Source organism: Polyodon spathula, chromosome 7 (assembly GCF_017654505.1).
Source record: "Polyodon spathula isolate WHYD16114869_AA chromosome 7, ASM1765450v1, whole genome shotgun sequence".
NCBI classification, from domain to species: Eukaryota; Metazoa; Chordata; class Actinopteri; order Acipenseriformes; family Polyodontidae; genus Polyodon; species Polyodon spathula.
The window spans coordinates 45,204,795-45,465,123 of record NC_054540.1 but is presented as its reverse complement, the minus strand read 5'-3'; the positions used below and the strand labels follow the sequence as shown (position 1 = coordinate 45,465,123).

The following is a 260,329-nucleotide window of genomic DNA, read 5'->3' as shown; positions in this document are numbered from 1 at the left end:
AGCACAGTGAAAGAATGGTAAAGTACAGTATAGGTAAGCATTGTAGTCCAGAGAGAGGCATGGTAAACTCAGTAATGAAAAAAGTCAGAAAACCCCTAACTTCAGGGTGCCTATTCCCCTCTTGATATCAGATATACATCTGTCCCAGTGGCACTAAGAGTGTGTCTACACCACTGTTCTTAAAGAGGAGCTTGGTATAGCTATCTTAACTAATAAATTCTTCTTGTTGATATAGAACCAATGTGGTATTTCTTATTCACTAGGGGCGGAGTTGGTTAGGCTAATGGTGAATGGTTACACTCTGGAAATCCCTAGGAGCAGCAGGACAGTGCCACTGCAATGGCAGGACTTCCAACAGGACTACACTGGAATCATTATCTGCATCCCTTTAGTCATAGAGCCTGGCTGATGTCACATGGTACAAAACAGCAGAGTCTGTCTGCACACAATGAAGAAAGGGGCTGCAAGGTAATGTAGGTCCTTTACATTGAGTTTTTACTTTATATAATCTATTATGAATTCTGCTATGAGGGTGGATTGGGGTTGTAAAATCATTTCAAACTTTCATTTTTATGGTTTTCAAGGGAAAGATTCACACAAAAAACAAGATATTCATAATGCAAGACTTTTTTAAATAGGTAGCTAATAATGGTACAAGATGGTAGAAAGCATAGTTTTATGGTAGTTTTAAGTCTTATTACAATATTTAAGCCAAAGAAAACCAAGCTGTATCCACTGTTAGGAAACCTATTATATCTTTTTAAAGCTACTTGTAAATGTTACACATACGTTTATGTCATAATTTTTGGACCCAGGGCCTAAATGGGGTATTTTTAATAACTTCACACTTTGTGTTGTGATCTGAAAGGCACCATTTTGTTGAAGTCACATTGTATTCTTTGACACACTCACAGCACTTTTTCCAAATCAAGTTTAGAACCAAAGAATTTAGTTGTAATGTATGTTACATTTGATTGTATACACATACTGAATATAATAGACAGGCATACAAATATATAATGCACACATTTAAAACACATTACAAAAATAAGAATTCAAAAATATAATTCAAATGGTTTAACAGAATACTATCATAACCTCCTTCAAAATGCAAAATCTAAATTAAATGCACACTGCTCATTCGCTTACATTACGCAGCACTATGAATTTAGGGCTGTGTATATTCCAAACTGAAATCCTCATCAAGTACTTGAGAGATATTAATATATGCTCAGTCAAACATTCAGCTGTCTTACTGTAGCAGTTCAATAAATAGAAATAACTTCCAGTGACATAAACTTCATGACTAAATACATGTAATATTTTACCAATTTGATGGGCATTTACTTTGCCACTCCCGCATGTTAGGGAGGCAAAATCGTTTCTCCTCACCCCGCTATAGCAGACCCTACTGGCCAGGTGCCTGGGGAGCCCGGGCAGACACCTATAGGACTGGCCCTTGACCCCTGAATGCATCCTCTGTGGGGTAAATACAATATGTATATGCAGTATGGTGCAAAAGTTTTAGGCAGGTGTGAAAAAATGCTGTAAAGTAAGAATGCTTTCAAAAATAGACATATTAATACATTATATTTATCAATTAACTAAATGTAAAGTGAGTGAACAGAAGAAAAATCTACATCAAATCAATATTTGGTATGACCACCTTTTGCCTTCAAAACAGCATCAATTCTTCTAGGTACACTTGCACAAAGTCAGGGGTTTTGTAGGCATATAGTCAGGTGTATGATTAAACAATTATACCAAACAGGTGCTAATGATCATCAATTCAATATTTAGGTTGAAACACAATCATTAACTGAAACAGAAACAGCTGTGTAGGAGGAATAAAACTGGGTGAGGAACAGCCAAACTCAGTTAACAAGGTGAGGTTGCTGAAGACAGTTTACTGTCAAAAGTCATACACCATGGCAAGACTGAGCACAGCAACAAGACACAAGGTAGTTATACTGCATCAGCAAGGTCTCTCCCAGGCAGAAATTTCAAGGCAGGCAGGAGTTTCCAGATGTGCTGTGCAAGCTCTTTTGAAGAAGCACAAAGAAACAGGCAACGTTTAGGGCCATAGACGCAGTGGTCGGCCAAGGAAACTTACTGCAGCCGATGAAAGACACATCATGCTTACTTCCCTTCGCAATCGGAAGATGTCCAGCAATGCCATCAGCTCAGAATTGGCAGAAAACAGTGAGACCCTGGTACACCCATCTACTGTCCGGAGAAGTCTGGTCAGAAGTGGCCTTCTTGGAAGACTTGCGGCCAAAAAGCTGTACCTCCGACGTGGAAACAAGGCCAAGCGACTCAACTATGCACGAAAACACAGGAACTGGGGTGCAGAAAAATGGCAGCAGGTGCTCTGGACTGATGAGTCAAAATTTGAAATATTTGGCTGTAGCAGAAGGCAGTTTGTTCGCCGAAGGGCTGGAGAGTGGTACACGAATGAGTGTCTGCAGGCAACAGTGAAGCATGGTGGAGGTTCCTTGCAAGTTTGGGGCTGCATTTCTGCAAATGGAGTTGGGGATTTGGTCAGAATGAATGGTCTCTTCAATGCTGAGAAGTACAGGCAGATACTTATCCATCATGCTGTACCATCAGGGAGGCATCTGATTGGCCCCAAATTTATTCTGCAGCATGACAACGACCCCAAACATACAGCCAAAGTCATTAAGAACTATCTTCAGCGTAAAGAAGAACAAGGAGTCCTGGAAGTGATGGTATGGCCCCCACAGAGCCCTGATCTCAACATCATCGAGTCTGGGATTACATGAAGAGAGAGAAGCAACTGAGGCTGCCTAAATCCACAGAAGAACTGTGGTTAGTTCTCCAAGATGTTTGGGCCAACCTACCTGCCGAGTTCCTTCAAAAACTGTGTGCAAGTGTACCTAGAAGAATTGATGCTGTTTTGAAGGCAAAGGGTGGTCACACCAAATATTGATTTGATGTAGATTTTTCTTCTGTTCACTCACTTTGCATTTAGTTAATTGATAAATATAATCTATTAACATGTCTATTTTTGAAAGCATTCTTACTTTACAGCATTTTTTCACACCTGCCTAAAACTTTTGCACAGTACTGTGTGTGTATATATATATATATATATATATATATATATATATATATATATATATATATATATATATAATTAATTTAATTGTTATATCAAATATAATATTATATTATTATTATTATGTTATATAAAATCTTAATATAAGAAAACCCAGTAAATACAAAATGTGTTGCACCAATATTATGCACATGCGTTTCTGTATGCCGGGGTGCCCAATCACAGTCCTCGAGGGCCATTCCACTCCAGGTTTAACAGGTGCAATTATATATTTAACATCTTCAGGCTCTGGATAGAGGCTTAATTTAGAACAGGGTCGGAACAAAGCCCTGGAGTGGAAGGGCTAGCTTTGGACACCCCTGCTCTAATGTATCTCCCTAGTGTTTCCTCAGTTTCAGTCAGGATAGGCAAGAAAGAATATCTGACAGACTTTGACAGACAGTAGTGGTAGGTGCTCAGTTGACAGGTGATTCTCTATCCAAGACTACTCACATTTATTGATGTTTCACTAGAAGAAGAAGCCACTCTGAAAGATAGGACAGGGATAACGTATCAATCCAGCACAATATCAGCCCCCTGCAGGCTCATCTGTTTTATCAGCGCTGTCCTGCCCATGGTGGCTGTACACCGTATTGAGAGTGTTATGGCAAGTGTTTCCATTTTCCAATGCCTGCATACGATTGGCTGAAAGGGTTAAAAGCATTCTGAAAACTAGTTTAAAGAGCACTAAGAATCACACTGTGAGTAACTATGAAGAGAGCTTGAATTAAGTGGTTCACATCAGAAGACTAAAGTCAATGGTGGTGCTTATTCACACAGCTTGAGTGAGTGGGTGAAATTTTGATCTGAGCACTCCCGAGCACAATCACTGGCAAAGCCAATAATGGCGCTTTCATTTAGTCTTTGAGTCAGAGAATGGGGTTTGCAATTGTGTTTTTGAAAGCCCTTATCTAAAATATCCATCTAAAGAATTAGCTTCAAATTCCAATAAAATGGCCTATTTCAATATTTCAAGAAAACATACCGATGTTTACTCTAACAGCTCCTTCAGTTCACCAAAAATGTACTTAACTATACAGTAGAAATTCAATAAACATTCAGATTGACTCATTGCAATGAAATACAAGAGTCATTATACAGACAGATTACTACATACTGCATACTAGTCAAAAATGACTACAAAAGATTTAGAAGTGAGTAGTTTTTCGAGATTTACATTTACTGGATTATCCTGTGTTTTGTTTGTCTTGCAACTTTTTATGGTTTCTGCTCTGTTTAATTATTAAATGCTGAGTGAAAACAATCGCTCAGCTTCACCAAACTCCACCTCACTGTTTATTCTGTGTTGGTTCCCTGGTCTGACGTCACCCACTACAACCATCTTTGTGACAGCAACTTATTTTAAAGTTCATTATCACAGGGGAGGAAATCCTCTATGTCACCCATGGGTACTTAGCCCGGCCCAAGATGACTTTTGATATGAAAACAGTGTGCAAACATGGCACAGATAGCACATTCCAGCTTCTTATTCGCGGACAGCAAATGCAACACAAATATAAGTCACTGCGGTATTTCAGAGGTTAAATCATTTTGGGCCACTTATTTCAAAGTTGATTCTCCCAGAGTGGGAACTGATTTGTAAAGACAGTAAATATACTATACCTTTATCAAAGCCACTCTGGTATCTAAAAACTATATCACTGTCCAAAACTATATACAGGAATATACTATATACATTAACATTATCTTTTTCCTAACAGATTGAACTGCTAGCTCTTATGTACACTAACCTTTCTTTGCAGTATTTGTACAACTGTATGTGCATTGTGCCTTACTCAATTAAATGTTATTTTAATTTTTCAAATCATGCTTACTGCTCTAATTAATTCTAACTTTTAATCATCATTCAAAGATGTATGTATGAGTCCATGTTTGTCTCAACTCCAAGAGGAACATGTCCATATCTGCCCTCTCTGTGAAAGTGTACAAGAATGGTACCATGCACTCCTCTCACTGCCCAAATGTACATTTTGATAGTTGAGAATGGCATTTTCCACATCACTCTTCTCCATTGCAAGTACCGATGGCTCCAAGACATTTCCTAAGAACAGATGCTTGTTTTCCTCCACCCATTAACTTGTCAAACTTGTTCTTTATAGGAGCATCACATAATAAAGGACACTCTTGCAGAGCGTCCTTTATTATGTGATGCTCCTTTAAAGAACAAGTTTGATCTCTGAAATAACATTCATTGTCTTTGTTACTTTTGTGCTAAATTGGGCTGTTTCATGGCAATTTGTCCAATTGCTGTTAAGTCAGAAGGGAATTAAATAGTGCCCTTTTAGCTGTATGCATTTTACTATGAATGAGGAATCATAAAATATGCTTTCGATGACATAAGGATGTTGTTATGAAACAAGTCAGTTACAAAGTATTTCTTTTGCAAACAGTGACACTTTAGTTAATGAAGAGTATATATTTCTTGCAAAAATCTTTTTCAATTTTTTATAAGTATTAGGCTATTAACACTTTTTTTTATATATATATATATTGTAAGGTACCAGGGAGGGGGGGGTAAAATCCTTCCCTGCTAAAAACCTTGTGAGAATGCACATTTGGGTGTTATGGGGTTTAATTGTAATTGTTTTAATGATTTAGTTAATCCTCGGCACCTGATCGTAATTATAAATTAGAGACAGGTGCAGGGTATTTAAGAGAGGCAGCCAGACTGATCGGGGCTGCTGAGTGAAGAGCCCGACTGCGTGTGTGTCCAGTCGTATTGAAGAGAGTGCTGAGAGAAGCCCGTTTTGGTGTTTGTCAGGTAAACGGCTTAGCCGTCCTGTGGTTTAGTGAGGAACCAGTCTATGTTTAGTCAGAGCTCCAAGAGGGAGCTAGGCATTTGTTTTGTTTTCATTTCTGTGTTTATTAAAAAGTGCGCGTCAGCGCCGTAAAAGATCAATTTTTGTGTCCTGGGTCTATCTTAAAGGGGCAACGAACTCCGTGAGTGCGAGGATCGTTTACAATATATATATATAGATATAGATATAGATATAGATAGATAGATAGATAGATAGATAGATAGATAGATAGATATATATATATATATATATATATATATATAATATATATATATATAAATATATATTCTATCTCTCATTAATAATTCAAAAGCATTGTACATACAATGTGTAATTAAGGCTCAGTTCACAAAAGATGTGAATAAATTAAATGTCCTTTAAAATGTTAAACCCTTTTTAATTTATGAACTGCTGACCTACATTAGTTTTCCTAATCCTTTCATGACGTACATATACATCTTACACATTTCTGGGCCCATTAATCATACACTTCTGTGATGTCTAATGATGATTCACTTAGACGGGACAACACTGTGTGTCTGTCACAGAGACCGCCGAAGTGGGCGGCATCAGAACCAGGAAATGAATACACAAAACAGGACGGATGAAATGTGAAATGATGATGGCGCTTGCTTGCGCCGGTTTATTGAAAAATAAAATGGTTTAACAAACAAACAGAAACAGGACATGGCACTCTACGCCAAAATAAAAGAGACAAACAAAAACGGACTATACTTAACAAAACGGTGCGCGGACAGACACACTGACAAACACGGCGAGTTGATAAATTAACAGCTGTACCAAGACTCGATTGCTAATCAATCATTCAATTGGAGTCTCGGTACAGCTGCATGTGAATTAATAAATTGCAATTCCCGTGCTCACATATTACTTTTTACTTGCACGTGAAGTGCTGTGCAATCCTCGTGCCTAAATACAAATATACATTTTAAACACTTGTGTTACAGACCCATTTATATCCGGTATACCAATGATTATACACCAACATTTAACAAACACCACAACATAACAGATAATATACACAGGGGCGGGCACTTTGTCACAGTGTCCCATTGAAACTCCTGGTGCAATAACTTCTCGAATTACTTCCGATGTAGCAACTTGCAGCCCACTACCTGGATTTTTGTATTCCTTAAACCCATCATAGTAATGCCAATCATTGTCAATTGCCAGACGGTGGAAGCATACAAAATGTGCTCCAGCATTGCAGGTTGTGGCCACTGGCTTGTACCTTGATTGGAAACATAATATCAGTAACAAATAATAGTTACAGAATACAAGATGAAGATACATTCATTTAATTTATCTTTATGCTAATGACATACATTTTTGTTGCATTTGCTGTCCACAAATAAGAAGCTGGAATGTGATATCTGTGCCATTTTGATGTCCTTCCAAAACACGTTTTGGGTCGGGATAAATACTCATGGGTGACATAAGGAGTTCCCCCTCTGTGAGAATCACCTTTGAAATAAGTGGCCCAAAACGGTTTAACCTCTAAAACACCCCAGTTACTTATTCAATTTGTGTTGCATTTGCTATCTGTGAATAAGAATCTGGAATGTGCTATCTGTGCCATGTTTGCCAACTTGCTACCTGTACCATGTTTGCCCACCGTTTCTGTATCAAAATCCGTTTTGGCCCAGGGTAACACATAGAGGAGTGTCTCCACCACCCCACCTTCCTGCCCATGAGAATCAACTTCGAAATAACTGGCCCAAAATGATTTAACCCCTGAAACACCCAAGTTACTTATTCAATTTGTGTTGCATTTGCTGTCTGTGAATAAGAATCTGGAATGTGCTATCTGTGCCATGTTTGCCTGCTGTTTTCATATCAAAATCCGTTTTGGGCCAGGGTAAATAGACATAGGTACTATAGAAGAGGTCCCCCCCCCCCCCCGTAAGAATCAACTTCGAAATAAGTGGCCCAAAACTATTTAACCACTGAAACACTCCAGTTACTTATTTAATTTGCATTAATTGGAAAACATGCCAACTTGCTACCTGTGCCATGTTTGCCTGTCGTTTCTGTATCAAAATCTGTTTTGGGCCAGGTTAAATACCCATGGGTGACATAGAGGAGTCAATTCCTTCCCCCTGTAAGAATTAACTTTGAAATAAGTGGCCCGGAGTGATTTAACCACCGAAATTCCTCCAGTAACCTATTGAATTTGTGTTGCTTCATTCACAAGATGTGAATAAGAAGCTGGCTGAATAAGAAGCCAACTTCAGAGCCGAACAAGAAGCTGGCGAATAAGAAGCCAACTTCAACATCGTGTCGACCTTTGTGTTTCACTCAGACAGTATTCCCAAAAAGACAAACCGGTTTACAATCCGTACCAACCACCAATTGTCCTGTAAATAATGTAGTGTAATTGATTCAGTGAGCACCCCAGTGGCTAAATGTTCAATCGACGATTTTGTTAACTACGGCAGACTTGGTTTGGGAGTACATTATATTTAGCGGTTCAGTTTTTATAGCTATGTATTTATTTATTTATTTTTTATGTAAAATAATAATAATAATAATTCTGTATGAAATTATTGTTTTCGGTTACTTTCCAAAATTTGTCGGCGTTGTTTTTTTCTGCCACAATGTTTGACAGTTGACAGTACTTGCACACTTCAATTGTACCCTCTTTGCTTTGCTGTGTTCCACAATGAAATTGTATAATCACAAGCATATTCTGGGTTTTTTAATTTTATTTTTTTTAATTCCAGGAGCTTGTAAATACTGTAGAGTGCACAGGGGAAGGCAGCAGCAGGGCTGGTAGGTGATGTAATCACATACAAAGACATAAGCCCGATATACGCTCCTTGCAAGGTAGCCGGCGCTTTTGTACAGAGGTATTGGTGCTATGCTTTAGTGCGAGAGGTCCTGAGTTTGCGCCCGCCTCCGCCTGTGTGTGGATTGCCTCGCCCTGCGTGATGCGCCTGCCTGCGGGAACCAAGATCACTACAATACTATCAAACTGTAATATAGCTTTAAATCTCGCGAGCAAGAACACCCCTCTGCTTCAAGTAATTATAATCTCATTTTAAATCTCTCAAGCGTGTTACAATCTTCCCGATAGGAATTTGCTGCAACTCGTTGGGGTGGTTTTAAATCAAGGGTCTCCAATTCTGATCCTGAAGGCCAGTGTCCCTCCTGGGTTTTGTACCAACGGTACCCCAAATTACTTAATTGGATCAATTAAGTGCTTATTAGAAGTTTGGTACAATTAATTATTTTAGGATACAGTTGGCACAAAAACCAGGATGGACACCGGCACTCCAGGACCAGGGTGGGAGACCCCTGGTTTAAAGTATTCAGAACAAATCAATGTGAAATACAAGGCAGGAAGGCACTGCCCAACTGCACTGCACTGGAGAATTTTCTTTTTATTTTGTAGGTTACTGTATTTTATTTTATTTTTTTACACGGAAAGGGGTCAAATCAATAAATTGAGTAACCATTTCCAGTGTTTTTCCGGTGCTTATTGGCTATGCACTGATTTCATAATTTAATTTAATTTTTTTTTTTTTGGTATCTGGGTTGTTTTATTGGTTTTTATTGATTAAAACACAAAACCTAATTCTATTTAGTATATTAATAGGCTTTGCAACGCCTGCAATGAGTTAATATCAAAATTGCTTATCCCTTTTGATTATTAGCATCAGTCACAATGCCACAGCAGGTCTGACAGACTTTGATACAAGTTGCTAGTCTGTGCTTGGTTGACAGGTGCTTTCCTATCTAAGACTGAACTGATTTCTGATTGCTGATTGCTGATATTTCATGAGGGTCAAAACGGATATTAACTTCAAAGTTAATATCAAATGAGAAGACCAAATGCAAATCAGTAAGGGACTTGTTTATAACCATCTTAAGATATTTAAAAGTTGTCAACTTGCCCTCTAGAAAATTAAAGATGTGTCGAGATTCATTTTGATATGAATGAAACCTGATTGATTTAGGTTTTAATGAGCAGTGCTTAATTATGTATGGGGGAAAAAGCACAAAAGGAGCATCTTTTTTTAATCTCATAAGCAAATTACATCAGTAGGGATCCACCACACCAGAGAAATATACCAGATGTTTAAAACTCCAGTTAGGTTACTGGTCCCAGTTAGTCAACTAATGTGCTCCCATTGGGGACAGTTTACTTCACACAAGAGTTTTACTTATACTGCATTGTATGAGATCAATTGATAAATTTAATTAATTGTAACAATTTATTGAATACAGAAATATTAAAGACAGAAATATCAAACTCAGAAATAAACCTTTTGATGTGTGATAAATATTAAGAGCTAATAACGGCATCACACTAGCAGCACAGGGCTGTAACCACAGAAAGATAGGAAATGAGTTTTCAGCAGCCTATAACTCTAATAGCTTACATATACCATTAAACCATATTCTAAACTTGGACGAATATATATATATATATATATCATATACCTTATATAGATATATCATATATATAGATATATATATATATATATAATAATGTAACTAAACTATAGCAAATTATCTTAAAAGATCCTAACTTATCCTAACCTATAGTTACTTATCAAGGTTCACTAAAGGTTATCTTTCACAAGTGTGTAGCTTTAAGCACTGTAGTTACAAGCCAGACTTCAATGTGACTATCTTGTATTCTATTTGACTTTGGTTCCATGAGGGGAATGTAAGTTTAGACTATACTCAACAGTTCCCTCTGACTCTTGTCTTTTGCAGTGAATGCATTGCAGCTCCCTTGCTATTCTGATGCTAATGTATACAAGGTGACTCATTGTGCCAGATTGTATTTCTCTTGGCAGTGATTCACTGAATTATCATTTTTAATAAACTTCACTGAATAATGACTCAACTCGCACAGGATCATTTTTAATAAACTTCACTGAATAATGACTCCACTCTCACAGGACTGCGGCACTCCAAGCTATGGCTACAGCTTGTGCTACATAATGATGTGTGGAAACTGGCAGGCGTGCATTTTGTGTCAGGACCTTTTCATACATGGATGGGTGTGTGAAGAAGTGTATATAGGTGATAGGAGGGTCATTAGGAACCTGGAGAAGGGTGCCACTGTCAACCATTTTTGTAGTTTGTTTTGGTAGGAAGCCATACTACTTGTAGTCTGTTTGAAATATCAAACAGGTTAAGTGTACTCATTATATTACAGGCTGGGTGTCATAAGAGGATTAGAGGTTTGTGTATGGAGCTCTCCAAGAAGAAAAAGAAAAACAAAAAAACAAACAAGACTGATAAAAGAAAAGAAAAACTTTTTTACATCTAATCACATCTATTTGTAGTGCTAAAAGAGTGTTTGATTGTGTGAAGTGCAGTAAGGCTTAACTTGCTTCAATATTTAGGTAGGGCAAAATCTTTTGCATATTGTGCCAACAAAGAGTTCCCCCTAATCACCAAATACATTTACCCCACCGGCTGTAAACACAACTTTGAGCATAATCCTTTAAGTGCACAGTATTGGAGTTGCTATTGTTTGTAACATTCATATTATTTAAAGTATACCTCAATTCCCTTATAAACATCTATTGGGAAACAACATAGTGAACAGCTTGTGAAATTGTGTAAAGCATAGTTAAATCATGGTAGAGCACAGGCTAGCAAGGTAAAACATGTGTAAGTGTGATTAAGCATGGTGAATGCAATGGTTAGCCATAATAAATGATGGTGTAAGCACAGTAAAACCATTGGAAGTATGCAGAATTACTTTTCTCTGTTTTCCGTTGCATCTTAGAAATCTTTTTTTTAAGTGAGGTCAGCAAGGTTTGCTCTACAAAAGACTGTAACAAGATGCTTCTAGTTAGTTCCTCACTTCTTCTTAGTGTGAGATTATAGGTAAGAGATTGAGACTAATTGGATTATTAGTCTCAGCTTCTACACCTGTGCAAGCTTCCCTGCTGACAAATATGTTTTGATGAACTAGCTGAGTTAATTGCTGCTGCTATTGAGGTGCAATGAGTGTGATTTCTTTTCTACAGGGATGCTCGCAGAAGTGTTCATAATCAAATGAGTCTCACTCTCTTATCTTTAGTTTCACATTGATGATGCAAAAAACCTTTTTGGGAAACTAGTTTGAAGCATCTTGCAACGGTGTTTAGTCGAGAATTTACTGTAGTTGCTATGAACCTTACTAAGCTCAACATAGAAGGAAATAATGAAAAACAGAAGCAACACAACAACTGGAAACCAAATAACATGAATGATAAGTGGGTGAGAGAATTGTTGAATTATGTGCACTCTATTGATTCTACCATTCATTTCTCGGCTATTTGACACAGACCAGTGCCTGTACACTTGGACACTGTTCACTAGGGATTGCAGAGTGCTGTGCTGAGCTCATTTCTCTTTTCACACCGCTCTCCAAGGTGCTGGACTGGCTGACTGACACATAAGGAATTCTGACTCGGAATTTCTGGGACATAAGCTGAAAGAACAACCCTCTGGAACTTCAGATGTGTTTGTTTTATTTTGATATAAGAATTCTTGTGGATACTTAGTTGCAGCAAACTAGTCCACTTGGCTACTAGTAAAAGTCCAGTTACATCCATTAGTATGACCAAAAACTGGAACATTTGTGTTCTTTCCCAGAAAGAGACATAAAAATCTGATTCATCCAGACAAGAGTACCTACAAGGATCAAACAGTTCAAAAGAAGAATTGATCTGATCTGTGGATTGTGTTTGGCATTGAATGATACTTTAGATGCACTAGTGCACATGTTATATTTCTGCAAGTCTTGGATCTTAAAAGTCTACAACACTTCCAGTCTTTCACATGTTCACTGCCTGTCATACAGTCTCCCTGTGGCCAAAGAATGGCACAGTATACAAATTATAGTGTTTGGGTATATGGACCAATTTTGTCTCTCTGCTAGGCCCCCCTTTTTTAAGGTTGGTGAGGATTTATTGTTTGCCTATTATTGTTTGTGTACCAACTTCCATGTTTTAATAATTTTTTGAGCAATTCTTATGTTTTTTTGTTAGTTTTTTTTTTCCAACCAAACTCCTGGGCTTAACAAGGTGTAATAGTTTAGTAATGTATTTCTATATTTATATGTAATTTATATGTAAATGAACATGTTTTACATGTTATACTAATGCCACTGTTATAGCAATAGCTACTATGATGTCTATGGAATTTTTAGTATTTTTATTTATTTTTTTTTTTGTAATATTGTAGTTTTGTCAGGATATTTGTGACCCTAAAATATTTTACATGTGTTATACACCAATCAATCTCCCTAGTTTGCTTAAAAAACAACTAATTTTGATAACTTATTTGATACTGCCAGTAATTCAAATACATTTATTGTGTAGGTCGCTGCTTAGTAACCATATTTTGACCCCATGTTTCAACCACTGGACTAATAACCACGGCCGACTTAAAAAACGTTTATGTTTTTGTAAAACTTTAAGTGGATTTTGGTGGGTAATGCCATTTTTTTAGGTTATTAATGTCAAAAGATCAGCTGTCCAATAAGAGGCCATGGAGGCTGTCATAATGAAGACTGAACCAGCCAATCAGACTGCTCTCGCATTAAGTGTGCACAGAGGCTGTTACAGACAATCACAGGGATTCGATGTGGGAAGGGTTAATTTACACGTGAAATGGCGATTCGCATGCATATTTGGGAGAATTACTCGGGTAAATCAGGTTTGCGGCTGAAAAAAACGGCTAAAGAGAGGGATAGGGTACATTTAATTTACTTGTGTAAATGACGAAACACACGGGAAATCCACACCCAGTTTCGCATGGAAACCTGCATTTCACGTGTAAATGTTAATGAGCATGTTTATTCTTAACTATAATTATTGCAAGGGAGCAGGTCAGTTGTTACTGTGGATTCCAAGACGGCAGAAAGTAAGTGGCTGATGGGCGGTTTTATGGTTAGCAGTGGCGTAGTTCACCTTAATGATAATGCGGGCGGCTTTTTTTTTTTTTAATTGTTTTTTGCTGTGTCTAGTCTGTCATGTTGTATACCTCTTGTGGGCTTACAGTTCTGTATAAAACAACTTACCATGAACTGCGTTATGCCCTTGTTATAGTATTAATGCAGCTGTTTGAGAATACCCTTGCTGCTTAAATGTCTAACTGAATTAATTTCCGTCCTTTTTTTGATCCCAGCTATGTCCAAAAACAACGCGTGTTGATGAACTGGATGTCATCAGCCAGCTCGATCACCCAAAACAGCACATAACATCCAACAAGTTGTTGATGCTCTCTCAGAACTAACCAAATAAAATTGCAAATGAACGTATTGACTGTGTTTTATTTTTTTGCATCAATAATATTTGAAACAACAGTAAATCCAACACAACTTAAAAGAAAGGAGAGTATCTCTGACAGCATGAGATTCCTCAGATCGTTCATGTCCAATTGAAACTGCCGGCTGAGGTAACCTATAATAAGCAGAATTGGGCTTGTTTTTGAGAACTGGTGGTTGGAACTTGCATAAACAGCCACACTCTAACATGGGTTCACTTGTTTTGGGCGTGTTTTGAAAGGCAGTGTTGTTTTTTTTTCTTTCTTGTGAGACTTGGAAACACTGGTAACCTTCCCCATCTGTCTCAAGAGGCAGTGCCAATTTTTGGAATAAACTAATGCTGCCCTTCAATCCGTTTCATCAGTATCCGCCACCTCCCTTTCAAGTGCCCACTACTATACCAAATTTGCCCAAGCGCCAGTTTTCATCTATGGTGGTCTGATCTGTTGGTCAGTTTCATTTTATACCTGCACATTTATTTTTAATGACTGAGTCCTAAGATAAATTAGTTGAAACAGTATTCACTACTAACAACATGACACCCAACTAATGGCATTTGAAAACAATTTGGGTAAGAACAGTAAAACACATTATTAACCAGCGAGGCACAAGGTATTCTGCTTTATTACAGCAGCTTAGATTCACTCGTTTACCAGCTCTCTGCCCATGGCAACCACATTTTCACAAAATTTCACTAGTTATCTTCAAAAACAGAACGAGTACTTTACGCATAGCTAATTTACATAGACCCCCCCACCTTTCCCATTCATTTGCATTATGTCAGGTGAAAAGCCCGGTTTACTCGGAAGCCCAAAAAAAAGCATTTTACACAAGACATTTTTCTCATTTGTCTCGAGTTAAAAAAAAAAAAAAAAAAAAAAATTGCATGGAAACCCCATGAATGACATTGCAGCGGGGTTCAGCAGCGATTTCATACACATGCAATGGAGGTACTTAGGGCATTGGGATTTAGTGGGGATAATTTGACATTGTTCATTTTTCTGGCTAAATTAAATTTGGTTTGCGGAGTGTATTTATTTTTTTGTAAGGGTTGCATTAGGGTTTGTGCAACAACTGGTATATACTTTATATCTCCATTAGCGTGATAGAATATTTAGTTTTGCGTGTCATATTGTCAATTTTATATACATAAAACTATTTATTTTGCGTACCTGTCTGTTCACTGTACTCGATAACTTTTTACTTTATGTATGTGAAAGTTTACAAATTCTATTCACATTTAAATGTGTTAAGTTAATACAAATCAGTGGTATGGTAGTTTTCTGTTTTTTTTTAAATTATTATTCTCCACACACAATGCCGCTGCATAGTGCAGGATGTGTAGTAGTAGTAGGGCCACTTTGTAGTTTTAGGGATGTATTTAAGCGGGGCAGTTCAGATCATGGTATTTCAGAAAGAGTGAGAATCGGGGTGGGGTGGGGGACTAAATGGATTGCATTTTTTATTCCAGTTTATATAATATATGTTATTATTTATTTATTTTGTAGATAACAATATTAAATTATTTGAACAAAGCTATATCTAGGAAACACTGTTTGGCCACCAGAGTGTTGCTCAGGTATAAGGAGGCTGGATGCATACAGTTCCTCAGTACTCCCAGCAGAAGGACACTTGTTAAGAATGTTACACTTGCAGAGAGAACTGAGGTAATTTTGCTGTGTGGTGAAAATGGAAAAAACAGTGCTGCAACAGCTACTGCTTTTGATAGCAAACATCTTGACAGAGGCATAATTCCAAGATCAACGGTGAACAGGTTAGAGGAGTGATTCTGTCAGACTGGAAGTGTAGCAGATCACAAGAGAAGCAGACGTCCGAGTCTGACACCAGTGATGAAGTCGCAACTATTGTTCTAGCAACTGCAGTTATGAGCCCGAGTTGGTCAACAAGAAAAATAGCACAGGAGGCTGGTACTAGCCAGTCTTCTGCATGGAGGCTTCTTCATCGTTATAAGTTTCACCCATACAAATGTACCTGTGAACGTGCAAGTGCTATCAGTAGGAATATCTACTGAAGACCTGTAGTCTCATATTGCTGATAGATTAAGATCTAGTGGTGAACTAGCTACAAGCATCTTGTTAAAATCTTTAGTATAGAACACACTGCTGTGAACCTCGCTGAGCTCTAAACTTTTAGAAAAAACAAAAGCAACATAAGCATTAGAAAGCAAATAGCATGAAAAATGCATTACATTGTGCACACTTTGTTTAATCTACCTTTGAATCTTTCTTCTCCCAGCTAGAATGAAATCTTCCACAGACCCATGTGATGTACTGTACATTTGGGTTCTGTTGCACTACTAGGAACATCCAGAGAGTGGTGCTCTCCAAGGTGCTGAACCAGCAGGGAAACACATGCTGGATACCGAGCAGTCTCCTGGGACGAGCAGAAGGACAGACACTCTGGAGCAGGGAAGCTGTTCTGTATTGCCATTTTTATATGTTTATTTTTATTTTGCAAGACCCATGTTGTTCAGTTTGTTTTTTGATCACTTTTATCTGCTTGTTGAATAAATGCAGCTAATAGTGGTTTGAATTTCACTCTCCATTGTGGAGCATTCATTTCAGACACACACCGACTGTTATAAGGTTATAGGGTGGCACCAACAATAATTTAGACAGTTACACTAACACTGACATTTTAATCGTGGTGTAGCTATGGCGAGAAAAGTAACGAATGTTGATGTAATTATTTAATTCTAAACCTGCAGGGACTGCAAAATTAGCTTTTTTTTAATGATTATTATTTGCTATTTTATAAACAACATCTGCTAATTAACACTGACTAAAATAGCCATACCTGGAGAAATGTGCCCTTCTGCATATTAAGAAGACACAGATCAAACAAATCACTGGACTGAGCCCCGTGGTTGCCAGTGACTACTTATACTGTTGTATTGTACCTGTTTATTTCAGTTACAAGCATACTATGTATTATTTTATTGAATGTGACATGCTTTATTTAATAAAATAAGTATGTTACTAAAAAAACTGCTGGATTAGTTGTGACCCCATTTATAATAAGCACATTGGTACCCCAAATATTATGTACCATCACTACCATTACAAACCAGCAGGGTGGAGCATTTGTTCATTGTTCCAGTACTTGGAGTGTAGCATATTAAGTACTGAGCAGAATACAGTTGTATGTTCCAGCAGCTGGAATCATATCCAATCCGACCACAACCTACCCTGGCACACTCAGACACACCTCGAAACCTACAACCACACCCACTTTTACATATCTAGGACTCTGACCCAAACTGACCCCTCGCATTTCTTCTGAAATCTTAAAGGTATAGCGTGTATATTTTTAAATGATTGTACATATGTAATGCCATTTTTTTCAATGTTTGCAGTATGTTGTATTTCCTGAAATGTATAACCCCCCCCCCCCAGTACTGCTAGTACTGCAGCATGTCTGTTTGGCTCACATTGTGTGATGCTGTAGCATCTGGGAGGAAGGAAGCTTGTGTTGTTACAGCTAAATACTTGCATTTACCATCTCTACCAGTAATCAAATGTAACCTCATTCACTTGGAAGTGACAATCTCAAAGTAAGAATCTAATGCTTGCTGGACAGTTTTACCCGTTTTTGTTTTCTTTTTCTTTAGTTCATAAAAAGGTTAATACACATTAACAGCATTTCTTAACATGCAAGTGTCTCAAGGATTTACATCTAGGAAACCTGGGGTCTCTAACTTCCAATGTATTTATTTTACTAAATGCGTGGGTTACTTTCTTTATGATTTTGAACAGGTTCCAGAGTTTGAAGATTTAGCTGATGCTCTTAAAAACCAGGCACAACCTCAATGTGGCCTGTCCTGTTAAAATATAAAAATCAGTCAACTGCTATAAAGAGCGCAAAGCTAAGAATCTGATTTTAGCAACAGATCCACAGTGTTCTAACTTACTCCCAATCACTGTGTGCAACAGATCCAGTGTTATAACTTACTCCCAATCACTGTGTGCAACAGATCCAGTGTTATAACTTACCACAAATCACTGTGCAACAGATCCACAGTGTTATAACTTACCACAAATCACTGTGCAACAGATCCACAGTGTTATAACTTACTCCCAATCACTGTGTGCAACAGATCCACAGTGTTATAACTTACCACAAATCACTGTGCAACAGATCCACAGTGTTATAACTTACTACCAATCACTGTGTGCAACAGAGCCACATTGTTATAACTTACTTCCAATCAATGTGTCTCATATGAAATACTGCTAACTACCATGATTCCATGCAACCAGGTAATCACGGGTAATCTGTCACGTCTAATAGGATTGCTTCTATTAGGACATGGTGGCTGAAGCAAAAAATTCTAGTGATTCTAAACAATAACAACAATACATGGTTAAGATAACTGTTCCTTCAGACCTGTACCGAGTCCCTTTTATTTTACTAATGAATTTTTTATTTATTTTTTAAAATCTGTTTTTACAAAGAAATACATCTTGATATTGACAAAACAATTTAATGAATATCATTTAAGTTAATGACGAGTTACAGCTTTGTGAATCAGGCTCTGCTCTTCACTGACCCCTGCTGGACAATGGAAGGAACTGATAAGGTGGCAGCTGGTGCCCATGCCAAGTTTACAGCCTGTGGGTGTGTGACAAAGGGTCTGCAGAGATTCCCAGCTCCCATATCTTTATATTCCATCTCAAGAATGTTTAACACCGTCTCCAAATTTCAAAGTCACATTGACAGCCTAGTCACTGTGGTTACCTCTAATATATTTATGTGGTTTTATATTTCTATGATCACCCCCACCCCTGTTTAGCTTTACTTTAAAATATGATTCCTTATGATTTTTTCCCCTTATATTTTCCGTAGTTTAGCCTTTTGTGTGTGCACTGTGTTTGATCAGAACCCCAGTGTCATTGTTTACTTACATTTCCTCCAGCAGTTGTAGCAGCAGGTAGGCACACAAGCTTCTTTCAAGCTTTCTGGGTGCCTCGTCACCCTATGAACTAAACTGCAACCATCCTGCTTCTAGATCAAAAAGTTCAACTTCATAATGATAAGGGTAGTGTGAAAATGGGTCCAAAATTGATTTCAAAACCTTAAGAGCAACTCAAAGAGATGACATTTATCTTAACTAAGGTATTCTTGTTTATATTAATTTTGTATATCATATTTAATTTCAGTCGTCACATCCTGGTGACTTAAAAAAAAAAACAACAGGCTGGAAATAGAGGGTGGGGGCTTTGAAAAGGATCTCAGGGTTATAGAGGAGTCATCATTAGAAGTATCTCGCCAATGTGGTGAGGCAATTAAAAAAGCAAATAGAATGTTAGGGGATATTGAAAAAGTTGCTGAATGCAAGTCTAGAGAGGTTATGCTAAGATTATGCTGCGCCCTGGTTAGACCCCACTTAGAATACTGTCTACAGTTTTGGCCACCTCATTACAAAAAAATACATCACTGCATTTAAAAAAAAACAGCAACAGAGAAGATCCTAGGACTTATGACATGAACTATGAGGACAGGTTAAATAATTAAATCTTTTCAGCCTAGAAAAAATAAGAGAAAATGGGGACTGGGTTGAAGTCTTTAAAATCTGAAATGGTCTAGATAAAGTCAACCCAAGACACTACTTCAGATTTATCAGAGAGAATGACAAGAGGGCATGAACGGTAGCTGAGTAAAAGTAAGTGTAGAACAGAAGTTAGGAAGCACGTTTTTGTACAGAGTTATAAATGCATGGACTAGCCTACCAGGTACGCAGTAGGATGGTGTGCTAACAAGGGACGAGTCTTGATGGGCCTTTTCTCATTCCCAGACTTTTTGTATGTTCTTAAGTTCATCCCTGCAACACTGGGGGATGTAAGAAAACATAAGTAAGAAATATCACAAAAACAAGAAACCCTCTTTTAAACAGCTGAAAAGAGGTTTCATAATTAGCAAACTTTTTTTAATTACTGTAATACAAATTGGATTTAAAAACGCCCTTAATAAAAACATTGCTTATAACAGTCCTTATGAATAGGGTGTAAGATTTCAAAGTTCCACATAAGTTTTACACAATGCTATGACTAATATCGACACAAACACATTCTGTAAAACCATTTACACAAATAATTTATTCTGACAGTTTAAAGAAAACATTGCACTAATGACTCTGTGTCAGTTGAATAATTAGTCTGTTTCTGTGGCTGGTAACAGGAATACCACAGTATTCTGCAGCAAGAAAGCAAGGAGTATCTTACACAACTCTAGAAAACTAGAGCACATAACATTAGGCATGTTAAAACTAAAGGTAAGTTTCCAAAGCACTGAGGAGAAGGTAAACTTTCCCTTAATGCATTTGAAAACAGTGCATCACCTTCATTTAACATCAGTATTATCAACTAGGCAAACACTGTACTGTATAAAATCTAATTGAAGAAGCCAGCTTGTGGAAATATTTATCATTATCATCATTTATCATCTGTCTCAGTTGTATTGCCACATGAGAAACACACACCAGTGTACTTCCCCCTATACATCTTTCAGGGGAACTACATTTATATTAACGTACATAATATTCAGAATTTTCTTTTAATTTGCTAGATGAATGGTATTGTTGTTCATAATAATTCGAAAAATATCAATTCACATGTAAAATAATTGTGACAGCTACAACAATAGAGAACACTATATCGGTTCTGTTCACTTGATTTTATTATACAAACCTGTATGGCTCAGTTTCAGTGAAAAAATATTGAATACCAAAAGATCTTTTAGATTGTTATCTTACCAGTGCCCTCCCATTCACTTATTGTGTTGCAGATAACAGGGTCCCACCTGATCCCACACAATGTAAGTCTCAGGTGGGGGTACTATTACTTGTAACACAGGAAGTGAACTTATGAAAAGTTGTTGCAAAACAAGCAAACAAATCTTTTTTCAGAGTCCAGGCTAAAAACAATGAGTCTGGAGAACAATAGTAGTAATAATAAAAATAAGATGCAAACACGTGTTTTAAGCATTAGCTATATGATTATGTGTCAACCTATCCCATTGATGAAATATACATTTGGAGAATTGCCAGTCAAACTGATTGCCAAGCAGACATTTCGCTAACTTTCTCTTTTGTGTTTCTACTTGCCATTACAAAAGAGATGTCTATCTCAAGGTATATCAAGCAGTGTCAGTTTTACGGATCTTATTGCATTTAGTGCAGTTTATTAAATTTCTTTAAACAAACCCAATCTCCTCCTGTTTACCTGCATATTTACATTTTGCATTATAATGCAGGCGCTAAAAAACAAAACTAGGAGAACAAGTATTGGTTGCTTGCAGGAGAGCAGAGTTCATTGTACAGACAGACTGAATAAATCCCTTGTTTCCGCTATCCCCCTTTCTTATTCACTTGAATATTAGCAGCGCCCCACAGCAGCAGCGATAAGTGATGGGGCATTAGCAGCATTCTGCAGGGTGTTGTTTGCTATAGAGCCATGCTATTCTACAGCTATCAGTGTCATGACGTGTGCAGCTCAACCCCCCTCTTGGGGTTGGATTTCTGTTTGAACTGGAGGACTGCAAAGAGGAGCCTTTTGTTACAGTGAATATCGCACCCACAGCAGGCAAAGAATTGGGATGGACTGCCTGCATGCTTACAGTACAGTGGTAATTTACACCACAAGTGCCAAGCCCTTGTATTTCACCAGACAAGAGGCATAGTTAGTTCACCAAAAATCTAATTTGTAGAAAGGAATACAGTTAATTGAACAGTAACAAAACTATAACTGAAAAAAGGGGCAACTTTTACAAAATGTAAATCAGTTTTATAGACATATTTTCAGTGTTTGTCTACTTGGATCTGTTTTTTTATTATATTTTTTAACACATTAATATATTAAAGATAACGACAACCTTAAAACACCATGCATGTGTTAAGAAATATACAAAATAAAAAAAGATGATATTATTTTATTGTATAATTCAATAAAAGGGTACTTCTTTTTTATAGAAATAACATACAAAAATAGTCATTATTCTACAAATAATAAGATATTATATATATATAATATATATCATATATATATATATATATAATATATACATATAGTATATATATAACAACACACACACCCTGTAGCGTTGTGGGGAAATTGAGTGTGACCTTACATCTGGAATACAGGTTCCCGGATTCATGGTTTATTAAAGCAAATGGTGCTACTCAGTCTGTGAAAAATAATAAAAGCAAAGAAAAAGATCTCCACAGCGCGCTGTTTTGGCCATGTGCTACTGCCACTTAAGACTGTCTCTGATTCCTCTCTTTAGGCGTCATCCCGTTTCTTTCCCTTTCTTGCTTGTCTTTTTCATCTTTCCTTGCAACACTTTGTCTCAGCAACACTCTCTGTCTTAGTAGCACTCTCTATCTCAGAATCACTCTGTCTCGGCAACACTCTCTGTCTCAGCAGCACTCTCTGTCTCAGCAACACTCTCTGTCACAGCAGCACTCTGTCTCAGAATCACTCTCTGCCTCAGCAACACTCTCCGTCTCAGCAGCACTGTGTCTCAGCAGCACCATCTGTCTCAGCAACACTCTCTGTCACAGCAGCACACTGTCTCAGAATCACTCTCTGTTTCAGCAACACTCCCTGTCTCACCAGCACTCTGTCTCAGCAGCACTGTGTCTCAGCAGCACTCTCTGTCTGAGCAGCACTCTCTGTCTCAGCATCACAATCTGTCTCAGCATCACTCTCTGTCTCTGCAGCCATCTCTGTGTCAGCAGCACTCTCTGCCTCAGCAGCACTCTCTGTCTCAGCATCACGGTCTCAGCAGCACTTTCGGTCTCAGCAGCACTCTCGGTCTCAGCAGCACTTTCGGTCTCAGCAGCACTCTCTGTCTCTGCAGCACTCTGTCTCAGCAGCACTCTCTGTCTCAGCATCACTCACTGTCTCAGCAGCACTTTGTCTCTGCAGCACTCTCTGTCTCAGCAGCATGGTCTCAGCAGCACTCAATCTCAGTAGCACGGTCTCAGCAGCACTTTGTCTCAGCAGCACTCTATATCTCTGCAGCACTCTCTGTCTCAGCAGCATGGTCTCAGCAGCACTCAATCTCAGTAGCACGGTCTCAGCAGCACTCCCTGTCTCAGCAGCATTCCCTGTCTCAGCAGCACTCTGTCTCAGCAGCACTCTCCGTGGCTCAGCAGCAGCAGCGCTTTTCTCAGCACCAGCCTGTTCGTTTCCCTCTTCCCCTCAGCTCAGCCTGTTTTTCTCAACACCATCCTGTTCATTTCTGTCTTCCCCTCAGCTCAGTCCATTTCTCTCAGCACCAGCCTGTTCATTTATCTCTTCTCTGCAGCTCAGCCCGTTTCTCTAAGCACCAGCATGTTCATTTTACCTCTGTGGTTACAATATTTTTCAGAGAAAATGTTAAATTTCATTTTTTGCATAAAACAAATTACACCCCCCCCCCCAAATAAATAAATACATAAATAAAACACATACAGTGCCTATAGAAAGTCTACACTCCCTTTCAAAATGTTCACCTTTCATTGCCTTAGAGCCTGGAAAGCCTTATCCAATTATGATCTTTCAGTTTTGTATTTTTATATATATATATATATATATATATATATATATATATATATATATATATATATATATATATATATATTTTTTTTTTTTCTCAATAAAAACTTTTTTCCCCTTAACAGTGTAGAGTATGGTGTGTAGATCAGTGGGGGAAAAAATCATCGTTTAAATGCATGAGGCACAACAAAATGTGAAAAAAGTTCAAGGGAGTGTACTTTCTACAGGCACTGTACACACACACTACATTCTATCAATCTCTGAAATGTATACTCTAATCTAATACAGTTGCAAAATATTTTAAAATATATTTTAAAAACAACGAATTAAATTTAAAAAATGAGCACTGTATCTCGAATTCTGTTATTATTTGTTTATTTAGCAGCCGCCTTTATCCAAGTCGACTTGCAGAGACTAGGGTGTGTGAACTATGCATCAGCTGCAGAGTCATTTACAATAACGTCTCACAAGAAAGATCTTTCATGATCACACAGTGAGTGAGCCGGAATTTGAACCGAGGTCCTCCTGGTTACAAGCCATTTTCTTCAAGCACCGGACCACACAGACTCCTGTTCAATACATTGTATTAAACTTTAAAAGATTGTTATTCGCGCATCTCTTCTCTTCAATCACCTATCTCGTTCGCACTCTATTCACTACTATATTTTAATACAGTGCCCCCCTGCCCCCTCAAAAGAGACCCTCGGCAAGCATCCAGATTTTACCACGAAACGTAATCGTCAGATGGGGGAAGCGTTTGGCTTGAACACACCTGGGTTGTCTCGTCTATAGCCTACACATACACGCCTTCAGGTAATACATCCGGTAGCAATTGGTTTTATTTTGCAGGTAGAATTATTCAAAAGTACATTTCTAGTCTTTTGAGACAACTTGTAACTGTAGAGGTCGCATCTGGTGTAAACTGTTGTCTAGTACTCTAGTTCTATATGGGAAGTGTTATTTCAGAATATGGTAACCCTATTTACACCAATCAACTGTTAATGGCTTATTTAACTATCAAGAAAAGGTTTGTTTATTCTTTAAAATATTTTTTGAACAACACACGTGTGTAAGCATTGAGAATTGGGCTTTAGTCCAGCTCACAAATATCAGGACCATCTGACTTTATCTGAAATTGAATAATATCAATTGATGAACTGCATATTTAAGATGTTTCGTATTTTTTTATTTTGTATGGGGGTGCGGCGGGAGAAAATCTTTTTTTCTAAATTGCATTTAAAAAAAATCATGTTGACAGGTTCTGTAACTAATTGTTTTCCTTGTACTTACATGCAACCTTTACCACAGTATAGTACCCATTCATTCATACAGCTGAAGTGGCCTAAAGTATAACAACCCAGCGGTACGTACCATTGCATAGCCACGATAGACCTAGAAATTTCTGTTTTGTTGTTGCAAAACTTTTCGGCGGGGATTTTTCAAAGGTGAGCGATGCAAGTTTATGTAACAGCCAATTGGAAACGTGGGTTCGTGAATATGATTAGATGAACTGTCCAATGAGAAGCAGAGGGGGCTGTTTTAAACCAGAGACTCCACCAGCCAATCAGACCGCTCTCGCATTAAACTAGCGCGAGGCTGTGTACAGTGCTTAAGAGTGCGGCGAGGCTCAGAGAGATACCATACAGGCAAACAATACAGGTACGTAAAGCATCGGTTATAGTAGAAATTGACTTTGTGGGTTTTTTTAAAAAAATTGACCTTTTGGTTTTTGTGTCTAAATTAACTTTCTTTGGCGATATGTATTACTTTTTTTTTTTTTTTTTTTTTTTTTTTTTAAATGTCTGTAAATTATTTTCAGCTTTTTTTCTATGTGTGTACAGTAAATTGTTTAAAGTAGTACATTTTTAGTTATCGCATCAGGTGTTGGACAACAACTCTAATATCTAAATTTAAATGTGATAACATGTTTAGTTTTGCATGTCATCTTGTCAATTTTACAGACAAAACTATCTAAAAACACTATTCTCGAGCGAGGTATATCGGTTTAAATGTCTGCTAGTCTGATGTTCCTTGAGGTTTCGTGGTCGATAACAAATTTACTTTGCCTATCGCCAAAATTTTAAATCCCTTAAATGTACATTTAAATTAAATAAATTGGCTTGAACTCGCGTAAATACAACATTTGTGAAAGGGTTATTTTCTGTTTTTTATTCTCCACACGCAGTGCTGCTGTGTGCTAGATGTGCAGTAATATGGCTGGCACTGTACGTCTTGTTAAACCAGACGGACCTTCAAAACAGGGCTGCATCTGCTGTCTAATTAGTCTCATAATAATCCTAACTTCATGGAATTGTTCGTTTCTCTTTAGTTTCTTTCGTCTTTAATAGTTCATGTGTCGAAAACCCGAGAAATATCTACAAATATGAATTGCACATTTTGCATCTCGCCATACTTGGCTTGTGCAGATTGTATTAAAATGGCTGGCGGTTAAGCTCTTCGAGAGCAGACTAGCATTGAAAATGGACAGTCAGAATGAAAACTCACACCGCGTTGCCGGTTTTTTTTATAAAATAAAAATAATAATACCAATCTTCTCTTCTCTCTAGATATGTCTGTTCCTATCGAGTTCCGTTAAAACGTTTTCATTTATTCAGTTTTCCATTATTCTGAACTCTTCTGTCTGTACACGAATGGCTGTAGTAATGTAATGGCTGGCGCATAGCCTTTGTTACAGACAGCATTGCGCCAAGCGGCAGTCCGGGAAACAACTTTACAAAACAGTTGCATGCTCTAAATCTCCGTTTATAACGAGCGAAACTGTTGAAGAAACAACAATAACAGACTTTCGGCTATATAGTGTTCATTTTACAAGTGTTGTTTTTATGTCAATTTAGCCAGAATCGTCTTTGTAATCCGAGGGGGTGTGTGTGGCTTTGTTAGCTATAGCAGCTAAGCCTCCCTCTCGCTAGCAAAGCAGGAGCCATTTTAGTGAATGGGAGCTATGGCAAAGAACAGCAAACCCTTCTCTATATAGTCGCCACCAATACTATATACTTGTACTGGGAGAAAAGTAAGCGCTTTACAGAATAGGTTCTAAACCGAAAACTTAGAACAAATTTTGGAAAAATATCAATAAGATGTGAAAGAAGGTTGGATTTAAGAGGGAGTTTCTTTCATGAGAAAGAATTTTACAAAATGGAAGATGAATTATTGGTGTTGATGACCTGCTTTTTATTACAGCGGAGCCCTCCGCCTAATTCCAATGTGAAGACCGCGTATATCGCAACATGCAGGCTAGCCACCTTTCGATAAACGAGCCGGGCAGTTCACATTCCCAGGCTAGTTTAATACTGGATTTCAGAATAATTTTTTTAGTTAACCTTGGGCGGGGGCAAGCTGAAAACATGGCGGGGGGATAAAATGAATTGCATTTTAATTCGTTTAAGCTATATTTTTTATATTTTATATAAACTTTCTAGTCTGCGCGAGTGTTTTAAATTAGTAAGGCTTATTTACAGCAATTCACTGTAAAATATGGATTTGCTATATACGGTATAAAAACAAGTAAAGAGAACTATATATAAACGTTTTTTCTGAAATTCCAAGTTTACAAAATCCCATGAAAGTGATTTCTTTTTTTCTCCACCATTTCTACAGTTAACTGTTTTGGTTCATTTATATCTAATAACTAATCAAATTGCATCGGTGCATTTCAGTGCCCTCCAAACGCCCCCCTCTCCCCCCAGTTGTTGGAACCACAGAGGCTGCACTGAAACTGTCTAAGGAACAGGTGGTGGTGGGTGCCTTGCTGAAGGAGCCTAAGCTAGTTGCAGTCTGCCCATAGGAAATACTGTCACATTTATTACAGTGACACAAGCTGAAGTGCAGCATTTGGATTTGTTTATGGAAAATAGAGAGTTAAGTGTACAACTGTGTACTGTGTGTGGGGGGGGGGGGGAATACTATACTGGCAGCTTTGCAATACTAAACCAGCAATGTGGGTGTTATGAACAGGCCTACTTGGTGTACCAACTACTTTTTAAATCTTTTTATAGAAAACACTATCGAAATGGCAAAAGGAGACCCCAAGAAGCCCAAAGGCAAGATGTCTGCCTATGCTTACTTTGTGCAAACCTGCCGTGAGGAGCACAAGAAGAAAAGCCCTGAAGTTCCTGTAAACTTTTCTGAGTTCTCAAAGAAGTGCTCTGTGAGATGGAAGGTAAGATAGGAAGTCAAATTGCTAGGATAATTGGAGTTGAGCTGATAACTTTTGTCTTATTTTGCAACTAGCCAGAATTTATCATATTTCAAGATGGCTTAGTTTTTACAAGTCTTTCGTGTTTATTTTTTCCAGACCATGTCCAGCACTGAGAAGTCCAAGTTTGATGACCTGGCAAAACAAGATAAGACGCGATACGATAATGAAATGAGAGACTACCAGCCAGGGGGAAAGGGTGGCAAGAGAAAGAAGGACCCCAACGCACCCAAGAGACCACCGTAAGTGTAACTAGCCTTCTGTCTTGCAGGGGTGACCTCCTTATTAAAGGCCAAGTTGTCATTCTGCGGTTTCTCAAAGTGGTCCCCATATCTCTAATTGCATTGCAGAGATCTACATTTTCAGGGATGTGTTGCACTATACTCGACTTATTTTTCTTGTTCTAGATCTGGTTTCTTCCTCTTCTGCTCGGAGCAGCGTCCTAAAATCAAGGTTACCAACCCAGGCCTAACTATTGGTGATGTGGCCAAGAAGCTTGGTGAGATGTGGAACAACCTGACTGAAGCCACAAAAAGGCCCTATGTGATCAAGGCAGGCAAGCTAAAGGAAAAATATGAGAAGGTATGCTGTAGTTTTTACTTTATTAAATACTATTTGAGGGACATGTTCTTCCTGGGGGACTGGATGTAGTAATTTCCAGTCTAAAAACAAGTCCTCTATGGGTATATTTGATTTGGTTGGAACGTTGTGTAAATAAGTGTCCCAGGAAAACAATATAGTAAATCTGCTGAAAGGGAATCCAGCCCATTCTCCTCTGTTCGGTTTTAATACTAGCTACTTTAAACGTAGTAACAGAAGTACAGACCCACAACATAAGAGGCTGAAGGGACCAGGCGGAGAAGGGCTGTCTTGATACAGCTACAGACTCTCCCATTATAACAGGGTGATGGTAATACCCGCTACTGCTTCAAGCTGTCTCAAGCTTCAACTTTCTGTAGCGTAGAGAAAGCAAAACTATCCCCCCCTCCACAAATGACTGTGGAGATCTGTAGCTTTTAACATAACAGCACTCTCACAACACCCCCCCCCCCCCCCCCCCCCCATAGGATGTTGCAGAGTACAAGTCCAAAGGAAAGGTTGACTCTGCAAAGCCGGCTGCAAAGGCAGCCCCCAAGAAGAGAGTAGAGGAGGACGAGGATGATGACGATGATGATGATGAGGACGAAGAGGAGGACGAAGAGGATGATGATGAAGATGATGAATAAATTAAGCCATTTTATTTCTTTTCAGCATGATTACTATAGGGTAGGGAAAACACACATTGCATTGTTGGTCCTCTCTCCCCATCCTTTTGTGGACTCAATGCTGTCTAAGTTGAAGCAGATTTAGTTGCAGCCAAGTCTGTGACTGTTTTGAAACTGGAAAATTCAACTGCTTTGTACATTTAATGGTTTAAAAATTGGTTAATTCAGTTGTGTTTTGTATATGTCAACACTCTGAATCGCAAGTGTTCTCCTTGCTCTGTGTATTATGTTGGTTGTGTAACAAAGCATTTAAACAAGTTCTAGCGTTGCTTTTTTTTTTTTTTTTTTTTTTTTTTTTTTTTGGGTAAGATGGTGTGTAACTGTACATGGTTATTGACTTAGATTATCTTGGGTTTTAAATTGTACAGAGATCTAGTTTGTAAGAGACTTGTATCAATATTGTGGTGCTTGCTTTAAGCGTTTAAGCTCCTTCAAAGGAGCAACAATAGCTTTTGGTGTACACTATATAAATGATGCCAGTGTCTCCACTACATTGGGGTATCTCTTTAGTGTAAAAGTTGTCTTTCTGTATATAGTGAACTAGCATTCTGCAGCAAGTCAGTACAGGAAGGGGTGCGAAATAGCATGAAATATTTGTGGTTTTTTTTTTTTTTTTTTTTTTTAGTGCAGTTTTTAAACAGTTGTTGTAGGATAATCCACTCTTTTCCAAGTGGAGTGAGTGCAGCAGTCTGTTACAAATCCTGTACTTAAGACTTTGCAACTAAGGTATAATTTCATTTTTGTATGTTTAGAATGCTAATGTTTTTGAAGTTAATAAAACAGTATTAAATTTTTTTTTTTTTTTTTTTTTTTTTAACTCCTGTTTGGCTACCTTTTACTTCCTCCACTGCTCTTATTTTAATAAATTGAGACCATTGTATAATGGCTGCAAGTGCTGGCAGAGCTTTCAGTTGTCTTAATGGAAGGGGATATTTTAAATTCTGTGTTTAAGAATAAATGTTATAAAGATAAACTATTAGTTTTTGTAACAAAAAAACATGCCCATTTACTTTGACACATGTGTAAAGCTATCTGGACATGGAAGAGTTTGACTAAGGAGTATTGACCTTGCACTGTCTAAACACTTATGGCTGTCATGAGGTACCAATAGCTCAGACAGCATGCAGTCCTTTCTCTTTTGTTCCAGCTGTTAAATACAATTTTTAAAAATAAGTGCATCACATGGCCAGTCATGTCTTTAAATTACGGAACTGAGGTACTTGGAGACTTTGAGCCAGCTGTAATGGAACCAAGGTGTTCAGTCCACTGTGCTAAAGCCCCTTTCACACTGGCATAGCCTACCCTGGTCGCAACCTGGTGTCATGTGTCGGCTACACAATTTCACACTGCTTTTTGAAGAAGCACGGTTCATGTGGGTGATCAGCAAGTACGCAATGCCCTGGAAGTAGTAATTTTCAGTGATTTAGAGCAAGTCTTTCTTTAGTGCTCTACTCCATCCCTGCAATAATTTGGCTCATGGTCTGGTTCAATCAACAGCATTGAGGCTAAACAGTAATCTGAATAAACAGAAGTGAAACCTTCATGTAGGTGTGGCTGTTTGCTATTTCTTCCATGGAAACAGCCGTAATGCATTTGTCTTGCTCAACCAGGGTAAAAGCGTGTTAACCTGCATACTGAGGTGGGTTGTTTCACACTACGTGGCAATATGTATTCTGAAAAGTATCGCATTATACATCCTCACATGTTACTAGAACTGTTTAAAGTACCTGTAACTCTGGTTTTCATTAACAACCTGACATCATTTTACACTTAAAACACGAGTGTCTGTTTCAGATTTATTTATTTTTTTATTTTTATAAATTGTTCTTACTGAGGTTTGAGATCAGTCCTCTAAAACACTGCAGGAAGAGTGATTTAAAAAACAAAACAAAACCAAAAAAAACTAGTGCTCTGGCTTTTCTGTTCTTTACCACATGGATCGTTATTGCTGTGTTACCTCTTTGGCAATGTGGGCAATAATCCTTGCACTATCAGTGCACTAGAGCAGACATTTTGAAAAGGGCTTTGAAACATGAAAGTTTTAAGTGTAAAAAGTTGTCAGGATGTTAAAAATGAAAATAAAAAATACAGGTACATTATTTAAACTTGTAGCAACATGTGGGGATATGTAACTATTTTGGAACCCTGCTACTTACTCTTTATGACTAGCATTTATTTGATATGCTTGGATTTTATTTTGTTTTTAAATTTAAATAAATTGAAGGGTAGGTAACAATCCAAGTTTACTTTTGCCTAAAATGCAGTACCTCTAACACAAGTGATGAGTGGTTTATTATTTACTATTTATATTCAGAATTGGAAGGCATAGATCAGTTCTAAAGTCTGAACATTACTACAGGTACCACTGTTAGTGGCAAGGTTATATAGATTTGTATTTCTGTACAATAGAGCATTTGAACACTTCTATTCAGTGTTGTAGAAAAAAAAGAGGTGTCCTGCAAAAGAAACACGGTACAATTTGGTCTGTGAGCTTTTAATTAACCAACTCTATTAAGGTAATTATGTCTCTACATTTTCTTAGATCCCTTAGTTTTGCCTTTGACTTGTTAACTTTTATATTATTTATTTTATTTGTTGCTTATTTAGCACTATTCAACCCTTCACCCTGTGTTACTGTAAAAGGAAACCATCTGAGCCTTGCACACACATTCTGTGCTGCACTGTGGTAACAGGGCTGGGTTGGGACCAAGTGCCTCCATTGAACAGGACTCTGGCAGGAAATGCAAGTCACAGTTGAAAGTAGAAAACAATACAACTTTAAATTTAAAGTGACTTTGAGCTAATGCCCCCTTTACCCAAATCTGTTTGTGTTGTACATTTATATATATATATATATATATATATATATATATATATATATATACACACACACATACATACTGATCCTCTCTTGTGTCCTTGTTCTATGTATTTTTGTGGTTGTGAAAGCATTTAAACAAGTTTGAAAATGTGAAATGACATTGAAATACAGATTTAACAAATGGCACAGCAGCAAGAGATTGAGAGAACAGAGTAAGGGACTGTAATGACCAATACATCAGTATTCCAGATCATGTTTACTGGGCTTGCGAGCACAACTTTTCATACCACTAAATTAGAGTGACTGCAGTTCAATGTATTATCAGTTTCTAACGTCCCCTATATCTTCAGTGTCGGCTGTGTGATCCTATGTCAAGTTTGATAGGCTATGCTATGTATCTCAATATGGTACATATTATGGCCCTGAAAGGCGATCTTGTATAATTAAATAACCAGGAATAACCTGTTAAAAGACAAATATGACTGAGATGTAAGCATGTATTCGTAGCAAATACAAATTACTGTATATTGCTTTTGGTTATTTATCTTGATGCACTCAATACTCAAAACACGCCCTTACCTCCTTTAGCATTACAGCCCTGTGTTATATTGCTGTAGCAGGTTCAGTCTTCATGTTGTGAATCCCACTTTCTCTGCACCCCGCTTCAGATTTACTTCATGTTGGTGTTAGGACCTCTCTGGAGCAGGGCTATTTTTTTATATTAGAGGCCTTATTCAAAAGCATTTATCAGTAACATAAGTATTTTTTTTTTTTTTTAAAGAAAACAAAATATTGAATACCTTAGTTGTTTATTTTTTTAAAAACTTATCCCAGTGGTAAATACTGTGTGAATGTGGCCATAGGACTTTAGGTGGGTCCTAATAGCTACAGCACAGGAAGAAAATCTAATTGATTTTGAGTCAATGTTAAAAAAAACTCTGGAAAACTCAAGTGACAATTATAATTGTTTCAGCAAAAATGTAAAACCTTGGTTTACCAGCTGCATGTTCAGTCCCTTTGCAGTTTCAATGCAGTTTTAGTTTTCAGTCACTTTATTTCTGTACAACCACTGCAGTCCTCAGGGGAGCCCCTACAAAGAGCCTCTCCATGTGTTCCTGTTGTAGCCGGAGGCTTCTGTGGCCACATCGTTGATCTGTTTCAGTTGGAATAGAGTGCCTCAAAAATTGCACAGGGGGGTCCTCAAAAAATCCAGGGATGCCTAAAAATGATCTGTTAGGCATGTGTAGGCAATGTGTAAAAAAAAAAATAATATATATATATATATATATATATATATATATATATATATATATATATATATATACACACACACAATGCCTTGCAAAAGTATTCAGATCCCTGACCAATTCTCTCATATTACTGAATTACAAATGGTACATTGAAATTGCATTCTGTTCGATATTTTATTTTAAAACACTTAAACTCAAAATCAATTATTGTAAGGTGACATTGGTTTTATGTTGGAAATATTTTTAAGAAAAATAAAAAACTGAAATGTCTTGCTTGCATAAGTATTTAACCCCCACTTGTTAATTTTTGGTAGAGCCACCTTTCACTGCAATAACAGCTTTAAGTCTTTTGGGGTAAGTATGTACCAGCTTTGCACATAGTGTCGGAGTGATTTTGGCCCATTCTTCTTGGCAGATTTGCTCCAGGTTGTTCAGGTTGGTTGGACGACGCTTGTGGACCGCAATTTTCAAATAGTGCCACAGATTCTCAATGGGATTGAGATCAGGACTTTGACTGGGCCACTGTAGGACATTCACCTTTTTGTTCTTGAGCCACTCCAATGTTGCTTTGGCCTTGTGCTTTGGGCAATGTTGCTTTGGCCTCTGCTGAAAGGTGAATTTCCTCCCAAGCTTCAGTTTTTTAGTCTCTTGCAGTATTTTCCTGTATTTTGCTCCATCCATTCTTCCTTCAGTTGTAACAAGATGCCCAGTCCCTGCTGATGAGAAGCATCCCAACAGCATGATGCTGCCTCCACCATACTTCACGGTAGGGATGGTGTGTCTTGAGGCATGGGCAGTGTTTGGTTTGCGCCACATATAGCGCTTTGAGTTTTGGCCAAAAAACTCTATCTTAGTCTCACCTGACCACAAAACCTTTTCCCACATCACAGCTGGGTCACTCTCATGCTTTCTGGCAAACTCTAGATGTGCTTTCAGATGGTACTTTTTGATTAACGGCTTCTTTCTTGCCACCCTCCCATACAGGCCAGTGTTATGCAGAGCTCTTGATATGGTTGGCTGGTGCACCATTACTCCACTCCCAGCCACTGAACTCTGTAGCTCCAAAGTGATTGTTGGCCTCTCTGTGGCTTCTCTCACAAGTCTCCTTCTTGTTTGAGCACTTAGTTTTGAGGGATGGCCTTTTCTTGGCAGTACCTGGGTGGTGTGATGCAGCTTCCACTTCCTGATTATTGATCCAACTGTGCTCACTGGGATATCCAAACACTTGGATATTATTTTGTACCCTTTCCCTAATCTATGCATTTGTATTACTTTATCTCTAACTTCTATAGAATGCTCTTTGGTCTTCATTTTCCATCAGATCCACAGCCTTACCAATGATCCTTCAACAGTGGGGTTTTTATCCAGAAAATGTGACAGCAACTTTAATGGTTCACAGGTGGAGGCCAATGGTAAGGTAATTGTGTCCTCATTAGGGCAATTTCTTTCATCGGTGCAAACTGGGAGCTTCCACAGCACAGGGGTTGAATACTTCTGCAAGCAAGATATTTCAGCTTTTTATTTTTCTTAAAAATATTTCCCAACATAAAACCAATGTCACCTTATAATAATTGATCCCACTCCCATGTTCAAAAAGTACATTTCTCTTTATATGCATCTAATTATTGCTTCTGGCTATAAAAACCGTGTCTGTCACGTCTAGCTAACAGGGTGTTTGATGTGTTTATGAAAGCCAGTGTACATTATATTATCACGTGTTTCGCTCTTAACCGTGTCTAAACACAGCCTCTTGTTTGTTCTTGTTAAACCAGTTCCTACAGTCACACTATGTATTGTGTCTTCATTGCTCATAGATGTTTTTGGGGTTTATTCTGTGTATGATCAGAAAAAGATACAGGGAAATTGCTTGGAGCCTGTTTGGGTGCCCAGACCCCAGGTCTGAGAGGTAATGTATCATCTGGGATCTGATATGTTTTGCTTTTATTGAACGCAAACTACAACAAAGATTTTAAGTCAGTTTCCTGCTTGCCAGATTAAGCTGTTATTATTAACAGTGAAATGCTGATGTTTTGTTTCAGTGACTGAGTAAAATGCCTCGTTGGCAGCTGAATGAAAACTGTAGGAAATGCACACAAGGAGGGTGATAATTTGATCACAATAAGATTTTTCTTTTATTATTACAAATGCATTTGATTATCTTAACCACTGATTCAACTGAGTTGTGTGTTTGTGTAGGAGTGGATGGGTTTTCACTGTTTGTTTCTGTCATTTCTTTGTTCCACAGCTTGCTCCTTTTGCCCAAATGGTTATTATTGATTTATAATTCTGTGTTATTTTGTAGAACTCGTAACAATGCTAATACTTGACTTTAGATGAGTATGAAAATGTTACAATGACAAAAGCAGTTAAACTAATCAACATCATTACAGCATGTGCTCTGTGTCTTGTAAAAAGCCTGGTGTTCTGTGACCTTGACCTGGAGGTCACATATCAAATGTTTAGCACAATTCTTGCATGTGACCTGAATGGTCTTTCACCTAAGAAAATAAAATCTCCATTAGCAAATACCATCACGACAGAACAAGCGGTTCTCTAGATATATGCAAATCACATGCCCACCCCCACTCCATGCATCCCCAATGGGGAGTAATAATAAACTGAAGGAGGATAGGCTGTAGTGAACACTCTTCATACAACCAATGTGTTTCACATTGCTTTAACGATAAAACAGTCTTTGGGCGCCACCTGCTGAATATTGTTGAGACTACAAGAGAAAACCTGACAACCTTTTCCACCACAAATACAGCTATGGCCAAAAGTTTTACATCATTTTAGGATAGGGATATAATTTAGGTATTATATTTAACATCATGTAATCAAAGAACCCACAAAATGACACTGCAAAAGTCTACCGGAAACCATAATAGTAGTACAGTATTTCATGTTAAATTTCCAAATGTCACTTTCTATCGTTTTTGTTAAGTATATGGAAAGCTACAAAGCAGTTTGTAATTCAATATATTTCATAACATTACTCAGCAGGTTTCATTCGACTGAAGAAAAGCTAGTTAATTCTATAAGGCGATGCAAAACTTTTGTACATAGCTGTAGACACATAAAAGAACAGGTTATTGGGTTCTAGCAGAAGTGCAGAAGGATTGTTGCTTGTTTACACGAAGCCCAGAAACCTTGCTCTTTCCTCACTAAATAGCTTGGTATCCTTTAAATATATGCACAGGTACCTCACTATTATACCTTTACTGCCATTGAACAATGACAGGACGGGACAGTCCCAAAGCAGGTCCCTGTGATGGTGAAGACAGGTACCGCAATGCATGTGCCCCACATCTACTCCAGTGTCCCAACACTTATTGGAGGGTAGTGTCGGATTATAATGTTGGTCGAAAAACACTTCTAGGTAGCAGGCAGCTAAATCCAATTTAATTCTAATATAAACAGAAAGAAAATATCTGGTAAGCGATTAAGTGATTGTGGTTTGTAGCTAATAGAAGTTTTTACCTGTTGTGCACTTCTATTTATTCTACAGGTCTGAAATGTCAGTTTTTAAAGAAACACATGATATAATAATTTCTATTTTAAACAGATCCGGTACTACCTACCTGAATCTGATTTGAAAGACCAGTTTTAAAAAGAAGACACGTTTCTTTCAACACTGCACATTTGAGACAAGTATAGCTAATGGAGGTGCAATGCAAGTCTGATTTATTTAATTACTTATTAGCTATCACTACCCTGACTGCTGCAAAACTAGCATTCTTTGAAATATTGCCCTGTGAAACAGACAGCTAATGCTTGCTGTATAGCACCTGCTTTGTGATATGGTGTTAAAAGAAAAACATTAAAAAAATAAAAAAAGGATCAATTCATCTATAAAGGAAGTTATTGTCATTTTTTGGTTACTTTGACCTTGCCTGGTGTACCCAAAGTGCCTAAAATCAAAACGAGAGAGAGAGATCACACTGTGACATGCTTTGAATGGAATGGGGAAGGCTGTTAGTCCCAGCATTTTGGATTCTCCAGAGGAGCTCTAAGCCAGGTAAAGATTTATAACCGGTGATATTGAGGCAGCAGAGCCCAGAGCCCTGAACTGCCCTGCAATTTTTCCCAACAGTTTCCTCCTCTCACCTGAAGAAGAAAGCTAGTGAAGTAAAAAATCAACCCGTGGGTGGCAACACACCGTTTCACAATATGCTATCACTGGCTGCACACAGACAAAGAAAAGCGCTGTTTCAGATTGTATTCTGCACGCCTCAATTTAGGCGAGCCTGCACTTTCCTTCAGCAGTATTGGTCTAATTGGCACGCAGGCTGTTACCCTGTTCTGTCAATAGTATTGTTTCCAGGTGAAATGCGAGATGCTGAATCGCGAGCCGCCCCGATGTTCACAGCTTCTTGCGGTGTCGCCTGAGAGCTGTGAGGGGTGGTTTTGTAATTGTATAGCCGTCACATTGCAGTAAATCGCTGACTGCTTGATGTTTACGCTAAGTGATTCTGCAAGGCACACCGTTAATGCATACCTGTCTCAGGCTAAACTTGTAATATAAATGGTGCACAATTAATATAAAGAAATGTTTAACACTGAACTCTTCAGACCATAAAGTTGACATAGGGATGCCAATGTTCCGAGAAAAAAAAAAAAAAAAAAAAAAAGTAGGTTATTCAGAAGAGTTGTGATTTAAAAATAATAATAGAGGTAAGCAGCGCCATCTTGTGGCTGCGTATAATAATGTACCTAGGCGAGGTTCCACACTGCTATTCAATTATATACTAAAATGCACTTCCTTGGTGTGTCTGCTTGTTAACTACATTACATAGTTGCCATTACGTGGACAGAAATGTTTATTAGCAGTTTAGTTTTTTTTTCTTTTTCTCAAAGGTAGTTTGTCTGTAAATGTTTATACCGTGAATTAAAACTATATTAAAAGCCATAATGATAAACAAATGTCTGTCTTAATATTATTAAGGTACAAGTTTAGAAAAAATCATTTGTATAAAAAACAAAAAACAAAACACCAATTACTTGATATTGGGAGAGCAGTCCTCCTAAATACAGACTGCAATGCGTATGGTAACAGAAAGGAGAGGTGGTCTTTCACAACGATATCTTTTATTTGATGACCTTTTTACTTTTTCTTGGTTTCATAAAATATTTGGCCTTAAAATATTTAGAAATTATATATGATGCTTTAAATGGTAAACAGCAGTTTAGACATGAGGTTTCCATATTAAAGGTAGATTACAGCTTCCCTGACAGACTCAGACCCGTTCTCCAGCAGCAACTCAGCCTTGTTATCATCCTGTCTATGTTAGCTGAACTGAAGACCCTTGATTTCACAAACTGTTCCTACAGCCTGCCTCCCTGAAGCAGTGTCCCAGCCACGCTTACATGTAGTAGCAGTCCTTAGCTTGTCAATTAGAGGTCCGCTAATTAATCACTGCTAACTGACATCGGTAGAGGCTTCTCCTCTGTGCATGCTAGTTTGTATGTGAATATGATTCAATAATACAAAGTGTGCAGTTGCAGCATCTCAGCATTTATAGTATAGCATGCATGGTAAAACACTATGGAGTGTGGTTTTAAGACACACAACACTAACATGCATCTTCGGTAACTGTGATCTGTACCAGGAGTGTTCTTAGTGTGGGGCTGTGGGTTTCAAATCCCCACCCACTACATTTGATTACATGTGGCCGCACACAAACTACTAGTGGGAGCAGAACCAGCTTCTCTGAGACCTGTGTTCCAGCAGGAGTTTGCAATCTAGAACACTGTGACTGCATTATGATATCACACTTAATCCTAGGATTCTATTCTTTCAGCCTTAAGTGTTCAGTGTTTCCATGTGAACAGAATTACATTTTATGTCATCCTCATGTCAGCTTACTTTTCCTGCATGTAAACAATGTGGGAGTCTTCTCAAACCATTTTCGCCTGAGAAAGCCGCTTGCTTGTGCTTTGTTAAATACACAAAACATTAACTGTTTCCTTCTTTGCTTTGCTGCTGTGCTCTGACTGCTTCTTTAAATGGCACAGCCGCTAGCGAGACGTTGCTGCTACCTTCCATTCTCCCACTCTGACACAGGCTGCACCGAATGCATGGGGAATGAGGCCTGTTTCATCTCCAGTAACTTCTACGAGGGTCTGGAGCTGCCTGTGGCTGTGTGTCCCTCGCACAGTGTTCCACAGAGGGACTGACCACCTACAACATGCACTACACCTGTTGCTGCTATACCGCCCACAGCAGCACCGCCCACAGCAGTACCGCCCCAGCCCAGCTTGCTCTGCCTGTCATCCTGGGGCTCACCGTACTGCTGGGCTGGTTTAATGTTTTATTCACAGGATTTCTTCAGAGAAATACAGTCATTTCTCAATAGGGCTTTCCAGTCTTCCTTGTTTCATTAGCACTGTACTTCTGTGCTGCAACAGTGCTAACAGGATAAAACCCACAGATTAGAACCAGGTATTACACATGCTATCCTACTATATATAGCTACACTGATGTTTTCAGATGAAACGGTGAAGTGACGACATGAAATTAACTTCACAACCCAACAGCATGTTAACCAGTGCACAAGCTTCTACTGCTAATACTGATGAAACAACTTGAAGAAAAAAGTGGAGAACGATCACTCCTGCAAATTGTGCTTCCCCCAATCTGTCATTAATCATGAAAGCTTTTCTAAATCCAGTAATTCAGTGTTCATTAAATGTGTGCACATGTAGTGTCTGAGGGGAACAGGCTGGGAGGGTTTAAGGCTGAGCCCAGTCTGGCCAGATCCCAGACTGAGACCGGTGTCTAGGCCATGAGCCTCAAGCTGGAGTCAATGTAAGACTAAGTCAAAGTTAAACATGCATTTCTATGGACAGCTTTCATCAAGTTTAAACAATTGTAAACTAACTGTAAACACGTTGTACAAAATAAATGGGAACAGTTTTTTTTTTTCTACAAAAACAAGAAAAACACAAATGTAGCCATGTTAATCTGTGATCCAGCAGTAAATTTGATCTGTCTGTCTGTCACGCTTACATTTTTACATAAGCATAAATGGTGGTCACGGTGATTTACTTTTCCATGATGATTTTGTATATCCAGCCTAAGCGTGGTCTTATTTTTTCTATTTCTGATATCACATCTGAAAATATGTCTCGTTCCAAATATCTGGTATGTGCGTCATGACCGCCTCTATTAGAATTCTGTTTCTGTGCTTCTGAGCAGATGGCTATGTTAATGCATGTCTTATTTGTGACCTAATTGAAATTTGCAGCAGATCATGGACACAGATGCATGCCCTGTGTGTCCCGACACATCACATGATGGAGGGGCTGGTGTAACTGACTCATAATATGCAGCTCTGTCTGTTTCAATGCACAGCATGCAAATGAAACCCTGTGCTGTCGAAGGTTGTTTATGTACAGTATTTATAAATTTATTTAGATTACTTGCCCCGTTTTTCTTCCCAATGTGGAAAGCCCCAGTTGTTTTTCCTCATAGCAGCAACTGTAGATCAGTGAGCATCTTCCGATCATTTGCTTCTATACACCCAATCCCTCCACAGCAGATGTCAACAAGCTAACGGCCCCTGGAACACAAAGGCCAGCCCTGTAGGTGTTCGCTTAGCACCGACCAGTAAAACATCAGTTTGACGATAAACACCCATAGGCGCTGAGTAATATGGGCTTGTGGTTCTCGTGCTCTGCCAACATTCAAGAACGTGGGCCCTGCTCCACCAATGTTTGAGCTTATATGTTACATACATTTTGATGTGAACAGTGGATAAATAGGTCAGATTCTGTACAGAATCTGCGCAGAATGATCTCCGTGAACACACCCAGCATTTCTACCAGGCAAGCAGTGGGTAAGCTCTTCTTCGCCAGCTCGTGTTAACTAACATCTGATTTGCTGGTCCCATCCTACCAGCGAATCAGTTTTGAAAATGCTTTATAAGTACGCCCCTCTGTGTGCTTGATGTAAAGGATGAGCTGCCAACACAAAGTACACACGGCAACACAAAGTACGCATGCACCATGATATTTTTTGACTTTACTTCCTCCCTTTGATACACATCCATAAATCCGAGCTACCATTTTTGGTAAGTTAATATATTAGCTTACAACTTTGTACAGGTATCAAATACAGTCAATATTGCTATTAACTATAGATGGGAAAGCACGTATGGGTATCCAAAACCATTGTAGCATGAAAAAGTGCAGCCCATGAGATAGTGCATTGCAAAGCATCACCTGATTTATAGTATTAAAAATCCTTTAAAAAACATATTTAATTGGTTGGTTATGAAGGGTTAAAAATGCTGTGAGTGTTTTAAATCAGAGGGTAACTCATTATTATAGGTCATTTATGTCTGACAGCATGATCTACCAATATGTTTCAATCAGGGTAGCTCATTCTGAGGGGTAGCGCAGTTTTTCAGACTACTTTGACAATCTCAGCTACCAGGTAACTCATCCTGAGCGGGTAGCTCAGATTGTTAGAACACTGCCTTGAATCCAGAGCAGGGTGACATATTCATGGCAAACAGCCTGTAAATAAATTGTGCACATTGAAAAAAAAAGAAAAAGAAACTGACTGCATATAGTGCTTCTTTGGTATATAGAATATTTAACAATATTCAATAGCATTAAATAAATGATTAATGATATGTTAAAGGCAATTTTGGAATAACGATCAGCTTGATCTATATCGGATGTGCATGTTGTGATAAGTAAATCAATGTATTTGTAATTATTAGTGTTATTGTTATGATGATGATGCTTTTGGCAGGCATTCCCGCATTGTGTGTTTCACAGATAGTGAAGGTTAGGCGGTACAGTATTAACAAGATGCAATGCAGATGTTATTGAATAAAAAGATGTTTTTTATAAACTTTTGTCTAGTTTATATAGATTACAATACTTTGGAATGTAATCTATATAAACCAGACACGAGTTTATATAGATTACTAAATAAATGTTTTAGTTACACCCCTGTAGTATGTTAAACTTGTTAGGCTTAAGAAAGAAGAATATAAGAACATAAGAAAGTTTACAAACGAGAGGAGGCCATTCGGCCCATCTTGCTCGTTTGGTTGTTAGTAGCTTATTGATCCCAGAATCTCATCAAGCAGCTTCTTGAAGGATCCCAGGGTGTCAGCTTCAACAACATTACTGGGGAGTTGATTCCAGACCCTCACAATTCTATTTGTATAAAAGTGCCTCCTATTTTCTGTTCTGAATGCCCCTTTGTCTAATCTCCATTTGTGACCCCTGGTCCTTGTTTCTTTTTTCAGGCTGAAAAAGTCCCTTGGGTCGAAACTGTCAATACCTTTTAGAATTTTGAATGCTTAAATTAGGTCGCCACGTAGTCTTCTTTGTTCAAGACTGAAGAGATTCAGTTCTTTTAGCCTGTCTGCATATGACATGCCTTTTAAGCTCGGAATAATTCTTCGCTCTTCTTTGCACTCTTTCTAGAGCAGCAATATCTTTTTTATAGCGAGGTGACCAGAACTGCACACAATATTCAAGATGTGGTCTTACTAGTGCATTGTACAGTTTTAACATTACTTCCCTTGATATAAATTCAACACTTTTCACAATGTATCCGAGCATCCTGTTAGCCTTTTTTATAGCTTCCCCACATTGTCTAGATGAAGACATTTCTGAGTCAACAAAAACTCCTAGGTCTTTTTCATAGATTCCTTCTCCAATTTCAGTATCTCCCATATGATATTTATAATGTACATTTTTATTTCCTGCGTGCAGTACCTTACACTTTTCTCTATTAAATGTAATTTGCCATGTGTCTGCCAAGTTCTGAATCTTGTCTAGATCATTTTGAATCTGCAAATTTAACAAGTTTGCTTACTATACCAGAATCTAAATCATTAATGTAGATTAGGAATAGCAGAGGACCTAATACTGATCCCTGTGGTACACCACTGGTTACCACACTCCATTCTGAGGTTTTTCCTCTAATCAGTACTTTCTGTTTTCTACATGTTAACCACTCCCTAATCCATGTACATGTGTTTCCTTGAATCCCAGCTGCGTTCAGTTTGAGAATTAATCTTTTGTGCGGGACTTTGTCAAAAGCTTTCTGGAAATCTAAATAAACCATGGCATATGCTTTGCAATTATCCATTATCGATGTTGCATCCTCAAAAAAATCAAGCAAGTTAGTTAGACATGATCTCCCTTTCCTAAAACCATGTTGACTGTCTCCCAGGACCCTGTTACCATATAGGTAATTTTCCATTTTGGATCTTATTATAGTTTCCATAAGTTTGCATATAATAGAAGTCAGGCTTACTGGTCTGTAGTTACCTGGTTCAGTTTTATTTCCCTTTTTGTGGATGGGTATTACATTTGCAATTTTCCAGTCTGTCGGTACCACCCCTGTGTCAAGAGACTGCTGCATAATCTTGGTTAGCGGTTTGTAAATTACTTCTTTCATTTCTTTGAGTACTACTGGGAGGAGCTCATCCGGCCCAGGGGATTTGTTTATTTTAAGAGCTCCTAGTCCCTTTAACACTTCTGCCTCAGTTATGCTAAAGTTATTTAAAACTGGATAGGAACTGGATGACATGTGGGGCATGTTGTCAGTATCTTCCTTTGTAAAAACTTGTGAAAAGTAATCATTTAATATATTTGCTATTTTTCTTTTATTCATCTACGATTTTGCCATTTGTATCTCTTAAACATTTAATCTCCTCTTTGAATGTTCGCTTGCTGTTGTAATATTGGAAAAACATTTTGGAATTGGTTTTAGCTCCCTTAGCAATGCTCATTTCTATTTCTCTCTTGGCCTTTCTAACTTCCTTTTTGACTTGCGTTTGCAGTTCTGTGTACTCTTTCTGCGTACTTTCTTTTTGGTCCTTTTTTAATGCTCTGTAAAGTGCCTTAGTTTTACATTTAGATTTGTCTACTTTAGGGATGTAATTGTTTTGCGCCTCTAGTACTACATTTTTGAAGAATAACCATCCTTCTTCTGTGGGTGTTTTCTCTATTTTACTCCAATCTACTTCTGTTAGTCTCTGTTTCATACCTTCATAGTTTGCTTTTCTAAAATTGTAAACCTTAGCTTTAGTCATTACTTTTGGGGTTTTAAAAAACACTTCAAATGAGACCATGTTGTGGTCTGAGTTTGCCAGTGGTTCTCTGACCTCTGTTTTAGTTATTCTGTCTTCGTTATTTGAAAAGACTAAATCAAGGCATGCCTCCCCTCTAGTCGGTGCCTTGACAAATTGTGTTAGGAAGCAGTCATTTGTCATTTCCACCATTTCTATTTCATCCTTCGCGCTACCCACCGGGTTTTCCCATTTTATTTGGGGGAAGTTGAAATCCCCCATTAGTATGGCTTCTCCTTTGCTACACACATTTCTAATGTCATTGTATAACAGATTATTTTGCTCACCGTCTGAATCTGGCGGTCTATAGCATGCTCCTATTATTATGCCCTTTGAATTTTTGTCTGTTATTCTGACCCATATTGATTCGGCTTTATTTTCTTTGTCCAGGTTTAACACCTGGGCTTCAAGACTGTTTCTTATGTATAGCGCTACCCCTCCTCCTCTTCTGTCCTGCCTGTCTTTCCTATACAGTGTATACCCACAAATATTATATTTGTCCCCATCACTCTCAGACAACCAAGTTTCTGTAACACCTATCACATCATAGTTACTTGTTAGTGCAGTAGCTTCAAGTTCTAGAATTTTTTTTCTGATACTTCTAGCATTTAGATAAATACATTTAATGGTTGTCTTACCTGAGTTGTTGTTCTTGTTTTGATGCGGTCTCCCTTCTGTTTTTTTTGTTGATTTCTCCTCCCTTCCTTTCTAGTTTAGGGGGGGAGAAATCAACAAAAAAACAGAAGGGAGACCGCATCAAAACAAGAACAACAACTCAGGTAAGACAACCATTGTTGCTGTGTTTTTTGTTTTTTGTTTTTTTCTACCAAGGCGTAATTATCCCTCGCATTCAATTGTTGTACACAAGCTTTTACTTAACTGCAATGATATTAAAATAACAACGTCGCGGGGAGAGAATGGAGCGTAAATGTATGGGGGCGGTACAACCATTACTTGTGCGTGCAAATAATCGATTGCTATTTTGAGGCTTAACTGACAGCCCTATTGTGTACCATATAATTTATTTTGTGCTTTAAAACGACTCTTAAGTAGTGTTTACACTCCTTGCTTTTGAAATGAAATGCTGGTTTAATAGGTTAAAGCTAAACACAGACGTAGAAGGTACTTTTTAAAATTTAATTTTAGGAAGTGTTTGCTTTGTAGGTTATGGATCCATCAGCAATTGGTTGTTACTGTATTCAGCAGAGCTTGTACAGGACAATGCACTCCAGCTCAGTAAGTCAATGGAAAGCAATATATAATAAAACAAATAGTCAAGTACAACCACAGTAAGTTTTTCTTACCGGCCCCACCAAAAATTATACAAACCCGGCGCCTGTGTAAAGACCATTTTTCATACATTTACAATCTTAAATGAATCACAGCCCTCGTGAAAAAAGACAGCGAGACACATGTTCTCACAAAATGTGATGCATTTTCAAAATAAAAATAACTAAGGCAAGGGTATGCAAAACAACACCTAAACATTGAGTTTACTATCCTTCAGACAAAACGCGCTATAGCACGTTCCCCACCACGATCTCCTCTATCCAAATTACATATTCATTATCACCAGCTCTTCAATAAAGTAGCGAGGCACAACTGTTATTCTCACTATGCGAATGAGTCCACAATTAGCATTTTAAACTTAAAGTAACAATGATGCAATTACTTAGGGTAGGCGTGGTTTAATGGCTTTAGCAATTAGAACGGCTGTCCTTACAAAGGCACCACGAAATGTTCCTGTCAAGACACTGCACTCTGATTGGTTATCATATTATTGTTAATAAAACAATAAATACTCCTCTCCCACCACCGAAACCCTGCACCTAAGGTCAGTATCCTACACTGCAGCCATTACACATGTAAAGTAGTACATGTTTGGCAGTGAATAATTGCTTTTCTTACTTAAAAAAAAAAAAAAAAAAAAAAAATTGACCGGGGGTGCTGACTTCCTCGGTTGTCCTGACAGGAACATTTCGTGTCTTGATCATGTGATACACTCTGGGGTACATTTATATTATCCAATTTTCTCTACAAAAAAAAAAAAAAAAAAAATCTGTATAAACGATGTTCTAATCACAAAAATTGTACACATTCAGAATAAACACCTTGATAATTCCGTCCCAAAAATGTTATATTTTGAGCTTCGCACTGTTTGTGGACTTATGCACAGCTACTGTTGTTTATATGCAGCCTAATGTGTGCCATTTGTATGAAAGATTCAGAGCACGTTTTCTGTGTTACTGGCAGCTTACCAAGTAAATGAACACATTGAGTCGTACAGCCTCCCCGGTCCATGCTGTGGGCTCCACCGATTATGTTAATGTCAGCTAGAACCGAACAGAGTTTGTTTTCACCGATCTCTGGTCTCCATTCGGTGGGGCGGGGTGCCTATATAAATACGGGTTACTTTTAATTTTCAAACGGTTATTGCGAATGCCAGCTTTAGCTTGCAGACAGATTTAAAAAAAAAAAAAAAAAAAAAGTTAGTTTTGTTTTTTGGAAACTAATGTAATACTTTTTGTGGTTTTAGATTTATAAATTTGGCATTTGCTGTTAGGGTTGTAGAAATCGATTAGAACTGATATAATTAAGAGTCTCTAAGAGTATCAGTTTAAGACCATTTCTTTTATTGTATAACCAATTTTAGTCCGTGCCTCTTAACTATTTGTATCTGTTTTTTTTTTTTTTTTTTTTTTTTTTTTTAATGAACGTATGCTCGTTTTCTGAACTGTTTACATCCACCAGCTGGGAAGACACCGCAACACATCAATTTTGTCAACGACAGTCTAATAAAGGTAAATAAACATTTACAGAGTAATTAACATTATTTTGTGAATTATGTTTGTATTAAAGTACAATACATAATCACGTTAGCTTTTAATTTGTTATATTTTCATTAGAATAAAATACACCATAAATATCATGGAATGTTAGCTACGCGTTGTTTAGCGCCTTTACATCACGAGCTCTTTAAAATGCATTGATATAGAATGTGAGGGGTCACAGCAGAGTAGTGCAGAGACTGATGAAAAGTAAGTTTGTTTATTGTAACATGTTTTTTAATTACATTGTTGTTTTTCGAGACAATTCTGTTGTGGTTAGAAAAACAGCAGCTGGGCCGTGTCGGGTATTTAGTTTCACATTTTAATGAGCCTGTATGCGGACTTGAGGAACAAAAATGTTCAGTAAAGCGCGAACCGTCCAACTGTATTGCTCCACTGCGGGTTCAAGAGCACAAGGTACATATTCTTGCAATTACTTTTATGTTTAAGTAGTTAGTCTGGCAAGACACACACACAAAAACAAACCCAAAACGATTTGCTACATCATCCGCCTCCCCCTTCCAGCTTCAAAGTCCAAACATTGCCCTTTGAAGACCAGGTATGTAGAGTACTTTTTAGATTTCACAAACTCACTCAAAACAAGGTATAGTACAGCCTGCTACAGTAAGCAGAGATAGTGAGGATTGGTAGGGTGTTATAATCTGGGCATTTATTAGAACACCCTATTATTATCATTTATTTATTTATGTATTTATTTATTTGGCAGACACCTTTATTCAAGGCGACCAGTGCTTCTGTTGTTTTGATTTGTTCTGCAAATTAAATCAAACCACTGTAATTGAAAATCTTAGTTAGTGATTGTCAGATTTTAATTGATAACTTTAATAGGCCACACATCAATTAATTTAAAGTTGTAAGAGACAGACAACACAGAGCCACACATGGTCAAATTCATGAGACTTTTTAGAAGTTGTTCAAGATGCCTAATTAAAGTGGTCCAACATTTTCACGAGTGCCTGTGTCTATCACAGATTACTGACCGAAAATACAAATTCTCCCACCCTGAGGTTTTCTTACAGGTAGGTATATAAAGGACATCAATGACAAATCAACGCTGACGAACAAACAACCTGAGATGGTTTAAGAGACCACAGATTAAATAGCTTAGTTTAGAGATTAATTAGATGCATATAAAGAGAAATGTACTTTTTGAACATGGGAGCGGAACATATATATATATATATATATATACATACACACACACACACACACACACACACACACAGAGTGGCTTGCAAAAGTATTCAGACCCCTGACCAATTCTCTCATATTACTGAATTACAAATGGTACACTGAAATTTCATTCTGTTTGATATTTTATTTTTAAACACTGAAACTCAGAATCAATTATTGTAAGGCGACATTGGTTTTATGTTGGGAAATATTTTTAAGAAAAATAAAAAAACTGAAATATCTTGTGTGCATAAGTATTCAACCCCTGTGCTGTGGAAGCTCCCAGTTTGCACTGATGAAAGAAATTGCCCAAATGAAGACACAATTACCTAACCATTGGCCTCCACCTGTGAACCATTAAAGTTGCTGTCACATTTTCTGGATAAAAAACCCACTGTAGAAGGATCATTAGTAAGGCTGTGAATCTGATGGAAAATGAAGACCAAAGAGCATTCTATAGAAGTTAGAGATAAAGTAATACAAATGCATAGATTAGGGAAAGGGTACAAAATAATATCCAAGTGTTTGGATATCCCAGTGAGCACAGTTGGATCAATAATCAGGAAGTGGAAGCTGCATCACACCAGCCAGGTACTGCCAAGAAAAGGCCGTCCCTCAAAACTCAGTGCTCAGACAAGAAGGAGACTTGTGAGAGAAGCCACAGAGAGGCCAACAATCACTTTGAAGGAGCTACAGAGTTCAGTAGAGTAATGGTGCACCAGCCAACCATATCAAGAGCTCTGCATAACATTGGCCTGTATGGGAGGGTGGCAAGAAAGAAGCTGTTACTCAAAAAGTACCATTTGAAAGCAGGTCTGGAGTTTGCCAGAAAGCATGAGAGTGACCCAGCTGCGACGTGGGAAAAGGTTTTGTGGTCAGATGAGACCAAGATAGAACTTTTTGGCCAAAACTCAAAGTGTTATTGGCGGCGCAAACCTAACACTGCCCATGCCTCAAGACACTCCATCCCTACAGCGAAGTATGGTGGTGGCAGCATCATGCTGTGGGGATGCTTCTCATCAGCAGGGACTGGGCATCTTGTTACAATTGAAGGAAGAATGGATGGAGCAAAATATAGGAAAATACTGCTGCAAGAGAATCTGCTTCAGTCTGTTAAAAAACTGAAGCTTGGGAGGCAATTCACCTTTCAGCAGGACAATGATCCCAAGCACAAGGCCAAAGCAACATTGGAATGGCTCAAGAACAAAAAGGTGAATGTCCTACAGTGGCCCAGTCAAAGTCCTGATCTCAATCCCATTGAGAATCTGTGGCACTATTTGAAAATTGCAGTCCACAAGCGTTGTCCAACCAACCTGAGCAACCTGGAGCAAATCTGCCAAGAAGAATGGGCCAAAATCACTCCGACACTGTGTGCAAAGCTGGTACATACTTACCCCAAAAGACTTAAAGCTGTTATTGCAGTGAAAGGTGGCTCTACCAAATATTAATGTGTGGGGGTTGAATACTTATGCAAGCAAGATATTTCAGTTTTTTATTTTTCTTAAAAATATTTCCCAACATAGAACCAATGTCACCTTACAATAATTGATTTTGAGTTTAAGTGTTTTAAAAAAAAAAATATCGAACAGAATGAAATTTCAGTGTACCATTTGTAATTCAGTAATATGAGAGAATTGGTCAGGGGTCTGAATACTTTTGCAAGGCACTGTGTATGTATATATATATATCTATATATATATATATATATATATATATAAATATATATATATAATATATATATATATATATATACATACATACATAACACAGGTTAAAAAATAATAGATATCCCTTTATATTTTATATAAAAATATCCCCCTTTTTTAGTTATATATATATATATATATATATAGTATATACTGCTATTACGTTCATATATCAACCGCTATAGGCTTTTTTTTTGTTTACTAGCTAAATATATATATATGCAGTGCCCTCCATAAGTATTGGGACAGAGGTCAAAATTGCTATTTTTGCTGTACTCTAAAGCAATATGAAACTATGAGAAAAGGTGAATGAATACAGAATGTACAGAATGTCACCTTTTATTTCTGGCTGTTTCAACAAACATATGTTTTACCAACTAAGAATAACACTTTCAGAGTTCCATCCACCCCATTTTATGTGAGCACAAGTATTGAGACATTTGGCTCACAGATGTTTCTAATTGATCAGGTGTTTCCTGTTGCATTGATTGTTCGCACATAAGAGTTGTGAATGTGAAGTCTCAGTTCTATCCTTTGCATTTGCCTTTGGAGTCTGCATTTGGTGTCAGTAGACATAATCCAACATGAAGACTAGGGAGCTGTCTGAAATAAAAGCAAGCGATGCTAAAAGAAAAGAGGAATTCAATTAGAACTGTAGCACAAAAGTTGGGCAGAGCCAAATCAACAATTTGGAATGTCCTGAAAAAGAAAGAAACCACTGGTGCCTTCAGCAATCGGCAACGACCAGGTCTGCCAAGGAAAACAACAGCAGCTGATGACAGAACAATGACCAGAGCTGTGAAAGGAAAACCCTCAAACAAGTGTCAATGAAATCACCAACAACCTCCAGAATGCTGGGGTGAAAGTGTCACAATATACTGTTCGCAGAATTACAAAGGCTGCACTGCAAGATCCAAGCCTCTGATTAGCACCAAAAACATATTAGAATTTGCTAAGAAGTACAGAGATGAGCCAGTACAGTTCTGGAACAAAGTTTTATAGACAGATGAGATGAATATTAACCTTTATCAAATTGATGGGAAGGCAAAAGTGTGGAGAAAAAAAGGAACTGCAGATGATCCAAAGAATACCACCTCATCTGTGAAGCATGGTGGAGGTAGTGTCATGGCATGCATGGCTGCCTGTGGAACGGACTCTCATCTTTTTTGATGTAACAAATGATGGCAGCAGCAGAATGACTTCAGAAGTGTACAGAAGCATCTTGGCTACCAATGTACAAGGAAATGCCTCCAGACTCATTGGGCGACGCTTCACAATGCAACAGGACATTGATCCAAAACACACTGCCAACGCAGCCAAGGAGTTCATCAGGGTTAAAAAGTGGAAAGTTTTGGACTGGCCAAGTCAATCTTCTAATTTTAAATCCGATTGAACATGCATTTCACTTGCTGAAGAGGAGACTGAAATCAGAAACTCCCCAAAACAAGCAACAGCTACAAATGGCTGCAGTAAAGGTTTAGCAAAGCATCTCAAAGGACGATACCAAGAGATTGGTGATGTCAGTGGGTCGCAGACTCACTGCTGTTATTGTATTCAAGGGATTTGCGACTAAATACTAACTTTTATACTTCTTATATTTGCTTTAAGTTGAATTGTCCCAATACTATGCTCACATTATCTATCTATCTATCTATCAATTTTTTTCCCCTATATAAATAAAACATAGGAGTTATTAGGAGGATGTGGAAAATGTTGCTCTGCATGTACTTTAAGGTGTAAAGCCCAGGATGCATGGAGGCTGTCTGTCTGTCTATATATCTTCACAGTAAAGAATGTGTGTGGTGGGAATCAGCTGCATGGCTGATCAGTGTGATTGCTGTTAAACATGTGGCAGATACCACAGTGATATTGGGGGCACATCCTATTGACCCATTGTATTTCAATGCAGTGAGAATAAACAGATGTGATATTCAGCATGTTTGACTCTATATAACATTTTAAATGAACTGTATTTTTCAAGTTCTGCTGAAGATGAACTAATTACAGAGTGATCTTTTTTAAAGTGTTGCAGAACAAGGCAAAGCAAAGACAAGAACCCTGTGCTCTACCTTGGCTGTGTCCTTTGTTGTCCGTATCATAGTGTTCTATTTTTAAATGTATTGCTGACTTGGCATTTTTAATCGCACATCATTGGTCAAAAATTAACTAAGCAACGCATTTCTCAACATTTCCTTGGGAGTGTTTGTCAGGAGAAACAGTGTCTTCTAAGGATTGCGGTGTATCAAGATCACACTCCCTCCTGCAACAATGCTGGTTTTCTTTTCCTGCAATACACCACTGATTTCAATCTGAGCACCAGCATTGTTGCAGGAGGGAGCATTAGCTGGATACACTGGGGTGTTTCAAGGATAAAGCTTTCTAATGGTAAACGTTCCTAAAAAAAAGTTGATTTACTGTGATGTGTGAATAAAAATGTGTGTGATATGGAGAACTCGGGTGCAGCAAAGGTAAAGTTGTGTTTTATTGTGAACACTGCTGGGGATTCTGCAGCATTGTAATTTGTGGCCCGGGGGGTTATTGGTGATGCTGTGGCTTTTGTTTCAGGGGACCATCGGACCTTGTTGCTCTGTAGCGGAGGTTTCTCCACAAGGAGCTAAACAATGTCCCTGGAGAGTGTTCATGTCCACCCGATCATAGAGACCATGATCAACCTGACTGCAGGAGCTATAGGCAAGTCAACCGGAGCTCAGCTCCTCTCTGCAGGAGCAAAATGAGTTAGAGGAGTGCAGGTTCTCAAACAACCGGGACTCACAGTAACTTAATCGTAGACCCTGTGCCAGTTTTCCATTGTGACATCTTGCTTTACAGCAGGGATAAGCAGCTTCTGTATATTACAGAATGTATGTCTGGGAGGTGATTTGTTAAACATATTAACGTCTTGTGAGGCCCCATTTTCCCAAAAGGGCTACATATGCCAGCTGTTTCTATTTGTGTATGTTTCTTTCCGTGTAAACTGATACACGTTTTGTAAATGTTGGTGTTTATTTTAGGTTATAGCAGGATAAAGCTTATCAGTACACACTTCTTCCCTTTCCTGGATTCATACTGTGTGAGCTAAATAATTGTAACCTCATTACGTACTTTTGTAATTGACTATACTACAGGCAGGGAAAAATAAAAACATACAAGTTGTCAAGATCACAAGAGAAATGATCTCTGGGTCTAGACATTTTTTTCCATGTCTTCAATGAGCCACAATCGCATTAAACAAAAAAAACAAAACAAAAAAAGCTTTTTGAATTTACAATAGCCTTTCTTAGCTGTAGAAAAACAATTCCCCATACGTGGCCAGTGATGTGTGTTTTTTGTTGACCAATCATATTAGAATTCATTTGAGAAAACATTATTGGTTAAAGGCTGTTTTGTGAGGTGATTGGTTAAAAACAGGGCCCTCAGTAAAGCCGTGGGAGTGCTGGGTGAGAAAATTGATTAAATCCATTATAAAAATGTTTGTGTAAAACTAGCCACTGTTGCCTTTAACAGTGACCCATTTCAGTTCTGCACTGAGCCAACCCTACAGGAACGTGCATGAGTTTTGATATGGCTGGTTTGTGGTTCAGGTGGCGTGGCCTGTGTCCTGAGTGGCCACCCCTTCGACACGGTGAAGGTGAAGATGCAGACCTTTCCCGGCATGTACAGGGGCTTCTTGGATTGCTCTGTGAGGACCTACAGGCAGGACGGGCTCCACGGGCTCTACCAGGGCACAATGCCGGCGCTGGTGGCCAACGTGGCCGAGAACGCCGTACTGTTCGCGTGCTATGGGTTCTGCCAGCACCTGACCAGGACACTATATGGACTGGAGAGTGTGTCGGACCTCAGGTAGGAATTGCAGAAGCCAGTGAAAAATGCTTGGCATTGAATTTTAGTTTCTTGTAGTATTTCTAAATTCAGCTTTTTAGTTCTGGAAGAATTAAACAACATAGGCTCTGAACGATGAGATGTGTCAATAGGAGAGTTTAACATCTTGCTGTGCCACCCTAAAAATCACTAATATGGCCAATTATATTGTTCAAAAGATTATTCTGGAATGCGTTTTTTTAACGGGGTTCCGGTTACTATCACGCATGTCTCTGAAAAACCATCCTCACGTGTGAGCCATTGCAGTTGCATTTGTGTAGTTCTGTATTTTAAATCTGCCTCTAACTTCAGTTTTTGGACTGAGAAATTGATGCAGAATGAAGAGGATGGGAAACTTGTTTCCCCTTTTGAAGCTGGTTTGTTTTGTCTGACTTTGTTTCAGTGACCTGCAGAATGCAACCACGGGTTCATTTGCATCCGTGTTCTCCTCCCTGGTCTTGTGTCCCACTGAGCTGGTGAAGTGTCAGATGCAGGCTCTGCATGAGATGAAAGTCACAGGCAAAACCTCCCTGCATCGTCGGGTGTAAGTCATGGTGAAAGCTGTCCCACGACCGAGAAAAAATTACAACATTTGAGCTAAAAACAGCAAGTATTCACTCAAAACCCCAAGGAGGGATTACGGACATAAAAAAAGAACACCTAATATTATATTGTGTGCAACTCTGCTAATTACTATGTGCTTCAGAAATAAGGGTGCACAATATGGCATTTGTTTAAAATGCTTATTTAATTTTGTGACTTTGCGGGCTGACAGGCAGGCATCGAGAGTTTAAACATCTAGTTAAGCATTTGACACAGACTTCGTCTAGAATTCAAGTGCTTTAGATATTGGTTTCAGATTTGATGTCCGGTTGTATTGTACAATTCTCTCTGAAGGATGATCTGCATCAATTGACTGTTTGCTAAAGGGTTTCTGGGGGGGCATCTCAATTCTCACTGTAACAGGCAGGGCTGTGTGATGAACGGTACTGCTGCGGTTTGATTGGTGAGAGAGGAGGGCTCACTTCTCACTGCACAGGTCTATGTGTAACAGGCAGGGCTGTGTGATGAACAGCACTGCTGCTGTTTGATTGGTGAGAGGACGGTTCACTTATCACTGCACATGTCTGTGTGTAACAGGCAGGGCTGTGTGATGGACAGCACTGCTGCAGTTTGATTAGTGAGAGAGGAGGGCTCACTTATCACTGCACAGGTCTGTGTGTAACAGGCAGGGCTGTGTGATGAACGGCACTGCTGCTGTTTGATTGGTGAGAGAGGAGGGCTCACTCTCACTGCACAGGTCCATGTGTAACAGGCAGGGCTGTGTGATGAACAGCACTGCTGCTGTCTGATTGGTGAGAGGACGGTTCACTTATCACTGCACATGTCTGTGTGTAACAGGCAGTGCTGTGTGGTGAACAGCACTACTGCTGTTTGATTGGTGAGAGAGGAGGGCTCACTTATCACTGCACAGGTCTGTGTGATGGACAGCACTGCTGCTGTTTGGTTGGTGAAAGGAGGTTAAAATCTCTTACAAACCAGTCTGGCTCTTTTGCTCATTGGTTAAGACACTTGCTTAGGAAGTATGTAGTAACCAGTTTGCAGCTAGACTGCCATGTTATATATTCAAGTGGTTGCTTGCACAGGTTGAAACAGAACAATATAAATATCTGCACATTTCGCAAACATTAGAACAGATTATGTTATGCTCTGGGAATACAGGTGCTGGTAAAACATCATTGCGCACTTTTGTGTAAATGACCTGATTCAGTATATTTGAGCTCAAATATTTATTGAGAACATAGAAAGAAATAATTCAATTGAGGCACCTGTTTATACATCCATCCCTATACATATTAGCAATGCACGCACTGTAGATATGGGTCATGGTGATCTGTGTCATGACATTGAGAGCTCTGTGCTATACAATGGTGATCTGTGTCATGACATTGAGAGCTCTGTGCTGTACCATGGTGATGTGTGTCATGACATTGAGAGCTCTGTGCTGTACCATGTTGTTTCCTCCAGCTCCACGTGGTCTGTCATGAGGAGTGTCATGCAGACAGAGGGACCCCAGGGTTTCTTCCAGGGCCTGACCAGCACCTGGCTCCGGGAGGTCCCTGGATACTTCTTCTTCTTCGGGGGCTACGAGATCAGCAGGACCTTCTTCACCAAAACAGGGCAGGCGAAGGGTGAACTGGGTAAGAGAGCGCTGGATAGATTCCTACACCGTGTACCAAACCCCATAGGGATCAAAATCAGAGAGTTAAAAACGCTTCTTGCCTAATCACAAGTAGTACTTTGAAGGGTGTTCTAGCTACTGAAATGATTCTATATATTTTGCCTGTCATGCACATCCATTCTCTGTATAGGACAACGGATTTTAGTCCCAACTCCCTCTTATGCTAGCATCACTAGATTTTAAAAATTAAAAAAAAAACATGCTTTTCAAAACTGATGCATAGAATAATTTTCCCATAACCTCTTTAAATACTCAATCTTAGTCATGCTAAAAAGTGACTGTGTTAAGTGACCTTCATTTCAATGACATGCTGTTAGAGGTACTGTATTATTGCAAATATAAGCGCATTTGTTCAGGTGGAAAAAAAAACAACAATTTTCACTAAATATTTTTTTTTTCTTGAGCGTGTTCACAGATAGGCACATGCACTCACATTTGTGCATGGCCAGATTAGATTATGATTGGAAATTATGAAAAAAGAATAAAGACAAAAGATTTGTAATTGCTTACACAGTCATGTAATATATGTTCAACTGTAATCCTTATTACTAGATTGTTATGCTATACCTGACTTTTGGTCTGATCTGTCTTGTGCTTCAGCTCTCCTGCACATGTATTGACCCATAAGCAGCCTGAAGCACAGGCTGGCTCTCCTCTCTTGTTGTGTTGCCGTAGTAATGTTCGCTCCTTCTCGCTGGAGCACAGGCCCGGTCTCCTCTCTGGTTCTGTTGCAGTAGTAGGTTCACTCCCTTTCGCTCGTAGACTGATGAGCTCTTCAATTCCAGGGGTGGTCCCGCTGGTTGTGAGTGGTGGGATTGGAGGAGCCTGCTTCTGGCTCGCAGTTTACCCAGTAGACTCAGTCAAGTCCCGAATCCAAGTTCTGTCAATGGCTGGGAAACAGGCTGGGTTCCTGTCTTCTTTTATCAACATCATTAAAACTGAAGGTAAGAGATTGGCATGTATGGCTGGAGAACAATTTTTTCAAGACCTGGTGAGACCCACAAACTCAACATGTATAACTTTCTAAATACCAGACAGAATGCAGACATTTTTAACAAGAATTTAAAACCAAACCGAGATAAAACTGTTGCTGTGATTTAATCCTACAATTCTCTTCTTTACTTATTAATAAAGCAAGTCAGTATGGGCTGTACAGAGCAGGACTTAACTTGAATTCGCTCCACGTCAGCAAGTGGGGAAAAAAAAAAAGAAAAGCTTATTGATTGCTATGCAACCATGTTCAGACAGGTTCAGCCCTTCTAAAAATTACCCATAGTGAAAGCCTAGCAAAGTGTAAAAGCATGATAAACCTGAGGTAAGCAGTGTAAAGCCCAGAAAGGTACAGTAAAGCAAATGTAAAAGCATGGCAAACCATGGTGTAAGCAGGTTAGCAAAAGCTTATGAAAACTGCACAATTACTGTGGTCAGCTTTTTATAAGAGTATCTTTTTGTGATGATTAACTAAGCGACAGAGCCCTGTTAAGTATGCAGACGTGTCTGTTGGAATAGCCTGGATGGTAATAGTGTGATCTCTTGTCTTCCAGGTTTCCTGGCTTTGTATTGCGGACTGACCCCGACCGTTATTCGAGCGTTCCCTTCCAATGGTGCTCTCTTCCTGGCTTATGAATTAACCAGAAGAGCCCTCACTAACCAGACTAGCAGCCACTGACCCTGCATCTTTCAAGTGGGCTTTTAAACAAAATGAGAAAACAAATATAATATAGAAATGTTTTTTTATAAACCTTGAAAAGATGGCATTAACTTTGTAGTCAAATATTAGGAATAGCTCATTACCCCCTCTGGAAAGGGCAAACAGTGTTAAAAATGCTTTTTTAACTGTTGTACAATGTTCTGTAGAACGTATTTAATAAGATTCATACATGAGCTAGAAAAACGATTGGAGACACCTGCCACAACAGTGTCAACAGTGTAGGGACTGGATGTCGCTGATCTTTCGTGACAGGGTCATATCACAAGTGTTTCTAATATATTGTTCACACCCTGTGAAATGTAGATATTTTTATGTATGTGTGTGTTCATGTGAAACATGTAACTATAAGTGTTATTACCAGTATGCATTTGAGTCACGCTCTGGTTCAGTGTATGTTTTACATATAGGGTATGCAGCTCCAGTGCACTGGGCAATCTGAACAGAGCTCTTGTCTTGTCTAAGGTGCTTTGTGCTCTCATGGAAATGTCTTCTTTTGAGATGATAGTTCATTACATTTATAATTCAAAATACACAAAAATAACGCTGCTTCCCTAATCCAGGGTAATGCATGAAAAACACGTAGCAGAAAACCTTAAATCAGGAGATGTCAAAGAAGAGGAGCTGTTCCCTGTCATGCATGTGTCCAGTCTTGACATGGAAACGTTTGTTCAGAGCTCAGACACAGGCATTCGGGTTGATTAGGAATGGAATACCTCTTTAACCCTTTCAGTCCTGAATTATTTTTGGCTGAAGTTATGCAATTAAAAAAGGAACTCCTATATTGAGTATAAGGGGACAACATTTTTTTTTGTATTTCTTCACTACCTCAGACTGGCGCCTAGGAGGTTCCAATGTGATTTCAAATGACACAAGGTAAGGACCAGGACTGAAACAGTTTGTGTTACACAGAACTCCAGAATTGGATTATGAGGTCATGCAACACTTAGATACGAGGTCTAAGCGTTGTTTAGTGATTTTAACCAGTATTTTGTCTTTTTTTGTGTGTACATGACATGGCGAAATAAAATGCATGAACTGTAAAGCAAATGTTCCAAGTGACTCTTTTTTTGATCATTTTTGTCTGACACAACAGATTTTGTTTACTTGTCTGCTTAAACTGAAGTTTACAGTCTGTTCTTTCCTCTTAGTAGCTTTATTTAACGTTATCACTGGTCCTCCTTTTATTATGCTCACTAATGTTTTCCATTGCGTCATATGCAGGGAAAAAATGGCATCCTTATATGAGGCTGTCATGCATTTCCATCTTCCATATGTCTCTGTATAGGCTGGAAGAGAGTTTGTTTCATCTGTCCCCAGGCCTCCATGCATCAAAGGGTTATAGGGAGTCCAGGGATAATTCTACTAATGCTATAGGATGTATGGGCCTGGCTTGCAAAAACTTGCTTTGCACTACTCTAATGAACAGTAGATGCTGGTACCTGAGCCCTGTAATGTATAAACCTGCTTTGCTTTAGATCTCATTTAGTTTAGTTTGGATTGAGCATTTTGAATGTATTGGTGAAGTGGAAACCCTACATCACATTAACATTACTTTAGAGAACTGCTTATCCAAATGTGATGAAACCTGGTAAGGACATTTTAGCACTCATAATCTGGAGCTCTCTGGAAGTGCCCGTACCATACCAGTGTGTCAGTTTTATTTTTATAAATTAATTCTGTGACTGTGGGGCACACTGGTCTACTTTTTCATTATTCCGATAGGTTTCATTTTCTATTACCGGGGCCATTAGAATTGTTTACCATAGTGAAAGTATGGTTAAGCATTGGTATGATAAAGTATATTAATAAACATTGAAAACTATGAATCGCCATAGTAAATACAAGGGAAAACTGCAAAATTACTGTACAAAAAAACTGTGCTAAACTTCCATAAGGGAGCATATGCTCCCGAGATGATCACTGATTTATACATATCATCATTGCAGGTAATTGAACAACAAGCGATACAGCAATTAGTACGCTGCCCCTGATCAGCAGCTCAGTGTTCATAAAAAAGCTATATATATATATAGACTTAACTGCAACGGTCCATGGTCTGCCTGTCTATACAGTACACAAAACCAAAACAAGTTACAGGTAAAAACTGACTTCATCTGACTTGATCTATCTGTCCATCTATCTGTTCTGCAGTATATTAGTCTCGTTTATTATGTGTATTGCAATTGGTCCTTGGTCTTGTATACTGTACTAATGCACTAAATTATTGCAGCCACATCGAATGAACTTCACCATTTCACCACTAGAGGGCACTGTGCACCAGGGTCCCCAGCAGTGAGACTGGTACGGAGTCTACTGCTCTTTAATCCAGAGTTTCCCAATCCTGTGTCTGCTGATTTTCTGCTGACACTAGAATGACTGGAGGTGGAGCTTATATCACCCCATGTACCCCACTCAGACCCCTTAGTTACTGAATATATTGGTACCACTGAAAAGATTGTCATCCCTCCTTTCAAAGATTTTGAGGTTAAATATCCAGCCCACAGTCTTTCTGTGTTTTTTCTGTTTCTGTCTGTCTTGAGTGCCTGTCTATAGCTCCTATCTACCGGTCTCTTTGTGTCTTACTATTGCAAGGGTAGGCAACTCAGGTCTTGAAGTATAAACCCACTCCAGGTTTAACAGAAATGTGGCAATGATTAAGGGCCTCTTCTGTGGTTTAATTAGTTCCATTTAATAATTCAGGACTAGAACAAGGACCTTGACTACCCTGATTTATAGTATCTATCCATCTATATCTGTTTACCAGCTTTATCACTATCTGTCTGTCTACAGGAGTTAAATAAGCATCTGGGATATTTTAGTACACTCGTGTAAATGAAAAAAGTCAACAAAAGTTTACAAAAGTTTACAAAAGTGTAAATATATATATATATATATATATATATATATATATATATATATATATATATATATATATATATATATATATAATGTGTGCTGAGCAATTTTGCTCACACACTGGAGAATTTAAGTAAAATGAGAAAAATCCCCTAGCGTGTATGCTAATTCTTTTGTGGTCACTTGACATGTTTTATGATCCATTGATCCATTAGAGCAAGCTGTGAGAGAGTTGTGTGCAACTAATCAGCAACAATAAGGGAAAAGCAGAAGGCTATCAGTGACAAGGACTCATTTTAATGGAGGAAAAATAGTTTAATCCAGTGTGTAATGTGACATGATTTCCCAGAGTTTAAGATTTGATTGTGTTGTTTTTTAGGTGTCACTGAATAACATCAGGGCTTATGTTTAGAGTCAGTATTTGGGAAGTACAGGTCCAGTATGTACTCTATGTAGGTCTGCTTGCCAGTAGTTTATAATTAAAGAACAACAACATGGATGAGAGAGGTCTTTCAGGGTGTAAATTGAGATTGGAGCTGGGGTTGACTTTGCTGGTCATAGGTCTTGCCATCTTCTTGTCACCCTGAACTTACTTTTAAAGTAGGTTTGTGCTGTTTTTATTGAAATCTTGCCAATGCCTTCCCTGGCCTGTACACAAGTCAAAATTACAAATGCCTATTTTGGTGATGGCTGTCAACCAAATTTTGTCAAAATGTCTCATGGCCAATTATTCATTTTGTCAACCCTCACAGTTTAGCAGAGGTTCAGTTTATAATAGCAGCAATGCTGTAGTGCTTCAGATTATATTTATAAATCAGATTAAATGTTACATACTTCAGATGTGGCTCCCTTTCATTTAAGATTTGATGTTGATTAAAGAAATAGACAAAACAAAAAACAAAGAGGGGGCTCCCAATTGAGCATCTGGTAAAGGCGCTCCATGTGGAGTGCAGGATGTGCCCTATAGCCTGGAGGGCGCCAGTTCGGGTTCAGGCTATTCCACTGCCGACTGTGGATGGGAGCTCCCAGGGGGTGGCTCACAATTGTCCAAGCGCCGCCTGGGGGGAGGGCTTATGCTGGCCAAGGTGTCCTCGGCTCACCTCGCACCAGCGACCCTTGTAGACTGGCTGGGCGCCTGCGGAGTTGTCTGTAAGGTGTCCAGAGCTGTGTTGTCCTCTGATGCTGTAGCTCTGGGTTGACTGCATGGTGTGCCTACAGAGTGAAAAGAAATTGTCGGCTGATGGCACGCGCTTCGGAGGACAGTGTGTGCTCGTCTTTGCCACTCCCGAGTCAGCGGTGAGCTGAGCTTAAAAATACAATTGGACATTTCAGATTGGGGAAAAAAAAAACAAAGATCTTTGCATAACCACTTCTAGAGATGCACTGTATTTCATCTCTAAGATTAAGCTGATCGCATATCTTTGCTAGAGCCGTCCTGAGGCTATTGTTTACTGCAAAGCTGGATCTCTCGAACAGCTGGTGAACTCTTACTTGAATTCATGCATATTTTAAAGGGAGACTTAAAAATATGATGGCAAATATAATATTCAGGACCACTTGCACCTGTTTTAAGCACCTTTCACACTGGCATGCTCTACCTGGGTTGTGACCTGGTGTCAGGTGTGTCAGCTAAGCGATTTCACACTGCTTTTTGTAGAAGCAGGTTTGACCTGGGTGTCAGAAGCAAGTACACCATGTGTGTACGCAATGCATTGTAAGCAGCAACATTCACATGACCACCCTTTCATCTGTTCAAGCTTTCAAGATGTTATGCTTGTTACGAACGCTTTCATCCAAGCTTCTCTGGATTGAATTGTCGGCCTAAAAGCTGATTAGAGCAAATATTTCTTCAACGTTCCACACCCTTCCTGCAGGAACCTGGCTCATGGTGTGTCTCAATCAATAGAAATATGGCTAAACAGAGTAAACAGAAATGTTCCTTGTGGAGGTGAAACCTTCACGTAGGCGCGGCTGTTTGTTACTTCATACACTTATAAACACCCATCATGCATTTTGTCTCGCTCAAAGCCTGTCTACCCACATCGTGAAACTGGTCATGCCAACCCAAGTACGACCCAGTTATGTGGTTTCACACTATACAGGATTGTGACTCGGGTAACCAGAACCTGAGACAGTACCTGGGTAGGAGCGCCAGTGTGAGAGGGGCTTTCCACTTACCAGACATGAGATAACACTCTTCACACAATGCGTTAACTTATAGTAAAAACATATGAACTTGATGTGCCAGAGTTGTAACATAAGGACATAAGAAAATGTACTAAATGAAAGGATGCCAGTCAGCCCATCAGGGCTCCTAGTAGCTGGTTGAACTCAAAACCTTGTCAGGTCTTAAAGGATCCCAATGATTCAGCACCAGCAACATGGCTAGATAACTCATTCCACACTTTCACTGGTCCCTGTGATACTGTCACCACAACTGAGCAACAATCAAGGAAAAGCAGAGGGATCTTGATGGCTTATCAAGAGGCATCCTGAGGCTGCATTCACAGGCATGCTTGTCAAAACTGAGTCATGGTTATTCCTGGAATGGTAACGTCTGCAGAGCACGACTCTGGGTGCAAGCTGGTCATGATGGATCGAGCGCACAGGCAAATGAACTATACTGCACAAACAGACATACCTGACCATCCTAGATCACAGAATCCTTCACCACTACACAAGACCAGCCTGTTAAGATCATCAAAAGCTTCATTAGTAACACTGGAGCCCAGCTGCAGAATGTGGGAATAGGTTATCTTACTCATTATTTCACTCAACCAGCCGGAACGCAGGAACAAGGAATTGATAGAATTCCTGGAGTACATTTTGACCTTGCGTATGTTCTGTGTCTGGAATAACACCATAACCCATGCCAATAAGTTAATTAGTGTTTAGAGAAGCGCACTGGAAGCAGACTTCGTAAAGTTCAGCTTCACACATGTGCAGTTAGGTAGGCTGAGACAGGCACTCTGAGTCCTGAATCCTCTCCTGACAACAGACCATCTCCATACCTGAGCTATCCCAGAATTAGGTAATTGATTGTTATGTGATTTCTCTTTAAAACTAGGTGCCATATCTGTTGTGTCTAATGATAAATGTCTACGCTCTGGATGCGTAACTTTGGAATATTGGAATAATTCAAATGGAAACGGTGAAGTTAAATAGGAGTCATGAATGAACTGTAATGAACGCTGACAATGGCCCTGTCAATGTTGTAATACTGAGATAAAATGTATATTTTGTTACCAGTTTCACACTATTAACACACTGACTATCATACTCTTGCAGAAACCTGGAAACTTGATATTTAGGGAGAAAGCAAGGTGTTTGAGCAGTGGGGTAAAATAGCCTACCTATGTCCAAATATGTATTGGTGTGTATCTGTTCCCTCCTTCTGCAAAAATGCCTGGATCTATCCTGCATAAATACCTTCAAGTAATAATGTTAAAAAATTAATGAAGCAACAAAAATTTGCTTACCGGTTTGTTTGATGAAATCTGGAATTCAAAGTACTCTAGTTTGTTTCAAGGCAGTTTGTTTGTTTCACTTTAATCTATTCTGCCTTGTGGTAAAGCAGCCCCATTACATTTTTATTGCACATTCCAGGCAGTTTTGTTTACCGCACAATCCCACTGCTTTGTTTGTTCCCAGCAGTCTTCAACAATGACATCACTTGAACAACTCTAGCATCTGTATTGAGAATGACCTCAGTTTAACTGCATCTCAACTGTAATCAAAACTGAAGCTGCTCTGCTTCCCACTGGTAAATTCCCAAGGTGAGTGTTTTATTTGATAATCTGAATCTATCAAATGTCTTGGGGTCAGTTGCAACGAAGTCGTGATTTAACGGTTTGTTCTGTACCATGTTGAGTACTAGTTAGAAAGGATCATCTCCAGCTCCAGGTCAATTGCGGTGGAATAATGCACAAGCTAAGGATCAGGGTTCAACTGTCCATTCTCAAATGTGCTTAGAGAGTGGGGCATGGGAGCAAGAAGGGGCTGCATTACTATACTACATTTTTCATTTATAGTTTTATATGTATTATAGTTTTATATGTATTATATTCAGAGTTTTTCAGTGTCTGAACCTTAGACACCACTTGGGGGTTGATTTGGATTTGATAAAGATTATATCAATTCTACAGACACTATGCATTTCAATATAGTTCTTTATATTACAGCTCAGTGAAAAAACTAAACAAAACATTTGGCTTATAGTAAAGATGATAAAAACGATGTATGTATGTTGTAAGCCAGCTCACAGGTTCTGTGGCAGGGAGCGCTCATGGCAGGCTGTTAGAAACCTGTCTGTTCTGAGAGTGACCACTGGAGGGCAGCGTGGCAAGTTTGGAATCAGCCTGCTTCCCACTCATACTCTTAAAGGGTTATCAAGCTCAATAAGTAGTTTAGGAGTGTTTTGTAATGTTTACCTTATTGAGGGAATTAAGGTACTTGACTGGGTAGTTTACAAACCCTGTGAGAGGTGCTTCATGAGCCTTGTGCTGAGCGCTGAGCACTGTGCGCTGTGCGAGGTGTGTGCTGTGTGTAGAGCGTCTGTGGGAAACATGTTTAAAGAAAGTCTACTGTGTATGATATTTAGAACTGTTTTACTGATAAGAGTATTGCCTAGTGATTTAAGTTAGTCTGTTCGGTCTCATGTATCTATCAGACTGGTTACAAAAAGAAAACCTCCTTTTGTTTATGCTTGCGGCCACCGAGCCTGTGTTTATTTTTCTTTGTTGCTTGTGCTGAAAACACAATAAAAAAAACCCTGAACATACCTCTAACCTCTGAGTGCCTGACCCTTAATTATAGTGGCTAGCCCACAATAGATATGCAAAAATTACTTTCAGAGAGACAACACATGCCTCCACATGCCCTGAGGTTAAGATGGAATCAATGTTTTGTGCTAAAGAACTTCCATGACAATATGACAAGAAACTCTATAGATATGTACATTTCTTTAGTGTGACATGCAAACAGAATGTACATACCCATAATGGAATAACAGAAAAACAAAACATTCATAAGACTTGGAACATTGCACTGTTTAAACTTGTTCTAATTACATAATCACTTATTATAAGAACATAAGAATTTATGAATGAAAGGAGGCCAGTTGGCGCATCTATTCTCATTGGTCTTGTAGGTCTAAGGGATCCCGATGATTCAGCATCAATAACATGGCTAGGTAATCTATTCCATACACACACCACTCTGTGAAGAAGTGTTCCCTACCTTCTGTCTATCTCCACTTAGTTTCCAGCTGTGTTCTCTGGTCTTACGAGGATCAATGTTGTGTGATGCACTGCTGTAACATATTCTGTCCCCTGTCAGTGAGGTGACATGAGATTAAGAGCTCTAAAATCACGAATGCAGATGAGCCCGGCTCTTTGCATTGTGGTTATGATGCTCATTGAGGTGTGTGGGTCGACGATTTGCACCCAGCCTCCTCCCTGTTATATCAGTGGCATACTTGTAATGGTTGATAAAAATACACTACACTGCAGCAATAAGGCAAGAGCCAGTAATACTTAATAGTCAATCATTTGTTTTGTTTTACATTTTATTACAAAAATGACAATAATCTTGAATCACTTAATTATTGCAAACACCATCAGGAAAAAAAAATAGCAAACCAGCAACCAAGCACGCCGCGTGCAAGCACAGCTCTACAAAGAGCAGGATCGCCTGCAGGTGTGGTTCTAGAATTTAACCTCCTCTCACAGACAGGAGCCACAATCTGCATCACACAACACTGCCTGTTACACCACTAATGGAGGGAGGAAAACAGCACAGTTGAACCAAACTATAATGTACTGTTTAGACTATAGATGCACAGTAAAAATTGTCGGAATCATTTTTGGTGTCACTAAATGTATTGTTATTGTTTTCAGGAATCCACTCTTTTACAAGACCAAGGGGGAACAACTGATACATCCCTGAGCTGTTATACAGGTAAAAGTAAAATAGCAAATGAATGAATTAGTTACATTTTATTATGCTACACTCTTGAACAGTACCTAATGCATTTTCTCAGTTTTGCCATTTGAAAGCTGGCACGATGATTTTTGGCGTCTTTGATTGTATAAGATCATTCCAGATGTGATTGGAACCAAGGCAGGTGAGTGAAATGAAACCAGTCTAGAAATAAGAATGGCCTCTTTCTAATTCATCAGGCTTTTGCCCTGACAGAAAGTCCTGGTCGTTCTCTTAAGCCAGCACACGTTTGGTTCTTCAGCCTGTCTGACTGACAAAGCAACGTTCCCTGGGGAGCCCCAGCCAAATTCATCAACTCCGTGCGACTGGGATTTGAGCTTAGCAGTGCCTGTACTAGGTGAGTCATAAAAGTGCAGCAATATGAAAGTAAAGTAACAGAATCTGGAGTCACATCTAAAGAACCGCTAATGAAACTGGACATTCTTTATGGCAGCCCTTATGGAAAAACACATATTTTTAATATATTGTAGAAAAGTATGATCCTTATATTTTTTTTTCATAAATAGAAACTGGCCCCTTTTTATATATGTAAAATATATTTTAGTCTATAATCCATATATGGTGCTCCATATATTTTCATTAAATGTATGGATTACAGACTAAAATATATTTTAAATATATCCCATATAAAATATATAAAAAGGGGCCAATTTCTCTATATTAAAAGTATAAGGATCATACTTTTCTACTATATATTAAAATATATATGTTTGTTCCATAAGGGAGGTTATTGAGAGTGTCAGAATCGGGGGTATATGATCCTTGTTCTGTGTGTCACGCTTATAGTCATAAATAGAGCCATTGCAGGAAATATATGTTCTGAACATATTTGTTAGTAATAGCAGTGATCTAGTGATTTAGATCACCTAGAATGGCATTCCAATGACAAAATGTATGTGTGAAAGAGTATTGCTACACTTTTCAAAGTTAATTCTAATAGAGGCTTACCAATAAATCACTCCTTTGTCACTGTGCCACAGTAAGCCTTATGTAAAGAGCAGGGCAGCTGGGCGATGGCTGAGATTTACTCCCACCATCTCGTCACCTGAACTAAAGATTTGTGGGCTGAACCCAAGCCATTGTCTGTATTATTAGTTTCTGTCTGTGGCATCCCTCACACCCACTCACCCTGCTCTAGACTGTTGCTGTGCTTGTGTACATGATGAATTTGTCCTTGGAACTAGAGGAGAGCCGAGCTGTAAACGTACTGCTATCTTGTATTTGAATTGCACCTGGAGATTTTTGAGACTTTTTTTTTCCAACTTAACTATTAACTCTCCACTAGCAGTCAGGCTCATATACAATTTGAGTGAATTTGCCATTTAGCATTGCAGACAACAACAAACAAAACAATGGCTGAATGACATTTCAAATCTCTTTAGCAGTTTAGATTGGGGGAAATGCAAAGCCATCAAGTGATTACATTGTAGAAACTGTGGAGCTCTCAATGGTTCTTAACTGCAGTGTTATTATAGGGTATTGGGGATGTGGACAATGTATTGTTGCCTGATGTAATTACATGGTAACACCAAGGTTACAAACCATTTCCATGTAATTACACACTTATCACACCAGTAGTTACCATGTGAGAGCATAAACCAATGGTATTAATAGAGGTGCAGCAGATAACACATTCATCGATTATTGATCAACATGGTTTTTATTTTAAGATAATCGCCCAGGTACCCAAGCTGGAGGCTCACTCTGCTGTCTTCTCAGTAACGTTGCACACTAGAGCTCTTCTGCTTGTATTTATTTTGTGATGAGAACAGGCAGAGTCATGCTTTTTAATAATAACAGTTTTCTTACTGCATGTATTCATTTGTATATAATAATAAGCACATGGGTGTTTTTCAGTTGTATTTTAAGGCTCATGGGACTTATTTTTGCTGCTTGCATTTGAAAAAAAAGGGTTCTCAATGCATGGACTATTGTTCGTTATTACCTGTCAGATATTCTGGTATGAAAATGGTTGCTGATTGCACCTCTAGTAATTATAAAGCCAGTTATTATAAAGTAATTGCTTTTGTAAAGACAAGGGCTTAAACAATGTTCATCACTTGTATTTTTCGTAAGCAGTGTCTCCATTGGCTGCCTGTTCGGTTTGTGTTATTATTGATTCTGTTATAGATGCTTTCATTACCTGCTAACTGATTTACTTCTCTCCTCGTCTCTCCTCATTGAGTGATGGTCAGGGCGCCAAGTCGCTGTCTTCATCATTGAATTTACACCCCTATTCCCCACAATCAGTCCTGTGCTGTCTGGCAATATTCCTTTTTCAATTGCCAGGTAAAGGATGATAAAGATGCTCTTGTCTTCATTTCATTTGTGTTCTATAGCTCTATTAGTCTCTTCAGAATTGAAAATATATTGAGCTGATCCGCGGCTCTGCCAGTAGGTGGCAGCATGTTACTCAGTCAATGCACTGCAGTTCCACTGTAATTTAACCAATCCAGATTGATGCATGTAAATAAGCTAGAAATGATAACACAATGTAACACAATTTTTGTTCCTGGGTAATAAGTGTTATTTCCTAATTGCTTATGCCTCAAAGGTATAGAAAATGCCTATTATTCCCCACAGACTTGCTTTTGTGACCAGGACAGTGATCTTTCAAAATATCACTATTTCCAATTGGAAAACGAGCAAATGTGTGTCTTTTCGTTCACATAAAGTCAGAAAAAAACAACATATGAATCCAAATTAACATGTATTTATACTAAAGTAATACAAAAATGACTACAAAAGATTTAGAAGTGAGTAGTTTTTCGAGATTTACGATTATACTGTATTTACAGTCATGTTGGCTGTCATGCTAATAAAGATCAATTAACCTGACCCCTGACTGGAGCTTTGTTCCCTGTCCTGCTCTGGAGGTGCCACCCCCACTGGCAAGTTAGAATACTCTCTCTGCATTGGGCCAGCTAATCCAAGCCTCTCTTTATTGCACATACAGCTGTTACTCGTTCTTGTTTGGATGTTTCTTAAGCAGAACATGCGTACATGGCTTCATAATGGTGGGGGAACAGTGCTAATCAATAGCCAAAAAAAAAAAACATCAAATATGCACAATACATAGAACAGAAGCAAACTGTAGCAGTGGTGTGGTAATCAACCATCAGGAAACTATCTATCACCTATTTATACTCCCAAAAAGCACCACATCGTGTACTAAGCCAATTCAGGCTGGAAACAATTAGCACTAACCTTGGACTGCATACTCTTTTTTTTTTTCAATCCATCTATTGGCTTATCTGCATTTTATAGTGTATTAACAAAAGAACAAGCTCTTTAGAGAACATCTGAGTCTGATTAAAGAGCAACTCTCCAGTTCTGGTGCCCAGCCAGACAAAGGCTGTCCATCATCTTGAAAGGTCAAGGAAACAGGTGTGTACAGCAATGATAACTGAACTACTTCACATGAGCAGCAGGATGAGCACTGCTCCAGCTTCTTTGAAATAGAGGATGGTGGTTTGGTAAAAAAATGGAGAAGAGACAAGAATGAAATTAAAGGTCTTTTATTACACAGCCAATTAGTCACAGGCTAAAGGTTATTAACAAGAAAAACTTAAATTCAAATTCAAAGGTTTAAATCTTAATGCCTGGCATTCAATAGTCATTAATGCAACATACAATCACATGAATTGCAATTGTAGAAGTCTAGAGTATGGGGCTTCCAACAGGCAGGACAGACACAGCAGCACACAACCAATAGCAGCAGTGAAAGAGACTGCACAGGGGCGAGTGACTGGGTCTGGCTTGCCAAAAGGAGGATAAACACACCACAATTTTAAAGTGCAAAAAAAAAAAAAAAAAAAAACCTCTGAGGTCAGCAACCATTTTGTTTCTACTGATGTGGCACTATCAGCCATCTTATATATACAGCAGACCAGCTACTACTAGCAACACGGGAAACAAACTTTTACTTTGTATTATATTTTATCTGTGCTTTATATTGTTCTCCAAGAAAGGGGCTATGCTGCAGTGATTTGGGAAAATTAGGTTAAGGGTAAGTAAGAATTCATTCCTCTTGCGTATCACATGCACACACACACACACTCATACTCAAAGGGAAGTAGGAAAAGTTATTGGAGTAAACAAAAATACTTTGGTACTGTGACAGGATAGACCAAGAGACAGAAAGCTGCAGTTTTAAAGTGCTGTTACGCATTTTATTAAGCAAAAACAAACAAAACACAGGAACAAATACATATGGGACAAGGGCCAAAACAAAGATTCAAACAAAACAGGCTGGGCATTCACCTTCACTACAAAGTTTCAAAGCACCAGCACCAGCCAACACATTTTTCCTTCCTTATATACATGTGCCACTCCCCAGTCAACACCAATGACCTATATTGGGGAATGGCTACACCTGTGATTGCTGGCAGGGACAGATTTAACCTCATCCCTGCCAACCTCACATTCCCACACACATACTATTTACACCCCCCCACCCCCCCACACACTACTTACATTCCCACACACATACTATTTACACCCCCCCACCCCCCCACACACTACTTACATTCCCACACACATACTATGTACACCCCCCCACCCCCCCACACACACTTGGGGGGGTGTGTGATGAATGTCCCACCCACCCACACACATACTGTATGATACACCCCCCCACCCCCCACACACTACTTACATGTAAGGGTGTGTACTAAATTTACACACAGGGTGTTTGACAATGTAAGGGGGTGTTTGTGATAAATGTTTACACCCCCCCCCCACACACACTATTACAGGGGAGGTCACACTGTGATAATTCCCCTCCACACCCCCCCCACACACACAAAATTTACATTCCCCCCACACACTATTTACATTCACACACACACAAACACACACACACACACACACACACACACACACACACACACACACTTTTAACATGTACTCTACACACACCACACTAACATTCACATTCAAACACACACCACAAACACCAAACACGATTTACCCAGACACGTAATTTTACATGCCACACACACAGTATTTACATTCCCCCTCCAACACACACACACACACTATTTATATTCCCCACACACACACTATTTACATTCGCCCCACACATGCTATTTACATTCCCAGACACACACACTATTTACAACAGAGTCTGTGCCCTGCCACAGATACCAAAAAGTAATACAGGCCACTGTGTTAAATTAGTTAAAACTCATGGGAGTGACCAAACTCATAAACATGACTGTAAACAGCACTACAGTAGTAAACCTTAGTAAATACAACAGTCCTACATATGGTAAATCTATTTAAGGCCTTAAGCATGGCAATTTATATTTCATATAATATAATAACTTGATTTTTATATAGCACCTTTCATAGTGGACCACCATCACAAAGCACTTTACAGAGTAGGCTGTGAACTGTGCATTATATGCAGAGCCACTTACAATAGGACACTGATTTAACATCTCATCCACAGGACTTGTTCAGGATCACGCAATGAGTCAGTCAGTGTCAGAGATGAAATTTGAAGCAGTGAGCTTCTGGTTACAAGCCTTGGACTTTAACCACTGGGCCACTCTGCTTCCTCTATAGTTAATGGCACTGCAATAATTTTGTCAATAAACTTCTACTTCATTGGCCAGACAATGCATTAAATAGCAGGCGCCAATGGTCATGAGAGTAATCCAGACCCAATGAAAAACTATCAGCATCTATGGTTGCTGAGAAAAAAAATTAAACATGTTTACTGGCAACAGAATCTTATGTTGCTGTTGCTATTTGAGGTACCCTGGTGCTAGAATCTAGTGTCATAGCACCACATTTGCACCCCTGAATCAACTAGCAGGAAACATCTATCAGCTTTGTTGCCCTCTAGTTTAGACTGGAAACAATTACACAAGGTCCACACTCTGGCTCTAAACAGAGAAGAAACCATGTGGACTTTGACTCCTCCCTCTCAGTGACTAGACACAGCTGCTTTAAATGAGAACAATTAAGGCAATTTTAAACAACCAAACCAATTAATCAATTAGTCAATTATGATCAGCACTGCAGTGCAGCTCGTTCACACACCAAACACCAAAGTGCAATAGTGCATTACCAACTAAACAAACACTAGAGCAGGGCTTCTCAAACTCGATCCTGTAGACTCCCTGTGACTGCTGGTTTTCATTCCAACCGAGCTCTCAATTACTTAACTAGACCCTTAATTGAACTGATAATTTGCTTAATTAGACCTTTTACTTGTTTTCAGCTCTTGAACAATTGCATATTTCAAGTTAGCTATAACATTTGATAAGTAACTTAAACTTTGCAACTGTTTAAGAGCTGAAAACAAGAAAAAATGTCAAATTAAGCAAATTATCCGTTCAATTAAGGGTCTAGTTAAGTAATTGAGAGCTCAGTTGGAATGAAAACCAACAGACACAGGGGGTCCTCAGGACCGAGTTTGAGAAGCCCTGCACTAGGGTATAAATATGAAGTATAAACAGTACCAACAATCAATAATTAGAGAAATTCTAAAGCATAATGTGAACAAATATGTATTGTATTTATTTATTTAAAAAAAAAAAAATACTTTACAATAAGTGTCTCTAATTACTGTGCATTTACTTAGTAGATACATATACATAATAACGTTGTAATTATATGTAAGTACACATGCATTTACTAGGTTACTACAATGTAAATACACAGCAATAAGAGACACTTTATGTAAAGTGCTATCATATTTTTAACCACAGTGGATAGACCAAAGAAACAGTATAGTTTTATAGGTTTGTTTTCCCTGATGAAACAGATTTTATCTAGGGAGCTGTCCATCAATTGGTGAATAAAAGTTTGCTTTAGAACACGGACACATAGGACTGTAATACATGAATATCTTGCACTCTCCATGTCTTTTAATCATACAGTCCAGACCCAGTAAGACAAGAAGGCTGTGACAGTATCTGCTGAATCTATTTGTGTTTGAAGGCTGTGACAGTATGTGCTGAATCTCATTGTGTTTGAAGGCTGTGACAGTATCTGCTGAATCTCATTGTGTTTGAAGGCTGTGACAGTATCTGCTGAATCTCATTGTGATCGATTGCTGTGACAGTATCTGCTGAATCTCATTGTGCTCGATCACTGTGACAACAGTATCTGCTGAATCTCATTGTATTTGAAGGCTGTGACAGTATCTGCTGAATCTCTGAGGTATAAAAGCTAATGGGCACTGAATCTCTGATACTCAGAGAGATATGAAAAGGCTAATGGGCACTGACTCTGTGATAATCAAGGAGATGTGAAGAGGCTAATGGGCACTTTCGCCGTTTCTGCATTAAAATGTGTTTTAAACAGTAACACAAAAAAGTTGAAAGTGGTACCTCCTGTTTACAAGCATGGAGTACTCTATTGCCTGTTACACACACTTTGAAACAAAGGATTGTTTTATTGTATTGCTGTGTTTTCAAAATGATATTGTGCTACTTCAATTTTTGTTTTTTTACGAACATTACACAGATAGCATGAGCAGAGAATTGCTGCAGCTATGTTGTTTTCAGTTGCATAGAAACAATCTTTTACAGACCAGGATCATGAACCTCAAGCAAAAGCAGCATTGTAGCACTTTCACCCTCTTGGGCACGATACAGTCTGTCCGCTCCACTGATACAGCACAGCTTGAGTAGATTACGCACTGTGCTGTTATTCCCGGGTTGATTAAGGTCTATTCTTAGGGGAAACATCTTGTTTTGAGGAGCAGGCATGGCTATACACAGGATTCCTGACAGTGTTGTACTAACACTGATTAAATATCATTCCACACTAGTATGATTGAGTTTGTTGTTTACTGCATGCTTATATAGTTTGCAGTATTTCAGGAATGATAGATGAATCAACCCAGCCCACCCCCTCCTTTATTTTGATTACAAGTGAGATTGCAGACCTGAAGAATATTATTTCAGAATTACAGTAGAAAAACATTTTACCAAAACAGTCAAATTAGAATAAAGGGATCATCCATATAAAGGTGTGGTATCTATAAAAAAGAGGCCAAGTTATACATTTTGGAGCAAAGTGCCCCCCCCCCCCCCATTTTATTGCAATGACAGCTACTAGAAACCTGAAGAACAAAATAACCCCAATATTTTATAAAGTGTCCCCTTTTGTAGAGATTTCACTAAGGCTGGTTCATTTTAACATCAAGCTATTTTCTGTTTGTCAAATATCACTTTTTTACAGTCCCCTGCTTACGGGAGAGCTTAGTGCCTGGACAGGGCTTTCAACCGTGCTGTCTTTCTGTTTTTATTAGATCCAAACCTGGCTTCAGGGATTTATTTAGATGTTTCCATCCCATAACCCCCCTATTGGACATGCAGGTATCTAGATGTTCAATTACAAACATGTGGAAAAGATATTTAACAAATGAATATAGTTACTACAAACAAATTGTATTGCCTAGTTCATTTCAGTCTCTACAAGTACGCCGTTTTTTTTGTAACTTTATATTTAGCCTCTTCAACAAGAAGAGGTACATCAAAAAAGATAATTCTCAATCTATCAACAGCAAGTAAAATGCAATTTTACATTTGGTGTGTATCTGTGCCTGAGTGACTACTGTGACATTCAATAGTCAACAGAACAAAATGAGATATCTACAACATCTAGATATGTCAGGCTTTTTAAATATAAAAATAAAAAGTAATAGGTTTTTTTTTGTGGCACAGTAGATATTTAGTAAGGTCTCAAACTTCAAGCAGCCGAAACAAGTCAATCCAAAATTCATGGGGCGCCTGCAAAGGCAGAAGGGAATGGAGTGCTTGTGGGACTTGGGCGACAGAGTGTTAGCGACAAAGTCGAACAGACAGGACAGGTCCCCTACTGCTTGGAGGTCCTCTGCTTGAGCGATTGTGGAGAGTAGGGGACAACATGGATAGAGGAAATCCCCCCCCCCTCGGTGGAGGACCCGCCCCGGCAGCTTGCCTGGTGGTAGGGAGACCCGGCTACCCCTGGGGGACAGAAAGGTACCCCGATCTGGAAAAGAAAAGGAACAAGACAGGTCCCGTCCGTATAACCGACCTCCATCAGGTTTGAACCCCGAAGTGAGGGCTGGCACCCGCTGGATGCCGACAGGACCTGGAGGAAAAGGGGAAGAGAGTTAGGATAAGAAAAAGGCTTATAGATTAGAACCTCGCTGAGCCTAAAGCACACAAGCCCTGAAGAACAGGTGTGGCTGGGGGTTCCCTCTGATCTACTAGGAACCTGGCCGGCGTAGTGAGACTCACTTCCCCCCACAGAGGGAGCCCTGTGCGGAGAATGCGGTGAAGGAAGATGAAGCGGAGGAGGGCAAACGCAAAACAAAAGACAAGCACAGGAAGCAGTGCACAACTTAAATAGAGCAGAGAGAGACTGACAGATGGGACAGCCATTGAAAGCAACTCAGATGACAGAAAGCAGGCTGAGTCATCCAGCAGGTGAATGCCTTCTACTGCACCCCCTGAACTACAACATAAAGGCTACATTACATTTAAAAAATGTCTTGATATGCAAAAGCATTTGCTCTGTTCATGATAGCATTAATATCACCAGCAGCGGTCATTCCCTGTAGATAAGTGATCCTGCTTTCTACTAGCTTTCGGTTTGGAGCACCTATTTCTCACTGTGGTCAATTATCTAGCAGATAATGAGGGCTGCAGCAGACATCAGTGCCTAAATATTACCACCCATCTCTGTACTTCCACCCCGGAAAATGCAGCTTTCCGCATTATCTTTCAACAGAGTACTTGCCTGCTGGGTGTTTTCTAATAAACAACTCTAACATTTCTGCTGGCAATGAGCTGGTTTTATGCCATTCAATTTGCTTCAGCTGAACTGAGTTACGGCCAGCCTTCCACTGTTAATTACCAGGCACAACCTCGTCACCTATTACTTTGAAAATTACATTTATCAAACAAGGCAAGGAAATAATCAATAATATACAGCCCGCTTTCTATTACATACAATGGGCAGCACATTGAAATTGTCTCATTAAAAACATCCGTTCTTTACGTCCGGGTCATTCCGAAGTCATCTGCTAACTAAAATTGAAATCTTATTATGTGATCCATAGTGGCAATTGCTTATAGTCCAGTGCAGCCCAGACAGCTGAAGGGTACAGTAATGAAAGCAATACAACCCAGTTGGCCAGCATACACTTTGGGCTTTGATGAATGCTGTGTAATGTAAGGATCACTTTGGTTGCTGTGGCAACGCAGACACCCGAAATCAGTTACATCTCACTTCAAGAGAAGCTTGGTATAGGTAGGAAATATCAGAGGTGTCTCTGACGAATGTATTCTTCATGTTGTTTAGAAGCCTTTTGCATTTCTCTGTCACTGACAGGATGGTCCCATCATGTTTCTTATGTAGATCTTATTTTAAAAAGTGTAACCCCTCTCCACATGGTGAAGATGATAACTTCCTTCATCTCCAAACCTGTATGGCAGCCTCCTAGACTCCTGTTGAATTTAGGTATAATCTGAGTATATTAACTGGATTTTATACAAATATTTTTGGTACCACTTTACATTGTCTCTAATTACTGTGTATTTACATAGTGTGTAATTATGTATAAGTACACATGTATTTACTAAGTAACTACTATGTAATTATACAGTAATTAGAAACATATAAAATGTGATTATATTGTTAAGCCATACATTCACTTTTTATTATTATTGGCACGTCCGTTGAAACTGTCATTTTTGAGTAAATGTCCCAATCCTTATTGTCTGATTAGCTGCTATTTATGCGTTTGATGCCCTTTGATTTGGATAACCAAGCTTTAGATGTGTTTTTATTGTTTGTATCATTTAACCAAAAGAAAAAAATTAAACGCCATCACACTTATATCAAAACAAGCGTACTTGTGGATCCATGGACAGAAGGGTGTTGGAAATATTTACAAAATCAACAGACAACCTCTATTCATAATAAACATAAATTACTAATGAGAGGAGCCCATTCGGGTCATCTAATTTTTGTCAAGCTGGGTCTTAAAGGATCCAAGTGGTTCTGCCTCAGCAACTCGGTAGCCCATTCCAACCCTCAATTCCAGCTGTCAAGCCAGTCTCCTCTATTGCTGGAGGCAGGGTCCCAGCCTGGGAAGTATTTATGAATATACCCAACCAATTTATATTTATTATACCCAACCTGCTTTCCTCTCTAACCCTACTGGAGCACAAAGGCTAATTCAGCGCTCCTGGTAGGTCTCCATCAGAACAGCAGGATTCGAACCCCTTGCAATATTCACCCTTAGCCACTAGGGAACCTGCCTTTAGATGTATATATTAATTCCCTATGCCCCTTTTGACATTAATGTCTGAAAGTATATCCCATTATAATAGAGAAAATTATGATCTCTATTAAAAAATTAAAATGTTTTACAGAGAGAAACTGCCTATTGTAACATAAACTGTGTACAATTCTGTGATATACTGTACTGTGACAACCATCATTTCATGACGTTAATATGAATGGCACTGTAGCAGGGGAGATCTGTGCTGACTCTGCTGGCGTGTTCACAGCTGTGGGTGTGTGGACTTTCCCCCTCTCTGAATGGCTGGGAGGCGAGTCTTGGGAAATTGCTAGCCCTATAAAAAAAAATGCTCTGCTGTTTTCTCAGCCCTGCCTTTGTAGACGCGCTGTGCGTGCGGAAGCGCTGGTCGAGGACGGACAAACCAGCTGGGAGCAGCGAACAAGCCAGAGAGTGACAGCGCAGAACCCTTGGGCAGAACCCCGAAGTATTGTTTAGAGCAGGCAGGGAGCCGCTAGAGTAGGACGGTGATCCGGGTCGCATGGGTAGCGGCGACCTGAGTGCAGCACCTTTTATTTGTAGTTTTATTACTGTTTTATTTTTCCTTGTTCTTTTCGCCTTCTGTTCTCTGTATTATTTTGAGCACCTGCGAGTGCGCCCGCAGTTAATTCAACTTACCAGCTTTGGTATTACCGTGGTGTTGTTTATCATTGTTGATAGACAGCCCACGGACAACAGTGCCCTCTGCGGGTAAAACAGTGAAAGTGCCGAAAATAAAACTGGGCACCTGGGTGGTGTTCCAAGTACAACTGTTCTGTCTCCTGTGACAGTGAATTACCCACCACCCTTCCACAGGCGCATACATTTAATATAGAAATAAATAATAAAGTCTACCTAGTTAATCATCAATCCCATACCGATGCCTGCCATGCCACTGTGCATTGTGCACAATCTTAGTGTCAGACATTATTTACTTTTTTTCATAGACTTAATCTCTCTAAATAAATGAAGAAAGCTTACAACATAGCTGGAAGAAATATAGTGCATTCAAACAAAAATGTTTGGACCTAAATATGATTTACATTTTTTATTTGTATTTTTTACAATTGCTATAAAAGGCTGCCGTTTGGATAGCATTCAAAAAGCATTGTGAATTTGGCTCCCTGTGTTAGGAGTTTAGTGTTGGGGGACGGTAAACACACAGTCCGAGTGGGCAAAGGAGGAGGGGGGGAACGCACACACAGGATTGGAGTTCAGAAGCTCTACAGTGCATGAGCGGATAAACAGCAGCTGTACCGAGACCTGAAAAGGAAATGCAAATGCTAAGAGGCTTGGTGAAAAAAACTGAATTATTTTTCATTGCCAAACCGCTAAGCCGAACCTGTAGCTAAGTAGATGGAGGCCTGAAGGGGTCTGCATTTGAAAGGAGTTTTGGTGGTGTCAGCTCCAAGGACAGTGAATAAACTAATTCCAGTAAATTGTACCCAGTAATAGGTATTGCCATGACTTCATGGATCTCTCATTTTCCATTATAAAAACACACACATGTTATGGTAAACCTACATTTCATTTTTCTAAGTTTTAATGAACAGAATGAACCGATCACTCCTTGAAGATTTCTGCACTGCTGTACTTCCGAGGAGTCCCATCCACTTCAAGAGATCCCATGGATCTGACAGGGGCATTGAAAACACATGAGTCAGCCATTGAAAACACACCAGCCAGCCACTGGAAACACACCAGTCAGCCATTTAAAACACACAAGCTAGCATTTGAAAACACACCGATCACTCCTTGAAGATTTCTGCACTGCTGTACTTCCGAGGAGTCCCATCCACTTCAAGAGATCCCATGGATCTGACAGGGGCATTGAAAACACATGAGTCAGCCATTGAAAACACACCAGCCAGCCACTGGAAACACACCAGTCAGCCATTTAAAACACACAAGCTAGCATTTGAAAACACACGAGTCAGCCGTTGAAAACACACGAGTCAGCCATTTAAAATGCACGAGCCAGCCATTGAAAACACACGAGTCAGCCATTGAAAACACACAAGTCAACCATTGAAACCCTGGTCAATACATGGATGGGGGCAAGATTAACCAGGGGCTGCTGGAGTTGGTTTGGGGTCTCTCTCTCTCTCTCTCTCTCTCTCTCTCTCTCTCTCTCTCTCTCTCTCTCTCTCTCTCTGAGCTTCATCAATGGGTACACAGTGCTGTCCTTCAGAATCAGCACAGTCCTGTTTACTCACTGTGATGGGGAAACTGTTCACAGTTAGTCCTGTGTGGTTATGTAAAAGATTTCATGCTGAGTGAATTGCACTATATGCCTTTTGCCTGAACTTTTGGAAGCACACCAACATAATATGAGATATAACAGTTCTGCTCTAAAGCTTGGAAATGGCATTGCTGAATATCTCTCACCTGGTGTTTCGTGACCTTTTAAGATCACCATTAACATTCAAGGCAGAACACTGCGATTTCCACGCTCCAAAACCAGAGCACTTCATCATGCACAGGAAGGCGGGCTGAGACTGAGTGAGGGTTGGTGCTAATTAATAATCTTTCAGGACTGTTTTGCAGGATCACAGTCTGATAATATGTGGCAACCACTGTAGACCATTATAGGAGTATTGCGTTTACCTACATTCTTACCTTTCTTTTTTGCTTTCATTCAAAATAACTCTTCCTGGAACATCCTGGTTTTGCAAGAGAGCATCAATTACATCAAGCTGTTTATAATTTGAAAGGTTAACCGGGATAATAGGACGACAACAACAAGATCTAATACATCTCATGCGTATTGCTTTACTTATATTGTTATACTCTCTTTAATCAGTGGTAGAAATGTTGATGTTCAAGTGTTGTGTCTCTATACAGCAAACACAAATAAAAATTTAACTAAATGAACACAGATATTGCTGACCATATGGATCCAGCTTACCCCAGTGATTGTTCATTTATCCTTGGCTGGAGCCTGGAAAGCTTCCCCGTTCTGCTATGTGATCCTGCCTGTATTCCCCAGCCTTTGCTGTTTATATCCAATTAGACAGCAGCCTTGTTTTCTTTCTCTTTGTAATTCTTTGCAAACAGCTGCTCAGGTAGCGTAGCCATGACACTTTATATTTGCACAGGAATTAGTCAGTTAGGTCTCCAACTGACACAATAATAGGAATAGGGAATTGGTAGGCAACACAGCACACAAGAGGTACCAGTGATACAGTTTAATGTGAACCCAGGTTTATCTGTGAAGTTGATACATTCTGGATTTAGCTCCTGGGAATGACAAAATTTAGAGGAAGTGAAGGTTGCCGGAAAAGTGGGCTCTGGCACTCATCTTTATGGAGAAAGACAGCAGGGATTTAGACCAAGTAGTGTCAATCAATCATTGTGCAGACAGCTCAATAATTAGATTCATGGGCAACTGTAGAGGGTGAACTTAATTAGAGTAGCCTAACTGGTTTCTAAGAAGGTAAAGTCTGCTTCCTGTTGAGATTATGAGGCAGGTTTTGCTTCTTCAGATAGAATTATGGGTGAAGTGTATGCAGCATTTGGACTTTACAATTCATATGGATTCCCTTAACTGTAGCCTCAAATTAGATTTTTGCATTGCACACAGTGCCACCTGTGGACACATGTAGTAAATGCATCTTCTTTAATTTGTAATTGCACCAACGTTACATTTGTATGCTTATTTTTTAAAGGTTTACTCAACAGACTGTAGATTACACAAATATTTTCACCTGATACCGGCTTACAATTGGTGACAACCATTTTATTTAGACTAAGGCTGGATTAGTCCAATGGATCTGTGCCTTGTTGTCATACTACAATGCCTTGACTAGCAGTGTCTGTATGTTGGGCAAAGGTCAAAGGAAACTCCAAATCTAAATAATATTAATAAAAAGCATAATCTTGAAATGCATCCATATACTTTACAATCTTTTTGGAATTTAATTTATTATGAGTTTCTGGAAGTACCAGGCTTCATGTAGATGGGTCATGGGGGGATAGCCCTTATATAACTATGTGGGTAATTATTGGACTCATTGCACTGGTTTCTGTAACTTGGGTTCTAGTTTTGCAGTGCTGGGGGTCTTCATTGTACTATAATTGATAAATTTCTAAATTGCTAAATTTAATCGCCATGGTTTGCTTTATTTAGTGGGTTGCTTTGGATGTCACTCACAAATGGATCTACAGGTTGCTGGACTTGTAATAGCAGTCAACAGGGATGTGCTGATTTAAACTAGTGCCAGGTGGGGTAGGAATGAGCTTTTGCCCAGGCAAGCAAACATCATTGAGGTGTGGAACTGACGTTATTAGCTCTGGTTGAGCACTACCGATTCTGTTTCTGCAATGACCTGTAATAAAACTTCTTAACAGTTCTGATGAACTCCACACCTGAACTTCCGATGGCATTGCTAGCCCAGAGGAAAGGCACTGAGCTTCCCATATTTGGTAGCTCTTGTGCAGCATTGTATCCAGGTACTCCCTCCCTCCAAGTAATATAGGTGAGAGAGAGAAGAGGATGTCTGTCCATTTCCTTTCCTGCTTTTGTCCAGAGAAGGACTAAGCAGCATAATTTTAAAAACAATATAACCAAAGTTAAACCTAACAGCTTGTCCATTAGGGATCACACAATGGGGAGGCCGGTATCAGAACAAACCATCACAAACTGACTGATGGAGTGCATTAAACCCTGCTATATCCTTGAAGGCAGACCTTTGGAAAAAAACTTAAAAGTACACCCCGAAGAATATCTGCCACCAGGGCCAACTTAAAAAATATCCCCCAATCAGACATCTGCAACGCAGCCACCTAGTCCTCATTTCTCACCTTCAGAAAACACTACAGCCAAGACAATCTTTAGCTCACAACCTTCTTATGAACAGTCGATACTGTGCACTGCTTCTCAGTAACAACACTACCAACAACCCTATAACGTCTTTCTGTGGAGTTGTTCAGAACTGGTAAGAATGTAACAGTTAACTCCTGTAACTGGATTTATTTTGGGTCGAGATGAATTCTACACCTCTATATTTACCTCCCTCCTTCACTGCTATGATAATATATAATATATATATATTATATATATATATATATATATATATATATATATATATATATATATATATATATATATACACACACACACACACACACACACACACACATACACTGTATATACAGTACCAGTCAAAAGTTTGATTCCCCTTCTGGAAACTAGGTTTTTTTCATAATTGACAATGTTTTACGTTGTATACATTTCTGTAAATACTTGAAAATGAAAACACATGTTACAATATACAAAACAAAACATAAGGAGTATCAAAGCAATGTTCAAGAAAATTGAAAATTGTCTCTAAATCTTGGATTCCTCAAAATAGCCACCCTTTGCCTTAATAACAGCCTCACAAACATGAGGCATTTGGTTAACAAGTTTCAACAGGAAATCAGCCGACATGTCTTCCCAACTCTTCTGCAGCAATTCCCAGAGATGTAGGGCACTTGTGGGTAGCTTTACGTTGACTCTTCTGTCCAGTTCGTCCCATACAAGTTCTATGGGATTGAGTTCTGGAAACTGGGCAGGCCAGGTCATTAGATTGAGTTGTCCTTCACTTTCCTTCTTCGCCAGATAATTCTTGCACAACTTTGAGGTGTGTTTCGGGTCATTATCTTGCTGAAGAATGAAGGACTGCCCAACTAGCTGTAATCCTGAATGAATGGCATGCCTCTGAAGTATGCTATGATAGCCATGCTGGTTGAGCTTGCCATGGACTTGGTAAAGATCACCAACTCTGTCACCAACAAAGCACCCCAGACCATGACACTGCCTCCTCCATGCTTGACAGTGGGAACCACACATGCAAAACTCATGCTCTCACCCTCTCTGCGTCTTACAAATACTCGGTGGTTGGACCCAAATATTTCAAATTTTGACTCATCGATCCATAAGACCCACTTCCACTCCTCAAACGTCCAGTTTCTGTGTTTTTTGGCCCAGGCAGTCTCTTCCTCTTATTCTGCACTCTTAACAATGGTTTCTTTGCAGCAATTCTTCCAGTTAGGCCAGCTTCACGCAATCACCTCTGAACAGTTGATGTTGAAACATCTGTACTTCTAGTAGTATTTAGCTGAGCTTGTATTTCAGGGGCAGTTAATCGTCGGTTTCACAGACTTGAGACTCGAATGAATTTGTTCTCTGGTTCTGAGGTCACCCTTGGCCTGCCTGACCTTGTTCGGTCCTCATGAGTGCTAATTTCTTCAAATCATTTGATGGTCTTGGCCACAGCATTTACAGACACTTGTAAAGTTCTTGCGATTTGTGTTAAAGATTGACCTTCATTTCTTAAAGTAATTATATCTTTTTTCTTTGCTTAACTGAGCATATTTTGCCATTTATTAAGTGTTTATAGACAAACTTATGCAGTTAAAAGCATAAATAATCATGAAAAACCTGGTTTCAAACAGGTGAGCTCAAACTTTTGACTGATATATATATAGATATATATATATATATATATATATATATATATATATATATATATATATATATATATGCACACATCTTCTTCTCTCTCACCTATATCACCTGGAAGGGGAAGGGGGGGGGGGGGGGGGGGGGGGGGTCAACGGTCAAGGTAACGGTATGACGTGAGCTGTTCTGACGGTAGAAGGCTTTTTCTTCCGATTCTTTCTCCTAGGCTAGCAACAATACTGGAGGTTCATGTGTGGACTTCAGACTTCAGTTCTTCTTCGTAAATCTTTTAGAATTAAATGCACAATCTCATCAACAATGCATTACATTGGAATATATACTGTAGGCTATTATATGACAAGTGGAATCTCATATATTCAGGATTTGTTATACAGAGAGACTTCCTAAAGGCTCCCATTGACAGTGTAGCACAGCAGAAAGGCTGATTGAAGTCTGAGTGGAAGCAACACATAACTATAAAGACAAAACCATTTCCCTATAATAGCTATAACTGGAGGAAGCAATGAATATGCTTGAGACCATTATCTATCTCTCTCCTGCATTAATGTAAATATGTCTAGGTCTATATATATTAAATTACAGTAATACAAGTCTCACATTGTTTTTGGGCTGTAATATACTAGTCATGTAGCAACAAATTACTGGTCTAATGGTCAACAAAATTAACTTTTACCAACACTGTAAAGTGGATAGTATGTTCAGCCAATCAGAGGCTCAAGTAGCATAGTGCTAACCAATCAGACATATGCTTTAGACTGCAGACATCAAGTGCGCTGACCTACAGAGGAACATGTTCTTGCTGTGCGGCGAGTTATCTACAGTATGTGCTCCCCTGGGCCTATAGTTATGAATAAGTTACTTGATTTGTTCTTACACATAAAGTTTAGAATTGTTGCACACATAATTCAAACTTGATTTATCAGTCTTGTGGAAGGCACTCATATGCACTTTTCTAAGTAGTAGTTGTTAATAAATCGCAATGTCATTAAAGTTGTTTGCATGTGGAAATTTGCATTTAAAGCGCCCATATATAGCCATATATGGTAAATGTGTCTGTCTGTCACTGCTTAGTTTTCTAGGCGAGTGTCAGTCATGGGTTCTGCCTGACCTTTACTCACAATATTTAGTAGACAGAGAAGGGCATCAGATATAACCTGCACATGAATTTAAGGGTACAGTTTTCTGTTCAGGAAATTAAATTAATTCACTCTTGGTGCTTTAATTGCTACATGCATACAGTCTATAGCACCCATCGTATTGGGTATTGGGGAACACAGCAATTAAATGAAAATGCCTTTTTACTGCCAGCTACAGTATGTCTTCAATAGTAGACTTGAATATGTCCAGGAATAGGATGTGTGCGCTTGGCTGGTCTGTGCAACCTAGAACCCAACATATCACACAATTCCATTAGGACTGCCTTTGGAATGCAGACTTCAATAAGTGTGAGCTCAGAATTTATAGAAAAAAAAAAGATTCTTAATAGCCTACACACCTGCTATAACTTACAGTATCATATGAATTTCTTCTGTAATTCCCAGTGCACAGCTGAAACAAAGGAGTCACAAAAACATGACCTTCTGCTTATGAAGTAACCAACATTTAGATCATACCACTGCCTAAATATTAATAATGCTAATTAATAATAGCATATTTGGTATTTAACAACAATAATTTATTAAATAATTATATGTGGTAAACATCACAATTTCAGCAATACTTCAACGTCAAAAACACAAACCCAATGCAAATCTTGAGCTGATTTAGTAGGAGTTGATTTCATCTTGCAGTACCATCATTCAAACACAATAAACGATTGTACGCATGGTGCAGAGTATGTGTGAGTCTACCAACATTCTCACGCGAACTTCTGTGTTGATAATGATAAATCACATGCTTCCTGTTGGAATGTGCGTACGCACGGGTTAGAAGGGAATGCTTGCACACGCACGCATGGTAAGTTAGGCCCTGGTTTGCAAGCAGTTGTACACAGTATCATGTTTTAAAATGAAAATACATACTTTAACATGTGTTTGTTTCAAAACTGCACATTTGAGACCCATGTAACTAATGATGATGAACAACAGATAGGATTCATGGAATTATTTAGTTAGCTGCTGGAGCTGCACAAAACGATTATTCTGATCAAGCTCTGCACAGGTGAGGGTCAATGGTGTTGATCGGGCTAATTCACCATTCCAAGTGAAACAGATGAAGGAACAGCTGCTTGGATTTGTGTGGATCACTGTTCTCTACAGTGTAAGAAAAGCAGCAGGCATTGCAAACCCAAGCAGCTGTTTCTTCACTTGTTTTTGAATGGTAAATTAGCCCAGTCAACACCAATGACCCTCACCTGATTGTCAGCACCTGATTACAGTGGAGCGCTCAATTCGAATATTCAAATAATTGGTTCGTACAACACTTATTATCCACAATAAACAGAGGCTTTTAATTGCACTTGATAGGGGTGTTTGATCGGTTGCTGTTTAGATGATTAAAATAGATGGTTCAACCAGGCCCTTAATTATTAAATTAAAACAATTAAATCTTAAGTTTCTGAAGCACTATTCAAATAGATCTATTAAACAGCAGTGGAAAGGGCCTCTCAGGACCAGAGATAGTAATCGTAGCCTCCAGGAGCTCAAAAATAACTTTTTTACACAGGAAGAAAATGTTGACAGGTTTAGCACAGTTTGGTGGCTTGGAATAGACTAATATACAATATATAAAACACTGTAATTCTTAGTATATAACACTGTACAGTGACTAGAAACCCGGTTCCAGGAGAGTGGGATATCTAGTTTGAGGCAACTCTTCTGTACCAAACCTAGCAAGCCTGAAACTAAGTACCTGACTCACCGAGCACACCACGCCACTGTGCCTTTACCAGGTGAGTACTTTTTTAACTGTGCTTTAGAACATGCTGTTAGTATTGATATATGTTGTGGCTGAAGAGCAGACTAGGTCTGTCAGTCTCGCTGTGGAGAGCTGCAGTTGAAGGCAGCCTACATCCTCGCTGTGGTTTGAAAGTCTCATGTGGCTGATTAGTGGGTCTGCTCTCAGAGTTCTCTGCCCTTAGCATGATTATTTCTGTTTTCTCAGACAGGCATATTAAACGGAGCTGAGAGCTGTCAGTCTGACTCAATCGTTTGTCTCTGGGAATGTGGGCAAAAGTTTGAACTTCTGGGACTGGGGCCTCAAACAGTCACACAGTAATATGCACAGAAACAAGACCTTTCCTTCAGTACCTCTTATTAGCATCCAGACTTCAATTAATGCTTTGCAGCTAATGTCACATCTTTATGTGGCTGATCCTTTGTTATCATAGTCCTTGCATTACATATAGAATATTGTATAAGGTGCAGTACAATACAAGCTGATATCCACTGCATGAGAGGCCAGGGCTGCAAACAAGGGCTTTACTGGCATCTCCGACCTTGAGTGGCTCGTTTCTTAGGCTGCACCATGTACTATGTTTTTTTTATAACACGAAATAGTTTTTTTTTTAACAGACATAAATGAACAATAATATTATTTCTAATCATATTGTAATGTCATTTCCATAGGACTGTGATACATCAACATCAGGGTCTATTATATATTGTATCTTTTTATATAATTTTTTTTGTACATTTTGTACAAGAAGTGTTGTTAATGCTTTATTGAATATATCAGTTCCATAACACCTTCATAAAGGCTGCATAATACTGTATAACTGCATGCGTAGTCATTCTTAATCACTTTGAGAACTGCCACTCATAACATGCATATATAGGAATCCTGCATTGTGTCCTGTTCAAATACACATTCCTTAGGTCAATTCAGAATTTGTAATGGAGTGTTCTGGATGAATTACAAGACTGTAATGATTAAGTGAAAAGGCAAACAACAGAACTCTAGCAGACTTGTGCAATCTATTGTGACAAGCAACAGTCATGCTACAGTGGCTCAAATCACAGAAACCTTCTACACTGGACAAGACACACACGCTTCCACTGAACCAATGTGCCAGGAGATGCCTTTTCTATTGACTGGCCACTGTAGAAACAAGGGCAGTACCCTTATAAAACTTAACATGGTAAAAGCATAGCAAAGTGAAATAAAGTATAGGTCAAAACTGGAAAGCACAGAGAGGTATGGTAAAGTATATAAAAAATACCATGACAAACTACTGTAAAAGCATAATATAACCATGGAACAATTACAAATCTACTTTTCTAAGGGTAAACTTTGTTGAGACTCAAGCTAGTGCCCTCTCACGGCTCTTTTCAGAATATTAGCCTCTCTCTCCAACCGACTGTGGACCTTCTTTGCAATTATCACTCTGTAACCCCATACCTTCTCTCTTTTTTGTGTAATATGTGGACTCAAGTTAGTACAACCCAAGAGGATTAATGCAAGACATGCTTATCCTTGCAGAACTGTAGCACAGCACAGGCAATCAAAAGTGTACAACTGATTGAATCTGACTACGCTAACCTACTTGTCATTCACAGGATCACAGCATCATTTGGACCATCGTTGGAAAAAATTAGAATAAAAAAGATCACAACGCATGCTGTCATGAGCAGGATTGGAGCACTTAAAGGAAAACATTTTGGTCTATTTTTAAAGCCCCAGTTTCATAGAAGTAAATGTTCAAAACAAGTGCATAGTCATTTGTAGGGATAATGGTTGTTGAACATAGCTGTCCTTTGTTTCAGTTTATAAATGTTCTTCCCAGTGGATATCCTGATTGATGTTGACAGGTAACAATAGAAATTAATCACACAGAGTAACTTAGCCTCAGCAAGTTAACTTTCCTGATAGGTGTCAGTCAATCAGCTACACACTTCTGATTGTCTGTGCACTTCCTCTGAGTTCTGCAGTAATTCATTTTGAATTCAGCATGTTATTTCATGTGGATTGAATTACCGGTATTCATTCCATGTTCCATGAATTCAAAATGAATTGCTTCAGAACTCAGAGGACGTGCATATGATATTTAGACGTTATTCCTATGGTACTCAGCTGGAATTCATTATGAATTTGCGGCCATTATTTTAAAGTGTTACCAACTTAACAAACCAAAAGTAAACTACGCAGACATTTAATTTAGGTTTTAAATTTGTAATTATATATTTTTTGCATTACATAATGTGCTAAATAGCTTTGCAAATGTAGCTTTCTGTATTTAATAATATAAATCCCTCTTATAAATATGTACTAGAAGTTGACTGTTTGATAAAGACATTCCTACTCTTTTTATACTGTTCTTGCTAAGTCCTTTTAAATTGTACAATTTCACACAGAACCAGTAGCATTTCCATTTAACAGACCCGGCTGTTGGCTTGGTGACAGCATATTATTAATTCCTTCCATGCCAGGGTATAACTGTGCCCGATTGAGGGACAGTGCTGTTTTCATGTTAGCCTGATACTAAAAACAACTCTGGGTAATTTCATACAAGCACATCAACAGCCTTTGATGTTTACATAAAACAGCGCCTGCTAGAATCTCGCTACAATTACTGTAGGAGTCATTTAGCTTGTCAGAAGCTAATGTGCAAAACTGAGGGGAATTGGTAAATAGTATGTTCACTGGTTCTTGCTGGATTGCCTTTGTAGCTTTCATGTAGTGTGAGATTGAATTATGTGTGTGTGTGTCTCTCTCTCATATCATATATATATATATATATATATATATATATATATATATATATATATATATATATATATATATACAGTATCTATCTATCTATCTATCTATCTATCTATCTATCTATCTATCTATATACAGTACCAGTCAAAAGTTTGTGTACACTTGCTGGAAACTAGGTTTTTTTCATAATTGACAATGTTTTATGTCATATACGTTTCTGTAAATACTTGAAAATGAAAACACATGTTACAATATACAAAACAAAACATAAGGAGTATCAAAGCAATATTCAAGAAAATTGAAAATTGTCTCTAAATCTTGGATTCCTCAAAATAACCACCCTTTGCCTTAATAACAGCCTCACAAACACGAGGCATTCGGTTAACAAGTTTCAGCAAGAAATCACCGACATGTCTTCCCAACTCTTCTGCAGCAATTCCCAGAGATGTAGGGCACTTGTGGGTAGCTTTACGTTGACTCTTCTGTCCAGTTCGTCATACAAGTTCTATGGGATTGAGTTCTGGAAACTGGGCAGGCCAGGTCATTAGATTGAGTTATCCTTCACTTTCCTTCTTCGCCAGATAGTTCTTGCACAACTTTGAGGTGTGTTTCGGGTCATTATCTTGCTGAAGAATGAAGGACTGCCCAACTAGCCATAATCCTAATGGAATGGCATGCCTCTGAAGTATGCTATGATAGCCATGCTGGTTGAGCTTGCCATGGACTTGGTAAAGAGCACCAACTCTGTCACCAGCAAAGCAACCCCAGACCGTGACACTGCCTCCTCCATGCTTGACAGTGGGAACCACACATACAGAACTCATGCCCTCACCCTCTCTGCGTCTTACAAATACTCGGTGGTTGGACCCAAATATTTCAAATTTTGACTCATCGGTCCATAAGACCGACTTCCACTTTGGCCCAGGCAAGTCTCTTCCTCTTATTCTGCACGCTTAACAATGGTTTCTTTGCAGCAATTCTTTCAGTTAGACCAGCTTCATGCAATCACCTCTGAACAGTTGATGTTGAAACATCTGTACTTCTAGTAGCATTTAGCTGAGCTTGTATTTCAGGGGCAGTTAATCGCTGGTTTCGCAGACTTGTGACTCGAATGAACTTGTTCTCTGATTCTGAGGTCACCCTTGGCCTGTCTGACCTCATGAGTGCCAGTTTCTTCAAATCATTTGATGGCCACAGCAGTTACAGACACTTGTAAAGTTCTTGCAATTTGTCTTAAAGATTGACCTTCATTTCTTAAAGTAATTACAGATTGTCTTTTTTCTTTGCTTAACTGAGCGTATTTTGTTATTTTCTGCTCCCTTACATTCAGGAATGACAAACTTGTGCCTATGCTACCTACATTTATAGTAATCACGGACCCTCACCTGTTAACAATAATTGGTAACAAAAGTTTAATTAGGTAACATGCTAGTTAACTCAGAGAACATCTAACAAATACACTTTTATACTTAGGCCAGTGTTCTAACACCGTGTTATGCACATTTCAGACATTAAACTGACTTGGGCTTCAGACTGAAATCCCTTTGCTTTGGTTGACCATTTCATTGAAATTGACAGGATTTACATTTTCATTTAAAAATTTAATTTTTGAATGCAATTCACTCATGATTATCAGATTATATAAATACATGTATCATATAATGAAATATTAAGTGTTTAGAGACAAGTTTATACAGTTAAAAGCATAGATAATCATGAAAAACCTGGTTTCAAGCAGGTGTACTCAAACTTTTGACCGGTACTGATATATATATATATATATATATATATATATATATATATATATATATATATATATATATATATATATATATATACACATACACACACACACACACACACACACACACACACACACACACACACACACACACACACACAGTGGTTTGCAGAAGTATTCACCCCCTACCAATAATGTCACATTTTGTTAAATTCCAAATAATCTATGCAGTTTTTCAGACTAACTTTTTTTAATTCAAAGCTGTAGTGGTTAAACTGAACACTTTTACTTACCTCTATCCTGACAAGCTTCCCAGTCCCTGCTAAATAGAAGCATCCCCATAACATGATGCTGCCACCACCATGCTTGACAGTTGGGATGGTGTTGATTGGGTGATGTGCAGTGTTGGACTTGCGCCAGAAGTAACGCTTGGAATTTAGACCAAAAAGTTCAATTTTTGTCTCGTCTGACTGCAAAACCTCTTGCCGCATGTCTGTAGTATCGTCTACATGCTTATTCACAAACTCGATACATGATGTGTGAACACTGACTACCATCTCAGACACAACTTTGGAGATTTCTCAAAGTTATTGTTGACCATGTATGGGTCACACAGAGAAGGCACACAAGAGTCTTCCAAAACTGAAGGTTTATTGATTTAAACAGAAAAGACAATCCTGTTATTCAGGCGTATTCAAACTGGCAATGAACAATTCAAACAGGATTAAAAAAAAAATGATGTAAACCAACTGGACCAATAACCATGACCAGCTGGTGGAAGAGTGCTTTTACTCGGCAATGCCCGGCCAGTAATTGTCCCAAAACAAACTGACAGCTTTTCACAAGACATATGCTTGATTCTAAGGCTCTTTTTTCCTGACATAAATGAACCCAGCTTAGGTTGGAAAGAGAAACCTGACTAGCTGTGCAGGCTCTCTTTGACCAGTCCCTTATCAGCCAGGAATTTGGCTGATACAGGCTATAAGTGTGGGCCAATTAAGGCTAATGGTATTGTACTATGTTTAAACCATAATTGCCTACCTAACTGCACCTGCAGCCTGTTCACTTGTAATTCCTTGACGTCATGGCAGGCATGTACGCCACAGGTCTCTCTGATCTATATTGGCAACACCTGCGGGCACGCCCCCAGCCTGCCATGAACGCCTCATGGTGGTGAACTATATATATATAAAGTGGTCTGAAGAAGTATTCACCCCACTGCAAAGTTTTCACATTTTGTTGGCACCTGAGTGTTGTCTACGTTGCTTTCAAATTAGACTTTACATGTAGAATCTACACAAACTATTCCACATTGATACAGTTAAAAAATACCTATTCAATATAAATAAGTAAGATTTAAAGAGAAAAACAGATTAATCTCAGTTGCATAAGTATTCAACCCCTTTGCTACTGCAACCCTAAATCAGCTCAGGTGCAAATGATTTGTTTGAAAGGTCACAAAATTAGTTAAATAGTTTCAACCTTTGTGTATGAACTTGTAGATAATTTCCCTAAGGTATATAAAGACTCTCACAGTGCAACTCACACAGTGATACAACAAAGCAACCATGAAGACCAAGGAGCTTTCAAAACAAGTAAAGTGGTAGAGAGGCACAGAACAGGAGAAGGGTACAACGAAATTTCAAAGGTGCTGATTATCCCTCTCAGCACAGTGAAGTCCATCATTAAGAAGTGGAAAATGCATCATACCACCCAAACACTACTCAGATCAGTTTGCCCTGCCAAACTGAGCAGCTGGGCAATCAGGAATCTAGTTCATGATGTCACTATGTCACAAAGACGGCTGTAGTAGGATGACATAATTCTCGGAACAGTAACACACAAGACAGACAGAGACCTGGAGTTTGGTAAAGCTGAGCGCTTGGTTGTGCTCAGCATTTAAAAAACTAAACAAACAGAAAATAAAGACAAACAAAACACAGGACATGGCACTGGTAACCAAAACAAAGAGACAAACAAAACAGACTACACAGTGAGCTGTTATTATGATTTACTAGTATTACCACCGTCTCCAATCCCGTTCTCCACTCACCGAACACACAGCCCCCAGTGAGTAGAAACATGCTGCTTTTATGCAGCTGTACTGAGACTCAATTGCTAATTATTCATTCAATTGGAGTCTCGGTACAACTACACGTGAATTAATAAAAGTGCAATTCCCTGTGCTCACATATTATTACATTTTACCTGCACGTGAAGTGCTGTGCAATCATTGTGCCTAAATACAAATACACATTTTAAACACTAGTGCGCATAACCCATATTATATCCCATGTACCAATGACTATACACCAACATTAACACACAACTTACAACACCGAAATACACACAGGGGCGGGGCAACATTGCCACATATCCCACCCCACTCGCTTTGTGCTTAGCACACATGGCCTCAATGGCCACCTCCCCCCTTAAAATCCCAAAAGTCTTGCTCAAAGTCCTGGGCCAAGAACAAGGACTTTAAGGGGTTCATGGGCAGCAATGTTGCCAGTAGCCAGGCTGCTGCTGGCCATGCTGTCAGCAGACGTGCTGGCACTGGGGCGAGTTTCTCTTCCCGCTGTACCACTGGCAGCGGAAATGCCTCCAATGGTGAGGCTGTCAGCAATCGTGCTGACTCTTTCAGCTGGGGCAATTCCAGTAGCCCCTTCACAGCCGGCAGCTCCCTCTTGTGGGACTCCAGCCAAGCCAACAGAACTTCTGCAGTGAAATTGCTGCGGGGGGAAGGTGGTCTCCTGACCTCTCCCCCCTTTTTCATAGCCGGCAGCTCCCTCTGGTGGGGCTCCGGCCACACTGACTCCTGTGGCCAAGCAGAGCTGATGGCAACCCCTGGCGAAACAATTCTGGTGACCCCAGGCGAAGCAGAGCTGGCAGCTCCAAGCGAAGGCAGCGGACCCTCAGGAGGTGAACTCGAGAGGAGAGCCCCTGGCCATAGAGAGTGCAGTGGGAGCTCCGCTTTTCCCTCATACCCTGCCACCGGTGGCTCCACAGGAAATGCAGAGCAACAGCCAGCCCCAGGCGATGTGGAGTGGCAGGCAACCCCAGGCAATGCCAGGCAGGCATCTTTGGGTGATGCGAGTCAGGCATCCTTGGGCGCAGCGAGGCAGGCATCTTTGGGCACAGCGAGGCAGGCATCCTTGGGCGAAGTGAGGCAGGCATCCTGGGGTGATGACATGAAGGGAGTCAGGACAAGCTGGGGTGCAGGTTTTGGACCTCTTCTCGGCCACTGCAGCAGGGTGCTCCTTCCCAGTGCTTCTGGTGAAGGGAGAGTCAGCTCCTGCTCCTCTCCCCATCATAGTGATGGAGGCAGAGACAGCTCCAGCTCCTCTCCTCGTGATGGTGGGAGAAGTGATACTAGCTGGCATTCATCCTCTGCTGGTGGAAAGGGACCCAGCAGACATTCACCCTCTGCTGGTGGAAAGGGACCCAGAAGGCATTCACCTTCTGCTGGTGGAAAGGGACCCAGCAGGCATTCACCCTCTGCTGGTGGAAAGGGACCCAGCAGGCACTCACCCTCTGCTGGTGGAGGTGGCGGAGACAGAGGCAACCCCTGCTGCTCTGCCCCTGGCGGTGGAGGCGGCAGAGCCAGCTCCTGCTGCTCTGCTCCTGGCGGTGGAGGTGGTGGAGGCAGAGACAGCTCCTGCTGCTCTGCTCCTGGCAATGGAGGTGTTGGAGGCAAGACAGCTCCTGCTGCTCTGCCCCTGGCAGTGGAGGTGGAGGAGGTAGAGGCAGCTCCGAAGGTGGGAGCGGCATGTAGTCTCCTTGCAACAGAGGCGGGAGCGGCGTATAGTCTCCTGGAGACGGAGGTGGGAGCGACGTGTAGTCTACCCTTGTTACAGGGGACTGGTGCGGTTCTCCCTCACTTGCAGGGGGTGAAACCAGCAGGCATTCTTCCTCTGCTGGTGGAGATGGGGACAGCAGGCATTCTTCCTCTGCTGGTGTAGGTGGAAACTGCAGTCCCTCGAGCTTTGGATTCCTGTGGTCCCCCCGTCTGGGTGCTGGACGCTCACAGTCCCCCCGTCTGGGCACTGGACGCTCACAGTCCCCCCGTTTGGGTGCTGGACACACGGGCTCCTCCCACTCAAGCATTACTTCTGCTTCTGCATATTGCGTGGGGCAGATGGCAACATGTGCCCGTATGCCCCACAGCCGGAGCACAACTCCGCCGTGAGGCTCTTTACAAAAAGCTTCCAACCGTCATCCCCTACCTCCTCCTGCTGTTGCTGCGGTTGCTGCTGCAGATTTTTTCTGCTACTCATTCTCCTCACCTTCCTTTCCTGGACCTGTTGTTCCTCCTCCTCCTCTTGAAAGGGGCAGACAGCCATCACATGCCTGTACACCCTGCAGGCAAGGCACCAGCCTTGGTCCTCCAGACCACTGAGGAGCTCCTCCAGCTCAGTGCAGCCATCTCTCCAGCCTTCGATTTTTTTTTTTAAAAACACTAAAAAAAAAACAGCAGGCCTTTTATTCCCCCCAAAAAATGACATTCCTGCTCTGGTCTGCATCTAGGAGGTGCTGGTAATCCCACAATGACACCATGTGTCACAAAGATGGCTGTAGTGGGTGATGTCAGACCAGAAACAGGAACCAACACAAAATAAACAGAGAGGTGGAGTTTTGGTGAAGCTGAGCGCTTGCTTACGCTCAGCATTTAAGGATTACAGAAGCAGAAAATAAAAGGTTGTAAGACAAACAAAACACAGGACACGGCACTTTCGCCAAAATAAAGAGACAAAAAAAAAAACAGACTGCACAGACAAACACAGTGAGCTGAAATTTTAACTGTAACTATTCTTATTATTGTTACCTCCACCTCCAATCCCGTTCTCCACTCACCGAACACACAACCCCAAGTTAGTGGAAACAAGCTGCGTTTATGCAGCTGTACCGAGGCTCAATTGCTAATCAATCATTCAATTGGAGTCTCGGTACAATTGCACATGAATTTATTTAATGCAATTCCTGTGCACACATATTATTTCATTTTACCTGCACTTTAAGTCCTGTGCAATCTTTGTGCCTAAATACAAATATACATTTTAAATACTCATGCTCGTAACCCACTGTGGCAAGGCAGAGCCCTGCCTGTAAATATTGTTTTGTGGTGTTTTGGTGGTAGTTGGCAGGGATGGGGTTAATTTCCTATCCCTGCCAAAATACATGTGAGAATGTGGTTGGACCTGATTGAATAATTGATAATTAGGCTCCAGCCACATGGTATAAAAAGAGAAAATCGTTTGTTTGGTGAAGGGAATTTGGAAGTGAAGAAGTTTGTTTTGCCCCTTGAGCAGGTTATTTTTGTTTCTGTTATTGTGTTTGTGACTTGTTTTTGTTAAACCTTTTATTTTGTTCTGTGACCAGTGTTTTGTTCAACTTTTTGATTTATTTTTGTTAATTAAACTGCAGCTGCACTTACACTGCAGCTTCCTTGTCTTTGAGTCTTCTTGCCTGCCGATACCACCTGGGCCCACAACGCTATCCTGTCACACCCATATTAAATCCTGTGTACCAATGACTATACCCTAACATTAACAAACTACATACAACATAAAACACAAATAAATAGCAGAGGGGCGGGAACTTTGCCACACACTCTGAAGCCAACGATGACCTTGAGAGATGTGCAGTTCTGTGTCTGAGATGGGAGTCAGTGTTCACACATCAACAATAACCCATCCCTACACAAAGCTGGTCTGATGGAGGGGTGGCAAGAAAGAATCCATTACTCAAAAAGCCTTATCTTAAAGCATGTATGGAGTTTGCGAAAAAGCATGTAGATGATACAGCAGACATGTGGAAAAAGGTTTTGTGGTCAGACGAGACAAAAATTAGACTTTTCGGTCTAAATTCCAAGTGTTACATCTGGCGCAAGCCCAACACTGCGCATCACCCAATTCACATTTCAGCAGGATAATGACCCGAAGCACAAAGCCAAAGCCACACTGGAGTGGTTGAACAAGAAGAGAATTAATGTTCTTGAGTGGCCCAGTTAAAGTCTTGACTTGAAGTGAATCAAAAATATACGGCGAGACTTGAAGATTGTGGTCCATTGACGATCCCCAACAAACTTATTAGAACTGGAGCAATTTTCCTGTGAAGAATGGTCAAACATTTTACCATCCTACTATGCAAAGCTTGTAGAGACCTAACCAAAAAAGATGCATAGCAGTAATTGCTGCAAAAGGTGCTTCTACCAAGTACAGACGGGTTGAATACTTATGCAACCAGTAAATTTCATTTTGTACATTTTCTTTGCTCCTCAATAATCCAGCTCAATGGCAATGTGTACTTTCAATATGTTCTTTCAATGGCAATTTGTTCTTTTAATGTGTTCTTTCAACATACTCTTTCAATGGCAATGTGATCTTTCAAAGTTTTCTTTCAATGCGTTCTTTCGGTGGCAATGTGTTCTTTAAATTTGTTCTTTCAATTTGTTCTTTCAATGTGTTCTTTCAATGGAAACATGTTCTTTCAATGTATTCTTTCAACGTGTTCTTTCAATGGCAGTGTGTTCTTTCAATGTGTTCTTTCAATGGCAATGTGTTCTTTCAATGTGTTCTTTCAATGGCAATATGTTCTTTCAATGGCAATGTGTTCTTTCAATATGTTCTTTCAATGTGTTCTTTCAATGGCAATGCGTTCTTTCAATCCTGGTTAAAACTTAGACAATGATAGTAATTGATAACAGATGAGAGTTACTGGAATTGTTTTGTAAGGGGTGTGGGTATTCACTGACAGACACCAGACACAGACACTGACGCTGACACACCACTCGGGTGACAAGGATTCATTACAATTATTTGTAGGTGTTATTACATGTAGCTGCCACGAGGGTACCATAACACTCACATATGCGTAAAACAAAGAAAGATACAAAAAGTGAAAAAACAAACCACAGTGGGGAAAAACGACAGCTGCAAATAAAAGATTGCTGTACAACAAGGTATGTCCTGCTACTGGAACCTTCACCGACACACTCTCGCTATAATTTTTCTAAATGGACTTTTAGACCCTAGCTGTACACTTGGTGGTTGTGTAGTTTTCACTCCCCCCAAAAAAGTTCAGGTTTAGGCACAATGGTGTTCTGGCTCATCAGCCAGGGGGTGTATCAGAGCGAGACTCTTCACTAGGACATGCCCACCTGCTGGCTAGGGATCCACTTATTAAGTTCTTTGACATTCATTTGACTAATAGTCTTTCTCAATGTTTCAGTGTCTTCCAGTATGAATACTACATAATCACCTGAGTGATCATTAGGGGTGGGTGCAATCCATAATGACATTTGTGTAAGTTTATAATGTTTGCATTTCTTGAACATTTGCAGATTTATGGTAATTATTTAATCAAATTTGAACTTACAGAAAAAATAATACTAAATGCAGGTTTTATCAAAGCAAGTCTGTACGTGTTTATTTGTGTAATGTAATCCATGCAAATGACCTTTACAGTGAAAACAAACATGATCTTGGTAATAAGGACTGGAGCAGTGTTTTGCAGTAATGCCACTGGCAGCAGCAGCATGTGTCGATGTAGACCGAAGTCGTCCCTGTCATGGAAATTCTTATCAAATATATAAAGCCTGTTGGACCTCAGGCTTAAACATTCAGACAGAGGGAGTTGTGGGGTACTTGCACTGCCAGTTTCTTTCACTGATTTTTTTAAGATTTCTTTTTTTTTTTTTAAACTTGAACTTTCAAGTTTTTTAGTTTTATACAATGTTCACAAACAACTCCCACTTCCCTAGCTGAGTCATGTTATTGCTTCATAATACAGGGCAGACGCAAAGCTTTTAAGGCATACCAAGATACAAAATTGTGTTTGAGTGGGGTAAAAGCACAATTAAAGTCCAGCTACTTGTTGCAATACTTGTAGTATTTCATGGTTACCTGCCAGGAAGATATACAGAGTTATCTGTGAATGTTTATTAAGTACAAATGTGGGTGATGGAATAACCCAACTGTACTGCAGATTTAATCTCATTTAAAGGGGTCCTTGATTGGCTCACCTTGTAAAAGCATGGCTGTGTAGTGTGCAGGGTGAGTCATACAGTCAGGGCAGGACCCAGCAGAGACTGTTTCTTCTCATCTTGCTACAGCAGACCCTACCAGCCAGGCGCCTAGCGAGCTCAGCGGACACCTGCAGGGCTGGCCTTTGTCTGCCAGAAGCCAGTAGCTCGCTGACATCTGCTCTTGAATTCCTGGATGTAAAAGAGGAAACTGGCTTGGTTGTGGGATCGGAGGACGAACCTCTGAGCTGTGTGTGGAATTGCTGTGGTGAGAGGAAAAAAATGTTGGATACTCTAAATTGGGAGAAAATCAGGGGTAATATAATTGGGCACACTAAATAAAATTAAAAAATTAAAAAACATCTCATCTGACATAACTCTGCCAAGGAGATATCAGTATGTTTGTCTTTCTGCTGCTCTACAGTAAGCTGTGTTTTTTCTACCCCATTTTTTGACCCAATTTGAAAGTCGCTTAAATGCTGCAATCCACTAACTAATCAGGAGGCAGAAGCGCTGTTCTAAGAGCACTGCCTCTTTTCACACACTGAACCTAAGCAATCTACTGAACCCTCGATCTGCAATGAGGTGAGCTTCAATCCAGATCACCCTGGTCCTTATCAAGATATCCATTTCCATACTTTCAAAGCACAGGTACAAATCCTACTGGTCATTTCTGCTTCCTTTAAGACCGTGTCTATGCCGGCCGTAATCATTGCAGGTGTTTACAGTAAACTGTTTCAGACATTTGTTAAAAACAAACAAACAACAGCCTCATTTGAGGTTTGATTTATTTTTATTTTCGTTTCGTGGTAGTTCATATTTGCCAAAAAAACAAACAAAAAAAAAAAAAAAAACACAACATGCTTTAGGTATCCAGCCTAGTTCAAACCCTGTTTTAGGTATCCAACCTAGTTCAATACAAGTCCCTGATTCCAGATTGCCAGCTTCTGCTGAACCTCTGGTAGTATGGCACTGTATTATTTGAGCTATATGTTAGTTCAGGTCTGTTTCGTTGGACAAATCAGGCAATTGGGATGCAGCTTCTTTGCTGTATTTAATATTCATGATATCTTTAATTCTAAAGTTCCACCGGGAAACACCAGGTTGATTAACATATTCTTAATGAAACAATGTACTATAAGCATTCATTTCCAGAAACGGGGTGTGACAGAGTAGCTGAGTGGTGACGTTCCCAGACCAGAAAGCTGACAGAGAAATGCACAGACAGGTACTACAGGTGAAAAGAGCCCTCTGGTGCACCGTTTTTATTGAAACAAAAACAAAATAAATATTTAAACAAAAACACTGCTCACAGAGCAAAACAAAAGGGCTGAAAAAAAAACGATCTCGAACACAGAACACAAAACACAAAACAAATACCATGCTAGTCTGCCCAGCACAAGTAGCAGTTGCTTGCTTTCTTACTGTTTTACATTTGCTTTTGTTTTTACTCACTTTGTCTCCCATCTCCCGTCTCTCATACACATGCGTTCCTTCTCTGAACACCCACCCGGAACAACAAAAGCTGCAGATTTTATACCTGTGACCATCTCTTAGTTAACACTATACATAACTGAATATGAAGATGGTCACATTCCGCACAAGTTTTAGTTTGCATACTGTCTGGCAGAGACAAGCTGCTAACACCACCTCTGCCAGACCACATTTAAACCAAATCAATAACAAACCAAAAGATTTTTCTAAATAAACTCACAATACATTAAAATAATACAATAACAACATCACCCATTTCCAAACAATATATTTCCTTTAATTAATAATAATAAAAAAAAATCTGGACACCAATGCATTCTAAATCATAATACAATAAATGCAACATATTCATTTACATACAGGGCTTAGCATCACCCCCTCTGATTATGTGCAGGCTTTTCTTCCCTGCCACATGGAGACAGGTTTTTTTTTTTTAACATATTAACCCGCTTCTATTTCGCTAATGCTTTCTAGAATAATGAAAACACAGGTGACTAAACATGACAATTACAGCAACAGTTCACTTTTAATTGCCTCAAGTAGGAATATAATTAAGTTCCCCAATTAACCTGGCAATTGTCAGAGCAGAAAATAAAATATATATTAGTTATCAATGTCAGAATCCAGTAGTGCAAATACACCATTGAATAAAACAAATGCAGATTATACTCCATTGAACACTGATTGCAACACGTTGTAACCCCCCCAAAAAAGAAATGAAATGAACCGATGACATAATATTTTAAATGATAGAAGGTCTAATCAGACTCATGTAGCAGATCCTGAGGGATGGTGCTGTTTACATGAAGCGCTCACAGATGGGGCTACACTTTCCTAGCTGATGGAATAATTAGAGGTGTGCCGATACTTGTATTTTCCAAGCAATTTCCTTTAACATGTTTTAAGTTGTCAGGCATTTATTATAACACAAGGGAATCTGTTAAAAATGTGTTAATTGTGAAAGAGGGAATGATGCTCCCATCATTTGCAATCTACACCTTATTAAATATCAATCAATGATAATAAGACAACGTGTGAATTAATATAGCTTTATCTATAGCTTGTCAGAACCTAATCTATTAAAATCCATCATATCTGATCTGCTCATCTGTGGAGTTTCTAATAGTTCTGCAGTTTACGTGACTTGAGTCTAATGAACTTCCATGCACTGTGATTTAAGAGACAGCCTCTCAAAACAAGCAATTGTTTTACACCTTTACACCTCTTCTTACAAGGTGCAAACCAAGGCCGCCAGGAGAGGAGAGGAAAATGTAAAATTAGTTTTTAGTGGTGGAGAGAGATAGGCCAGGCCAGAATGAATGAGACACAGCATACTGTGTGTGTTCTCTAATCCAGTGACCCTGGGCAGGAATACAGCTTGATTTGCCAAGCTGCCTGGGTAATGTATGTTGGGTTATTTAAATACTTGTTTTCCCCTATCAGACCACCGAGACTTTATATCATTCAGAGGGATTATGTCACTTGAGTTTTGAACTTTCAGATGTTGGATTTCAAATTTTGTGTTTAAACTCTCCGCTCTCAAATCTCAAAGGGTGGGCCAGTGGAAGGGACATGGTCACATCTTAAAGTGGGTGGGACCAAAACAATAGGAAGTGCTATAAAAATGTAAAAACTCAGGTATGTGACTTCAGCCATACTGATAGTGAGAATAAGGTACAGTAAAAACTCAATGTATTTTGGTTTCTGTCATGAATTGGGTTTCTCTGTGAGGTGTTGTGGAGTACAACAAGTGAAACATGCACTCTGATGGCTGAACGATCCTCAGTGGTTTAGAATTGCAGCTAGGATGCTAGACTCTGGATACTGACAGCATGTTCGCTTGGGTTTAGCATGCAAAATCTGTCTGCAATGCACTTGACTGCTTCATAGGATTTTATTGTGCTTAGTCCAGCATGTCTCTCTTAATTTAAAAGAAAGCAGACAGAGGAAAATTGTATTTGAAAACCTAGTGACCTGAATATACTGTGACTTCTGCAGCCTGAATCACATATGTGTGCTTGAATTTAGAGCCTGAATCAAGTTGGTGTGCTTGAAATTAGAGCCTGAATCAAGTTGGTGTGCTTGAATTTAGAGCCTGAATCAAGCCTGTGTGTTTGTATTTACAGCCGGAATCAAGCTTATATGTTGATATGATCTGTATTAAAAAAAAAAGAGCTTTCCATTTTGAAAAAGCTCAACCCTTGTTCAGAGCCTTTTGACAGTGTCTTTGGGACAGACTAGGTCCTAATACATCCTTTTTGGTAAAAAAATAAAATAAAAAATGCAGGCTATATTTCATGTAATTAACCTGAAATGATATCAGTTAAAAGTTAGGTATGGTGTGTACTATAAGACTAATGACAGTAACTAGAGTGCAACACATTATATTGTGTGGCACATTATATTGTTATATTGTGTGGTAGTATGATCATCTGACATCAGAGGTCAAAGGTCACATAGCCATGTTTTAAACTGTTTTTAGTTGAAATGGCTCAAAAATATGTTCTACCTGAGCTACAAGTGTTTAAGAAGGTTCATAATATTCTGCAGATTGTGTCAGTTGTTTACCAAATAGATCAGATCTATACCTTACCGTCAACTTATGGTTTTGGCAGGGAGTCATAAGTGTCCCTTTTTGACAAAAATGTTTGTTTTTTCTAACATCTGTGAAAATGTCAACCCACAATGTAGAATTCCTCAAAACCATGCCACTGACATACCCACCCTAGGAGGATGTAAAGGACCCAGTCTGTCCCAAACACTGTAAAAAATTTCTCTGCTAGGGATTGAGGTTCATCATCAGATTTGGTGCTCAGTCTATAGGACTGAGAATTTAAAATAATGTCATATGGACTCCAGAGTAACTCGGAAGGTACAGAAATATTCATACTACTTAAAGACAGAAAGGTACGGTAATGCTAATCTGGGTTTGTCAAGCAATCTGAATGTAGCAAGTTGATCAGGGACAGGATTTGCCAGATACAGTTAATGCTTAATGTCTCTTCTTCTTCTGAGCATTTTCCCATTACAGCGGGTCTGCTTTCCTGGTCCTCTTTCTCCACTCTTCTCTGTTTTGGCCAGAGCTCCATGTTAACTCCACATCCCTCCATTTCTTCTTTTTTCTTCCCCTCGGCCTGCAGCCTGTTTTGGTGGTCAAGCATTCAGCCCCACCTGTGTCTGCCAAATCCCTCCATATGGGGGCATGTTTAATTGACAAGTTGATTTTAAAGACAGTCAAGTTTGTAGACTCTGCTACCTAAAGCCACACAAATAAGGGCCCTGAGACCAAATATTATTTGTGTATTTGTTATTTCTGCTTGTTTTCTCTTATTTTCCTGATGCACTCTTCAACTGCCCTGACAGTAGGGGAGCAGCTTAAACTCAACCTGTAAGTCTCTCTGATGTCTTTCTACTTCGATTCTCCTACACCCTTGTTTACCAAGCCCTATTTATACTTACCTCTTAGGAGACATGTATATAATGCTGAGACACCTGACTAGTCACTGCTGGTTGAATCAAGCTAAACAGGCAATCATTTTTGCTTTGTGTTCAACCTTTCAAAGAAAACTAAAATGTTCTCCTCAGTGCACCATACATCACCCTGTCAATGTGAGGTAAACCTGCAAAGCAGATGATATGAAATGTCAAGTCTCTGTGAATAGGGTGTCACAGTTATGGAAATCATCACAGAATCCCTGTAAATCAGAATGAACAGGGATTATTTTACAAAATGTGCAGATAACTGTGATGGGTGTTGTCTGTTTGAAAAGGTGTTTTTCAGAATGTATTGACATGACTTTTTACTGAAGTGCTTTTAATCATTTTAATCATTGCCTGGAAACAGAAAGCATAATTTGCTGGAAACATCTGGTGTCCCACAAGGCTCAATTTTGGCCTTTTACTATTTAGTGTTTACATGTTTCCCCTTGGTCACATACTAAGATCACATGGCCTGAATTATTATTTTTATGCAGATGACACCCAAATTTATATGCATACTAAATCTGATGTTGATGTGGCTGCCTCTGTGCTTGCTAATTGCATTTCTGATATTAAGAATTGAATTTTACAAAACTTTCTGCATCTTAACTGTAACAAGACAGAGGTTGCTAGGCAAGCCAATATAAAACCAATGCTGTAAACTTGTCAGTTGATGGTACTATGCTTGAGTTAAGATCCAAAATGAGAAATTTGGGAGTTACTTTTGTTCCTGGATTAACTTTTGAACTCCATTGTGGCAGAGCAAAGCTCTGTCCTATATAGATTGGCAGGGATGGGGTTAAATTCCCCTACCTGCCTGGGTTGATTGTGGTCAGGTGGCTGGGGTTGATTAGTTGATTAGCATAATTAACGATCAATCAGCGCCCAGCCACCTCACATAAAAGGAGGCCTCTGCTTCCCATTGAGAGGAGGGAGCTGAGGAAGCAGGTTTGCTTGGTTTTTGGTTTTTGGTTTTTGGTTTTTGGTTTTTGGTTTTTGGTTTTTGGTTTTTGGTTTTTTGTTTTTGGTTTTTGGTTTTTTTTTTTTTTTGGTTTTTGGTTTTTTTAGTTTGCTGGTTTTTCTAAATCCAGTGAAGGCATTGCCCAGCCTGGAAACATGTATTTTAGTAAGTTTTGCTTTTTGTGTTTAAACACCTTTATTTTCACCCTTGTGCCCTTTTATTTTGTGTTTATTTTTAAATTAAAGTATTTTTTTGAACTGCAGTCTGTTTCTGGGCCTCTATCCACTTTCCAGCCTGTCACACCCATGTACAGAATACTGTTAAAGCATCATTTTTCCATCTCAGAAACTTCACTAGGGTGCGACCTACAGTATGCTTTCTGCTTCTGTAGCTGAAAAGCTGGTACATGCATTTGTTTTTTATTTGGATGTGATTATTGCTAACCCTCTGCTTGCAGGCATCTCCAAAAGCACACTGTCCAAATTACACCACCTGTGTTTCGTGTTGTTTTTTTTTGTTGTTTTTTTTTTTTTTTTTTTTTTTTTTTTTTTTTTTTTTTTTTTTTTTTTTTGGTGTTTTTTTGGTTTTTTTTGGCGTTTTTTTTTTTTTTTTTTTTTTTTGTTTTTGGGTTTTTTTTTTTTTTGGTTTTTGGTTTTTTTTTGGTTTTTTTTTTTTTTTTGGTTTTTTTTTTTTTTTTTTTTTTTTTTTTTTTGTTTTTTTTTTTTTTTTTGTAGTGTGCTGGTTTACAACTCCTCTTCCACCTGCTTGCAGGCATCTCCAAAAGCACACTGTCCAAGTTACAACATGTTCAGAACTCAGCAGCTCGTATCCTGACAAGGTCACGTGCAAGGGATCATATCACTCCTGCTCTAGAGTCCCTGTACTGGTTGCGTGTCAGGTTTTGTGTTGATTTTAAAATTACCCTTTTAAGACTTTATATGGTTTGGCTCCATAGTATTTATCTGATCTCTTATCAGTCTACACCTCTTCATGTCACCTTTGCTCAACTGATCTTGGATTATGTGCTCCCTCTGTTCACATGCGTTCTATGGGTGACAGGGCTTTTTGTTGTTATGCCCCAAAAATTTGGAAGACCATTCCTAAAGGGATCAGGGACTCTGCCACTCTTAATGCCTTTAAATCTAGCTTAAAGACCTACTTCTATAGAAAGGCATTTTTATAACTGTTTTTATTTTCTGTTTTGTTTGTTTTTAATGTGCTTTGAGATGTTGCTTTTAAAGGCGCTTTATAAAATAAAGTTTATTATTATTATTATTATCTGCTTATATATTATTGACACTGCTTACTCCAAAGAATATTCAAACATTGAGACCACTCTGCGTTTATACGCTGCATGCAATTGTGTCGTACATAGTTTTCAGATCTTTATGTTAACAGCTATATGTAATTCCAGATCAAGTGGACCAAGGGGAAGTTCTTTCCCTTCTAAAAATATGCTTTTGTATGTTATAGTAAAACAATATCCAACACCACATTGTGACATGATTATGTGGACCCTCTGTGCATGCTTTGGGTTTGTACTGCACCACATTTTGCTGACTTTATAGAAAGTTTTAAGACTGTGCAGAGTGTGAATTTTGTGGTTAACAGGATTATCTGTGAGGTTTGTTATAAACCCTGCCATAACACAACTGCAGCTGTCTGTTTTCCAAATACTTCCAAGATCAATAGTTCCAATGAGTTTGGATGGCAATTATGCCATAAACCTTTTATCTCTGTGTGTTTTTGCTGCTGTTTGTTAGAGTCATGGATCCATTCTCTTATTACTTGAATAGTGCTTGATGTTCAGCCAACAACCTACAGCCAAGCAAAAACACGTCCCAGTGACCCACCTCAGGATGTGGGTTGACATGCTTTGTCCTGGTTTAAGCTACACAAAATGCTTGATGGCCTTTGGTGATAAGAGACAGCCATGCCTGTGTGAAGGTTTCACTACCGCAAGGAACATTTCTGCTTATTCTGTTTAGCCATATTTCTGTTGATTGAGACACAGCATGAGCCAGATTGCAGCAGGGATGTAGAAACATTTGTTCTAATCAACATTTGGGCTGACGGTTCAATCCAGAGAAGCTTGGATGGAAGCGTCAGTAACAAGCTGCTTCCGGGGCATTGATACGCATGTTGTGCACTTGCATCTGTCACCATGTCAACCCTGCTTTATCAACAGCAGTGTGAAATTACGTAACTAACTCGCATGACACCAGGTCATGCCTGGGTAGGTTCTGACCTGGGTAGATCATGCCAGTGTGAAAGGGGCGTACAGTAAGTAATTGTATGGTAACAGAGTGTGTAATGTTACGGTCATCTATTTCACAAAAACTTTTGTCTTTTAAAAGTGGATAAATGCTTAAACGCTAACCTAATTGTTCTGCTGCCAGCTTCTGATATACCAGTTAAGTGAAAATGTAAACACATAAAGGTACAGCGTTATATTTTAAACCGTTTTACACGTAGCAGCTAGGGACATTAGACTATTCTTATGGGCTTTATAAAAAAAGCCAGGGTTAAGAATGCAGTTTAACTCTTTATTTTAGAGGGTCCATCTGAATACACCTCCCCAGATTTGATGCATACAACCTCCAGTTAAGTTTGATACATTTCACCTGTATTCCACAAAGAATTACACTTTGTTTCAAATATAAACCAATGAACATATATTGCTAAATAAGCACCACATTTCAATCAATGTCAAAAGTAGAAATATGTAGCAATTTTTTTAAAATAATATGTTTACAGATGCAGATAATCACATATAACCTAAAACAAAGAAGGTAGCATCTATCTTTCATCTTGGCAAATTTGTCAACACCAGCCTGTAAATCCAATGTTTTTGCTTTGTTGGGTTGGCTCACAATAACCAAAAGATCACGCAATCTCTCATTCTCAATAGTTGTGCGCAGGTATGTTAAAGATCACTCAATCTCTGATCCACAGTAGTTGTGCGCAGGTATGTTAAAGATCACTCAATCTCTCATTCTCAGTATTTGTGCGCAGGTATGTTAAAGATCACTCAATCTCTGATCCACAGTAGCTGTGCAGTATGTTGTGCGCAGGTATGTTAAAGATCACTCAATCTCTCATCCACAGTAGCTGTGTGCAGGTATGTTAAAGATCACTCAATCTCTCATCCACAGTAGCTGTGTGCAGGTATGTTAAAGATCACTCAATCTCTCATCCACAGTAGCTGTGTGCAGGTATGTTAAAGATCACTCAATCTCTCATCCACAGTAGCTGTGTGCAGGTATGTTAAAGATCACTCAATCTCTCATCCACAGTAGCTGTGTGCAGGTATGTTAAAGATCACTCAGTCTCTCATCCACAGTAGCTGTGTGCAGGTATGTTAAAGATCACTCAATCTCTCATCCACAGTAGCTGTGTGCAGGTATGTTAAAGATCACTCAATCTCTCATTCTCAGTAGCTGTGTGCAGGTATGTTAAAGATCACTCAATCTCTGCTCCACAGTAGCTGTGTGCAGGTATGTTAAAGATCACTCAATCGCTCATCCACAGTAGCTGTGTGCAGGTATGTTAAAGATCACTCAATCTCTCATTCTCAGTAGCTGTGTGCAGGTATGTTAAAGATCATTCAATCTCTCAACCACAGTAGCTGTGCACAGGTATGTTTTTACCCTTTTCACAAAAAGAACCTTTCATTTGCGTAACTAATACCAACACTTGCATATGGTGAAAATGTATTAGGAAAATAAATCGATTGATTTTCACACATAACATTGCCTAATCATTTATTTCCATATAAATGCATATATAAGCAATGTAACTTTTTAAAACAGCAATTTCTAAAAGTAAATGTCAGCCAGAATATATCTACTACTGTAGTGTACCACCTAAAATATAATTTACAACTGATCCACTGTGAAAAAGACAGCTATGAGTTTATAGAGCAGCTATGCATTCCTGTACCATTCTAAAACTAGTGCAATGTGACGACACAGTTTTTTGTTGTGTTTAAATGATATTCTGTGAGAACTGCAATACCGTATAATATTATTGATAATTTCTCCGATCAAAGTATTTACTCCGATCAAAGGATGGGCTGTGAATGACATTTTTTAAAAGAAAACCGGGATTTAAAGAAATGACAAGAATCTAAAATTGAAATGGTCAAATTGAAACCTGACAATGCACAGCACAGCCCTACACATGAGCCTAAATCTCGTTTTCAAATCTATGGTGCCTTTTCTTTGGAGCATGTATAAATAATTTTACATTGGCATAAGCAATATTATTAGTTTCTTCCACAAGTGAATCAATCCTTGTTGTCTTACTGTGTTTAATTCCTTCTGTTTTCCACCTGCTATGGCAAACATAGCTAATATTTCCCTATGACGCATCATGATACCCAAAATATTATATTATTATAGAAATAGCAGAATATAATTTTGTGTTGTCGATATATTCACCGGACATGATGAACTATCAATCAAAAATTAATGAATGCCAAGTAGAAGACATAATGGTATATAGATTGTCTGGGGGTTGGGGGCAAACCAAGGTCTGGGGGGTCAACTCACTCCCCCCCAATAGCAAATGACAACCCTGCTTCCATAAATTGAGTATGGTTCATTTGCAGACTTGTGCACATCATGATCATCAGTCCACATTAGTAACGTTTTAATCACAGGTAAAGTTGTTACTGTGGCTTCTATATTGGGAAATCTGTTATATAATTACAAAATCTTAGCAAGTTTTTTTTGCCCATTGTCCCTAAACAAATAACTATTTTATTGGCAATATAAATGCGAGAACGTTCAAGCACTGAATTAAAATAAGAAATCTATAATGTTTTTTTAATGGTTTGTTCTTGTACAGATTTGTTTCATTGTTCAGAATGTATAGTATCTTGAAAGTGAAAGAAAAATCTTTTGCATGGTTAATGTTTTTTTTTTTTTTTTTTTTTTTTTTCCAATCACACATTTAATGTAATGGTCTGTGGTAAACACAATAGCACATCATAAAATCCTCTCTCAGACACAATAAAAAGATCATGAAAAAAAAAAAATGAAATGCAAGTACTTCCAATGCAATAATGGACTCCTCTGTTTTTCACAAGCAGATGATCTCTGTTGTTTTCTATAAAGATGTTCTTTTGTTTCAGTTGTAATCTGGTATGTGCTGAAACCTCTGTCTCTTCAGAGATAAAAGAGCACAAGGGCTTTCAGACAGCTTTGCTTACTGTCACTGTCTGAGAGAGAAATGCAAGAATATGTTGGTAGTGTAATTCAAAAGGCTAGTAAGGTCCAACCAGTATAAGCAATGTATATCAAAAGGGTAAACACTGGCTAGCTTCGTTTGTCATTCATTTCTTTTTTGACAGCCCCTTTTTATTTAATGGTGTTTCTTGGTTATCATGATAAAATGTTTCTCTAAATCTGCATTTCCCTGTTTAAATGGGACTGAACAACCTTCCTCATTCCATTCAATTGCATGACAATGTGACCTTTCAACTCTGCCAGCCCCACTTTCTTTACATACCCAAGGGGTGGGTGCAGCTGGCAGAGTTGAAGGGTCACAGGGAAGCTGTTTTGTCCTGACACAGGATTCTTTAGACAAGCTCAAAGCAAGTTCAGAACCAGGTAAAAACAGTATGATTGCAAACCAATACAATAGTAAAGGGAGATGCAAACATTGCAATTACATTTGAGTTTACTTACTCATTCTGGGTTTTTTGTGTGGCTTTTTAACTTTATTACAGCTTCTAAAATCAATGATATCATTATCAACACAGCATAAAGAACGAACATAGCAAACACAGAATTAGAGGTAATGCATTGGCGAATTTAATAAACAATATTGGTAATGCTTAAATGCATATGTTGGCTTGTGGTTTTGGTGGTGTATGCTACTCTTGTGTGCAGCTGCATACATTTAATAGTGTAACATTATTAGGTTACTAGATTACAATTTTTCAGCAAAAGGACTAGAGTAAAAGTCCAAGTCAAGTTGTATACCCTTAAAAAGGGTAGTCAGCTGTTTCAGCACCCTGGTCAGCTCAGGGCTGCAGTCTGCTCATGCTTCAGCGACACACCCTGCATCTCATAGTTTCATTTAATGTACTGCCCCATACTGCATTCATTTATGTGCACACTATTTGGCTAATTTACATGACATAGCGCGCACTAAATTTAGTGCAAGCGATCATTTAATGGGCACGATAATGTACGAGAGTACACACGACCACCTTCATATAAAAAGCCCCAGCATTCCAGTCGTATTTTTTGGTAAGTAGCTTATTTCGAAAGATGAAGTTAGCTTACAGGGATGGAAAATTCAGGTGGTTTGTAATTGTGCACAGCTTAGCACTGCACCACTGACTAACTTAAAAAAAAAAAACAGACACTATACATTTGTCTAAAAGTGTCTAAAATGCTACTCATGATAATACAGATTAGTGGTATAATGCAAAATTTGTTGCTAGTCCCTTGAAATGTGTGTTAATGATAACTGACTGTCCTCCTGTAAGGATCATAACTTGTCAATGCAGCACCATGATCTATTTAGTCTAGGCTGCCAAGTTAATAATAATAATAATAATAATAATAATAATAATAATAATAATAATAATAATAATAATAATAATAATACGTTTCTATTCAAAACAATCTTTTATTTGCATTGCACACCAATGTGTGCAATGAAGCAGGATGATTTATTTTGTGTTACTATACCGATAGCCTACAGGCTAAAGTAAAAAGAAAGTGCACTAGGTGTTCATTTGATTTTACAACTGTACTGTATACTGTAGAAGCCTACTGTACAGATTAATATATTTTTCATAATGTAAAGTCTAGCCTATTGTGGCAAAGTGGTTGGTAAGGGGAACAGATGTCGCGGTGATGCGGTGCAGGAGTGATGAACAGACAACAGTGATTCAGTGAATAAGTGCTTTATCGCTCTTTTCCAGGTCTGGCGACCGTCAAAAATAATAAATCCCCGGCAATACACAACAATGTGTAAAGCACGGGGATAATGAAAACAAGGGCACAGTCCTGAACAAAAACAAAGGTACGGTCACCAGTCCTGGGTGATCGAAAACGTGCAGGTGCTCAGTGCAGTGGTGCTCCGGATAGTGCTCTCCTTTCGACAGCTCCGGAGATGTGCGTTAACTGTCTAGTGCTGAATACAAAAACAGACAGTTACACGGACAGACACAACAATACAAAACACGAACACAATCCACTCTGAGAGCTCCTCTCTCAGTCCTTCTCTCTCTCCACTCGTTTAATCCAAACGAAGGAGAAGATCAGCGTTACCCTGGCCCCTATATGTAATCCCGCATGATATCGAGATAAACGGTTGCAGCTGCCTTATTACTTGCAGCTGCCTCTCGTTTACCTTTCAAATCAATACGGTCTTACAACAGAGTCGCGCTTCCCTCCAGGCTGACCCACTTCCCTGACCCGGAAACGAAGGCCAGCCCTTCCAGATACTTCTCCTCCCGTTCTTTAGCGCCCTCACAGGTCGGGAGGAAGATTCATCACCAGAACTCATCTTTCCGTCACACCTACCCAAAACACATTAGTGTTATTTCAGCGCAATGATTTATACTTTTAAAATACATTGAGCACTATAAATGTATGTGCGTGTGAAATTCTATTATTTCTTTTTTTAAACCCAACACCTAATGTCGGACAAACATATCCAGTTTAGTGAGGGGCTATTCCTGTATGATTATGAAAAACTTTCTGATAGAAACACATTTTTATTTGCTGGTGATGGTGGGATGCCCCACCCCTGTGTGTATTCTTCTGTTGTATGGGGCATGTTATTGTTGGTATATAGATTGGTGCACGGGATATAAATTGGGCTGTGTAGCATGAGCATTGTAATATGGATTTAAGCACGGGCATTTCACAATCACTTCATGTGCAAATAAAATGTGTATTAGTATGTGAGCGTGGGGAGTGCACAAATTAGTTCACGTGCTGGGATTCAAGTGACTGATTAATTAAAACCTTTTATTTTGTAATACACCAGCACCACAACGCATTGCCTTCATTTCACTAACAGTGCTGTGTGTTTCTTCCAGGTCTGACGTTATTGCTCAGGCCAGCTGGTCACAATGCCTCACTATAGATTCGGATGGGATTAAACTGCCTTTTACAAACGAGAGGAGACCATTTTAGGAGATCGTCCCTTGTGTCAATATTGTCAGTACCTTTAGAATTTTGAATGCTTGAATCAGATCGTCGCATGGTCTTCTTTGTTCAAGACTGAATAGATTCAATTATTTTAGCCTGTCTGCATATGACATGCCTTTTATACCTGGAGTAATTCTGGTCACTCTTCTTTGCACTCTTTTTAGAACAGCAGTATCCTTTTTGAAGTGAGGTAACCAGAACTGAACACAGTATTCTAGCTGTGGTCTTACTAATGCACTGTAAAGTTTTAACACTACTTCATTTGATTTAAATTCAACACTTTTTGTTATATATCCGAGCATCTTGTTGGCCTTTTTATAGCTTCCCCACATTGTCTAATTGAAGACATTTCTGAGTCAACATAAACTATTAAGTCTTTTTCATAGATTCCTTTTTCAATTTCAATATCTCCCATATAGTATTTATGATGCACATTTTTATTGTCTGCATGCAGTACCTTACACTTTTCTCTATTAAATGTCATTTGCCATGTGTCTGGCAGGTTCTGAATGCTGTCTAGATCATTTTGAATGACCTTTGCTGCTGCAATGGTGTATTTTTGTATTCTATGCAAATTTAACAAGTTTTCTTTCTATACCAGAATCTAAGTCATTAATATAGATTAGGAAGAGCAGAGGACCTAATACTGACCCCTGTGGTACTCTCGTTACCTTGCTCCATAAACACACAAACACACACACACACACACACATATATATATATATATATATATATATATATATATATATATATATATATATACACACACACACACACACACACACACACACACACACACACACACACCTCCTCAGCCAGCGGTACTCAACTCTCTTCCCTTGGAGCTATTTCAGACTCTTCAATCAGGTCCTAAATAATGAATTGATTCTTAGAAGGTTCAATAAACTTAATTTAGCACCTGGCTGGAATGGCCTACATGGAATGGCCCCCAGGGCATGGCTCAGTGTACTATGTTTTGTGTTCCCTCTGCTTCCTGGTTCATGGTGCAATATTTTGTATTTTGTGTTCCCCCTGCTCCCTGGTTCATGGTGCAGTATTTTGTGTTTTGTGTTCCCTCTGCTCTCTGGTTCATGGTACAGTATTTTGTATTTTGTGTTCCCTCTGCTCCCTGGTTCATGGTGCAGTATTTTGTATTTTGTGTTCCCTCTGCTCCCTGGTTCATGGTGCAGTATTTTGTATTTTGTGTTCCCTCTGCTCCCTGGTTCATGGTGCAGTATTTTGTATTTTGTGTTTCCTCTGCTCCCTGGTTCATGGTGCAGTATTTTATATTTTGTGTTCCCTCTGCTCCCTGGTTCACTATGCAGTATTCTGTATTTTGTATTTTCTGTTTTGTGTTTCCTCACCTCCCTGGTTCGTGGTGCAGTAGTTTGAATTTGTGTTCCCTCTGCTCCCTGGTTCGTGGTGCAGTATTTTGTATATTGTGTTCCCTCTTCTCCCTGGTTTATGGTGCGGTATTTTGTATTTTGTGTTCCCTTCTGCTCCCTGGTTCATGGTGCAGTATTTTGTATTTTGTGTTCTCTAGCCTCTCTGGTTCATGGTGCAGTATTTTGTATTTTTTGTTCCCTCTGCTCCCTGGTTCACTATGCAGTATTTTGTATTTTGTGTTCCCCCTGCTCCCTGGTTCATGGTGCAGTATTTTATATGTTGTGTTCCCTCTGCTCTCTGGTTCATGGTGCAGTATTTTGTATTTTGTATTTTTTTTTCATCCACAGACCTTAAAAGCTTAGCAGGACTTGTAACCTGAATCTAAAATCTGTTTAGCTCTGAAAAAATGCGCTTAAGAGTTTTGCATGTAAATTAATAGCTGTGCAATGGTAACAGTGCGCTAGCTGGCATGCTGTTTACAGCAACTGTGGAATTGCAGAATAAAATCTGAGAGGCTGTCAAGCTGTTTGGCCCATGGCTGTCTTGAAAAATGTAACTTCTAGAGAAGCGCTTAATATCAAATAATACTTGACAATATAACCTTCATGCCATATAATCAATTGATGCTTGTCTCTCTTCTATCTCTTCTATTGCGTTGCACTTTTAACTCGGATAGGCATTTTGGCATTAGCACTGGGTTTATGTGAAAAAATTGGCAAAACATTGAGGCAGGATTGCAAGATATCCTCCATTAACAACAGACATGATTGGAACATAACATGACATGACTATTAATTATGTTATCAAAAATGATGCTGTTTCTTTTTCCAGAGATGTTAAAGCCAGGTTGGCCAGCCAAGCTGAGGTACAGTGCTACATTCAAGCCAGCAATGGGCCAAAAAACAGATCATAGAGTCACTTCTACTTTTATACAAAAACATCACGTGATTGTAGCTTTGGCAGTCAGTTTGCACAGGTTAGTGAGGTAAGGCCCTCAGAGTATAACGTCTGCATTATGTCCAGCTTGGTTGGCAACTAAATGAATCATACTTAATGTTAACTTTTTTTTCGGCGCGGGGTTGGGGGGGGGGGGGGGGAGCTCAGCATCATCTCTACAGAGATACACATTTTCTCATTGAGTAACATCAGAGAGCAGAGTTCAAGGTGATGGGTGGCAGGGGCTTTAGTATTGTAATATTCACATTTACACATCAATAGTTTTATCAGTAGGAGGTGGCCTTTTTAAATCTCACAATATGAAAGTTGAAATCTTGTAGCTAAGTGGGTGTAATGGAGGCTGGTTTAAAATATAGATGTTCACATCTGTGGGTTATTTTAAAGCAACCTACTTAAAATAGTGCACACAGTGAGTATAACATTGGAAATAATCTTTCATCTAATCTGTCAAATGCATACAGGTTCTGCAGTCAGGATTATCTCTGAAATTGAGCACAAACATTCTGCTTGCATTGCAGTCAGGAGGTTCACTTGGAGTAAAAGGCTTGCATCCAGCTGATATGTGAAAATATTCTATTTGGCAAGAAGCATTCTCTGTTTGGCTTTTAAATCCCTCTGTCAGCATAGATGTATAATGAATTGTCTGCAGCTACACTTTTCTGCACCCGTGTGTTGTTGAGTAAACACGTGGGAGTTGTCTATTTTTATAAACCCCAATATAAATCTGAATTTGTATCTGTCAGCAGAGATGTCTAGGGTTACAGATATGAAAGTCCCAGAGCTCCACAAAAGAAGATTAGTCACTTCACAGGGTCTTCCTGCCATACTGTTATCTGTTAATACCCAAACACCATAAAGACGTCAATAGCTTTATCATGCAGAGATGAAGTAATCCAGCACCCAGGAGGGTTCTCAATGTGTGCACTGGGGGAATAAATGCACATGTCATATGAAACAAAAAGAAATTGGCCAGCATCCCATTTTAATGTTTTATTTACAGCATGAAAAAGTGCTTCAGCGCTGTCTAAAATCCTCCTAATGTGTTAAGACTGAGTGTTTAACACAGTATTGACGAGGTTCTCAAAGCTTACTCCAAGTTGTCATTAGAAAAACAAAAGTTTCTGTAAGGAATAAATAACATTAAAACAAATAAGAAGCCGGTTAAGATTTGCAGTTAGTGAAACAGCAATAACTTTTCACAAAACAGCTTGCAACTTGGTAGGAGGTCTGATAGAAGCAAGTTACACAACTTTATTGAAAACATTTTAATCTTCCAATCTACTTATGATAAAGACCCAGCGAGGCTATATTGTTTGTTTTTAATGTTTTTATGTATTTTTTGTTAAATGGTTTTGAGTTACACTTGTCAGCTTGCTGCATCCCTGGGATGACTTAAGGAGCTGTCTAAGTTATTAAAATACTCATTAAAAATAAATAAATAAATACAGTAATAAGTTTGATTTTGCCAGACACTATTATACAGCAGTTCAGTGAGAGATAGGACGCTAGAGAAGCTGCAGACTTGGAGACAGACGTGAGAGAGAGAGAGAGAGAGAGAGAGAGAGAGAGAGAGAGAGAGAGAGAGAGAGAGAGAGAGAGAGAGAGAGAGAGAGAGAGAGAGACTGAGAGACTTGTATCTATTGTGCTTGTGCCAGACAGGAACTGCTTTACAGAGTGGCACAGAAAGTAATGGGACAGGGCCTGAGCATGTCAAATGGTAAATAGTTCTCGTCAGTATTCCATATTTTGTTTCGTCAAAATGAACTTGTGATTATGCTCGGTTGGTAAAAGTGCGAATAAAAGCCCAGTTGTTTTTCACCCAATATGCTTCACCCCCCCATGTTCCTTTCATACTGAAGTTCAGTAGGGCTGAGTCTAAAGAGTTACTGTTTAATTTTGTTTGCATGATATAACCCTAAACCTAACCCTAACTCTATACCTGTGTGTACACTCATATATAAAGTGCAAAAGACTTACACATTAATTACATCGTAATTATGCATAATTAACATTGTAATTCTGTGTAAGTATTTTGAAGACACTTAATGTAAAGTGTTACCAACATTTATTTGAAGACCAGAGTTATCATTAAATATAACTAATTACAGCCTTTATGGAAATTAGTGGGGGTTTTTTTTTCGTTTTTTTTAATAAAGGTATTTTTTACATAGATGGAATTCTTGATTTGACATGAAACCCCAATAATGCAGACATTTTCAGCACAAGCTCATAAGCCAATGATGAGGAAGACTATATGAAATCAATTTTAATTACTTTGATTTTAGCATTTAGATCCAGGCCCCTTAATAGATCATCTGAACAGACATTATTATTTCCTAGCCACAATCTCATTCTTCAAGTGGAATAAGCCAAAGATAATCAGTTAAAAAGAGGAAGTGCTTCAGCAACAGTGCCTGTAGGAAAGGAGGGTCCAACGCATGCTGCTCTATGTACCGCTGTGCAATGTGTACTGCTGCTAATGACACTGCACCTTGTCAGCCAGTCTCAGTAAAACATTGCAGAAAATTCCATGAAAGGCACTATTTACATTCTCATTGTAACAGCTGCACAATTCATTTCATTCAGTTATGTGCAGGCATGTGATACGGCATCTTGGGGTACAATTTTGCACCCCATAGACAGGGAATATGGAACATCTCTGAGCTTTCCATGTTCAGAATCTCTGTTACTGTTGGAAATTGACATTACTTAGGATTATATTTACGTGACCAGCAGCTTTCACAGGATCGCTACCCCGCTAGTTTTGAATATTAATTTGTGTGCAGCAGACAAATAAATTAAACCCATTTATAAAATGTGCAATGCATGTATGCAAATTAGTGTCCTTGGAATCTGCTAGCTAGAAGTAGCAGTTGGTGTCATTTTATTGATTGATTTATTTATTCTCCTTTTCCCTTTTTATGATGCTTATAATGATTTTGCGTGTAACTGCTCCAATATTGAATTGTAATCTCTTTTCTCTGTTTAAGAATCTATGTCTCTAGAATCCTACTTCCCGATTATTTTTGAGTACTGATTCTCAAAGAAATCTCTTGACACAGTGGCCTTTTAAACTATGTCGTCACCAATAGTAATACAATGAAGTTAAAAACACATAGGTTGTTGATTCAGATAACATTTCCCACTACATAACTTACAGTCTTCAATAGAGAAGGTGAGCACTAAGTTAGAGGTTTGGGGTGAATTGTAATTGAATGCTCATGTAGATGCTCAAAGAAGTGCGGATGTTCTTAGAGCACTTGACCAAACAAAGTAGAAACAACACAGAACTAGAAACACTGAACAGAATTTTCTGCAGCACCTTGCTTCTTCAAATAGAGATCTTAACGACATGAAGACAAACTCCTCAATATTTCATCGCGCTTAAGCAAGTCTAGGCTTGTTCCCTGCCTCCAGGGTCCAGCAGCATGATATTATCCGTTGCTCAGCTGGCTTGACTGAGGATGGGAGGTCGGCCTTCTGATCATGAGTGGGTTGCTGTGTTGAGGCGACATTCAAATCATGTAGAAAAATGTGGGTAAAAATATCTAATAAACAAATAAATAAAATAATACTACATAGAGTATAAAACAAAAACTCTTTCATGTAATTGTCTCCAGTTCAGGTCCCTTGTTGATTGAACAGCGACCGGTGCAGCTCCTTGTTCAGCATCCCTCACCAATGACTCCCTTTAAAGGTAGCAATCAACCACTTTGAAAGATGACTGCTCCCACACATTTATGGAAAGCATCTAGCTGGTACATTCTAGCCCTGCTTCCCAGTCCATTAATCCAAATACTTATATAAAAATAGAAGAAAAACACACTCAAGCATTAAAGCTCTCCTGTTCTGCTTATAATGCACATAGAAAACGTGATGTTAGCCTGTGTGAACCCAAGCAACAGCAACATCGGAGAACAGAGAGAAAACAATGAAAATTGAGGCCAAATAGACCCTTGCATATATAAAATGGGACCTCTCCTCTAGCAACCATGTCATCTAGTTTTGTATTACTGTCTCAAACTGAGCAAAAGCTAGTAAGTCTGGACCATGGTATAATTTTTAAAATTCAGTTGCATAACAGAAATGCAATAAAATGGCCTGTTTTGGTTTTCTTTACAGATGTTTTATACTGTATTTAGGTAGGTTTCTCAATGACCCATTGCCAGCTTGTTAAAATGTGTCCTTGAAGAGGGCTCACATGGAAAGTATGAATAGAAAGTATTGATGGACAGGCATGTCCCAGAGTTCCCATCCCTCAGGAAAGCTGGGACATGTTTGCCAGGTCACCTCGAACACACACAGCTCTTTGGGGGCCATGTAAAAGGTCAGTAACATGGACTTCTGGAAGAGTACAGTCAGGCAAGGGGAGTTGGGCAAGAATCCCAATGGGAAAACTCAAAGAAGCGAGGATTTCAAAAATAAATCAAAAGGTTGCTTGATGAAAGTTAAAGTATGAAGGCACTGGTAATGTTTGTTTACTTGTTTTCTTTCTTTTTTAATCAAGTTTATAATAACTCACTAGGCTAGGAGTCATTTTAATGTGCTAGAGAGGCTGATTAAAAAAAAAAAAAATGAGGTAGTTTATTGGCAGTTTTCTGTTTTGAAATTAGTGAATCAATGAGTGTTTTGGAAGTTGTGGATGCAGTTTATGATGACAGAAGAAACCAGACAATATGCTGTTCCTGGATCCCAGATTTAAACTGTATCATTAATATTAAACATGACAGGATGTCATTTTTATTATTCATTCCAGAATTCTAATGTGTAAACCACATTTTTTGTTACTATTCAGTATTATTCAGAACCTGTAATTGTTATTTAAAAGACCTGGTATTACTTTCAGTTCTCAGCACTGGAAGGTACAGTATGACCTTATTAGGTATGCGTGTGAGTGTTCTAGAGCGTATTTATTTTTCATTTGCTTGTAGTTGTGGAACATCACAATTGCAGCTTCCGTAAGTTTTGAATTTCGAGCTCCCCACAGCAATGGCAATGTTTAATACGTGAAGCAGAAATAAATCCCTTAATTAAATCTATCATTATGAGTAAATTGTGAATTATGTGTGTGTAACTAAAATAATCAATAATAATTCCTAATAATAATCCCTTGGTTTTTCATCATTTTTGCGTTGCCCACTTGGAACCATCGTGCATCCTCTCTAGATTTAGCAGTGCCCGTCAGGGCAGAGTTTACTAGAGATTACTGGAATTCATGGGACACCTGCAAAGGCGGAAGGGAAACGAAGTGCTTGTGGGACTTGGGACGACAGAGTGTTAGTGACAAAGTCGAACAAACAGGACAGGTCCCCTACTGCTTGAAGGTCCGCTAGATACTTGAGCGGTTGTGGTGAGTAAGGGACAACATGGATAGAAGAACTCCCCCCCCCTCAGTGGAGGACCTGTTCTGGTGGCTTGCCTGGTGGTAGGGAGACCCGGCTACCCCAGGGGGACAGAAAGGTACCCGGACCGGGAAAAGAAAAAGATCTAGACAGGTCCCGTCCATAGAACCAACTTCCATCAAACGTGAGCCCCGAAGTGAGGGCTTGGCACCCGTTGGATGCCCACAGGACCTGAAGGAAAAGGAGAGAGGGTTAAGAGAAAGGTATATAGATTAGAGCCTCGCTGAGGCTAAAGCGCCCAAGCTGCGAAAGAACAGGTGTGGCCGGGGGATCCCCTCTGACCTACGAGTAACCTATGCAGCTGAGTCAGGCCCGGCCGTGGGAGTGAGACTCCTTTCCCCCCCAGAGGGAGCCCTGTGCGGACAATGCAGAGAAGGAAGAAAAAAAGAATAGGTGGAGGAGGGAGGAGGACCAACACAAAATGAAAGACAAGAGCAGGAAATAGTGCGCAACTTAAATAGGGAAGAAAGAGAGATGGACAGATGGTACAGCCAGAAGGGATCCGCGGCGCTGTACAAACCCCGCCCAGAAACTGGCGAGAGCACAATGCCAGTTATTGGGAGCAGCTGGGGGCACAGCTGCCGAGTCACCCCCCTGCCCAAAAGCAGATATACCGAAAATGCGGCCGCTTCCCTTCCCCCAGCCGAATATGATCAGAAAGGACAGGACCTGAACTATGCCATAAGGCTACATTGAAGAGTACACAAACAGCACTCCCCAGCATGCATTTGTCAGTCCCTAGATATTGTTCAGCAGTAGTTTATTAGAGAGCTCAATTAAGTTACTGGTCAGTATTATAATTATTATCAGTGATCATTTGTGCAGTTGTTAAACTAATTCATATTATTAATACTGGTATGTTGGTGTGGCAGGCTGGTGAGTGGATAGAGGCCCAGAGAGTCTGTAGTTCAAAAAAAATTACTATTTTATTATAAATAAACACAAAAATGAAAGGGCACAAGGGCCAAAATAAAGGGATTTAAACACAAATAAAGCAAGACAAAAAAGCAAAAATAACAATTTCCAGGCTGGGCAATGCCTTCACTGGATTCAAACATACAAACAAAACACCAACCTGCTTCCTCAGCTCCCTCTCCCTAAATGAGAAGCAGAGGCCTCCTTTTATGTCAGGTGGCTGGGCGCTGATTGATCGTTAATTAAACTAATCATCTAATCAACCTCAGCCACCTGAACACAATGAACCCAGGCAGGTAGGGGAATTTAACCCCATCCCTGCCAATTTCTAAAGGGCAGAGCTGTGCTCTGCCGGACACCTCCCCCCATGTACAACGTACACCAGCCGCAATCGGCCAACTCCCCCCTTCCCCCCCTCCCCCCTCGAGTCCAATTATGTCCCTTGGGTGGGCTGTTATGGTGGGTGGTGGTGGGCGGGGTTCATGTCGGAGCCCCCAAGCCTTCTTTAGTTGAGGGGGCCCCGGATCTCCAAGGTAGTACGGCGACGGCGGCCCGGCTCCCTCTAGTGGCGGAGGCGGCGATGGCGGCCCGGCTCCCTCTAGTGGCGGAGGTGGCGACGGCGACGGTGGCCCGGCTCCCTCTAGTGGCGGAGGTGGCGACGGTGACGGTGGCCCGGCTCCCTCTAGTGGCGGCGGCGGCGGCCCGGCTCCCTCTAGTGGCGGAGGAGGACCCTCGGCAACCCTAGAAAACAAAAAGGAGACACTAGCAGTCCCAAGCGATGCGGAGCAGCAGGCAACCCCAGGCGATGCGAAGCAGCATGCAACCCCAGGCGATGCGGAGCAGCAGGCAACCCCAGGAGATCCAAATGAGTCATCCCTGAGCAGAGCGGCGTGGCATCCCTGGGCGGTGCAAGGCAGTCATCCTTGGGCCATAGCTCCTCCCCTCTGGGCTCTGAGAGCGGCGGCTCCTCCCCTCTGGGCTCTGGGAGCGGCGGCTCCTCCCCTCTGGCTCTCGGGAAGGCGGCTCACCCCTCTCTGGCTCTCGGGAAGGCGGCTCACCCATCTTTATTGGAGTGACCGGGGCATCTCCCAATTAACCACCATGAGGGCAACCTCTGGGAAGGACGCCGGGTGGTGTTGTTCCTCCCACTGTTCTCACCTCTCCCCATCTCGACGCCACAGCATGTTGATAACTATGGGGAGATCGTGGACGAGGTCTGCCTCAGGGTGCATCAACCAATCCCAGATCTCCTGGGACGGTGGTGAAGGTGGTGGTGCTGGAGGTAGTGGGGTGGCCCCTGATGCCCGGGGTGAACACTGCACCTCTTCCTGGGCCTGGTTGTAGGGGCATCGTGCCCAGTTGTGGCCGTCCTCCTCACACAGGCCACACCAGTTTGCCGGTGGCACATCTGGGCAGGACCGCCAACGATGGTCCTCCTTCCCGCACCAGGAACACCAGGAGAAGAGGCTGGCCGGGTCCTCCAGTGGTGGCTGCAGCAGCTTACATTTCTTCAGCTGCTGCTTGTCCTGCCTTTGCCACTGTCTGCTCTTCTTTCCCATGTTTTTAAAAAAAAAATAAAAAATTATCCCAAAAATTCCACAAAACAAAAATACTGCTCCGAGCCTCTAGGTGGCGCTGTCCCACTTCTGACACCAAATGTGGCAGGCTGGCAAGTGGATAGAGGCCCAGAGACAGTCTGTAATTAAAAAAAAAATACTATTTTATTATAAATAAACACAAAAATGAAAGGGCACAAGGGCCAAAATAAAGGGATTTAAACACAAATAAAGCAAGACAAAAAAGCAAAAATAACAAAAATAACAATTTCCAGGCTGGGCAATGCCTTCATAACATGCAAACATGCAAACATGCAAACATGCAAACAACCTGCTTCCTCAGCTCCCTCTCCCTAAATGAGAAGCAGAGGCCTCCTTTTATGTCAGGTGGCTGGGCGCTGATTGATCGTTAATTAAACTAATCATCTAATCAACCCCAGCCACCTGAACACAATGAACCCAGGCAGGTAGGGGAATTTAACCCCATCCCTGCCAATTTCTAAAGGGCAGAGCTGTGCTCTGCCACAGTTGGCTTTCAGAATCTACACTCTAAATACTACTACTACTACTACTACTAATAATAATAATAATAATAATACAACCATATTATAAATATCCAGCTGTTTATACCTGGACTGAAGTTAAAAACCTACGTAGATCAAAAATAAGTCTAGTTTTTAAATGAGGTACAGGTACTATCGAGGTACAGAATGAATGGTTCTGAATAACCTGGTCCCTACAGCAGCAGTGTAATAAAGATTATATTATATTTCATTTTAAAACTGAAGTAACGCTTTACATGAAGTGTCTCTAATTACTGTATATTTACATAGTAATTACATGTTATACTTGTGTTCTTACACAATTGCAGTGTTATTATGCATAGTTACTATGCATGTAATGTGTAAATCTTTTGTATATATATGCAAGTACACAATTGTATCAGATAGGGGTTAAGGATATAGTTAGGTTTAGGATTAGGGTTATATCATGCAAATTAAGTTAAGTACATTGTAACTATAAATAACAACATTGTAAGTACACATGTATTTATATGTAACTACTATGTAAATACACAGTAATTAGAGACACTAAATGTAAAGTGTTACCAAGATATATTCTGTAACCTCATAGTCACAATTATAAGCATGGGTGAGGTCCTGCTCAAAAGTTCACCTGTATTCTATTACATCAGGCAGTCTCATTAGTGTTTTGCTACTTTGAAAATAACAGGTTTCTTTGTAAAATACAAATTAAAATCTTTTGCTTTTTTTGGGATATGAGGATTAAGTTGAAACCGCTGCCTCCTTGTCCCTAACCATATCCTGGGCTGTAGGTCACATGGTCTGATTGACCATTGGAGAAAGACACTGTTCCAAACGTTTGTTTCTTCTTGGTTTCTTTTGTGATCCGGATTGTCTCAGGATTGAGTGTTTAAAGTGCTGAATGCAATGAAGTGCTTCTTTGGGTTTGCCTTTCATCTCGAGACAAAGAGTTACAGAACAGAAGAGTGACAGAGAGAGAGTGGGAGATAAGAAAAAGAAACAGGTTTTACTGCCACTGCTTTGTCAAAATTGAAATCATCTCATTAAGATAAGAAAGCCTGATTTTAATTTAAAAAACAGACAGACAGAGTAGGATGAGAGACAGAGAAAGAAGGAAAGAGGAAGAGAGTGACCTACAGAGAGGAAAGGAAAAAGAGAGAAACAAACCAAGGAAGAGGAAGGATAAAGACACAAAGAGGTAGAGAATAGTCAGGCATCTATGGGAACAGTAGTCCTGTCTTTAGAGGACATGGTAAAGGCCTTGAGAAGGACATACTGTGCTGCTTATCTTCTATAGAGATTTTAACTCTGTTGTAGGACCCATACTAAAGCAGAAGACACGGAAGCCATAAAAATACCCAATACTACAGTTCACATTCCTCAGCAAAACAGGTATATTTGTATCAGTGCCGCTCCCATGTTTTTCACCCATGCTTTGCCAGGTTATTGACGAGCTCTTAATTAAATCAACACTGCTTATTGACACCAGTTTCGGTGAGTCCCTCTGAAGGAATATAAAACAGTTCGACTGTATATTAGCCTAATGCAATTTGATAGTGTTCATTTTAACAATCAAATTAGTGGTAGAACTTAACAGCACCATCCTAAAGTTTACAAAACACCTTAATGTTACAGACCTAGAACCATACAACTAGACTATACAGTTCCAGATTTCTTTAGCACCCAAATAGCTAATTAGAGATTAGACAGTAAAGAGTAAAGACAGTACAATTATACTCCCTTGTGTCATAACAAAAACAATACACTAAAACTGCAGCTAGTATAGGGAAGGCTGTAATTCCATCTTGGGGCTCTGGGGACATTGATAAATTGCTCATTGTGTATCATGTCACTTGATGGGATTACAGCCCTATTATAAATAGCTTGATGTTTATCCTAGGGTTGTATTATTATTATTATTATTATTATTATTATTATTTATTATTATTATTATTATTATTATTTTATTAGTTTAGTAGTAGTATAGAATTAGTATTAGTAGTAACAATATGAAATATGTTAGTTTAAAAACTGCAAAAATGATCAATGATGGTAATTATAATACTATACAGTACTTCTTACTCCCAGCCATCATGTTATGGAAACGTATGGCTTTAGCTGCATTTCTGTCACTGCCTCTATAACCCTTTCATATGTAAATTGAGACCTGAAAAGTGTAAATTGTACATATTATTCAGTGAAGCAGAACGATGGGAATTCAGAATACTACATTATGTAAATGGGTGCAGGCAGTGCCTTTAGGAGTTTACATCAGGCATAGAACAAGCACCCCGGTGCAAGACAATCATACCTTAATCTTGCACTGGGCTTTTTTGTGCTTTATTTATTTGGGGTATTTCTCCTTTGTTTTCTGCTAAAAACGTACCTTCTGTGTTTTTTCTGTCTCAGTTTAGATTCATGCAGAGTGCAGAAGCAACAGAGCTTGACTGAATCACAGAGTTGCTTTTAATTATTATTATTATTATATATTATTATATAATATAATATAAATATTAATAATTATTATTATATAATAATAATTAATTATAATAAGATTATAAGTAATATTCAAAAAATAAAATAGTAGCTTTTTCATCTTTTTCATCGAAAAAAGTAAAAAAAAGTCGATTTCTTTTTTTATCATCCACAATACAATCCAGAGTTTTGTTTTAAACGGATTATCAATTATTATTATTTATTTTTATTATTATTATTATTATTATTATTATTATTAATCATCATCATCATACATAGTACATTAAAAGTATTTGTTGAAAAAAGGAAAAAATAAAAAGACAAAACTGTGTCACTTGAACAAAACAAGGGAGTGAATTAAACAAAAAAGGAAGAAAAAGGAATTCAAAATGACAGCGAGACAGCGAATAAACAGGGGTGTTGAATAATTGCATGCATGGTACAGTGATTTAAAAAGGGAAAGGAGACTGAACCTCCCTCCCCAGAACAGAAATGCATGTGGCTGGAGCCCCTACTCACTGAGGAAGGTATGAAAGTGACTCATCCCAACCTGCTACAAGGCTAACGAACTGCTCCATCAAAAACCATGACAACTGCAGCTTGCTGGCTGGACCTACAGGAAGACTTCAGAAACCAACCAAATAAGAGGAAGAGAGACGAGGGAACGATTGTTTTCAAATAAGAGGGAGGGAGACGAGGGAGCGATTGTTTTCTATATATTTACAACAAAAGAGAGGGATAATCCTAGCTAGGGGAAAAAAAAAACAAAAAACAAAATGATTTTCTTTTGAAGCTGTTTCTATGTGCTGTTTTTTCGGAGGAAAGTGTTGTTCTTCCTTGAATCATCAGGTTATTATCTGTTGGAAAAGATGATCTTTCTGTTTCTAGTCATCGCTTTCTGGTCTACGCTGAAGACTGGATTTCAAAAAAGATGTGGAGGGACTGGATTCTAACCAAGGGCATTTGGATCTGCAGCAGTTTTTCTTTTTCCCAATGCAATAATGCTGTGAGATTGTGTGCTGGACGAAAACAATTTGCATAGAAGCTGCATTCCAAATAAGGAGAGAGAAAAGCATGTAAGCAACCTGGTACGTGTGTGTGCTTTATTATTCTTTTATTGCAATTTTAGCTAAAACAAAACTAACAGTTATGCTTGCAATTGCTGTCAATATTTTACCCTTTGCTGAAAATGAATTTCATTTGGTAGTATTGAAGCCAAGTGTAATTCTTGGAGTGTGTAAGGAATGAAATGTAATTTTCTCCATGGTAGAGGAAAAAAAGTTGATTATCTTAAAATAGATTATATTATATATATATATAATATATATATATATATATATATATATATATATATATATATATATATATATATATATATAGCGCGGGAGACTAAAACAATGATAATTTACTTTGAGTCATATATAAACCACACAGGTTTTGGGGGTATACATTTAGTCAAATTTACGGTGGGGTTACAGTTTTGTTGTGGGGGTTGCCAATCCTAAGTAAAAATGTAGATGCTCGTGTACATAGTGTAGTTACAGGACGTGCTGCAGTGCTAGCATGAGGAATCATATACTAGTGCTGAGTTACCAGAAGGAGTATTACCTTGTGAAGTTTCAGTGTCAGATCTGCAGTAGACTAAATCAGCAAATGAAAAATGTAACACGATGGAAAGAATATTTGAAACGTCAAGGCACAATAAACAGTTTGTGGAAGGAAGGTTTTCACCGCTCGGAAACCTCAGCGCCGGGTGAAGCGCTAGTAGTAGAGCTTGGTTTGGTACAGAACACAGAACCGAGCATCAAGCAAAATTGCAGTGAAGGAACCCAAAGTGCTTTCACATCCAGTTTTCAATATAGTTCTGGCACATTCTCATTATTAAACACGAACACTGAAAACACTGAACACATATCTGAGTGTACGTCTGAGTCGGGTGGAGGGGGAGCAACCCATTCAATATTTTTATTATTATTAATTCTACTGTTTATGATATAAGCAGGAGTTCAAATAAATTAATAAATAAATAACAGTTATCATATTATACAGACCGTCATAATTATTTTTGACCGCATTGAACCACTAGCGAAAAAACAAACAAACAAACAAAAAAAAAAACACGTTAGTAGACATTTTGGTAAGAAAATTGTCGTAAACCTTTTGGATACCTAAAATTCATACTTAAAAATGAAAGTTTTTTTTCTTCACATGCGTGACTATATATATATATATATATATATATATAGATAATATATATAATATATATATATATAATATTATTAATTACTGATACGTTAGTAGTTGAAGTCCAAAATTTTGTCAGGTTTTACATTAAACGCCATTTGTACTTTAAAGCCATCGAAAAGTCTCCTGAAAAGAGATCCTTTGATGTAGAAAGCCGTCTTTGTGAGACTTGAGCGAATCTTGATCTTGATGAGAATGAGATTCATCAAATAAATCGAAATAATTTTTTTTAAAAGAACCTGATGCGCCATAATATATTCATAGGTAAATTCACACGTATCAGTGTTATTGTAAATATAAATTCACAGCAGGGGTACGCACCTGCATATTAAGATTTTAAACATGACCCTAAACACTTTTGCTGTTTTTCTATATCAAGTAGCCCACATTTTCAGTTCGCTCTTCACTGCCAGCCAGCCAGCACCCTTCACCTACTTTTCACTAAATCTGCGTGCTTCTTTTGAGCGTGAGATCGTTCCCCTACTGGATCACCTGCATTGTCTATATTGTCTGTACCTGACAAATCAAGACATTTTACAGCTCAGTGTTTGACTTTTAGTGAACTATCCTTTCTGATAGGCGGGTGCTTTCATTAAAACTGAGGTCAGCAAAAGCACTTTCACGTGAAAGGATTAACTCTGCATTTTTACATTTTGGTCCGCATGCGGACCAGCGGACCCTGGACTCATAGCTTGAATATAGGATATGAAATAGTTACTGTGCAGGTTTAAACTGAATCAAAGTTATTGACCCTAATTCATAAATCGTTATTTGCTGCCTTGTGTGCCTTAGGGAGACAACTCAGGTTTTGTCCTAAATGATGCTTGCCGATAGGTTTACTTAATCATTGCTGATTAATATTGCATGTTGTATAACTATAAACTATATAAATCCATCAGATTGGAATACAAAACAAAACCATGGAAATATATGCATTTAATGTGTTTTATTTTTATTTAAGTATTGTCAACGACTTTTAATGTCATGGTTCACCAATGGTGCTGTTACATTTCAGTAACACTAATAAACTACAATATTTTTTAAACCAATAACTATGCATAACTACATTTTAGTTGTCTGTTATTGGATGCCTTTTATTTTTAATTAAACTAGAAGAGGAACAAGTTCATATATTCAATACATCAGTGTCGATTACAAGTGGCTGCTTCTTGCTACCCCAGGATTCCCTGTACTGCAAGTCCCTCCCATGGTCTAGCTGCAATCATAACGCATTCCAGAGGTCAATGTGCATAGTGTGATGTCCACAGTAGAGCATATGGACTTTAGACACTGGCAATGGATTAGGACTAGACTGAGAGACGAGGCACAGTTTATGAACAAGCACAAATAAAATGTCATCCATTTTCTTTATCTACCACAGAATCCCTGAGAGTTTAACTGAGCTGGGTTTGAACCTTGGATCTCCCCAACCTCAAATCCCATTACAAGGATGTTAAGCCAGATATAGTGTCTTATCAACAGCGAAGTGTTTACAATACAATCCCTCACTAAAGCTGCTGCCCCCCATGCAATATTTATGAAGTATGATTACAATGTGATGCAGTTAATTTCTTTAGAAAATAAATTGATCAGTTCTTTTTGATTCTGCACAACAGGTACTGTTCAGTAGATTTGATGTGTTTTTGAGGCATGCTGAGAACTGCCCAAATCAGATAATAGCACAGGTGGGAATCAAATGTAACAAACACAGTAAACTGTGCTTCCAATATTACTGCAGTGATCTCCATAGCTATAAGACATGCAGAAGTAGTGAAATGAAACCATTACGAACACTTCAGTTTTGGTATCCATTATAATATATAGGTATATAGAAAGCTTCATGAAATAATATATAACATGTAGCAATACAGAATTTCAAATGGCATTTGGTGTTATTATTTTGAATCTTATTTCAAACTGTTAATAGCAGGTTTCCATAACACATTTATAGATTATACATAACCAGTTATAAATTCCTAAAGTGTGACTCAATGTTGTTCTAGTTCTTACGTAGCTTTTGTTGACATGTATATTTCACATTTGGTTCAGTAAATGCATGTACCATTTACCATCATTCATAAGAACATAAAGAACATTTCCGAGAGGAAGCCATGCAGTCCATTAATACTTGTCCTGTTCTCAGTCTCCACTCTCTGTGTGAAGAAATATCTCCTATGCTATGTTCTAAGTCTATCTCCACTTAATTCTCAGCTGCTTCTCTGGTCTTGATTTCTATGATGAGTTTAAAGTTTTGGCTTTGGCTAACTTTCTCAACTCCTTTTAAGAATTAAAAAAAAAAAAAAAATCTAGTCTGAAAATGTATTGCGGTAAGCAGAATTCAAGTGCAATCTCCCCAATGCATAATGCAACCTCATTATAACCTCCTTGGATTTGTACTCTGCACTTCACCATTCCCCATGCTTATGCATGTGTAAAGTTACCAGAAGTATAGGCCCTAATAAACTTCTGGGCACATTTTTTTTTTAGTTTTTTATCCTTCTATTTATGCAGGTTTGCCCTTGTATGTAGGTCTCCAGTGGTGCATTGAGATGTGCTAAGAATTACATGTGCTGCTCCCGTATTGTAATGACAGCATGTCGTTGGTGATAGTCCCTCAGTAGTCTCAGCACCAGATGGAAGGTTCTCAATGTTCCTCCTGGTGAGCTGGGCTGTTGTTCAGGATTGAGCAGTGCTTTCAAGGAGGACTGCTCATCCGCAACGTGAGATATCCCAGAAGATGGGGGTTTGACAGGATGCAGCTACAGTAAGACTATGATGCCAGTACCAACTGACAAGTATCCGAGTGTCTTTATCACTGTGAATGCCGTGTCTCAGATACCAGGTCCTCAATCCTTCGTCTTTTGAGGCTATTGCGAATATATTACAAAAATATACAGACATGTTTCTTTTTCATAGTAGCTGGACTGTGTTCTGCAAAAGATAACTGGATGACCCTGGGATGAATGAATTGTGCAGAAGTCTAGTCATATAATTATATCTGAACTTGACCTAGAAGTGAAAGATTACCTGTGTGACAACCCCATTTAATCTTTCGTTTTGAGATACAGGTTTTAAATGATTTAAATTTTCATAACCTGACGTAATCTGAGTTTGACATTGCAATATTTACAGTACAATACTGTCTGCAAGAGCTATGCTGCGATGCACTGCTGTCACTTCATCTGTATTACTGCAAGTCTGCTGCTGATGTGGGGTCATGACTCCCCCCATGGAATATTTCTATAATTTACTGTAGTATGGTATATCCATTCTTTTAAATTCTTTAAAATGAAAAACTGCATCTTGGCTATAACTAATGCTTCTTTGCTTCTCTGAAATGCCATCCTCCTTCTCCCAGGCTTTCAGAAAGCTTGTGACGTGCTGCCCTTGCTGGCTGTATTCTTCTGTTTTCAGCTTGCACACCATTGCTATTGACTTTGTGTCTCTCTTGTTTTGTTTGTTCTGTTGTCTGCTCTCCATCCTGTTAGATTTTCTCTGTCAGAGTAAGTGATCGGTAATTCAGCCCGTTTCACCCGCACTACGGTCTGGCTGATTGTGTCCCGACATGTTAATACATGACTGTGTTGTAATGGACCCGAGAAGAAGGCAGTTATTACTAGGGGGCACCTTTTGGAAATGGATTAGACAGCTTGTTACCCTGGGAGTGTGTATTTATAGTGTATGTTTATATTATTACCAATATTATTGTTAATAATATTCTATTTCTTGCAGTTGTGAAATGTCCTAAAGGAAAGCGTGATGAATTTAGACAATTTTTATATGTGGTGCAGATATTCAAAGGGCAGCCCAGTTTAACAGAGCACACTTTACATTAAGTTTCTTTAATTACATAGTAGTTAGTAAATACATGTGTACTTACATATAATTACAACGTGTAGATCATTTTGCATAATATATGTAAGTAATTTTATCAGAAAAGGGTTAGGGTTAGAGAGGGTTAGGTTTAGAGTTAGGGATAGCGATAGGGTTAGTGTTAGGATTAGGTTTATATCATGCAAAAAGATTAAGTGCAGCATAATAATATTGTAATTACGTGTGCATACACATGTATTTACTAAGTAACTGCTATGTAAATACACAATAATTAGAGACACTTAATGTAAAGTGTTACTGAACATTCTAATCATAATATAGGATAATGCCTATGATGCCTGGCTTATGGAACATCCTGTAAAAGGGCAATACAGTGGTTATACCTCCATGACACTGCTGTACTTAAAAACATAAGGAAGCAGCAATGCTAAAGTCAATTAAACTATTTCTAGCTTCCATAATTCACTTATTTGAGCTAGAAAACATACAGTTCCCTCAATGTTGTTTTTTTCTCAGGCTGAGACAGTCTGTAATATTGTATTTATGTCATTAGTGTCGTCGGTGAGATCGGAAACGGGTGCTGTGTCAGATCTGGTCCTTTTTTACGGGCCTTTTGAGCCAAGACTGCCAATAGTTGCATGACCGAATTCATGATGACCCTGCCTTGACCCCAGCACAAAGTGACCAGCCTTTTGTTCTCCCAGACAAGGTAAAAATGGAAAGCAGTGTTTGGGTGGTTTAAAACCACCATACAGTTAACACAACCGTCAGCCTTTGGAGGAATGAATGGCAGACTGGGGATGTCCGGGTCAGGACTGAGGTGGCTTTAGCTTGCAGAGTTGATAGGGAAAGCTGTTGTCCCTTTCTTTCATAAACACCAGAATCACAATCCCTCTTTGTTTTTATCATAGCACTCTTTCATAAAGAAAATTAGCGAGACATCATTAGATACTAGATACTGTGTGAGGAGATATTTGTTTTCATAATAAAATTGTGCATGTTCCTTCAACACTTTTCAACTTGGGTCTTGCGTTCCCATATATACTGTATTATATTGAGGTTATATCAATTATATATCAACTGTATCTCTCAAATAAAATATGCACAAAGAATATGGGCAGCACTACATTAAATGTCTCTAATTACTATGTATTTACATAGTAGCTACATAGTTATTATGCATAGTTTTAATGTACTTACGTTTAAATTCTTTTTGACAATATATGTTTCAGAAAAGGGCTAGGTTTAGGGTTAGGGTTAGGGTTAGGTTTAGAGTTAAGGTTAGGATTAGGGTTATATCATGCAAAAAAATTACACCTTTATAACTATGCATAATAACATTGTATTTATGTGTAAGTACACATGTATTTACTAAGTAACTACTATGTAAATATACAGTAATAAGAGACACTTAATGTAAAGTGTTACCAGAATATGTTCAGACATATTTTACAGCTTTGTGATACATTTCTAACAAATATGCATTTTCTTTTTTACACATGGCACTTGTCTATAGTTTTAACTAGCACTGCAGCAGATATTTGAAACAGTGATATGAGACACCCAAGGATTTGAAGACCTGCTTCATTAATGGGAAACCTCATGCAGGTATCAATTCTAAATGTATGCAGAATGCAATGAGTACCCCAAACAGCTAGACCAAACAAGTCAGCTTTACTTGTGTTTCGGAGCCCCTGTGGCTGTGAGAGGTGACAGTAGTGTTTCACCCCCATAGGGTACAATGGCCCTGTGAAAAGCATCAGATCCGCACATAGTTGCAGTGAAATCCTTTATTAATCTCATTCGGGCTGAATTTATGAGAATTAAATTTAATGAGACAAGTCAGTTTGGTCACAGTGTAAGAGCTAAAGAAGAATCTTGGCCTTGGCTTTTCTGTGGAGCCTTCCGGGCTTCTGTCACACCGTTATTGTGCAGCACGAGCGTGTAGTGGCACAGCGTGACAGGTACCTGCAGCTCCGCAGACAGAACATGCCAATACCTAGAACAAGACAGAACATGCCAATACCTAGAACAAGACAGAACATGCCAATACCCAGAACAAGGCAGAACATGCCAATACCCAGAACAAGACGGAACATGCCAATACCCAGAACAAGGCGGAACATGCCAATACCCAGAACAAGGCGGAACATGCCAATACCCAGAACAAGGCGGAACATGCCAATACCCAGAACAAGACGGAACATGCCAATACCCAGAACAAGACGGAACATGCCAATACCCAGAACAAGACGGAACATGCCAATACCCAGAACAAGACGGAACATGCCAATACCCAGAACAAGAACATGAACATGCCAATACCCAGAACAAGACCAATACCCAGAACATGCCAATACCCAGAACAAGACGGAACATGCCAATACCCAGAACAAGACGGAACATGCCAATACCCAGAACAAGACGGAACATGCCAATACCCAGAACAAGAACATGCCAATACCCAGAACAAGACGGAACATGCCAATACCCAGAACAAGACGGAACATGCCAATACCCAGAACAAGACGGAACATGCCAATACCCAGAACAAGACGGAACATGCCAATACCCAGAACAAGACGGAACATGCCAATACCTAGAACAAGACAGAACATGCCAATACCCAGAACAAGACAGAACATGCCAATACCCAGAACAAGGCAGAACATGCCAATACCCAGAACAAGGCAGAACATGCCAATACCTTCAACAAAAGGCAAACACATTTACTAAGAGTTAATATTTGGTGGAAGCACCTTTGGCAGCAATTACAGCTGTGAGTCTGTTGGGATAGGTCTGAACCAACTTGGCATACCTAGATTTTTCAATATTTGACCATTCTTCTTTACAGAACTGTTCAAGCTTTGTCAAGTTCCTTGGGGAGCGTTGATGGACAGAAATCTTCAAGTCACGCCACAAATTTTTTATTGGATTTAGGTTGGGGCTCTGACTGGGCCACTCAAGGACATTTACCTTTTGGTTCCTTAGCCACTCCAGTGTAGCTTTGGCTGTGTGCTTTGGGTCATTGTCATGTTGAAAGGTGAACTTCTGTCACAGTTTCAGTCTTCTTGCAGCGTGCAGCAGGTTTTCCTCAAGGACTTCTCTGTACTTTGCTCCATTCATTTCCCCTTCTATCCTGACAAGTGCCCCAGTCCCTGCCAATGTGAAACATCCCCATTACACGATGCTGCCACCACCATGCTTCACAGTAGGGATGGTGTTCTTTGGGTGATGCGCTATGTTGGGTTTGCGCAAAACATAACGCTTTGCATTTAGGCCAGAAAGTTCCATTTTAGTTTTGTCAGACCACAAAACTTTTTGCCACATGGCTATATAATTGAGTAATGGCATCCTTCATCCTTCTGACCATACAGGCCAGATTTGTGGAGTACTTGGAATATTGTTGTCACATGCACACTTTTACCAGTCTTGGCCATAAAAGCCTGTAGCTCTTGCAAAGTTGCCAATGGCCCCTTGGTAGCCTCTCTGATCAGTCTCCTTCTTGCTCGGTCATCCAGTTTGGTGGTGCCATATACCTTCCACTTCTTAATAATCATTTTGACCATGCTCCAAGCGATATTCAAGGCCTTTGATATTTTTTTTATACCCATCCCGTGCCTTTCAACAACTTTGTCCCAGAGTTCTTTTTTAAGTGCCTTGGTGCTCATGGTTGAATCTTTGCTTAGAAATGCACTACCTAGCAGAGGGAACCTACAGGAACTGTTGAAATGATCCTGAAATCATGTGAATTATGTGAATCACTGCAATTTAACACAGATGGAGGCCACTTAACTTGGTATGTGCTTTTGAAGGCGATTGGTTACATGTGAGCTAATTCAGGATTGCTATTACAAGGCCGGTGGACACTTATCCAACCAAGCTATTTCAGTTTTTATTTTTAATTAATTTTATACAGCTTTCTAGAATATTTTTTTCACTTGGAAGTTGTGGAGTAGGATGTGTAGATAAGTGAAAAATAAAACTAGTTTAATGCATTTTAATTCCAGGCTAGAAGACAACAAAAGGTGAACATTTTGAAACCTACATTCCTGATGCCTGACCCTTCTAGAGTGATCTCATTGTGCTCACAACACCTTGTGTAATGGGAATTGCAGTTCTGTGCACTGGACAGTGACCTCACCCATGACCTATTTATTTCGAAGGCTCTCAGAATCATTACACATTGGTGAAGGGCGCTGTGAACAAAGGAGTTCATGCAATGTACCGCTGGTGTATCAATTGAACATGGCTGTGTCCTGTACAGAACAAGCAATACAGTAATCTGAAACAGTATTTGTTGTATTTTGTAGATGCACATCATTAATGTCATCTACTGGAGGCAGCCAAGACTTTTTAGAGTTCTTATATACTCCATCGAGACACATTGTGCATGCACTGTGATTATTATTATTATTATTATTATTATTATTATTATTATTATTTATTTCTTAGCAGACACCCTTACCCAGAGTGACTTACAGTTGTATACAAAAAATACACATCCAGAATTTCAGTACAATTAAGAGCAAGATACAAAATAGAATGACTTCGGTCCTAATAAGAGCAAATACAAAACACAGTACTATTCTAGGGCAGTTAACAGTGTTGATCATTACATCAGGGTTAGATACGAGTGCAGGTGAAATACAAGATACTGCAGATTGGGTTGAGTGCAGGATTAAATACAGGAAAATAGGGAGCAGATCAGTGCAAGTTAAAGTGCATTAAAGGCAGAGTGCTATATTGTCCAGAAGTGAAGAGTTGAGTTTTACAGGTGTTGTTTGAAGAGGTGTGTCTTGAGGTGACTGTTGCTTCATAGCGATACTGGGAGCTTGTAAAGAGCAAGCCATTACATACAAAATACACTGTCAGGCCACTTTATTAGGACCTCTACCTAATATCGGCCTGTTGTGCCATATATCAAGCATGGTCTGAAGATTGTTAACCATGGAGAAATCAAGGCTGATGATGTTAATAGGTTTACCCATGATTCAAATATCTAGATCTTGTTGGGATAATGTGAACAATGCTCCATTTATTGCAAACTCAATTGTGTGACACAGACTATCAAATTCTGTTGGCCTTTCCAGTGTAAATACTATGTATTCTGTTGTGTCTTAGTTATGGCAACAACTTAGCCACCTTGTATCGTGTGACGGTCAGTACTGCGATGCAGGTTCATTGCTGATAATTTTATCTAAAATATGGTATTTGGACATTGTAACCATTTAGAGATTGACCTACCCTACTGTTAGCAGCAGTCACTAACAACTATTCAACAACCAGACCATTGTTATTGCCACTCATAGTGAGATGCACTATACTAAACTGATACTTTCCACCTGACTTGATTGACACCTGACCTCCAGGTCGTAGTCACAGAAGACCAACTTTCTCACAATAGGAGAGGAATTGAATAACTATAGCCCTGTGGTTTTTGCAAATACAAAATAACTCAAAATAAAACTAATGCAACATATAAAACTAACTAAAACGAAAAATCATTATGAAGCAAACAAAGAATGACATTTTTAAATTTGGTGGTTTATACAAAAAATACTTACATAAATAAGTATAAACACATTTTAAATTAATACACCCACCCCTCGTTATATCGTCCCTCGCTACACTGCAGATTCGGATATATCACGGTCCTGGAGTTGGCTCTCAATTTTTGCTGTCTAAAGGCCCTTACACACCAGACGCGACATGATGAGTGACATGACAATGCGAGGAGAGAAAATCAATAAAACCTCTGCTTTTCAATAGAGCCCTTCACACCAAAGGTGACACGACAAGCGACGTCGCTGTGACACAAATTCCAACATGAGCGATGAAAAAAAAACTGATCCTATTTTTGCGAATTTGCAGAGTGACAAATACACAACTGACCAATCAGAGAACAGCTTCATGTCAAGTGGTATGAAATCAAACAGTTTCAATTTGTGACGGGGTGCCCACCCCTTGTGTGTGTTTTATTTTTTATGTAGGTATTCATTTGTTATTATTATTATTAGTAGTAGTATTATTATTACAAAACACAAACACACTGCTTTTCGCCGTCATCTTAAATAATCAATAATCATGTGAGATGGCTTTCATCCGTCTGCACATAAACACAATATATTGCTATACTACTACTACGCAGTTCTGACTGTGAGGCGACACCTTGTCTTTAAACCAACTGTGCGGCAATCCTTGGAAGCACAGTGAAGGTGCCCAGGGAAGACAGGACTGTGTGGAAGTCCAACTACTTCACAAAAATCGTCCAACTCCTGGATGACTACCCAAAATGTTTCATCTTGGGCGCTGACAACGTCGGCTCCAAGCAGATGCTAACCATCCATCTGTCTCTGCACGGGAAGGCAGTTGTGTTGATGGGGAAGAACACCATGATGCTCAAGGCTATCCGTGGACATCTGGAGAACAACCCATCCCTTGAGAAGCTGCTGAATCACATCCGTGGTAATGTCGGCTTCATCTTCACCAAGGAGGATCTGACTGAGGTCCGGGACATGTTGCTGGCCAATAAGGTGCCAGCTGCTGCCCGTGCCAGTGCCATGGCTCCCTGCGAGGTCACTATGCCCGCCCAAAACACCAGCTTTGAAAAACGGAATTCAGCAAGCGATCGTGCAAGGTAGTTGCACAGGCTGCAATGCAGTTAGTTTTGGAGAATGGGAGTAATTGTGATTACTCCAGTGGTGTTGAGGATCTTGATTTAGACGATGAAGAGCTTTTGGATCTTATTTTCGCTGTAGACACTTAAGACAGTGCAGGTGATCAGGGAGGCAGGCCGAGCACCACAGGATATCTGGTGAGGATCACAGCAGCTCACCAATTATTCATCGTCTCAAAAGAGAAGAAGGCAGTGTTTCAGCAGTGCAGATTGTGAAATGAGGGTTCTGATCACTGACATCAGCAGGGCTAGTCAAGATCATTCCACTTTGCTGCTCCATGTTTTGAATTCTGGCACACAACATAAAATAAAACTAAACTGTGGGGAAAAAAAAAAAAAAAAAAAAAAAAAAAAACTACTACTACTACTACTACTACTACTAATAATAATAATAATAATAATAATAATAATAATAATAAATGAATACCTACATAAATAATAAAATGCACACAAGGGGTGGGCACCCCGTCACACACTTTCACTGAAAATGGACGATCCCACTTGCACTACCTAATTTCCCTGACCTATAATAAGCCATTTTCTATTGCGTTTGTTAGTAATCATACTTTCTGAAAGATCTGGCAAATTTCCAGCAGGGATGGGCGATACCACTGATTTTCTTTTCGATCCGATACCAAGTAATACCAGTACCGATACTGATACTTTCGTTCACATAAAGTCAGAAAAAAACAACATATGAATCCAAATTAACATATATTTATACTAAAGTAATACAAAAATGACTACAAAAGATTTAGAAGTAAGAAGTATTTACAGTATAATCGTAAATCTTGAAAAACTACTACAACATGTATCCAAATACATGTTAATTTGTTAATACATGTTAATTTGGATTCATATGTTGTTTTTTTCTGACTTTATGTGAACGAAAAGACACACATTTGCCCGTTTTCCCATTGGAAATAGTGATATTTTGAAATATCACTGTCCTGGTCACAAAAGCAAAGTTTGTGGGGAATAATAGCCATTTTCTATACTTTTGAGACATAAGCAATTAGGAAATAACACTTACTACCCAGGAACAAAAATTGTGCTACATAGTGTTATCACTTAGATACCTGGATAATGCCTGCCTCTCTGAAAGGCTTCTGTCATTGAACTCACTCTGCCTAACTCTGTCACTAGACGTGGCGGTATTTGTCTGTGTTCTCTCCCCCTCCTCTAATCGCCTCCGCTGCAACTCGTCATGCTCTCGTGTGTGACTGATTTTTATGTGTTTTAGAAGGTTTGTGGTATTGCCACAATATCTTACACACTTTTGACATATGTCACATTTTGCTTCATTGCTGTTTATTGGAGTGAAATGACTCCAAACGATGCTTCGTTTTCTTTCAGCCATGAAAGCAGAGCAGCACTAACCCTGTTCACTGTCGGTTTATGTGACTGACTGTGACTGAGTGAGTGAGTGACTGCGTGTGTCTCGGCGTGCCTGTGTATAGGTTATATGAGGAGCGGAGGGAGAGGGTGGAAGGAGAAGTAGTTCCTATCCTAAAGAACAATGTGCTACATTTCATTTTATTTTACTTTCACTTTTCAATATCTGATACACATTTAGTTTCATAAAAAAAAAATGGCTAAAGAAAGCACCTGGTATCGATATTTTTATGTGAGGATCGATTCTCAAAAATGAAACGTCAGGATCGGAAGTATCGATACTTTGGATCGATCCGCCCATCCCTAATTTCCACTGTTGCGTCGTTTCTGTGATTGCTTCTGGTGTGCACTGTGTTTTCGCAGCTAATTTGTCGTGTCGCCCGGTAAAAATCGTGTCGCGTCTGGTGTGTGCGGGCCTTAACTGTGCATGCCTTAGCTGCAATTTACATATAGGCACTTAGAATTACTGTTCGTTTTATTTCATACTGCACATCACAAACAATATGCAAAACAATTAAAAACAAAGCATTACTATCGTACTGTTGTCATATACACGCGTATTGCACAATAACACAAAGCAAATTATACTTGCTGAAGTGGTTTTTATTTTAGCCAACGAGGTGTTCACGTGTGGCAGCAAAGCACTAGCAAAAAACACAAGGCTGTGACATCAGCTCCCTAGCAACAAGCCTCCTGTGTTGTTGTTGGGAATGGATTTTTTCAATGCAGAGGGTTTGCGGTTTGAAAAAGAGGAAGACTGATTTAATTAATTGGAGACTAAATTTGATGAGAAGCAATTACCCTCCGTTGTAGGAATTAAGACGGTGTACTGCTTTTTATATGAGAAATGAGAAAAAGAAGGTTGCGAAGAGGATTTATACTGGACCCTGACGCACCCGATAGAATGAGGGAGTGGTTGTACAGTGTTTGTTACCCTGTTTGTTTTTCTATGGGTCTCTCGATATATCACAGCCCTTGATATGTAGCGGATTTATTTTGGACCCCAACACCCGCAATATATTGAGTGGGTGGTGTACTTGAAATCATAGTTTTCAAGGCTCAGCTGTTACCATAAACACGGCTTAAAGGGAAACGGAAGCTCTGACTAGCACTTGTGCAAATGTATTATTGTCAGCTGGAATGGGAGTCAAAAGATACCATCGTTAAGCATTAGTTATTTATTCCTTTTGGGGAAAATATGGTTGTTTGCTTTGTATCAGTATGCTAATTCGTTGTTTTATCAACTGGTGCAAACTTTGCACTGGAGGAAATGCTGTTTTGGTTTTGAATTAATTTGAATGAATAAATATGTTTTGCTTAGTGTTTAAATACTGATTAACCCTAAGCTTGTTCTGTACTGGAGCACTGCTTTGTTTTTATTTATATACATCTGTTTGAGTTATTTTATGAATGTGCAATAAAACAAAATTAAAAATTAGCCGATAAAACAAAATAAAACTGCATTTATAAAAAATAAAACAAAAAAATATAAAAAATAAAAATAATTTCACAGGGCTCTATGAATAACCAATAGAGATTTTTGTACAGTTCCTGAGTTACAAACTTGGTTTCAAAAGATCAAAATAAATGTCTGAAATATTTAGGGGAACGTGATAAATGAGCTGATATGTAAATACAATGGATAATGGAATTCACTGAAATGACATCTGTATATTGATATAGTATACAGCCTCTTGCCAGCTGGGACTAGTGTGTCAGTCTCCTGATAGACATTTCAATTTTTAAGCACCACACATAAATAAACTTAGAGGCAGCTGTGAGGGCATATCAGGAGGAGGTAAGGGATATTGATGCTAGCACAAGCACTGTTGGCTGACTGGAATACTGTAACCTTATACCTTGAGGGAAGTGGGGTAGCTCTGGGAAAGGGGGGTAGCACTGTGTCTGTCTGTCCTCCAGAGCTGTGCTTAACATTCACTGTTTCTATTGCAGTACTGTAGCTCCATCAGTAAGAAAGAGGTTATGACAGCCATCAACAATCCATCCTCTGTTTTCACCTTGCACAGAGAACGAGTAGAACTGATTCTCCGTTATGGAAGAAAAGTTCGAAGTTAGTTACAAACTTGGTTCTTATACATTGTTAAGGAAGTTAGACAAAGATGATGTCTTCCATCTTTCACAGTGATTTCAGTTTTGAACTGTTGTGGTCAAGTTGGAACCATAAGAAGATACATTCCTGAGAACCTGTCCTTTGATCTCCCATCACCAGGATCCATTATATTCTCCACAGACAAGGTATCTGTTTTTTTCTTGAATAGTAACCCTGCCAAAGCAGTCACCTGGCAGTAACTTAATTCATGAATATTAGAGTTCTCATTCTTGAGTATAAATGTCAGATGAACAGAAGAGCAAGGAGGTCCGGCTCTATCACTTCAAACACCAGCCCCAACACATCAGTCTAATTAGGGAGTACAACATCTGCCACCTAGCCTGCTTCACACAGGACTGTCCCAGTACAGAGGAAGGGGGCTGATCAAAGAGTTCACTGCCACCTGCCTTTCTTCACACAGGATAGCTCATAGCTTCTATCTTACACAGCACCCTATTTTTATTTTATGATATAGTCTAGCTCATTTTTATGTGACATCATTCCTATCTATATATCTATCTATCTGTCTCTGTCTATCTATCTATCTATAGTGATATTTCTGTAATACAGATGGAATGAAGCCATTTGAAAATTCTTCGCATCTAAAAATCATGGTGGTAATGATGTCATAATAAGATAATGTATAGTAGCTGCCCTTATAAAAGTGTACCATAGTAAAAGTGTAGCAAAGTATAATAAAGCACAGTGAAAGCATAGTAAAGCATTGTAAAGAATAGCAAGTTGTGGAAAAGCATATTAAAAAAACATGGCAAATCAAGGTAAACTATGGTACATAGTACAAGCATTGTAACACTGCAAAAATAACAATGCAGAAATACAATGATTCATTTTATGAGGGTATAGTCTTTAATTATTCCTATTTCACTCATATAATAAAAAATATATAGAATAGAGTGCTGTTAGATAGAAACTGATGTTTACCGCTCTGACAGTGTGGATATGAGCTTGTATCGTATAGCAATCTATATGATATGTATTACAGATATTCTATATCTGGGTCAGTTGCAATATGGTTAAAAATGTGTAATTGTAATGTCATAATTCTTTAGTATGCACACAGGGACATGCAAAAGCGTTTTTTTTTGTTCCAATTTGTACAAGTGCTTTAATCTGCTTTGTCATTTATGTGAAGAGGAATGGAAACAAGAAAATCAATCTGAACAAGGTTTGTTCTTGTAGCTAAATAGTCGAATCGCCATATGTTTGAAAAAAATGATGCTCTCCTGCACGTTTAAACAGCTCTGATCATTACACTGAAGGAGAGCCTCTGTGATTAATGGCTGATTCTTCACATATGTGCACAGCACAGATCAATAGACACCAGCATCTGTGAAGCTGCAAACAGTGCTCCGTCAGTGGCTTTCACTGGGGCCTGGACAGCCATCATAACCCTCATGATTGCAGTGCTGTGCTTATTTATAAGTTATTAGAAAAAAAATCAGTTCCATCAGCCAATCATCTTCCAGCTCTAGCTTCTATCAGATGGTAGATTCCCGCTGCCATGTCACAGCATCAGCTGTGAATCAAATTTACAGTCAATCTGCACAAGTGCTGGCTTTTTCATTTTGACTTGCTGCAATGAAAGCTCAGTTCACATACTAAACACATACAAATACTAAACAAGACACACTTGGTCCAAAATTATTTCATTATCCACTGAAGAAAGCAACCCGTCCTAAAACTGCAACTGCTGAATCAGTATATCACAACCTGCCAGCTCGACTGGAGCGCAGACAGCATCTTTTAACAACAACAAACCGAGACACGGACAGAAATATTGCTCCATTCAGATGTTTGGCACTGTCCAGATAAACAATAAGCAGCTCTGACAAGTAAAAAGTTATGGTTTAATAATGTTATTTTTTTCTCTATGTATATGATCCTTTATGAATATTTTCCTAAAAGTTCTCAGCGTAAGGTTACCCAAGAAGCAGCTGGTTGAGTTGTGACAAAAAGAAAAAGCTAGGGTGTTAAAGGAAGTGCAGCACTAACTGAAAGCATGCCTTGCATACAGAGCTTTTCGTTAACCGTGCAGCAGCATATGTCATGTTTTAAATAGCAGAAATACATGTGTTTCTTTCAAAACTTGACATTTGAGACCTGTATGTAGCAAATGGAAATGCACAGCAGCTCCGTTTCAAATAATTATTTTGTTGGCTCCACTAACTTTAGAGTAGAGAAGTTCTAAATTCCATTTCTTTCCTTTTATTAGATTGAATAACATGTGGTCCTTGTTCATTGTGTTTTGTTTAACAGGAGGGCAGAGATAATGTTGCAAGTGCGAACAAACGGTAAGGTGGATTTTAAACCCTTGCTTAGCACTCCTTGAAGGCTTAGAAGCTTCAATTACTTTTCTGAGTGACAATTTAAAAAACTTGCACAAAGGGCTACTAAAGTCAAATGTGCTAGTGTGAAAATTTATAGAATGGAACTAGAGGACTGAATAACCTGCATTTATCAGCCTCTTCTTACTTTCAGAGCACCTTGAATCTTGCTATTCTGGTGTGAGATCCTGGTTATGAAAGATAGTCATTTCATGGAGGTTGGATTTCAGTAAAAGAAAATGAAACAGCTGCAGGTTATAGATGTCATGTGCAAATCCTGTTGGATGTTCACTGCCTGGCTACTTTATTAGGACTGGCATCGCCAGATGGTGTGGGGCATGCTCTCCTGGTATACCCTGAGGTTTTGCATCGCCCTGTAGAATGAACTAATTTTTCTTCATAAAGTTGAATGAAACCTGCTGAATAACGTTACATTAATATAATGAATTACATACCACTTCGTAGTTTTCCATATAGGCCTAGTTAACGAAAAACTTAATGTGACAGGAAATAATGTACTGCTATTATGGCTTCTGGTTTTCCTTTGATTTACACAACCAACTCAACACTTTCAGTGTGTGAAAAAATGGGGGGAGGGGGCTGGGTGAAAAAAAACTAATCAATTAATAATAAAAACCTGAAAAGTCTTCATCAGATAAGCATTCATCCCCTTTGCTGTGACATTCCTAAATAAGCTCAGGTGCAACCAGTTGCCTTCAGAATTCACACAATAAGTTAAGTAGAGTCCATCTGTGTGTAATAAAGTGGTTCATATGATTTCAGATTAAATATAACTGTCTCTGTAAGATCCTACAGTTGGGTAATGCATTCAAAGCAAAGTTACTACCAAGAGCTTTCAAAACAACAAGGATAAAGTTGTGGAAAGGCATAAATCAGGGGAGGGGTATAAAAAGATGTCAAAGGCATTGAATATCCCTTGGAGCACAGTCAAGTCGATCATTAAGAAGTGGAAGGTATATGGCACCACCTAGAATCTGCTTAGAGCAGGCCATCTTCCCAAACTGAGCAGCCAGGTAAGAAGGGCATTGGTCAGAGAAGCCACCAAGAGGCCAATAACAACTGTAAAAGATACAGCGTTCTATGGCTGAGATGGGAGAAATTGTCCATGTGTCAACAGTAGCTGAGGTACTCCGCAAATCTGGAAGAGTGGGAAGAAGGAAGCTATTTCTGAAAAAAGCCCATTTAAAATCCCACTTGGAATTTGTAAAAAGGCATGTGGGAGACTCTGAAAAGATGTGGCAAAAGATTCTGTGGTCAGATGAAACAAAAATTTAATTATTTGTCCTAAATGCAAAGCGTTATGTCTGGCGCAAACCCAACACAGCACATCACCCAGATAACACCGTCCCTACTGTGAAGCATGGTGTTGGCAGCATCATGCTATGAGGATGTTTTGTATCGACAGGGACTGGGAAGCTTGTCAGGGCAGAGGACAAAATGGATGGAGCTAAATATAGGCAAATCCTTGAGGAAAACCTGCTTTAGTTTGCAAAAGACTAGGACAGAGATTCACCTTTCAGCAGGACAATGACCCCAAGCACACAGCGACACTGGAGTGGCTTAAAAACAAGAAAGTTAATGTCCTAGACTTGAATCTGATTGAGAATCTGTGGCAAGACTTGAAGATTGCTGTCCACCAACGATCCCCATCCAACTTGACAGAGCTTGAACAATTTGTCAAGAAGAATGGACGAATATTGCATTATCCAGATGTGCAAACCTGGTAGAGACTTACCCCAAGAGAATTACAGCTGTAATTGCTGCCAAAGGTGGTTCTACCAAGTATTGACTCAGGGGACTGAATACTTATCTACCCAAGTGTGACAGGATGACAGAGGGTTGAGGCTCAGAGACAACGTAAAGCAAAAAAAACTAAAGTTTTTTTTATTAAATAAAATAATCAAATAAAAAGGCACAAGGGCCAACAGAAAGAGGTTCAAACACACATAACTTACAAAAGAACTTACAAAATAAACGGTCAGGTTCCAAGTCTTTTAAAACAAGACACTCCTTTCTTCCAAAACACAAAACTCTCCAACACAAAGCAAACTCCCAAACAAAAGAACACCTCCAAGCCAGGCCCTCTCCCCTGGCTTTTATCCCCTGTGGCTGGAGTCCAATTAATCAATAATCATTCAATTAGAGCTCCAGCCACATTCTCACATGTTTTTCTGGCATGGATAAATTTAACCCCCCCCTTGCCAGTTCCAAACATATTCATATAGACGGGGCAGTTCCGTGTCACACCAAGACATTTCAGTTTTTTTTTTTACTTTTCATTAACTGTTGTTTCACAACAAAAATTTTCTTGCCTCTTCAAAGTGTTGAGTAGGTTGTGTAAATCAAAGGAAAAAAAGACATATCAATGCATCAAGATTTCAGGTTGTAACACAACAAACCGTGAAAACAGCCAAGAGGGGGGGGTGGGGGGGGGGTGAAAACTTCCTACAGGCATCTTTAAATATTTGTTTTTGTAAACATCACATGTTTTGCATCCATTTTCACATTTATGCAGTTCAAGTGGAAATGAATGTGGTGGTTTTAACATCCTCTCGGGGATGAGGGCAATCCAGATCACAAAGTAAACACAGTCCGTCACCGTTCAGCATGGTTATCAGCCTCTGCTTGAGAGAGACCTAGGGGCTTGTTTCTAAGCCAATTCATAAGAATGACGTCAGGAGCAGAATATATGATAAAAATAGCGTTTCTATATAAAGTTGCTCACATTACTTGATTGTATTAACTGTCGTATTCCACTGACACCTGCTCACCGGCCCTATAGGTACGGCAGGTGTATCACAGTCATTTCCCTCATTGCACTGTGAGAAACATGGCTGCGCGCAGCATCTTTGACTTGTGCGGGTACGTGACAGACGTCCCCAGTATTCCAATGACTCTCTTCTGCTGAGAGTATATCAGGGTGGGGGGCCGCTGCCTGTTTTGTCACAGTCACGTCTCCATTGCTGCTATTTTTTTCGGGCCAAGCTGCTCTAGTTTGTCCACATTTTTCTTGCTCCCATTTGTGGCCCTCCTTTTACTAGCAGTACTCATTTAATGTCCAATTTCAGTCCTTTTAATCCTGTTGTTACATGGTTGTTAATTTTACAAAATAATATTTACTTGATCATCTCTGCTTCTTCTAGCAGTATCTATAAGGTAGCTCTGCTATAATGCGTTCTTTTTGTTACTGTCTGGGCAGATGCCATTATTGATTTAACAGCGAGAAAGTTCTGGTGAGCAATTCAAATGTCAATTTTGCATTAAGCCTGGTTACTTGTGTCCTGTGCATCATCCGTAGATGTGTGTGTTTTCTATGGAACATTTGCACCCATTAGGAATTATCTATATGACTCTTTTGTTTAGATTTTGTGGCACTGCACCTTCAAGCTGAGAAACTATTTGAGATACAGACTTTGTATTTGAGTTATATAAACAAAACAAACATTCCCCTCTGACACTGACCTGGAAGATCACTGCAATACTGCTGTCATGTGACTTTTTCAGTTTGTGGCTAACAAAAAGCTTTCCGGTTGCAGGGCCCATCTTCGTAGCACTTTTCTTTTTATAAAGCCCATTTTGCTCATGGGCCCACCCAGTTATGGAGCTATTGACAATTAAACACATTTCATGCCAAACCATATCAAAATGTAATCAACTGCAGTGAGTCTAGTTCATCCTCATGGTTAAAAAATATATATCCATCCCACCCACCCCAGTACCATTGTCATGGTTACGAAAAAAAGATTGGTGATTGGACGGCTGAGATATAAGATCTTGCGTCTTCGATAGTACAGTATCGAAATTACAGCACGTCGACAGCAAACATGCAGGAACTTTTCTTTCATTGCAAGGCATGCAGGCAACCAGCTTGTGCAGCTGCTGTTTTGTTATTTATACTGTATAAATGGGTAATTGCATGTAAAAAATAATGTGATATCTTGTAACAATTGTAAGTCACCCTGGATAAGGGTGTCTGCTAAGTAATATAATAATACAGAACATTTAGCCAATTTTGCAATAAACCAGAGCTGTATTTGTGTCTTACACATTAGCTATGTCCCGACAAATTCTGTAAAAAGAAAACAAACCGACTATCAACAAATGCGCCAGTAATGTAAGTACCTACATTTAGTTTGATCAATTTGAATCCAGCTGACTGATGCAGCTGAGATGTATGTTATGCTCAACTCATGCCTCTGTTCCTGTTTTGTTTTTGTTCCTATAAAACTGACACTTTTCTAAAGCTCAAAGGGAAGTATTGGCATTCACTTTTAGTCACTATATGAGAGCTTTTTAAATTTAAGCTCACTTTGGGAAGTCGAATACACGTTTGAGATCTTTTGTCAGAAATCATTTTCTTTATGTATGGTAGTGACTTGTATCTCGCTAACGTTACAGAATTTATGCTGCTATCTCTGTTGGTAGTAAATTGGATGTCCGTCAAAATGTTTTGTTAGAGTGTGCGTTCTTGGAGAATGTGGTGCTATTTCTGACAGTATAGAGTGTCCTCAGTACGCATTTTGGTAATTATGTCGTTATGCTTACGTCATTAAGTCAATATTTGGGGCCCAGCCAGGAATTAAATCCTGCCACCGCCACTGGGTTACTTGTGATTATTAAGCACCGGAGTAGGTTGGGGTCAACGTTGAGGGCAAACTCCCTTTGCTTTGTCATTTTGATGTTCATTACTTTTTATTTATTTTTCTCAGATGTTCCCAGCATTTCTGCTTCCATCAGCTTTTTTCAACCTCTTTTTCCAACTACATTCTCCCTTCTCTCTCCAACTGCGTTCTGCCCCTCTCGTACTTTCTCTCCCTGCTTTTGTGCTAGAAAAGGTCTACCCTTAATGCTAGGAGCATCGTAATAACTGCGTCATCAGGCAGTTTAAACATGAATACATCTCAACACAAAAGCAGGACTACCTTTCTTTTGTTTGGTTTTGTTTACAACTTCCAAATACACAGTTAACAATACCTATATATATTTGTGATGAATCATTTAACCGTCTCAGAATCATAACAGCTTGTGTCTACATTTTGTTACACATTACTTTTCTTTTTCAGGTCCAACACTTACAGTAAATTAAGATGCCAGATATGGACTTCAAATCGATACATGCGGTATCAGTATTCTAGAATTGTCACTGCCATGTTTGATTATCTATATTGTCTTTATTTTGCGGTTGGATATTCAACACCTCAAATCTCACAAACTATTGTGCTGTATTCCAGTGAGTTGCTTGCTCAGGTTGAAACAGAATATTTTCTGCCAAGTCTGTGCTCATTTTGGCAGCATGCACATTCACTATGCCACAGAGGCTGTTTAGTTGTTATAAAACACTGATGTCTGGCTATGGTTAGAAACAGAATGCTTTAGGCGATTCCAACACTCTTTAACCTAAACTCTTTTCAGACTTTGCAGAAGGGATTTTAAATGTAGGTCTTGAACTCTACTTAACAGTACCAGTATGTATTTTAGTAGTTGAGAATTGTGCTGCAAGCTACTGCACTACCCTGCCATATAACTTGGGATAGAAACATATCGCCTCAAAGCATGGTCAAAAGCCAACTTTAAAACTTTATTTTCTCTTACTTCAATAAGAACAAATGCAAACAGCATAAAAAAACTTGCTTATATAATATGTTAAATATATTTATTTATTTATTTATTTATGTATTTATTTGCATTTTAATAGTGCTTTTTATACAGAGCACTCTAAGCACTGTACAGTACATAGTAAAAAAAAAAACCAAATACATTTGTAAAACATATTACTTATCTACCACAATCATACCATTTAAATAACATTCAATAATAAAAAAAATATATATATATATATATATATATATATATATATATATATATATATATATATATATATATACACATACAAATATAGATATACAAACATATAGCTAAATATACTTACAAACACACATCCATAATAATAATAATAATAATAGAAAAGTTACATTAAAACCCTCTAAGACAAGAAAGTTTTCAGTCTTGACTTCAAAACTGTAATGGTCCCATCTTTCCTGACAGACGCAGGCAGAGCATTCCACAATTTAGGAGCGTTACAAGAAAAAGCCCTCCCTTCTCCCATGGTAATTCCATTGACCCTAGGAATAACATCCTGTGATCTCAGAGTGTGATTCAGAACATATGGGGTCAGTAACTCCTGCAAATAACTAGGTGCTAATCCATACAGGGCTTAACAACAAAATCTTAAAATCAATTCTATACTCCACATGGAGCCAGTGCAAATAGTCCAAAACAGGGTAATGTGTTCACTTTTCCTGGCAGTATTATGAACAGTCTGTAAGCGAGAAACCACCCGTTTAGGGATACCAGAAAAATTACATTACAATAGTTGATTAAACAAAGGCATGCATTAGCCTCTCAGCATCAGGTGTGGCAATAATGGGTTGATATTCTTTAGTTGCTGCTGTGGGCCTACAAGCTTGAACTAATTTTTGTCAGAATTCAAGTAGCTAATAGCACCCAGTAGAAGGATTGCCTGGATCCAAAAAGCATGAACTCAGTTTTGTCAGAATTCAGCCAGCTAATAGCACCCCAGTAGAAGGATTGCTTGGATCCAAAGATACCCCAGTGTCGTCTGCATAACAATGGAAATTCATTCCATGCCTGCGGATAATATCACTTAATGGCAGCATATATAGTGACAACAAAGGACCAAAGATAGAGCCCTTCAGAACACCACAGGCAACTTCTGACAAATCAGACTTCATATCCCTGAAAGAGACAAACTGGAACCTATCGGAATGATAAGACTGAAACCAAGATAAAGCACATCCTGACAAACCCACTAAACCTTCAAGATGATTCAATAGAATGGAATGGTCCACGGTATCAAAAGCAGCACTAAGATCTAGGAGAATTAAAATTGAAGGAAAGCCAGAGTCAAAGCTTATCAAAAGATCATTTACTACCCTAACAAGGGCCGTCTCGGTGCTATGTGCAGCACAAAATCCAGACTGGTGGATCCAGCTTAGTATATGCACAGACTAGATTCAGTTTTAAAGCAGTGGTTTTTTCCAGTCAACCTGGAAATCTGGCCGAACTACAGTGTTTATTCCATCATGAACCTACACAGAGGACTGTAAAATTAAATATATAATATGTTTGTGTAAAAGATAAATACATTATCTTAAAATCAAATTAATTAAAGTACGATCTCGTAAATGTGTGATTTTATTAGAAACTTAACACAAGAACAAATGGAATTGAAATGTAAAATTTGTGTTTTGCAAAAATTGTTTTCCTTCTTGTCCACAATAACAACACCCGAAAACCTGTTCGGCACTGGTCGGGTCTCGGATCCTCGGGTCCGGGCAGACCCGTCTAGACCTCTACTTTAGGGTTGAGGTTGTTTTTTTTTTGAGCAAGGGCTTTACCACTGCAGTCTTAAATGCAGAGTGAACTATACCAGAGGAAAGTGATTCATTCATAGTAGGCCTCTGTGGCAAAGTGGTTAGTGAAGGGGAACAAGTGCAGCGGTAATGCAATGCAGGAATGAGGCAACGGTATACAGTGAAAAAGGTGCTTTAATTATAATCCTGGTCTGGTGACCGTAAAATAATAAATCCCTGGCTATACACAACAATGTGTAAAGCGCGGGGATAACGAAAACGGCACAGTCCCGAACAAAACACAAGACGCGGTTACCAGTCCTGGGTGAGTGCAGACTTGCAGGTGCTCGGTGCAGACACAGGTTGTATGGTGTGTAGTGGTGCTCCGGATTGTGCTGACCCTGGCGACAGCTCCGGAGGTGTGTTTAACTGTCTAGTGGTGAATACAAAAACAGACAGATACACGGACACAATTCACTCTGAGAGCTCCTCTCTCAGTCCTTCTCTCTCCAAAGCATTAACCCAAACGAAGGAAAAGATCAGCGTTACCCTGGCCCCTATATGTAAGCCCGCATGATATCTAGGTAAACGGTTGCAGCTGCCTTATTACTTGCGGCTGCCCCTCGTTTACCTTTCAAGTCAATACGGTCTTACAACAGAGTTTCGCTTTTTTCCAGGCTGACCCACTTCCCGGTCCCGGAAACGAACTGTCAGGCCAGCCCTTCCAGATACTTCTCCTCTCGTTCTTTAGCGGCCTCACAGGTCGGGAGGAAGATTTAACACCAGAACTCATTGTATTTCTGTCACAGCCTCATATGCAGAACTAATGGTTTCAGGTCTTATAAGATAATCAGAGAAAAACCCTCCAGCGTCACTCTATTAGGTCAAATATGTTCAGATAAGAAAGAATGGTCTGTAATAGAAGGAGTCTGTAAAATCTGATCTCTAATGTCAAGTAATTTATTTTGGAAAAACTTTAAGAAGTCTTTGCAGCTAAAAGAGGAGCCAATTTTGAGGGTAGAAGTGTTAGAAGATGGATTTACTCATTTATCTGTGGAACGAAAAAGAAACCTAGGATTTTTTTGTTTCAATCTAATTGGAATAGTATGAAGATCTAACCTCGGACAGAGCCTTCCTATATTTAGCTTGATGGCTTTTCCATGCAGAGTAATGAACATGCAGATTAGAACTCTTCCATCTGCGTTCCAATTTGCAACCCTCACATTTCAGCTTACGAGTCGTGTCATTAAACCATGGTGTGCTTCTTTTGTAAAACGCCCTCTGAGTTTTAACTGGTGTTACAGTAGCTAAAGTGTTAGTCATGGAGGCATTATAGGTGTTAACCAACAACATCTAATGTAACTGGCGATAAATTTAATGCCTCACAGAACTTTACAGCGGTTAATCAATTAACTACCCTGATTTTGATTGTATGATCCTGGATCTTTGTAGCGTAAGGTCATTTAACCTCAAAAAGAATTGCAAGATGATCAGAAATAGTAAGGTCAGTAGTTAAAATATTTTGAACAACCAGGCCACGAGAACTTAATAAATCTAAAGTAAGGCTACGATTATGCTGGACAAAATCTAAGGAGTCCCATAATCCCAGCAATTCCGAACATTTAGATAATGATTTAATATTGATGTGGATATTGAAATCACCCAATAGAAGACTCCTATTGTAGTTGACAGACAATAGTGATAAAATCTCACAACATTCAGTTTGACTTAAGCGGATGATATATAATTACAATAAGAATAGGCAATTTGTTATTTAGTGTTTAAGTTAAAAGTTCAAAAGATAAATATCCCTGAAAAATTCTCTGTTTAATTATATATTCATTGCGGATGATGGTGGCATGTTCACCTTCCCGCCCTCCACGTGTTTTATGAATGAAAGAATCATTTGGGGGAGAAGCCTCAATCAAGCAAACATTGTCCTCCTCTCCAAGCCAAGTTTCAGTTAAAGCAAAATTATCTAGGTTAAAGTCCTTAATAAAATCATGAAATAAAGGCGCTTTATTAGAGAGAGATCTAACATTAAATAAAGCCAGGTGTAAAGTTGTGTTATCATAAGCGTGCAGTTGGGCAGAGGTAATAGGGATTTGATAAAGATTACTAAATCACCATGTTAAAAGACATTAAATACTGTGTGTGATAAAATATTCTAAATTAAAAATTTTTTTAGCATTCAGCACAGGGCAAACCTCTTTAAACCCTCTCCCATCCCCAGTTCCTAGTTTAAATAATTTGCTAAATGGTTTTCAATGTCAGCGGCTATCCAACTAGCCCCTTCCCTATTTAGGTGCAATCCATCTAGTAGTTCGAAAAAAGCAATCCCAGTTATTTATAAATCCCGACCCTTCTTGCACACACCACTTAACTAGCCAGTTATTTATAGCTTCCACTCTACCAATGACAGGTAATAAGCCAGACACCATCATTTTACATCCTGATTCTTTCAGTTTTTTTTTGTTTGTACCTTGTATTTTCTTTTAGTACCTCTGATTTTCTATCTCTTATGTCATTTGTACCCACATGTACAATGACCACAGGATCTTTTTTATATCCATTTAATAAATGAGGCACTTGTGACACAATGTCCATAATTTTGGCTCCTGGGAGACATGTAAAGGGTCTTTATGACAAAAGTTACTATCGACCCAATATAATATTGAGTCTTCCACAAGCAGCATCTCACCCTTGATTCCTTTTACCTCGCAGTTGTCTGTAGTTAATACTTGGAATTTATTTGATAGTAATTTATTTCAACTGTACCTTGACCACTGAGCCTCGACCTACCCTTTCCTACGTTTCTAACAGTCACCCAGTTTCTGCTGTCTTTCTGACTTTCAACTTTCACCTTTTAAGGTAACTCAGCACATAAATATTCATCATTGTCTTGTTGCAAATCCAAAATGGTGCTTGGAGCAGGCACATTCTGAAAGTTAAAATCTGAATCCTGTGCAGTCTCTTCTACAGCGTCCAGAACTAACCAAATGTTATTGATTTGGTTAAAACTGTTTTCAGTAAACTGCTCGTTTTTATGCATCTTACTATTTCTAATTGTTTTTCTAGTTCAGCAATCTTTTGTAATAAAATCTGTGAAAAAGAACATTTCTGGCAATTAAAGTCTAACTTAAATTGAGAAATATGAACTACTGTATACATTTCACACAAATTACAAAGCAGTGCACGCACTTCGGATTCCATCGCAGTTATGAACATATACAGTATGCAGATTTCTCTGATTTTACTGCTTGCTGCATTTATTTTGCATATTCACTGTTAAATGTGCAGGGTGACTTGATGTGCTTGTGTGCCTTGTTCCTAGTTTGTTAGTTTAATTGATCTGATGGAAGGCTCCAGTAGATTACATAGTCTGCATATAAAGCACTACCAGCTCATTTTATACGCCTCTGCTCTCATTATAGTCATTATTAGCAGCTATCATCTGCCCATTGCTGGAGCACAGCCACTTGGACTCCCTGCCAAGCTGCCCCCACCAACCAGGCCAGCGTGTTCTGCTCCTATTGTACTAGCCTGAAGAAACACTAGCAGACCACAGCACCACCAGCAACAGCAACACAATGACCTGGGAACAGGTCCTACACTGTGGTCCTGATACAGTAACACATGGGGGTCCACGGTATTGTAATGATATTAACTGCAGGGGATCTGATCTACCTTTCCCCTAATACTTGTGTTCAAGCACTGTACTATGTTTCCATTTGAATGGATTGCTAGACAGTATGCATTGGTTCATACCGTGTAATAGAGCCATGGCTCTGAATGGATTTCTAGACAGTGTGTATTGGTTCATAACATTGTGATTCCATTAAAATGTCAAAATATGTTCCCACTTGTGGCAAAATTCTTCATCATTAGCCAATCAGAGGAATGTATGTCACATGCAGAAGGACTTCTGTGTTCTGGTGCCATTGACACTGTACTGTACAAATCAACATAGGTCCTTCGATAGTTGAGCTTTGGGCTCTAAATAACATAGGGGCATCAAACAGCTTGTTAGAGATCACTCTTGAGATTTTACAAATGTTTTTTTATTATATGAGCATATATATATATATATATATATATATATATAATATATATCGTATATATATATATATATATATCTATATGATATCATTCTTAAGTATGTGTGACAAATTCATACACACACAAGAGAGACAGTGCTCAACACCTTTAGTCCAGCAAATATCAGCTCTGACATGAACTAGCAAATCAAAAAATTCCTTTTATCTCCGCTGTTCCAAAAGCACATAAAAATTAAAACTTTAGCCGCTAAAATGTTTCTTCAAAAATGGATTCTGGCCTTCAAATTGAAGGAACTCTTAACAAGCCCTTACTGCTTTACCTAAGAGAATGTTAACTATACAACAGAAACTTTACAAAACTATTACATACAATGAACGCTTATAAAGGTTACCTAAAGGCATTGGTGAACCATGATATAGAGTTATATATCACAGCATTTTGAATTGCTTGGTTGGTCACTCAGCCTCCCCTGATTGTCACTGTTGAGCTGCCAACCCCTTTGGTGAGACTGAAAAAGAGGGCTGTAAATTCTAAAGGTAGAGAGGTAGGGTTAAAAGTACCTGGCTTGAATACTATTGGAAGCTGCCACTGATTGAAGGCTGACACAATTGTCTGCTTGATTTATTTGCTGATGGTTGCAGCAAAAGGGACACAAAAGTTGTATTCCATTCGGTAGTTCAAAATAGCATGCTGAATCAAGAATGCTTCTTCAGTAACAAAACACAACATAGTGCACTGGCTGATCCAGTAACAAAGCCCCACTCAATTAGGGATCTTGAATAAATGTTCTTTAAATGATGCTGCAAGGCTCACGGTGAGCCAATCACGAAATGCTGCTCCTGGATCTAGATAATTGCATAATCATTTTAGGGTAGTAATGTTATTGCCTTTTACTTTGCTTCATAACACCCACTCAGGAGTGAATTTTGGACAAGCGCCTGCCTCCTTCTAATCTGCTTCTCCCAAAAAGCAATCAAACATATTTGGCATAAAACAACGCCAGAGAAAGACATCACATTATATTTTGCTTTATAGCTTAAATTTTAACACCAAAACAAATACATGAAAGAAGCTTAGTCAAGTTAATATCTTCTTATGTGTGATTTTCTATTATTGTTTATGCTTACAGTATTTTCCTGTGAACCCAAGGTTGACACATCATTTACACTGTAAATGCATGTATTTAACAGCCATCCTAGTTATTACCTTCTTCCAAGGCACACATTTTCAGAGACAAAATGCAGAATGAATAAAAAAATCATTATTATTGTCTGGAAATGACTGCACCTGTCTGAAGAGATGTTTATAGACAAGGTTTTTACTAATCTCTAGCGCAGAGGAGCTCAATAGGCAGACAACAGTCTGAATCCCGACTGCAAGTAAACTTGGATCGGACCGCCAAGTCATATGCCAGTCTATGTTTTTACTTGCATTCACATTGGGAATGCTATGAATTTGCAGACAGCATAGCTCTTATGAGAGTGTGTTACGTGAGGGTATAGTAGGTGTTGGTAGGATAGTAAGTAGCAGATACTCGGTGCGAGCTATGAATTAAACAAAATGTACACCAGGACAATTAGCAGCTCAAATGAAGTGAAACGAGCTGGCTCTATGGCTAATAAAATAACACTCATTAGTATTTGTTTTTTTGAAAATGTACAATTAAGATAACATTTTCATACTTTATGGTACATGTTCAGAAAATTGCAATTCACAAAGACCGAGAAAGCAAATACAAGTATTGGTGCTACAAAGCCTATTTTTGTTAAGTAGCTTTTCCAAGCCGATTAAAAAATATTACTGGTAAAAGATACAGTATAATGCTCTTTTTAAAAACACATGCGAGTCAACGGGTATTTGTGTTACTGTTAGTGCTCCTGACTGATAAAAGCACATGATATGGTACCGTACTGTACTGCTCGTGTGTACCAAACTTCTCTTTGCAAGCAATGGCAATGCAATGGACAGAACCCCGGCCACAACACATATCGCACCATTTCACAATCCACCAAAATGTGCTGTGTGTGCAAAGCTGAGTATGCTGATTGTGTATTGTCAAATTCTCCGATCCAGGTCAGGCTTACGCCACATGCAGTTAAAATGTTTCCTGTCTTAAGTATCTGCAGATCACATTATGTGTGCCATTATTCGTTCTCCAAGATGAACATTATTAATATTAATATCAGTGTTCTGTTCAGACTGATGCAAATCTTTGCGTCTCTGTGCTCTTGATGAGCTCACCTGGAACACAAGACCTTGAAGACCTGCTATTTCTCCCACTGACTGTATTAGCCAATTAAATGCACTCAATGTAAAATGACTGAATTTTTTATTATTTGTAAGATGTTTTTATTTTTAATTCACTTGAAAGAGAAAGCACAGTGATTTTTCAGTTCAGTTTTTTTGTTCTTGCGCTTCAGTTTTGTTTGCTACAATTTGCTTTGTTTTTGCATTGGTAAAACACATTGTTTCCTCTCAACTGGAATGACAAGCGCCTCTCTGACCCGTCAATTACTGAGCATGTATAAAAAAGCTGCCCTATCAGTGCGCTGCAGTGAGGAGGAAGTCCCTCCCACCTCCTGCTGAAGAGGGGCATCCTCACAGTAGCATATCACCATTTTTTCTCTCACCTCACTGAGATAACACATAGATTGCCTTGTGCTCTCTTTTGTGCTGGAAATTGGCTAATTTGTATGCTCTTTACCTGCAATTTGGATTCGTTACGGTAAGCTACATTATTATGAGTGTTTTTGAGATTGCTAGTTGCCTTAGTCTCGCTTCAGTAGACTCTACTGATTAGAATTCGTTTCGACCCCTCTAAAGAGATTGCAGCTTTTATTCTCTTCTGTTACTTCATGTAGTTTAAAATACCGTTTTCTGAGTCGTGTGAGCTATTGTGGTGCTGTAGTGTGACCCCGCGGGCTCGGGGCGCTGTCCCCTACGCCGATTGACTCTACTCCAGCTACCATCCAGCTCGGGCCTACGCGCCCTTCTCAGCTTCGGGCTCTCCTAGCGCTTACCACGCTCCTCAGTGCCGACGGCAAATGACTCGGCTATAACAGCCCGGCATCGACCGTGCTCTTCCTCGGCGCCTACCCTGACGCTGAATGACTCTGCGCCGATTACAACAGCTCAGCACCGAGCGCTCTCTCCCTCAGCGCCGAGTGTAACAGCTTGGCACCACCTGCTCTTACCTCGGCACTGTAACCGACGGCAATTGGTGCGTCCACCTCGGCGCCGACACCGATGGCGATTACTCGATGCCGACTATGGTCACAGATGCCGACAGCTCAGCACCGAAGCATACTGCTCAGCACTGACACCCCTGTGTCACGTCAGTGCACTCTGTAGGGTCCTCAGCTGGTTTTCACTATTGTGACCAGTGTGCAGCTAAGCTCCCAAAGCAAGATGTGCACACCGCTTGTGATAGACGTCTTGGGGCAGACCACACAGCCAGGACGCTGGCAGGAGACTTGGACTGCTCGCCCTGTCAATGGTTCTCTAGAAGAACCAAGTGCAGAAGGGCATCCCTCTCCCATCCCTCAAATTCCCATTCCTCGGGGCAGGGAAGGATGCGATCCATGATCCAGGGTCCTTCTCAAAGGGCTTCCAGAACCCCGCTTACCAAAGTGACTAGGGAGCTCCCCCATATACCCTCCCCTACCCCACCACCGGTGCGGAATCACGGTGGACACCGCCGAGGTGGCACTGCTCGAGAGGACGCTCACCTGGAGGTAGGCGATTACCTCGGAGGCACCACTCTCCTTCTCCTCGCAGACGCAGGTGCCCCTCTTCTGCATCTCCTGAGAAACGCCAAAGCTCTGCAGTGTGACCTTTTGAGGAGCTAGCTCAGGCCGTGAGAGCCGAGCAGGCCATGCTAGACACCCTGCTGCAGGTTCAGTGGAGACTGCCCCTTGCTACCGGGCAGCCTCAACTTCTCCACTCCCGCTCTCCGTCCCACCTAGACTCCCAAGCCTGGGCGAGCTGTCATTTATGGCTTCAAGGTCGGACATGTCCGAACACGCCACTTTGGTCGGGCTGGCCACAGCGGGGGCTCCATGCCTCTCCTCCCGCATACATCTCAGAAGGAGGAGTTCTGGGCCCTGTTGCAGCGCGCAGCTGCTGCCACAGATTTTCCCTGACCTGTGTAACAGGAGGGAAAGGGGAATCACTTTTTAAAGCAGAAAGGGCACCCACAACATGCCCTTCCTCTTTGTAAGGATTTTTTGGAACTGGTTCGATCTTCATGGAACCACCTGGCATCTGCTCCCTCTGGCTCCAGAACAGCAGAGTCACAGCTCCACACAGCTGGGGCCCAAGAAGCTGCCCTGGGCATGTTCTCTCCCATCTGGGACATGGTCACTGTGGTGGTGCAAGGGTCCACCTTCACCAGAGGGGATAAAGACCCTACGTGCCCGTCCAAGCCAGGCAGAACGACTGATACCATGCTAAAGAAAACGGCGTTCTCGTTGAGACTGGCAAACACCATGTCCATCTTCATGCTCTGCCAGTCACAGCTAGCAGCAAGACTGCAGGAGTGGGCAACGGAGACAGACACTTCACTTGTAGAGCTTCAGGCGGTGACGGGAGGTCCCACAAGGCCACGGAGGTCACTTCAAAGTTTTCACGCCTTCTAGTCTATTGCCAGCACCCCAAGTGGCCTTCCCAGCCTGCTGGGGCATCTGGACCTGAACACTACCCTCCACCACAGACCAAACAAGCAGGCAGAGGAAAAGCTGTCGGCAAGGACCACTGCCACCCAGGGGTAACCAGTTCTCTGGCTGGTGACCAAGGCCAGGGCCTAAAAAAGATGTGCCCCCTCCCAAGCCCAATGGAGACCGCCTCTGAGGGGCTCCGGCTGCCACCTTACCCCATCACAACCGGACTGACCACTGGACATGACCCGTGGCAAGGCTGCACCCAGGACTCCTGGGTGCTAACGACTCTGAGACACGGTTACGCTCTGCAATTACGCTTAGGCCCTCCACCCTTAAAGGATGTGCTTTTCTCCACTGTCAGACCAGCGTATGTGATACTTCTTCAACAGGAGATCACCAGTCTTCTACAGAAGCATGCTGTGGTCTTGGTAAACTCAAGCGATGCCCTCAGTGGGTTCTACTCCAGGTACTTCCTGGAGCCCAAGAAAGACAGCGGTTTTCAAGCTATTCTGGACCTCAGGGTCCTCAACATGTTCTTCAAACAAAGGAAGTTCAACATGTTGACCACCTGTATCTTCCAGTCCATCCAGCCGGGCGACTGGTTCACACCGATCAACCTGCAAGACGCCCACTTCCATGTCCCATACAAATTCTGCGTGCTGCCGTTTGGCCTCTTGCTGATGCCCTGCACATTTTCCAAGTGCATGGATGCAGCACTGGCTCCACTCAGGCTGCAGGGTATTCAGATCTTGAACACCTGGACAATTGACTAGTTTGCGCACGTTGCAAAGCACATGCCAAGGCACACACCAGACAGGTCATAGATCATGTGATGAAGTTAGGGCTCTCCATACATCAACAGAAGAGCAACTTCATACCGTCTCCATCCACAGTGTTCCTGGGGATCAAACTGAACTCTGTGAGAATGCTTTTCTCACTGTCAAAGACAGAATTTGGTTGTTGGAAATCACGCTCTCCAAATTCAGCTTCTACAGGTCAGAATGTTTCAAAGGTTGTTGGGGCTGATGGCAGCCGCTTTGAGAATCCTTCCCCTAGGGCTGCTGAGAATTTGTCAGCTTCAAGTCTGGGTGAATACGCTCAAAGTGCACCCAGTCTGCGAACAATATCGGCTGGTGCGAGTGTCCAGACAATGTCGGTCCGGAATGGGAATGGGAGGGGAATAAGAGGTCAGTGGAAGGGACCTTGGCAACAAATGCCCAAGAACTGCAAGCAGTAGCCCTGGCGTTATCTCATTTTCACCAGCAGTTAGCGCATAAACACGTCCGGACAGACAATGCATCAGTGGTAGTTTACATAAACCACCAAGGCGGCCTGCGCTCACCAGGCTTTCACCATGAAGCGCACAGACTCCTGTCTTAGACACACAGAAAGTTGCGTTCCGTCAGGGTGGTTCATCTCCCTGGTGTGGACAACAGAACAGCAGACCTCCTGTCCAGAAGACGCCAGACAGTTCGGAGTGGAGACTGCACCCTCAGGTTGTGAAACAAATTTGGGAGAGGTTTTGTAAAGCACAAGTCGATCTCTTCGCCACATCCACTCATTGCCCCCTGTGGTTCTCTATGGAGAGACGGGGGGTCCCTGGGAGTAGATGCGCTAGCTCACCCCTGGCCACAGGAGCTCTTGTATGCGTTCCCTCCGCTACTGTTATTACTCCTGACACTAAAGAGGATCAGGGTGGAGAGAGCACAGGTTTTGCTGTTTGCACCCAGATGGCCGAGGCGCCCCTGGTTTGCTGTCCTCTTCAACATGTTGTTGGGCCAACCTTGGCAGTTCCCTCTTCGCAAGGACCTCCTGAGCAAAGCAGAGGGGTTATTATGGCACCCGAACCCAGCCCAGCTCCAACTCTGAGTCTGGCAGTTGAACGGAGCCGTCTATCCAGACGAGGTTTGCCAGTTGCAGTGGAAGAGACACTACAGTCTGCTAGTCCAGTATTCATATAAATGGAAAGTTTTCCAAGACTGGTGTGTTTCTGAGGGTCACAATCCTTTGACCTGCCCTATTGAGACAACTCTAACCTTCTTACAACACCTGTTTGATGCAGGAAAATCTGCGTCTACTCTGAAGGTCTACTTGGCAGCAATATCGGTGTGCCACGATAAAATTGACGCTGTGTTCCCTGGGCCACACTTCCTGGCAGTACAATTTCTTAAATGATGAAAAGCATGGTCCCTAAGTGGGATCTGGAGCTGGTGCTGGGGGTCCTTACGGGTTTGAGCCATTTGAGCCCATGGCCTCTGCAGAGCTGCATGTTGTTTCCCTCAAAGTGACATTTTTATTAGCTATTACGTCTGCCCGAAGAGTAAGTGAGCTTCATGCGCTGTCCATCGATGACACATGTACACATTCGGTAATGATTGTCATTCCACTTGAAAGGGAACGATAGGTTATTACCATAACTTTGGTTCCATGAAAAGAATAACAACCATTACCCTTCGAGGTTGTGTCCCAAGCTGACCTTCAATTTTGAAAATGGCGATATGCTACTGTGAGGATGCCCCTCTTCAGGAGGAGGTGGGAGGGACTTCCTCCTCACAGCAGGGCCCTCATAGGGCAGCTTTTTTGTATATGTTCAGTGATTGACAGGTCAGAGAGGCTCATCCCGTTCGGTAATTGTTGTCATTCTTATCAGGGAACCAGGGTTATAATAATAACCTAACGTTTGGCTGTGCTAACACAGACACATACGAATGCAGTAGTTCTATGGTTATGGCAGGGAAAGAACTCATGCGGTAAAAATCCAGTAAAGAAGGCAGAGTAGTTGGTTATCAGACAAAAATATTTAGCAGATCTGGCCAGAGACAGTGAATTGGAAGAGGAAGTGTCAGAAACTGAAGACAATAGTGAGGATGATGATGATCTGAAGATGTCAACTGAATTCTCCTTCAGCATCAATGGGAAGAGGTGGAAGATCAAACTCTCCCCACCAGCCCACTGCTTCTAATATGGGTGAAGCTTTCCTAAAGATGCAAATATAACATGGGCAGCATCTCCATGTAAGAATCAGGGTAGGCTACTCAAAAGAAAGTTGGCCATGCTTGGAACAGTGAGAATAAACAACCCTGAGCTTCCGAATGAGATTGTGAAAATGCGGAACCGAATTGTGCACTCTTCAAATGTGCTTTTACAAAAAGCATAGCAGTGGTGTCATACTGTCCAAAAAAGACTGTTATTGTGATGAGCACAATGCACAAGGATGCAACAGAAGCCAGACATGATATTGGACCACAGTTCTTCCAAAGGGAGAGTTGACAGTCTGGATAAACTGACAGCAACCTTCACCTGTGAAAACATGACTGCCCGCTGGCCACTGGTCATCACAATACAATATAACTGATGTATTGGCATACACTGCTTTTGTCCTTTGGACTGATATCAATACAATGTGGAATGCTGCCAAGCCTTATTGATACAGAACTGTGCTGGAGATGTTGGGCAAGACACTAGTAACACTCTTCATTCAAAGAAGATCAGGAATGCCTAGCGCACATTCAGCCATTACTCTTATCCACAATGTCCAGGCAGAAGGAGCCAGTGCATCTCTGCTTGTAACAACTGGCATTGGCAAAACAATGTGCAAGATGCATGTGCAGTGAAGTCTGGGGTTGGTGCTGGCTGATAGTGACATCTCCCACATTTTAGTTGTCTATAAATTACAAATGTGCCAATAAACAGAAAGAGATTACACAAAACACTCGTGGTTATTTTTCACTTGCACTCCTTTACAGGTATTTTTAGAACCGTAATAAAGGAACAGATTGATTCACCACACCCCTGATATGTCTCCAGTCACGCCCCCTTCTGCCTTTGCTTTTCTTCCAATCCGCAATTGCCACATCGTCTACCGCATTAAGGCGATGACTTCTGGTAAAGTGACTTCACTCCCTTTCTGGATGGTCGACTTCCGACTTTCCTTGCAATGAATTGTCAACCCATCCAGTCCGGGGCACACTGTTATACAGTGCCCTCCCAGATCAGGAAGGAGATTTATGACTTGGAGTCACTTGTTCTTTCTCACAAACACTTTGCTCTATTTTTGTATATATCCACATTTATTGGGACATAGATAAAGAAATGCTTTTCGACAAGAATGTACCATAGTTATAATTAGTACTTCATGGACAGGTGTTTTTTTACATGCTTGAAATTCTGCACTATGTTCAAGCATCGTTCATTCCCTCCTCCAAATATTAAGGTACAGTACAATTTCGGATTTTGTGCAATACAATTGTCATATAATTTTATGAAGCAATTAAATATATCTTTGACTTTATTACAATGTGAGTTCACATTAATTTGTAATATTTAAGAAAAAAGAGTAAAAAATATACAAAGAAAATATAGTTCAATTCAAGGCTGCTTCAATTTTTTGAAATTGCACCAGGTCAATATAATGCAGAACATAAGAGACCTGCCTAAATAAGAGGCTTAAGCATTGCACTTGATAACAGTGCAAAAGTTATGACATCCTTACTATTGAAACCAACACTTTTCTGTGACTGCTCAAGGTAGTGAACTTCGATTCACGGTTCACAGCAATTACTGCTCCACTCAGTGCCTGTGGTTATTACTTTTCTCTTCTATATGTGGTCAAAAGCTCTGCAGAAACATGCACAGCACTGTCCTTGATGTGATTGCTCACTGTCAGTCCTCGGGGTAGCTCAATTCTCCCAAACAGCTCTGTAGATTGCCCTTGATTGTGCGGGACTGGTCTGACTGAGTGGCCAGCTTGAATAATGGGATGAGCAGAGAGCTATACTGCACTGACCTCATGCTCCACAGCATGACTAATGTACACCTCTTCATGTTCTAAAGGGGAAACCCAAGCATTGGGCTGGATCAAAAAGGCAGCCCTTAAAGAAGTTTATCACGGTTCATTTGTATCGAATTGTGCAGTTTTTCCATGGTTATACTCTGCATTAACCACAGTTTGCCATAATTTCTCATGATTTTGGACATGTTTTTACCATACCTCTCTGGGCTTTACAAACCTTATTTATGCTTTATCATACTTTCTCTGTGCTTTATTACACTTTGCTGTGCTTTTACTTTTTTGTCAGGGTACCATTGCTGACCTTGGTTGTTTCGGGCTCGGGTATAACAGTGCCTAGTTGTGACTGTTCTGAAACTCAATGGTCTGACAAAAACTATTTTTATTAGTTGAGCATGGTTTGGCTATTGTGCCATATACCAAGAATTGTCTGGCAGTGGTTAACCATGGGAAATCAGGGCTGAGTATTTAGTTAATGGTTTAATCATGGGAAAAATATGGTACAATGTGTTGAGATCCTTCCGTATTGAAATGATAACTGGGCTGATTGGTAAATGTATATATTTTTTCAGAGTTCTCTTTTTAAAATCCATTTTGAGTAGGGACCCCCATCTGGCAAACAATAAGCAAGAAATAAACTCTGTTCTGCAGTGAAAGTACATGTTTATTGTATATTGCCTGCAGGTAATAACAAGACCATCACAACAGTGACAGACCACTTTTAGTATATTACCTATATTAGGGTTGTTTTTACAAAAGAGAAGTTTTCCAAAATTACAGGGGGCCCTAATGCCAGTTTGAGAACCACAAGGTTAATTCATTGAATCAAAACTTTTTTTTATCGAAAAATTCTTGGGATTGTGGGATCAACCATGAATTTGTGTTGACATTTTTTAATTTTAGTGTTTATTATGATGCGTGTGAAGTTTTGGATTCATTATTTTTCAGATTAATTAGCTTGAGACTCTTGCAGTCTTATCTTCAAGTTTTAAGTTTAAGTTTTCCAATTTCCTTGCTTGAACAAGTGACAGAAGTATTGGATAACAATGGCGGACTACATTTGGAAATTAGATAATTTTAAGTAGTCAGTGACTGTGAATTAAACTGAACGTTATGACTTTACCTTCAGTTTCAATAAATATACAGGACACTATTGTATACTTCTAAAGCAGGACTGCACACAATGTCCAATCACTGCTACAAATACAGCATTGCAAAGGCAGTTTATTATCACTGGTGTGTTGTCAGGGCAAAGCAAAAGCAAATCACTACACTGATGAATCCCATTCTGTATACTCAGCATCGCTTCTTTCTGTACATAAAACCCAGAGGAGAATAAACTAGAAGTCTTACTCAGCAGCCTTGTATGCAAGGTGCATGCATATTAACTGATAATTACACACACTGGCTAGAGCCTGCTTATAATTTATTCCATGTCATGAGCTGATCCCAATTTGCAAGGACAATAACATCTATTCAAGTTTTGGCTGAGCTGGTTTTCTTATTGCCTGCATGCCTCCCTTCATGGCTTTTTGTCATAGAGTGCAATGGATAATATTGATGCAGAACAACATTTATAATTACAGATTATTATTTATGTAATCAATAGTTTAACAGTTTTATTTTGGCCAGCCGTATCTATCGATGTAATTGCATGCCTGAACAAAAGCTCTTCCCCAGTCCATATCTTGATTTGACCTGGAACATCTTGATCAGGGGAATTAACCTGAGGGTCTGAAAGTCAAACAAGCAATAAACACTTAGTGAGAGGGGGCATGCTTGGTAAACAGGAAACTTTAGGATGTTTTCACAGTTTATTGTGTGACAACCTAAATTCTTGATGCAGTTAAATTGATTTTTTTCCCCCCTTTGATGTAAACAACCTACTCAACACTTTGAAGAGGCAAGATAATTTTTATTGTGAAACAACAGTTAATGAAAAAAAACAAAAAAAACTAAAATGTCTTGGTTAGATAAATAGTCACCCCCCCTGAGTCAATACTTGGTAGAACCACCTTTGGCAGCAATTACGGCTGTGAGTCTTTTGGGGTAAGTCTCTACCCGGTTTGCACATCTGGCAAAATTGTTCAAGCTCTGTCAAGTTGGATGGGGATCATTGGTGGACAGCAATCTTCAAGTCTTGCCATGATTCTCTATAGGATTCAAGTCCGGGCTCTGCTGAAAGGTGAATCTCCAGACTGAAGCAGGTTTTCCTCAAGGATTTGCCTGTATAGCTCCATCCATTTTGCCCTCTACTCTGACAAGCTTCCCAGTCCCTTCCGATGAAAAGCACCCCTATAGCATGATACTGCCACCACCATGCTTCATAGTAGGGGTGATGTTACCTCCGTGATGTGCTGTGTTGGGTTTGTGCCAGACATAACGCTTTACATTTAGGCTAAATAGTTCCATGTGCCTTTTTGAAAATTCCAAGTGACTTCCTTCTTGCCATTCTTCCATACAGGCCAGATTTGTGAAGTACTTCGGCTATTGTTGACACATGGACAGTTTCTTCCATCTCAGCCATGGAACGCTGTAGGTCTTTCAGAGTTGTCATTGGCCTCTTGGTGGCTTCTCTAACCAATGCCCTTCTTACCCAACTGCTCAGTTTATGAGGACGGCCTGCTCTAAGCAGATTCTGGGTGGTGCCGTATACCTTCCCCTTCTTAATGATCAACTTGACTGTGCTCCAAGGGATATTCAATGCCTTTGAAATCTTTTTAAACCCCTCTCCTGATCTGTGCCTTTCCTCAACTTTATCCCGAAGTTGTTTTGAAAGCTCCTTGGTCTTCATGGTAGTATCTTTGCTTTGAATGCACTACCCAATGGTGGGACCTTACAGAGACAGGTGTATTTAATCTGAAATCATATGAACCACTTTTATTGCACACAAATGGACTCAATTTAACTTATTGTGTGAATTCTGAAGGTAATTGGTTGCACCTGATCTTATTTAAGAGTGTCATAACAAAAGGGTTGAATACTTATCCAATGAAGACTTTTCAGGTTTTTATTTTTAATTGATTTGTTTTTTCAACCCCCCCCCCCCTCCCATTTTTTCACACATTGAAAGTGTTGAGTAGGTTGCGTAAATCAAAGAAAAAAAAAATCACATTTAAATGTATCAAGATTTCAGGTTGTAACACAACAAACTGTGAAAATGCCCAAGGGGGGTGAATACTTCCTCTAGGCACTGTATGTGGTCAGCATTATTAAACAGCACCCAAAGGCCAAATATACTGAAACACATTTTAATCCATGGTATAATTTAGGAGTTGGTGAAGGAATGACCTATAACGTGTTTGCTTTAGTGTTCCCAAACTCAGTGTCTACCAAGGCTTTATAATCCATTTCTTACTTCTTAATAACACTAGCAAAGTAAAATAATGAATAAGATTTTCACAATAAAATGTGCCAAGTGATAGTGTTGCTCATTTAAAGAACCCTTGTTTGCTCTGATGTCGTATCAGTGGATCACTCACAATGGCACTCTTATTGCATGCAAACCTCTTCATTTGCTGTTACTGTAAGTAGTCTTTGTGTTTGTGTGAAGTAACACTCAAGCTTCAGTGCAGGGAAGTGGGAATGATCAAAGAACATATTCTGTGCAATGTACTGGATAAGGACAAGAATAATTATTTAATATTCAAAACGATCCCCTCTTTTACTACAGTGGACAGCTAGATGGATTGATCTGAACAGTGTCCTCACGGAAATTATTAAAAAAGGACTCCTCACACTGCAAGGGATTGTCTTCAGTGTATTTCTTACAAAACTTACTAGCATCCCAGGGTGCTTTACAAACATAACAAACTGAAATGAGCTCCAAACTGGTGGGTGCTGTACTAACAATGACAAATGCTTTGGCTACAAATGATTTCATTTATGAGTTTACTTTTTTTATTTTTTATTTTACTGAATGTTCAGTGGTAATGCACATTGCTATTTAAATTTTCTCTTTACAGAAAAAAAAAATACAAAAAAAAAAAAAAAAAAAAAAAATATTATTTACTAATTGCTTCATAATAGGCCCCTCCTCCCCCTTCAGGAAGTTCTCCTGACAGACAGCAGCACAGAAATGTCAGGGTTTGTATTTGTACTTTAATGGTTGCCATGGAGCTTAATACGTGAATGAGCTGTACTCTTTTTACATCCTGGAGAACAGAAAGAGTCATTTATTTGTTTATTTATTTATTTCAAATGCTGCTCAAGCTTTATGATCTTTTGTTTTCAGGTGTTTTTTGCATTTGAGATGAATAATACTCAGTGATTATGATAGATGAACTATGAAGGTCTTGGCCTTTGTAATGCAAATACAAGCACATGTGCATCCTCTTGAGCAAATGAAAGGTCAAAGACACATTTTATGATTGGAATAAACCAGATTTAATAGTATAAAACTAGCAAGACACTTTGTATTAATATTGCTTAGCATATATTATTGATAGTTTTAGATTGTGGGATATATATATGGGAATATATATATATATTATATATATATATATATATATATATATATATATATATATATATATATATATATATATATATATATATTGGGGGTATCTGTCTGTCTGTACATCTGTCTGTCTGTATGCCAACATCTTTACATGTATCTTGCAAACACAAAAAGCTACTCCACATACTGTAAATCAGTTATTGTATTATACTTTACCATGATACTAACACCTCACAAAAACAGAACTTGTATCTGTGATTGGGTGTTTAAAGTACATAGTGTTGGTCAGTAACACATTTCATGTAATGCACTACATGCGACACATTACTGTAATCTGATTACATTTTTTCAATAACTTGTAACTGTAATGGTTCCGACAAGTAACAAAATGTGATAATGAAAAAATAACATAGTTATTTTTATTACGCACTATCTCCTCATTCACTGATTCCAGTTATGGATCATTATTAGTTATATAAGTCAATACATTGTATGTGTGGAGTCTCTCAAGGTTAAGAGTTGCCATCTCATGGTTCTGTCAGTTCTAACAGCAAAGATTTTTGTTGTAAGAGGCACCTTACACGCAATGTAATTTTTTAACTTCCGAATTATAATAGTTCGAAACACAGCATGACATCTATACACAAGATAAGATATAAGTAAGGCTTGATTTCTGTGAAGTATACCCATTGCCGTGTAATATGTAGTTCCCTGTGAAAATTCTCATTTCTGATAGAGTATTGTAAACTGATAGAGTATTGTAAAGTGACCTGTTACACTGCATTTAGGAACCTGGCAGCTGGTTTAGTTTACTTCCAGTAAATGATTGACCACACTGCATAAAACATCTTGAACAAAAAAGACATCAAATTATGCAATTTAGCAATTACTGTATTTCAGGAAAGCATTTAAATATTTAGGAATATTTGTTGTAAAATAACTAAAGAATGTGATCAGTTTTGAAAGTGACTATGCAATTTTTTCTGCTTTAATAAATATTTCTAATACTGAAATATCTTGAAATATCAATTATTAGACCGTGCCTTTGATAAATCCTTAACTGTGATTCATAACATAAATTATTAATACAAGCGTCTAAGACAGCAGACATGTTTCATCAATGCAATGAATGCAGTAGCTGAAACATGTGCTCGCCTGGTGTGTGTGTGAAGTTGATTGTATTCTTACTTCTCCTCAGCCATCTGCAGGTGGCCTGAACCATGGCGCAGCTCTACTACAAGAAGGTGAACTACTCTCCTTACCGGGACCGCATCCCCCTGCAGATCGTCCGCGCAGAGGCCGAGCTCTCTCCCCAGGAGAAAGCCTACCTGATCGCGGTGGAGAAGGGGGATTACGCCAGCGTGAAGCAGGCCCTGGAGGAGGCAGAGATCTACTACAACATCAACATCAACTGCATGGACCCCCTGGGGCGCAGCGCCCTGCTCATCGCCATTGAGAACGAGAACCTGGAGATCATGGAGCTGCAGCTGAGCCACAACATCTACGTGGGGGACGCGCTGCTCTACGCCATCCGCAAAGAGGTGGTGGGGGCTGTGGAACTGCTGCTGAGCCACCGCAAACCCAGCGGGGAGAAGCAGGTAGGCAGCAGGGTTTTACACTGCAAACCCAGGGGAGAAGCAGGTAGGGCAGGGTGGGTAGGGTTTTACACTGCAAACCCAGCGGGGAGAAGCAGGTAGGCAGCATGGTGGGTAGGGTTTTACACTGCAAACCCAGCGGGGAGAAGCAGGTAGGCAGCAGGGTGGGTAGGGTTTTACACCGCAAACCCAGTGGGGTGAATCAGGTAGGCAGCAGGGTGGGTAGGGTTTTACTTCCAGTATTCCATTGATTGCAAGGGGGGCAACATCGAAAGCCTTACAAGTCTTCAGCTACGGCCAAAAGTTCTGTATGACCTAGAATTTTAGGATTGAGACCTAATTAAAAAAAAAAAAAAAAAAACAAAAAAAAAAAAAAAAAAACAATATTTTATTTAACATCATGTAATCAAAGAAACTACAAAATGATATCGCAAAAGTCTACTGGAAGCCATAATAGTATACATCATTTCATGTTAGATTTTGAACAAAACGGTATGTAATTCAATATGTTAATGTAACATTCGGCACTTTAATTTGAATTTATTGAGCAAAATTGGTAAATTCTATAGCTATAGAGTCGTAATGATATGTGACCTAGGAATCACAGATAAAGTGAGAGGGAAAGGATTATAAGTTTATTAAAACTTGTCATGCACAAAATCTGGAGTGTTTATGACTGTCAGAGCTGTAAAATCCTGATAACCTAGTCATATCAACTGTATATCAAAAATGACACTGTAAAGAAAAATGATGAGACCTTTAATCAAATGCATGAAAGTTACGCATTTTACAACCACATAACATTAAATCATTGGTAGACTCTGAGAGAATACTTTAGTGCAGCAATAGAATATAGATTTATGACAGGATATTAGAAACCTGCAGCAGCTGGAGAGGTTCTTGATTTCATTGTATCTGCAGTTTCAGAAACAGCACTGTCAAATCCCAGGCACTGACAAATAATTAGAGATGAAATCAAATTGAAGAAAACATGTGCTTTATACATGTATATATATAGAAGCAGAGTGCTGAAAAAATATCTGAACCCAGTTTTCTTCCCAGTAAGAGCAATATGTGATCCCAGGTGAACAGAAAGAAAGCTGTACGTGGTTTTTAAAGAGAACATACATTGATTGTAGGTTAGCAACTGCTGCCACTGTTTTTATTATTTTTTTTTTAAAGTATATTTACAATGATACATCCTATCATTAAAATAAGTACATATTGGAGGGGGTGGGCCAGTGCCAGTTTGGTATGATTAAATTATTCCATGAGTCACAATGCATCCAATTCAAGGGACAAATTGAAGAATCATCATTTTTGAAGTTTACTATATTCTGTTTACTGCTTTAATAAATATTTCTAATACTGAAATATCTTGAAATATCTTGCTGAGGATGGCTGGCAAGGGATGGTTGTTTGTGTATAATTATAGTTGTCCTTGATTGCTATGTCAATGTTAATGAAACTGTGGTCAAAGACATTAATACCAAAACCTGTGCCACCAGAGCTGCATTATTTTTTGCATAACTGTTATTTATGGTTCTTTTCACACACATTTTTGCAAAACACTAAATACAAGTCTCAACATTTGACACAAAATGCATTTGAATGAGTCTTGTTAATCAAAATCAAAGTGTTTGTTTGCAGCAGAAAGCAATCAATTCCAATTGCATGAATCTATATCTCACATGTGCAAATGAAAATTACTCAATTGTTCAATCACCAATCAGACCTTAATCATGAATGAAAGAGGCCAAAGGTGAATTCACGGTTGTTGGTGAGAAATGTAGCAGGCCAGAGAGGGAGGACATGAAAGACAAGGATGACAACCTGGAGCCCTAAGAGGAAGGGGTATACATATGCGTGACGGTAGGATTAGACACCGAAGGGGAAGGCACACTTGGAATCTCTCAAATGAGATACGGGCAACAATAGTTGACCATGTGATAAATCATGGACTTATGAGAGAAGCTGGGCAGAGGGTACAGTCTAATCTTAGCAGATCCACAGTGGCATCCATCGTTTGAATCCTCAGGAATGAGAATAGGTAAGTGACCATACATCTAATTTCTGTATTTTATTACAGTAAATATGAAAGCGCAGTTTTGCTGTCATTCAATTCCTGTATTCTTATCTGTCAACATTCAATTAATTTATAGATTTGAAAGAAACCCCTCTTTTGGTGCCCGAAGACGAAGCTTTACACCTCAACTGGAGGCTACTATAGTGGATATGGTTGTTGCCAACAATACCATCCGTTTGAGGGTAGAGCTCAATCATCCAAGATAATGAAACATTTCACAATGTAAATAGTGTCAGTCTAGCAGCAATTGACCGTGTATTAAAGCAAAACCAGCTGGCAATGAAGCAGTAGTACAGGATGCCTTTTGAACAAAATAATGGGCGGGTAAAGGAGATGAGGTACCAGTATGTACACTTAAGTAATTTCTGCACTCCTTGCAATACTGCAATGCAAATGTATACTGCTGTAATAGCTAACAATATTAAGTATACTGATATCTTCATACTGTATGATTTGTGATACTGTTTTTTTTTTTCTTCAGAGAATACTAGAGCTTGAGGCCAGTATCACTCTACATGATTCTCAATTTGAACAAACTAAGGAGATGTGGGAGGAATGTTATTGGTCACTGAGCCATAGTTGATGTACCCGGTCAACGAGGAGGAAATATTACAGTTTTTCCTAATCGATTGAAAGCATTTCTTTCAACTATGGTGTTCCTTATATAAACAACTGACAAAACAATACAAAATTGTGTTGCATTTTGCAAAAATGCAAATACATTTGCAAAATTTAATGACGTTGCCGGTAACAAAATTACAATTTCAAAGCAAAACAGTTAATGCAAACACAAAAATCTATTAAAACATAGAAACAAACTGAGGTGTTATAGTCCTTTCAACAAGTTAAGCACAAATGAAAAGCTTACATCACCAGTCAGTAAACCAAAGTATATAAAGTTATTTGAAAAAAATACACAATGTACAGATCACAAAATTTGAAAAATCCAGTTGTAATTCTGTCCCCCATTGCCTTGCCTTTCATTTCTGTCAGGCCACAAGTTCTTATTGACATCACACAGCACATTGCCTTTTGCCATTATCCTGGGGAAAAAAAGCCTTGCATGACTGATCCACCCTTGACAGTCCTCAACTGTGATCTCTTCACAGCCAGCCTCCATGGCCTGGATAAGGGGAGCCTGTTCTTGGGGATGGTGGTCATAAACCTTCCATCTCCATGCCGAGAAAAACTCTTCAATGGGATTCAAGAATGGTGAATATGGTGGAAGGAATAGAATTGCAAATCTAGCATGCGCTTGAAACCACTCTCGGCCAAGTGCACTGTGATGGAATAGAACATTATCCCAAATTAGGATGAATTTTGTTTGGTGTTGCCCCTCTACTCCAACATCTCCATCAGGAATCAGATGCTCATGAAGTTGATCCCAGGAAACTCAGCAGTCATGCAGTGTTGTATGGACATATCATTGCTCTATGGCAAATTACTCCATGTTGAGATATAGCTGCACACATTGTGATGTTACCGCCTTGTTGACCAGGGACTTGAACGGTGGCACAATGACCAATCACATTTCATCTCCTTCTTTTGGACAGATTGAATCCAGCCTCATCCATAAAGATATATTCCTGGGGAGCAATACTGGCATCCCAGAATTCCCTAGGGGGATAGAATTGTGTCATACAATTCAATATTGAGAGCATTAAAATCATATTGCACAATTGTACATATAAGAACACACCACAGAAAATGATTTACTTCTACATACTGATACTGCCTCTCCTTGACCCTGTCACTGTTCCTGTCATATGGCACCCTGTACTCTTGTTTTGTCCTGATGTCATTTCTTATCAGGACATGATCAATAGTTGCCAAGCTAACACTGAATATTATGAAATACTATGTTGTCTTGCATTATTCTTGCCTGAATGTCTTTTAGGCAGATGACGTTGTTTTCAATGGCCATGTTTGCAATAGCCATCTCCTGTTGTTCAGTGAAAATACGTCCGCGGCCACCAGAAAGAGGTCTTCTATGAACTCTGTACAATAGATACAATTTGTGATTTAATTACGGTATTTGCATATTACATCTTACAGTATAAGTATAATAAAACTATGCATATCCTGAAGTACTTTACAAATGTGCACACTTCATAAGACCTTACCTGTTCTTCCTCCTGTTGATTTGGCTGCACCCGAGCTATTAGAGCTATTGTTGTAATCTCATTTGATATATTACTCGCTCTACGTCCTGCTCTTTGCTCTCTTGGGGGCACCCCTTCTTCTTGCCCCAACTTGTCCCCTACGTCGCTCCATTTCTCACCCTCAACTGAGAATCTGCCTCTTGCTCCTTTTATTTGTAACTTATGACTGATGTATTAATTAAGAGTTAATTACAGTAGCATCTGCACATGTAAAGTGGCAATGGAGTCAATTTGCTTTCAATTACAAACAATATATTGTAATGTGAGAACGAAATACAGTCAATTGAATCATGTGTTCATTGTAGACACAAGTGTTAAATGTTTTGCAAAACAAATATTTGGCTTGCAATTTGTGTGAAATGAACAAAAAATTGTGCAAAAGTAGTGAAAGGTTTTTATGGTGAGGCTACTGTGTTTTAAGACTTTAACCACTGTGAGGCAAGAGTGTATTAAATGGAATGTCCAGACAGTAATTTATGTGTACAGAAATAAAATAATTTATTTTTATTATCTATACACAACAAAATAATTAAATAACAAAAGAAAACAAAATGGTGTGAGGGAAGGAGTGCAGGGGTGAAATCCAAAACAGACCATGATAACTTGTCTTTAATCGTCTTCGTGGTGAACCATACATAAACAAAAAAAGACAAAAGAAATGTTAGTGTTTTTTTAAAAATCCCGCTGCACCAAACTAGTCTCTCCTTCCACCCGTTACTCCTCCTATTTTACTTTCGGACCAACCCCGAACACAGTAGTACGTTCCCTTTAGTATGTAATGTCCCGCCTCTGTAGTCAGTGGAACACCAATCCCCAACTGACAAGTGTCCTTATCCTTCACTTGACTCCAGTGGCTGGAATTTACATACTCGTACTTCCGCCCCTCACCAAGGTGCCGCCCCTCAAAAGATGACTTTTGCCATGGTCACGAGATCTTGGTAAGGGAAGTCCCGAGTTGGTTTGATGCCATCTACTGTCGGGAGGCTGAATCACAGACCGAAATCCCTTTGACTCATCACAACCACAGTTTCATTCACAGTGAGTTAGAGATTAGGAAAAACTGTACCATGGGTGCTACTATCTCCAGGAATGGTGTTGTTTCCCATATCCCCACCCATACAACACAGCACGCTTCAAGAGAGCAGGCTGGAGGGGTCACAGTTGACAAACTTTATTTTAATATGGGACAATGTTATCTTCCACCACTCTGGTCTTGTTAGGGAGTGGTTTGAAGCTCATCCATGTCTCTCAATGGTGTTCTTCCCACCATACTCTTCGTTTCTGAACCCCATAGAGGAGTTTTTCTCTTTCTGGCGATGGAAGGTGTATGACCATCGTCCTCATGACCAAAATGACTCTGCTAGAAAGCCTCTTGTCAGTCTATCACAGGAGGCACTTGTCAAGGATGGCTCGGTCATGCAAAAGACATTTTTTCCAAAGATGTATTGTGAGGGAAACTATTCGATGTGATGTTGATGAGAACATTTGGCCTGACAGAAATCAGAGGCTGGATATAGAAAAAAACAAATGGTTATGTTTGAGTAAAGCTACCATTTCATTATGTCTAATGTTTATTTCTCTCCACTGTGTTCTTTGGCACAACTGTATCTTTATGAGTGCTATAATTTACTGTTAGCAGGTACCCCTAAAAAATGGAACAACTACTTTTTTGTTGTAAAAACAATTCTCATTGTCTGTTCTTGAGCTTAAAAGTTGTCCACTGTCTGAGTTATTTTTGGGTTAAGTCCGCTGAAAGGAATTGTATGTAGCTCTTACTGTAAAGGTAACATGTTTGTTTTTACACAATTTGATTATCAAAAAGGATGACAGTGACAGAAAGAGTATGCACTAAGGGTTAAACATACTGTATTTATGTTTGTATTTAGTATTTATTTATTCTTGCGTTGTGAAATGGCTGTTAATGTGAGTCTTTCATTAGGTGACAAATTGTATTGTTTTGATGTACGTATTTCATTTTGTGACATATATGTGATGTTTTGGGAGCATTAGAGCAACTTTCAAATTAAATGTGTTATTTTGCAAACTATGTATCAGTTTTGAGTGTTGTGTTAACTGTTTTGAGAAACTAGCACACTGTTTCAGGAAATGTATGTACGCGATTGGGAAAAACTGTAAAACATTCATGAATAGAGTTAAATGCTTAAAGGTCTTTCACCATTGTACCTTCTTTGCTTAATGTTAAGGTATGTAAAATGTAATAATAATTTAAGGCAAATCAGCAAACAAAATACAAATAAAACTAATGTCGACTGTGAAGACTAGGCTCCCGAGGCGCATCCAGTAAAAGGCACTCCGCGTGGAGTGTAGGATGCACCCTATAGTCTGGACTTCACTGGTTCAACTCCAGGCTATTCCTTTGCCAACCGAGGACTCCCAAGAGGCGGCGATCAATTGATCGAGTGCCTCCCGGGGATAGGGCGGGCTAAGTCGGCCAGGGTGTCCTCGGCTCACCGTGCACCAGCAAACCCTGTGGTCTGGCCGAGCACCGGCGGGCTTGCTTGTAAGCTGCCCTGTGCTGCATTGTCCTCTGACACTGTAGCTCTGGGTGGCTGCATGGTGAGTCTGTAGTGTGTAAAAAAACGGGCAGCTTCATAGGACAGAGTGTGTTTGTCTTTGCCCCTCCCGAGTCAGTGCAGGGGTGTTAGCAGTGGGCTGAGCCTAAAAATAATTGGACATTACTAAATTCGGGAGAGAACAACAAAAAATTAAATGCACTTTTAGTTTAGTTTAATTGTTTTGTTAATTGTTTTATTATTTCATTATCACCGGCACCTGGCTATTATTGTAAATTAGAGCCAGGTGCTGGGTTTAAAAGGAGTGCAGCCAGTCTGTTCAGGGCTGCTGCTGTGTGTGTGAAGAAGCCCGCTTGATAGTGTGCTCAAGTGGAAAAAACAGAAAGGTAGTATAAAAACCTTTTGAATTCGTGTTCAACTTGTGTGGTTTTTGTTTGTTTGTGTCACGTAAACGGCTAAGCCGTCCTGTGAGATAGTTAGATTCCTGTTTATGTTTTTAGTTAGTGCTCGAAAAAGAGCTAGGTGTTTGTTTTGTTTATTTCATTTTGTGTGTTTATTAAAAATATGTGTGTGTTTGTACTGATCCATTCGTAATTTCATTTAAAAACAATAGGTTAGTAGGCTACAGCATTATAAACAAACTGCACGACAATAAAAAATTGCAATCTGTCGTGATTTAACTGTATAATTCCATCTATTGTCTATTGTTGAAGCTGCCATTTCATTTGATCATCAAGTGATTGCAATATACACACGTCATAATGGAGGTGTGGGGGTGGGGCGGCCCACATACCAGTCCTTTCCCAGGGCCCATGAAGTGTCTTGGCGGTCCTGCCAGAGTACATGTGCACTCTGTTTGAAAGGCGCTTTGAATAGCACCAACTGAAGCTGACTTCATGTGACTCTGGCTCATTTATCTGGTAACACATTTCCTTACATTTTGCACAACGTAGCTCTAAAAAACTCGGACAGGCTCTTCCAGTTATAATAAAATTGAGAACTAAGTCTAAGCCTTGCCTCTGGTAGAGAATTTGCAGAGTCCATGGGCCTGCTAGGGGTGGTAGGAGCAGCCCCAGGTTGCAGTATGTTTCATGCTCCATTAACTGATGAAGCCATTAGAAAACGCTTGACTGCTTATTTTTAAGTGTATAACAGGATGTTAACACTGAAAAGAAAAATGACAGGTACATTATTTAAACAGTTGTAGCAACACGTAGAGATGTGTAACGCTATAATTTTTGGAATCTCGCTGTTTAATCTTTAAGAACATGTTACCTGCGCATCTGCTACTGTAAGCTAATATCAAAATCAATGAGTCAAGTTTATTGCAACACTTGAAATTGAACTTGGTCTTGACCTGTTACAATGGTGAAAGATATTTGTGAGGACAGACAGGTCCTTAAAATGGATCCATATGACTCTCAGGGAGAATACAGCTGCTCTACATTGCTGTAGTAGCAGAACACAATGTTATCTCTCTGCTGCAAGACTTTGCTGAGAGGCTCTGAACTCGCTGCTGAAGCAGGTGCCCGTGGTCTTGTTAGAGATAAGATGTTTACAACTCCCTATTGAATTGGAATAATACTATATTCTCAGTCCTGGAAGAGTCAAATAGTTATTTTCCTTTGTAAGGCCTTGCTTGTAATCAGTTGCCGGTAAATTTAGACTAAATTTTGTATGACTCCTTACAAAAAAAAGATACTGCGGCCAACTGTACTGGATTAAAACATGACTGAGGTCTATTCAATTGATCTAAACAGTGGTGCATTTAAATACCACTTTTGATAACATCATTCCCAGGCTTTTTACTACAGCCTGAAATACACTAAAGCTTAAAGCAAGGTGTATATTAGAAAATATTTTCATGCCAATGTTTGGGTATCTCCTTCATCAGCCTACAGCCATTAGCTGAAAGGTTTGTCTAGGCATTGGTGTCCTTAAAACAGATTACACAAATACTAACAACTAGTGTGGTAAATATAACTGAAGGATTTTGCCAAAAAAAGCATTCAATTATTTAATTGGATTTTGTTTTATTTACCACTCCAAAGATAGCAGTGCCTGTATTAAAATTGAATTCTAGGGATAGATATGGATTTAATAAAAAATACAATACCTATGCCTTGTGTGTGCTGTGCCTCAAAGTCTCTTTGACGTTGAAGTTAATAATACAATTCTCTTTCCACCACCAGGTCTCTTCCTTAATGATGGATAACCAGTTTTCAGAGTTCACGCCTGACATCACCCCTATCATGCTGGCAGCCCACACCAACAACTATGAGATCATCAAGCTCCTGGTCCAACGCAAGGTCACCATCCCGCGTCCGCACCAGATCCGCTGCAACTGCGTGGAGTGCGTGTCGAGCTCGGAGGTGGACAGCCTACGTCACTCCCGCTCCCGCCTCAACATCTACAAGGCTCTGGCCAGCCCCTCCCTCATCGCCCTGTCCAGCGAGGACCCCATCCTCACCTGCTTCCGGCTGGGCTGGGAGCTCAAGGAGCTGAGCAAGGTGGAGAACGAGTTCAAGGCGGAGTACGAGGAGCTTTCCCAGCAGTGCAAGCGCTTTGCCAAGGATCTCCTGGACCAGGCCCGCAGCTCCCGGGAGCTGGAGATCATCCTGAACCATCGGGATGACCAGAGCGAGGAGCTAGACCCGAGCGAGTGCCACGACCTGGCCAAGCTCAAGCTGGCCATCAAATACCACCAGAAAGAGGTGAGATGGGTTCAACCTGTGGACTGAGGGGAGGGGGGATTTCTTTTGCAATGTGCAAGGTGTGGTAAACAGTTTAAAATGGATTAATCTTTTTTACTCTTTTGCAACTACAGCGTTGTGTTCAGGGATGTAGTTTTATGTCTGGAGATTTTATTGAACAGCGCTGTAAAAATAGGAACTAACACAGGTCTTATAGACGTAGCATTATTTTTAGGTTGAATGCCCCTTTCTGTTGTCACCCAACCTAAATTTGACAAGCTCTTGGTAGACTTCTTGGTAATCTCTAATTACTATGTATTTACATAGTAATTGCTTTTTTTTGCATGCTATAATCCTAACCTTAACTCTAAACCTAACTTTAACTTCTAAGCCTAACCTTAACCATAACCCTTTCTTGATACAATTGTGTACTTACATATATCATGCAAACACACATACACATTACGTACATCACTATGCATAATAGCATTGTAATTATCTGTAAGTACACATATATTTACTATGCTATGTACATACACAGTAATTAGAGACTCTTAATGTAAAGTGTTACTGACTTCTTCCGGGACAATTACAGATGAATATGTTAATTTCAAAGCAAGAAAATGGGTTGCTGCAATCTGTAAAATAATTAACCATGCCAAGTTGTAGACCACTAGCTCTGTTTAGTCTGGTTATTTACTGGTTTCAGATATCATGGATTTTGATATTCTTGTTTTTGCAGCTCTTTTTGCAGGTAATAGTATTTGATCAAAAGAAAACCTCTGTTGTTAAAACAAATTAGAAGCACAGAAATAGAATGTACTGTTGGAACAGCAAGTATAGTCCAGATAGGCAAAATGCAGAGAGAAGTTACAGTATGTAATTCATCATAGTAGCATAGCTCATATGAAGATAAGGATAAGCTGTTAGAACAAGATGACTGAATGCACACACAGGAGAACTAGAACAAGAGAGATGGAAAGGATGTCAATTTGTTGAACATGAGCATTTTCAGCTTTAAAATATGCAATAGGTCAGGCCTCAGTTTTACTGCAGATTAACCATCCTAGCGCTCCCGTGCATCTCCATTACTCTACAGTTTCTGAAAAGTGAAGTGCGTGTATAGAGTGCAGGTGCATTTATCAGATTCAGTCTTGGATTATATATTGCAAGTCACGTAAAGGATTTATTCTGAAAACTTGATCTCATGTAAACATACTGCTTGTCTCTTTCTCTTATCTGGGGAAGGTTTGATAATCTTGTTGTCCTCTCATTTAAATCTGATACATGTCTGAAAGGTATTGAAGGAACAACAGAAGAATTCCAAGCGAGACATATTTCAGAAGCATGAGCAGTAAAAGAGAAACCGATCTGATTTACATGTGCTAAACACATGTCCTGTTTGAAAGGTGTGTCATTGGTTTTGCTTGTTTCCCCAATAGTGGGTTGAGGCACTCAGGCATCTGTCAGAGAAGTGTGAGACACAGGTGGACAGTGCATTTCCTCTCATTCCATTGCCTGCGAGTACTCGGTGGAAACTTTGACTTCTTGATGGTCACGTCTCTTAAGGCTTGGAGTATATATATATTCGTATGAGCTTAACATGCAGCCTACAGCCCTCAGTATTCCCAGGTGGTCTCCCATCCAAGTACTAACCAAGCCCAACATTGCTTTGCTTAAGCATTGCATGGTAAGTTCGATTTGAAGAGCTTTTTGCCGTCAGAGACGTTGCCCAGGGGTCACTACAAGGAAGTAGCTCTTCTTGACCCCAAGGCTTGGAGTGTCAGCATGAGAAAAGCATTGTGATTGGTTGATTTAGTGTTCTTTTTTTGTAAAACACCAATCGCACTCTTCTTTACATGATATGCGAGACGAGAATTTGGATGTGAGGAAAATAAACATAATCAAAGCTAAATGCGATGCTGTAATTCCCTAAGCTTTTCTACAGACATTTGTTAAACTCAATAGCACTTTTACATAACAGCTACTCAGGAAATGAAGGAGTTATTTTGAACTAGCAGGTGCCCCCTTAGATTCGCTGTGGTGTTCTGTTTAAGCCTGGGAGGGTATTTGTTATATAAAGAGACTGAACTCTTACAACAGAGGATTGCTTTTCCTTTCTGAAAATGTATTAAACTAACTGATACAGCCTTTTATGTTATAGAGTTATAGGGCAATACGTTTTTTGTTTTATGAATTGAGTTATCTGTGTATGTTGAAACAGTGGTACGAGTAGCAGTGAACAGACAGAGGCTGAAAATCGTGTAGGGGTTATAAGCATATCAAATGAGACGCACATAGATGCTCGCAGTTCTATAGCTCTGTTAAATACTGCTTTATTTTTAAAATAGTAAAGATGTTGTTTATTGCAATTTCCATTGAAAATAAGGGAAAAGTTGCTGAAGAGAAACCGTTAAGTGGCTGAGGTATGTGGCCGATTGTGATGTCACCGTTTTGAATTGACTTTGAATGGAAGTTAATGGAATTCCAAGAGTTGCCTCAGTTCTGCTTTTTTGAAGCGGGTGAAGTCAGCTGCACCAATGGTGAGAAGAAAGCACAGTAAAATCTAGATATGGTACAGCAGATGTCATGAAATGTGTTTTTTTTTTCTGATGCTAAATGTATGCTCTGGATGGCTAAAATATCTTAAATAGTTTCAGTCGGACAATCTTATCTTAAATAACCATCTTTACTATAAAGACATTTAACAGTGTGCTACTTTCCTTTAGCCTTTCAAAACTTTTCTGTGTCTTTTATATTCAATCACAGTTATATGGTTAACAGTATGAAAGCCCTAAGTGTTTCCTCTTTTCTCTTGCTTGGAAATGGTAATCCTTGTCTGTAGGCAGTCTCTTTGTTCTGTCTGGAATATAGCTCTTCATCAACGAACACAGAAGCACCTCATGGCACAGATGAAGGTCTATTGAAATGATATCAGATTTAGGTTTTTGTGCTGAAATATTGATATGTGCAACTTTCTTTTAAGTGCTGCTTCTGTTAGGTACAGTGGCTCAATAAGAACATAGAAAATAAAATTAGTACATTTCAATGGGATTTGTTTTGATGTCAAGCTTCACAAGGGCTCGGGATAGGGTTGGGTTTGCTCCTCACTTGCTGACTTAAAAGTCAGAGGCAACATTTCTCTCATTAGTAAATCAGCACAACCTGCCCCTGATATAAGTTGACTGGTTTATACATCAAACAATAGTGGCACGGTTTACAGATCACAAAGTTTAGAATTACATATCAGGAGTGCATTTTGTCAGGTTTACAAATAAATACTAAATTGCCTTGTGCTTATAAATCAAGAATTCTGATGAGTAAACTAGAAAAATATATGAATCCATATCTCTGATTTAAAAATAAGAAATACTTAATATTCCAATTAATTAAAATATATATCCACATTCATTGAACACAGTCCTCCTGATGGAGGAAGTGGGTTGAAAGGTGATGCACGTCTATACTAATGAAATATGCATGAATCTTGTTTTACTATTTGTGTTTATCAAGGACACCACTTCCTATAAGTAAATCACTAAACTGAGTTCTGTCCGAGTGAAGTATTTGGCAGGCATGTTTCTTCTGTTTTACTGTTGCTGTGATGCACTGGGAATTTGTTTAAAACTGCATCTTTAATTGTGTTGGTGGTCTGAGTGAAGCACCTGCACAAACTGTTTAATTTAAAAGGAACAACATGAATTTGTTACAGAGGTTTTGTGAGTGTTATGCCAATCCAGATATCCCCTGTGAACCATGCTGTATAATAATGTTCTTGCTTATCTGTAATATTTAAAAGGTTGTGTTATACACTCAGCAATGGAATGAGTGCTAGCGATGGATTCAAATATGAAGATTATTAATATTAACAGCACTGCCCCCCCATTGATTGTGCTAAAGCTACTTTGATTCTTTGCTTGTTTTTCTTTTTTGAATTCAGTTATGCATATTGATCAAATACTGTACAACTGTACAACTACAGATTAACTGATACATCTTCATCTTCATTTCCTGTGCTGTAGGTCACATGCAGCTAGGCTTTGGAGTGTTTCAGTGGTGTCTGGGAATAGTGCTCTACTGTAGTTTACAGGAAGTAATAGCTCCCAGCAGCAATGACAGTGTTGCCAATGTTCTTTAAAATTTAAAGAAAGATTTTAAAACCTTGGTTCCCACTGTTTGAAAAGGAGGACAGTGATAATGTTGCTAGTAGTAATATACAATGAGAGGGAAGATTTGAATGCATTGATCATTTAAATAGATTCACTTTGCTTTGAACGTGCTTCAAAAAAGGACCTGTGTCATTTCACTGGATTTCATTTATGAAATAAGAAATAAGAAAATCGTTAACCAAAAAAAACAACTATGTACCAAACTAAAATTTCCTTTCAGGACATTCTCTCTTTTGTAAAGTCGCAGAAGATTTATACAGAAATGCAGAAATACTTTCTTTCAATGTTAAGAAAACTTATTAGAAATTAAAGGAAAAAAGGTCAGAGCTTTTACCTCTGAAAATCAGGCAACAAGTCTGGCTTCAATACAATATAGTTCAGTGCTCTTACCAGCGCAGGAAACCAGGATACAACTGTCAGTCTCTGCATGAGAGAGGCCCAGGACTGAATGACAGCTTCAGATGTGCTCCCTCTCGTTCGTGGAGCTGTGAGGAGAGTCAATGCCAAAGCTTTGTTTGCTGGCCTTCCCGATTCTGAACTAACAGCTCCAACTGGTTCAAAATGCTGCAGCCGGAGTGCTGTCTCACACATGTTGTTCACAACACAGCACTGCAGCTCTTAAACCACTGACTTCCCGTTCAATTCAGGATTCATTTAAAAATTCTGCTTACTACTTAATCAATCAATCAATCAATATTTATTTTATATAGCGCCTTTCATAGTGGACCACCATCACAAAGCGCTTTACAAGATAATGAGGAACAATGCATACAACATTAAATACAGGGCATAGTACATTAAACACAAAAAAAATAAACAAAACAAAAAACAACAACAATGCAAGTACACTAAATATAGGCATAATGCATTAAATAAAAGGCTAGGATGTGAGTTTTAAACATTGTGGATGCGTGTATCAAGCAGAATCATACAAATAAGATGCAGTGAAAAACCTGAAATAGCAATTTAAACCCTTCATGGTTTACTTATAAGACCCTTCATAATTTTGGGCCTTTATATGTACAGGAAATGTTGATACGTTATACTCCTAGTTGCACCTTGAGATCAGTGAATACTGAACTTTTGGTAGTTCCAAGAAGTTGCCTAAAAATCAAGAGGGGCAAAGGGCCTGCTCCGTTCCTTTCCAAGCCATATCAGCAATGCTGGCACAGTTGAGTCTTTCACATCAAATTAAAAACATCTTCATTTGCGTCGTCATGTTCTTGAGCTGGATTGATTGGCCAATGGCTTTTTTTCTTTTTATTGTAAAGCCCTTGGGATTCTCCACATGAAGAGCGCTATATAAAAGCAAACTGTATTGTATATTTGTATCTGGAGCACTGAAAAATCATAACTGAATCAGCAGTGAAATGTAATGACTGGAATACAATGAAAAACAGGAAGTGAAGGGCCTTTGCTTCTGAAAGCATGGACACTCCTATGGACACAAAGCAAATGCCAAGGAAGTTGAAGGAAAGCACTCTAGTAGCCCGTAACTGTTACAGTTAGTGAGTCTCATCAGGAGAAATGCTTTGTAATTGGTCGATTTATCAGCATTTTTTGTAAAACACCACTGACAATGCTCTTTATATTAAAAACCTTATCTATTCGTATGTGAGGCTTTAGGTACAATAATGAAAAAGAAACAGGATTTAACATTAGACAATGCAAGACAGAAGATCATACAGCTTCAGTTTATCTAGGTCTTGTTGTTTGTATGTTTTAGAAAAGACAGAGAGGGGATATGCAGCCTTCATCAACAGCTGTACTGTAGGTATGAAATATTAATTTACTTCCAATGAGATTTCTTTGTGTTGCGTGAGGGAGAAAGAAACTAAACTCTAAATATTAATGTATTGTATATGGAAAACATTTTATTAATTCTATTGGGTGATGTAGAACTTTTGGACATAGCTGTAGGTTGTTTGAAGGAGTTAAACAAGGCTAGGAATGCTAGGAATCAGGGGTCTGTACAGTATTATAATATTGTTGCTGCTGATAATATTAGACTGTGCTGATATAAATAATTCTTTTTGATGTTATTTATGCTTTAGACTTACAAAAACTCTCATCACAAATTTTAACTGGAATTGTGAGTGAAGTAATAGTGTTCAGTGTACATCCTTAGCAACATCACTAACATGCTGATGATCAAGCAGGCCCGAGTTCTACCTGATTAAAAACAAAAGAACATATAAAGGTGCCACCCCATAGAGGATGGTTCCAGTAAGTAGGCCTCTGGCATTGTTTGTTTCTTACTTCTTATTAGCAAGAGCTACTTCGTATTATGGCTATTTACTTGCTTATTTTTGTACTTATTTTAGGATATGTAGATTTTTCAAGGACAATACTATAGCAATATAGTACCTAGTCACAGTGCACCTGATCTGTTTGTACATGTTAGACCATTGGAGTAATATTGACCTACAGCATTGGAAGCATTTTTTTCAAAGAGTAATATTCAAATTATTCTAATAGAGTTCTAATTAGGGTATAGAAAATAAGAACAATCTTCAACACAAGAAATGGGGAGACCAGCAATGACTTTGCTAATTAAGTGATAAGAAAATTGATTTTAGAGCTTTGGTTAGAATTCCTTTATGAATAATAACTGTGAGAACAGCATGCCTACCTGTAGCAAAGTGGTTGACTGTGTACAGGTGCAGGAGTGATGCAGTGCGCAATAAACAAACAAGGAGAGTTATAATCCAGTTGGAAAGGTATTTTATTGTGTCCAGGTCTGGTGACCAAATAAAAAGACCCTGGCAGTACATTACAATGTGTACTGCACGGCATAAATAGCAACGGGTTGCAATCCCAAATAATAAACACAAATATCTGCCTCACAATAATACTAACACGGTCACCAGTCCTGGGTGTGTGCATTAGTGACCCCTTGGTAAACTAATACAACCGTCTCCAATCTGCAACTGCCACGTTGTTTCCCTTCCAGGTCAATGCGTTATTGCAACGGAATCCAGGCTGGCTGACTTCCCTTGAACCCTGGGAAAGAACTGTCAGACTAGCCCGTCCACAGAACACTGTTCTCACTGCTTAGTGCCCTTACAGGTCGGGAGGGAGATTTACAACCAAGAATCATTGTATTTCTGTCACACTACTCAAATAGACTGTTCTGTAATTACATGAAGGGAAACGCACATGATTTCCATTAGTGAATAGTGGTTTAACCGCTGAGGAAGTGGAAAGCGTAGAAAGGGTTTATTGTGCTAGTGTTCCTATTGCCCACGGTGTAGACTGGCAGAAAAAGGATCTGTGTACAGAGATAAACAAGAGTAAACTGTGGGACTCAGGGAATGGAGGTGAGGAGTGTAGTGCAACAGTGCCTGTGAGTATTAACACCTTTTCAATGCAAAAGGCTCCAATCCGTGCTGATATTGCACTTAGGAAATGCGATTATACTGTAGAGGATCGACCACGGGCTTTCATTGAAACAGAACTCTATGAACATTCATACAGGACTCATTTTATGTAACAAGTACAATGTATGGAAAAGAAAGCATGTTTAAATTTCAATTAAACAGCGGAATTGAGGAGACAGATTGTGTAATAATTATGACGTGAAATACAAATGTGAAAAAAATGACTTATTCTATTTGCTATGCAGCTTCATTGTATTACTACACTCCTGTACTTCACTGTACTACATGCCAGCATTTCCTAAGCGACAATATAATGTGTAATAGGACTGTCATGATAGGCAATGAAAAGGTTAACTTTGCAGCCAACTAAAAAAACCAGATTATTCTTCAAAGTAAAAAATGATGTTGTTCAAGTTAAATAGGCTGGACCAGGGCTAAGAGCAGATAATAAACCTGCTGACTTTCAAAACAGTATTGGTATTGATTTAGTTGAAAAGGAGATGTGGGTTCTGAGTAGACCTGTATTATATCAGGACTACAGTACCCGTGAAATCAAACGGAGCCCATTGATGGAAGAAAGTGGATTGTGCTTGAAGAATAAAAGATGAAAGCAGCTTGGGGAATTTTGAAAATGACCATAATGCACAGTTGAATGGGACATTTTGTTTAGTGAAGTAAAGCCAGAAATGACTTCAGATGATTATAAGCTGGTAGACTGCAGTAGGGGTGCATTTTCGAAAACGTCATTATTAGGAAATGTACAGTATGGAAAAAATAAACCCAACAAACAGCGGGCCAGATAGTGAAGCAACGAGACACAACTTAATTTACACGTAGGAGTGCTTAACCTGGCTGATGCTAAAAGAATAATTCCATAAACTGCTCTTGTCCTGCACCTTCACCCATCTCTGTGTGCTTCACATTGGAGAGTTAATTTACTCTTCCGTTATAAAGGGCTCTTCAGTCTCAGTTGAAATTGATTCAGTCTGCTGCTGATGGAAATAAGAAGAGTCTGATTTCAAACTACTTTCAAGCCAGTCCCAAACATGGCATAAATGCACAGCATGTGTACATGGCTATTTAGCAGTGAGCATGTCAGGAGTTACTAGAGAATGGAGAAGGTTGGGGCAGTTCGGGTAAAGAACATATGTTTATTTTCCAGCGGCATCTCTTCCTGAGCGGAATTCAAAACTTACTGTATATCTTATACATCAATATCTTTGATCAATCAAGCACTATTTCTGAAATAAAGTAAGAAATGGGTTCATCAAGGTTTTCAGCTAGTAAGATTATTAATATTTGTATATTTAGTAGACATTTTTATCCAAAGCAATTTACATAGACTAGGGTGTGTGAATCATGAGTACCTTACAGCAACATCTCACCCCAAAGACAGAGCACAAGGAGGTTAAGTGACTTGCTTAGGGTCACACAGTGAGTCAGTGAGTGAGCTGGGATTTGAACCTGGGAACCTCCTGTTTTTTTCTTTAACCACTGGACCACACAGCCTCCTTATTGAATGTTTTTCTACTAGACTTTTTTGTTTTACAGTTTTCCCTCTGTATTCAAAACAAGGGCAGTGAAGAGGGCACATTATACAAGCATTAAGATGATATGCTTATTAAACACATTATTAGTCTGAGCACTTAGGTAGCTTTGAAAGAGCTCAGTCCTTTTTAATTTGGTCAGGGAAAATGGGACTCATAAAATGATGAGAAGAGATTTATAAGGGAGATTTATTTGGGAAATCATCAGAAGTGGATTTTGCATTTGATGGGCATTGATTACTCTATGTAACACAATTTTTGTTCCTGGGTAGTAAGTGTTATTTCCTAATTGTTTATGCCTCAAAAGTATAGAAAATGGCTATTATTCCCCACAAATGTTGCTTTTGTGACCAGGACAGTGATATTTCAAAATATCACTATTTGCAATGGGAAAACGGGCAAATGTGTGTCTTTTCGTTCACATAAAGTCAGAAAAAAAGAACATATGAATCCAAATTAACATGTATTTATACTAAAGTAATACAAAAATGACTACAAAAGATTTAGAAGTGAGTAGTTTTTCGAGATTTACGATTATACTGTAAATACAGGATTCTCCTAAAATCAGAAAGCACAATGTTTCAGTCTCCTCTCTCCCATGTTTTGAGAGATGACAGTCAGATGTGGAGTATCAGAGAAGGACTCTTGTTCATTACCATGCTGTAACATAACAACCAGGTTCTACATGATTCATCAGGCTGGCTCACAGTGGAATTATAACTCGTGGCAACATACTCCTTATATCCTGTGGAGGATCTTTAGATTTATGCACGGAAACACCATCATACTGCCGTGGGTTCTCAGAAGGACTGGATTGAGCACGTCTGAGCGTGGCAACTTGAGGAATTAGGTCTCTAAATGTTCTGTTTTGATATATAACTAAGGACAACTCACCTCCCCAATTAGGGGATATTGCCTTACCATAAAACTCTTTTTCAGCGTGGTTGTCCCACAAGGAGTACCAGGTGTGGCTGTAAGAAGTAACTGAAAGAGTGCTCTCTCCAGGGAGAATGCTTGTCACCCTCAGTTAGAACTCTCCCATTATTAATGACTTCACAGAAGGCTAATCTGGCTTTTTCACTTTTTGACATTTATATCCCTGTGATCTTTTTTTTAAATCCAACCCATCAAATATGCTTAGCCAAGGTACAGAATAATAATTAATTGATAAATATTTGATCTTGTGGCTGAGTGACATCTTCTCCGATGGATGAAGGTCAGGATTCCATTTCTACGGATGTAGGTGATAGACGCATTGGAGTTGGAATACATGGTGTGTATTAGGACCATCATGTAATATTTCTTCCAAATCCATTATTGCCACACCTAGTAATGCTCATGGTCCTCCTAAGTTTTCAATACTCCAGTAAGAAAATTGACAGGATATGATGGGCACACCACCCAGTTTATAGAAAGACTGGCTTTCATCCAGCAATGGGCAGATGATTGCTGCTAATAACGATGCCAATTAGAGCAGAGGTGGGTGAAATGTGTTGTCAAGGATTTACATGCAGAATATTGAATCTGCTGGAGTGTTAGATCAATTGATGTATGGTATACTGAAGCAATAAGTGTATGAGTGTTCTGTGCTTTCCCTTCCAGTTTGTGGCTCAGCCGAACTGCCAGCAGCTCCTGGCGACTCTGTGGTACGATGGGTTCCCTGGCTGGCGCCGGCGGCACTGGGCTGTCAAGCTGCTGACCTGCTTCACCATCGGGCTGCTCTTCCCGGTCTTCTCGGTGGTTTACCTGCTAGCTCCCAAGAGCAGCCTGGGCCTGTTCATCAAGAAGCCATTCATCAAGTTCATCTGCCACACCGCCTCCTACCTGACATTCCTGTTCCTGCTGCTCCTCGCCTCCCAGCACATCGTCCGCACAGACCTGCACATGCAGGGCCCTCCACCCACCATCGTTGAATGGATGATACTGCCCTGGGTGCTGGGTAAGCCTGCATTGAGATCTGAGCATGGCACTTGTGAAAGTTTACAATGTACATTTGCATGGTGAATTTGCAGTTTTCCCATGTTTTTCCAATTTAATTGTATAATGGTTATAGTAGGCCTTTACCATATTTACTATGGTTTGCCATGGGGTATGCGTTACCATATCTCACTAGGCTTTACAATGCTTACTGTACCTGTGCTTTACCATGCTCTCACCATGCTTTATTAGACTTCTCTATTTTTATAAACTTTCAAAAAGGTTGTGGCAGATCCTGATTAGCACTTATCTTGAACTACATTACCTGAGGTAACATTTTGTAGGTTAGTGCTAATTGGGGTCGGTGAAACCAGCCATACGTTATATACCTATAAGAGGTTGTTTCACAAGCACTTGAAACTTTAACCCAAAGTTATTTCCCTGTTGTAGGCACTATTCAATTAACTGCCTGAAAATAACTGTTCTGTCCTTAGCATGCATATAAAAAACAGATTTATGTGCAAAATGTAATTAAATTAAAAGTTTTTTTTTGTTTTTTATTGAATCTCACTGCCTGTCAGCATTGATACACTCATTAAGGAATTAACAACAATGTTTTTTCTACTTGACTGCTCTTCCTGTATTTTTACCTAAGAACTACTGCAGTTTATGTACCTTTCTGAAGGTCTCAGCCAATCAGAAGTAGAGAATTCATTACCCTCTCCTCTTAAGGATCTTGAAACTATTATAACAACAACTTAGCTGGAAACAGATAAAAAGCACTCATTTACTAAAACAATATTTGTTGTGAATCCCAATGCAAATTCAGGCTCAGGCTTATCCTTAGACGGGATGTTGTTTCTGTGACGTGTCTGACAGATTAACAGGGATTCTGCACTAATATATAGCCATTCAAATATTGAGTGCAGTCCCAGTCTGTGAGGTTTAAGTCTTATGTTCAGGCTCTACATGGGTATCAAGTTCCAAAAGGAGCAGAAGGAAGGATATTATGCATTGTTTCCAGCAGCACCAATAAATCAATCTTTAAAACATTATCTCCCCTCATTCCAATAATAGTGGGGCTCCAGTTTCAGCAAAAAGTCTAAAATCCAACCTGCAGCAAGATACAGTAATATTGTTTCTTTTTATAACTCTTAGTTATCAATCCTTTCACTGACCTTTCTTTGCAAAAAAATGATTGACAGCCTGTGACAGAAATGCAGCGAATCTTGGTTGTAAATCTCCCTTCCGACCTGTGAGGGCACTAAGCAGCGAGAACATAGTTTTTTGGACGGGCTGGTCTGACAGTTCTTTCCCTGGGTCGGGAAGTCAGTCAGTCTGGAAGAAGGCGAGACTCCATTGCAAGAACGTATTGACCCGGAAGGAAAATAATGTGGCAGCCGCAGATTGTAAAGGTATTTGCATTTGTTCACCAAGAGGCCATGCGTGACAGCATATAAGGGGGATGGAGAATCGTAATTTGTTCCTTTACTTTGGTTATGAAAAATAACCCGGAAGGACCCGTGCAGTATTTGTGAAATATTGTGAGTGTTTGTTTTTCTTGTCTATATTTGTTACTTGTGTTTTCATAGATGGCTAACACGTTCCAGAGCTGTCGCTAAGGGCCAGCATAAAACCTGGAACAGCACTACACTATTTTCACGCATTAAGCTGTATAACCCACCATGAGCACTACAGCATGCACCCAGGACTGGTGATTGTGTTTGTACATTGTGGGAGAGATACGTATGTTTATTGTTTGGGACTGCAAACCTGTTATTATTTACGCCGTGCGTTACACGTTGCTGTGTATTGCCGGGGATCACTGTTTGGTCACCAGACCTGGATTATAAAATAAAGAAACACTTTTCCAAACTGGATTACAATCTCTGTCTGTTTTATTCCTGCACTGTATCACCTCCTCACCTGTACACAATCAACCACTTTGCCACACGTACTGTCAGAATACAGGATCATGGAGCGCAATGCACTGGCAGATCTGCTGGAGTCGCTGGATAGCAGACAGGAGACAGAGGAGAGAAAGATGGAGGAGCGCTACACTGCACTCATTGAACAGGTAGGGCTGGTGTTTTACACAGCACCAGCCTTTACAGGAACACCAGTAATGTTGGCACTGAAGGCTCAGGCGATGAAGATGTCGTCGGGGATGATCCAGAGGCATACCTGGTCGCGTTTGAGCGGATGGCAACCACCGCATTATGGCCGCTGGAGTTCTGGGTGAGCCAGCTCACTGATCATGGAACCAACTTTTTGTTTAACACGTTACAGCAGGTATATAAAATATAAAAAATATGCCCCATCAGGATGTCTGTTTATCATCCACAAATGGACGGTTTGGTGGAACGCTTTAATCAGACCTTGAAGTCGATGCTGAGACGGATTGTAAAGTAAGAGCAAAAACATTGGGCATCGCTTCTTCTCTATCTTCTTTTTGCAGTGAGAGAGGTGCCGCAGAGTTCGACAGGGTTCTCCTTGTACAGCTGGCAGACTCACGGCATCCTCGATCTATTGAGAAAGGGGACCTTCAGACAGATAACTTGAAAAAATTTCAGTTTGCCAAGACAGAGACTCAACATTTGGGATTTTTAATAGAAAATGGAAGGGTGAGACCCATGGTCACCAAAATCCAGGCTTTGGTCAACATGGCGATCCCCAAAACCAAGATTCAGGTGAGGTCACTACTGGGATTAGCCGTTTATTACTGCCACTTTATCCCCGAGTATGCCACAGTGGTTAACCAAGAGATTCATCCTCCACACAGATGCACGGACGTGGTTTGAGTGCGGTCTTGACCCAAAAGGTAGATGGAGTAGACACCCGATACTGAATCTTGGTAAAAAAGATGCTACCTTGGGAGCGCAACTACTCCGTAGTTGAAAAGAAGTGTTTGGCCATTAAATGGGCTACTCACTCTTTACAATACTACCTGCTGGGGCATTCAATTGATCTTGTCACAGACCATGCCCCACTCAAGTGGTTAAGCACAATGAAGGATAGCAATGCCCAGATAACTTGTGGTATCTGGCATTACAACCCTTCATGTACCACATGGTACACCGTGCGAGGAAAGACCATCAAAATCTTTTCCCGGGAGGGGGGAGTAATGGGAAAGATACATTCAGCTGAGTGTTCCTTTATCTCCGCTCTGAGCGGTGGGATATGTGATAGAAATACAATGAATCTTGGTTGTAAATCTCCCTCCTGACCTGTGAGGGTGCTAAGCAGAGAGAACAGAGTTCTTTGGACGAGCTGGTCTGACATTTCCCCGGGTTAGGAAGTTGGTCAGTTTGGAAGAAGGCGAGACTGTTGCAAGAATGTATTGACCCAGAAGGGAAACGACGTAGCAGCTGCAGGTTGTAAAGGCAGCTCCATTTGTTTACCAAGGGGTCATGCGTGATAGCGTATAAGGGGACTGAGAATCTAAATCTGTTCCTTCACTTGGGTTCTGAAAATTAATCCAGACGGGCCTGTATTTGTGAAATATCATGAGTGTTTGTTTTTCTTGTCTATGATTGTTACTTGTGTTTTTAAAGACGGCTAACACGTTCCAGAGCTGTCACTAAACTACACTACGCTATTGTCACGCATTAAACTGTATCACCCATCATGACCACTGCAGCACACACCCAGGATTGGTGACTGTGTTTGTACATTGTGGGAGAGATGTGTGTGTTTATTGTTTGGGACTGCATACCCGTTTTTATTTACCCCGTGCACATTGCTGTGTATTGCTGGCGATCATTGTTTGGTTTCTGCCAATGAGCAGTAATGTGAACTGAGGATGATGGAGACCTTATCCAGGTCAATTGTATCTCAGTGTTAAGTCACTGTCCTGCTTGGTCTCAGTTTGAAGCTGGAAACCTGACATTAGTCATACATAGCATGGAAGTGGAATCTAGGGTAAATAATGCAGGTCTTAGTGAATATGAACTGCTTGTTTACAATGAGTATATTGTGTAATTACATTAGCTGAAACACATTTCTATGTAATGACTGGTGATGTAATTGCTGAGGAGATACAAGTATTCAAGTGGAATAGACTGAAAGGGTGACAGAGGGTATTCATTATGGATAGACTGGAGGTGAAAGGATAGGTGAAAGGCGTTTGTTTGTTCTAACCTCTATCTGTAAAAGATAACCCTGGATTGAGATGATGATGAAATTGATTGAAGCTACCAGTGACTAAAGCTTGAAATGCTTTCTTCTAGATTGTAAAATGCTACCACTACTAGATTGATTTGTGAAAACATGCAAATCATAACATTAGGTCAGTCCTTTCAGCATCTCAACATGTAATCTAACTCAATGAACTAATGACCAGAAATAAACAGTTCACCCTCCCTGCAAAGGATTCTGTTGAGGACATAAAGTGCAATAACATATCTGCTAATGTAAAACCAATGAGGCAAAATCAAATTCCAGTAAGATAAAAGGAAACCGTGTGGTTTTTGTAAATATTAAATACTGAACATTTCTAGAAACGGATGACAAGTACTTGTTGTTCATTTTCTTTTTAATCTTTTTTTTAAATATTTTTCTAATATAAATTTGCAAAAATGATTGTATCGGCAGTTCTTTTGAAATGTGGTGCTGTGTTCGGGAAAAAGTCATAAAAGATTCAGCAAATGTATAGCTCACTTTAATATCCCAGGCCTGCTTTAATTTAAAATGTAATCCTAGGGCTAGTTTACTTGTGTGTTTATGACCTCCGTGACTTACTTAGTGGAAGGACACAGGCAGACTGATGGGCAGAACAAACATTATTTAGTATAATGCCGCTTGTTTCGTGTGCACATTGATGATTCATCCAGGAATAGCCAGGCTTCCAGGAGGGTCTACACATACACGTAATCCTCACATTCAATCACAATCTGAAATCTCTGCACAACAGGAGTTAGTTGTTCATGGAACATTTCGCCCCAGACTAATAGAAAGCTTGGATTCATGCTACTGCAGATAATAAAGACCATTTATAATGATTGCAAGCATCATAAAACAGCAGAAGACAGGTTAAAAATACAGTAAATATCATGTGAAGCTATTTACTGGTTAATACAATAAGCAAGCTCAAATTTGGATGAACTTCAATATAAATAATTGAAATAGGAAGTAGAATTTGGGTAATGTGGAAACCATTTATCAACAAAAAAAATTATTTCATTTTCAAATGAAAGTATGAGAGGGTATAAATCATGTATGTGCCTCTTGATAACTTGATACCCCCAGGTTTAGGTGAGGAAGAGGGCTTTTCGGTTAAAATCTATTTTTAAAGAAGAACATGTTTTTTTTTAGGATTTTATGCTGCTGCACTGGGGAGGGTTCGGCTGATCCCCGGTGCCAGCAAGTATCTTAATTGTGTTGTGTTTTACCTTGTTATTGTTATTGAATGGATTTTAATTGCAATGATTTAATAAAAGATCTTAAAAGTGTCTTATACAATATTTGTTCCATAAGCAAGATCAAATTTGGATGAACTTCAATATAAATAATTGAAATAGGAAGTGAAATTTTGGTAATCTGAAAACCATTTATCCAAAAATAAAAAACTTTCATTTTCAAATGGAAGTATAAGAGGCTATAAATTATGTATATGTCTCTTGATAACTTGATTCATTTAACATAAGTGCGGCTATTAACTGTACATATACTAGAAAATATCCATTTTGCATCTTGAATAATTGATTTCTGATCTGACTTACAGAAAGCAGTATGTTTCTGTCTATTAGATTAGCTTGCAGTCCAGATCTCTCTCTCTCTCTCTCTCTCTCTCTCTCTCTCTCTCTCTCTCTCTCTCTCTCTCTCTCTCTAATTATGGGAGGAGCCAGGTGGTGAGTGGAGCATAGGAGTTGAGATTCAGGAGAGTCTAAGCTTTTGCAATTACATTATATATATATATATATATATATATATATATATATATATATATATATATATATATATATATATATATATATATATGTGTGTGTGTGTGTGTGTGTGTGTGTGTGTGTGTGTGTGTGTATGTATATATATATATATATATATATATATATATATATATATATATAATATAAAAAATGAAGAGACCACTGCAAAATTATCAGTTTCTCTGGTTTTACTATTTATAGGTATGTGTTTGGGTAAAATGAAAAGATTTGGTCTTCATTTGGGGGTGCTTCAGCAAGGCTGGAATCGGGCAGATTTGTCTCTGTGAAGAACGCATGAATCGTGAGGTCTGACAACACTGCATCTTTTTTGTTATTTTGACCAGTTGTCATTTTCTGCAAATAAATGCTCTAAATGACAATATTTTTATTTGTTATTTGGGAGAAATATTGTCAGTAGTTTATAGAATAAAACACAAATGTTCATTGTACCCAAACACATACCTATAAATAGTAAAACCAGAGAAACTGATAATTTTGCAGTGGTCTCTTAATTTTTTCCAGAATATATATATATATATATATATATATATATATATATATATATATATATATATATATAGTTTTAGTTAATTTTGTTACAACAACCAATAGTGGATATACCACACGTCAAGCACCCCCTCGCCCCATGACTGAGCGGTACTGCCGACGACGACACACTGTGACTATGATAACAACGTCAGGCGGAGTGCAGTGTGTCGTCATTTTGTTAACTAACATGGATTTGGTAAATAAGCTAGTGGAGGAGGGGTTTAGTGTACAGGGGTCTTTTATTGAAGTTTCACCTTTAATGAAACCCGTAACCAATGTAATACTGTCTGATGTCCCTCCCTTCTTAAAAAATTAGTTACTGGAAAAAGATGTATCAAGATATGGAAAAGTAATGTATCCCATTAAGACGATCCCTCTATGATGTAAAACTTCCAGTGTAAAACATGTTTTGTCTTTTAGAAGACAAGCGTTTATTTTACAATGTCGATATTTTAAAGTCGAGGGGACGAATTGCATTGTTTTTGCCAGCTCTGATACAATGAGGTGTTTTAAATGTGGAGCTGAGGGACATCAAAAGGAAACGGTGCCTTAGAAACAGGGATAAGGGAACTCCTGGCGGGGAGGAGGTTGGGGACGAATGGGGAGAGCGGGTGGACGAACAGCCCCTGGAGCCAGCAAAGCCCAAGTCAACAGAGCCATTAGAATGCGTGGTAGTGGTGCCTGAAGCCAAGTCAGCCGTGCATGAAGCCGAGTCGACACCGCAACATAAGAGACACAGCCACAGCCAAGCGCAAACAGCCTCAGGGCAAGTGACAGGACAAAGGGAAGAAGAGTTTGAAATAGTAGAAAAAAAGAAAGAAAAACAAACAGTCTGAAGAAGGAGAGCCAACGCTGGACCCTGGGTTAGTGTCTGTGGGCAGCGGAGAGAAGACTCAGTCCCCCGGCGTGAAAGTTGCGGAAGATGGAGGAGATCCCCAACCAATGTCAGAAGAGGAGCTGACGTCTTCCCTGGAGGCTGTGCCACCTTGCCCGGAGAAAAAAGCAGTACAGAACTGCCTTAGTCTGACTATGAGACAGGTAGTAAGACAGGGGGCTCTGAGGCTGAAGCTGTGGCTGTGGAGAGATATGAGGCCGCTGTAGAAGACGGGGCAGACAGTGAGGAAGATAAGGGCATGTGCGAGTCGGATGACGGGGGGCTCTCTGATTCCTCATTAATCTCGGACGTCCCTGACAGCCAACCTGTCAGGAAAAAAGTATATACATTGCAGTTTATTAACAATTTTCTTGACAGTACCAAAGGTAAGAGGGGAGTGGACATTAAAAGTTTTTTTCATGATTTAAAATTGTGCTTACGTTCTGCGCATGTAGTCTCCAGAAAATCCATGCTTGAGGAGCTAGATCAGCAGAAGAGATACTGTTTAAAAAAAGAAAATATTTTAACTGCTGGTAATACTTTAGCCGCCACGGAAAAGTCTATTTTTATTTATTTTAAAAGAGCACAGTTATTTGATTTTTTAAAGCAGAAAAGGGCTGGGTTGTGTTGTTGCAGGAGACGCACACTGAGCAGGAGAATGAGGTGGTCTGGCTGTCGGGGGCGGGGGGGGTTGGGGGTAGTAGCAGTGCTTTTTAAATCAGACCTGAGTGTCAGTGTAAAGCAAGTAGAAGAGATTGAGAAAGGGCAGCTTTTAAAAGTACAGACACAAATAGGTGATTTTAACTTTACTTTTATAAATATTTATGCACCAAATATAGGAAGAGAAAGAACTGTATTGCTCAACAAGTTAAATTAAACCCTTTTAAAATGTAGTAATAATGACGTGTTAGTGGTTGCGGGTGATTTTAATTGCACTATAGATTTTAAAAGGATAGGAATGCTGAGGAGTCACATCCTCAATCCTCCAGAGAGCTGATTGCAGTTTTACAGTCCAGGTATCTGGTTAACGCATGGAGATGTCTGCACCCTCATGCCTGACAGTACACCTGGTCCCAGTCTCGTAATAATTACACATCTAGAGCACGACTAGACCAGTTTTATTCATTCCGTTGTCAGCTCAATTTTTTTTGTACGGGCAAGTATCATTTCCAATCGGACCACCACTACCTGAATTTGCAGTTAGGGAGTTAGATAGAGACATTCTAAATTTAGAAAATAACAAAGATTTCTCTAATGAGCAAACTTTCCCAAAAATAAAATAAAAAAGAAATGTGATGGGCAGCTTGCTAGAAGAGAAGGTGAAGGGGGCGTTGGTGAGTTCTCTCTTCGTGGAGCTGACAGACATGGACGCACCCACTTCCTTCTTCTTTGGCATGCAGAAGAAGAGAGTGTATAGCCAGCAGCTGAGGTGTGAGCGGACGTCCTGTGGCATGGAACTACACAGCAGAGAGGAGATCAGTGAGGTGGCTGTGCAGTTCTACAAGCAGCTATTCACAAAAGAACAGTGTGATCCGGATGACACAGAGACCCTGCTCCAGGCTACCCAGCCTGAGTGAGGAGGAGCAGAGTGGACTGGATACAGATCTGACCTTCGAGAAACTGACCACTGCAATGACACAGCTTTCCAGTGGGAAGGTGCGTTTTGGGCAGTGATCGAGGAGGACTTTTTCCAGGTGCTGAAGGAGAGTCTGGAGAGAAAAGAACTGCCTCTCAGCTGCCACAGGGCAGTGATCACACTGCTGCCCAAGAAAGGAGACCTCTGCCTTTTAAAGAACCGGAGACCTGTTTTGCTGTTATGTGCCAATTTCCAAATGTCTTGAAATTAAAAAATGTGTACGTACTGTAATACACAAAGATCAAAGTTATTGTAAAACAGGAAGATCTATTTTTGATAATCTGTTTTTAATTAGAGATTTCTGAACTTTGAGTGAAACATGTCATTTTAATGGGGGATTTTTTAGTGTTTTAAAGATTAATAATGAGTTGAGCAAACCTTTCTCTGTGAGCAGGGAAATTAGACAGGGCTTCTGTCTGTCTGACATGCTGTATTCGTTGTCTATAGAGCCACTGTTGCATCTTCTGAGGGGCAGGTTGTCTGGGTGGTCGGTGCCTGCCTCACCCATCCCTGTATCCGTGAAAGTATCGGCCTACGCTGATGATGTGAACGTGTTTGTGTGCAGTAATGGGGATGTCCAGGCCCTGAAGGAGAGCTTGGCAGTGTTTCAGAGAGCATTGTCAGCATGGATAATCTGGGCAAAATGCAACACCTTCCTGCCAGGCAGTTGGCATGAGACCCCCAATCCTCCCCCCCTCCCCCCACAATGCCTCAGGCCCTCCAGTGGGACAGGTCTGGGATTAAGGTGTGTTCATTAATATTAAGGGGTGTTCTTTGGGACAGAGCTGTTCATGCAAAAGGAACTGGGAGGGCCTGGTGGATAAGGTGAGGGGGTTGCTGCACAGCTGGCAGTGGCTGCTGGCTCTGCTGTCATTCAAGGGGAGGGTCCTGGTCATCAATAATTTGGTGGCCTCCATGTTATGGCACAAGCTGGCGTGTCTGGACCCCCCACTGGGAAAGGTCTCCCCTCTTTTTATGTTAATGTTTTTAAAATGTGGCAGATAGTAAGAGTGGAGAGGTAGGAGGGGTCAGAGACAGGGTAGTCATTACTAGAGGAGCCCCTCTTCTTTAATCCCTTTTTTCCCATTAATTTTTTTTCAGTCGGGGGTGCTGTGTGCCAGTTTTGTCAAGGCCGATGCAACCCAGCTGCCTCACCTGATTGAGTCAGGCCATCCCTGTTGGATCTCAATGGCTCAGCTTGCCGGGTGGAAGGCTGGCGCTCGGAGAGGCTTTGCTGAGAGAACAATTAATGATCTGAAGCACTCTCTCTCCCTAAAACTCAAGGAGGCTTTGGGGGAGAGGCTAGCTGGGGGGGGTCAGATCAGGGAGGGGACCCATTTTTCCCTATAGTTTTTTTTTTTTATCCACAGGTTTAGGTGAGGAAGAGGGCTTTTATTTAGTTAAAATCTATTTTTAAGGAAGAACATGATGTTTTTTAGGATTTTATGCTGCTGTGCCGGGGAGGTTTCAGCTGATCCCCGGAGCCAGCAAGTATCTTAATTGTGTTGTGTTTTACCTTGTTATTGTTATTGAATGGATTTTAATTGCAATGATTTAATAAAGGATCTTAAAAGTCTCTTATATAATATTTGCTCCATAAGCAAGATAACATTTGGATGAACTTCAATATAAATAACTGAAATAAGAAGCGGAATTTGGATAATCTGAAAACCATTTATCAAAAAAAACCTTTCATTTTCAAATGGAAGTATGAGAGGGTATAAGTCATGTATGTGTCTCTTGATAACTTGATTAATTTAACATAAGTGTGGCTATTAACTGTATAAGAAAATATCCATTTTGCATCTTGAATAATTGATTTCTGATCTGACTTACAGAAAGCAGTATGTTTCTGTCTATTAGATTAGCTTGCAGTCCAGCTCTCTCTCTCTCTCTAATTCAAAAATACTTTATTGGCATGACAAAATAAAATTAGGTTTTGCCAAAGCACTTAAACAAGAAACATCAATAGAGACGCAATGCAAACAGATAAACCCCCTGTTCCTCCCTTCCTTTTGCCCTTCCCTCCCACCTCCCTCCCCTAAACACCTACCTTCATTACCACCCCCACCACTCCCATATTTACAGTATCAACCATGAACAATAATGTCTGGTTCTCATGCAGAGTGTCTAGGCTGTCTCTCTCTCTCAGGTTTTGGCAGGTGGCTACATATTGGGCAGCGAGCTCTGCTGTGTTGCTTTTATCCCAACAGGACTGATATTTTCTCCAATTGAATTCTGTGGCTTGATTGGCTGATTTGGGGAATAAAAGTTGTCCTTGCTTTGTTTGTATTGGGAGCAGTGTAACATGAAGTGCATCTCTGTCTAGACCTCTCCCAGATCTCTCTCTCTCTCTCTCAGAGCTGTGTGGGGATACTCTAGAACAGGGGTGCCCAAAGTTGGCCCTTCCACTCCTGGTCTTTGTTCCAGTCATGTTCTAAACTGTTTCATTAGCCCAATCAAACTTCCATCCAAACCCTGATGCAGTTAATTAGATAATTTCACCTGTTAAACCTGGAGTGGAATGGCCCTGCAGGAAAGTGACTGGACACCTCTGCTCTAGAATCTTGCAGTTTATAAATATTGTATTATACTGTTTATTGCCTTAAAACAGACTTCTTATTACTACCAAATTCAAGTTTTCTGAATGGAGTCCTGTCTAACCGCAACCTAGCTAGCTTTTCAAATAACTTAGCAGGACTGAGTTAATATTTGCCTCTTATGACACAGTGGCAAGAGCGCATCAGGATGTAGTAATGAAGAATGCAGCAAACAGAAGCCAAGGAATTCTATTGAATATGACTTCAGGGCACTGTAGTTATAAACAGGGCGAAGGGAAAAGTGAAATTCATTATATTTTGTTAATGCATTTATTTTTTCAGCTGACGAGTCAGTTTATTTATGTCACCTTAAAACCTGTACAACGACTTTGCATTTCTTTGCAGACCAAGATGATTCACATTTTGCAGTCGTCTATCAGTATTTTTTTTTTTTTTTAGAAAGCTGCTATTTTTGGTAACATGTATTTGTTTATACAGAACTGCTTCTTTGAATACGCTGGTTTTCATATTAGACTCGTAATACCACTGGTACAAACTAGATAAGCTATGAGACAAAGTAAATCACAGATGGTGCAGCAGCAGACTGGATAATGTAACACAATGAGTTCTTCTGAGAAAATTGTTGTATGCACTGGAATACACAGTGACATCAAGGGAAATGTTGCATACATGGTGGTATTAAATATATGAAATGTATGCTGCTTCCCCTTCTTCTTTCAATAGCACAGCTCTCTTTTTTGCTTTCAGGATTCATCTGGGCTGAAATTAAAGAAATGTGGGACGGGGGGTTCACCGAGTATGTCCATGACTGGTGGAACCTGATGGATTTCGCAATGAACTCCCTGTATCTCGCCACCATCTCATTAAAGATTGTTGCATATGTCAAGGTAAAAAATGTTATTTATGGTAAGGGTTCCAACTGAATAAAGATTAATCTAAGTCAGGTTAAATTCTTCAACTTTTGTGGAAAATGAATCAGGTATTATACAGTACTTCACTTTTAATACTAAGAAGTGCATAATACATTTTCTAGTAGAAAACATAAATCATGGGATCCCCAAGTAGCTCACCTGGGAAAAGCATGGCCATGGTGAGGTGTGCAGGATGAGTCATACAGTCAGGGGAGCACAGGGGTCCCCGAAGATCTCACTTGGGAAAAGCATGACCACGGTGAGGTGTGCAGGATGAGTCATAGAGTCAGGGGCGCGCAGGGGTCCCCAAAGATCTCACCTGGGAAAAGCATGGCCAAGGTGAGGTGTGCAGGATGAGTCACACAGTCAGGGGAGCGCAGGGGTCCCTGAAGATCTACCCTGGGAAAAGCATGGCCACGTTGAGGTGTGCAGGATGAGTCATACAGTCAGGGGAGCGCAGGGGTCCCTGAAGATCTCCCCTGGGAAAAGCATGGCCTTGTGGAGTGCAGGGTGAGTCACATAGTCAGGGGAGCGCAGGGGTCCCCAAAGATCTCACCTGGGAAAAGCATGGCCTTGTGGAGTGCAGGGTGAGTCACATAGTCAGGGGAGTGCAGATTTGTGTCCTGGTTGTGTGAAGTTGTCGGTCTTTGCTAGGTATTCTGGAGGGAGCGTCATATTGACTTTGGTGCTGCCATGGGTTAGGGAAGCAAAACCATCAGGGACTGTTTCTCCTCAGTGCACAACAGTGGACCCTACCGGACAGGCATCTAATGAGCTCAGGCAGACACCTGCAGGGCTGGTCTTTGTCCTCTAGAGGCCTAGAGCTCTTTGACATCTGCTCTTGAGTTTCTGAGTGTAAAATAGGAAACTGGCTTGGTTGTGGGATTGGAGGACGCCCACTGAACCTTCAGTTCTCCTGAGCTGCTTGGGAAGTTGCTGAGGTGAGGAAAAAATTATTGGACATTTTAAATTTGGAAGATAATTAGGGGTAAAATAATTGGGGACTAAATAATAATAATAATAATAAAAAAAATAGGATGATAAATCAGGTACTTAGAAAAAGTTATTTGCACACAGGTGTTTCTGTGGTGAAGTACAGAGCGTTTGGAAAACCACATGGCTAAATTACATAGAGCAGTGTTTTTCAACCTTTATTTAAAACTGTACCCCTTCTGCCTGGAGGTTTCAGCTCAAGTGCCCCATTGCAATTTTCTCTCTACTGAATAGTACCTTAGATGCAAAAAGAGGCAGTACAATCTGATCAATAAATTGATGTTTCCCTTTTTATTTAATATATAATTTATGTCACAACAATTTGGGACTGTTTTTCAAGTTACTGTTTACTTACTACCTCAGCGTAGTTGAGCCAACATAAAAAATATCCAAAAGGGACATGGTCTGTGGCTTTGCACTTTCTGTAAACTCTTTTGTGCTTTCTTCCTTCATTTTTGTTTTGGAGGTTGCGAGTGGGAGTGTAAAAAGATTAAAGATCTGACAGATAAGTCAGAGCTAGCCCATGAAGAGCCTTATATGTCAGCAATAAAATTTTAAAATCAATTCTAAACCTGATAGGCAGGCAGTGCAAGGCCTCCAAGACAGGAATGATGTGATCTCTTGAGCGGGACCGAGACAAAACTTTGGCTGCAGAATTTTGAACGATTTGAATTTTAGTGAGGATGCTATTAGACACCAGCGAGCAGGTTGTTTCAGTAATAGATCCTGGAGAAAACAAAAGCATGAACCAGTTTTTCATCGGCAGGTAGAGAAAGCATGGGATGCAGTCTACAATATTTCTAAGGTGAAAAAAGAAACCTTGACAGTATTCAGCACATGCGATTCAAAAGTTAACCCAGGGTCGAAAATTACACCCAGATTTTTCATCTTAGATCTGAACTCAAGCATGGTTCCATCAACAGACAGATTTATAGTACTGGTTTTACTCAGCTGGCAGGGAGTACCTAACAGCATTGCCTCAGTCTTGTCACAGTTAAGGTGTAAAAAATTTTGTGACATCCATCTTTTTGTATCAGAGATACAGGCAGTTAGGGCAGAGACAGCAACATTGATGTCAGGTTTAGAATAAGTATAGATTTGAGTATAGTCTGCGTAAAAATGATAATGTATGCCTTGAGACCTTAAAATGTGGCCGAGGGGAAACATATAAATACTAAGTAACAGGGGGCTGAGAATAGAGTCTTGCGAGACACCAGAAATTATTGGCCCAACCTCAGAACTAAACCCAACCATGGAGATTGTTGACGTCCTGTTAGATATGATCTAAACCAGTTAAGGGCAGTGCCAGAAACACCAAATGAACTCTCTAATCTATCAAATAGGATCTCGTGATTTACTGTGTCAAATGCCGCACTAAAATCCAAGAGGATTAAAATTGATAAAGCACCTGAGTCAGCAGCCATCAACAGATCATTAGTGACTTTCTCAGTGCTATGAAGATGCCGAAAGCCAGATTGAAAGGGTTCAAAAAGTTTGTTAGCAATGAGATGCCAGTTTTATTACCTAGTAACAGCTCATTCTAGAACAGTGGTCCTCAAAGTAATTTTGGCATGGGCGTAAATTGATCTCACTTGGCTGTTTGCAGGCACGCTAACTATTGCAAGGTTCTTACACACTGCCTTCTCGTGACATATATATATATATATATACTATATAGTTCTAATATATATATATTATATATATATATATATATATAATTATATAATATATATATATATATATATCTTTTATATAGAGTTTTAGTGGGGTTATTCTTGGCTCTCTCTAATAAGGCCAAGTCTCAGGTAGTAATTATGCATGCTGCACTTATTAGTTAAATTAATTACATATAATAAACAATGCAAATATTTTTTAAATAGCATGTTTACACAGATAACCGTGAATAAAGTAAAATAAAAAAAAGTGTAGCTAGCATCTCGCTTTATTTCATTTTGACAAATTTGTCAACACTACTCTGTTTTAAAGATTGCTGATCTCCAGCACAATTAATCAGATAGTGGATTTGTAACTAAATATACTGAGGTGTTTCCCTTATGTGGTGAAATTAAAAAATATACAGAGATAGAAAATTAAATTCTAAATACTGAAATGTATTATTTTTCTCAATAACAGTCAGCGAAATTCAATGCTTACCAGGCATATTAACACCCTGCCTCTGCTCACGAATGATTGGACAACTGTCAGATCTTTCACTTTCCCATTAGCTACTCACTTGCCTTCAATTTTCATGCAGAATACAGTGAACGGCTTCTGCTTGCTTATGATTTGACAGCTGCATAAAACTTGGCAGATATTTGACTCTCCTATTGGTTAAACTTACCGTCAGTACCTGCACCTGAAACAGACACAGTTTATATCCCACGCAGCTAACTTATGATTGGGCTACCACAGAGACAATGCAGGTGTTCAATTGGTTGATCATATCGCAAAAGCCATTCAGAAAAAAATGTCACTTATGTAGAAGTACAGCATAAGCAAGCAGCACTATTAACAGACTGATGTGGCACTTTTGTTGGAAAAAATGATTAAAGCTTTCATTATTTTCCCACGCTACGACCCGCCAGAAATGTGTTCACAAACCATAATTTAAGAACAGCTGCCGCGAGCACGATGGCCTGGCTTCGCGGGCATGAATTTGCCCGTGGGGAAATGGGGCAAAATTATTAAGATTATCCAAGTACATATGAGGTTTTTTAGGAACAGGCGTTACTGCAGCAGTTTTAAAAGCAACCGGAACCACACCAGAACTCGGGGACTCATTTATAATAATTAACACCAAGGTGCAGAGTAGCTCAAAACAGGACTGAAAAAGAAGAGAGGGGATAGGATCCAATAGACAACAGGTGGCTCTCATATGAAGATCAAAATATAAAGGACCCCACCAAGCCAGACAGACCGAGAGCCTGTGCAGGAGGAGTCTGAGAAGAGGTACTAATGTTTAAGCGAATAGTGTCAATCTTAGACTCGAAGAAACTATGCATAGCTGATGTGAAGCCAGTAATGGGGAGGGATAGTTAGGCTTTAACAGTCTCTCAATATTAGAGAACAAGTGTCTAGGATTATCTTGATTGATTATTAGAAATAATATTTGAAAAGTAGTGATAAAAGTAAGTGATAATTAAATCCAGTATGTGACCTTTGTTGTGAGTTGCAGCATGGACTGTCTGCTTAAGGCCAAAACAGTCCAAGAGGGTTAGAAAACCCCATGCTAGTAACAGTGATCAGAGTCAATGTGAATATTAAAATCACCTAGAATTACAATCTTGTCAAACTTAAAGCACAACAAAGATAACAGATCAGAAAATTCACCTAGAAAGGCAGCATTGTGTTTAGGAGGTCTGTAGACAGTAATAACAACCAAGGGCTGGGGAGCAGAGACTTTTAGAACCAGGCACTCGAATGAAGTGTAGTTGGGAGTAAGAGTAGGGCTCAGGCCACCACCACGGCCCACAAAGCAGCATTTTTCAAACAGCCCAAAGCCAGGGGGTATAATCTGATTGTGCCAGGTTTCAGTCAGGCACAAATAGTCAAGAGCCTTGTTATTAATAAAGTAATTTAGAAGTAGTGCTTTGTTATTTAGAGAGCGCATGTTAAACAAAGCAAATCTAACTGGACACACAGAAGCACAGTTGTTGAGAGACGAATGTTCGAGAATTGACAGTTTTTAACGTTAATTTCAGTCCGAGAGGAAACAGTTCGCCTCTGAAACAGGGGCCGACAGACAAAGTTCAAAGAAGTCGTGATAAGACTGCGTGCAAGGCTGTGATGTATATATCTGGGTCTACAAAGTTTTGTTTATAATGCAATAGTAGAAAAAGAGAGTACCTTAAAACCATAGTGGAGATGACCAGTTCGAGAGGGCCAGAGATAGGAGATCCACAGTTGAAAAACAATGAGAAACCAAGCCAGCCACTGCAAAACCAGGAACTCCTCTCAGAAAGGCACCAGCGACGAGGGATAGCAAAGGCAGGTCCACACATACAGAGCAGCAGAACTAACAACACAGCCCGAAGTGACATCAACAAACCATAAGAAAACACACAGCCAGCACCCAGCACAAGCAGGAAAGAGCAGCTCTCTAGAGACCGATCAGCAGAGATAACGCTGATTACTACTGTATTTAATTGTGAGTTGAAAACTGCAAAGTTCATGAGCAGCACAGAGCTCTCCATAGGCAGAATCACAAGACACCTGCTTCACCCACCCTAATATCAATTCAAGATCATTATCAAGATCTTTAACTTTAATTTTTAGTTTTGCATTTCTGAGCATCCTGCGTACCCCTGGCTGAAAACCCCTGACTTGAGCAGGATGTTAAGCACACACCAGTTGCTGCTTTCACATTGTGTGAAGTCAAGTTTATGTGTACACACCTCACGAGCCACAGATGTTTCAGGGGATTTTTATCAGCAGATGAATCTGCATCCTGTTATTTATTCAATTGATCAATCACCTGTATTTAACCAGACCAGTTCTGATTTACAATGCTGCCCTGGCCAAGAAGGCTCAAACTACTGCAAAAACGACAGGTAGCATCCAATGCTGTTAGAACAGCTACACAATACATACATAAAGTATAACAATAACATCACAAACAAAACAGTAACATAAAGTAAAAATGATAATAAAATGCAGCTGACTCAGTGCAGTGTTAGCAATTACAAGTATCAGTCAATAGCAAAACATCTGAAATTAATCCATTTACAGTCGTAACAAATACATTGATTCATTTCAGATGCTTTTGTAAAGCATTCTAACTATCTGCTGCTGAAAATTTGTCGACCCTACAACATGTTGGGGGGTAGTGGGTGTCTATGCATGAGTATATATGCATGTCCATTTGTGTGTCACTTCAAGCAAAGCTCAGAGGCATAGATATACTGCGAGCTGCTCCAAGAGCTCTGGCTCAAAGAGAGACACTGCTCACCGTGTTTGTCAGCCGAGCCCTACAGTGTGTTTAAGCCATTGGTTTGACATGACTGCCCTCTCAGACCCACACAATGCAAGCCACTAAATCAAACAAGGAGGGCAACGGATAAAGGCAGCCGTGCATTCCTGAAAAAACAATTGTCTCACTGCAATGAGCCGGGAGTGTAAACACAATGCTACTTCTCAAACATAGCACTCATGCATTCTGTTTCCTTTCTCTGCACCTGAGGCAGTTTACTGATACTTTAGAAAATAAAGCAAAGTGGATATTGCTATGCCCAGCCAGCCTTGCAGGTGCCTGTTAGGCACCTCCAGTGTGTTCAGAATTGGAAATCCTAACAAGAGTTGGAAATTAAAGGAGAAATAATCATGGCTGACAATCTCTTGTTGCTTGCTTTTTTTAAAAAAATTTTTTAATTTGTTTTACTTTACAATTTAGATTTTTTAATACAACACAATAGATTTAAAGTTACTGCTTTGTGCTGCCTAAACACATCCTGTGCCGTTGGTCAATGGTCTTGCTAGCTGCAATCAGACCATATGATCATCAGCGCAAATCTGTTTATATGAAATGTAAATGAAAATATACAGAGCAATAAAATCTTTGTTCACAGTGTAGAAATGAAAAGAGCATTGAGCATATTTTCCCCCCACATACTGTATATACATGTAAACCGATCAGTGAAAAACTAGAAGGGCTTTCATGGCTGTATCTATGGTTAAACATCTAAGCCTGTGGAGTAAATTGTTTAAGCCTATTACCTTATCACAAAACTTACTTGGCATTTATGTTTTATTTATTACTATATTTTAAGGTGGTCTTCTTTTTCCCCCCAAACGGTGAATGTATAAGTAAATGACAGCACTGGTATAGAAAAAGTCCTTCACTAAATGATACGCAGTCTTATCGGCAACACTGACAATGGCACTGGCTGAAACATTTGTACATCTGATTTGTTTTCACAGTGCAACAAAGCAGTGCAAGACACATGTCGACAGTAAAATGCTGTTTAGTTTTGAAAGTTTACACAGCCTTTTTAAAAGCTATGCATTTTCAATTGACAATCAGTCATTTATAGGGAGTTTATTTATATTTGTTTAAATTGTGACAAATCAATGGGAAATGCTGTTTAGTTTTTTGTTTGTTTTTTTTACTCCTTTATACCATTCATAAAAGCTGTTCTTGTAAAGCTCTTAAATAATAGAATGGTCTGCCTTCTGTCAGGGAAGCTCGGACTCTTACTGTTTTTAAGTCAAGATTGAAAACTTACCTCAGCTTTTTTATCTTAGGTTTCCTATTTTACAATCAAAACTACATTGTCTTTCTGTTCTATTTTAAAATTCCAATTTCATGACAGTCATATTTGTTCAATTTCTACAAACTAGCTTTTTTACAATTAAAACCACATTTGAGATTTTATATATATATATATATATATATATATATATATATATATATATATATATATATATATATATTTATCAAATTCTGTATCAGATTGTTTTTAATTTAATGGTTAATTGTTCTTTTTGTGTGTGTGCGTGAAGCTCTTTGGGTTCCTTGAGATGAAAGGCACTGTAGAAAAGTGAATTGTTGCTGTTGTGGTTTTTTTGTTTCAAATTTCTTAAACGTTCATTATAAATGCATCTCGCTGCTTCTTTCCCCAGTACAACGGCTCTCGTCCACGGGAGGAGTGGGAGATGTGGCACCCCACCCTGATCGCAGAGGCCCTGTTTGCCATTGCCAATATCTTCAGTTCCCTGCGGCTCATCTCCCTGTTCACTGCCAACTCCCACCTGGGGCCTCTACAGATCTCGCTGGGCCGCATGCTGCTGGACATCCTCAAGTTCCTCTTCATCTACTGCCTGGTGCTGCTCGCATTCGCCAATGGCCTCAACCAGCTGTACTTCTACTATGAGACCAGCGCTGCAGAGGAGCCCCATAACTGCAAGGGCATCCGCTGTGAGAAACAGAACAACGCCTTCTCAACGTAGGTACTGCAGGAAAACAATAGCACACATAATATCCACTGTGAGAAACAGAACAACACCTTCTCAATGTATACTTCAGGAAACCAATAGCACACATAATATCCACTGTGAGAAACAGAACAACATCTTCTCAACGTAGGTACTGCAGGAAACCAATAGCACACATAATATCCACTGTGAGAAACAGAACAACACCTTCTCAATGTATACTTCAGGAAGCCAATAGCACACATAATATCCACTGTGAGAAACAGAACAATGTCTTCTCAATGTATACTGCAGGAAACCAATAGCACACATAATGACCTGCTTATGTGCTTGATGCACAATCAATGGGCTCCAACTTGACAAAGTTTTGAGGTCAATCAAATGCTATGTACTGGACGAGCTTAGATGAGGCAAGTGGCCTTCTCTCGTTTCTATATGTACCTATGTTCAGTTTTCCCTTTGGAATCAACAAAGTCACATTACTTTACCAGGATATGACAAGTGGAATCTCTGACATTCACTTTGCAATTCCCAATCCTGTTATGCTGTGATTAAAACGATACAGTACAGTCTGGATAAACAAACGTCATAAAGACCCGGATGACTGACTGGGTTGAAATCAAACTGAAACGCAAGTGGTACTTAACTGAACCAGGACCTTAAAACAGCGAGATATCAAAGTATAGATCACAGCAATAACAAAAGGACACTATAATTGCATAGTCCTCTCTACTTACTGTCAAAACACTTTAGCACAATACTGGAAAGGTGAAAACACAACACATAATAACATAGGGTGGAATTTACTGAAGGATAACATTAACCCTGAATAGATATTCTATAATTATAAAAAATCATATAAACATATTCAGAATCAAGCTATAAGACATATAAACAAACAAGACAATATGTGCAATACTAAAGTAAAAAAAAACAACATATTCTTTGTCTAAAATCTTTATTTTTGTGATTGTCATGCGTGAAAGAGACATCATTTGTCCCAGTTTAAGCAGATTTGCCCAAACTACACACGATTAAATCACTTATAACAATTAGACACCCCACACACAACATATTAACACAACACCCCACACACAACATATTAACACAACACCCCACACACAACATATTAACTTATACTGTATGTAACACTTTTAATATCAAATTGTAAATATTTCTAAATGCAAGAAATAAACACCCACACTTTTGTCATATAATAACTATAGCTTCAGGGTGCATATATTGTGGTGAAACAGCCTCCTTCACCAGTCTAATACAATGGTTTGCGAAAGTATTCACCCCCCTTGGCATTTTCCCTATTTTGTTGCCTTACAACCTGGAATTAAAATGGATTTTTATTTGGATTTCATGTAATGGACATACACAAAATAGTCCAAGTTGGTTTAGTAAAATGAAAAAAATAACTTGTTTAAAAAAATTATAAGAAAATAAATAACGGAAAAGTGGTGCGTGCATATGTATTCACCCCCTTTGCTATTAAGCCTCTAAATAAGATCTGGTGCAACCAGTTACCTTCAGAAGTCACATAATTAGTTAAATAAAGTCCACCTGTGTGCAATCTAAGTGTCACATGATCTGTCACATGATCTCAGTATACATTGGCTTGCGAAAGTATTGACCCCCCTTGGTATTTTTCCTATTTTGTTGCCTTATAATTGGGAATTAAAATGGATTTTTTGGGGGTTTGTATCATTTGATTTACATAACATGCCTACCACTTTGAAGATGCAAAATATTTTTTATTGTGAAACAATTAAGAAATAAGACAAAAAAACAGAAAACTTGAGCGTGCATAAGTATTCACCCCCCCAAAGTCAATACTTGTAGAGCCACCTTTTGCAGCAATTACAGATGCAAGTCTCTTGGGGTATGTATCTATAAGCTTGGCACATCTAGCCACTGGGATTTTTGCCCATTCTTCAAGGCAAAACTGCTCCAGCTCCTTCAAGTTGGATGGGTTCCGCTGGTGTACAGCCATCTTTAAGTCATATCACAGATTCTCAATTGGATTGAGGTCTGGGCTTTGACTAGGCCATTCCAAGACATTTAAATGTTTCCCCTTAAACCACTCGAGTGTTGCTTTAGCAGTATGCTTAGGGTCATTGTCCTGCTGGACGGTGAACCTCCGTCCCAGTCTCAAATCTCTGGAAGACTGAAACAGGTTTCCCTCAAGAATTTCCCTGTAGTTAGCGCCATCCATCATTCCTTCAATTCTGACCAGTTTCCCAGTCCCTGCTGATGAAAAACATCCCCACAGCATGATGCTGCCACCACCATGCTTCACTGTGGGGATGGTGTTCTCGGGGTGATGAGAGGTGTTGGGTTTGTGCCAGACATAGCATTTTCCTTGATGGCCAACAAGCTCAATTTTAGTCTCATCTGACCAGAGTACCTTCTTCCATATGTTTGGGGAGTCTCTCACATGCCTTTTGGCGAACATCAAACGTGTTTGCTTATTTTTTTCTTTAAGCAATGGCTTTTTTCTGGTCACTCTTCCGTAAAGCCCAGCTCTGTGGAGTGTACGGCTTAAAGTGGTCCTATGGACAGATACTCCAATCTCCGCTGTGGAGCTTTGCAGCTCCTTCAGGGTTATCTTTGGTCTCTTTGTTGCCTCTCTGATTAATGCTCTCACCTGGTCCGTGAGTATTGGTGGGCGGCCCTCTCTTGCCAGGTTTGTTGTGGTGCCATATTCTTTCCATTTTTTAATAATGGCTTTAATGGTGCTCCGTGGGATGTTCAAAGTTTCAGATATTTTTTTATAGCCCAACCCTGATCTGTACTTCTCCATAACTTTGTCCCTGACCTGTTTGGAGAGATTCTTGGTCTTCATGGTGCCTCTTGCTTGGTGGTGCCCCTTGCTTAGTGGTGTTGCAGACTCTGGGGCCTTTCAGAACAGGTGTATATATACTGAGATCATGTGACAGATGATGTGACATTTAGATTGCACACAGGTGGACTTTATTTAACTAATTATGTGACTTCTGAAGGTAATTGGTTGCACCAGATCTTATTTAGAGGCTTAATAGCAAAGGGGGTGAATACGTATGCACGCACCACTTTTCAGTTATTTATTTTTTAGAATTTTTTTAAACAAGTTACTTTTTTCATTTTACTTCACCAATTTGGACTATTTTGTGTATGTCCATTACATGAAATCTAAATTAAAATCCATTTTAATTGCAGGTTGTAAGGCAACAAAATAGGAAAAATGCCAAGGGGGGTCAATACTTTCTCAAGCCACTGTATTCTTGGTTCTGTATCAAAGTTTTTCACTCATTGATTGTTTAAGTAACTTATGAAACTGGTGACCCCGTAGACATCTCATCAGTAGCTCACACTGTTTACAGCAGGTGATTGACAGGGAAAGTCATAACGTCTACTTTGACATCATAATTAGGATTAGGATTTTGTCATGTCGGGACAGTGAGTTATGACTTTGTACAGTATAGGTACAATCATAATCTAACCATTTGCCCATCAAATATTACAGCAGTATAGGTTATGCATATCTTACAGCACAAGGGAACAATGCCACTATTGATTGTATGCTAATGCCGATACCCTAGGGTTATTTTGTCAGTCAGGTTTGTGTTACAGTCACGGTTTGATGGATTGTTCGAGGCACTTCAATAAATCCTGCCCCGTCCCGTCTGTATATAAACCATGTGCCGCCTATCAGAGGCTGTATCATAATGAAAAGTCAAAAGCATGTCTTCTCTTTTTAGTGCTATTTGTCTGTGACATTTCAATATACATATTTTCCCTCAGGATTGGCTTTATAAATATTTAAAAACAGCTTCAAAAAGGCCCCCCGAAGAAACTCAACAATTTGTCCCAATGTTTTATTGCACTGCTGCAAGTACCTGTTCTGTGCAATGTGTCTGACATTAGTTATATAAAATGTTATGCAGAGAATGCCGCTTACCATAAATCCATTAATCGAATGCTGGGGATGCACGTGCATTGGGGAATATATCTTTATGTCTACGTATATCATACAACAGGTTTTTCAATTGTGATAACATTTATTAGCATTTTCTATTGAGATTATCAGAATGTGGGGTTATGTGGAACAAACTGTCCATCCATACTGTATGTCAGACTGTATAGTACCTGGTGTATGATGGTGATCCTAATGGCTCTAGTTTTGTACAGCCCTGGAGGTGGAGTTCAGTTAATAACATGTATTAACCTTTGCAATCCCACAGAAAAATGAACTGAGACTGTAGCCAGTAAAGTTGAATTTTGAATTCAGAAAATTGAATATGAGGTTTCTCATGAGGGCTGTTTGTCTTTCAGGCTATTTGAGACCCTGCAGTCCCTGTTCTGGTCTGTGTTTGGTTTGCTGAATCTCTACGTCACCAATGTGAAAGCCCGACACGAGTTTACGGAATTTGTTGGCGCCACCATGTTTGGCACGTACAACGTGATCTCTCTTGTGGTGCTGCTCAACATGCTGATAGCCATGATGAACAACTCCTACCAGCTTATTGCAGTGAGTACAGCATTGCATTTACACTCCCAGCTCACTGCAGTGAGTACAGCATTGCATTTACACTCCCAGCTCACTGCAGTGAGTACAGCATTGCATTTACACTCCCAGCTCACTGCAGTGAGTACAGCATTGCATTTACACTCCCAGCTCACGGCAGTGAGTACAGCATTGCATTTACACTTCCAGCTCACTGCAGTGAGTACAGCATTGCATTTACACTCCCAGCTCACTGCAGCGAGTACAGCATTGCATTTACACTTGCAGTTCACTGCACTGAGTACAGTATTGCATTTACACTTCCAGTTCACTGCACTGAGTACAGCACTGCATTTACACTTCAAGCTCACTGCAGTGAGTACAGCATTGCATTTACACTTCCAGTTCACTGCAGTGAGTACAGCATTGCATTTGCACTTCCAGCTCACTGCAGTATTGTGCTAAATTCTTAGAAATATTCATTACTGAATTTTTTGTCTGAAAGAAAAAACACCAACTACAAATCTAAAATAAATAAGAAACAACTTTATAATACCCACAAGCACCTACATTAAAATGACTGCGCGTGTGTTTTTAAAATCTGAAAAACTAAGCATGCTAATGACGTAAATAGCTCTGTATATAGCCCATTGTGTTTACATCCTGAGAGTGACAGAAGCTACACTTTCACTTTGATTTAGACCAGTGATCTTCTGCATTTGGTCACTATTTTTGTATTTCTTTTGACAGTAGACAGATTGTGTGAGTCAGCAGGGGAGATTGAGACCGACAGGAGGGGTGTGTGTGTGACGGATGGACAGAATGACAGATAGACAAAGAAACAGATTGTGTGTGACGTCCAGAGACACAGGATGTGTCAAAGACAAGCTGATTTGTGTATGACAGAGAGACACAGAGCTGGGAGTGTAAATGCTGTGTGTTCTTCTAGTTCCATGCCATTCATCAACAACTCATCAGTCATCATGTGTGAAAACAGACACCATCCTATCCATCACACAGGGCTTGAGTCACCAGCAGCAGGAGGGGGAGAGGAACCACTTAACTAAATGAAGCAGGCTCCTCATACACATCTATTCATTACATTAGTTTAAACTGTTGCCCTCCCAAGTCATTACATGCTCACTCCCATACCATGCCAGTGGGGAATAACACTTCTCTATAAAACACGAAGCTTGCAAATAAATGTATTAAAACCCTTTGAATTCAGTCTGCCATTTAATATGCATGGGCAAGAATAAATTAACTTTCTTTTAGTATTTTCATTATGTTTTAAAATGGTTACAGTAAAACCATGCTTTAAGGCCTCCTTGTTAAAAATGCCATGTTCAGCTCCTGTTGAAGGCAACAGCTTCAATATTGAGACCTCTCTAATAAGAGCTGCAAGCTTCCAGCTGTCTGACTATTTAGATAAACCACGATTTAAAGAGCTAAACACACTACAGCTTTTTCTCACTGCGTTTTTTATGCTAGCCGATTCGCACCGATTTTAGTATTCACGCAGGAGTGTTTTTCTTTTTTAAAATGAAATACACAGCGAATAAAATGCTGTAGTGTGACTAGCCCTTTAAGGCAAATGTTTTGCGGCGTTTTTCATTTAAGAAAATTGAACTTATGGAATTGAATACTACCTTTCACACTTGAGCATAATTGCTGCAAAAAACGCTGTGAAAGAATAACGCGAAACAGGTTCGATTTCTGGATGAGAAACGTGATTTCCACAGAGTCCTTCAACATTCTGAAGCAATGTAGATTGGGTGCAGGCTGCTGCATTAATATAGCTTCGAAGAAGAGAACAAAGTTGAAGAATGTGGGTTTACATCTATAAATTACCACTGATTTGCATATACTTGACACACACAGCAGACAAACAAATAGCCTACGGTATTTAAATGTTATGTTTTTTATTGTGTTTGATAATTCAATGTTGGTGAATTATTGCATAGTGGTAGAGACACTCTGGTGCCTTTAGCCCTGATACACCTCTCTAAATGTGTTCCATTCCACTCAGGGGAATGAAACTGAAATGGCCCCCGCAGTACAACCTCCAGTCTGGGTTTCTTCACTAACATTTCATTACAGTGTCGGAGGGGATATTATTTTCTAGAATTCATTTTTAATAGGTTTCCTTACTTTTTTTTTTCTTTAATTTAAAATTCAAATAACCGTATGAATTGTTCCTGGTGCCATGACCCCATTAAATGTGCAATCTGTTGTGTAATAAGAGCAGCTGTGGCTGTAATTCAATCATTTCTGCGCAGATCACAGAGACACCTGCACTCGCCTACACACAGGCTGAGTAACACACCAGCTAGTTTGCGGTTTTGGTTTTCATTGTGGCTCTCTTTCTGTGAAGTCTAATCAAATTGTATAATATAGAGGTCTAATTCCTTTAAGTTGTGATAAATAGCTCATCTAATTATTAGTGACAATACAGTTAGAGTGGCAGTGTCCTTCCATTACGGTCATTAGGGCATAGAGCATTCCTGAGAGGGAGCAGCCCTGCCGTATCCCCCTCTGCACAGGGAAGGGGACAGTCAGGCCGTTATTAATCTTCACAACACTAAAAACATTATGATAAAGGAGTCTTATAAAAGAAGTAAAAACGGCCAAAACCAAAAGCTTTTAAAACACAAAATAGATACTCATGGTCAACTCTATCAAAAGCTTTTTGAGAGCAAGTGAAATTAAACCAAAATCAATATTATAGATTTTGGATGCATTAAAAAGATCTCTTAATAAAAACAAATTATCAAAAATCAATCTCTCGGGCACACAGTATGACTGGTCTGTGTGCACCACTGATCCAGTGTTGGTCTTTAGGCGATTAGCGAAAGCCTTGGAAAGCAGTTTGTAATCGGAGCACATCAAGGAGACAGGGTCACAGAGGTCTCCTTTCTTGGACTCTCAAACTCAACAATCTCTCTCTCTAGCTTACTGACCACTGCATCCACTGACCTGGTGACATTTGCCAATGAGACTGATTACTGCTGTCTGAGTGTGTCTCCTGCAATAAAATCACGTTTGAACGCTTGCTGTTTAAAAATCAAGTAATTGTGCTCTTTTATTAAAATCTCTGCACCTGTGCATGTTAAAAGAGCCTAAAATAATTTTCTTCATTGATAAAAAATAGATTATTCAAAAATAACAAACACGTTAAATTAAAAGCTTTCTTAATTAAATTAGCCATTAAAAATGTTTAAATGTGGCTAACATTTTCCAAACTAAGCTGACATATTTTTTAAGCTGAACCTTTTTTTCTGTTCAAACTCATTTATAGACGATTTCCTTAATATTGAGTCTGCAGAACACAAGAAAAGTTTCTGGTCTGAGAAGAAGGATTTAATGTATACTCGCCTCTTACCTTTTGTTCTTTCAAGAAAATCACTGCTATCTTTCAGTAAATACAGTTTCCCCATCTGACTGGCTGTAATGTCAGAGAGCTACAAGGTGTCCGAGAGCCCGCCCTCCCATCCATCCTCGTCCGATCCCGCCGCTCCGTCCTCTTCCTCGCCTGCAGAATATCCATCAGCCACCAGCATTTCTGCTACCGACCCCGCAGGCTGAGGAGTCTCGTCAGTGGGGGGAATGCCAACAGGACCTACCTGAGCCCCGAGTCTATCCCCCACCAACACCGCTCCCTTCCAGCACCGGGTCCTCAGACACTACAACCATGGGTTGAGGCCCGTCTTTCTCTTGTCCTTCAGATCTGGTGTTCAGCTCCACCTCAGCGGAAGGTTGAGACCCTATGCTGCTGTCGTGAGAGACCATAACAGGCCTCCACAGAGAATCCTCCTTGCCCGCCGCCGGGCCGGCAGCAGCAGGAGATGTTCTTTTTTTAAGTTTTCTTTTTTTACAACAGCAGTGTACACACCATCCTTGTCTGTGTCGGCCGGCACTGCAGCCCGCGGTTCGGCTGCAGCCGCGCTGGTACCCGGCTCCTCCATTCTCTTTCTCCGCTCTCTGAACCACCCTGGCCGCCTCCCCGACACCACCACTACTACTTGTCCCTGCTTCAGCTTGTAGCTTGGGGGCAGGTCTGTTTAAAGTGCCCCTGTTCCCCACAAGAAAAACATTTAAAAACCTCCATGGTGGCAAATACAACATAATCCCTGTCCTCGATATTAAAACGCCAAGCTACATTTAGAGTTTCCGGGTTATCAAGCAGTACAAATACTTGTCTTCTAAAAGACATGATGTGTTTAATCTCAGGATTTGTACATCCAAGGGGAATCATTTTGATCGGTGACATTATTTTACCATATCTTGAAAGCTCTCTTTCGATCAATGAATTATTAATAAAAAGGGACATTTTTGACAATATTACTTTGGTAAGAGGCATAGATAACGATGTTACGGTTACCAAAGACTCATTCAACATAAATCCCTCTTCCATAATTTTGTTAACCAGATTTTCTTGGTTAAGGAAAATGACTATAGCTTTGTTCACCCGTGAGGTGGATTTGATCTTTTCAAAACCAACCACCCGCCCCACCGCAAGCAGCACATCTTCATCAGAATCATTATTTTCGGAAAAAACTTTAAAACTGTGGGGCCTAGCAAGCCCCCCCAATCCACCGAAGTGGCAGCCCATCCTTGGGCACACACTGGCTAAAATGTTTAAAAAGTACTAAGATAACAAAAAGAATACTTTTTTTAAAAACTTTTAATAAATATATAATAAATAAATCTATAAGTAAATGACAATACAGCTCACCACTGCCGCTCTCACACAGCTCACAAACCCTCCTTGCAGCAACCCCTCCCACAATCAGAGAGAGAGAGAGAGAGAGAGAGGAGAGAGAGAGAGAGAGAGAGAGAGAGAGAGAGAGAGAGAGAGAGAGAGAGAGAGAGAGAGAGAGAGAGAGAGAGAGAGAGAGGGAGAGAGAGAGAGAGAGACCCCTGCTTGGCCTGCCATTCAGTCCTAGGCCTGTGTCTGTGCTAAATAGTGATCATTTTGTGATGAGGATTTCACTAATGCCAGTCAAACCCAGCCCCCCAGAGGTGAAAGAAATGAGAGGCTAGATAATTAACCCCTCAAATTTATAAAGGCATATGATAAAGACACTAGCTGAAATGTTTATCTACTTGACTTTGTTTCTTAAACATTTTACCTCATTGTACAATAAACCCCTACAGAGTTGATATTCTCAACATGGTTTGTTAAATGTGAGCTAGTGGTGAAATAGGCAAGATCTGGGTTTGAATTCAGCTGCTCAGATCCCAGTGGACATTGGTGTAATCCAAACCTTAAAACAAACACTGCTGCAGATAGGAGCAGGACTATATGACATACAGGGAGTGTTCAGGTCAGGATTGAGATGCTCGCTGTGTGTGGACGCTGTCATGTCCACGGCCTCTATTCTCCATCATCCCTTACAGCACTGCACCACTGATTAGCCTGTTAGATAGCACAAGGGGCTGGACAGCTCTTGACAGCTCTAACAGTCTTGGTGAATGTTTGCAGGACCACGCAGATATTGAGTGGAAGTTTGCCCGGACGAAGCTGTGGATGAGCTATTTTGATGAGGGGGGCACCCTGCCGCCCCCCTTCAACATCATTGTGAGCCCCAAGTCCATCTGGTACCTGTGCGTGTGGCTCCACCGGAAGCTCTGCCCTGGGAAGAGTCGTGATGAGGAGCACAAGAAGCATGAGAACTTCAAGACATTCACGGTGAGCAACCATTGTTGTCATAGATATCACCATTATCAAACATATAGAGGATGTTGTCCATTGTTCATGTTCATAGAAAAAGATTACACAACACATTTGTTTTCCCGGTGTTTAAGTATGCAATCATGGCAGACAGTGTTGTTGAATGAAGAGGCTTGGTGCTCATGTGTGCAAGTGTTCGTAGTGCAGCACTGGCCTTCTATGAAAAGTATACAGACAGACCAACAAAAAGTCACACACAAGCTCTTAAATTATGAACTGCTCTGCCTAACTTAAAAGATACCTGAAACTATAACTATAAAATGTTTTACGTGTGCTGCATTTTTATCCTGAAATTGCTAACTTGGTTGGACAATAAGTGCCTCTAAATTGATGTGTCTCTTAATAGGTGCAGCATTATAAATTATATTTCATTTTCACTAACAGTTATTTGGGGGTCACAAAGGCACAGATCAACAAGCGCATCATTTATTGCCACCCCTATAAAACTTCGAAACCACACCCGATATGTTAGTAATTCAAAGTGGTATGTCTTCCTGACCCATAGCACTAACCATCATGTACAGTTTTCACAATGGGCAGGTGGTTATGACGTCGAAATACCACTTACATTTAGTTTACATTTTTTTTTTTTTTTTATGTTCCAATTGGCAGAATTCCTGTCAATGGGGTCTGCAGACAATGTGTTTTGTATGTGTAGTATGATCTGGACCATGAGGCCTGGTCGTAACAGGGAGACCACAACCCAGAATGGAGGTGCCACAGACATCGCTCAGCTGCTAAGTCACAAAACTGGTGTAACGCTCATCTTAAACTGTTATATAATAATAAAAAAAAAATGGTAACACTTTATATTAAGGTGCTGCTTATTAATGTTTCATAAATATGTAACATATGCTTACTGTTATAAAGTGTTAATAAAGCATTATTGATGATTTATAACCATGCAATAGCCATAAACAGAATTACAGTTTCATAAAGAGGACAGTTTTTAACCACCTGTTGTACTTTGGGATGTTTAAACGTAATTCCGTCTATGACCATTGCATGGTTATAAACAATATACAATGCTTTATTAACACTCTGACATAGTTATTACGCATATATTATACATTTATAAAAAAAATTAATAAGCAGCACCTTAATATAAAGTGTTACCAAAAACACTGACAAATTTTGTGTGTGCCGAATATAAACTAGGTGAACAGTACAATTTAAATAATTATAATTTGTGAAATTTATATTATATTTTGAGAAATTATTATTCTATTAATATAAATAGGGTTTTGTTGTCTTTTACAGTTTGTAGCAACTTTAGAGCGCTGTTATATTGATGGTTGTTGGGAGAATGTTACATTGATTTCAGTACTGCTGCATTGATGATTTGCACACACTGTCCTCATCGGGGGTGAACCCGATCACGTGCTGTTCACCCAGCCCATGACTACCGCTTCATCTGAGTTTCATCCTTTTTAATTCCATTTGCATTCGTGTTGTTCTTGTTGGACTGTTCTGTTTTTACAAACCGCCTTTTTCTCTTAGTTTTTCCAATTTTCCAATTTTCTGTTTTTATAAATGTTGTTTTAACGTAGTGGTTTAATTATTTTTTTGTATGTGTGTATGTGAAGTTCTTTGGGGTCCTTGTATTGTATAGAGTCTCATTATAAGCAAATTCCCATGGAATAGGTCAATGGAGGTTCGAAATTTAATCATGCTCATTACTTACATGGTTTCTAATTTGGTGTCTTGCTTCCTCTTGTTTATTGACACCCCTTTCAACTGTTAACTGCAGTGCATTTTTTCTTATGTTCCAAATATATAATGTTAAATTACAAATATATAAAATTGTTTTTAAATAGAATATATAAAGCATGTACTGTAAAGCTGAGGGAGCACGGCACGCCAGGGAAGACCTGTGGTTTGAAACACCAAAGTTGCCTGAAGCTAGCTCTCCAGGTGGGAATCAGGTTTCAAGCCACTGGCTTTGTGATCCCTCATTGTTGATGTTTTATTGTAGTAGTCTGAGGGAATTGTTCAGTGTCAAGGTGGGTTAAAAGTGAGCTTAGGTTAAGTTGTGTCGAGCTTGGTTTTTCACAGTTCAACGTCATCAGGAGAACTGACAAAAAAAGGAATGTTATACTAGATTTCAGAAATGTTATTTGTAGCAAACCAATTGCTAGGCACTCTACTGGCAAATAAACCAAAATTCTACCTGACTGAAGTGCATTGTTAGTTTGGGGTTACTGGTTCTAAAGGTTTCGATATTTAATTGTAAAGTTCCCAGTAAAAGTATTCATCCTGAATAAAAATAATTTGTATGACCCTGCTGTGCCGCTGTAAAAGGGCATGTTTACATCATCCTATTAACACCTACATGAAACCCAGTTGGCTACTCCCTCTCCTGAGATGAACTCCCTAAAGAAGTGGAAGGGGGAGCTCACCAGGCCAGGCAGAGGTTGTGTGTTCATTTTACAGTGGCTTGCAAAAGTATTGACCCCCCTTGGCATTTTCCCTATTTTGTTGCCTTACAACCTGGAATTAAAATGAAATTTTTATTGGGATTTCATGTAATGGACATACACAAAATAGTCCAAATTGTTGAAGTGAAATGAAAAAAATAACTTGTTTAAAAAAATTCTAAAAAATAAATAACGGAAAAGTGATGCGTGCATATGTATTCACCCCCTTTGCTATTAAGCCTCTAAATAAGATCTGGTGCAACCAATTACCTTCAGAAGTCACATAATTAGTTAAATAAAGTCCACCTGTGTGCAATCTAAGTGTCACATGATCTGTCACATGATCTCAGTATATATACACCTGTTCTGAAAGGCCCCAGAGTCTGCAACAACTAAGCAAGGGGCACCACCAAGCAAGCAGCACCATGAAGACCAAGGAGCTCTCCAAACAGGTCAGGGACAAAGTTGTGGAGAAGTACAGATCAGGGTTGGGTTATAAAAAAATATCAGAAACTTTGAACATCCCACGGAGCACCATTAAAGCCATTATTAAAAAATGGAAAGAATATGGCACCACAACAAACCTAGCAAGAGAGGGCCACCCACCAAAACTCATTGACCAGTCAAGGAGGGCATTAATCAGAGAGGCAACAAAGAGACCAAAGATAACCCTGAAGGAGCTGCAAAGCTCCACAGCGGAGATTGGAGTATCTGTCCATAGGACCACTTTAAGCCATACTCTCCACAGAGCTGGGCTTCACGGAAGAGTGACCAGAAAAAAGCCATTGCTTAAAGAAAAAAATAAGCAAAAACGTTTGGTGTTCGCCAAAAGGCATGTGGGAGACTCCCCAAACATATGGAAGAAGGTACTCTGGTCAGATGAGACTAAAATTGAGCTTTTTGGCCATCAAGGAAAATGCTATGTCTGGCGCAAACCCAACACCTCTCATCACCCCGAGAACACCATCCACACAGTGAAGCATGGTGGTGGCAGCATCATGCTGTGGGGATGTTTTTCATCGGCAGGGACTGGGAAACTGGTCAGAATTGAAGGAATGATGGATGGCGCTAAATACAGGGAAATTCTTGAGGGAAACCTGTTTCAGTCTTCCAGAGATTTGAGACTGGGACGGAGGTTCACCTTCCAGCAGGACAATGACCCTAAGCATACTGCTAAAGCAACACTCAAGTGGTTTAAGGGGAAACATTTAAATGTCTTGGAATGGCCTAGTCAAAGCCCAGACCTCAATCCAATTGAGAATCTGTGGTATGACTTAAAGATTGCTGTACACCAGCAGAACACATCCAACTTGAAGGAGCTGGAGCAGTTTTGCCTTGAAATCCCAGTGGCTAGATGTGCCAAGCTTATAGATACATACCCCAAGAGACTTGCAACTGTAATTGCTGCAAAAGGTGGCTCTACAAAGTATTGACTTTGGGGGGGTGAATACTTATGCACGCTCAAGTTTTCTGTTTTTTTGTCTTATTTCTTAATTGTTTCACAATAAAAAATATTTTGCATCTTCAAAGTGGTAGGCATGTTGTGTAAATCAAATGATACAAACCCCCAAAAAATCTATTTTAATTCCCAGTTGTAAGTCAACAAAATAGGAAAAATGCCAAGGGGGGGGTCAATACTTTCGCAAGCCACTGTATATTCTTGTAGCTTGATTTCTTTTATCAGCTTTATATAACAAGATATGCATGACCTCACAAATTGAGAGAGTACAATGATGAGACCTCCAATCGAAGGCACTGAAAAGGTTATAGCTGCCAAAAGGTTATCTGCATGACCATTTCATAACCAGAGTGTCCTCATAGCCCTGTAATAAATCACACAGTGCAGAGAAGGCTAAAAATACTACAAAAACAAGTTTATTGGATTATAGCCAAAGGCTATCTGAACATCTGTAGAGGCAGGAGTATATGATACAAGTTTGGTACAAAACAACTTTGTCATTTGTATCAGTGCAGTCCTCTCCGATGTGTTTCAGTGTCTTTCTGATGAGAGGATTGTGTTCCATCTCCACTGCTGTGTGTGTGTGTGTGTGTGTGTGTGTATGTGACAGGATACAGAGTGAGGCTGCTGTTATTAATTAAATCTGCAGAGGGATTACACAGGGTCTGCCTGTCGTAGAGAGCAAACCAGAACATGTCACTCCCCCGTCGACTTTCCTCTTTGTAATGCTCATTCCCTGGCAGTTCGGAGAAAAGCATGTTAAGAGCTGCAAAGCAAGCTTTCAGAAAAAACATTCCTGGAACCAGGACAGGACATCAAGCTGTATCAGCTGACAGTTTAGGAATTCTGCTTCTAAAAACATCTCAAATACCATGGGCCAAAATATTGGATTAGTGTATTGTTACAGTTACATGGCATGCTACTTTAATTGAAAAAAAGATGCTAAACCCCCCCGCCCCCCAAAAAAACAAAGTGATGCACTATGGGTTTCTGAATCAGTTTAAACCGATAGCAATAGTATTTGTAATAAAATGGGAGGCTTCTATACACACACACACACACATATATATATATATATATATATATATATATATATATATATATATATATATATATATATATTATATATATATATATATTTATATACACACACACACACACACACACACACACACACACACACACACACACACATATATATATATATATATATATATATATATACACAGTGCCTTGCAAAAGTATTCAGACCCCTGACTAATTCTCTCATATTACCGAATTACAAATGGTACATTGAAATTTCGTTCTGTTTGATATTTTATTTTTAAACACTGAAACTCTAAATCAATTATTGTAAGGTAACATTGGTTTTATGTTGGGAAATATTTTTAAGAAAAATAAAAAACTGAAATATCTTGCTTGCATAAGTATTCAACCCCTGTGCTGTGGAAGCTCCCAGTTTGCACCGATGAAAGAAATTGCCCTAACGAGGACACAATTACCTTACCATTGGCCTCCACCTGTGAACCATTAAAGTTGCTGTCACATTTTCTGGATAAAAACCCCACTGTTGAAGGATCATTGGTAAGGCTGTGAATCTGAAGGAAAATGAAGACCAAAGAGCATTCTACAGAAGTTAGAGATAAAGTAATACAAATGCATAGATTAGGGAAAGGGTACAAAATAATATCCAAGTGTTTGGCTATCCCAGTGAGCACAGTTGGATCAATAATCAGGAAGTGGAAGCTGCATCACACCACCCAGGCACTGCCAAGAAAAGGCCGTCCCTCAAAACTCAAACAAGAAGGAGACTTGTGAGAGAAGCCACAGAGAGGCCAACAATCACTTTGAAGGAGCTACAGAGTTCAGTGGCTGGGAGTGGAGTAATGGTGCACCAGTCAACCATATCAAGAGCTCTGCATAACACTGGCCTGTATGGGAGGGTGGCAAGAAAGAAGCTGTTACTCAAAAAGTACCATCTGAAAGCACATCTGGAGTTTGCCAGAAAGCATGAGAGTGACTCAGCTGCGATGTGGGAAAAGGTTTTGTGGTCAGATGAGACCAAGATAGAGCTTTTTGGCCAAAACTCAAAGTGCTATGTGTGGCGCAAACCTAACACTGCCCATGCCTCAAGACACACCATCCCTACAGTGAAGTATGGTGGTGGCAGCATCATGCTGTGGGGATGCTTCTCATCAGCAGGGACTGGGCATCTTGTTACAATTGAAGGAAGAATGGATGGAGGAAAATACTGCAAGAGAATCTGCTTCAGTCCGCTAAAAAACTAAAGCTTGGGAGGAAATTCACCTTTCAGCAGGATAATGATCCCAAGCACAAGGCCAAAGCAACATTGGAGTGGCTCAAGAACAAAAAGGTCAATGTTCTACAGTGGCCCAGTCAAAGTCCTGATCTCAATCCCATTGAGAATCTGTGGCACTATTTGAAAATTGCAGTCCACAAGCGTCGTCCAACCAACCTGAACAACCTGGAGCAAATCTGCCAAGAAGAATGGGCCAAAATCACTCTAACACTGTGCAAAGCTGGTACATACTTACCCCAAAAGACTTAAAGCTGTTATTGCAGCGAAAGGTGGCTCTACCAAATATTAATGTGTGGGGGTTGAATACTTATGCAAGCAAGATATTTCAGTTTTTTATTTTTCTTAAAAATATTTCCCAACATAAAACCAATGTCACCTTACAATAATTGATTTTGAGTTTAAGTGTTTTAAAATAAAATATCGAACAGAACGAAATTTCAATGTACCATTTGTAATTCAGTAATATGAGAGAATTGGTCAGGGGTCTGAATACTTTTGCAAGGCACTGTGTGTATATATAATATGAGTGTGGGGGGTGTGAATTAAAAAATGGGACTAATCAGACTTGCACAATTGGTTTCTTTAGCTCTTGTCTGCCTTGCTGTCTTCCATCGTTATAAATAGTATTGCAATTAATGTAATCTTACATTAAAATACAGTGACGTTCACTAGTCTTGTCTCTTATTTTTGGTGAAGATTTGTGAAGAACACTGGGTACACTATAGAAGCTACACAGTTATGCAAGGTTACAGTCAAAAAGAAGTGCCTTCTCAGGTGTGTAATATAGTATGGCAGCTGATTAAATCCCACAAAAAAGAAACTGGTCAAAAATGAACAGGAAATAACAATGTGCTGTGTTCAACCATCATATGGCTCCATGTGTGAAGTCCATTTCATTTTAAATTCAATAGTAATGTTTGCGAGTCAGCTTGCAGAGCCCAAAGCTTTCTGAATAGTTACCCCCTGGTCGGTTTTTAAAAGGTTTGATTAGGGTCTGATCCAAGGTCATATTAAACACCAACACTACAGACAGGGATCTGCTGAGGAAGGCATGGGGAAGAGATTGATTCCAGGTCAAGTTTCTATTGTAAGTTGCCTAAAATTAATAATGCATCAAAGAAAATCCCCAAGGTTGAAACATGTTAACATTTAATGGTAGCTACTGAGTCAACATTTACATTGTAACGTTTAAAACAATCTTTTAAAATGTAACAAACAAGGGTCATGTAAATATGTTGGCTGAAAAAAAGTAACAAGCAGATAAAATTGATTAAAACAAAACAAGGTTGAATGTCGAGTTTTGTAAACGTTTAAAATTAAAGGCTATGTTCATACAGTAATTAAAAAGACTGTGTTGTCTAGCACTGTGCTGACTTCGCTATCGTTTTAATGACAGCCTGGCCTACGTTTGTGTGGTTAACAGTGTTAAGATGCAGTGTATCTACTAGGCAAGCTGTAAGTTCCCTGAATTAGCAGTAATAATACACTGGGGGATAAAAATAATATAATTTAAAATAAATAAAATAATATACAAAACACAGTACTTGATCATCAGTGGCCTTGTTGCACAAAATGCAAACAGACTCAGAATCTTTCAATTCCCCTTTTAAAAACTCTTCATGTGCTGCATACACTTTAGGGAGATCTCTCGTCTAAGTGTGTCACTGTTAGGCAGGGCTCCACAGCTGGGGATTTTTTGTCGTTAAAGTCGTCGTTTTTCATTGTCCAGCCGTTGTATCGGTATTTTGCTGCACTGAAGGCTTCCACTAATTCAAACACGTTGACATTACGTGCTTCTCTACTATCTGTGCACCTTTTAAACATTCCTGTGATTCTGACCTGCTTGTTCGGTAATTGTTCAGCCTGAACTTTAAGTATGATTTTATTGTTTTTGTGTACTGTGCTGTCAAGATGCTTGTCAATAGTACCTTTTCTTAGATGATCCAAAGACACATTACATGTTGAGCAAAACAAAATACCACCATCTGCATGCAAAACGCCCCCTTTTCGTAGCTCTGAGCGCGATTTTCTGCTGAAATGAATTTCGCTTTTAAAAAAAAAAAAAAAGATCCGCTGTCTGCATTTTTATTTTTAATTGGACACTAAGGCAAAGCTAATACATCTGCACAATGTAAAGAGTTTTAAAGATCCCACTTCTGAATCGCATGTTACGTCATTATACAGCATGATGAATTCCTCCAATCATGAAGCCAGTATTTGTTTGACCCCATTCCCATAGTAACAAAAAGCACGTCATTGATGCCAGACAGCTACTGTTGTTGTCTATGGTTTCTACATGATAAAAGCTGGTGAAGAGTAATGAAAAAAAAAAACATTTTTTTCACAGTATGCAGCAAATACAAGATTTCCGTGAAATCGTGAAATTTCCGTGGCCCTATTCATAAGAATACAACTTTAAATTAATAACCATATTCAGGATTAAATTATAGCATGGACAGTAAAAAACAAATACATACATTGCACAGCAAATACACGTTTTAACATCCCTTCTAATTTTGTTTGCAATTGATCTCACTTCTCTTAACTTCAAAGTAATTTCCATGTCAAAGGCTCTTGGTTGGCAGGTGCTTTCTCTCCCAGTGCAACTTCCCTGAAGGGAATAATCAGCAGTAATTATTGCAGAATGGTTTGTAGACTAGTCTCGCCAGTCGATGATGGTCCTTCACTATATTGACAGTGTTATGGCAGTGGTTTTAATTTTTTGGACCTCTGTGATGGTGCTTATTAATTGTATCTATCATTTCAGGAACACCATGCTGACATCCTCATCCAGAACCAACATTACCAGGTAGGAATGCTCTCTGTTTCGATATCCTGAACACATCTACAATAGCAACTATTTACAAAGCCCATAGTCCCTACAAAGTGTTACAAAGATTGAGGATTTACTATGAACAAACATCCACACTCAGACACAAGGATGGTTAATCAATGGTAGTATTTTATTAAGTACACAAATAATAAACAGAAATCAGAAAAGTCATAAGGTAAATATCTTAGTCTCTAAGCACAAACACAATTCAAAAACTCTCACTGCCTTAACTTGACTAGCAGCCAATTGAAATATGACAGTGCCTGTCTCCTCACACACCAGCAGCAGCAAGCAAGCAAGCAGGCTGTGACGTAGGAGTTTGCTCACACACACGCCCACATCCAAGCACAAAGCCTCAACTGAGATGATGCAGACAAACTATCAGAATATATCAAGAATATATCACATTAAGCTTATTAATGGTATATAGATTAAGTATATGGCAAGTTTACTTTTAAAGAAATTCTTCATACAACGAGGTAGATTACTTAGTTACTTTATCAAGTTTCACTAAAAGTTATTTCACACGCAAAGTGTGCAAACTAAATAATTAACAGTTCAATTCTATGTGAATGTGTTACAATTAATGAATTTAGTTCCATGAAAGGAAAATGCAATTGGAATTATACTCAACAGTTCATTGAAGCTTAGACTTTTGGTCTGCTGGCTTGGAAACTCAATCTGTTGAAGTGTCCAGTACAAAAACTCTCCTCTCAGCAACGGTGTCTTCAATCCCACATTGGGTCAAACTTCGCAACAAAGCTTTAAATTCTCAATAGAATTAACAAACAGCTGCAACAAAGTCTTGAGTCTTAGGTATACAAAGCACAACATTGCCCGTCTGCTCTGTCCTTTTCGCTGAATCTTTTAGCTATATAGGTAGCAGGACACAGTTTATTTTGGATACTGTGGTTTTAGGTGTACAGCAGACCTGGACTGGTTTGTCTGATGTCTTTAAGTTTTACAGCAGGCCTCTAACCGGACCTCAGCCTCGTTGCTTGTGGTCGTTGACTCACTTGCAGCTTGCTTCCTCATCTTGGGTCTGTTTTCAGGCAGAGTCCCGTTTGGTTCAATTTTTAGTCCCGGAGTTGCAGCTTTGCTTAGCAGAGTGACGGCACCTTGTTCAGCATTCGATGTGGAGCGCAACATTTTCAATTTCGCTTTTATTTTTAGTCTTACTCTGCTGATTAGCTCTTTCATGAGGTCATTTGTGTATCTTGCCTCTTTAACCTCCCATTCCTTTGATGTTTTAATGTCATTTTCCACTGGGACTTTTTTAATGTGTTTCTTGCGTCAAAACGATTATTATTGCAGATGTGAATTATTTGTACATAATTCAACTGTCCGCTCAGCCTAATCCAGTTCAGGCGCCAGTCCTCTAATCAGTAGGTCACATAAATCAGTATGCCTGCAAGGAACCAAGGGGTCCTTTTTGTTAAAACACTGCAGTTTGTTTTTTCCCTAAGACAGAGAACTTTCATCAATTAGTCAAGTTATATCATTAATACACGTTCATGTATTATTATATTCAGGGCATATGTCCCACTATATATATATATATATATATATATATATATATATATATATATATATATATATATATATATATATATATAGTAGTGGTATGGTTCTTGTCGTGGTTGTATATCTCACGGACATCTGCCAGTAGATCTATACCCCCTTGAACTTTTTTCACATTTTGTTGTGTCAGTGCCTCAGAGCTTCATGCATTTAAATGATGATTTTTTTCCACTTATCTACAAACTGTTAAGGGGAAACAAAGTTTTTATTGAGAAAAAAAAGAAAGATATATATATATATATATATATATATATATATATATATATATATATATATATATATATATTAAAAATACAAAACTGAAAGATCATAATTGTATAAGTCTCCACCCCACTGAGTTAATACTTTGTGAATGCACCTTTGGCAGCAATTACAGCTGTGAGTCTGTTGGGATAGGTCTCTACCAACTTTGCACACCTAGATTTGGCAATATTTGACCATTATTCTTTACAAAACTGTTCAAGCTCTGTCAGGTTCCTTGGGGAGCGTTGATGGACAGCAATATTCAAGTGATGCTACAAATTTTCGATTGGATTTAGGTCGGGGCTCTGACTGGCCTGCTCTTGCAAAGTTACCATTGGCCTCTTGGTAGCCTCTCTGATCAGTATCCTTCTTGCTCGGTCATCCAGTTTGGTGGTGCCATATACCTTTCACTTCTTAATAATAGTCTTGACCGTGCTCCAATGGATATTCAAGGCCTTTGATATTTTTTCATACCCATCCCCTGATCTGAGCCTTTTCAAAGCGCCTTGGTGCTCATGGTTGAGTCTTTGCTTTGAAATGCAGTACCCAGCAGAGGGAACCTGCAATCTGAAATCATGTGAATCACTACAGTTTAATACTGGTGGAGGCCACTTAACTTGATGTGTGATTTTGAAGGCGATTGGTTACACCTGAGCTAATTTAGGATTTCTATTACAAGCGGGGTGGACACTTATCCAAACAAGCTATTTCAGTTTTTATTTTTAAATAATTTTCTACAAATTTCTAGAATATTTTTTTCACTTGGAAGTTGTGGGGCAGGATAAATGAAAAATAAAACTAGTTTAATGCATTTTAATTCCAGGCTATAAGGCAACAAAAGGTGAAAATTTTGAAAGGGGGTGTAGACTTTCTATAGGCACTGTATATTTATATATATATATATATATATATATATATATATATATATATATATATATATATATATATATATATATATATACACTCCTGGACACTTTTCATATTAGGACCATATTAGATGTTTACATGGTATAATCTACACAACTATTCCATATATGATAAAGTATCTCTGTAAACAAGTAATATTTACAGAAAAAAACAGATTAATCTCAGCTGAATAAGCATTCAGTCCCTTTGCTACTGCAGCCCTAAATCAGCTCAGGTGCAAGTGATTTGTTTGAAAGGTCACAAAATTAGTGAAATGGTTTCAACCTGTTTGTACTCAAAGTGGTTTCACTTGTAGATAGTTTCCCTTGGGTATATAAAGAATTTCAAGCTGCAACTCACATAGTGATCTAACAAAGCAATCATGAAGACCAAGGAGCTTTCAAAACAAGTCAGGGATAAAGAGAGGCACAGAGCAGGAGAGGGGTACAAAAAAATTTCAAAGGCGTTGATTATCCTTCTCAGCACATTGAAGTCCATCATTAAGAAGTGGACGATGCATCATACCACCCAGACACTATCCAGATCAGGTCACCCTCCCAAACTAAGTGGCCGGGCAAGAAGGAAACTGGTTCGGGATGTCACTCCGAAGCCAATAATGACCTTGAGAGATCTGCAAAGTTGAGATGAAAGTCAGTGTTCACACATGAATAATAAGCCGGTCCCTACACAGCGCTGGCCTGTATGGACGGGTGGCAGGAAAGAAGCCGTTACTCAAAAAGCCTCATCTTAAAGCATGTATGGAGTTTGCAAAAAAGCATGTTGATGATACTGCAAACATGTGGAAAAAGGTTTTGTGGTCAGTTGAGACAAATACACATTTTTTCAGTCTAAAATCCAAGCATTACGTCTGGCGCAAGCCCAACATTGCACATCACCCAGTCAACACCATCCCAACTGTCAAGTATGGTGGTGGCAGCATCATGTTATGGGGATGCTTCTCTTCAGCAGGGACTTGGAAGCTTGTCAGGATAGAGGGGAGAATGTATGGTGCAAAGTACAGGCAAATCCTTGAGAAAAACCTGTTTGAGTCAGCCAAGACTCTGAAACTGGGAAGGAAATTCACATTTCAGCAGGACAATGACTCGAAGCACAAAGCCAAAGCCACACTGGAGTGGTTGAACAAGAAGAGAGTAAATGTTCTTGAGTGGCCCAGTCAAACTCCTGACTTCAGTCCAAACGAAAATTTATGGTGCGACTTGAAGATTGCAGTTCATCGACAATCCCCAACAAACTTATCAGAATTGGATCCATTTTCCCTGTGAAGAATGGGCAAAAATGTTACCTGTATATTGTAGGACATATTCCCTGAATATGATAATACATGAACGTGTATAATGATATAACTGGACTAATTAATGAAACTGCTGTGTCTTAAGAAAAGGGCCCCTTGGTTCCTGGCAGGAATACTGAACTGAAGATGACCAGGGCTAGGAGGGGGGCATCTGGACTGGGTGAGGCTGAAAGGACAGTGAAGAGACTGCAAAACTGCAAACACAAGCAGTTTGGTGCAAGGAAGACATAAAGTATAGATGTCAACAAGTCCCAACTGCAACAACAAGCTGCCGGACAAAACGAAGCAGACAAAGGATAAATCTAAAAAATTTGTGAAGTTAAAAAGGCAGGATACACAAATGATCTCATGAAAGTGGCTACTCAGCAGAGGAAAAAGTATAAAAATCAAAGTGAAATTCAACATTTTGCGCTACACGTCGAATGCTGAACAAGGTGCTGTCACTCTACTAAGCAAAGCTGCAACTCTGGGACTCTGCCTGAAAATAGACCCAAGACGAGGAATCATGCTGCAAGCGAGTCAACGACGACAAGCAACGTGACTGAAGTCCAGCTAGAGGACTGCCGTAAAACTTAGAGACATCAGACAAACCAGTCTAGGTCTGCTGTACACCTAAAACCACAGTATCCGAAAGAAACTGTGCCCTGCTACTTATAACAGTTAATTATTTAGTTTGCACACATTGTGTGTGAAATAACTTTTATTGAAACTTGATGAAGTAACTATAAGTAGTCTACCTCATATTGTTATATGAAGAATTTCTTTAAAAGTAAACTTGCCATATACATAATCTATATACTCTTAATAAGCTTAATATGATATACTCTAAGATTGTCTGCATTATCTCAGATGTACTCTATGCTTGGATGGGGGCGTGTGTGAGCAAGTGACTAGCTAAGTCACGCCTGATTGCTACTGGCTGCTGCTGATGTGTGAGGAGACAGGTGGTGTCATATTTAAACTGCCTGCTAGTCAAGCACGAATGCAGTGAGAGGTTTTTGAATTGTGTTTTGTGCTTAGAGACTAAGATATTTACTTTCTGACTTTTCTGATTTCTGTTTATTATTTGTGTAATTAATAAAATACTACTATTGAATAAATATTCCTTGTGTCTGCGTGTGAATGTGTGTTCATAATAAAACCTTGATCTTTATAACATGTCAAATATTATTAATAAGAGAACTAATTAACACAGATAAACATTATTATCAATTAACAAAATGATCAATTATTGAATTGTTCCTACAAAAATGTTTTTTTATATATATATATATATATATATATATATATATATATATATATATATATATATATATATATATATATATATATAAAAAGAATAATCAGTAAACTGATGATCATTGAACATGATTTCCATGCGATACAGATAACAGACATTATTATATCACTATAGTCACTATTATATCTTTTCCAGTGCATAATCATACAAGCTAAATGTTGCAAAAGTAAAAATGATGGATCAGAGATATATTTCAAGTGCAATGTATGCTTTAGATGGCAGCTGCTTCTAGGAAGACTAATATAATATTGTGAAATCAGTATAACATGGGTTTTAATTGGTATTGAACTTTAATAAACACACACACACTTAGTACTGATACTGTTTTCATTGCGATAGGAAAAGAAAATTATCGAAATTAAATTGAAAGAAATTATCGTTTGTTTTTTTTTTACAACTGTTTATTGACCAGATGCTACATTGTGTAAATTGTGCTCCATTTCAGGAAGTCATACGAAATTTGGTGAAAAGATACGTAGCCTCCATGATAAGGAGTGCCAAGACAGACGAGGGTCTAACAGAGGAGAATTTCAAGGTGAGCTCACTTTCCTTGCAGTTATATAGGGAGTTACTGGTGGGGAAGATATTAGTCGCAGTGAGGGACACTGGAATGGGGTTGGTGCAGTTGTCACATCATGTGTTCCATAGTGTTACAACTACCATTGTAGGGAACAGGAGGTCCTGTTTACCATCATTCAGAAGTTTCTATACACGCTCTTAAAGTTTACCCTCTTTGTGGCATGTTATAGGCTTAGCAGGATTCACTGTTACAACACAAGTAAACCCATACTGCACCAAAAATTGCCCTTTATCAGGTGCTAGTTAAGGCCCCTATCTGCCATACCTCAGTGCTACCTCTCTCTCTCAATACCCCCCCCCTTCCAAGGCTTCACAGATACTGCTCTCTCACTAATTGAATTCAAGTACTATTAGAATTACCTGTTAGTAATTATTGGTGTTCTAGAACAGTAATAAAATGTCACTAGAGCCATATGTGTGCCCCAGTGACTATGTTGCAGTTCTGCACAAGGGAACTGACCAGTCAGTTATTACTTGTTTCTTACAAAGTGAATGTAGTAAAAACTTCCCAGCAGCCTTTTAAAACTGTCTCCTGAGAATAAAATGATTACAGGACTTTCTCCTTGATTCTTTATAACCAGGAGCTATGAAGTAAACCCCTTATGATTAAATATACAGTAATGTGCAAAAGTTTTAGGCAGGTGTGAAAAAATGCTGTAAAGTAAGAATGTTTTCAAAAGTAGACATGTTAACATGTTTATCAATTAACAAAATGCAAAGTGAGTGAACAGAAGAAAAAATCTACATCAAATCAATATTTGGTGTGACCACCCTTGGCCTTCAAATCAGCATCAATTCTTCTAGGTACACTTGCAAGCAGTTTTTGAAGGAACTTGGCAGGTTGATTGGCCCAAACATCTTGGAGAACTAACCACAGTTCTTCTGTGGATTTAGGTATCTTCAGTTGCTTCTCACTCTTCATGTAATCCCAGATAGACTCGATGATGTTGATATCAGGGATCTGTGGGGGCCATACCATCACTTCCAGGACTCCTTGTTCTTCTTTATGCTAAAGATAGTTCTTAATGACTTTCGCTGTATGTTTGGGGTTGTTGTCATGCTGCAGAATTAATTTGGGGCCAATCAGATGCCTCCCTGATAGCATTGCATGACAGATAAGTATCTGCCTGTACTTCTCAGCATTGAGGAGACCATTAATTCTGAATAAATCCCCAACTCCATTTGCAGAAATGCAGCCCCAAACTTGCAAGGAACCTCCACTATGCTTCACTGTTGCCTGCAGACACTCATTCATGTACCGCTCTCCAGCCCTTCGGCGAACAAACTGCCTTCTGCTACAGCCAAATATTTCAAATTTTGACTCGTCAGTACAGAGCACCTGCTGCCATTTTTCTGCACCCCAGTTCCTGTGTTTTCGTGCATAGATGAGTCGCTTTGCCTTGTTTCCACATCAGAAGTATGGCTTTTTGGCTGCAAGTCTTCCATGAAGGCCACTTCTGACCAGACTTCTCCGGACAGTAGATGGGTGTACCAGGGTCCCACTGTTTTCTGCCAATTCTGAGCTGATGGCATTGCTGGACATCTTCCGATTGCGAAGGGAAGTAAGCATGATGTGTCTTTCATTTGCTGCAGTAAGTTTCTTTGGCCGACCACTGCGTCTACGGTCCTCAATGTTGCCCGTTTCTTTATGCTTCTTCAAAAGAGCTTGAACAGCATATCTGGAAACCCCTGTCTGCCTTGAAATTTCTGCCTGAGAGAGACCTTGCTGATGCAGTATAACTACCTTGTGTCTTGTTGCTGTGCTCAGTCTTGCCATGGTGTATGACTTTTGACAGTAAACTGTCTTCAGCAACCTCACCTTGTTAGCGGAGTTTGGCTGTTCCTCACCCAGTTTTATTCCTCCTACACAGCTGTTTCTGTTTCAGTTAGTGATTGTGTTTCAACCTACATATTGAATTGATGATCATTAGCACCTGTTTGGTATAATTGTTTAATCATACACCTGACTATATGCCTACAAAATCCCTGACTTTATGCAAGTGTACCTAGAAGAATTGATGCTTTTTTGAAGGCAAAGGGTGGTCACACCAAATATGGATTTGATGTAGATTTTTCTTCTGTTCACTCACTTTGCATTTTGTTAATTGATAAATATAATGTATTAATATGTCTATTTTTGAAAGCATTCTTACTTTATAGCATTTTTTCACACCTGCCTAAAACTTTTGCACAGTACTGTATATGTACACCTATAAATACCTCCAATGTTTTGATTCAAACACAGGCTCCCTTGAGAAAGATATGTACAATATATTGAAACGTTGGGCAGCTGGCTTTTTGAGCTTATATATATGTGTGTGTGTGTGTGTGTGCAAAATCAGTCGGAAGTCGCATATGTAGATTTTACACAGTGGCCAGATAACTGAGTGAAGTCATTTAATCATCGATTTGGAGTTTTACACGTTTTTGTGTAAACAGTCCAAACTATTGTTTTATCAAGTTTATTTTGTGAAATAATGTCTCTATTATACTTTAAATAGACAGTTTGGTAACAACAGCGACCTATAGATTGTCAAAATTAGCTGAAACAAAGACTAAAATCCGTATGGATGTTGCAAATTCTCTTAACATTTTATGATCCAGCAACATTGATTCTGCTGCGACTGACAGACAGTGGATGCAGCTGGTTTCAGGATATTTTTTGTGATGGTGCGTGCTCGTCTGAGTCTGACAGTGAGAGTGGTGATGTAGATGACCCTGATAATGTTGACAGCATAAGCAAAGATGATAGTTTCAGTGCTGATAGTGATGACGACGTGGCTATCATTGTTGATGTAGCTGTGGTGATGAAGAGTCATGTCGCTGACATTGTTATTGATATCAATACTAGAACTGAGTAATTATTAATTACATTTAGAAACAATCCTGGTCCAGGTTGATCATTGTGTCTGCTGGTTTCTTGTTCCAAATGAGCTCAGAATTACTTAATCAATCCCTCAATTGAACCAATAATTAATTTGCCTAATCAGAGCTTTTTAATGATTTTTAACTCTTAAATGGCTGGTTTCACATACCGATTAGCATTAATCCTGGACTAGCTAATGTTAACTGAAGTAAGGTAGTCCAAGATATGTATTTCAGATTATGCAAATACCAAGTGAAATGTAAATAGTAAATGTAAATAGTTCAGCACTTTTAATTTAAAAGTATTTACATTTTTGTTTAAAAAAAGAATAGCTATGAATTGTAAAAAAAAAATAAAAAAATTTCTATGTTTCAATAAATGAAAAATAAATATTTGTATCATATAATTTCTCTGTCATATTTTGCAGAAAGGTATGAGGAGTTATTGGTGAACATTTGGTGCGTCAGAATTCTAACATAATGGTTGCTAAGGAAATAGCTGGAAAGTAGGTGTCCCATGTTTCAACTTAATTTTCTCAAAATGGTGTCTTCTGACTTTGTTGATTTCAAAATGTCATATCTCGGGCCCCATTTGAGATGTATCAACAAGTTTGGTATTATTTTAAGTCCAATCCATTGACACAATAAAACAGGTTTTGAAATTTTTGACCAAGTGACTGATTTCGCTGTCCTGGGTCACACACACACACTTTTATATATATATATATATATATATATATATATATTATATATATATATATATATATATATATATATGACACACACTAGAAAAAAATAAACACTACTCTTTCCATCCTTTACCAAAAGAATCGTGAGGGAGCTCTGTGTTCCGCCCCCATTCTTGTGCTCTTTCTGTGATGCTTACAGCTTTCTTTGTTTCCTGCAGGAGCTGAAGCAGGACATTTCCAGCTTCCGCTATGAAGTTCTCGACCTGCTGGGCAACAGAAAGCCCCCACGGCGGACCTACTCCTCCAGCAGCGATGCCACCCTGAAGGATGAGATGAATGACGATGATGGGGGCAAGTGCAAATCCAAGAACGTCTCCTTCAACCAGGCCGACAAAAAGAAAGACACCTTCAGCGTGTCGGCTCTGTTCCGCTCCATGTCGGGAATCGACATTGCTGAGGAGAAACCAAAGAGCAACGGCTTCAAGAAGTCCTTTGTTAAGAACGGCAACCGGCTGCAGAGAATCTCCACCTCCAAAAAGGACTCTTTCAAGAGACTGGGCCTGCTGTTCTCCAAGATGAACGGGCATGTTTCGGAGCCCAGCTCCTCAGAACCCATGTACACCATCTCGGACGGGCTTATTCAGCCCAAGCACATGTGGCAGGACTTCAAGTACTCTCAGAGCGAGGTTCACCTCAATGAAGTTGGCATGGATGAGTCGGCCAAGGTCAACGGCACAGACCTTCTCCTGCCTCCCGTCTGCAGCAACTCCCTTCACTGTGCTTCCAGCATCACCGCTTCCAGCTCAAAGCTCATCAACTCCACGGAGGATGTGTTTGATGGCTGGGAGGGGGGTTGCAGTGTGCTCATTAACAATTGGAATGCAGGGCAAGAGGACAACGTTACCACCCAGTTATGAAAAGGGGATGGCGAGCTTGTTTAACACAGGGCAGTGCCTCCACTTCTCTCATAGCTGGATACAGCTGGGCTGGAACACAGAGTTGGTGTAGCTTTACCTATCCCATTACTGCAAGTCATTAGTGTAGAAACAAACTTTTAAAAACGCCTTCTTTATTGCAATAGTAGTAATATTAACAGGATACAATTTAGCTGCACGTGTAAAGCCTTTAATCTCTTGCCGGCTACTGACTTTTTAAACTGAGCTCAGGTGGGTGGGAGTGAGTATAGAGGCTATAGGGTTGGGTCTACTCTACTTACTTTTAGGGTTATGTTTTGTTTTTTAAAACACAGATTACATTTGTTTTATTGTTGGCAAAATGTTTCAAAATGGAATTGACATGAATTTGCTAAGCACTGTTCTTCTGGGCCATTCCATTTCAAACGATCAATGGATTATAAATGCCACTCAAGTGTTTTTTGTTTTTTTTTTCATTATGATGTTTGCAATCACTCTGAAGGGTTTGTTGCTTCAATATGAAGATTTGTAGAATGTTTCTCTAACTGGCTGCCTTCTTGCTTGCAGGACTGTTTTATCATGTTCAGATCATGTATTTTTGCTTCCTGATCTTGAGAAATCATTTGACATTGTGACCTTTCAACTCTTCACCATAAAGCAGGTAGACATAAACAATATTTAAATGGCACTGCTTTTTGTTCTTGATACAAATAAGTACTTTATCCAGGTGCCTAACAATTTCATATAATTGAGGTTACATGGTCCAGTAGCAGCTCCTGGATACAGGAGGTTAATAGGAATCAAGAAACAATGAATTGATCTATTGGGTTTTAGTAATGAAAATCGGCAATAGAATTGAATGAACAAGACAAAAAGCAAACAATCTTCAGCATTATTAATTTGGCAACAGTCCATAAAAATTCTTCTTCATATTGGGACATATTTGGCTAGTTTAGCTGTGACATGGAACGGCTTATTTGAATCTTTACTGATGCCTTTTAGTGAGGTGCTGGATTTCTGATAAGCAGTGTTGGGGATTACAAATTACTGTAATCAGATTACTTTTTTCATTAACTTAAACGTAATGGTTTCTTATTCAAACAGGTAACAAAATGTGGTAACGGATTATGTTTTATGTTTTGAAATGACAGTCACTTTTAGGTCGATAAATAAGGACCATGACTAACACATAACACGGAAATCAGAAGGTTACTTCAAAACTGGCAAACCTTACATTTCATGAAATGCTGTTCATATCCTCTTGCTACAGAATGGCGTTAGGAGGGAACGAGTGGGTTCGATAGCTGGATCTTCAAAGAATATTTCCAGATACAGCCTGACCAAACCAAAAAAATTATTCAGTAAAACTGTGGCTGAGAAGTTACTATTTGGAACTTTTAACTAGTTACAATTCTGTTCAAGTAACTCATACCTGTAACAGAGTACTTTTTAAAAGTCACTTCCCCAACACCGCTGACACATGAGGAAGATTTTATTGAGATTGTGAGTTTCTTAATTACCACGAACAGAGACTGGAGTATATTCAGATTCAAATATGTTATGTGCATGTTAACCCATAGCAATGGATTAGTGTTAGTATATAAAAAGGTATTAAAATAAATTCTTCACTGATTCCATGTAAAACCTATAGCCATACCTACAGCCAATGCACAGAACTGCACAATCAGTGACTGCACAGTCTTCCTCAGCAGTGAATCTCTCTCTAAACGCAAAACAATACGTTACATTTTGGTTTATTATGTATTCATATGTTTTTTAGACAGCCAAGATGTTTACCAAAAAGTCTAAACTAAAATCATTGTCACCGTTTTGTTTCAACAATAATAATAAATTAATAATGATTATACTACTACTACTACTACTACTACTAATAACAATAACAATAACAATAACAACAATAACAAATAATAATAATAATAATAATAATAATAATAATGTAAATGTGACCATTTGAAACTGTTTAAAAGTTTTCATTCAATGAAAATTTTATTTCTATATTTTTAGGGGGGTATGTCCAGGATGATCTAATTTTTTTCTTAATGAAATATTGGATTTAACTGAATGCTAAGGATGGATTAAAAGAGAGTAGGCTTTGTTCGCCATAAAGAGAATGTATTATTTTGTGCCATTTGTGGTTTTTAATTCTAAATAGAGAATGACTTATGAAGTGGCTTGAGGAGTCCGGGGTGCTGCTGCTGTGGAGAAACCTGGAGTAACGAAACTGAGCGCTGGTGACCTGAAGCTAATAGGAATGTTGTACCAATTACAGCAGTGCACAGAGAAGCATTAGACTTGAAATCCTGCACACTGCAGTGCTGGCCCAAAACAATTGGGAGAAAAAAAAAGCAGGGGGCTGCAGCAGTATAATGTTATTGTATTCTGACTGACAACACTTTCCATATCTTAACATTTTACCCCAATTTAAAATGCATTCTCTCCACTATCCAGCAGAGAAAACAAGCCATAGCCCATCATAGTTTATTCTATAAACTTAACTGTTACACACTGCCAGTGTAGGTTTAAAAAAGCACTGTATATAACATTAATATAGCATTTAGATTTCAAGACCACGTCACAGGGTGAGATCTGTGAAATTTCCTGTTGGGGGGGGGAGGGGGGGGGTGGGAGAAATACACACAAACTACAAAACAGAAACAAGGTCTCCAGTAAAGATACCTCACCTTGATACACCACTAATATGCCAACATCTGCGACCATGCAAATGGTATTGTCATTTAACATGTTTCAATATTATCGATAACTAAAAGGCAATAACAACGTACGTTTATAATGCTACCAACATTTGGCAAACAAAAAGAAAAAGTAATTGTGTGATGTAGGTACACGGAATTGCCATACTACATGCAATATGTTTGAATATCATCTGCATAATAAAATTTTACAGCAGAAAGACATTGTCAGTATATTTTTCCAGCCCTGGGTGAAAACTGAAAAAGCAGACAGCCTGCGACAAAAAGCAGAGCCAGGGACACGTTCCCGTCAAATCGCACCCTGCTGATAATAAATATTTACTAAATAGAAGTTAAGGCAAAGGCAGACAAAAAACAAGCACCTGTCTACTTCATTTTTTAAACAATAATGCAAAAAGAGATGCTGAAACAAGAATTCCAAACATTCCTTTAAAATGCAAAGCAGCGATGTTCAGAAAGTCACGTCTATTATGGTTATTAAACAGACTAAAGGTCACATCAACACCAGACTACTTCACAGACACATGTACAGAAAAAGCCAAGTAAGAATAAAAGCATCAGCAATATAAAAGATGTGATATCTAAAAAAAAGGGTGTGCTCAAGCAGTTATTTCAAAAAGTATAAGGACATATTTGAAACTAACTAGGCTTCCCATGAATGCTGTCAGTGAAAAAGTTGCATTTCTTGCTTCCTACAATATACATTTTGATTCTTTAACAAGGTGAACACCATTGTCTCCACACTGTCTATCTCATCTAATATATTACAGATGTGAAAATGTTTCCATTTGATGTTAAGAGAAATATTACAAATAAATTGCCGTTAGCACTGTACAAAATTCTGAATGTAAAGCCATGGTTTGTCTCCATCCATTCCCACTTGGTGCAAGTACAGTGACTATCTCAACTCTAGATTACATTCTTGCATGAGTCCATCACCCAGGAAATCATGCAGGTAAAAGCACTGGACAAACCCAACAGTGTTCACGTCAAAAACTGTTGAGTTTAGGGATTATTGAGAAATAAGACTTTCCTGGACTGCTTTCAGAACTAAGAAATGGAGAAAAGTGAAACTACACAGTGCAGAATGTATTACCTTTGGCCTTTTTTATGCTGTAGTGCTGAAAAGCCAAGTAGGTGTCTGTGATGGGTTTGTACATCAAAGTAGTGGTTGCACAGACCAACAATTCATACAAGACCATTTTTTGTTCAGTAGGTAAAGTTCACTGTAGCATTTCAAAGCATGCCTACCATAGAGCAGAATGAGTTCCACTGTCCCTGAAGATTTGTATACATGTCTTCTTCCCATGCCAGTCACACTAGGCTGTGCATTTTCACCATGGTCCTATTTACAGTACCACAGCATACAGAGTTCGAGGCCACTACACACTTTTACCAGACCAGTGTGAAGAGTTCCCAATACTTACTCATACACACCACAGGCACTCAGATGAGCAAGGCACCAAGTAATAAGATCACAGCATGCTTAACATCTAGATTTAGAGAAAAATGTTAGAGATTACTCACCTTTAATAGGTAGCTACAACTTTCTGACAAAAAATAAATTCAGCAAAACTTCACACTGATTAACTCATCTGGTGTGTCTTACAATCATGCTGTGATACAATAAAAGACAAATGGCTTTGTTTTAATCTGCATATATTTAAACAGAATAGTTTGGAGCAACACATTACTACTGTGTATCAAAGCATGCAAGGTCTGCATAGATTTGCCATTTTTAAGCAGTTTAACAACAGGACTCCTTGTAGCCTCTGGATCGATTAGCACATTCCACAGCCTTGCTTCAGGTTAGAGAAGGGCTTATAAAAACTGTCTCTTGTGCTTTTACACCACTGATATATTTAAACAGCAGGCACAATGCAGTTGAATCTAAATAAATCATAGCATTTGCTGTAATAATCATATTCCAGTCATCTCTCTCCATCAGATTTATAAATCCAAGGAGAAAGCATCCTCAGTAGTTTTAAGGGTTTTAAAATCAGGATTGTAAAGAAGCTTAGAGTTTTAAAAATCACAGCAATGCAAAAGAAATGTACAGTAAACCTACAGTATTACAGATGACATGGGGAAGATTTAAAGGAAACTACCTTTATTTAAAACAGCCTATACTTTTTAAAATAACCTTTGCAATTGTCACTATATACATGTCACAGAGACTGCTGTAGTGGGTGACGTCAGACCAGAACCAGGAACCAACAAATAAAACAACAGAGAGGTGGAGTTTGGTGAAGCTGAGCAATTGTTTGCGCTCAGCATTTAATAATGAAACAGACAGAAAATAAAAGGTTGAAAGACGAACAAAACGCAGGACACGGCACTTGAGGCCAAAATAAAAACAGACAAACAAAACGGATTAACACTACACAGACAGACAAACAGTGAGTTTAAATCACTTATTTACTTTAGTTCTTACTTTCTCCTCCACACCCGTTCTCCACTCACTGAACACACAACCCCAAGTGAGTGAAAATATGCTGCTTTTATGCAGCTCTACCGAGACTCGATTGCTAAAATCAATCATTCAATTGGAGTCTCGGTACCACTGCACAAGAACTAATAAAGTGCAATTTCCCATGCTCAAATATTATTACATTTTACCTGCACATGAAGTGCTGTGCAATCCTCGTGCCTAAATACAAATATACATTTTAAACCACTTGTGTTACACAGACCCATTTATATCCCGTGTACCAATGACTATACACCAACATTATCACACTACACGTAACATACGAAATACACAGGGGTGGGGAAACATTGCCACAATACTGTATATTTATTTTCACATTTTTTTCATTCTTTTTTTTTACATTTTTGAACCACAGCATCTCATCTTGCATTACCACAGGCACAAGAAAATAGACACATGTTGCAGTTCAATTTACTTATCAAATTTTATAGCTAACTTGAAATATGCAATTGTTCAAGAGCTGAAAACAAATAAAAAGGTCTAATTAAGCAAATTATCTGTTTGTTGTGTGAAATTTAATTACTTTAAATTTAAAAGGAAGTTGATGTGGAAGTAAATAAGACAATTACTTCACAGAGTAATTTTAAAAGGTCCTTTATTATTTCACACACACACATACACGCAGTTACATACACAGATGCTATACTGCGAATAACGATATCCCTAACGGGACACAACCCAACAAAGTTACATACAAAGATTATATTAATCACAGATCAATACAATCCATGAGACGCAACTGAACTAATTCTTACCCTTCCAAGCGGATCAGGAGAGCCCTTCGACCCTGGTAAGAGAAAGCAGCTGTCTCCAAGAAATTACCGAGCAGGACTGCGAGCTAATCCTCACGGCTGACTCTCATCAAAGCAGGGGAGAACCCTGTCCTTTATAACTTACCAAGTTAGGCTTTTGCATGCGAGAGAGTAATTGGCCAGATCACTCCCTCGAGGCTCGGCCCTCTGAATAAACCATCCCTTTCCCTAGAACATTCTAACAAAAACAAGTTATATAAACGTGACAAAAACAAGTTATATAAGATACGGGGTTATTATAGGGCAAGGGCACAGATGAACTCGAACGCATTTCTAGAACTTTCTAGAACACACTTTTTTTATTACATTGTTCAATTAAGGGTCTAGTTAAATCATTGAGAGCTCGGTTGGAATGAAAACCAACAGTCACAGGGGGTCCCCAGGACTGAGTTTGGGAAGCCCTGTAGGAGGCACATCATGCCACAATCTACAGAAATTCCCGAAGACCTCCAGAAAAAAAAAAAAAAAAAAGTTGTTGATGCCTATCAGTCTGGAAAGGTTTACAAAGCCATTTATAAGGCTATGGGGCTCCATCAAACTACAGTCAGAGCCATATTGTCCAAATGGAGAAAGTTTGGGACAGTAGTGAATCTTCCCAGGAGTGGCTGTCCTGTCAAAATCTGTCCAAGAACAAGGCGTAAAATCGTCCACAAAGTCACAAAGAACCCTAGAACAACATTCAGGGATCTGCAGGTCTCTCTCGCCTTGGCCAAGGTCAGTGCTCATGACTCCACCATCAGAAAGACAATGGGCAAAAATGGGATTCATGGCAGAGTAGCAAGGCAGAAACCACTACTCACTAAAAACATGAATTCTCATCTCAAGTTTGCCAAAAAGCACCTGGATGATGCTCAAGAGTGCTGGAACAATGATCTATCAACAGATGAGTCAAAACTGGAACTTTTTGGCCAACATGGGCCCCGTTATGTCTGGCGAAAACCAAACACTACATTCCACAGTAAGAACCTCATACCAACGGTCAAGCATGATGGTGGTAGTGTCATGATTTTGGGATGCTTTGCTGCATCAGGACCTGGACGACTTCCCATCATTGACAGAACCATGAATTCTACTCTGTATTAGACAATTCTACAAAAGAATGTCAGGCAACCCGTCCGTGAGCTGAAGCTGAAGCTGAAGTGCAGCTGGGTCATGCAGCAAGACAATGATCCGAAACACACAAGCAAGTCTACATCAGAATGGTTGAAGAACAAGAAATTTAAAGTTTTGGAATGGCCTAGTCAAAGTCCAGACATAAACACCATTGAGATGATGTGGCAGGACCTGAAATTTGCAGTTTATGCTCGAAAACCCGCAAATGTTACGTTGAAGCAGTTCTGCATGAAGGAGTGGGCCACAACTCCTCCAAGGCACTGTGAGAGACTGATCAATAACTACAGGAAGCTTGGTTGCAGTTATTGCTGCTAAAGGTGGCGTAACCAATTATTGAGTCTAAGAGGGTGACTACTTTTTCACACGGGGCATTGGGTGTTGCACAACTTTAATAAATAAATGAAGTATCAAAAGTTTGTGTTATTTGTTCACTCAGGGTCCCTTTTATCTAATATTAGATTTTGGTCAAAAATATGCAAAAATCAGACAGTATGCTTTTTCACAGTACTGTATATGGAGCCAAGACCACCCACCCGCAAAAAAAAAAAAATCCCTTACAATTTACTACAAGCCTTGAAAAAGCAAACGTTCGTTTTTCTAGCTTTTGTTTTCATAGGCTTGGTTTACATGCATGTGAAAATCGACTCTACATTCATGACTGTGTGACGTTGTCACACGAATACGTCGTGAAACAGCAAAAGGAAGTCCTTTTGGCAGCGCTACTAAGGGGAGGGTCAATCACTTTCTCACGATAAAAATAGCTGTAAAAACCCATGTAAACCGGAGCAGGAATCGTGCTTGTGGGTCACGAGATTTCAGCAGTCAAGATCCAGTTCTTTTGACATAATCTCCCGTAATATCCAGCACAAAGGCCGTACAAAACACACACACACACACACAATGTATATATATGGACTACTTCAACACTAGAACAGCTGCAGTATACTCATACCTACAAACTGCTGACGGAAGTCATTATTATGGTATGTTTAAACGTCATCAATATTAAATTGAAAGACAAACTATCGGATACAACTCAAAAGTCTTATGCGGCCACATCATATTCATCTGCACAGCCAAAACGCCGTATTTCAATTAACAATTAAACAGAAAAGTGGTTATTTTCTAACTTCCCACATGAAAGCACTACTTCAAAAAATTAAAAACTGTTATAAAATAAACATTTTAAAAGTGATGTCAACAGGATTATGTACGTACCAAACTGTAAAAACAAAAGTAGTTTTTAATCTAAAGGTAACATATGATTTCTCTTGTGTGTGTGACTCGCAGCACAGAATCCAGGTTGAGCTGCTGCAGCCTGTAGCTTTGCAGTTTTCTGATCAAAATGTTTCTGCCAAAGTGCTGTGGCTAGCTTCAAGATGAACTCTCTCCTACTGATATTTTCCCTGGTGCATTCCTTGTACCAAATGAAGGAATTTATGGCTGCCAGGTCAAGAAGAGATAACAGGTTTGTATATAAAAATAAAATGGAATATTGTAGGTTATAATCAAAATAAAAACATGCAGCCTATTGTAAAAGGCGTCTAGTGTTAATGAAATGTAACTTTGATATTCCAGAAACACACACATATAAATTCTAAGCAATAAAACTTGTACTTAGTCGAAATTATGTTTTAAATAATTGTTACAATACAATAATTTCTGTTGAATAAATATTTTATTGAACACCATCTTCCTGTTTTATTGTTATCATGTTTATTAAAGGGTTTGCACTAGGTCTGTCTTGTCTTTGTGTCTTGTACAGTATTAACTGTGCATCTAGTGGGGTTGATATTGCTCTGCACCGACCCAAGATGCAGTATGATCATCTGCCAGCACCATTCACAATCCATTCTTATCCAAGCCACCATGCAGTTTTAATTGGTTTTGTGTCCAAACACAAAACTATCATACCCCAGATATAATCAAGGGAAAACCAGTGTGGTAATCTCAATCATACTCCAAGCAGCAACACATTTTAAATACTGGGGTATCAGACTGGAATACAAATTGAAGTTTGCCTTTCTGTGAGAAGACTTGGCTGTACCACAAAACAAAACATTCAATCTTGCGGTTGAAATGCCAAGGAAGCTGTGGGAGATATATTAAAAACAGACTTAACTCTTGGTATACAAATATACTGCATGTACATTTAACAAGGAATACAAAACATCCCTTTGTCAGCTACAACAGCAACATAACTGTTCGCTCTAGTAGAATGCAGCGTTAACTAAGAACTTTGTATACATTAAACAAATAAATGAAAAATCAGCCAAAAAAACTCAGTGTTAATGCTTGTGTTTTAATTGAATATTTGAACTCTTGTTTTAAACACCAACTTTCCAACCAATTGTGAACAGTGACAAAACAGTGAAACTTTGAAAGCAAAACTTCCTAAAACAGACTAGTCAAAACACATGAACAGTAAGGAACTTCCCACTGGCTAAGAAACTGCAGAGAACCTGTGGGTGGAAATTCCAGACTTAGTCACTTTGACTAAAGCTCATTAATCCCAACACATCCTTGTTAACCGACTGGCTGTGCAGCAGGTATTAGGTTCCCACCTGATCCCCCTGCACGCTGGGGTTCTAATACCTGCTACACAGGATGTGAATGATTAGTGGAAAAATGGCTTCGTGCCAGATGAGTTTTGGAAAGTATTCAGTCTAGCCAATTCTTTATCAACAAGAGAAAGCCATGAATGAGATTTCTAGTAGTCGACCACTTGTTGAATTTAGTTTGGTACATTTATTCCCTACTCGCACAAACAGGATGCTTTAGAGCTGCTCAACCAGTCAGACAAACATAGTGAAACCAGCTGTGCACTTGACCATTACAGGAGGCTGCCTATACTCTGAGATTTAAAAATAGTGTCAAGGAGTGTAATTCAAGGTTTTTAAATCTATTTCCTACTGATATTAGCAACATTAGAACTGCCCTCTGTTGTATGGAATTTTTAGGTTTTTTAGCTTGGATCTTGCCTCCTCCCAATACTGTACAGCACTATGTATTTCCAGAGACTTACAATTCACATGGTCTGATGGCAGTCTGATCATAAATCTAACACTACAACACGTGGTTAGGTACCAGGAAGCAACAGCATCCAACATATTGTATTATTTAAGAAAAACCTGCATACAATTATTACACATGCAATGAACACAGAGATTGACACAGGAGAAGGGGAGTAGTGATAACATTGCTAGGGCAGTAAGAGAATGGGGTTCAAAGCTTTGATTAACACTTAAATTCTAGCACTAGGGTTTGCTTCAGGCAAGTTTGGAAGAACCAAAAAATCATGCCCAGTGCAATGCTACTGAAGGTGCTTTTATTAGATTTCTTTAAAACGCTAGGGCAAGAGACTCTTTATAGTGTCTAATAGTCAGTAATGTTCAGTGCGAATGGTCAAATGCACAAAACTCCAAAAACATTAACATACACATAAAAGTATAATCTCCCAGTGATAATTACATGCCATTTAGAACTTTAAACACTTAGAATAAACAAAATCTTAAACATATACATATACTTTTTCCCCCAGTGATGAAGCCCCGGAGTAACTGCCTGGGGCCTCTGAGAGGGAGGGTGGTGCCAGTTACATGTTCTGGGGGATGTAGTATGCAGGAGGGGTTGGAGAGCCGACATAGTTGACCTGATGAACTGTGGTAGGACACAACGTGCCGTGGATGCGTGGCTGGTTCACCGGTGGCCAGGGTGCTACATAGTGATATGCAGGCACCATTGGGATGCAAGGCTCGTAGGTGGGAAGAGGTTGCTGGTTGAACTGCTCAGTCATGACTGGGTAGTAGACCGCCCCCTGAGACACTGGAGCAGCCTCCACATTTGGGGCAGAACCTACAGCCCAGAGGAAGAGAAAATAGCACAGCAAGTTACATTCTCCTATTTCATCTTAAAGTTAAAGACAGTTCACTCACTAGAATCCCTATATAGCAGGATACAGTTAAATATACAACAGAGCTGTGGAACTTCACATGGAGAGAATGAGTCTGAATTTTGCCCCCAAAAAAGAAAAAAAAGCCAATTTTAATAACCTTGTTCTCCACATGGGGGACGACTGGGATGACCAGGAAAAATAATTTCTGATTTATGTTCTCTCTACTAGCAATACAAACAGCCTCAAGTATTACAAATCAACTTTGCAGACACAGCACATTTTATTGCATCACTGCATAACTGCACAGACACATCATGGATTCTGCGCCACAGGTTATAAAACATCCCACCTACCATTAGCAGAGGACTCTGGAGGGCCCCTATTGTCATTGGATCTCCCAGCATCTGTGTACTGCTGCTGCAGAGACTGTTCTGTCATAGGCTGGGCCATGCTGAAGCCCTGGTACTGCTCTGTGGGAGACTGCTGGTACATCTGCTGCATCTGCACCATGGGGTTCCAGTAGCTCTGATGATACCACTAAGAGGCAAGCAAGCAAACACCATCAAAAGAAAGGCTGAAACATGCTGCAAACTATAAATTAAACATTGACAAGTAAAAGCCCATAAACAGAGTGCATTCTGTATTAAACAACCTTATCCAGTGATAGAAAGAAGACTCCCATTGCGAGCAGTTTGATCCATTCCTAGTTCTACTACGGGTTTAACAAGACACATCCAAGCTTATCAAGCATATATTAAAACCTGGAATGGGTGAAACTGCTACACAACAGGAGTCTTATTTCCATCCCCATTATCCCATTGAAAAGATGAACAGAAACCTCAAACTGAAATAACTATACAAAATGAAAAAGATCTTGCAGACGGAATATGCAAAAGTCCCATACTTTACCATTGAACACACACCTGGATTTCAATCAGGTGAGAAATGACAATTCTGGAGTCCAAAGTTACTATTCAAAGACTAGTTCTAACCAATGTGTGTGCTCAAAAAACTGTAGAGTTTACACAGCAACATACCTACAGGAGGTCAGTGGAACCCATTACCACACGTCATGAGCTTAAATAACTTTGTTCATTCATGCAAGTGACATTCTCTGGAGAACCATGCAAAGCGAACACTCAAACTTGTTCACTGAAGAGCATAATGCAAGTCAACAGCAAAAGGTGATTTCCATAAACACTGAAAACTTTTCACCACTTAAAAACAGTAGAGGGAGATACATATTAGTCAAGACAATCCATAACACTATAATCCATAATATCTGCTGAAAGCAGAACAAACAAACAAAGGTAGTACTTACCTGCACACCCATGTTGAAGTAATACTGGACAACCTTGTAATCTACAAAGGGAGCCAGGAATGTACTATTTAGAGACACTTCAAAACACACAGCAAGCTCAACAAGTCAGCTTAACCCTACAGTTGAAGTTGGTTTTATGAGCACCAACTCAAACTTGATTTAATAAATCAAAATATGCAAAATAAACCTGTCCTTAAAACAGTTCTAAAGTTTTGTGATGTGCCCTAGAACTGCTGCACAGCCTCAATTTTAAAATTCTAAAAGTTTTCATAACCACTTTTTTTTTTTTTTTTTTTTTTTTTTTACTTTCCCTTGTTTAGCTGATTTGAAAACGTATTTAAGCAGTCAATATCACAGCCCATATAATCTGAAAGTAAATGTCATTTAATAGTAAATGGAAAAAAATAAAAGAAAGATCAGGCTTTACAGAAAGTGTGATTGCAGTATGAATTAGTAAAGCCTTGCTACAGTCACAGTAATGTGGGACGTGTGCTCACCTCTCGGGAGGTCGTTCCCATTTGGATCACAGGAGTAGGGTGGTGGGGGAGGGGGGGCGTTCACAGGCTCCCCCAACTCATTCACAAACAGTGGGGCTCCCGGGGGGTACGACACGGACAGGGGGGTCAGCACAACTGCAGGGAAGCAGGAGACACTCAGGACAATCACATACAAGTCATTTAGTAGTTTATTTTGAATTATTGTTAAATAGTTCCTGACACAGCAGGCATTACTTACTATACACGAATAACATCCACTTTCTAGCCTCTTATAGATTGTGTGGAAGGTAGTTTGTTATTTGGCATTAAAAAAAACACGCATTTTCTGCTTTGAAATCTACTTTCTAAGTTCTACAGTCATGTACTGGGGAAGCAAAGGCTTCAACACTTAAGAGACAAGCTATGACGTATTGGGATGTAATCAGCAGATCTAAAGAGCAACTGATTGAAATACTACCACATTTGATAAATAACCTGTGTTTGCGTAGTTCCCAGTTGATGATTGATCAAGTTTGTCATCAAGAACACGGCTGGGTAACCCACTTCATGCCCTCACCACGCACTGTGAACAAGACCTCTCCTACCCTCTATCCCAATAGAGAACTATAGGTACAGAAGTTATGAAAATCATCTAGACAGCAGAGGCAACTTTTTAGTGTATTTCAGACTGTACTGTAGAAGACCAAGAACATTCCATTAAAATAATTTAAACAGTAATATTTACTGGAGATCCAACACTATTTACATCAATTAAATAGACCGCAGTGTTATCAGAATTATTTTTCTTGTGAAATAAAGCATTATTTTGTGACGTTGCACAACACCCAGCCTATACTGCAACCGAAATATAACTTTGTATTTGTGCAAACTGCTCATGTGCTGGTCTCTAAAGGAATTCTGGAGGTAAACACTTGCAATTAGCAGCATGAATGTGCATATATATTCAATACAATCAGCAGAGAAATATGCATTGGCCCAGTATTTCAGAGTGAAGCTACAGTTAATGATAAAAAAAAAAAAAAAAAAAAAAAAAAAAAAAAAAAAAATCGCCATATCTGTGCATGTCTACAGATTTATTTTTCCACACTACTTTGACATGCAAAAGTAAAATTCTGCTGCACAATGACCAAATAAATACTTAATGAACACAAACCAGAAAACACATTGTATAAAGTAAAATGACAAGCAGTCATAAAATCAGATGGCAAACAGACACCTACACAAATTAAATTTGTCAGAATGCCAAACTAAACAGATTTGTAGGTTAAATCTGAAATATACTGATAATACAGTCCTTAAGTTTTGTTGCATTCAAACATACTGAACCTGTACACAAAACCAAATGGATTTGACTCCGAGCACTTAAATACACAATTATACAACAACCGGGCACTGCTCCATTTCCAGCAGTTCCCTTAAAGGAAAAGATGGCACCAATTAAATGACACTTGTTCTAAAATCTCTGCTTAGCAATAAACACTACAGGACACCCAAACCCTGCTCTGAAGACTTCTTTATTGACTGCAATAATTTATTTCAGACAAAACAGAGGTAAACAAATAACTATTTTAACCTTGTTAATAATATATCTCCCATGTTTATTGACTCTTATTTGCTTATCCTCTTCGTTCCCTCTGACACATGAGGCAGAGATGAGAGTTACCCAACCCTGGGCCTGGCTTTGTGCTGTGCCCCAGCTCAGGTGGAGCTGCTTGAGCTCTGCTTCCAAGTTCTCTTTTCCCCTTCAGGGGCCTGTTGTACTAAAGGGATCCGAGATCAGATCTTGATCCTAGTTGTGCTTTACTAAACAGATCAGTGCTCAATCTGATCTCAAACCTGATCGTTAATTTTTTAGGCGGCTTCATATCCCCGTATTTTTATATCAACGTTACCCAATACATTTACATACTCCTGTAGCAAGGCAGCTGGAGAGCACCCTGCACATCATTAAAAAGGGGCAGGTCAAAGCCCTGCTTGTGTATATATGTTTTTGGTTTTTGTTACTTGTGTAAATGACGGCAAAAGCTGTGTTATTGTTTATTTGTATTTAAATGTGACTGCGTAGTCGTATTGTTTTTGTATGGTGTTGCAGCGTGGATGGGAAGCCCCATTCAAATAATAAAAAAAACGGTGCAGAAGGAGGCCATCTCCCTATTTAATTAACGGTTTAATTTATTGCCAATTGGGAGATGGTCATCTGCATAAAAGTCTGCTGCTCTTTGCACTCCAGGTGAGAGAAAAAAAAGGAGTTTAAAAGAAACTGCTAATATAGGAACAGTGAAGGCTTCCCATCCACGCAAAAATACATCTATGCTGTCACATATTTTTAAATAATAACCCTGCTTTTGCCATATTTACACAAATAATTATAATAAAAACAACAAAAACCAAACACACACAAGCAGGGTTTTGCCCTACCCCTTTAATAAATGTGAAGGGCTCTCTCCTGCTGCCCTGCTACAACCATATAAAATTAGACATTTACAGCTGTCAATATCCCCCCCCCACACACTTTGTGTTTTATGTAAGTGGTTATACTTTAATTCTAATCAGTTATAATTTCTACTTTTCCACAATATGCTACAGCCAACTCCTTCTCCTCCTGTGAAGTTGTAATGTGTCATTCATTGGTGCAATCCACAAGGCAGTTCTGGTAGATCCTGAGCTTGGTCTTTTTGTTGTATTTTCCTTGATTTCCACACTGACCTCAGCTTGAAGAAAATGTTTCTTGCTCTGTCCAGTCTGGGACACTCTCATTATTACCTTCAACATGCCACGACAACGCAATTAAACCCTTAATTTTATCACCCCTCCTCATCCATCCAGAAGCCCCTGTGTTTGTAGCTGGCAATGTATCTAGAATACAACTCAATTTGTAGTTCTGACTGTGGAGACTATTTAACTAAACTATAAAACCTGCAGCAAAACAAAACTTCCATTTGATTTTTTTTTTATATATATATATATATAACACAAATTCACTAAAGAGAATCTTGAAAGCCCTGTTGAATGTTTCATTTATTTAACCATCTGAATGTGGTATTTGGTCATAATTGACTGAGAAAGTCATTGGTAAAGCTGCTTCTGCATCAATGAACACTGGTTAACTTGATTAATCATCTACAAATGTATACTGCACTGTATACATACATCTCCGGTGTTTGATATTTCACACCGATCCCTATCAAACCACTCAGAGCAATGCTAACAGTAAATTACAGTATAAAGAATGCTGCACCCCCACCCAGACATCATCTGCAAGATTTGCTTCAGGCAATCAAAGTAATCAGACCTCTAACAGGTGGCTAAACCCTGGAAAAGTGGTCAGACTATTTGGTTAGCACTCGGCATTACCTGGTCGCGTGACGGGGTGGGGGGACACAATGACTGGCTGCACAGCAGACTGGGGAGAGGCTGCGGGGGACTGGGAGCTGGCTGTGGAGCCGGAGGTGAACACAGTGGCCGAAGCAGCGTTGACACAGGACATGGAGGAGTTCACTGAGGAGTTCACTAGAACCTGAAGAAAAAGGGAAGCTGGTTTGCACAAAACATGCAAAAGAACACTATTCCTGAAAAAAAGTAATTTGCTTCTAAAACATGGGTGCATGGCACAAGATATTTATTTTATATATCAGGTGTGTGCAATTTATATCGCAAGACACCCAGGACAACAAGGTTTGTGGTATATTTCTAGAGAGCCATGCAAGTTTCTGAAAACTTAATTGTGGAAGTCTAGCACCTACACACAAACATTTTAAAAAGTGCTTACGTCACACACCTATCACTGATTAGCTAGCTGTGGAAAAAACTGACCTATTGGTTTCAAAGAAACCCAGAAATGGCTGTCAAGAGCACCTCTGGCATGGCACAGACTAATCTTTTATTCACGTTTTTTTGTAACTTGATGATACTGCTTTCTTAATGCATTAAATGCAGCAAAGTCGTCCGTCCGTCCGTCCGTCCGTCTGTCACCCCCCCCCCCCCCCCCCCCCCCCCCACAAAAAGTGAAATTTACAGTTTAGAAGAATTAAGACA

At 39.3% G+C, this 260,329-nt stretch overlaps 5 protein-coding genes across 6 annotated transcripts in view; 4 read left to right on the top strand and 1 right to left on the bottom strand.

Moving 5' to 3' along the window:
- The first annotated feature begins 25,372 nt into the window (after positions 1–25,372).
- LOC121318658 (high mobility group protein B3-like) lies at positions 25,373–30,169 on the top strand. Its single transcript, XM_041255565.1, has 5 exons — positions 25,373–25,455; positions 27,813–27,976; positions 28,112–28,254; positions 28,420–28,594; positions 29,080–30,169. Exons 2-5 carry the CDS (start codon positions 27,827–27,829, stop codon positions 29,236–29,238), a joined length of 627 nt encoding a protein of 208 aa, XP_041111499.1. The 5' UTR covers positions 25,373–25,455; positions 27,813–27,826; the 3' UTR covers positions 29,239–30,169.
- Positions 30,170–46,737: 16,568 nt separating this feature from the next.
- Positions 46,738–59,016, top strand: LOC121318657 (mitochondrial ornithine transporter 1-like). 2 transcript variants are annotated; one of them, XM_041255564.1, is made up of 7 exons: positions 47,164–47,251; positions 52,744–52,869; positions 53,760–54,018; positions 54,440–54,580; positions 56,065–56,237; positions 57,064–57,222; positions 57,823–59,016. In XM_041255564.1, the coding sequence occupies exons 2-7, from the start codon at positions 52,800–52,802 to the stop codon at positions 57,945–57,947; spliced, it is 927 nt and encodes a 308-aa protein (XP_041111498.1). In that variant the 5' UTR covers positions 47,164–47,251; positions 52,744–52,799; the 3' UTR covers positions 57,948–59,016. The 2 variants fall into 2 exon arrangements, with proteins under 2 accessions (XP_041111497.1, XP_041111498.1); XM_041255563.1 differs by lacking the exon at positions 52,744–52,869 and having other exon boundaries at positions 46,738–47,251.
- A 68,846-nt stretch (positions 59,017–127,862) lies between these two features.
- On the top strand, positions 127,863–245,304 carry LOC121318656 (short transient receptor potential channel 5-like). Its single transcript, XM_041255562.1, has 11 exons — positions 127,863–128,447; positions 172,524–172,923; positions 181,895–182,416; positions 193,094–193,430; positions 205,703–205,842; positions 213,478–213,800; positions 218,110–218,305; positions 223,767–223,973; positions 232,979–233,020; positions 238,832–238,921; positions 242,738–245,304. The coding sequence occupies exons 2-11, from the start codon at positions 172,546–172,548 to the stop codon at positions 243,434–243,436; spliced, it is 2,934 nt and encodes a 977-aa protein (XP_041111496.1). The 5' UTR covers positions 127,863–128,447; positions 172,524–172,545; the 3' UTR covers positions 243,437–245,304.
- On the top strand, positions 139,150–140,081 carry LOC121317856 (60S acidic ribosomal protein P0-like). Its single transcript, XM_041253954.1, has 2 exons — positions 139,150–139,169; positions 139,646–140,081. The coding sequence occupies exons 1-2, from the start codon at positions 139,150–139,152 to the stop codon at positions 140,079–140,081; spliced, it is 456 nt and encodes a 151-aa protein (XP_041109888.1).
- Positions 245,305–254,176: 8,872 nt separating the features above from the next.
- Positions 254,177–260,329, bottom strand: part of LOC121317855 (putative bifunctional UDP-N-acetylglucosamine transferase and deubiquitinase ALG13) — a 32,044-nt gene continuing 25,891 nt past the window's right edge. The window contains exons 20-24 of the mRNA XM_041253953.1: positions 259,649–259,811; positions 256,295–256,429; positions 255,798–255,838; positions 254,830–255,013; positions 254,177–254,436 (exon numbers count right to left, since the gene is read on the bottom strand). Of these exons, the coding sequence (XP_041109887.1) occupies positions 254,177–254,436; positions 254,830–255,013; positions 255,798–255,838; positions 256,295–256,429; positions 259,649–259,811 (783 nt within the window). The remainder of the gene's footprint in view (positions 254,437–254,829; positions 255,014–255,797; positions 255,839–256,294; positions 256,430–259,648; positions 259,812–260,329) is intronic.

What these genes read in the sequence shown, in the direction of transcription:
- LOC121318657 (XM_041255563.1), top strand. Translation starts at nt 47,161, where the DNA reads ATGAACGTATGCTCGTTTTCTGAACTGTTTACATCCACCAGCTGGGAA. An exon ending in ACCTCCCTGCATCGTCGGGT is followed by an intron (nt 54,581 to 56,064) that starts GTAAGTCATGGT and finishes TGTTTCCTCCAG; the next exon opens with CTCCACGTGGTCTGTCATGA. An exon ending in CAACATCATTAAAACTGAAG is followed by an intron (nt 57,223 to 57,822) that starts GTAAGAGATTGG and finishes CTTGTCTTCCAG; the next exon opens with GTTTCCTGGCTTTGTATTGC.
- LOC121318658 (XM_041255565.1), top strand. Translation starts at nt 27,827, where the DNA reads ATGGCAAAAGGAGACCCCAAGAAGCCCAAAGGCAAGATGTCTGCCTAT. An exon ending in AGTGCTCTGTGAGATGGAAG is followed by an intron (nt 27,977 to 28,111) that starts GTAAGATAGGAA and finishes TATTTTTTCCAG; the next exon opens with ACCATGTCCAGCACTGAGAA. An exon ending in TAAAGGAAAAATATGAGAAG is followed by an intron (nt 28,595 to 29,079) that starts GTATGCTGTAGT and finishes CCCCCCCCATAG; the next exon opens with GATGTTGCAGAGTACAAGTC.
- LOC121317856 (XM_041253954.1), top strand. Translation starts at nt 139,150, where the DNA reads ATGATGAGTGACATGACAAT. An exon ending in ATGATGAGTGACATGACAAT is followed by an intron (nt 139,170 to 139,645) that starts GCGAGGAGAGAA and finishes AATCCTTGGAAG; the next exon opens with CACAGTGAAGGTGCCCAGGG.
- LOC121318656 (XM_041255562.1), top strand. Translation starts at nt 172,546, where the DNA reads ATGGCGCAGCTCTACTACAAGAAGGTGAACTACTCTCCTTACCGGGAC. An exon ending in TCAAATACCACCAGAAAGAG is followed by an intron (nt 182,417 to 193,093) that starts GTGAGATGGGTT and finishes TTTCCCTTCCAG; the next exon opens with TTTGTGGCTCAGCCGAACTG. An exon ending in CAGAACAACGCCTTCTCAAC is followed by an intron (nt 213,801 to 218,109) that starts GTAGGTACTGCA and finishes TTTGTCTTTCAG; the next exon opens with GCTATTTGAGACCCTGCAGT.